The 286,442-nt window shown below is 47.3% G+C and overlaps 1 long non-coding RNA gene across 3 annotated transcripts, besides 24 other annotated features; it reads right to left on the bottom strand.

Annotated features, from left to right (window-relative positions):
- Positions 19,100-19,599: an enhancer, noted in NCBI's record as "H3K4me1 hESC enhancer chr1:30297771-30298270 (GRCh37/hg19 assembly coordinates)". NCBI's record gives its function as "activates a minimal SCP1, AML or CMV promoter by ChIP-STARR-seq in primed H9 embryonic stem cells {active_cell/tissue: H9 hESC(primed)}" and the evidence as "EXISTENCE:reporter gene assay evidence [ECO:0000049][PMID:30033119]".
- Positions 20,195-20,399: a silencer, noted in NCBI's record as "fragment chr1:30296971-30297175 (GRCh37/hg19 assembly coordinates)". NCBI's record gives its function as "represses an EF-1alpha promoter that drives an FKBP-Casp9 reporter gene in an ReSE screen in HepG2 liver carcinoma cells {active_cell/tissue: HepG2}" and the evidence as "EXISTENCE:reporter gene assay evidence [ECO:0000049][PMID:32094911]".
- Positions 33,027-33,997: an enhancer, noted in NCBI's record as "H3K4me1 hESC enhancer chr1:30283373-30284343 (GRCh37/hg19 assembly coordinates)". NCBI's record gives its function as "activates a minimal SCP1, AML or CMV promoter by ChIP-STARR-seq in naive H9 embryonic stem cells {active_cell/tissue: H9 hESC(naive)}" and the evidence as "EXISTENCE:reporter gene assay evidence [ECO:0000049][PMID:30033119]".
- Positions 44,068-44,569: an enhancer, noted in NCBI's record as "H3K4me1 hESC enhancer chr1:30272801-30273302 (GRCh37/hg19 assembly coordinates)". NCBI's record gives its function as "activates a minimal SCP1, AML or CMV promoter by ChIP-STARR-seq in primed H9 embryonic stem cells {active_cell/tissue: H9 hESC(primed)}" and the evidence as "EXISTENCE:reporter gene assay evidence [ECO:0000049][PMID:30033119]".
- Positions 59,434-59,935: an enhancer, noted in NCBI's record as "H3K4me1 hESC enhancer chr1:30257435-30257936 (GRCh37/hg19 assembly coordinates)". NCBI's record gives its function as "activates a minimal SCP1, AML or CMV promoter by ChIP-STARR-seq in primed H9 embryonic stem cells {active_cell/tissue: H9 hESC(primed)}" and the evidence as "EXISTENCE:reporter gene assay evidence [ECO:0000049][PMID:30033119]".
- Positions 92,154-92,354: a silencer, noted in NCBI's record as "peak147 fragment used in MPRA reporter construct". NCBI's record gives its function as "represses an SCP1 promoter by STARR-seq MPRAs in K562 erythroleukemia cells {active_cell/tissue: K562}" and the evidence as "EXISTENCE:reporter gene assay evidence [ECO:0000049][PMID:32103011]".
- Positions 107,644-107,844: a silencer, noted in NCBI's record as "peak146 fragment used in MPRA reporter construct". NCBI's record gives its function as "represses an SCP1 promoter by STARR-seq MPRAs in K562 erythroleukemia cells {active_cell/tissue: K562}" and the evidence as "EXISTENCE:reporter gene assay evidence [ECO:0000049][PMID:32103011]".
- Positions 134,131-135,330: an enhancer, noted in NCBI's record as "MED14-independent group 3 enhancer chr1:30182040-30183239 (GRCh37/hg19 assembly coordinates)". NCBI's record gives its function as "activates an origin of replication core promoter dependent on BRD2, BRD4, P300/CBP and CDK7 cofactors, and independent of MED14, by STARR-seq in HCT116 cells {active_cell/tissue: HCT116}" and the evidence as "EXISTENCE:reporter gene assay evidence [ECO:0000049][PMID:35650434]".
- Positions 134,131-135,635: a biological region, named in NCBI's record as "MED14-independent group 3 enhancer GRCh37_chr1:30182040-30183239".
- Positions 134,447-135,040: an enhancer, noted in NCBI's record as "H3K4me1 hESC enhancer chr1:30182330-30182923 (GRCh37/hg19 assembly coordinates)". NCBI's record gives its function as "activates a minimal SCP1, AML or CMV promoter by ChIP-STARR-seq in primed H9 embryonic stem cells {active_cell/tissue: H9 hESC(primed)}" and the evidence as "EXISTENCE:reporter gene assay evidence [ECO:0000049][PMID:30033119]".
- Positions 134,462-134,561: an enhancer, noted in NCBI's record as "active region_613". NCBI's record gives its function as "activates an Ori minimal core promoter by ATAC-STARR-seq in GM12878 lymphoblastoid cells {active_cell/tissue: GM12878}" and the evidence as "EXISTENCE:reporter gene assay evidence [ECO:0000049][PMID:35858748]".
- Positions 135,041-135,635: an enhancer, noted in NCBI's record as "H3K4me1 hESC enhancer chr1:30181735-30182329 (GRCh37/hg19 assembly coordinates)". NCBI's record gives its function as "activates a minimal SCP1, AML or CMV promoter by ChIP-STARR-seq in primed H9 embryonic stem cells {active_cell/tissue: H9 hESC(primed)}" and the evidence as "EXISTENCE:reporter gene assay evidence [ECO:0000049][PMID:30033119]".
- Positions 137,011-137,511: an enhancer, noted in NCBI's record as "H3K4me1 hESC enhancer chr1:30179859-30180359 (GRCh37/hg19 assembly coordinates)". NCBI's record gives its function as "activates a minimal SCP1, AML or CMV promoter by ChIP-STARR-seq in primed H9 embryonic stem cells {active_cell/tissue: H9 hESC(primed)}" and the evidence as "EXISTENCE:reporter gene assay evidence [ECO:0000049][PMID:30033119]".
- Positions 137,011-137,525: a biological region, named in NCBI's record as "H3K4me1 hESC enhancer GRCh37_chr1:30179859-30180359".
- Positions 137,196-137,525: a silencer, noted in NCBI's record as "silent region_557". NCBI's record gives its function as "represses an Ori minimal core promoter by ATAC-STARR-seq in GM12878 lymphoblastoid cells {active_cell/tissue: GM12878}" and the evidence as "EXISTENCE:reporter gene assay evidence [ECO:0000049][PMID:35858748]".
- Positions 137,512-138,012: an enhancer, noted in NCBI's record as "H3K4me1 hESC enhancer chr1:30179358-30179858 (GRCh37/hg19 assembly coordinates)". NCBI's record gives its function as "activates a minimal SCP1, AML or CMV promoter by ChIP-STARR-seq in primed H9 embryonic stem cells {active_cell/tissue: H9 hESC(primed)}" and the evidence as "EXISTENCE:reporter gene assay evidence [ECO:0000049][PMID:30033119]".
- Positions 154,674-155,173: an enhancer, noted in NCBI's record as "H3K4me1 hESC enhancer chr1:30162197-30162696 (GRCh37/hg19 assembly coordinates)". NCBI's record gives its function as "activates a minimal SCP1, AML or CMV promoter by ChIP-STARR-seq in naive H9 embryonic stem cells {active_cell/tissue: H9 hESC(naive)}" and the evidence as "EXISTENCE:reporter gene assay evidence [ECO:0000049][PMID:30033119]".
- LOC107984934 (uncharacterized) lies at positions 155,226-239,943 on the bottom strand. 3 transcript variants are annotated; one of them, XR_001737957.1, is made up of 5 exons: positions 239,724-239,943; positions 165,338-165,404; positions 164,502-164,653; positions 158,024-158,214; positions 155,226-156,134 (listed from the first exon to the last, which is right to left on the bottom strand). It is a non-coding gene; the product is annotated as an uncharacterized LOC107984934 (long non-coding RNA). The 3 variants fall into 3 exon arrangements; XR_001737956.1 differs by lacking the exon at positions 155,226-156,134 and having other exon boundaries at positions 157,502-158,214; XR_001737958.2 differs by lacking the exon at positions 164,502-164,653 and having other exon boundaries at positions 155,226-158,214.
- Positions 193,471-193,550: an enhancer, noted in NCBI's record as "active region_612". NCBI's record gives its function as "activates an Ori minimal core promoter by ATAC-STARR-seq in GM12878 lymphoblastoid cells {active_cell/tissue: GM12878}" and the evidence as "EXISTENCE:reporter gene assay evidence [ECO:0000049][PMID:35858748]".
- Positions 208,606-208,809: a silencer, noted in NCBI's record as "fragment chr1:30108561-30108764 (GRCh37/hg19 assembly coordinates)". NCBI's record gives its function as "represses an EF-1alpha promoter that drives an FKBP-Casp9 reporter gene in an ReSE screen in HepG2 liver carcinoma cells {active_cell/tissue: HepG2}" and the evidence as "EXISTENCE:reporter gene assay evidence [ECO:0000049][PMID:32094911]".
- Positions 251,064-251,894: an enhancer, noted in NCBI's record as "H3K4me1 hESC enhancer chr1:30065476-30066306 (GRCh37/hg19 assembly coordinates)". NCBI's record gives its function as "activates a minimal SCP1, AML or CMV promoter by ChIP-STARR-seq in naive H9 embryonic stem cells {active_cell/tissue: H9 hESC(naive)}" and the evidence as "EXISTENCE:reporter gene assay evidence [ECO:0000049][PMID:30033119]".
- Positions 251,895-252,726: an enhancer, noted in NCBI's record as "H3K4me1 hESC enhancer chr1:30064644-30065475 (GRCh37/hg19 assembly coordinates)". NCBI's record gives its function as "activates a minimal SCP1, AML or CMV promoter by ChIP-STARR-seq in naive H9 embryonic stem cells {active_cell/tissue: H9 hESC(naive)}" and the evidence as "EXISTENCE:reporter gene assay evidence [ECO:0000049][PMID:30033119]".
- Positions 258,761-259,261: an enhancer, noted in NCBI's record as "H3K4me1 hESC enhancer chr1:30058109-30058609 (GRCh37/hg19 assembly coordinates)". NCBI's record gives its function as "activates a minimal SCP1, AML or CMV promoter by ChIP-STARR-seq in primed H9 embryonic stem cells {active_cell/tissue: H9 hESC(primed)}" and the evidence as "EXISTENCE:reporter gene assay evidence [ECO:0000049][PMID:30033119]".
- Positions 263,530-263,726: a silencer, noted in NCBI's record as "fragment chr1:30053644-30053840 (GRCh37/hg19 assembly coordinates)". NCBI's record gives its function as "represses an EF-1alpha promoter that drives an FKBP-Casp9 reporter gene in an ReSE screen in HepG2 liver carcinoma cells {active_cell/tissue: HepG2}" and the evidence as "EXISTENCE:reporter gene assay evidence [ECO:0000049][PMID:32094911]".
- Positions 273,488-274,687: an enhancer, noted in NCBI's record as "BRD4-independent group 4 enhancer chr1:30042683-30043882 (GRCh37/hg19 assembly coordinates)". NCBI's record gives its function as "activates an origin of replication core promoter dependent on BRD2, P300/CBP, MED14 and CDK7 cofactors, and independent of BRD4, by STARR-seq in HCT116 cells {active_cell/tissue: HCT116}" and the evidence as "EXISTENCE:reporter gene assay evidence [ECO:0000049][PMID:35650434]".

The following is a 286,442-nucleotide window of genomic DNA, read 5'->3' as shown; positions in this document are numbered from 1 at the left end:
AAAAAGACACTCACACTGTGATGAGCATAAAATCCACTTCTTATAGAAGACCCTGGGATCAGTGGGGTGAAGGGCAGCCGCTCACCCATATCAGTGGTTTCTGCACCGAGGACTGGATGAGCAGTGTCTCACTGTGTTCCCACAACAGACGCAAAGGGACATCATCCTCCCACTGTACAGATGAGGAAACTGAGGTCCAGAGCAGTGATGTCATTTCAATGACAGACTTTTACTGAGTACCTACTGCGTAGGACCTAGCAGTGAATAAGACAAAGTCCCTGCTCTCCTGGAGCTGGTGTTGTGCTGGGGGGATGTGGATCATAAGAGATGAATATGTAAAACGTGTCTGACAATGATAAGTGCTAGGGAGTCAAATAAGGCTGGAAGTCTGGGCCTCGTTTGTCCCGATGGAAAGCTTGCTTGTGTCCTGACACTGTGAGGCTTCTCAGAGCTGCCTTCATCTGGGGAGGCTCCCAGCATGAAGAACATTGTGTGGGAATAATGGATGCGTGGAGCATCATTCATTCATTCATTCGTTCATTCGTTACCCAGGCCTAACCCTGGGTATAAATCAGTGAAACCAGACAAGCTCCCTCCCACAGCTCACACTCCAGCCAGGACCTGAAGCCTACAAGTCAGCGCAGATCAGCAAGATGAAGCCAGCTCTTGGCTTCCCTAAGCCTCGGGCTCCTTGCCTGTGCAACAGAGGTGAGAGCAGCGAACCCCAGCATGGGTCATGATAATAGCAGGAGCCATCACTCATTGACTGGGCTGCCTGTTCTAGGAACGCTGCCGAGGGCCGGCACATCTCATCTCTGCCCAGCCTCGTGACTGCCCTGTACACCACAAGGAACAGATGAGGAAACTGAGGCCCAGAGAGGTGACCTCAGCTGGTCAAGGTCACAGGGTCAGCAGGTGGCTTCAGAGTCAGAATACTCCAGCTGTGTCCAGGCTCAGCCATTCCCCAGCTGCGTGATCTTGGCAAGCCTCTCACCTCAGGGCCTCAGTTTCCTCATCAGCAAAGTGAAGATGACAGTGGTCCCTTCCCCCACGGGGCTGTGGGAGGCTTAGGTGAGATGGCACGTGGGGCGAACTTAGGGCTGTGCCTGGTGCAGAGTCACATAGTAATAGTGCTAGCAACCTGCCCTCATGTGGTGCCCACTGAGTTTGATTCTCATGATAGCTCTTAAATGGAAAGTGCTAATTATAACCCTTTAACAAAATGTGCTATTCTCTCCAGTTTACTGATGAGGAAACAGACCCAGAGGGTTAAAGTCATTCACTAAAGTAACAATAGCAGGATTTTTTCTACTTATTTGTGATTTCTATTGATCCTGAGTTTGTTTTTTGTTTTTGTTTCTTTTTTCTTTCTTTTACTTTTTCTTTTTTTCTTTTTTTTTTCTTTTTTGCTTTTTGCTTTGCTTTCTTTTTCACTCATTTTCTCCTGTTTGTTATATTTATCAAATATTGTCTATTACCTTTTTGGTTTTGAAAGTCTACATTTTGTTCTGCTTCGTTTAATAGTTATCTTAAAAATGAGAAGGCATATTTGAATTAAAACAGTCTAATGCTAATAAATCTCTCTCACCTCTCCCTAACAACACCAGGACCTTAACTCTGATCTCCTCCTTCCAAATTTTGTTTGTATGTTTGTTTATTTTTAGAAACAGGGTCTCTCTATGTTGTTCAGGCTGGCTTTGAACTCCTGGGCTCAAGCAATCCTCCTTCCTCAGCCTCCCAAGTAGCTGGGACTACGGGTGTGTGCCAACACACCCAGCTTTCACTCCCATTTTAATGTTGGTTTTATATAGTGCTATGATTCCATCTTCTTTTTGTACCTCTCCAACTTAGTTCTTACTCTTATTGTTGCTGGTTTTGCTTGCTTCATCTAGCCACTGAATAATTGCCATTTTCCCTAAGCACATTAACCTTTCTGCACACTGTTGCTGTTTTCCTCTTAGTCCTTCCTTTTAGGTTCAATGTCCTTCTTCTTGAAGTGATCTTTTATTAGTTCCCTTAACAAGATCTCCTGAGCAGTAAACTCTCAGTTTGTATCTGAAAATATACTTTTTCTCTCTCATCAACTTTTAGTTGATGGTATAGCTGGAACTAGAATTCTACTTCACTAGTTATTCTTCTTGGTATTGAAAACATTCCATTGTTTTCTAGTCTCTATTGTTGCCACTGTGTAGTCTGCTGTCATCCCATTGTGTGTCTTTCCTTAGTTGTGATCCATCCTTTTTCTGATTGCCTTTTTTTCCCCTATTTAACTAAAGCTTTTTTAGAAAATGCATAGCCAAATCTCCATCATGCTCCAATCCAGTCGCTAGTCCTTCAACAAGGATAACCACTTCTAACACCATAGATTAGATTTGCTTGCTTTAGAAGTTTTTATAAATATAGTATATTTTATCATTTACATTTGTATTTTATAAATAAATGTAGTATATTCCCATTTGTATCTGAGTTATTTTTCTTCTCAACATTATGTTTGTAGTTGCAGTTTATCAATTCCCACTGATATAGGTGTAGATATAGGTATTGGTAGATCCAGGTCTAGATATACATATAGTTTGGTTTAGCCTTCTTAGGATTCATAGGACTTATTGAATCCAAAATTCCTCTTCTGCAAATTCTGAAAAATCCCTGTTCCTTATTGATTTGAGTGTTTTCTTTTTCATTCCTTCTTTTCTTGTATTCCAGAACCCCTATTTCATGTAGGGTGGATCATCTTATACTAACCTAATTTCTCTTAATTTTGCTTTCATATTTTTCTCCAATGTTCTTTTCTGACCTGTACTCTGGAAAGTTTCCTTTTGTCTACATTCATGTTCATAGTTTTCTCTTTAGCTTTGTCAACTGAAGAATCACTAGGTTTATAAATTGGAAAGGAGAACTTCATTTCTTATAAAAGGTTGGAGCCTACAGGCTGGCCATCCCACAGACTGAGAAGCAGAGCCTCTGGCAGAAGCCAAAAGCTAAAACTTTGAGGGAGGGAAGGATAAACAGGAATGTTTGCTGAATGGGTTGGCCAGGTATACATATTTAATAAGCTATAGGAAGAGTCATGAATATTTATGAAAGGAGAAACGTGTGCACACACAACTGAACTTTATGCCTCTTTGTGGTTCACGTGTTCAAAAAATGGCAGTGCTAGCATAATCCAAGGGCAGAGTTTTTGGCCCTCTGGTGTCAAACGATGAAGCAGAAGACACAAAACCCTCACTGCACATCCTCTGTAGCCTGGCCAGAACCACTGCATGGTCAGTGGCCTCTTATCAGGAAGGAATCCTGGTCAGTTGCTGTGTCAAAAGCACAAAACGGAGGAGAAGCATAAGGTGATTGGCTGAAATCAGCAGTGGCATGAGTCTTTTGAAAGGGCTGACTGCTCCTTAACCCTTAGGGAAGACAGACTAATGGCAATTAGCAAGGAAAGGGTATAACAAGGTGTGTCCAGCCTCCTGTCCTGTTATGGCCAGGAACTCAGTTTTCAAGGTTTCTCTGGGGTTCCCTTGGTGAAGAGGAGGTCTTTTTAGTCTGTTGGGGTGCTTAGGATTTTATTTTTGTTTCTCAGCTTTGCCTAATATGCTACTTTAATCATGTACTCATTCACTGAGTTTTCATTCCAAAGATCATACATTTGGTCCTCAATATTCCTGCTCTTTTAAAATAATATCTGGTTTTATTTTTAGGATTTTGATTATTTCTTTTATGTCTTTATTTTAAATGTACTTATCTTAGAGTTTTCTTTGGTATATGGGAGGGGGTGTAAATTCTGGAGACTCCTAGGAAGACCTAGAGGATGAAAATGGGGGCAAAAATATTCCAACAGATATAGTTGGTTACAGGTTAGCACAGGTTGGACAAGTGGAGTTTTTTTGTATCAGCAGCCAGGAGAATATGGGCATGTCTGTCCTCAGAGGACTCTGATCTTCAGGACCCGGGAAGCAACTCCTCACACGACATTCAGTATCACATTCCCTCATAAATGGATGCTGGAGATCTGGATAGAGTCCCAAAGAGGATACAGAGATGATCAAAGGGGCAGAGCCAACTGGTTCACAGGTTGGAGGAAAAAAGTATTAGCATTAATAGTAATAACCAATAAACATTGTAGATAACACTTATGAAGGGCTTGCTATGTGTCAGTCACTATTATAAGTGTTTGATATATATATATATACACATTTATTTCATCCTCAAACAGCCTCACAAGGAGAATACTACTACTATCTTCATTTTACAGATGAGGAAATTGAAGCCAGAACAGAGGAGTTCATTAGAGAAAAGGAGTTGGGGAATGGAGTGGAGGTCGTGTGATGTGGGAATCAGATGGTCAGAATTCACACCTCTCTCCAGTTGGGCCCTCATCAGCTGTGTGTGTGGCCTTCAACCAGCAACTCCAAATCTGTAAGCCTCGATTTCCTCCTCTGTGAAGTTGAAGGATAGGTACACTCCCTGAAGATCCTTGAGCATGATACAGGCTGCAGAGATGGAGTATTTGTTCTTTCCCTGAAGCTGGGGTCAGCACTAAGCCCCCACCAGCCAGCTCCAGGAACCTTCTCAGGGAGAGAAGCCCAGAGGAGGCCCTTAGTGAGAAAGGGGTGGCCGAGTCGGCTTCTGGAAATTGCCCTGGATTTTATGGGTCATGGAAAGCCCAGGGGTCTGAAATCCTAGTGTCCTGGGGTCATGCCCGATTTCTGGCAGGGAGCAGCAGATACTCAGTGCCAACCAGAACCTCTGTCAGCAGAGGAGCTGAGCTCCTGCAGAGGAGACCCAACTCCCCAATGCAAGGATCTCTTTGATTACTTTTTAATGAAAAACACGTTTTCTTCCAAGCTGAAATTATATTGTCAGCAGTTAATTATCACTTGTTAAACAAGCGTGCGCCCGAATTGTGGGTTTAATTTCCATAAAGGTTTGCAAAAACCTCCTTTCCGTTATTTATGAGGGCTCTCCGAGAAAAAGACATTCAGTATTAGAAATGGAGCTTTTTTAATGCAGATTTTATTTTTTAATGAACAGGGGTTTTTTTTTTGTTTTTTTGGGGGGGGGCATGGAATTAGAGTTCCTTGTAAATAACAGGAAAACATTCAGTCTAGTTTAAGCAAACAAAAATGAGATATGGGAGGGTACTAGCTCTAGAGGGTGTCCTAAGGAACTTAAGGGACCTGGGTCTGACGCAGCGTGAAACAGGGACCCAGGCAACCCTGCCTGTCCACCCGCTTATGGGTTTCATCTTGGATTCTCTGCACTTCTGTTTCATGCTTCCTTCTGCAGCCAGATTTTCTCAGCTTCTCCGCTCACCTTGCAGACATGGCCCTCTCTCCTCTCTTGAAATCACACTTCCTTGTGGTAAAAGCCAGCCAAGGTGATGGACCAGTCCTGGGTTTATGTCTTGGTTTGGGCACTGACTCACTGGTATCCTGGGCAAGTCCTTAGCCTCACTTATCTGTTTCTGTCACCAGGACCAACTCCTGCCTTGTGTATTAAAGGTCATCTTGGGAGTAGATGCTTAGCATAGCTCAAATCACATGGTGGACTCTGCAAGGAAGTGTAGCTGTGGCTGTTGTTGCTGCAGTTTGGTTACTATGATGACGTCAGCAGTAGTAACAATAATAATATTGCCCCCTGATCAGATGGGGAGCTCCTTACTGGAGAGACAGGTGAATAGGAGAGACAAGTCATTGTCTATTAGACCCTCAGTGGATGACCAAGAGACCCAGAGCAAGTGCTGTGTAATTTTAATCCAGAGCCATGAGCCTTGACTTCTTTATAAGAAAGAAATCATTGTGGGGATAAGCTGAGATAATGGTGACTGGCATATAATAATCGTTCAAGAAATACTAGTTTGCTTTCCTGAATGCTGCCACAACTATGATAGGGTTTGGTAACTGTCCAGTGAATAGGGAAATGATGGAAAATACATACGTGATATTTTGGGTAAATGGAAATGTTATTTCATATAAAGTACTCAGCTCAGCAGCTGGAACATACACTGTTGTCAATAAGCATTACTATTATGACTACTAACTTTCTAAGGTTCAGTGTGAAGGATGGGTTTGGGGAGGAGACGGGAGACTGGGGAATATGGGGCTGGAGAGGAGCAAGGACAGCTGGGGGGCAGTGGGGTGGGCCCCATGTCTGGCCACTCCTCCCTCTGTCTCCAGCTGTAACTGACATTAATGGAACTCTAGTTTCTAATCCTTTTTGCAATTTGAAAAGTGGTTTATTTGGTCCCTGCAGATGGAGGTACACTATTAGCTCTGCTTTGCTTTTCCCCTATCTTAACGTGGAGGATGTTTATAACAATTGTGTACAAAAAATGTTGTCTCCTAGTTAAGCAATAATAATAATAATAATAATAATAATAATAATAATAATGGTACCAAAAAAAGGGCATCATGTGAGGGTGAGAGGGAATCAGGTAGAGGAAAGGAGAGGAAAGGAGGCCTAAGTGCATGCTGGTGACTACAAGGAGAAGATGAGAACGAGTCATGTAGCCAAATTATTTTTAGCTAAGAGTAGTTCCATTCACTTCATAATGGACAATCCTTGCTGTCCCCTGTGATATGAGGGATTTTTCCTATTATTATTTTCCCACCTGCCATAAGGCCCTAGGCCCCCAAAAACCCTGTCCATGAAAATGGGGCCAATGCCAACAAAAGCTCGAGGACTGTTTAGCGTGAAATCAGGCATGTTCAGAGGAACCTCCCACTTGGGGCCCTGAGCAGAGATGCAGGTCTTGGACATGTAAGGCCCAGGACCAAATTTGTTCCAAATACCCTGGGGCTGGGGGGAGATGCGGTCAGAATGACTCCCTCTTTTAGCCAGCAGAACTTCTGTGAGGGATGCTCCTGCTGGCTCCAGTTGTGATGTGCAAATGAAACAGCAGTTCCTCATCAAATTAGCAAGATTCCCGGCACTGGCAAATGGTGTGGGGAGGAGGCATGGCTCCCCAGCCTCACCTTGCCCTCCCTGGAACACTCTGGAGCAGCCACACACCTCTATGAGGGCAAGACCAGGTGAGAATTCCAAGCCCACCCCCACTTACCTGGGTGCAGCTGGGCATCACAGTGAGCCGAGCCAGGCCAGGCCAGGCCAGGTCTGTGCGCTCAGGTGAAACACAGGGGTATCCCTAGAACCTGCTTCCTTGGGCTGCCTTGAGAAATAATGAGACAGCCCCTTGTTTAGGACAACATCTTCCCCGTAGGACATCGCCAGGGCTGAAGTCATTGTTTTCTCAGCAAATACTCACTGGGCGCCTACTGGGCATTCGCTGTCCCAGGCAGCGCAGGGGAAAGCCCAGAACCAATTAAGGCTTCTGTGTGGGGAGCTCAGATCTAGAAGGAGACATATGCAGAGCATCAGATGGGACTGCAGGGTGCATAAGAGCGCTAGAGGAAAAGGAAGCAGGGGAGGGAGCAGGGAGTGCTGGAGGTCACACTTGTAAATTGGGGTCAGGGAGGGCTCTCAGAGCAGGTGACATTGAGGCAAGGACGAAGGGGGTGGAGGTGGGAGGGAACAGGACAGACATGGGAGAAGTTCCAGCTGATGCAAGGGCAGGGCCAGAGCCTGTAGCTAGGAGCTGCAAGGGTCCCAGGTTCAGGAAGGAGCTGGAGGGGCTGGAGGGGAGTAGAAGAGGAGATGAAGTAGGCCAACGGGGGAGGGGGCTGGAGACTCTGGGGGCCTGGGGACACTGTCATCTTGGATGTGCCCAGTGAGGCAGGAGCCTGGGACTTTAGAAGCAGACCAGAGACAGCTCAGCCCTGAGTGTCACAGGGTCACACTGGCTGCTGCATGGAGAGTAAGTGGAGCCATGGGCCTGCCAGGAGGCTACTGCACCAGTCCAAACATGATGACCGTGGGATCAGGGTGGGAGCCTGGAGAGGGTGAGGAGATTTGGAATCTGGGTTTATGTTAAGGTTGAACCAAAGGGACTTAAGGGTTATCCACTCTATAAATATGAGGCATTACTAGTTTTTAAAACATCATACCATTTTACTGAGTATCTCCTTATAGGAAAAAAATTAAAGAATAGAATCCATAGCAACATTATTCAGGAGAGTTAAAAAAAAAAAAGGAAATTATCCAGGTTTTTTAAAATGTGAGTCTACTTCAATAAATTACAGAACATCAACCAAATGGACGATTTCCAAGAGTATATAATGAGATGGAAACTGGTCAGACTGGAGTGTCAGGTAAGAAATCCCCAAATCTGCATCTGCTCCATGAAGAGGACACAGCTAGGGTCACAGATGTCCACCTCTGCTCCTGGGCCCTCAGGAGAATGACGGCTCCCCATGGCCTTCCCATTAGGTGCTCTGAGATTGGCACTGGTGAATGAAATGTGCATAGAGGTAGTGAGTGTCCCTTCTAGGTGGGAGCATTTGAGATCCAGTGCCCGTGCTCATGTCCTTTCTGCCCTGCTGCAGTGACCGTGGAAGCACACACAGAGACGTTGACATCCTCAGACGGTGGAGCCTCCATCAGCAACAGTCCCCGGGTGCCGGTGCTGAGCCAAACAGCAGCAGCCCTCCCTGCTGGCCACAGTGGACATGCAATAAGGGTGAAAAATCATCTTTGTGGTTTTAGGGTGAGGTGGCGTTGCCAAATCTCATCCTAGCTTGTCCTGACAGTCTGTCTTGTAAGCTCCAAAATTTCATCTGCTGCCATAACAATTTTGAGCCTCACAGGACCCCAAAGGCCTAATTGTGAGTTCCTGGGCTCCCACCAGGTATGCCCCCACCCAACAGGAAAGTCCCCCCACCCAGCTACTTCCTCTATCAGCCAGGCCAGCTGCGCTCCACCTGGTCCCCACCTAATGGGCTTCAGCTCTCTGCCAAATGTGGAGTTATTCAAACCAATTACATCCTTCTGCAGGCACCTCACCCTCTTGTTATGACAAAGCCTTTCTCCCATGGCCCCTGCTGGTCCTCTCTGCTTTTGAGTGCAGGTTTCATGTGGCCATACATGAAATGCAGCATCCTCCTCCCTCGAGCTGTGTGTTGACTAATAAACTCATCAATTGCATCTGTCCAGTGTCAGGTGTTGTGTATTTAGCTGTTTCATACTGTTTAAGTCGGAGGATTCCTCCCCGGCCAATAGGATAAACAGGAAGTGCGCAGAACACAGTCCCAGCGATGGGAAATCATCAATACTTTAACAGCATCAATACTTTAACAGCTAGTGTCTTTGGGAAGTGGGATGCCAGTGATTTATACACGATTTTTTCTATATCCTGTGCTTTCCAAGTGTTTTACAGTAAGTGTGAATTATTATTTTAAAAGAAAACTCAATGTTATTAACAAGAATACCTGGGCCCTGGCCAAGGCCATCCTCGTCCCAGGGTGCATTTTTCTATCCCTCATCAGACTCCTGGTCCACTTAGCATCGGTCCCACCCAATTAGCCCTTTATTATAGATCGTTTTGTTCTCTAGTTGTCCGCTCTGCATAATTTAGCACGGCCATATACTGTCTTGTTCTCAAACATTTAATTTAGTGTCCCTTGGCCTCAGTTTCTTCATCTCTAAGTGCAGTGGTGGCAGAAAAGGAGATTATTAGAGGCCCCTTTTGTGTGACATTCTCGTGGAAACTAAAGTAAAGCTAACACTGGTTTAGCACTTACTGTGTGCCAGACACTCTGCTAAGCACTTTTCATGCATTCGTTCATTTAATTATTTCAAATAATTAAATTAATTATTGCCCACTCCCTCCCCCATTTTAAAGATAAAGATACTTAAGTTCAGAGAGGTTTAGAAACTTGTCCAAGGTCACACAGCTCAGAAGTGGTGGAGCTGGACTTCAAACCTGGGCAATCTGCTCCTGGGTCTGTGCTCTTCCTGCTCTATGCCCAGACCCTGCATCAGGTGCTTGATGCACAAAAATAAGGCAAGGTGTTTGCCTGCAGGCAGAATAATAGTAACAATGCCAGTTCACGTGCCTTAAGGGCTCATTGTGTGCCAGACCTTTAACTCACATTAGGTCGTGGGGTCCCTGCAATATCCTATGCAGAGAGGCTGCCACAGTTACTTACCGTGGTACAGAGGAGGAGTCAAGACCCTTCATTCTGCCCAGACTCTCACCTCCAAGAGGGTCCCGGAAGTGTCATTTGAACCCAGAAATCTGCCTCCAGTTGCTTCATTTCATCCAGTGCTTACAACACTTGATGTCATCAGTATTACTGTGCCCATTTCACAGAGGGGGAAAATGATGAGGCTCAGAGAGGTTAGGCAACTTTCCTGAGGTCTCACAGCCAATAAGAAGGAGAGTCCTGGCTGGAAATCACAGTCACCCAAAGCCTGTGGCCTAAGCAATGGACCACACTGCCTCTCAGCATCGGTGGCAGGGCTCAGAGGCCTTGAACGAGAACCAGGCCTCCCCCATCAGGGTGTAGAATCAAAATGCAACAACACCCTCCAAGAGAGACCCCCAGGAATTTGCACTCAGATGCTGTCCTGAGAGCAAAGAGGAGAGAAAACACGAGTGCTCAGAGTAGGAATGGGAGACTGGAGCCTGGAACCCAAACAGCCCAGGTGGCCTCTCTGCAATGCCCAGGTGGCACAGAGCAGCACTGCTCCAGAGGGTCGGTGCCTTCTGCCGGCATGAGCCCGGAACCTGTCACTTTGTAACTTTATAACTAAGCCAGTCCTGTGTGCTGGGTAGAACCCATCAGACATGTCTGGGGTGACAGGCGGCCTCCACAGCTTGAGAGGCTGTGACTCACTGTGGATCCTAAACCCAGCTGGAGTTTATGGTTCAACATAATTGTTCTAATTGCCATTGTCATGGCTGATAACATTATGTGACAGCCATAAACTCACATTTAGAGAGGGCCCCGGAGATGGGAGCAGCTGAAGATGATGTGGACGTGATCTCAAAGGGAAATGGGAGGGCTCAAGCTGGAGGGCCTATCTTGCATTCTGGGGACAGGTATCTTTTTTGTCTTATTTTTTTTAAGACAGAGTCTCACTCTGTTACCCTGGCTGGAGTATAGTTTCATGATCATAGCTCACTGCAGCCTCAACCTCCTGGACTCAAGCAATCCTCCCACCTCAGCCTCCTGAGAATATGGGACCACAGGTGCATACCACCATGCCCAGCAAAGCTTAAGATAATTGCCAAAATCATGGCGTAAGGGTTACAGAGCAGTAGAACAGTCTCACGTAAGAATGAGACACCACCTGATTCTTAGATTCTAAATGTCACAGGACCCTGGAACAGCACAACAGCATCTTGGGCACAGAGACGGGGGTGGTATGAGATGGGGCCATGGGGAGAGGCCTGGATTTCAATCTTAGTTCCGCTGCTCATTAGCTCTGGGACCACTTTGTACCCCATCTCAAGAGTGGGAGAACTGTGTCTTCCTTCATGGGTGCAGGGGAGTACTTGATGGCCTGATGGGGACCGTGCATGGCAGGGTGCCATGTGCCTCATTATAAGTGATGGCTGCATATGCAAGGACAGACTGAAATACAATGTCAGGGCTAAAAGGACTCCTCCGAAACTTCCAGGCCTCTGTCTGGCCCTTGGAATCACCATTAAAGCAACCCTGATGGCAGGCCCCGTGCCAGCAAGACTGGGCAGTTTGGTCTCTGCTACATCCTCAGCACCTAGAACAAGTCTTGGCTCAGAATCAATGCACAATTAAAACTGCTGAATGGATGAACAAATGAATGAAGAGTAAGTGAAGCTTAAGTGGAAGCAGCACCAGTGACTGTGGCCTTGGATGAAAAGATGGGAGTTGAAACCTTCACCCTGGGATCACTGCACCTCCGTTTTCCCGGTGGTGACGTCCAGGAGCAGTTGTTGCTCTCCAGGGTCTTCAGGGTCTCTCCCAAGTCCCTCCCCACGAGGTCCGATGATAAGCCTGTCTCTCTGGGGAGCTGGGAGGGCCAAGAAAGCTAAGAAGGGTGGCAATGGGTCAGGTCTGAGTGGGGCTGGCAGCAGCGACAGCGGAGGCCTCCCCAGCAGGGCTGGGCTGCAGGTTTCAAATCCCACGTGGCACCCAAGCTCACATTATGGTGCTGGCAAGGAGCCTTGAGCAGTTATTAAACTGGTGTGCCTGTAGGTGTATAATTGTCAGAAATGGTTTTTGCATATTTTGATAAATTTATAACTGTGGAGTGTAATTATCCCTCATTAGCATATGCTTATGTTGTGCATAATTGTGTCTTGTTTCACAAAGAATGTGAGTTGCCAATTCACGACCAAGACACGGTGTCACCAGTGTGCCCATTGTGCATCCCCACCACTGAAGACACGGAATGGCATCTCAACAACCCTGAAACCATCTCCCACCAGACATCTTTTTGTGCACAAGCATATCTCAATTGCTTGAGCCACTATTGTTGGTTTCTGCTACTTGGTACCCAATGCATCCATCATGATGCAAGCACCTACTATGTGCCCAACTCATGTCCTCATAATCCTCAACAGGCCAGGTCACTGCTATCTGTGCACACTCTCCTATATCAGAGCCTGGACTTCTGCAGGGGAAGGTTGTGTCTTGTCAGTCTCTGTTACCCCGGAGCTTCACATGGGTCACAAGCCACATCGAACCTCAATTACCAGGAGCTGCATAACATGAATACATGAATGAGCCAAGGAGTCAATTAATGATTAAATGAACGTAATTGATGCAGAAGTGCTTTGTAAAATGTAACAGAAGTTTACAGGTTCATGGAGATGAATCATAGAAGAAGGTTCAGGATGGGAACCAGGGATCAGAAAAAAATCAGCGCTCACTGCCCCCCTGCTTCAGCATGGATGGAGGCACTGCCATCCTCCCAGATGTCCCTCCTGCTCCCGCAGATGTCAGGTCTGCAAAATCTCACCTATCCCCTTGAGCCCTTTCTCTTGTTCTTGCTGGCATTAACAGTGAGCATCTCTCTCCCTTCCCCAAACAGACACTGAAAGAAAAGGCTTTGTGCGCTGTCATTTTCTCCCTAAAAAATAGTCGTGAGAAACCAAATGGTCATCATTACACCAGCTGCAATTCTTTGCTGCATTATTTTCTAAGAGATGGAGGACAGGGCACCAAGAGAGGGGGCAGCAGGGAGAAGAGAGAACAGGCTTTAAAATTTCAGTGCCGGGTTTTGCAAGCAGACTGGATTAAAGAATCAAATCAAATGAATTTTGCCATCAGAGTGAGAGATCTGTCTTCCCCAAAATGCTTTACTTTGACAGTCGACTTCAAGAGATTTGACAGAATTCGTTTTCCCAGCAAATAGGATCAAGGTAGGAAATAAGACCCATTCCATCATGAGAATTCTGTTAACCACTTGACATAATTGTGGGTTATCCAGGGAGGGTAGCCAGTTTTTGGCAAAACGGATGAGTCTGTTTGTTATTGTTCTTTTTCCCACCGATGTCTCACATTTGTGGCACCTGGAAAAGGCGGTGTGAGGGAGGAGTCAGCCACGGCACGCAGGGGCTTGGGAGCCAGTTTGAGACCCGCACAGCCCTCATCCTCTCTGCTTCCCTGGGAGTCATGAGGAGCAGGGGGAGGGTTTGTAGAAACAGCATTTTTCCTCCTTTTAAAATATCTGTAAAGAGTTTACCAAACTGGACAAACATAAGATTTGGCATTTGTTACTTACTTCTATTTCCTCCTCTGTAAAAATAACAGACTTGATGACATTTGCCACCCTGGGGAGCTGCAGGTCCAGAAGCCCACAGATATGAGGGAAACCAGACAGTAGGACCTCATGAGGCAGCTGTTTCCTCCCCACCAGGCCCACCCTGCAGACCCCGGGGAGAGGGTCTAGGGCCACGTGCGATCCCTGACTTGCAAAAATGCCTCTAAGATGCTCCCTAGTGTCAGCTTTCCTCTGACCACAAACGTGCCAACAGTCCAAGTGGGACTATAACGCCTCCCAGCCTCCCCACCATGGCATCTCCAGGCCCATTAAATGGGCGATTTATAGGCCTGACACATAGATCTGTGTTCGCTGTGCCAAGATCAATGCCTCCCCAGTCTGAGATTATGCCCTTGAGCAGCTCCTTCCCCTTAGAGAGATCTGAGTGCTCTGCCCTTGTCAATTACCGGTGCCACACATGACAGCCCTGCCCCAGCTTGTCACCTCACACTGGGGACATGGGGGCAGGATGGTGCACTGTGCCAGGCTGGCTGTGGGCTCCCCAGAGCTCCTCGCCCACATTCTCCCTCCTCAGGTTCATGGTTGAGAGCCCGACTGTGCAGCTGGATCTCCTGGGTTCGAACAGCAGTGACGTGTGACCATGGACAATGCACTCAACCCCTCTGTGCCCAGTCCCCTCATCTGCAAGTGGAGATGTGTTGGCTACTGCTATTGTCACCAATGCCTTCTTCCCCCTTCCTCCACCCCGGCTACACTCACCCTCATCATCACCCCATCTCTGCCTACACCTCGCTCCTGGATGCCTGCCCCTCCATCTCGATGTGCAAGCTCATGGAGGCTTCGGGGTGAGACCCCAGGGATGGCTGCATTTCTCAGGGGCCCCAGAAACCTGAACAGCCTTCGAGGCCCACAAGGCTGTGTCCTCAGAGAGAGCAACTTCATCACCATGGCCTTCAGGGATAGATGGTCCTGCAGTTCCTGTACTGAGGAGCTCCGTCCTCACTGTCGTCTGTGACTGAGGATGCTTGAGTCCCTAAGTACCCAGGACGCACCAGGCAGACTTGAGGAAGGAAAGACAGGCTCTAGCTGCCCATCTGCTATGTCCCTGGCCCCATCACCAGCACTGTCACCCTACATCTGCTCACCAGCCCTGTTGATAGCCCCCCTCCACTGCACAGACGGGGAACACAAGGCTCAGAGAAGACTGAGGTCTGTGTGCGGAAAGGCTCCCATTAAAGCCTGGGTCTGCTGCTCTCCCTCAAAGCACATGCTTGCCCTGCTCCAGGTTCCACCAGGCCCTGAGTTTGTCCCCCAGTTGCCCTCCAGCCATGCCTGGTGTCCCTGCTGGAGAGAGGCAGGTCCCAGGTCCTAAGGTGGAACCAGGGACTCAGAGTCTTGGTCTTTAGCCCGAAACACTGTTGGTGTCTGCCTGTGACTGTAGCTCCTGCTATATCCCCATGTCAAGTCCTTTGAAGGGAAAGAAACAATAGAGAAACACCTGTTGCCAGGTTTCGGGTGGCTCTGAAATCTCCCTCCTGCCATTCTCATTGGTACAGTCACTGAGAATCTCATGGGGAGAGGAGGAGGCCGTAGGGTCCCCCACTTCTGTGTCTGTGGAGCCAAGACACCACACAGTGCCCGCCCAGCAGGAGGCCCTGGGTTCACACACCTGCTCTCAGGAGATGAGGCTGAGCAACCAGGGCCCACACAGTGCCCCCAGCAGCCTTGGGAGGCCTGTGGTCTGCCCTGCTGTGCTCCTGTGCCTGGCAGCCCAAAGGCCCAGGGACCTTCTGACTGGAGCTGCACTTTCTGACAGCGAGGGTCCACCAAGGGGCCTTGAGGCAAATGGCCACTTGTCAACAAAGCCGGTCTCCACCTTAGAGGGGGAAAGTGATTCAGCCGTGTCGCATGATCATGGTAAAGGAGCAAGCGGGCTGGGCTCTGAAAGAATCAGCATTTGCTTTGCACCTACTGTGTACAGGCTCTGAGTCAGGTATTCAGCCCTCCCAAAACACAAACTTTGCCCCTGCAACCTCGACCTGGGTGCACTGATCCCAGGGGAGGTCCCCAGTTATTTGGTGACCATCTGGGCCCGCATGGAGCTGTGAGCTCTGGGCCGGGACTGTCATCTGTTTGTTCATGGCCGTGGCCCCTAGAACGGTGCCCAGCACATCACGGAAGCTCAGTGAACGCTGGTGGGAAGGGTAAGGAGGGAGGAGTGCCGTTCAGAGAAGGGTGACTAAAGAACGAACACAGTGACACGTGATGAAAGGAGGCAGAGCCGGGGGCCCCGAGCCACAGCCTGGGGGACTTGGGGACTTGGGGACACGTCTCCACCTACAAGCCCCTGAGGCCGCATCAGGGACACAGATGACACTCACTCTGTGAAGCCCCGGGTGGAGCCTGAGTAACAGGCCGCTTTGTCTCACTTGTGGCTCTCCCTCAAGTCTGCCGTTTACAGAAGGACCTGACGCTCTGACCACAGCCCTCCCCTGCCCCTCAACCATCCATGGCTCCCAGCACCAGCCTGACAAAGTCCAAACTCAGGTCCGCTGTGGTCTTGCCCCACCTGCCTTCCCTGCCCCACCTCCCTCCACTTGTCCCCACAGTCCCCAGGCTTCAGGCCCAGCCAAACCACCCCTGGAACCTCCACCCCCACTCTTTATGCTTCCCTGCCTTTGCCCTGCTGTCCTCAACTGGAACACCCCCCACCCCTGCCCCCTGGAACTCAAGCCCCCTTCCAGGCTCAGCTTGAGCGTCACCTCCTCCAGGAGGCCTCCTCTGATTCCCCTAGATGCTGACTTTGCTTGTCCCTTCTCTGTTCCCACAAATACCCCTATGTCCCTCTCCCAGAGCTGGTTCCGGTCTCACTACTAGACCATGAGCTACCCCAGGCAATAGGAGGTTTGATTCTTCTCTCCCTGATGCCTGGTGCATTGCCTGGCACATAGAAGGCCTCACAATGGGGTGGGTGAGCGAATGGTTGAATGACTGTTACCTGCCTCCATTCACTCAGGACCCACTGTGTACCAGGCACTGTGCTGAGCATGTTACAGGCATCATTTCATTTAATTCTCCATGTAATCCCTTGTGCTGTGACTATATATGCCCATACTATAGATAGGGAAACTGAGGCCCAGGGAAGTGGGGTCATGGGTCCAAGGCCACATAGTGGGTAAGCTGAGGCAGCAGCACCCTTCCTGCTCACCTCCTCCAATGCCTCGTTTCCCTCCTGACCTGAACCTGAGACCACGGCCGTGTCTGGGGAGTCTCTGCTGATTCACCACTCACTGGGGACCCCGATAGCTGTTTTGGCTGCAAGTCAGGATCACAAATCTGCAGCCTCAGCTCTAGAGCAACAGAAGGACCTACCAGGAGCATGTGCCCAGGAGGGTCTGTGCACCCAGGGAAACCCTCCCAGTCCCACTCACGGATCCCCACCCTTCCCATCTTCAGTGGGAACCCCTCCCAGGCCCAAGAAGACACTCACAGTTCCCTCCCCTCAGCCCTGGGAACGCGATTTATCCATCACAGGGACGAGGTCTGTAGTGTCAGGATCGTGTGTGGATCTCTTTTGAGCTGGGGCCAGGGAGCCATTCAAATCCCAGCGATTCCGGGGAGGCGAGGAAAACCTCAGACAAAAAGAGGAAGGAGCAAAGAGGAAATAGGGATACATCAGGGAAAGTAATCCACTGCTCAGACATGAAAGAAATATGTTCAATTATATTTTACTGCATTTCGTTTTAATGTTCATGTCATATTTGGGTGCCTGCAAGCTACAAATTACCCGAAAAGAAAACACAATGAAAGATGAATTAAAAACAGACAAAAAATTCTCCCCAAATTGGAATCCCTAAGAGAGAGAAACAAAAGCCAGGCTTGAGACAAAAGAGGCTGCTTGGCACCGAGGCCCTCCCAGCACTGATGCCGGGTGCCCATGCCCACGCAGCTCAGAGCACACTTTCTTTGGCTGGGTTCTCACAATCAGCCAGAGTCAAGGAAAGACTCAGGCCAGAGTCAAGAGGTCCATGCCATGGTCCTGAACCTGCCCCAACGTGCTGTGTGGCTTAGGGCAGGTCACTGCCCTTCTCTGAGCCTCATTCCTTAGGGCAGAAATGAGATGCCTAGACCAGATGCCCTTGAAGAATATGGAGAGTGCAGAACAAAAAGAAATCACATTGGACACAGCTCAGGGAAAGGGAAACTCAGGCATCCTGTGGAGGTTGTGATCTCCCCAGCTGAGACAGCCCTTCGGGGAATCACATGTGGAAGGGAGGGATGAATAGCTGTGGGGCTTTCCACCTCCCTGCCAGCACCTTCTGTCTCCCACTGGAGTCCAGCCCCTATATGGGGTCTGTGCCCCTCACACATCAAAACCACTGACAGGATAGACCCTGGAAATGTGCTCTGTCTCTGCAGCGTGAGAGGGGCTGAAGAGGGGGAGGACAGGTGCCTAGTTCCCCAAGGGCAGCATCTCCCATTTTCAAGAAAGGGGGCCCCAAGTGGTCACTAAGAATCACCCAGGAGAGAGGCTCATGCAGGGAGGAAGGTGCTTCCTGGAGACCCTGGGTTCCTGGCCAATGATTCTACCCAGCCTCAAGGCCAGAAAACCACGTGGGCAGGGGTGGGGGCATTCGAGAGATGGAAAAGCTCAGATCCTGCTGCATGTGCGTGTGTGTGTGTGAGAGAGTGTGTACGTGTGTTGTGAATGTGAGTGTGCATGTGTGTGTACGTGTGAGGGCATGTTGTGTGAATGTGAGTGCACATTTGTGTGTTAGTATGTATGTGTGAATGTGGGGGGTGGGCGTGTGAGTGTGCATATGAGCATGTGCGTGTGTGGGGGGGAATTGTATGTGCATGTGTTTGCAGGGTGGGTGTGAGAGCGAGTGTATTGTGCGTGTGTCTGGTTTGAGTGTATGTGTGACTGTGCTTGTGTCTATACATTTTAGTGTGTGTGTATGTGTGTGAGAATACGTGTGTGCATGTGTGTGCATGTGTGTCTGTGTGTGAATGTGTGTGCATGTGTATGTGAATGTATATGTGTGTGAATTGTGTGCCTGTGTGTGCGAATGTATGTGCAGGTGTGAGAATACGCGAGTGTGTGTGCACATGTGTGAGTGCCTGTGTGTGTATGTGTGTGCATGTATGTGTGTGTCCATGGGTGTGCCTGTGTGTGTATGTGTGTGTGCATTGGTGTTTGAGTGCCTGTGTGTCTCTGTGTGCGTGTGTGTGTGTGATGTGAGTGTGTGTGCATGGGGGGTTGTGAGTACATGTATGTGTAGTGTGTCTGTGCGTGTGTGTGTATGTGTGTGTGCATGGGTGTGAATGTGAGTGTGAGTGCATGTGTGTGTCTGTGTGTGCATGTATGTGAATGCGTGTGTGTGCATGGGTGTGAGTCCACGTGTGTGCGCACACATGTGTGTGAATGTGTGAGTGTGTGCATGGCTGTGTGTGTGTCCATGAGTGTGTGTCTGTGTGTATGTGTGTGAGTGTGTGTGCATGGGTGTGTGTGAGTGCATGTGTGTGCGTGTGTGAATGTGTGCGTGCAAGTGCGCGTGTGTGCATGTGTGTGAATATGTATGTGTGCGCATGGGTGTGAGTACGTGTGTGTGTGCGTGTGTGTGAATGTGTATGTGTGTCTGTGAATGTGTATGAGTGTGCGTGGGTGTGTGTGTGTGCATGAGTGTGTGTGAGTGCCTGTGTGTATGTGTTTGTGTGTGTGACTATGTGTGAGAGAGAGAATGATGGAGACGAACCCCAGTGCCTCAGTGACAATGAACAGGAGGCAGCAGCTCAGACACATTTTGTAGCCCCAGCGCCAGCAATGGACTTTCCTGCGCTGCCAAGAGCCGGAGGGAGGCTCCAGGCAGGATTTTCAGACACCTCCTTGAGCCAGGCAGGGAAGGGCCAGAGCCCGGCTAAGGATCCACAGTGGAAACACACCAGCAACAGACAAAGCACAAAACCCTCTTGCAGAGTTTACATTGAAAGCCCTCCACAAAGGGCAAACATAGCCAACCCTGACTGAGCACTCACTGTATGCTGCGCGGAGGCTCAGCACGTTGTGTGGCCGTTTCTGAGTTAGCCGTTATGGCTGTCTCAGGGGAGGGAGGTGTAAGCAGGAGACTCTGCCCTCCCCTGCCCTGCCTCTGGCCTGGGGTGGCCTACCTCGCCCAGCCTCTCCAGGCGCTGACTAAAGCCACTGACACTTATCCTGAGAGGAACAGCAGGGGTTGGACAAGGCTGCCCTTAGGAGCCCCCAGGCCCTGACAGGTGTAGGCACCCAGGGGCCCTCTGCTGATCTTCCCTGTCCACCATCCCCCAAGGAAGTGTCATCCTCTCAGTTTTACAAGTGAGGGAGCTGAGGCTGGATCACAGGATGGTCAGTCGCTGAGGCTCGATTTCATCTTCACTGCAGGAGCCCTCAGCCGCACCCAGCCTGGGGCTTCGTCTCCTGCTCCATTCATAGTAGCTATTTGGCCCTGGACAAGTAAATTCCACCTCAGTTTCCCTATCTGCAAAACAGAGATAGTAATGACACCTACACCACAGAGCGTGCAGGGGGATTAAATGATTTAACACAGCAAAGGTGCAGCACAGGGCCTGGATCACAGGCAGTGCAGAGAAGAAGCTACTGAGTCAAGATCTCAGCCTCGCTCTCCCACTCGAGGCCAGGGCTCCTTTAGTTTCCTGGAGCTGCCCCTCCAGCAGGTGCAGGATGACACCTCCTGCTGGGCACACTCAGTGCCTCAGTAGACACCCCTCTGCCGTGTCGGACTGATGGCCTGGAGAACTCAGGAGGGGGCAGGTCTAGTAAGGACCCCAGGCCCCTCCCACCATACTGCAGGACGGGTCTCCTAAGATTCACCATAAAAAATAAGACATATTCTTTTGAAGTGAAGAAAATAAAGCACTACACTTCAGAGAACTACAATTTCATCTGAAGGAAAAAGGTGTCATTTTAAAAATTAAATCGTGTTTGTTTTCTTTGTATTCCCCCAATTCCAGAAGCAGTCAAGAGTGCCAAGACATGAATTTCAACAGAGCAAGGCATAAGTTAGGCAGATGGCCATCTGCATTGAGCCCAGGAGTGGCAGGCATGGGAGAGGAAGGAGGGTGAGCTTGCTCCAGGGTGACCTGCGTCTGCTCTGGGGCCTCAGCTCTGTGCCTGTGTGTTGACCAACCCAAGGATTCCAGGACCTGGAGTTTGCACACCTGGACTTTGGGAGCACCCAGCCATCCTGATCTCCAGTCCCAGCTCTGCTACTGACTAGCTAGGGTAGCTTGGGCATGAGATCAACCCCTCTGAGCCTCACTTATTCGTCTTTCAAAGGCACAGCATAATAGCGCCCACCTCACAATGTCCTTGGAAGGATTAAATGAGACAATGCCTGCAAAGCTCTGAGCCAGGGCCTGACATAGAGTGGACACCTCGAATATATTAGCTATTAATTCTGCATTTCCTTAAGATTTTTTTGCATTTTCGTATTTCTAAAAAATGGAATACAGGGAGGATGAAAAGACAAGCCATATATTGAGAAAGAATATTTGCAACAGACATATCTCATAAATAGCTGTTATTCAACATATACAGAGAAGGCTGTGTGCGGTGGCTCATGCCTGTCATCCCAACACTTTGGGAGGCCAAGGCAGTCTGATCACTTGAGCCCAGGAGTTGGAGATCAGCTTGAGCAACATGACAAAAATCCGTCTCTACAAAAAATACAAAAATTAGCTTGGCATGTGGTGCATGACTGTAGTTCCAGCTACTTGAGAAGCTGAGGTGGGAGGATTGTTTGAGCTCAGGAGGTCAAGGCTGCAGTGAGCCATGAGCCTGCCACTGTACCCCAGCCTGGGTGAAAGAGCAAGACCATCTCAAAAAAAAATCTTACTTGTGAATCCCTCAAATGTTATTGTTACTTCCTCGAACTGTTGATAGATTAATACATAACTGACCGACATTGAAAAGGACACCGATTTGTTTCTGAATCAGGAAATTTCACTGATTGTCTTGTACATAAAACTTCTTAGCCTGTATGTGGCATCTGTAGCCAATGATGATAAATTTTGTATTCTACCCTCCAATGGAAATGGACAACTCTGATATAGAGTCCCCTCCCTTCTCCTAAACTTTTTAATAAAAGCATTCCAACTTGTAACAGACCTGGGAACACACCTGGCTTTGTTGGTGGGTCTTCCTGGGTTGATCCTCAAATGCGATTTCTAATAAGCATTTAAGAAAATGAAATAAAAGAAGTTATTTCTGCCTCCACATCTTAATTTTGGTCTACATCTTAAAGCAACTGTAAGAAAACAAATAGCCCATTTAAAAAAATTGGCCAAAGACCTTAACAGACACCTTGCCAAAGAAGATAAAGATGGCAAATGATCATATGAAAAGATACGCTATATCATATGTCATCAAGGAAATACAAATTAAGACAATGAACTACCACCATACATTTATTAGAATGGCCAAAATCCAGGACATGGACAACACCAAATGCTGGTGAGGATATGAAGCAAAGGGAATTCTCATTAATTTCTGGTGGGAATGCAAAATGGTACAGCCACTTTGGAGGGCAGTTTGGCAATTTCCCTCAAAACTAAACATATGTTTACCACCTAGTAATCATGCTCCCTGGTATTTACTCAAAGGAGTGGAAGACTCAGGTCCACACAAAAACCTGCACATGAATGTTTGTAACAGCTTTACTCATGATTGCTGAAACTTGGAAGCAACCCAGATGTCCTTCAGTAGGTGAATGGCTAAATAAACTGTGGTACATCTGATACAGGGCTAAAAAGAAATTATTTAGGCAGTTAGTGAAGGTAAAGGAGTCCTTGGTAAGGTTTTTCTTTTAATGAAGAGTAGCTCCCAAATCATTTCTTATCTAACAAAAAGCAGCCTGAAAAATCAAGCTGCAAGTATAGATGAGCAAGCTGGAAGCCTGCATATGTGAATGCCAGCAGTTGTTCCAATAGTAAAGGGAAACCTGGAAGTCAGATATATTTAACATGAAGGTTCCCTCTTCCCTTTTCTTTGTTGCCATGTGTGCAAAGAAAAGCAGGCAACATGGCACCAGCCAGGTAAAAAATCCATTTGCATAATAAAAGATTAGGGTAGGATGGCCAGCCTCCTCACAAGCTATGTAAATGGCACACCTGGTCCAACCAATCCACTAGGCCTTATGTAAATCAGACACCACCTCCTCAAGCTCATCTATAAAACCAAACATATCTCACCCTAAACCCAGAAACCCATTCAGGACCCCTTCCTCTGCACAAGGAAGCTCTCTTCTTTCTTTCGCCTATTAAACTTTCAGCTCTTAAACTCACTCCTTGTGTGTCCACATCTTCGATTTCCTTAGCATGGGACAACAAACCTCAGGTACTTCCTGAGACAGATGACACCGTTTCATATCCAGACAATGGAATATTATTCAGTGCTAAAGATAGGAACTATCAAGCCATGAAAAAAAAAACATGAAGGAAACTTAAATGCATGTTATTAAGTGGAGGAAGCCAATCTGTAAAGGTTACATACTGTATGAGTTCAACTATATGTCATTCTAGAAAAGGCAAACTATGGAGATAGTAAACAGATCAGAGGTTTCCAGGAGTTGGGGTGGAAGGAGCGGTGAATAGGTGAAGCATGGAGGATGTTTAGGGCAGTGAAACTATTCTGTATGATACTGTCATGGTGGATGCATGTCATTATACATTTGTCTAAACTCACAGAATGTACAACACTAGGAGTGAACCCTAAGGTAAACCATAGACTTTGGCTTATAATGATGTGTCAATGTAAGTTCATCAGTTGTAACAAATCTATCTCTCTGGTGTGGGATTTTGATAACCTGGGAAGCTGTGCGTGTCAGGGTGGGGAGTATATGGGATGTCTCTGTCCCTGCTACTTAATTTTGCTGTGAATCTAAAACTGCTGTAAAAAATAAAGTCTATTTTTTAGAAAGAGTGGAATGTGTCTTACAATTGAAAAAATACATTTCTTGTCTCTTGTTCACTGAAAACCTATTACTAAACTAATGATAGATCTTTAAATCTCTTGTTCACCAAAAAAACTGTTCCTAAACTGATGACAGACCTTTAAAAATCCACAGTATCTGAGACGTGAGGAGGTGCAGTATTATTCATGAAAAACTCCATTCCTGTGAATGGCCCACAAGAAGACACATACTTGTAGGAACAAGTCTCAAAGCCAATAACTAATGGAGAGTTGAAGATGTTCACTTTGTTCAGTGAACAGCCAGGAAACCCAGGTGCCAGACTTCCATTCCTGCTAGGGTGGAGTAACAGGTTCTAGATTTATCCTCCAGACTTTGTTACAAAATAAATGAAGCAACAGTTTTCAATTCACTGAACTTCAGGCAATGATGAGTGATCCCTGAGAGAGGAATGTGATAAGGTCAGCCCATGGCTGCTCTGGCTTACAGCCTTGAGAGTTTCACAGCATGAGAAGGGAGAACGAGGTGGAGCCAGTAGACACCTGAATTAAGGAGATGAAGCTGAAATTTTGGCAGAATAAGGCAGCTAGATTTCATAGCACAGAACCCTGGAGAGGAGAAAACTGCACAGAGGAAAAGCTCTGAGAATCTGCAGAGGACCTTCGGTGAGTATTTCACTGAGCACCAATCCGCATACATGTGTGAAGGAAAGAGCTGAGACTGAGAAAGAATCATTCAAGAGGATTGGAGGGAACCATTCCCAGTGTTTGCACTGGGCTGGGGACACAACTGGTCCTATTATCTAGACTGGAAAATATTCTAATTCGCTGAGCATTAAGTAGAGTTCTCAGAAGAATCTTGCCTTGGGAGTAGGGAAAATTAGCTCTGGGCTGAACGCTGCTCTGGTCCCACCTAACAATTCTTTAAAGAAAGACCTGAAGGGCTTAAACTGTTTCCAGGCAACTTAATTAGGTCCTAGAACAAAGCTCAGGAATGCTTATAAGGATACAAAAACATTCACCACCCGAGGAGGGTAAAATTGAAAATATCTGACATCCCATTAAAGATTGCCAGGCATACAAAGCAGGAAAATATGACCCATAATGAGGAGAAAAATCAATCAATTATAACCAACCCTAAACTGACAGAGATGTTAGAATTTGCAGACAAAGACATTAAAACTACTCTTAACATTGTGTTCTCTATGTTCAAAAAGTTATGTAGGGACATAAAAAATATCTTTTAAAGAGCCAAACAAGTCCAGGTGCAGTGGCTCACACCTGTAATCCCAGCACTTCGGGAGGCCGAGGCAGGTGGATCACCTGAGGGTAGGAGCTCAAGACCAGCCTGGCCAACATGGTGAAACCCCATCTCTACAAAAATACAAAAATTAGCCAAGCATGATGGTGGGTGCCTGCAGTCCTAGCTACTGGGGAGGCTGAAGTAGGAGAATCGCTAGAACCCAGGAGGCAGAAGTTTCAGTGAGCTGAGATCGTGCCACTGCACTCCAGCCTGGGAGACAGAGCAAGACTCCATCTCAGAAAAACAAAAAAGGGCCAAATAAAAATTCAAGAGATGAAAACTACAGTGTTTGAGATGAAAAGTATACTATGTTGAAGAAAAGATTAGTAAGCTTGAAGGTATAGCAATAGAAACTATCCAAAATAAAATACGGAGAGAAAAAAAGAATTTTACAAAACTGAAAAGAGCATCTGTGAGCTGTGAAACAACTTCAAGCAGGTTGATATACTGGTCATTCAAGTCCCCAGAGGGGAAAGAGAAAGGGGGTGGAGCAGAAAAAAATACTTGAAGAAATAATAGCAGAAAATTTTCTAAATTTGGTGAAATCTGTAAACCCAGAGACTGAAGAATCTCAACAAATTCCCAGCACAAAAAAGGATAAAAAGCACATCATAATGAAATTTCTTAAAGCCTGTGATAAAAAGAATATATCAAAAGCCAACAGAGAAAAAAAATCAAGTACAAAGGAACAAAGATAACAACAGCAACCTATTTCTTTTCAGAAACAATAAAAGCAAGAGGAAAGTGAAACAACATTTTTAGAGTATTGAAAGAGAAATATCTGTGAACTTATAATTCTATAACCAGTAAAAATATCTTTCAAAATGAAGGTAAAATAAAAACTTTTTTCAGACATATAAAAATCCTCAATACAGAAATGTTAAAGATAGTCCTTCAGGCAGAAGGAAAATGATATCAGATGAAAATATGTATCTACACACAAAAAAATAAAAAGCACCAGAAATGTAAGATCTTTTCTTGTTTTTTGAAACATAATTCACACACACACACACACACAAATGATGAACATATAACTTTATATCCAGTGAAAATTTCTTTGAAAACATAACGCTATTGACAATAGCCCCAAGAAAAATGCAATAAATACGTATAAATCTAATAAAGCGTGGATAGTATTTATATGCTAGAAACTACAAAATGCTGTTGAAAGAAATTTTTTAAAGTCTTTAATAAATAAAAAGACATACCATGTTCATAGATTGGAAGATATCCCCAAGTGACATAATGCAATACCAATCAAAAGTTAAGGAAAAATTGTTTACATATATAAGGAAGTTGGTTCTAAAATTTGTATGAAAAGACAAAGGAACTAGTATAGATAAACAATTTTGGAAAGAAAAAACAATGTTGGGGGAATCACATCTTGATTTTAAGACTTCTTATAAAGCTACAGTAATTAAGACAATGTAATACTGGCAAAAAGAAAGGCATATTACATCAATGGAACAGGGTAGACAATCCAGAAATAAACTCATACAAATACAACCACTTCATCTTTGGCAAAGATACAAAAGCAATTCAATGGAGAAAGGATAATTTTTTTTAAATGGTATTATAAAAATTGGTCATCCATAAACAATCAAACAAAATAACCTTGACTTAAACTTCACATTTTATACAAGACTAACTCAAAAATAGATTACAGATAAAGACAGAAAGCATAAAACTATACAATTTTTAGAATACAATGTCAGATTCTTAGTGAACTCTTCACCACCAAAAGCATAGTCCATAAAATTAAAAACTGATAAATTGGATGTCATCAAAAGTTAAAATTTTTGTTCTGCCAAAGACTATCAAGACAATGAAGATAAGCTAGAGTGGAAGAAAATATTTGCAAACAACATATACAACAAAGAATTTGTACGCGAACTGTATAAGGAACTCTCAAAACTCAGCAATAAGAAAACAAATAATTAAAATGTGGGGAAAGATATCTGAAGAATGATAGACATACAGATCAATGGAACAGGCCAGAGAACTCAGAAATAAACCTACAAAAATATGACCAACTGATTTTTGACAAGGGTACAAAAGTAATTCAATGAAGAAAAAATAGCCCTTTCAACAAATGTTGTTGAAACAATTGAACATTCATAGGCCAAAAAAAAAAAAAAAGAACTTCATGCTAAGTCTCATATGTTATACAAAATTAACTGAAAATGATTCATGGGCTTAAGTGTAAAATACAAAGCTATAAAAGTTTTAGAACATAACATAGGGAAAAAATCTTCACAATCTAGGGCTAGGCAGAGTTCTCAGACTTGAGACCAAGAGTACAATTTGTAAAGGGAAAATTTGATGAATTGGATTTCATCAAAATTAAAAACTCTTGTTCTTCAAAAGACTTCATCGAAATGATGAAAAGACAAACTACAGAGGAGGATAAAATATTTGCAAAACACATATCCAACAAAGGACTAATGTCTAGAATATATAAAGAACTCCCAAAACTCTACAGTTAAATAAACAATTCAATTAGAAAACGGGCAAAAGATATGAAGAGATGTTTTATGAAAGCATAGACAGATGGCAAATAAGCACATGGAAAGATGCTCAACAGGACTGGATATGAGAGAAATACAAATTAAAACCACAATGAGATTCCACAATATGCCCATTAGCATGGCTAAAATAAAATACCAAATGCTAGCAAGGAAACAGATCATCTAGAACTTTTATACATGTTTGGTGAGAATGCAAAATAGTTCAGTCACTCTGGAAAATGATTTGACAAGCTAAACATCCTTGCCATATGACCCAGAAATCCCATATCTAGGATAGACAAATGCAAAATTATAATGAGACCTTTCAATACCCTTCTCTCAATTACCGATTAAAGTATGTAGCTAGAAAGTTAGTAAGAATATAGAAGACTTGAACAACACTATTAACTAACCTGACCTAAACTGACATTACAAGCAACAACAGCAGAGTGTACATTCTTTTCAAGTGGACATAGAACATTTTATAATATCGATCAGACCTTGGGCTGTAAAACAAGCCTCAATAAATGTAAAAGGATTCAAGATATACAAAATATGTTCTCTGGTCTCCATGTAAATACATTCAATAACAGAAAGATACCTGAGAAAGTCCCCAAAATATTTGGAAATTAAAATAACTTGACTTGAAGAAGGAATCAATAGAGAAATTTAAAAGTATTTTGAAACGAATGAAAATAAAAACACAACATACGAAAATTTGGGGAATGTTACTTAGGGGAAACTTATAGCATTAAACATCTGTATTTGAAAAGAAAAAGATTTCAAATTCCATTTTGAGAAACTAAGGGGGAAAAGACTAATTAAACCCAAACTCAGCAGAATAAAGGAAGAGTAAAGGACAGAGCAGAAACCTACAAAATAGATATCAGAACATTGACACAGGAAATCAATAAAACCAAAAACTGATTTTTCAAGAAAGTCAATAAAATTGATTGACCTCTAGACAGACAGTTTAGAAATGAGAGAGAGCAACAGAGCAGGGAAGGAGATGAAAATTACTAACATCAAATTGAGAAACATGACATAGCAAAGATTCTGAATATACAAAAATGATAATGAGGGGATAATCATGAACAACTTTATGCCAATAAATTGGACAACTTAGATGAAATCAGAAAACCCCCTGAAAGACACAAGCCACCAAAGTCCAATCAAGAAGTAGACATGGTAGATATTTTTTAAATTGAATTTTTAAGTAAAAACTTCTCCACACACAAAAAACTCCAGTCCCAAATGGCTTCACTGGAGAACTTAACTGATTGTTTAAGGAAGAAATAATGCCAAGCATATGCAAACTTTTCCAGAAATTAAAAGAGGAGGAGACACTTCCTTACTCATTCTATAGGACCAACATCAACCAGATAACAAAACCACGCAAAGACATTTACAAAAAGAATACCCACAGACCAATATCCTTTGTGAACATAAACAGAAAATTTCATAACAAAAATATATCAAGCCAAATCCAACAATAATAAAAAGGTAATACATCATGATCAAGTGAGGTTTATTCTAGGTTAGTTTAACATGTCAAAATCAAACTACATAATCCACATTCAGAAACTGAGAAAGGAAAACCATATGATCATCACAATAGATGTCAAACTTTTTAAATAAAATTCAACATTAATTATAAAAATGATCAGCAAACTAGGAACTTCCCCAACTAGACAAAGAGCACTGATGAAATACCTAGAGCTAACATCATTTTTAACAGCAAAATAGTATAAGATCAGGAACAAGAGAAAAATGCCTGCTCTCACCACATCTATACAAACGCATACTGGTCTAGGTAAGAAATACAGCAAGAAAAAGAAACAAAAGCAATCAGATTGAAAAGGAAAAAATAAAAACTGTTTTTATTCATAGATGTCATAATTGCCTCTGTAGAAAATCTAATGGACACTACAGAAGAAGCTACTAGAATGAATAAGTGAGTTTAGCAAGGTTGCAAAGTAAAAGATCAATATATGAAAAATAATTGTATTTTTATGTACTAGCAATGAAAACCAGAAATTAAAATTTAAAAGACTATGTATAATACTATAAAAATATAAAATCAGACTAAATCTGTCAAAAGATGTGCTAAAACTGAACTCTGAAAATTACGAAACAGTGCTGAGAAATTGAGGAGGACCTGACCAATGCAGAGAGGCACCGTATTCTTGGTTGGGAGACTCCATATTGTAAATATGTCAATTTTTCCCCAAATTGATCAATAGATTCAATGCAATCACAGGCAAAATCCCCATAGTCTTTTTTTTTTCAATAGAAATTGACAAATTTATTCTAAAATTCCTATGGATATGCAAAGGACCTAGATGGCCAAAAAGAAGAAGAAAAAATTAGAGGTCTAACACTATCTGATTTCAAGACTTCTTATAAAACTTCAAAAATTAAGGTAGTGTGGTGTTGATGGAAAGATAGTCAAATTAAGCAAAGGAACAGAATAGAGTCTAGAAATAGACCCACACATAGAGACAACTGATTTTTGATAAAGGTGCAAAGACAATTCACTGGGAAAAAATAGTCTTTTCAACAATTATGCTGAAGCAACCGGATGTCTATGTGCAAAAATATGAATCTTGGCCAGGCACTTTGGCTAACACATGTAATCCTAGCACTTTTGGAGGCTGAGATGGGAAGATTTCTTGAGCCAAGGAGTTCAATACCAGCCTGAGCAACATGGCAAAACCCTGTCTGTACCAAAAAAAAAAAAAACCACACACACACACACAAAAATTGGCCCAGCCTGGTGGCATGCACCTGTAGTCCCAGCTACTTGGTAGGCAGAGGTGGGAGGATCACTGGAGCCCAGAAGGTCAAGGTTGCAGTGAGCCATGATCACACCACTGCACTTCGACCTGGGTGACAGAATGACACCCTGTCAAAAAAATAATGAAAAGAATCTTGATTCATACCTCCCACCATTTACAAAAATTAACTCCAAATTTATTATAGGACTAAATACAAAACCTAAAACCATGAAACTTCTAGAAAAAAACCATGAGAAAATATATGTGACCTTGGGTTAAGCAAAGGTTTGCTAAATGCAACACCAAGAGCACAACCATACAAGAAAAAATTAAAGAATTGGACTCAATCAAAATTTAAAACTTCTGCTCTTCAAAAAAACAAAAGGAGAGAGAGAGAGAGAAAAGCCACAGACTGGGAGAAAATACTCACAAACCATATATTTAATAAAGGCCTTGTATTCATAATATGTACAAATTTTGAAAACTCAATAATGAGAAGAATAGCAATTCAATAAAAAGTGACCAAAGATTTGAACAGAAACTTTACTAAAAAATACAACAAAGAAGACAAGTAAGTAGACGAAAAGACATTCATTGTCATTAGACATTAAGACATTCATTGTCATTAGACATTAGGTCAAATTACCATGACTGAGTGTTGGTGAGGATATGGAGGAACTAAAACTTATACACTAGTGCTATATACTGCTTTGGGAGATGGCACATATGTTAGTGTCTTAAAAACTTAAAAAACATGTATCTGCCATATGATCCAGTCATTGCACTCTGGTATTTGTCCCAAATAAAGGAAAGCACTTTCTATACAAAGGCTTGTACACAAATGTTCATAGCAGTTTTATTCATAAAAGCCCCAAAACTGGCAACAACTCAAACGCCCATTAACAAGTGAATGGATAAACAAACTGTTGCACATCCATACACTGGAATTAAAAACATAGTGAACGAATGATATACACAACAACATAAATAAATTTCAATATAATTATGCTGTGTGAAAGAAGTCAGTCCGAACAAAAGAGTGGACACTGCATGATTCCATTGATATAAAATTCTAGAAAATGAAATCTAATCCATAGAGACAACAAGCAGATCAGCAGAGGGCAGTTGATAGGGGTGGATTGGGGGGATTACCAAGGGGCACAGGGAAAGTTTGGGGTGATGGATTTGTCCACTATCTTAATCGTGGGGATAGTTTCATGGGTGTATATGTATGTCAAACATCAAATTGAACATTTTAAATAGGACAGTTCATCATGTATCAGTTATACTTCAATCAAGCGGTTAAAATATATTAAAACAATTTAAAGGGGAAAAAGTAACTCCAGCTGTCAGCTGCCTTTAACAGGTCGGTTCTGCTGGACCCTGCGCCCCTGCACCACCCTGGCTTGGGCTCCTGGGCCTGGCATGTTGGCCACCACTTCCTATGTCTTGTGGACAAATGTACCCCACCTCCTCCAGGTCTCATTCCAGGAAAGTCACTTCAAATTCCACAGATGTGATTACGGAGCAGGGCAGGGGAAATGAGCAAAGCCCTCAGAGCACAAGACAGGCCAAGTCAGGGCGCAAGAGCCTCGGAAACAGCAAGAGGTGGGTGACAAGTGTCATCTTACTGCTCACTCATGCCCTATGATTTAATATAGTTTTGACATTTCTCCAGCTGAGTGGCAGCAAGAGCTGCAGCTGCATGAAATCGGGGGATAAAAGTCGGAGCAAAAGGCCTGAAACCTTGGATCCCTGTCATTTTGCCACCAGCTCTGCCAGAGTCCAGCTGGCACGGTACTGGAGAGTGAGAACAGGAACAGAGAGAGAGAGATTGAAAATCCCAAGAAACTGCTCCTTCCTTGAGAGTCCACTGCTGTTTCTTTGGCAGACGGGGCATCAGGAAGAAGCCATCCAGCTGCACAGAGGAGACCCCAGGCTGCTGGCAGTGGAGCCTGGGGGCTGCAGTCCCAAGCACTGAGCACCTACTATGTGCCAGGCCAGGGCAGGCCCCAGGGATGCTGCAGTAAACAAGACAGATGAGGCCCCTGCGCCCATGGACAATCATCCTGATGATAATAATAATGATAATAAAGTAACAGTCCCCTGTGCCTGGCACCGGGCTAGGTGCTCCACTCTAGTGGTTCCCATGCAGGGGCCATGCTGCCCCCGAGAGGAAATTTTTGACGCATCTGAAGACATTTTCAGTTGCCATATCCGGGGGTGGGAGGTGCTACCGGCATCTAGTGGGTACAGGACGGGGATGCTGTTGATCACCCTGTGATGCACAGAACAGTCTCCACAATGTGGAATTATCTGGCCCAAATACCTCAGTAGTGCCCAGGCTGAGGACCCCTACTCCAGACTCATTTCTCACTTAACTCTCACAACACAACTGAGGCCCAAGTCACCTACCATGACACACCTGTGGAAAGGCAGGTTAGGACTTCAGCCAGGTCTGCCTGTGCCCCGAGTCTATACTCTGACCCACAGCATGGCGCAGCACCCCTAGCACACAACACAGAATACGCTGGAAGCCCAGTGTTCTGAGTTCAAGTCCCAGTTGATCCCTGTAAAGAAATGAGTGAGTCATTAAACCTGTCTAAACCTGAGCTCTTTACTTTGAAAATTGGGTTCATAACCCCTGGGCTGGATGAGCATAGAGTGAAGGAAAAGCTTCCCCACTGGTGGAAATGTTGGGGAAAACACACATGATTTCACGTTCATTCATTCATTTACCAAATCTTCACTGAGCATCTGATGCTGCACTGGAGATAAGCCGAGAACAAGATACAAGAAGTCCCTGCTCCCGGGGCACTTATGTTCTGGAGGATTCTGGGACATTTGGATAATCAGGCCACTATCTCCAGGAAGGCGGGGCCGTCCCCAATGGGGAAATGTTGTCACTGTCAGCCCTCTCACCTAATAGGGTTCCTGGAAGTAGATAAGAAACAAAAGCTATTTCTGTCCCTCCCAGTGACTTCTATACCCAGCACTGGGCCCTCACCCTCTTTCTCTTCCTGCAAAATGCAAACTTTATAACGTTTCATTTTTAAAAGCTCTGAGTCTCCAATGCAGTTTGAACTCCACGCTCAGCGATACTCTACTAGGTTGGTGGTGTTATTGCTGTGGCTTTCTTGTATTTTTCTTTTCAACCACCTGCCATGACATCATGTCCACACGACCTGAATTCAAGGGAGTAGCTCTTTCCTTCCCTTCTCCCCTTCATCCATCTGCACGTGGCTGCCCAGTTAATCCTCCTGGAGCCCACACATAAGATCCTGAATCCCACCCAAGCCTGTGCTGGGCCCTGAACTGTAGCCCAGGTCCAAGCCCCAAGCCGCTGCATCCCAAAGCCAGCCCCACCCACAGCTTCTGACCACCCTCCTTCGCCTCACACATTCCTCCTTGAAGACCTGGGCTTTGTCACATCAGGCAAGCCCCTGCCCCAATCTGGGCCTCAGTTTCCCCATCTATGGGATAAGTTCTAAATAGAGGAACCATCCAAACACCCACACCTTTCACTACCAACTGTGAAGACGCGACCTCCCTGACTCGTGATGGGGCTGCACTGGGCAGGACAGTGTGCCCTCCATCTGTGTCCCTGGCACAGGGCTTGGTCGCAATAGGGCAGCATGGCGCGTGGTTCTGAGCATGAAGCTGAAGTCAGACAGGCTGGGCTCAAGTCTGGACTTTGCTACCCAGGTAGTCGGGCACTTTGCTTCTAAGGCTCTCCAGTACCTCATCCCTAACATGGAGACAGCTCCTCCGAGGGCTGTTGTGAGGATCCCGGCCAGTGCCTTCTTGGGGTGCCACCCCCCACCCCTACCATCACCCCTACCCCCACCTCTTCTGGACCCGGAGATGACCCCCGCCCCGCACTTGCACGTGTTGTGTGGCCACGCCCTTGCCACAGCTGGCTGGACTGGGGCAGACACCTGACCCAAGGCAGACCAATCAGCTCAGGGTTGGCCCGAGAGCCGGACCTGGGCCCAGGGCGCCTGTAGGACCCTAGTGAGGGAAGGAAGAAGGTGGAGGGAGGGCAGGAGAGAGACAGCATGGAGCTGGGACCAGAGAGGGAGGGAGGGAAGGAGGGAGAGCGGTCCCCTCCAGTAGGCCCAGGCTCCACCAGACGTCTCCAGGGAATCAGGTCCCAGGTATGATTTAAGCCAGCCCCAGTGGGTTTCAGTCCCTCCCAGCAGAGCACCCCATTCTCTGTCCTCAATCCCCGAAGGCAGACAGGTGTCATCCTCTCCCCGCTCCTCCCCAGCCCTCTGGACCTCCTGCTGTCTTCTCTGCCGTCTTTACTGGACCCAATCTTCCCAGAGGCCAGGCTCCTGATAGGTCCTCAGTCATGTTTTCTGGAGGAATAATGGAATGAGTGACTGAGCGAGTGAGTGAGTGAGTGACAAAACCTCGGAGGCGCCCCCAACAATAGAAAGAGCCAGGGCCGAGGGGCAGGCAGAGCTGGGCTTGGGTCCTCCTCTGCTGCTCTCGACCTCCCTGAGCCCCCACCTCCTCACCTGCAGCCGAGCCCGGTGGCCACCCAGTCATTTGCCTGCTGCGTGAGCACTGTGGCTTAAGCTTTCTGTAAAATCGCTTTCATTTTAGTAGGAGATTGCAGATCTAGGCTCAGCTTCCTTCTTCCTCCTGAATATCTCGAAATGTGCCTGCTTTTAGAAGCCATGGGTGCTGGGGACAGCCAGGAGACAGGGATCCTTCCCAGCCCCCGCCCCCTGCCATTGCCCCGGTTGGGGAGGGAGAGGAAAAGAGCCTTGGTTAACCATACATGTGAGCCCAACTACTCGGGGAGAGGAGCTGAAGTTGTTTATCCGTTATTTTAAAAAATCCTTTCTGTCTACATCTGTCTTTTTCCAGTACTCAAATTTCAACCCCTACATCATGTACCACCCCCACCCCCCCTACTCTTTCCTGGGCAGGTCCGTAGACTGGCCTGCGGAGGTGCCTGGACGGTGCCCTTGTTCTCTGTCCTCTGACTCCCAAGGGCCTGAGCGCTGAGCCTCAAGAGAAGACAGCTGGGTGCAGGAGAATGGCTCAGCTAGTTCCCAGTTCAAGGTCTTTGGCAGATTACTCCATCTCCATGGACCTGAGTGTCTTCATCTGCAAAATGGGAATGATGACTTCGGAGGGCTGTGGTGATGACTTGGGAGGAAGCACTGAACCCAGCACCTGGCACAGAAGTCGCTCAACCCTGTGAGCCCACGGCTCCTCCCTGCAAAGACAGAGCAACATGAAAAATCTTTTGGAATATTTCAGTTGTAAGTAATAGAAAAGCCAACCCAAATCAACTTAAGCAAAAAGGAATTTTTTTGTGTCCAAGGTAACTGTAAAGTGTGTGGAGATTTCAGGCGCAGCCACGACACCTGCCCATATCAACAAGAGACAGAAAGACAAAGCTGAGCCTCCCAGCGCTCATCACTGTGGGAAATGGAGGCCCAAAGGCAGCCTTTCTCCTGAGATTGGGGGTAGTCACAGGGTGCTGGGCTAAAACAGTCAGGTGCATTTCCCTGGGCAGATGTGTATCTCTGGGTGGGGACACAGAGGTGCTCACAGCCAGTGCTGGGATGGCCCCTCCCAGGGCTCTGGGAAGGTAATGCTGACCCAAGGGGAATGATGCTAAGCAAGGATTCCGGGCACCCAGGGAGGCTGTTTTAAAGCAAAGAGCATTCACCTTGCTTGCAGGCAAGCACAGCCCGTGGAGAGAAAGGTGATCTTGCAGCTCAGAGTGGCAAAGCCAGAAAAACCCTTAGAGAAAGGGCTCCAGAGGCCATCAGGGCCTGGGCTGGGCCCTGGCTGCCTGACCCGCAACCTTGCCCTCAAACCATGTGCTGCCCTGTACTCAGGGACTAATGCTGTGGATAGACAGACTGGTCCTAGCCCCAGACCTCCTCCTTCTTTGCTCTGAGAGCTTGAGCTTAGCCATCTCTGTTACCTAGCTCTGGCTTGGTCCCTAACCAGGCCTCTTCCTGGGATCAGGCTTGACAGGTCCTGAGGCCCCACCCTGTTCCTGAGCCCCCGACTCCACCTGCCCCATTACCCTGTCCACCAAGATTCTCCCTTGCCCAGCATCTGCAGTACTTTGTCACAACCATGACAGTATCGGTAATAATAATAATAAATAATAATTATGGCTAACATTTAGTGAGTACCGACTATGTGCCAGCCCTATGCTAAATGTTTCTCATGGATTATCTCATTTAATCTTTTGAACAGCCCTCAGATGTAGAGATTCTGGGTTAATTTGCTGAAAATCCATTTAGCAAATATCAATTCATCAAATGACCGATTTAGCAAAAATCAATTTGTCCAATGATCCATTAGATACCCAGTGACAGGCAGATACATCAGCCCTGGTCTGGGCCTGGAAACCAGGCCGCCATTTCACCAGAGAGGCAGAAACAGAAGCAGGCAGCGGCTATGAAGGACCTGTGTCTGCGAAGACCAGGACTTCAGTGGCTGCTGTTGAAAGTGAAGCCCACCCATTTAATGAGTTGCTTTTCTGTGGATGGGCTTCCTGAGGTGTAGGAACTGAGGCTCAGAGAAGCTGGGTAACTTGTTCAAGATGACCCAGCCGATGAGTAGGTGCAGAGATCAAGAGCCACTCTTACAGCCCAGGAACTGCAGGCTCTGCTTCCACTCAGATATCCATGCTGAGGGTTCTCCTGCAAGTTGCTTCCCCTCTCCAGGCCTCATCTTCCCCATGTGTGAAGAATGGAGTTGGACCGGATTATTTTTGACACCCTCCTGGGCTGACATGCTGTATTAGTCCATTTTCACGCTGCTGATAAAGATATACCCAAGACTCGGTAATTTATAAAGAAAAAGAGGTTTAATGGACTCACAGTTCCACGTGGCTGGGGAGGCCTCAGGATCATGGCAGAGGGTGAAAGGCACATCTTACATGGCAGCAGTCAAGAGAGAACTTTTGCAGGGAACTCCTCTTTATAAAACCATCAGATCTTGTGAGACTTACTATCATAAGAATAGCATGGGAAAGACCCACCTCCATGATTCAATTACCTCCCACCAGGTCCCTCCCACAACACATGGGAATTATGGGAGCTACAGTTCAAGGTGAGATTTGGATGGGGACACAGCCAAACCGTATCACATGCTATGAAACCAAAGACAGTTAGGAACCTGCCCCAAGTCACACAGCAGGTCAGCAGGAGAGCGGCTCCTGCCCTCAGTCTCCTGCCCCCTGCTTAGGGCCTAGGCCTTCTCCTGCTGCCTCAGTCACACCCACACCCTGCCAGGACACCTCCTGAGCATTAATCTAATGGAAAGGCTATTTTTGTCACTTTGCAAGGCCAAAAACATTGCCTATGTCAGGAGATCCCCACCCTGCCCTCTCACCCACCCCTCCTCAAATCTCCAGGTCCAGTCCAAGGCCACACTGCCCCAGAAGGGCCCCTGAGTATCTCAAGCCAGGCTCATTCATCTTTTTTTCCATTAAATATCTTCTGTCTGAGCTTAGTCCTCAGAGCTCATGAGGGGATTAACCAGGATAATGCAGCTTCAGTACCGCCTACAGGCAGAGTGACAGCACCAGCTAACACTCCACTGGGCACTTACTGCACACAGCCCTGTGCTTAGCACTTCACATGGTGTGTTGACTTACTGGAGCCTCACAGCAAACCCATTTCACATTGTACAGAGATGCAAACCGAGATGAACTCAGTGTGGCCCTTGTAACAAGGCAGGACCCATCACATGGTGGGTGCTCCATAAATGTTCCTCCCCAGCCCTTCTCCACACCACCTTTATTCTGTAGACCAGTGGTTTTTAAAGTGGGGTTCCAGGAGAGAAGTGGGAAGCCAAGGCTGGAGGATTGCTTGAAGCCAGAAGCTCAAGACCAGCCTGGGCAACATAGCAAGACTCCATCTCAAAAAAATTTTTTTTAATTAGCCGGAAATGGCAACGCATGTCTGTGATCCCAGCTACTCAGGAGGCTGATGTGGAAGGATTTCTTGAGCCCAGAAGGTCAAGGCTACAGTGAGCTATGATTATGCCACTGTACTCCAGCCTGGGCGACAGAGTGAGATTCTGTCTCTAAAACAATAAAACTTTAAAAAAAAAGAAATGCAAATTGTCAGTCTCACCCAAGATGCTATGGCCTTTGAGGGCCTGGACTCTAAAAGCAGACTGACTGGCTCTGACACTTCACACTGCCATGCCTTCCAGCAAGTCACTTAATCTCTCTGCCCCTCAGTTTCTCCGTCTGTCAAAAAGAAATGATAATGAGAAAACTGAGGCTCAGACAGGTTCTATAACTTACACAGGGTGGCACGTTCAGCATTTGGTGGAGTCAGAAAATGAACCCAGGGGGGCCTGGCCCCGAGGCCTGCACCCTTCACCATTCCCTATTACCGCCTCCCCATATGGGCTCTCTCAACCTTGTAGCAGCCCCTGTTCTTATGTGTGTCTGTCCAGCCTGTCCACACAGTGGAATGTGTTGGCAGGAGGCAGCACATACCTGTGCAGGTATATGGAACCAATAGCATGCTCAGGGACACAGTTATTCCTACCCCTACACAGTTGGGCTTTGGAGGAGCAATTGAGCGTGTGCTCCTGTCACTCCCTAGATTCTAGGTGTCTGAGCAGAAACCCTGTTTGTTTAGCTCTTTGACCACACTGCTGCTAGGGACTGGTACTTGCTAGGTGCTCAGGACCCAGAAGAAAGCGTATCGCTGAACTGAGAGCAGGCATTCTCCCAGCTTCTGCATAGAACCATGTCCCACTCAGGAAGCTTGACGACGGGCAGCTCAAAGGTCATGAGGACCCAGGCTCTTAGGCACTTTCGTCCCGACTGAGGCCCTTGAAGTCCTTCTTGTGGCTTCCCAAGTGCAGGTCAGTGGCAGCAGGAGGGAGAACAGAGCTGCCTCCCCACTCTGATCGTAGGTGACCCGTTGGCTGTTGAGCCCACCTGAGACACCCAGTGGCTCTCAGGGAGCTTGCAAGAGACCAGATTCCCTCTAAGGCAGGAGGGCCTCAGAGCTGGCGAAATCCAGGTCTCCCTGTTACCTCCTGCATTTCTACCCTAGGGCCTGAGAAGCCTGCAGACATTCAGAGGCCATGGCCACCAAGCCAGGAGTGCCCTTCCTCCAGTGTCCCCGCCATGCCAGCCCCCTGCTGTCCCCATGCCAGTGCCTGCCCCATCAGGCTGCCAGACACAGAGTCAGTCTACAGCTCAGAAAACCTGTCCCACTGTGATTATCAAGGACTTGCTTCTGCGACATTGGCAGTCGCATCCTACCCGCAGTGGCCTGCCTACAGTGGGCACAGCAGCAGCTGGGTGAGTGCTGTTTGTACTCGGAAACCACCACTTTCCTCCTTTCCAGATTTGTACCCAGGACACGGAATGCTCAGCAGCACATTTTATTTTATTTGAACAAATCAACTTTCCACCATAACATGGAGAGTGGAATGTGTCCAGATATCAGTAATCTAGAAACAAAAATCCAATTCTGCAGGTTTTATTGGTCTTGCCCATGGTCACCTGCTTCCCCCCACCTCCCAGGGACCACCAGAGGCCTGCCTATGTGTTCTCAAAGCCCTGTGATTCCTCCCCCAGCTGAAGAACTGTTTTCTTTCTTTTCTTGTTTTCTCCCCAACCTCCCACCTCTCTCTCTCATCCTCCCTTGCTGATTATAATCTCTGAGAACAGGAAAACACAATTTCAGAATGGTGCTGTCTGTTATTAATTAGGATTTAGTTCCTTTATCACACAGCTCTGAGACGGAGGTTTCAAAAGAGACAAGGAAGGTGCTGGTAGTAATTAACACTTCCCTGCTCACTGGAAAACAGAAATTATTCCCAGATATGCGGGTGCGGAGTTCTTTTGAAGAAGCTTCGGCATGGGAGACGCAGGGAGGCCAGCCAGGGATTAGCAGATATGCCAGCAGGAATAGCAAGAATTCAGAGGAAAGGAGGGGACACCAACCTGAGAGGTGAGAGGGTGAGCCTTGAGGCGGGATTGAGAGGAACCTGGACAGGGGCAGGAGCCAGCCTGGACCCCTCTACCAGGACAACAGGATGCTCTGGGCCTCCAGAGAGGGAGGGGAGGTGACACACAGTTCAGATGTATTGGATTTGCAAGACTTTTCCTGGGTTTTTCCCAACTCACTTGTCCTTAACTAACTGCCATTAGTTAAGATGACCCTGTCCAACCCAAACAGGAGTGAAGGGCAGTCCTATGCAGCATTTGAGAAAACAGCAAGAAACAAGACCAGAGGGGTAGAAGAGCTGGACACAGGGGGGCACCAGACGCTGCGCCCATAGCTTTGTATTATCTTGGAGGCATATGGGGTGCCTTTGTCTGTGTGTCTCTGTGTCTGTGCATCTGTGTGTGTATGTGTGTATGTCTGTGTGTGTATGTGTGTATGTTTGTATGTATGTGTCTGTGTCTATGTGTGTGTGTCTGTGTGTATCTGTGTGTATGTGTCTGTGCATGTGTGTGTGCCGTGTTCCTTGCAGTTGAGGCCATGATTGGATTTTCCCTGTCTCTGGGGACCCAAGGGGAATCATTCTTTCTCCCAGAGCCCCTCTGAGCCTCCTTCCCAGTGGGCATTCCTGCCTGTCTGCCCCTGTCCCTGACTGGCCCCTCCTCCAGGAGCAGACTGGACACCTCCTGCTCATGTGGGTGAACTGAAATGGGTTGAGGTGAGCCGAGCAGCTCCATCCGTTCCTTCGTCCTGGTGCCTGACCCTTCCCTAGAGGGAGACAGACCCCTTTGGCCAAGGATCAAGCTGTCCTTAGCTGGGTTAAGCCTCTGTATGTGTGTCCAGATCACTTTACATGTTCAGTTCCTGGAGGAGCCAGGACAGAGCTGTGGGTGGGTCACGTGGGAGTAAATTCAGGCTCAGCCCTAGCAGCCTGATCTGCCCAAGAATGGGATAGATGGCCCTGTCAGGTAGTGACCACACCATCCCTACCAGAGTTCAAATCATTACTCAGGACGGTGAAGAGAGGGCTTCCTGCATTTCCAGGGGAGTTGGACCAAGGTCACGTCCTGTGCTGAGATGCTGATTCCACCATGTCTATTTCAACTCCACGTGTCCTGGATCATTCTGTATTTCTCAGGGCCAAGCCTGCTGTGAATGTGGTTGCAAGTCTTTCCTAGCGATTTCTTAATCCCAAGATTCTTTGGGTCTGTGATTCTATGAATGCATCTGTGATCCTGTCATTCTGGGATTTTGTAAAAGGGATAAGACTCTCCGAATCTGTGATTCAAACACTCCATTAAGGTATCTTTGAGTCTATGAAAGAAGCTCTAATTCCAAGATTCTGTGCGTCACAGATGCCATGGAAGGGACCGTGAGATCTGCAAATCCTCCACCCAAGACCCTCCCCTCTCACATTTCAGCATCTGCAAAAGGAGGGCGTCGGGCTTATCATCACCAAGCTCCTCTTAGCATTAGAATATGGCGTCCTGGTTGCTGATTCTGTGCTCCGCCATCCCCTGTCATCACCTGGCTCACCCTAGTCTCTCCCTTCAAGGATCCAGGGTCTTAGGGGGGACCAACGGTTCCAGAAGCCCCCACTCCTTCTCCACTTCCTCCTGAGCCTGGTTAACCTGCCAGCAGAGTTAGATCCTTCCCAGGAAGGCATTGGTACTTGACATCATCTGTAAACTGCTTTTAGGATTCCACTACCTATAATTTCCAGGGGACACCACTGCCTCCCAGACTGGAGAAACAGGAACGGGAAACCTCCTGGCTTCTCTCTTCTCCGGACCTGCCATCCCCCCAGGCCCAGGGCTGGCCAGTGTGGATGCATCCCTGCTGCAGCCTGCTGGGGGCTCCTCCACAGTGTTGTCTGTTATAATAACAGAAATTAATCCGTCCCTAGGGTCCCCTGCACCCGCTCCCCACAGCTGAGTGGGCTAAATGGTCCCAGGTGACAAAGCCCGTGGGGCTAGCCCCTCAGCAGGTGTACTCCCGGCTGAACAGATTTTTACCCAGGGGTATTAATTACAAGGGAGATGACAAGTGCAGCGTGGAGCCATTGGGATTTCCGGTTCGTCTTGCTCAGATAAAAAGCAACAGAAGAACCAGAAGCCAGGAGCCCGCTGTCGTTTCATGTCTGTTTATTTTTCTGATGGACTCGCCCTGCCCCGCCGTGGAGGTCTTCTTCCATATTTCCCCATTTAATTGGCTGTATTCTCAGTGGGCTCTAAGCAGCAACTGTCCTGCCAGGGTCAGTTCAGGTTTCTCTGGAAAGGAATTTGATTCCCGGGGAAGGAAAGAAATGGGAGAATAATCAGGGAGGGGTTGGAATTCTGGGAAGGGCCAGATCTGCACTGGGTCCCTCAGGATATCCCAGGGCAGCCCCCTCTCTGCCCACCCTAACTTCAGCAGCTCCAGAGCAGGAAGGTTGGGGTCCTAGGGTCACCTGCCACAGAGAGGAAACCAGAGCCCAGAGCCCCGTAGACTTGGCCATGGGAAGGACACAAGCCACTCCCATCTTCACTCCTCAGCGGCCTCCCCTGAAACAGTCCCTGAGCTGGCCAGGCCTGAGCCCCCGTGAGCTGGCAGGGAGGGCTCTGACCATCACCCTGGGGGAAGGTCGGGGAGAGGCTTCCACGGCTGTGCAGACCCAGGCTCTCGGCTCAGATACTTCCAGCCTTTTTCAGTCTGAGGCTCAGGCGCCTGGCAGGCCCTGGCACTACTGGACCCAAAGGCCTGCTGCTCCTCCCCTCTGCCTGTTTAATATGTGTCTTGACTGCTGGATGAGGGCTGTTTGAGGGCCGGGACCTTGTCTGCCTTCTTCACTGCTGAAATGCTAGAGGTCTGGCATTGGTCCTGGTATACTGTGTATTTGTAAGGAAGAAAGAGGGAAGGAGGGAAGGGAGGAGGAAATTATCTCGTTTATTAGCCACTTGCATCACTGTCCTCATGGACCTGACATTCCAGTGGGGCAGACAGACAATAAACTATAAACATAATGTATAAATAAATTAAACACAATGCTGGAGGCAGGACAGTGGGACGTGTGGTGGGCTCAGAATTAAATACGACGGTCAGGGAAGCCTCACTGAGGAAACAAAGTTTGAGCAAAGACTTGTCTTTGCTCTTATTTCATCATCACAACATCTCCATTTACAGATGAGGAAACAAAGGCTCAGAGAGGTTGACCATGAACCCAAGGTCACACAGCACGAAGTGGAGGCAGGACTTCCTGCCCACCCCACCCTGGAGAGAAGGGTTCCCCCAACTCTGCCACATTCCAAACCCCCACAGGCATTACACCCAGTGGGTCTTTGCACCAGCACTGTGACCAGGAAGTTATAATCCCCACTTGACCAGTGAGGAAGGGGAGCCATGTGAGAGTTTCAGATCCAGGACTGGAACCAGAGTTTGAAGGAATGAAAAGCCTCATTCTTCCTGACCTGCCACTTGAAAGGAAGCTACCATGAGCCCAAGGTGGGATCTTGGCAGGCTGGTGGGAGCCCAGGAACCTTCTCAGAGTGCTAGGCTCACTGCCAGATCCAGGCATCGAGTGACACCTTCAGAAAACAGGTGAGACTGAGCCAGCAATAGCATGACTCACTGTAGGAGGATTGAGGAAGGGACACCTGAGGCCTGAGCCACAAACAGACCTTCCAGGCCACAGCTGGGCCCAGAGACAGCCGAATCACAGCCACCAGGGACTCACTTGGCCAGATGAGAAAAGGCAGCTGGGGGTCCCAGGTGCTCACCCCTGGACTATAGGCACACCTTCCTCCACCGCCCAGCGGCCGCCTGTAACACGCTCAGTGCCACTCACCCACCCAGCCCAGCAAGCCTGCCAGGAGAGTGGAGGCAAGTCCTGGGCTGTTGCTTCCCAGCCTGGAGGAGAGGAACGGGGGTGACTGGCAGGTGAACTCCTCCACAGCCCCGGGTACAGAGGTCTGGGTGTGGAAGGAGAAGGGAGTCTCTCAGGGTCAAACCAAGGGCACCCACCAATCCTGCAGCCCCAGGTCCTGGCCAGCCAGACCTCTCTCCAAGTCACCTCCCCTGTTGTCTCTGGCCAGACTTGAAAGGAGGGAAGCCCCTCACCCACCCTGGGCCAAGGCGGGACAGGCCTTCAGCTCAAGGCCCAGAGAGCAGCCCATGGCCTCAGTATTGGGAGACGTGTTGTGGGGCCAGGGGCTCAGGGGACAGATAAGAATGTGCAGCCTCATCAAGCTCTGGCCTGTTTTCCACTTCCCTGCCCTGAGCTGAGGTGGCTGCCTTAGTAACCGCACAGATGTGGTGACACAGGCAGCTCCCAGCACGGCTGAGGGGACATCTCAGACCCCAGAGCCTGCAGGGTCCCAGGATGTATTAGTCAGGGTTCTTTAGAGGGACAGAAGTCCTCTCTAGAGGGGAGTTCTCTGGAGAGACAGAATATATATATATATATGTATAAAGGGGAGTTTATTAAGTATTAACGTGACCACAGGGTCCCACGATAAGCTGTCTGCAAGCTTGAGGAGCAAGGAGAGCCAGTCTGAGTCTCAAAACCAAAGAACTTGGAGTCCAATGTTCAAGGTCAGAAAGCATCCAGCACAGGAGAAAGATGTAGGCTGGGAGGCTAGGCCAGTCTTGCCTTTTCATGTTTTTCTGCCTGTTTTATATTCGCTGGCAGCTGATTAGATGGTGCCCACCAGATTAAGAGTGGGTTGCCTTCCCCAGCCCACTGCCCCATATGTTAATCTCCTTTGGCAACACCCTCACAGACACACCCAGGATCAATATTTTCCATCCTTCAATCCAATCAAGTTAACACTCTGTATTAACCATGATAAGTCCACCCTTGTCAACCTGAATCCGTACACATCTCCTGAGATCATACATAATCTTCAAATAAAGATAATAATAAGGTCAAAATTACGCCTAAAATAATACAACTTATCCTTTGTACAACCAGAAACCCACCAATTCCCCAACTCAAATACTATTCATAAAGTTAACAATACTTTAATGCTGATATGAAGTCAATAAATTTTATGTCACGTGATAAAGGAAAAGGAAATAAAATGAATATATTTTCTTAGTACGAGTGTATACATGCACAGACATGTTTTTAACCAAAGAAGGAGGAAATACCCATGACGGTTACAGTCTTCATTTCTGCAGCTGATCACGTGGTCATAGCTGGTATCGATGACTACCTTCTTCTACTACTATGCTGTTTGGAATGCCATGACGGTGGATAAGGTAGTCTGTGAGTACATGGATGGTAGTCTTGGCAGAAGCATTGTGTGCAGGAGAGGCAAACCCATATCTGGAGTAAGTGTCTATTCCAATGAGGACAAACCTCTGTCCTTTCCGTGATGCAAGAGGTCCAATATAATCAACCTGCCACCAGGTAGCTGGCTGATCACTGCCAGGAGTGGTGCCATATCAAGGGCTCAGCGTTGGTCTCTGCTGCTGGCAAATTGAGCACTCACCAGTGGCCATAGCCAGGCCAGCCTTGGCGAGTGGAAGTCCATGTTGCTGAGCTCATTAGTAACTTCTATCCCTGCCACCGTGGTCACTTCGTTCATGGGCCCATTGGGTGATGACAGGGATGGCTTGGGAAAGAGGCTGAGTGGTGTCCCCAGAAGGGGTCATCCTATCCACTTGATTATTAAAATCCTCCTCTGCTGAGGTTACCCATTGGTGAGCAGTCACATGGGATACAAATATCTTCACAGTTTTTGACCACTCAGAGAGGCCCATCCACATATCTCTTCCCCAAATGTCTTTGTCACCAATTTTCTAACCATGCTTCTTCCAAGTCCCTGACCATCCAGCCAAACAATTGGCTACAGCCCATGAATCAGTATATAATCACACATCTGGCCATTTTTCCTTCCTTGCAAAGTTCACAGCCAGGTGCACTTACCAAAGTTCTGCCCACTGGGAAGATGTCCCTTCACCATTGTACTTCGGGGATGTCCTAGAAAGGGGCTGTAGTGATGCAGCTGTCCACTTTCAGGTGGTGCCTGAGTATCCTGCAGAACCATCTGTGAACCAGGCCCTAGTCTTCTCTTCCTCTGTCAACTGATCATAGGGAACTCCCCATGAGGCCATTGGTGCAGGCTGGGGAAGAGGAGGCAGGGTGGCAGAAGTCGAGATCATGGGCATTTGAGCCACTTCCTCATGTAACGTACTTGTGCCTTCAGGATCTGCTCGAGCCCGATCACTTATATACCACTTCCATTTGATGATGGAATACAGCTCTGTATGACCCACGTTATTGCTTGATGGTTAAGAAAGCACCCAGTTCATGATAGGCAGTTCAGGTCACATGGTGACTTGATGACCCATAGTCAAACATTCAGTTTCTACCAAAGCCCAGTAATAGGCCAAGAGCTGTCTCTCAAGAGGAGAGTAGTTATCTGCAGAAGATGGCAGGGCCTTGCTCCACAATCCCAGAAGCCTCTGTGTGATTCACCTACAGGGGCCTGCCAAAGGCACCAAACAGCAACCCTATCTGCCACTGACACCTCAAGCACCATTGGATCTGCTGGGTCATATGGCCCAAATGGCAGAGCAGCTTGCACTGCAGCCTGGAACTGTTGCAGAGCCTTCTCCTGTTCTGGACCCCACTCAAAACTGGCAGCCTTTTGGGTCACTAGATAAATGGGCTGGAGTAACACACCCAAATGATGAATGCGTTGCTGCCATAATCCAAATAGGCCCACTAGGCATTGTGCCTCTTTCTTGGTTGTAGGAGGGGCCAAATGCAGCAACCTATCCTTCATCTTAGAAGGAATGTTTCAACAGGCCCCACACCACTGGACCTCTAGAAATTGTATTGAGGTAGAAGGTCCCTGAATTTTAGTTGAATTTATTTCCCATCCTCTGGCACGCAAATGTCTCACCAGTAAGTACCGTGTGTTTGCTACTTCTTGCTCACTGGTATAATCAGCATAATGTCATCAATGTAATGGACCAGTGTGATATCTTCTGGAAGAAAAAAGCAATCAAGGTCTCTCCAAATAAGATTATGACACAAAGCTGGAGAGTTGATATACCCCTGAGGTAGGACAGTAAAGGTATATTGCTGGCCTTACCAGCTGAAGGCAAATTGCTTCTGGTGGGCCTTATGGACAGGAATGGAGAAAAAGGCATTTACCAAGTCAATGGTTGCATAACAGGGACCAGGAGTTGTGTTAATTTGCTCAAGCAATGAATCCACATCTAGTACAGCAGCTGCAATTGGAGTCACCACTTGGTTAAGCTTATAATAATCCACTGTTTTTCTCCAAGATCCATCTGTCTTCTGCACAGGCCAAATGGGAGAGTTGAATGGGGATGTGGTGGGAATTACCACCCCCGCGTCTTTCAAGTCTTTGATGGTGGCACTCATATCCACATTCCCTCCAGGGATGCGATATTGTTTTTGATTTACTATTTTTCTAGGTAGAGGCAGTTCGAATGGCTTCCATTTGGCCTTTCCCACCATAATAGCCCTCACCCTACCAGTCAGGGAGCCAATGTGGGGGTTCTGCCAGCTGCTAAGTATGTCTATGCCAATTATGCATTCTGACACTGGGGAAATGACTGCAAGATGAGTCAGGGGACCCACTGGACCCACTCTAAGTCGGACCTGAGCTAAAACTCCATTAACTAGCTGACCTCCATAAGCCCCTACTCTAACTGGAGGACTGCAATGATGTTTTGGGTCCCCTGGAATCAATGTCAGCTCAGAGCCAGTGTCCAGTAGTCCCTGAAATGTCTGATCATTTCCCTTTGCCCAATGCACAGTTACCCTGGTAAAAGGCTGGAGGTCACCTTGGGGAACAATGGGGGAAAGACTCACTGCATAAATTGTTGGTAATGTAGTGGGGTCCTTCCTCAAGGGGACCTGGCCTTCCCTCATTCAAGAGGTTTTGGGTCCATAAACTGGCTCAAGTCTGGAAATTGATCGAGGGAACATGATTCTCTGTTTTTATAATTAAAATTAGTCTTTTGTCCGTTCGACCTAGAAGTTTTCTCCTTATAAAAATTAAGTAGGAATGCAGTAGGCTTCGTATCAATTTCACTTCTAGGAACATCACGACTAATTAGCCAGTGCCAGAGTTCTACATGAGTCAGACTATTCTGATTGCTGCTTTGTCTCTGCTGTCCATTATGGTAGCTATGTCCACCTTGCCTTTGACATAGCTACCATACCTGAGTGCCACCACTTGGCCCCTGCTACCTGGGGATCCAATTATTCCCATTGTATTTAAATTTTGTAGTTGAGTGACTGTGGTTCCCACTGTTAGATCTGACATACAGAGAACAGCAATTACAGGGCTCTTTAAAGATGCAAGTGCTGCCCTCACAAATCTGTTTCACAAGGCATTGGTCAAGAATATATCTTCTCAACCCTCCCAGCTGGGATGAGTAGGTCTAAAGTGACTAATCCACTCCACCATCCCACTCTCCCTAAGCCTTTGGATACCTTCCTCTACATCAAACCAAGGGAGATCAGGCATTTCCAACTTGCTCACAGTGGGCCATCTTTTAATCCATATTTCAGCTAACCAAACAAATAAACTATTGGAACCTTTTTAACTCCCTGAGCTGCAACATTAAAAGCAGAGTCCCCACTTAGTGGGCCCAAATCAATAAATTCAGCCTGATCCAACTCTATGTTCCTTTCACCATTATCCCATACCCTTAATATTCATTCCCATGCCTGTTCTCCAGATTTCTCTTTATATGGAGGACTCAAGCAGTTCTTTTTTAATGTGATGCACCTCCTCATGGGTCACACTCTCAAACTCACCTCCAGGGGCCCACAGAGACTTTAGTCTAGTTATAGGTCTAGAAGCAAACGGGGGCATTGGAGGTCGATCCTGAGGAGAATCAACATTATTTTGCCTGGCAACTGCCTCAGGGGAGGCCATCACTGTTGCCTCAGGCAGCACAGCATTTATCTCCTCAGACAAAGGTGGAAAGGCTGATGGCAGCATGGGTCGGGGAGGGGATGTTGCCACTACTGGGGATGGGGAAGCTGTTCCTTCTGGCAAAAAAAGGTTCATCAGAGTGTGCAAACTCAGTGTCCCCAGCTTCTTCAGAGTCCTCCCACATCCCCATTCCAAGCTGCAGAGTCCCATTCTCTTCCAATCAGTGCCTTCTCTTTAGCAGTAGACACCTCCTGAGGCTGTGCATGCACCTTTCATGCAGGTCAGCCACTCTCATGATAAGAGTTTGTGTCTGTTTCTCCACAATTTCAGCTCTTTCTCTGCAGGAGATGAGACTCTCACTCAGGGCAATCTTAGCAGATTTGAGGCTCAGTGTCTGCCTCTGAAGCCTGGAGAACGGAATCCCTGAGTTCATCATTTTCTTTCCTCACTTCATCTACTGAACTTAGGGGCAACCAACCAGCTTCATTATGTTCCTTGGTTCTCCAAATATGGTCAAAAGTATTATGTATAGAGTCACTAAACTCCTTGCCTCTCACGAGCAGTGAATCAGGAGTGTCAGATGGATTTATTTTGTGTAACTCTCTAAACAGTTCCTCCCAAGGACTATCAGTGTTCTCCATACTATTAGAAGTAGAGTCCTTAGCATTTTTGAGTCTAATCATCTTAAGTAGCCAACTCCAGAAACCCCAAAGCCAATGAAAAACTCCATCCTTAATATTCTGTTCCTCTAGAACCACTCCTGGTACCAAAATCTGTATTAGTCAGGGTTCTCTAGAGGGACAGAACTAATCGGAGATATATATATACACATATGTATATATATATTTTATATATATACACATATGTATATATATATTTTATATATATACATATATATATTTTATATATATACATATATATATATATATAAAAATTAACTTACATGATCACAAGGTCCCACAATAGGCCGTCTGCAAGCTTGAGGAGCAAGGAGAACCTGTCTAAGTCTCAAAACTGAAGAACTTGGAGTCTGATGTTCGAGGGCAGGAAGCATCTAGCACGGGAGAAAGACGTAGGCTGGGAACCTAGGCCAGTCTCACCTTTTCACGTTTTTCTTCCTGCTGTATATTCGCTGGCAGCTGATTAGATGGTGCCCACCAGATTAAGGGTGGGTCTGCCTTCTGCAGCCCACTGACTCAAATGTTAATCTCCTTTGGCAACACCCTCACAGACACACCCAGGATCAATACTTTGCATCTTCGATCCAATCAAGTTGACACTCAGTATTAACCACCACACAGGGGGACTTGGGGAGAGAAACTAGAGCCTTGGGGGCCTGAGGGAGGGGTGTCCTGGGAGAGAAGGAGGACAGGAGGGAGAGAGGGAGGGAGGTTGGGTTTTGAGCCTCCACTTCCCCCCAGGCCCCATGCCGGTCACTCCACACACTGTCCCATGTGATGCCCACCACACTTACGAAGGTGCAGTTCTACCATCTTGAACACCGGCAGGTACCTGGCCCCATGCTCTGTGCTTCATATGCATGGTCTCATTTCGCAGTCTCAGCATCCATTGGAGAAGGAAGCTTTCTCCGCATTTCCTGGGTGAGCAAACTGAGCCCAGGGAGGTGCAGTCACGTGGCCTCAGCCATGCAGCAGACACACGGTGACTGAGATGGACTCACACTCACTCTTTGGATTAGGGAGCTTCCATTCTCTCCAGGGTGCCTGAGGGGTCTTCCTGGGGATCAGTCCATCAGATTTCAATAAAGACACAGAAACCACACAGTGATCTGAATAGGAGACATTTTCTATACATAATTATTAAACTATGATAGAAGAGTGCCTAAAATGATGTCAGGAAGAATCGGAACAGCACCCTAGGGCTGAAGAAGACAACCTTGGAAGGACCTGCCCCCGAGGCTGGGGTCCTGACTTCGCTGGATGTCTGTGGCTGCAGCCCCTTGAATGGCAGAGAAGGTATTGGGTCCCAGAGGTGCTGGTTCATAGATGCAGGTCAGGCTGGCAGGCAGGAAACACCTCTCTGGGCACAGGAGAGAGAGTGGTGTGCACGTGCAGGTGGAGGTGTGGGCTGGACCACAGCAAGATGGGCACTGGGCTCAGGATGGGCTATGAGGTGGTCGAGGGACCATGCATTCTGGGTGCACAGCTGAGGAAAAGCCCCAGAGGATGTCCCCCCGCGTTCATACCCTAAGAGAAGATGCAACAGGAACAAGAAATTGCACAACAGAGCTCTGTGGACCATGAAAAGGCCCCTTCCTCCACAGTGTCCCTCCGGCGCCCTCTACTGACAAAGCTTGATATCGTGCTTGCTGCAAAGAAGGGCTTAGAGTCCAGTCCATCAAGGAGCAGGCACTCACGGGGAAGTTGGAAGCTGAGAGGCAAGAAGAAACCAGGGCTCTGCAAACTACGGCCACCATTCAGACCTGGCCTGATGTTTGTTTTTCATGGCCTATAAGCTAAGACTGATTCTTTACATCTTTAAATAATTTAAAAAACGAGAAAAATAATCTTTCAAGACATGTTAACGTTATATGACATTTAAACTTCAGTGTTCATTGATACATCTTTAATTGTATCACTTACAATTGTGGAAATTTGTTTTCTCTCTGGTTACATGAATACGGTAGTCCTCCCTTATCTGCAGTTTCATTTTCCAAGGCTCCAGGTGCCTACAGTGCAGTACAAGAAGACAATTTGACAGGGAGGGAGACCACATTCACATAACGTTTACTACAGTGTATTATTATAATTGTCCTATCTTATTGTTGTTAATCTCTTATTGTATCTAAGTTTAAAATTAAACTTGAACATAGGTAGGTATGTATAGGAAAAAACATAGTGTATATAGGGCTCTGTACTATCCACTGTTTGACGCATTCACTGGGGGTCTTGGAATGTAGCCCCCATGGATAAGGGGGAACTATTATACCATACCTATATTATATCCTTGATTTGTCTCTTGGCCCACTTGCCCTAAAATATTTATCACTTTGTACTTTACAGAAAAAGTTTGACAACCGCAATAAATTAAGAACTGGCGGCCAGGCGCAGTGGCTCACGCCTGTAATCCCAGCACTTTGGGAGGCCGAGGCGGGTGGATCACTTAAGGTCAAGAGTTCAAGACCGGCCTGAGCAACATGGTGAAACACTGCTCCTACTAAAAATGCAAAAATTAGCTGGGCGTGGTGGCACGTGCCTGTAATCCCAGCTACTCAGGAGGCTGAGGCAGGAGAATCGCTTGAACCCAGAAGGCGGAGGTTGTAGTGAGCCAGGATCACGCCACTGCACTCCAGCCTGGGCGACAGAGCAAAACTCCATCTCAAAAAAAGAAAAAAAAAAAAAAAAAGAACTGGCTAGGACTCTCTTGATCACCATTACTAGTGCCCCATCACCACCCCTCATAATAGTCAGGTCTTGGCTGCCACCCCCTGACCAGGCAAAGCCTCTAGACAGTTAAAGCTAGGAGACCAAAGAGGAGCCCACTTAGGGACACTCACACAGATCCCTTAGAGTAAGAGATCCAGGAGGCTGTAATCACGCCTGTAATCCCAGCACTTTGGAAGGCCAAGGCAGGCGGATTGCCTGAGCTCAGGAGTTCAAGACCAGCCTGGGCAACATGGTGAAACCCCGTCTCTACTAAAATACAAAAAATTAGCCAGGTGTTGTGGCATGGGTCTGTAATCCCAGCTACTCGGGAGGCTGAGGCACGAGAATCGCTTAAACCCAGGAGATGGAGGTTGCAGTGAGCCGAGATCTTGCCACTGCATTCCAGCCTGGAGGTGGCTGGGTTGGAGAAGGTGTATAATCTCTGAAAAGACAGTCTTCTTTCATAGGATTTGCCCTGTGAGCAAGGTCACTGCTCGCCTCAGAAGCTTTTGGGAGGAGGAGGTTAAAGGGATCCAAAGCTTCTGGCGCTCCTCAAATGGCAGGGATGAAATCAGCTCTCTCTGACCAGGTCTGAGCAGATTGCTAGTGTGAGAGACTGGAGGCCCTCATTTCTGGAGACTCAGACGCCCCGATGCCAGATTGCCCCATACCAGCCCCACACCTGCCATTCCAGCACCCATCCCATTCAAGACACGCCACCTCAAAGCCTAAGACCTTTACACTCATCTTTTCCAGTCTCTGGGGCTCATTTCACAGATGGGGAAACTAAGGCCCAGAAAGGTTCACCAAATACCAGCAAATAAAAAGTGGAAATAGCAGGTAAGTTGGAGTCACAGGACTGGCTTGCAATTCCAACCTAATCTGGAGTGCCTTAAGAAAGTCCTGGACATCTCTGAGTCTCCATTTGGCATCTGTAAAATGTTCAGCCCCCTCCCTGCTCCCTATGCCTAGCCCAATGCCCTGCACCCATCTGTCTGCCTTAGCTACTCTCTGTCTGTAAAACAGGTCTGTAAAATGGATCACTGTGAAGTTTAAAACTTAGACAAGTTTAAGATTAGAAAACCCCTGTAAAGACTCTAGCACATAGTAGGTGCCCTAGAAACAGTAGCTCTATAGAGAACCAAGCCTGTCCTTATCCAAATCCCCAGGGCAGATACATGACAAGATACCTGATGCCAGCTGAGCTCTGGTGGCCAAGACTCCCACCCACAGGGCAGCTCTGAAGAGGAGGTGGTGAGGTCTCAGTTTGCAGGAAGCCCAGGAGCAGCTCCTGTCTCCTCCCTTATTAATTGTACCCATATCTGGAACAGATGGGGAAAGGGTGTCTTTTTTCTCTCTGTTTTTCAAAGAGCTTTGGTTCAGGAGATAACTGTAATTAAAAGAGAAGAAATGCGAAACAATCCTCTTAGACAGACCTCGCCATCTTCCTTCCCTTGTAAATTTATTAATGAACTGTAATTGCAAAGATAAAACCTTTATTGAAACCTGGTACACAGTTCACCATGGGGCAGAAAGATTCCCATTGCAGTCCTAGACCTAAGAGGGAAAGAAGAATATATTAATCGGCTTAGTTCTGTATATCTATACAAAAATGAGAAAAATATATATTGGTGGTATTTGTCAACAGACAGTGTCTGCCCTGGGGAGACACTGGTTTTTCTTCCTTCTGAAGCTTGCTTATAATCTTCTGTTAATCAACCTGGAGATGAAAGGGATTTGGATGTTGAGTTTCCTAAGGACCTGGAGCAGATGTGGGGAGAATTGAGTTCTTGGTGGGAGTCTGGGTTTGAGAGGGATTCCAAGATGATGCTGGCTGCACACCTTGGAGCCTGGTGGGGTAGGACCAATTTCCCCATGCAGGGAAGAAGATCCAAGGGGAAGCTTGCATGGGGCAGGTGTGCAGGCGAGAGCCAGCTTGGCCTTCTGCATAGGTTAGGCTCCCTAGAAGCAGAGCCTGAGATGGGGACTTACGGGGACATGTGAGATTGCAGAGGGCGCACGCTCAGAAGAAGGGGAGTGAGGGAAGTAGCGGAGGGTGGGCAAGAAGCCAGGCCAGGGCATGGACTTGGTCTAGTCTAGCCCTGATCTGGGCCCATGGGGAGCTCTGGAGTGTCCTCTGTGGCACCACATGACTGTCCTGCCTCCTCGAATGAGCCAGACCTTTTGTACCCATGTGTCAGCCAGTGACTGGCTGCAGGTCATCCCAGGGAAAGGTGAGACCTCGCAGGCATTTTTCAGGTGAGTCAGCAGTCAGCTTCCTCAGCTGAGGATGATTCCCCAGAAAAGGGCCCAGCTGGCAGCCCACGCTCTCCACAGCTGAAGGACGTGGGCAGGGCTATAGGGTGGGACCCAATAGCATATATCTCAGGCCCCCTGATTCTGACCCCACCATCGGTAACGCGTGATGGTTCTGCCCCACCCCCAGTGCCACTTCCCTTGGGGACCACTGCTCAGCCCTCTCCCTTCTCCTTGTCCTTGAGGAATCACTCCCCACCCAGGCTCAGGGGAGTACAGAGCCCCAGGCCTGTGGCCAATCAGTCTTGCATTCCCCTGGCATAGGGATTCGTTGAGGTCAGAGATTCGGGTGGCAGCTGAGGGAGGTGCAGGTGCAGATTCTTGGACAGGCGATTTAATGAAGAGTTGTCTCTGGAAAAACTGGAAAGACATGGGAATGTTGAGTCATTTGGGGCTAATACAAATAACACTGCCATTCTTGTGATAGAATTTCTGTGGGTGTCTGTTTCGTTTCTCTAGGGAAAATAGCTGGACCCACCAAGTCACAGATCAGGTATTTGTTTTACTTTTACTTTATCAGAGGCTGCCAAGTTGTTTTCCAAAGTGGCTGGACCTGCCTATATTCCCACCAGCAGGGGAGGGAGTTCCAGCATCTCCACATCCTTCTCAACACTTGGTAAGGCAGGTCACATTAACTTTAGCCATTTTGATGAGAGTATTGCATCTTGTTATGGTTTTATTTTGCACTGATGACTAATAATATTGTCCATTTTGTCACGTTTATTAGCCATGATAAATCTATTGTGAAGTGTCCATGGGTATATGTTGACCATTTTTATTGCACTCTTCACAGGGAGGTCTTGTATATTTTTTTAGTCGAATCTCTTTGTATATATTTTTGGGTTTTGTTATGATAATAAATAGTATTTTTATTTCACTTGCCAATTTTTTTTTGTTGCTAGGACATAAAAATACAGTTGACTTATAAATGGTGAACTTACACACCCCTCGGTTGGCATGAAACCCTGAGTGAACAAGCATGCAAGCATTTATTGAGCTCCCTGAATCAATTTAGTTCTGATGGCACAGGGGATAGGAAAGGATGGAGGCAGAAGGAGGCTTTCCTCATCTGCAAAATGGGAGGAATGCCAATAGTTGACACCACAAAGCAATTAGTGTGTGCACTGTATTAAATGTGTGTGTATATATAGACATATATTTACTATTTTATCCTCAAACAACTCTATGATGGAGGTACTGTCATTACCTCCATTTTGCATGAGGAAACTGAGGCACAGACAGCTTATGTAACTTCATAAAGGTCACCCAGCTGGTAAATGCAGAACTGGATCCAAATCCAGCTGGCTTGCGCTTCAAGTCTGTGTTTCCAGCCCCAACTCCACCCTGTCTCCAGTATGTCCTTGAAGATGACCTTGAAGGTTAATTGATATATGTCCGTAAAGAACTGAGCACAGTCCTGGTACATAGTGCTCAATAAATGCTGGGTAAGGTGTCAGGCACCAGCCTGCACTCTGAGGAAACAGTGGCGGCTGAGCCAGACACACAGCCAACCTTCAATAGGCTTCCAGTCCCATGGGGAGGACAGAGGAGTGAACTGTTGCTTATAGTGCAGAGAGTACAGCTAGGACTGGAGAAGTTCAGGGCAGCCACGGGAGGCCAGGGAGGGGAAGTGGAGGTGTTGGAGGAGGAAACAGCATGTACAAATGCCCAGTGGCCCAGAGAAGAGAGACAGGAGCCATTGCCGCAGGAGCAAGGCAGGGGCATGGGGTGATCAAAGGGGCTTTTGTAGGAGCATTTTGGGAAATACCAAGACTAGACTGAGCGGGGTGAGCTTGGCATCACCAGGAGGGCCAATATGAAGTGGGATGAACCAGCTCCCCAGCCCCTTACCTTTCATAAGCATGGGGGACTTTCCCAGTGAGAGCTACAGGGCATGCGGGAGAGCCCCTCCTTTCTCTTACTGAGCCCTCCACACTGGGGGCTATTCTGTGGGTAGACCCTGGGGCTACTAGACACCCCTACCTCCCCCAGACACCTCCCCCATTCCACCCCTCCCTCTCTACCACTGATGCAGCAGGTTAAATGATAAAGCAGCTTCATTATGGAAGCTTCCAGCTCATTAACCAGACAGGGGGAGATGAGCGAGGGAGGACTCTCGAGAGAGCCCAACCCAAGAGTCCCCACTAAGGTTCCAGCCCCAGGGAGGGAGGAGGAGCATGCAGGGAGCAGTCCCGAAACCCACGGTCTGTGCCTCCAGGAGACCGGTGGGAGCACATGGGATTCACCAAGAAAGGTAAGCCCCCGAGAGCTTCTCCCTCTGAGTCCCTTCGGTCCTTCAGCATTAGGACGGAGACACATTGGGCTCTAAGGAGGTGGATCCTGAAGACCCAGAGCTGTGGGAGCAGAAGATGGTGGCCTGGCAGGCCTAGGGTCAAGGAGGGCTTCCTGCCAGTCCCCTCCCCAGGGCCCCTCCTCACTGAGGGCTCCTCCTCTCAGGCTGGGCAGAAGGGCCCAGCGATGCCCCTGTGAAGGTGGACACAGAAGGACCCTGGCAGAGCCTGGAGCAGGCCTGGGGAAGGGGAGCCATCGTGGCTGGGCCACAGGATGATGGTGGCTGGATGCTGGCTCTGGGCTCTGTGGCGAGAGAGACAAGTAGAGACATCATAAAACCTTCTTGGGGCCTGTCCTTGGCCTCAGGCCAATGTGCTCAGTCCCTCAAACTTGAGATGCTAACCAAGGGTGCCAGGTGCTGTCCAGGGAAGTGTGCTCAGCAGAGAGGTTGTTGTGTTGGAAGGGAATGAGGGGGACCTGGAGATCTGCTGGCTTGTCTGCACTGACCCAGGAGGCTGACCCTGAGCAATGAGAGTGTTGCAAACTCCCAGGCAAAGTCCAGACTGGAGTGTGCCCGGGATGCATTTCCTACCGCATTTTGCAGAGGGCAGCATGAACCCCAGCATACCTTAGAATCCAGAACTGAGAATCAGGGGAATCTGGAGTTTCATAAACCCAAGATTTCAGATTCTGAGAATCTCAGAATTTAGAAATGTAGAGGCTCAGAGCCCGGAAAGTAGAGCCACCAGGTAGTTTATGACTTCCAGTCTAACAGAATTGTCTTCAAAATACAGGAAAAAAAATTAAAAAGACGAACCTCCCCTGGGAGCCCAGTACATGGATCAGAAGAAGGCTGGGCAGCAACTCTGGCTGGAGGCAGGTGGCGGCTTCTAAGACCTCTCTGCTGACCACCTTCCCCCAGGCATTTTGACCCCTCATTCCCTATCAGGCAGCCCAGGACACTGTGGTCTAAGCACTTCAATTTAGGGATGGGGATGCTGAGTTGCAGAGAAAATGCGGACCTACCCAAGGTCACCCAGGGAGCCAGAGGCAGAGCCAGCTCTGCCCCTCCCCACTTACTCAGCAGAGCCACTGCCAGGCTGGGCACACTGGGTCAGATGGCACTGGATCCCAGGGCTGCCAGGAGCAGATAAGCAGGATGTCGGGGGGATGACAGAGCACCTGCCAGGATGCCCTTTTTGAACCTGGCCCAAGGCCAGGCTGAAGCAGGAGAGAGAACCTACCAGTAAGACAGTGTAGGGCGGCCTACCCAGGGCGCTAAGCTCTGACTGTCTCCTGGCTTAGTCTTTGAACAACTTCCCAATAAAAACACTTTAAACTGTCATTTAATGAGTGTTTACTATGTGCCAGGAGCTTCAGGTACATCATCCATGAGTACATTATTTATTGGGCACCTACTGTGTGCCAGGCACTGTTACGGCACTCGGGATAAATCAGAAAACATTTCCTTCTTGGATCCTGACCCACAAAGCAGCTCTGACTCCCTTTTCACAGATGAGGAAACCGTGATGAAAGCACCTTGCCCACGCCATTTGGTGGATCAGTGGCAGGGTCTGACTTGAACTCAGGCGCAGCCACAAATGTGAAGGCCTCATCAAGTCTGAAGCACAGGAGATGCCCCAAAATAGCAAGTCCCTGACTCCTCCCCAGCAGGGGCCTGAGAGGTGACTCTCGGCGGGGGCGGGGCTGGGGGTGGTGAGGGCCATAGTGGAGGGGACAGAGTTTTGCGGTGGTGGTGGTGGTGCTATGTGGCAGTTTGGGTGCCTTAGAAATCTACCTACCCCCAGAGAAACAAGATTGACAATGTGAGGGTATGAGGAGGAGGCTGCCCAGCAAAGGTGGCACTGGTGCTCAGTTCTGGACACAGAGTCCTCACAACTACCCTGAGAAATAGAAGCTCTTATCACTCCCATTTTACTGATGAGAAAACTGAGGCTCAGAGAGGCCAAGGGACTCGTGGGAGGTCACAGAATGTGCCAGAGCTGGAACACAACCCAGGCCTCTGCTGACTCCACAGCCTGCTGATGCTACTCTGTCTTCTGTCTCTGTCTTCTACTCTGCAAGCCTTCCAGAACATTCCTCCCACACCTGTGCTGGTTTTTCCTCCCTCGCAGAGCAGACCCAGAGGGCACCGGGCCAGCCCCAAGGATGGCAGGTCTCTCACCTCCTCCTCCCTGGATGGCTCCTTACCTTGCTGTTTCCCGACATGAGCTTTTCCAGCAACTCAACACCCAACTCGTGCTGAGCCCCCAGCTCGGCTCCTGCAGGGGCTGAGGACAGGCAGCTCGGCCGGCTGTCCTCTCTCCATGGCCATGTCTGTTTTCCTTGTGGCTTGCTGGCCTGCCCCTCCCTCTCTCTCTGTCCCCTTCCCCATCTCTCTCTCTCCTTGTTATTATCTCTTTCTCTCTTCTCCTCCCCTCCTCCTTCTCTGTCTCCCCCAACACCTCCCCACTCAAGGTGGTCAAGGTCACAGCCGCAGAGGCTGATCCTTGCCTGCTCCCAAAGGGGGCTTTGGCTCCACCCTGGGCCAAAGCAAGGGTGATGCCCAGAGCCTGGCAGGGGCTGGGGGTAGGAAGCCTGGGCCTGCTGAACTCTCTCCCATCCAGTCTGGGAAGGCTATGCCATCCTCAGTGCTGGACAGCAGTGGTCCCAGTGAGGACACAGCCGTCTTCTTAGCACAGGAAGGACATCCTAGTCCTGGCAGGAAGGGCATCCAGAGGTCATCCTGTCTTTCCCCTACCCCAGGACATGCTGGCTGGAGTTTGCTTGTCTGGGAAGATCATTTCATTGGCCTCCCCGCCCCGACAGATGGTCAGTGTTCTGGCTCCTCATAACCTGGAAGTCCGTTCTCAAGTCTACCTCACATTCTGCATGCTGTAGGGCCAAGCAGGGGACCAGCTCTCTCCTCTGGAGCCTTCCCTGTGACTGGGCCCGTCGGGCCCTTCTCCAGCCTTCACAGGAGTCCCAAGTCATTTCCCCTGTGCCTGTTTCTTGGCCCCTTGATCATGGAGCTGTCGCCTGCCTCCCCACCTCCTCTCCCTCCCACTTTCTCCAAGTTCCTCCATGGTCACAAACTGCTGTCCTCATGCATGAAACTGGGCCTGGAGGCCTGGGCCGTGCAGGGCCCTTGCCCAGAGGCTGCTCCAGAAGCTCTGCCTCCCCAGTGGAGGGACCGGGGCCTCTCACCTTCTCCCCCTGCTGCTTCCAGAAGCCGGATGGGCTGATGGGGGGAGCAGGGCTGGATGGGCTGATGCGGGCGTGGCAGGAAGATAGACCCTGGGCAGGTTTCTGTTCCATATCCTTTATGGCGGGTGATGGCCCCAGGCCTGGTGGTTTCTGGGGAGAATGGGCACACGACTGAGAAGCCCAGGTTGGAACTCAGCCCCTGCCGACAAGAAACTCCTTCTCGGTTGGGCTGTTGGCAGACCCATGTGGTGAGGGAGGAGGGAGGATGGCTTCACACAGCCCATCCCCGCTGCTAAAAATAAATAAATAATAAATAAATAAATAATTGATCTGATTCTAGGTCTAGCCACCTTCCTAGTTTGGGGTGCAATGGGGGCAGCTGTCTGCTGTGACATCAAAGTGAGCCCAGAGTGACTTTTCATCTCACTTTCCTGAGCCCGTGGGGCCAGTGAGACTTAGGACCGGAATCCCAGCCCGAAGTCACTGCTGCTCCATGCCTTGCTCTCAGCAAACGTCCTCAGAACAGGGACCCTGTCAGCCCCTTTCCAGGGCGGCAGCAGCTCTCTGGGTCTGATGAGTGAAGGATGGTGGCAGAGCTTCTCAGCATCCAGAGATGCTTCCAGGACAGCTGCCGGCTCCCGGCTTCAAGGCCCCTTGACTGTGGGGCCTCCCCACCCACCTCTGGGTGCTGTCCAGCCCCACGCAGTGCCTGTGTCTCCCCCAACCCCCCTCTCCAGGAAGCCGGCAAACATGACCAAGACCACTGCAACTACCACCAGAGGACACACATGAAGAGCACTGTGGACCAGAGCTTCACAGACCAGAGCACCATGCAGGAGGATGAGCGCTGGGCCTGTCCTTCATGGACACCTATGGCTACAGCTCCTGGGGTGAGTGCCCAGCTCTCCTACCCCATCCTCATGGCCCCTGAGCTCTCTTCTTCCAGCCCCTTGAGCCAACAGGACGAGGCCTTTTGTCGGGTCCTCCATGCATGAGATGAGTTCTGTAACACCACAACCAAAGCTGAAGCACCTATTGGGCTTCTGCTGAATACCAGCACTGGCACAGGAAATACAGAGCAGGCACAGGTAGCAACTTTGCACTGTGTACTGGAGGAGCTTGCAAGGAATTCTGCTAGCATAAGAGGAATGCAAGATCCAGCGTGACACTTGTCATGGAGGAGGTGCTGCTGCAGGAACAGAGGGATCAGAGTGGCCTCACCACCTATTAAGCTCCTGCTGTGCACGAGGTGGGGATACAGTGGCTGAGAGGGACCTATAGAGAGTCACACAGATCACCTATGTGGATGTCTGTTTCCTCATCTGTAAAACAGGTACCAATCACAAGGCTGCCGTGAAGACTAAAAGAGACCATGCAGGTCAACCACTTGGTGCAGTGCCTGACTCCAGAAAAAGTGTGTGCAATCTTAGCTGGCATAATTTGTGTCTGCTAGACCCTATGCTGAGCTTTAATATAGCACTTCACTAGACCTCTTCTTTTTATGACATACTATTTGGTTTTTATAAAAATTCTATTTAACAAATGTGTCAATTATGAAGCATAACAATAAAATTAACTGCCATGAATCAGATCTTGGAAAGTGGAATATTTTCGAGGGCACTGAAGGTCCTGGTGACCCTCCCCAGCTGTCTCCTCCAGTGACCCCCAGAGGTGGCCACTGTCCTGCACTGTTTGTTCATCTTGTCCATCTCTTCTTTGCAGTTCCTCCATATATGTCTATATCACCATGCAAGACACTGTTTAGTTTTGCATGCATATGAGCTTTATACAAATGTCCTAGCTAAGCGTGGATGGATCTCTGTGACTTGGCTTTTTCACTCAGAATGGTTTCTAGATATGTCCGTGTGGATACGTGTATCTGCAGTTCATTCGCTTTGCTGATGTTCAGTTTTCCATTGCGGGAATATACCACAATTCATGTGTCCACCCTCCTATCTGTGGATATTTGAGTTGGTCCTAGTTTTTTGCTTTCTCTGGGCAGTTCCATTTGTTTATTTGTTATCACAAATGAGGCTGCTGTGAACATTCTTGTACAAGTTTCCTGATGCACCTGCATAGGAGCTTCTCTGGGGTGCATTCTAGAAGGGAAATTGCTGGCTTGTGGTGGGTGTGTTTGTTCAACTTTGCGAGACTGTGCCAAATTTTTTCATAATGTGGCTGTCTGTTTCCACTCGCAGCAGCGGCTATGAGTTTTCATTCCTCCATACCCAGATCCAAATTTGTCAGGCTTCTACATTTTTGCCAGAATGGTGGGTGTAAAATGGTAATTCTCTGTGTTCATAATTTTCATTTCCCTGATTACTAATGAAATGAAACATATCTTCAAATGATTTTTGGCCTTCAGGTTTCTTCTTCTGTGAAATACCTGTTGATATCTCTTACCTAATTTTCTATCATTCATTTGTTGCTATCCTAGTGATTTTCAGGAGTCCTATATCCATTTAGGGTAAGTCATTTATTGATTACATGTTGTAAATATCTTCTTCCCATTTAAGACTTGTCTTTTCACTTTTCATTTTGTAGTCTTTGGAAGAACAGAATGCCTTGAATGTGATTTAGTCAAATTATTCCCCCTTTTCCTTTTGTGGTTTGCGCTGTTAGTGCATTAGTAAGGAAATCCTTCCCTACCAGAGGTCATAAAAATAGTCTATATTTTCTTCTAACATATTTAAAGCTTCGCATTTTGCATTCAAATTTCTATCCATCTGGAATTGATTTTTGTGTTATTCCGAGTTGGGGATTTGATCTTTTTCCCACGTGGATAACCAGTTGTTGCGGCATGGTCCACATTTTCCCCGCTGGTCTGCAACGACAGCCGCATGATATACACTTTCCATATGCAAGGGTTTCTGGACACCCACTCTCTTCCACTGGCCTTTTAATTAAATCAAGGTCTACTTCTAATCACTGTGGCTTATAAATCTTGATATCTGAAATGGCAAACCCCCTGACATGTTCTTCAGGTGTGCCTTGGCTATCTTTTCCCTTATCCTTTTTCTTATGAATTTTATAGTCAGCTTGTCAAGTTCTATTAAATATGCTATTGGGATTTTGATTGGAATTTTATTGAATCTGTGGAACTATTTAAGGAGAACTGTCATCTTTACAATATTAAGTCTTCTCATCTATGAATTTAATATATCTCTGCACATGTAGGTCTTGAGTACCTTTCAATAAATTTCCCCAGAAACATCTTGAGCATTTTTTGTCAGATATATTCTCCTGTCCCTTATCTTTTGTAGTTTTGTAGTTTGTATATTTTGTAGTTTGCTATTGTAAATATTATCTTTCCAACCATGATTTCTAACTGTTGCTGGTAAACACTCGGTTTGAGTCTCATTAATTCTAGTACTTTTTTTTGCAAATACTTTTGGACTTCCTATGAATGCAGTCAAAACACGTTAGAATCATGACATTTTGTGTTGGTCTGGTTTTTTCACATTCATTAGCCTTTCATTTGATTTTCTTATTTTTATGCACTGGCTCTGGTTGGGAGGTTGGGACCTCCAACACAATATTGAGCGGAAGTGGTGAGAGAAAGCATCTTGTGTTTTCCTGATTTTAAAGGGAATTAGTCTGCATTTCAACATATGCTGTAGGCTTTTGGTAAAAGTGTTTTACCAGGTTAAAAAAATTTCCTTCTATCTCTAGTTTGTTAACTATTATTTTTTAATGAATATTACATTTCCCAAAGGCATTTATTGAGATTAATCTGTTAACATAGCAGCAATCACTTATAGATTTTTCTAATATTAATTGATCCCAGGATAAACCCAACTTGGTCATGATGCATGGTTTTTATTCAGTAATTTAGTAATTCAGTGATTTAATCATGCTTGTGATTTTATTTTTAGTTTGCTTGTTTGTTTGTTTGTTTATTTTGAGATGGAGTCTTGCTCTGTTGCCCAGGCTGGAGTTCAGTGGCACAAACTCAGCTCAACACAACCTCTGCCTCCCAGGTACACTCAGAGATTCTCCTGCCTCAGCCTCCTGAGTAGCTGGGACTACAGGTGCACACCATATGCCCGGCTAATTTTTGTATTTTTAGTAGAGACAAGGTTTCACTATATTGGCCAGGCTGGTCTTGAACTCCTGACCTTGTGATCCGCTCACCTCGGCCTCCCAAAGTACTGAGATTACAGGCATGAGCCACCACACCTGGCCATGTTTGTGACTTTTACAACTATGATCATGAGAAGTATTTGAATTATAACCTTTCTTTCTTGTAGTACCTTTCTCTGGGTTTTAGTATTAAGATTATAGTAGCCTTATAAATTCTTTGAGAACTGTCTTCTTTTTTCTAATTTCTGAAAGTTTGGAATGAGAAGTTCCCTGAAAGCCTGGTAGAAGTCACCTACAAAACAATCCGTTCCTAACTTTTTTCTTTATGGAATAATTTTAAACTTCTAATTTATTTTAATTAGCCTAGGACTATGCAGACTTTCTGTTTCTTTTTAGTAACTTTTTGTAAGTTATATTTTTCTAGGCAGATGTCCATTTAATCTAAGTTTTAAATGTATTGGCATACACTAATTCATTATACTGTCCTGTTATCTCTCCCATTAAATGAATATCCCCCATTAAATTTTTCAACAACCCTTCACAGTGGTTATTATCAACCCCTGGATTTACAAATGAGCAAACAAAGTCTTGGGGAAGGAATATCACTTTCTGGACACGCCCAGCCCTTCTATCCAGAAAGCGACAGAGTCAGGATTTAGAATGAGGTATTTATAAATTGCAAATCCATGCCATATTTACTGCACTTTGTGAGACCTTGGAGAATGGTAGGATTTGGACAGCCCTTGATGAGAAGGACAGGCATTCACAGCTGACGGATAACGAGTGCGAGAGCATGCATGTGGACAAGTGAGGAGGACGTGGAGAGGTCTAATTAGTTGGGCTGGATTCTCAGTGGGGTGAGGAGGAAGGGGAGGGTGAGATAGCCAGGGGCAAGTCTTGATGTGCAGTCCTGGTGATGTATTACAGAAGCAAGAGACACAGACCTTGTCCCCAGGAGTCTCATATCTAGTTGGAGAGACTTGACTGACTTAAAGGAGTCAGGACCAGGCTAATTGTCATACGGGTGATGTGGAAAATTTATGCTGAGAAGGTTCTGAGAAGGGATGTCTTGGGTCAGGAAAGCCAGGAAAGATTTCCCTAGTGAAATAGGATTTGAACTGAGATTGGCAGGATTTGACTGATCATGAAGGGGTAACAACACTGTGGGCAGGATAAAGGACATGGGCAGAGGTGTGGCGATGGTAAAATAAAGGGCCTTAGGAGACAATGGGGCCTTGGCACTTTAGATCTTCTTTTTCCATTTGCCATTCTGGCCCAGGCTCCACCTCCATCCTTTCTCCTACACAAAGCAGAAGCAAGCTGGCTTCCTGCATATGTGATTGTGCATTTGCACAGGGCTCTGTGCTTAGAAGACACCTGCACTTGGTTTACTGTTCTGTTATCACAGTTTTGAAATTCTTAACAATTTTATCTTTGAACTTGTGTTTTAAAAGTGAAGTCCAAAGGGACAGAGGATGCCCGTGAGCTAAGGAGATACATGCTATGTGTGTGCCCGCTGTTCCCTGCCATCCATGGGACATGGAAGTTCAGAGATATTCAAGGTGAGTATGAGGTATCATTGTACCTCGTGGAAATATGGCTACTAATTTTTTAGAAAAAGAAAAAGAAAGAAAATAACAAGTGGTAGTGAGGATATGGAGAAATTGGAACACTTGTTTACTATTGGTAGGAATGTAAAATGTTGAACAGTATGGAAAATCCTCAAAAAGTTAAACATAGAATTGCTATATGATCCAACACTTCTACTTCTGGGTATATACCCAAAAGAATTGAAAGCAGCAACCCAAACAGATATTTGTATACCCATTATTCATAGCAGCATTATTCAGAATAGCCAAAAGATGAAACCAGCCCAAGTGTCTATCAACAGATGAGCAGATAAATAAAAAGCGGTATATACATATAACGGAATACTATTTGGTCTTAAAAAGGAGGGAGACTCTGACACATGCTACAACATGGATGAGCCTTAAGGACATTATGTTAAGTGAAAAAAGCCTGTCACAAAGAACAAATACTGTATGAGCCCACTTGTATGATGTACCTAGAGTAGTCAAATTCATAAAGACAGAAAATAGAATGGTGGTTGCCAGGGATTAGGGGGATGGCAGACTCGGGAGTTATTGCTGAATGGGTATGAAGTTTCAGTTTGGGAAAATGGAAAAAGTTCTGAAGAGTAGTGGTGGTGATGGTTGCATAACAATAGGAATCTATATAAGTCACTGAACTGTATATTTAAAAATGGTTGAAATGGTAAATGTTATGTATATTTTATCATAATTTTTTAAAGTAAAAATAAGGTAAGTATGTTACATCTTATGATTGAGTATCTGGGGTCATGGCCAGCACCGAGAGGCCATGCTTTCCACTGGAACCAGAACTTATTTCAAACACAGGAAGAAGGCCATGGTCTTCTCAGAAGCATGAAGCATGTGTGACCAAGAAACCCCAGCACATCCTTTCTCACCTGTTACTTCCTTGCATTAGCCAACCGCTTATGCTGAAAATGATGACATAGCACCAAAGGGAAAAACAGGGCAACTATAGTTCCTTTCTGTCCTTCCTTACTCATCAATCAGTCAGATGTAGAGTGTGGGTAGAAAATGCATACATCAATAACTGAAATAAGCACAGCTGAGTTTGTTTTATGGAGGTCTTCCACCATTCTGGTAGGAATTAAATATATGTCTATGACAGGCTACAAAATACAATTTGCATGATTTTGAAGATCCTACACAGGAGTTAAATATTCTTATACTTGAATTTAAAGTTGACATAATATAAAGGTGAACAGTAAAATTTATGCTAATAATTTAATATTTTTTACTTAGTATGACATTAAATATCATATTAAAATACTATGATGAGGTCAGCATTACTCTAATAACAAATCCGGGTAAAGAACATTACAAGAAACAAAAACCTAAAACCAGTATCTCTCATGAACATAGCCACAAAAATCCTTAAACAATATTAGCAAATAAAATCCAGCAATGTATACAATAAACTATACACCATGACCACGTGGGCATTATTCCAGGTATATACATTCAAAAATCAATCAATGTAACCTGCCATATCAATAGGCTAAAGAAGAAAATTTAGGTCAGTCACAGTGGCTCATGCCTGTAATCCCAACACTTTGGGAAGTCAAGGTAAGAGGACTGCTTGAGGCAAAGAGTTTGAGATCAACGTAGGCAACATAGCAAGATCCTATCTCTATAAAAAGTACAAGAAAATTTAGCTGAGCATGGTGGCACGCACCTGTAGTCCCAGTTACTCAGGAGGCTGAGGCAGGAGGATAACGTGAACCAAGAAGTTCAAGGCTGCAGTGAGCTATGATCACACCACTGTACTCCAGCCTGGGTGATAGACTGAGACCCTGTCTCTAAAAAATAAAAAAAGGAAGAAAAACTGTATGATCAGATCATTGATGTGGAAAACCCATTTGGCAAAATCCAGCACCCGTTTATGATAAAAACTCTCTGAAAACTGAGAATAGATGGAAACATTTTCAACTTTATAAAGAACAACTACCAAAGAAAAAGAAAAAAGAAAGAAAACCCACAGATAATATCATACTACATAGTGACAGACTAGACACTTTCCTCAGAAGACTGGAAACAAAGCAAGAATGTCTCCTTTCACTACTTCTATTCAATATCATACTGGAACTGATAGTGCAATAAGACAAAGAAAAGAATAGAAAGCATACAGTTTGGAAAGGAATAAATGAAACTGTCTTTATTTACAAATGACATAATTGTCTGTAGAATATCTCACAGAATCTTAAATAAAAAACGTTCTGGAATGAGCAAACGAGTGTAGTAGAGTTTCCGGATACAAGGTCAAAATAAAAGTCAATTACTTTCCTATATAGCAACAACGAACAATTGATTTTTTTGTTTTGAGACAGAGCCTCGCTCTGTCACCCAGGCTGGAGTGCAGTGGTGCAATCTCAGCTCACTGCAACCTCTGCCTCCCAGGTTCAAACCATTCTCCTGCCTCAGCCTTCCAAGTAGCTGGGATTACAGGCACCAGCCACCACACCCAGCTAATTTGTTTGTATTTATAGTAGAGATGGGGTTTCACCATGTTGGCCAGGCTGGTTTTGAACTCCTAGCCTCAAGTGATCCACCCTCCTCGACCTCCCAAAGTGGTAGGATTACAGGCATGAGCCACTGTGCCTGGCCTGAAATTTAAAGTTAGAAAAATAATACCATCACAATAGCACAAAAAATTGAAATATATAGGTATAAATCTAATAAAATATGTACAATATCTGTATGCAGAAAACTACTAAACACTAATGAGAGAAATCATAAGAAGAAGCTCAGCAGTTGAAAAATAAAATAATATAAAAATTATATTAAGGAATATTAACAATAGATTAGACATTACAGAATAAAGATGAGTGTAACTGATGAAGAAAAATAGAAACTATCCAAACATAAGCACCAAGGGAAAATATGACTGTAAGGAAAAAGAACTAACAGAGTTTCAGTGACCCATGGGACACTATCAAGAGATCTAACACACATGCAGTTGGAGTCCCAGAAGAAGAGTAGGGGAAATATTTGAAGAAATAATGGCTGGTTTTTTAAAATTATATAAAAACTATTAACACAAAGACACAAAAGAACAGCTGAGCCCACAGTGCCCAAACTTCTGACCTATAGAAATGCAAAATAATAAATGAGTGTTGTTTTAAGCCACTATATTTGTGATAACTTGTATGGCAGTAATTAAAAAACAAATTTAAAAATACAGAATAGAACAGGGAAATGAAATTTAAGCACTGACCAGTCCCATTGAGGATAGAGGGAAATATAAATGATTTCACACTTAGCAGAGCTTTGGTGAAGATGCAGCCACCATAAAAACTGGAATGAAGAAAACAGCTAATTTTTTTAATGAGTTCTTATAGACTGAGTGTGAGCTAGGATATGTGTGGAATCTCTAAGGGCCTCAAACAGGAGAATAAGGTAGAGGAAGACCATTACTGGAGGAATTTGATACCTGGGTGCACTTAGAGTGTAGCACAAACAAAACTCAACCAAACTCAACTCTTCACTAGACGTGACTCAAATCATCATAATAATGTCTTGAGGGAAGAATAGGTGTGTTCATCTCTGGGCATAAATGCTGCTTACCTCAGTCTCTACTGTCATGTTCACAATGTCCAGAATTTATTCAAAAACTACGAGATAAAAAAACATCAAGGAAAAACAACCCACTGACAAGAGGAAAGCAGTCACAGAACCAGATTCAGAGATGACCCAGGGGTTGAAATTTTTAGACAGAGGTTTCAAAATAATTATATTAAAATAATTATGCTAAATAATCTAGTTAGAGATGTGGAAAAAGTGCTTGAATGGACCAGAAAATTCAGAAATGAAGGAAACTTTAAAAAAAGAATCCAAATGGAAATGCAAGAAATAATTTTACAGAACACGATCAGAGATGAAGGATTGCTTTGATGGGTTTATTAGCATACTATACAGCAGAAGAAAGAATCAGTAAAAGGGAAAACAGGTTAATTAGTAGAAATTATGTAGACTGAAAAACAAAGAAAAATGGTGAAAAAAAAAGAGCATCCAAGACCTGTGGTCTAACATACATATAACTGGGGTTCCAGAAGATTAACAGAAAGAGATAGTGAGATAATAGATGATAGAGATAGATAGATAGATAGATAGATAGATAGATAGACAGATAGATAGATAGAATTGCTGAGAATTTTCCAAATTTAATAAGAAGCATGCCATAAATCCAAGTTCAGAGAAACCCATACAGGAAACACACACACACACACCACCTAGATATATCACGGTTAAGCTTCTGGAAACCAGAGATTAAAAATATTGAAAGCAGCCAGAGAAAAAGAAACATTGCATACAGAATTATAGATAAGAATTATAGATAACTTCTCATCAGAAGCTCTGTAGTCTCAAAGAAAATGGAGGGTTATCTTTAAATATATATATAAATATATAAATATATATAAATATATAATATATAAATATATATAACATATAAATATATAATATATAAATATATATAACATAAATATATAATATATAAATATATATAACATATAAATATATATAATATATAAATATATGTAACATATAAATATATATAATATATAAATATATATATAACTATATATAAATATATAAAAACATATATATAAATATATATATTCTTTCAACCAATAATTCTACACCCAGAAAAATTCTCTTTCAAAAGCAAACGTGAAATAAATTTTTCAGATCAATAAAAGTTGACTTGCACTACAGAAAATGTTAAAGGAACTTTTTCATGCAGATGGACCATAATACCTAGTAGAAATTCAGTGCTACCACAGAAAAGGACACCAGAAATGGTGAGAATTAGGGTAAACATGAAATATTTTTCTCACCATCATCTCTTTTAAAGATAATTGCCTATCAAAAGAGAATACAGTAACAATGTATTGGAGATTTATAACACATGTGCAAGTGCAGCTTATGGCAACAGTAGCACAAGGGACAGGAGGAAGGAAAGGAAAATATTCTGTTATAACAGTATTCCTCTACAGGTGAAGAAATATAATATCATATGAAGTGGGACTGTAATAAGTTAAAGATGGAAACTGTATATGCTAGAGCAATCATTATAAAAATAAAAAAAGAGATTACTAGTAAGCCAATAATGGAGATAAAATGGAATCGTAAAAAATCACTTAATTGATACAAAAGAAGGCTGGAAAGGAGAGACAACAAAGAAGAGATGTGACAAAAAGACAATAAAAAGCAAGCTAGTTTATTTAAATTTAACCATGTAAATAACTCTATCAAATGTAAGTGCTCTAATTCTAGAAAAGGCAAAATTGGAGGAATTAAAAGCAGACTGGGGGATGCCAAGGGCTGAGGGTCAGGGGAGAGGACTCACTACATGCTGATTCTGGTGGTGGTTTCATGAATATATGCAGCTGTCAACATTCATAGAACCGTACAACACAAAGGTGGCTTTTTGTATAAATTATGCCTTAATAAACTTCTTTCAAAAATTATAAATAACCTCAACACTTCAGTTAAAAGAGAGGAGACACACGCTTGGGAGAGTGGTTACTGAAGGGTCAGCTACAATCCCTGCTGCCCAGGAAAGGTCAGTCCCCCAAGAGGAAAGACACCCATGACATTGCTAGCAGTAATTTGACTGGGGATCTGAAATCTCAGATTTCAGATGACAGGTTCTTGGCGGAAGAGCGAGCACTTTGGATGCCAGACCTGGGTTGTAAAGAAAATCCACACAGGCTGGAGCCCGAGCCAGACTCACAGGATGGTATTTCAATGTAAATGTGAATTTAGCATGTAGTGCAAGGCTCTGAGCTGAGATGAGAAAAACAAATCAAGGCACAGGTAGGGAAGGGAGCCAGGCCTTGAGAAGGGAGCTCAGTGTGGACCCTGGAGGGATGTCCCTCATGGCACCTGTCTCTTTGCTGCCCTCCCCACCCCCAGGCCAAACCCTTCCCAGCCAAAGCTCTTCCCAGGACATAGAGGGTCCTAAAACCTGGCTAGCTTAATAACAGCAGCAACAACAATAATAATGGTAATACCCACCAGTTATTGAGTGATTTCCCGGTGCTAAATACTCACATGAGATTTGTCCTCCCAACAACCATTCGAGGTTGCTATTATTAGCACCATTTTACAGGACAGAAAACTGAGGCTCAGAAAACACACATCTAGTAAGTGGCAGAGGTAAGATTTGAACTTTGGTCTATCTGACTCCAAAGCCAACACACTTCTCTGCATATTTTGCTGCCTTTTAGGGCATTTTAATACAGGTATGGAGTCTAGAAAAAGGGAAGAGAGAGTCTTATGTGACTGGGAGGCTCAGACCTACTTGCAATTCTGAGGAACAAACCCAGATGGTCATGGATAAGCTGAACCTTGTCTAAAGTGCCTCCAGACTGAGAAGGGCATGGGAACCAGCTCACATGGATTAATTTAATAAAGTTTTCTTAGATTGATCTTATGTTCTAATGACTGGAGAGAGAATAATGAATATCAACAAAGTCCCTGTTCTCATGGAGTTTACATCTGTGAGATATAGACAGTAATACTGCACATGCATACGTACACACACACACACACACACAGATTGGTTAGTACTTTTTGTTAAATACTTAGAAGTGAAGTTGCTGGGCTATAAGGTGGTTGTCTATAGAAACTGCCAAACTATTTTCCAAAATAGTTGTATCACTTTGCCCTCCCACCAGCAGTGTATGAGAATTTCAGCTGCTCCACATCCTCACCAACATTTGGTATTGTCAGGCTTCTTAATTTCAGCTATGAATGCCATCTCATGATATTTTCAATTTACATATCCCTGATGTAACACATATATTCATATATATGTTTTATGTATATGAATATATATTCATATATATGTTTTATGTATATGAATATATATTCATATATATGTTTTATATGTGAATATATATTCATATATATGTTTTATATGTGAATATATATTCATATATATGTTTTATATATATGAATATATATTCATATATATGTTTTATATATGAATATATATTCATATGTTTTATATATATGAATATATATTCATATATATGTTTTATATATGAATATATATTCATATATATGTTTTATATATATGAATATATACTCATATATATGTTTTATATATATGAATATATATTCATATATGTTTTATATATATGAATATATATTCATATATATGTTTGATATATGAATATATATTCATATATATGTTTGATATATGAATATATATTCATATATATGTTTGATATATGAATATATATTCATATATATGTTTGATATATGAATATATATTCATATATATGTAAGTATATATTCACATATATGTTTTATATATAAGTATATATTCACATATATGTTACATATAAGTATATATTCACATATATGTTATATATAAGTATATATTCACATATATGTTATATATATAAATATATTCACATATATGTTATATATATATTCACATATATGTTATATATATATTCACATATATGTTATATATAAATATATTCACATATGTTATATATAAATATATTCACATATGTTACATATAAATATATATTCACATACATGTTACATATAAATATATATTCACATACATGTTACATATAAATATATATTCACATACATGTTACATATAAATATATATTCACATACATGTTACATATAAATATATATTCACATACATGTTACATATAAATATATATTCACATATATGTTATATATATTCACATATATGTTATATATAAATATATATTCACATATATGTTTTATATATAAATATATATTCACATATGTTTTATATATATACACATATATGTTTTATATATGAATATTCACATATGTTTTATATATGAATATATATTCACATGTTTTATATATGAATATGTTTTATATGTGTATATTCACATGTATGTTTTATATATGAATATATATTCACATGTTTTATATATAAATATATATTCATATGTATGTTTTATATATAAATATATATTCACATGTATGTTTTATATATAAATATATATTCACATGTATGTTTTATATATAAATATATATTCATGTTTCATATATGTTTATATATTAAATATATAAATATGTTATATATTCATATATAAAACATAAATGTGTTACATATATTTAAAAATATATAAATAAAATTTAATATAATAAAATAAATAAATATAGTATGTTATATATGTTTTATATATTATATATATATATAATCTTTGACCCTGGCTCAGTGTATTTGTTAGGAAATAAATCAGCTATTAATTGGAATCTGAAAGACAGCGGCTTCAAGAAAGATTTGTTTTTCCCTCATGTAAGAAAATTCTGGATTTAAGAATTTCAGGACTTCTATGGTAGCTTCATGCACAATTTTGTCAATATCCCAGGCACCCATTTCATTTTTGTTCTATTGACCAAAACACATGAGTTCATTCTTGTGTCATGAACACAACACAGCTCTAGCCAGAGCTCTGCTGAAGCTCTAGCAATCACAGCCCCATTATAGGCATAAAGAAAAAAGGAAGGGGGAGAGCAAAGAGGCTCCTGCCAGCTGCAAAAGCTGTCATCTAAGAGCTTCCCTAGGAGATGCACCCATGACTTCCACTCACATTTCACCGTGAAATATATGCAACCATATAAAAAAAGAATGAAACCATGTCTTTTTGGAACAGCAGGGATGCAGCTAGAGGCCATTGTCCTAAGCGAACTGATGCAGAAGCAGAAAACCAAGTATCACAGGCTCTCACTTATAAATGGGAGCCAAATCTTGGGTTCACATGGACATAAATACGGGAACAACAGACCCTGGAGACTCCAAAAGGAGGGATTTTTGAGGGGGAGGCAAGGGCTGAAAACTTCCTATTGGGTACTATGTTCGCTATCTGGTGATGGGGTCAATAGAAGCCCAAAGCTCAGCACCATGCGATATACCCTTGTTAACAAACCTGCACATGTACCCCCAAATCTAAAATAAAAATGAAAATTAAAAAAATAATAATTACTGCCCAACAAATATTTGTCATTGAGTATGGTCTCTTGCCAAAGCCAGGTTCAAATTGTCCCACCTCTTGGATTCTGTGTTCTCACAAATACTATAGCGGTTATAGGCATAGAGTCTGAAGTCAGACTTCCTAGGTTTGAATCCTTGCTCTGCCTCTTACTAGCAAGGTGACCTTAAGTAAGTTATTTAACCTCTCTGTGCCTCAGTTTCCCCATATATAAAATGTAGATGGTAATAGTAACTACCTCAACAAAAGAGTGGGGTGAGTAATATACCTTAGGAAGACAGATGGACATGCCAACCAAACTGGCATTCTGCAACTAAGGGAGAAGGGGCAATGGGATCATAGGAGATGACTGGCAGCCTGTGCCCCAACCAGAACAGGAATACTTGAATGTGGACCAGGAGACCCTGAGAGCAAAGCTCGATCCTAGAGGTTAATCCAAGAAGCCCCCTCACGGGGTGAGGAGGTATAGAAAGTTTTTCTCACCTACATCCATTTAAACGCTTAAACTAATATATTATTAGATGTTCATTGCAGAAAAAATGGAAAGCATAAAAATCAGAAAAGAAAATTAAAATTCCCCACCAATGATAACAGCCATTGGTATTTTTACATGCATCCTTCTGAGTTTTATTAGTCCCATGTATATATAAAGAAAAGTTGGAATGTACTTTACAGCCAGCTTTATATGCTGCTTTTTTCTCTAGCTCTTATAAATGCTTATTTATAAGCATTTTCTCAACATAAATTACTTTTGAAGGTTTCATTTGATGGCCACGATATGCCATCACAATTATTTTTCAGTCATAATTTATGTAGCTGATCTTCATTGTTACACACATGGATGTTCCCCACCATGTGGCTGCCATAAATGATTCTCCGATGACCAACTCTACACATAGATCCTTGTCTTCATCTCTGATTATTTCCTTATGATAGATTTCTGGTCTCATCAGGTCAAAGGATATGGGCATTTTTAAGGCTTTGATATGTGTTATGAAATTGCCCTCCTGCAAAGGTGGCCTGGGTTCCACTCCCCATGAAGGCTCAACAGGTTTCTGAGGCCTCCCTCACACCTCCTTCAGCATCTTCTCTCTCACTTTCCTGCCTCAGCCTCTTCTCCCTGGGTTCCCTTGTGAAACACAATAGTAAAGGATTATATTATCAAATATTTAATTATGTATGTATCTGAAAATATTTTAAAAGTCAACATAATTACTCTATTTCCATTAGTTTGATTTGCAGCAAATTATGCATTTAGTGTGAAGTTGGAGGTGCCTTGCTGGTTGGAGTGCAGATAGCGTTTGGCTGTCTACAATGGGCGGGCGCTGGTGACAACAGCTCAGGCTGGTAAAGCCGTATCAGGTCCTTGCAGAGGCAGGGCTTCCTCCCAGCTGGGGAGCCTCAGTACCTTGGAGCTCTGAAATCACACCAACACCACAAATGACCCTGGGGACTGGGTGTCTTAGTTATCTATTCTTGCATAACAAACAACCCCAAAACTTGTGGTTGCTGAAAACAATAAATATTTACTGTCTCACAGCTTCTGTGGGAGCTCTCCATCCGTGGCCAGCAGCTCAGGCTCAGGATCTCCCAAGAAGCTGCAATCAAGGTGGCCCCATGGCCGCAGTCAACTCAGGCTTGACTCAGGGAGAAAGTATCTGCCTCCAACCTTACTCACACGATCTCTCCAAAGGGCTGCTTCAGGACGTGACAGCTGGCTTCTCCCTGAGCAGACAATTCCAGAGAAGCACTCAGGTCGGCACGCAAGGTTTTCCCATCCTTTTGGCATAGAAGTTAGAGCCCAGCTCGAGGGAAGTGAGTATGAAGGGTCAGGTGTCATTGAGAGCCATCTTCAGGGCTGCCTCACACACTGGAAGAGGGAGGGAGGTGGGCACTGACCATCCCGTTGGAAGTTTGGGATGTCTGAAGAGGGAGAAAGCGCTGTTTCCAGGGCATCCCAGGTCAAAGCCAGAGGAGCCGCTCCAAGTCATACCCTATGCTGGACGCCATCCTCCCAAAGCCGAGAGTTGCAAATCAACAGTGTGAGGCAGGGCTTTGACACAATCAGGCTTGCCTTTTGAGAAACTCACTCCAGCCACCTTGCAGGGAGCGACATATGGGGCACGAGGGTGAGGAAGGATGGCTGACGCAGGCGCTTGTGTGCCCGGGTATCCTAACCACCTCTGCGTTCACCTGCGCCCTGAACACTCCCTTCCGCGGCTCCAGGGTCCTGGGGCGAGACCAGCCTAGGGCAGGGCAGCGCGGGGAGCCAGGGGTCCGACACCCAGGAGAGGCCCTCACCGCGAGGGACAGGCATTGGCGGATAAATGCCCGGCTCCCCTCGAGGGGCAGAATCAGTACCCCAGACACGGTCCCAGAGATGGACCCAGGATCTGAGCCGCAGCCTCCTCACTGTGATTCAGCCTCTCCCCGCCCTGCTATCCCCTCCCCACTGTGCCTCCTGGGGGTCACCTCCCAAATCAGCCGCCTGCGCCTTGGAGGGACCCCACCCAGACAGAAGGGATCACTCCAGGGCAGAGCCCTGGATTAGAGGAGAGTAGAGGAGAGTAGAGGGGAGGGCTTAAGAGACGCTGGGAGGGGGCTGGCGGACTGCGATGGACAGAGGTGGGGAGAGAGAGCAGAGCCACCCAGGTGGATGAGCAAGTGAAAGTGCTCTCTTCTTCATCTATGTATATGTACCAAAAATTTTGTATGCACCCATCTAACACCCCGTCAAGACACAGCGCATTTCCATTACACCAATAACGTCCTTTGTGCCCAATTACAATCGCCCCCCAATGCCCCCCAAAAACACACTCCCCACTCTACCCTCTGGCAACCATTGATCTCTCCACGTTATGGATTAGCTGTGTATGTTGTAGAATTTCGTATAAATGGACTCATACAGTAGGTTTCTAGCTTCTTTCACTCAACATAATGTTTTTTTGAGATTGATGTATGTTGCTATCTTTATTAGTTGTTTGTGCTTTTTTATTGCTCTGTAATTGCCCATTTTATTCATAGGCCACAATTTGTTTATTCATTCAACCCTTGATGGACAACGGAGTTATTTCCAGGTTTGGACCATTACATATAAAGATGCTATGAAAATAATTGTATAAGTCCATTTGTGGATGAAGATTTTCATTACTTTTTGGTAAATGCTTAGAAGTGAAGTTGCTGGGATACAGGGAGGTTGTATATCTAACTTTATAAGAAAGTGCAAAATTGTTTTTCAAAATCGTTTTACCATTTTACACTCCCAGAAGCATTGTGTAAGAATTCCTGTTGTTCCCAATCCTCTTAGTATTGTCAATACATAGTATTGTCAGACTTTTTCATTTTAGCCATGACTGCTGTCTCATGGTGTTTTCCATTTACATATCCTGATGTATGATGATAACATTAGCATCGTCACATGTGTTTATTGGTATCCATATTTATTTTTTGTGTGAAGTAACGGCTCAAAAAGTTTATCCATGTTTTATTGAGTTGCTTGTATTTTTATTATTTGTAGTTCTTTATACATATGTTATATATATAGTACATAAAAATCCATCACCAGGTCTATGCATTCTATTTCCTCCCACTTTGTGACCTGGATTTTCATTTCCTCAATGACATCTTTTGAAGACCAAAAGGTTTTAATCTTGATAAAGTACATTTCATTATTTTTTCTATGTTAATGCCTTTTTTATGCCTAAGAAATCTTTCCTACCCAAAGTCTAGAAGATATTTTTCATTTTTTAATCTATTAGGCTTATAGTGTTAACTTTTACATTAAGTCTATGATCCACTTCAAAATAATATTTTGAATATTATATTTGGTGTTAGGTAGGGGATTGGGTGTGCTATTTTTCTATATGGATAATCAGTTGATTCAGCATCATTTGTTGAAAACACTATCCTTTTTAATGTTGAAAATATTGAATTATGTCAGGGTATGTTTCAGTCATCTCTATTCTATTCCATTGAAATGAATTGAATTTGTAATTTCTAACCTTTCAAGTCTTTCCTATTGTGAATAGTCCTGCAATAAACATATGTGTGTATATGTCTTTATAGTAGGATGATTTATAATCCTTTTGGTATATACCCAGTAATGGGATTGCTGGGTCAAATGGTATTTCTAGTTCTAGATCCTTGAGGAATCGCCACACTGTCTTCCACAATGGTTGAACTAATTTACACTCCCACCAACAGTGTAAAAGCATTTCTATTTCTCCACATCCTCTCCAGCATCTGTTGTTTCCTGACTTTTTAAATGATCGACATTCTAACTGGCATGAGATAGTATCTCATTGTGGTTTTGATCTGCATTTCTTTAATGACCATTGATGATGAGCTTTTTTTCATATGTTTGTTGGCCACATAAACGTCTTCTTTTGAAAAGTGTCTATTCATATTCTTTGCCCACTTTTTGACGGGGTTGTTTTTTTCTTGTAAATTTGTTTAAGTTTCTTGTAGATTCTGGATATTAGCCCTTTGTCAGATGGATAGATTGCAAAAATTTTCTCCCATTCTGTAGGTTGCCTGTTCACTCTGATGATAGTTTCTTTTGCTGTGCAGAAGCTCTTTAATTTAATTAGATCCCATTTGTCAATTGTGGCTTTTGTTGCAATTGCTTTTGGTGTTTTAGTCATGAAGTCTTTGCCCATGCCTATGTCCTCAATAGTATTGCCTAGGTTTTCTTCTAGGGTTTTTATGGTTTTAGTTCTTACATTTAAATCTTTAATCCATCTTGAGTTAATTTTTGTATAAGTTGTAAGGAAGGGGTCCAGTTTCAGTTTTCTGCATATTGCTAGCCAGTTTCCCCAACACCATTTATTAAATAGGGAATGTTTTCCCCATTGCTTGTTTTTGTCAGATAAAAATGTCATTTCTGAATATGGAGAGTTTTGCTTCAATATTGTGAAACTCTAAGCTTTTCATTTCTTTCTTGTCTTATTAAACTGGCTAGGACCTCCAGTAAAATATTGATTAGAAGTGATTAAGATGAACGTCCTTGAATTTTTCCTAACAGGGTGGGGCATTCAATCTTTAACTACCAAGCATAATGTTAGCTATACGTTTTCCATAGATGTTCTTTATAAGGAATTTCCCTTCTATTCTTACTTTGCTGAGAGTTTTTATCATGAGTGTGTATTGAATTTTGTTAGATGCATTTTCAGCATCTATTAAGATGATCATATTTTTTTTCCTTTATTCCGTTAATGTAGAAAATTGATTGACAGGATCTCACTCTGTCACTCAGACTGGAGTGCAGTGGCACACTCTCAGCTCACTGCAACCTCCACCTTCCAGGCTCAAGCAATCCTCCCACCTTAGCCTCCTGAGTAGCTGGGACTACAGATGTGCATCACCACGCCCAGCTAGTTTTTGCTGTTGTTTTGTATTTTTTGTTCAGATGAGGTTTCACCATGTTTCCCAGCCTGGTCTCGAACCCCTGGGCTCAAGTGATCTGCCTGCCTTGGCCTCCCAGAGTGCTGGGACTACAGACATGAGTCACCACCCCTGGCCTTACCTTGTATTCTTCAGATAGACTCCACTTGTTCATGATATATTCTCCTTTTTATATATTTCTGAATTCAATTTGCTAATACTTGTTAACAACTTTTGCATTGATACTCTTGAGATTTTTTTAATGTCCTTGTCAGATTTTTGTATCAAGGTTATGATGACCTCATAACAACTTAAGAAGTGTTTCCTCTTCTTCCATTATCTGAAATAATTTGTATAAGGTTAGTATTATTTCTTCCTTAAATGTCAGATGGAATTCAACAGTGAAGCCATTCAAGCCTGAAGCTTTCATTGTAGAAAGTTTTGAAATTACAAATTCAATTCATTTCATAAATATAGGGCTATTCAGTGCTTCTATTTCTTCTGCTGCCAGTTTTGTTAAGTTGTGTTTTTCAAAAAATTTGCACACTTCATTGAAGTTGGTGAATTTATTTGCACAAGGTTACTTATAATAATCTCTTATTACCATATTAATGACTACATTATTGTAATGATGTCCCCTTTATCATTTCTGTTATTAGAAATTTTTTGTTTTCCCTCTTTTTTGCTGTTGTTATGGTTGTTATTTTCCTAAGGGCTTATCAATTTTATTAATCTTTTAAGAGAACCAGTTTCTGCCTTTGTTGGTATTGTCTATTGTCTGTTTTCTATTATATTGATTTCTTTCCTTTTCCTAGTTTCTTAAGATACTTAGATCATTGATTTTAAACTGTGTTCATTTCCTAATATAAGGATTTAACCTCAATAATTCACTTTAAGGTATCTCTTAGCTGCATCCACAAATTTTGATATTCTGTTTTTATTATCACTGAGTTCTGAATGTTTTCTAATGTCTCTTATGATTTATTGATCCATGGGTTATTTAGACATGTATTGTTTAATTTTCAAATATGTATTAGGTTTTAGATGCACTATTGTCATTCATTTCTAATTTAATTTCATTGCAAATGAAGAAAATACTCTGTATAACTCCAATTCTTTTACACTTATTGGTATGTTTTTTATAGCCCAGCACATGGTCTATGTTGGTGAACATTCCATGTGCATTTATCAAGAAAATGTAATTGGCAATTGTTGAGCATAGTATCCTATTAATTTCAATTAGTTCAAGGGCAGAGGACTGCCTCACAGGATGGGGCGAAGCCTCCCACAGTTTAGTCTTCCTGAGCCTGTCAGTGTCCATCACATTGGAGACACCTCTGCCAAAGCCACAGGACTGAGGTGAGATCTCTTTACAAGCCTGAGGACATTGCAGGCACATGTGGGCACCTGGACACTGAGACGTACAGACACCCAGAGCAAGAGAGGCACTTAGGTGCATACCTATAAAGAGAAACTAGTTAACATGCAGACTAATAGTTGAATGAAAAGACCAACATGGCCAGGCATGGTGGTGCACACCTATAATCCCAGCACTCTGAGAGGCCAAGGCGGGAGGATCACTTGAGGCCAGAGTTTGAAACCAGCCTGTGCTGCATAGTGAGACCCAGTCTCTACTAAAAATTAAAAGAAACAATTAGCTGGGCATGATGGTGTACACCTGTAGTTGTAGCTACTTGGAAGGCTGAGGCAGAAGGATTAGGATCACTTAAGCCTAGGAGTTTGAGGCCACAGTGAGCTATGAGCGCACCACAGCACTCCAGCCTGGAAAACAGTGAGATCCTGCTTCTAAAAGAAAAAGACCCACAAACCAACCCTCTACAGACAGACACTCAAACACATACCGAAGATCAGAGCCACAAAGTGACAGATATAATACACAGACAACTCAGACACAGACACTTAAAGACACCCAGCCACACAGGCCCAAGCACAGCAACACCTGGGCCCAGGTAGACCCCAGACCCAAGCTGATTGACACAGACATACATGTACACATACATAAACACATACAAACTGGTGACAAAAAATTCAACACAAACACACAGAAATCAGAAATACACGGAGAGCAGAAATACGTAATCACACAAATGTACAAATACAGAACGCTGTACACAGAAATGGACAATGAAACAGACACAGCTCTGCAGCCACAGAGAACCCATCTATGAGAACACTCTGAATCATGCTTACAATCAAAAGATAGGGAGGCATCGGCTTCTATTATCAATCACAGGAATAAATCATAAGCAATCAGATGAGGCTGCACAAACACACACAAACCCAACATGCACATTCATAAACAGGCATACCTAGACCCAGGATCCTGTGGCTCACATACAAGCACATGTGTATCCACAAAAATGGACCCAGCTGCAGACTCACACAGGTGTATGTATGAACACAGCACCACTGTGGACATGTAAACACCTGCAGGTCATCCACGCATAGACGTACAGACTACAGTGTGATTTTCCACCCAGATACAGAGGCAGTCTTAGGCCATGACATCCCCTGGGGAGCAGAAACATCCACAGTGGGGTGGAGGTGGCACTAACCTGGTGGATCTAGAACAGGAAAAGGACCATCCTGTGGATCTAGAACAGGAAAGGGACCATCATTGAATGGGGGATGATGTAAGGCAGAAGCTGGTCATCTCTGTTCTGGGGCTCCCCTGGGCTATCCCCAGAGAACCCTGTGTGATCTGAACTCCTGGGGCTGGGGGCAGGAAGCTTATGCCACTCAGAGGGAAGTGGCCACCTTCACCACCCCGCAGTGTTTCTCCCTCCCCCCAGGCTTGTGCCCTCCTGCCAGACCCCTCAGCCCTGCCCCCACCATCCAGCACACCCAGGGGGCCCAAGGAACCCTGCCCACTCTGAGCAAGCTGGCTACACGGTCAAGCTGAGAGCCTGTGTGGAGTGTGTGTGTCACTCTGGCCTCAGAGAAGCCCTCCCTGATGCCCCCATCCCATACTATGAAGGTGGATCCTTGATCCATTACTCTAGTTTAGTTTCCTTATAGCCCCATCAGCACTTGAGAGGACCTTGCGCCTTCGATTCATTTACTTACTTATTGTTCCTCTCCCCCAACTTTGACCTCAGGGGCCTTGTTTATCACATCCATTGCTGTGTCCCCAGCATCTCAAACTGTGATTGATGCAGATTAGGGGCTCAAAATTATGATTGATTGAGTGAGTGAATATGTAGGTCACAGCTACAGGTGCAGAGTTATACTCAGCCATCCTCCACTTACTCAGAAGTCAGGTATCGGGCAGCTTCTGCTCTCTGGAAACAAACAACAAACTCAAAAGGCTCAGGAGCTATCAAAATGCAAGCCATGTTCCAAAACATTCATTTTATAATGATTATTATTTTAATCAGAAGGGCTCCCTTCTTGTCCTCACTCAGAAAGTATGGAGGCTCCTCCTGCAGGCAGGGTTCTTACATGCCTGGTGATCTGTTAGCCCAGCAGGGCAGGTTAGAGGTAGGGCATGAGGAGGGGTGGGGCCTGCTAGCAGAAAGTACATGGAAACCTGCAGGAAGAGACATCTGGGGCCCAGGAGACTCCAGAAGAGGGTGGGTTGCAGGCTGAACCCCAAATGTGGTGACATTGCTGGAGACACCCTGGGGGCAAGAGCACATAGAGCTGAGAGTGAGTGAGACTCTCTGGGGGCCTGGAGCAAAGCTTAAATTATGTTCTGCCATGCCTATTCCAGAAATGGGAATGTGAAGTACACTTTATCATCCATTTTTAAATAGGTTGGCTCAATGCAGAAAAACAAGCAGAAGAAATAGTAATCACCTGTCATCTTACCTGCAGAGATGCCACAGTGGGGAGCACATAGGACGGCAGGTGTCATTTCTGCTCCTCCATTTCGGTGCTATTAAAGGAGCTTCACAGTCATGGCTTTTATTGGCTGCACAATATTCCATTACAAGGATTTGCGACAATTACCCATCGCTTTCCCTATCGGACATTAGGGTTGTTTCCAAGTATTGGCTGTTATCTTCAACGCTGCAGTGAACATCCTTGTATGTAAAGCTCAGTACGTAGCCTTCACTGTGTTTTCTGATGGTAGAACTGCTATGTTAAAAAAAAAAGGTAAACAGTTTTAAAGCTTATGATACATACTGTGGAATTTACAAACTCATAGTCATATCAGGGCATTTTCACATTTTAGATGCTAAATTAAAGGTTAACGCTCATTGTTTAGAAAACTCACTCAGTTTGAAACCTTGTTCCTGGATTGTAATCTACTGGGAACAGAATCCTGGGTGGTCTGACTTCTACATGTGAGTATGTGTACGTGTGTGTGTGTGTGTGTGTGTGTGTGTGTGTGCGCGCGCGCATGCGTGCATGTATGTCAAACACTCTTTCCAGGTGCATGGTGTATTGGTGTATTTTTCATCCATCATATCACTGGTACTATCCAATCCTCTATTACTTCCATTTTACAGGTAAAAAAAAACTGAGGCACAGAGGTGTATATCATGCAGTAGAAAGTAACCTGGGCTTTGGGGGAAGACACACCTGGGTTCTAATCCCAGCTCCTCTGGTGGGTGAGCTCTGCCCATGTCTTCCCCTGTATCTTTGAGCCTGGCTTGTATATAAAATGGGGACAGAGCACCTGTCTGTCATGGAGATCAAGTGAGAGGGTGGATGGGAAGCTTCTGCACAAGCTGGGCCCATAGTAGGTACTCAAGCAAAGGGAGCTGTGGTCATTTTGAGGAAAGTCACTTTCTCAAAGTCCCAAGAGGCAAGACACAGATCCCTGTCTCTTAACTCCAAGCTCAGTGTCTGTTCTAAGCACCCAGGCTTTTGCACCTCAGGCCTGAGGAGGAGAGACCTTGGATAACCCTCCGTATGGGGTTGTCCACATTGGGACCCAGAGGCTTACTCTGCTGAGCACCAAAAGAAGACAGCTCCCCCTGCCTAAGCTAACCTTTAATGCAATACGGCCCAATGAGGCAATGGTCATCCTGTGACCCACTAGGTCTGGAAGACCTTTTCACATTGAACTGAACCTCAGCCTGTCTCAGTGTCCTCCCAGCCTGGTATCTGGACATCCTGCACTCCCTCAGATCCTGAACCACGGGGACCAGGCAAAATTTGCTGACGGCAAGGATGAGAGGGCTCTTCCTCCACTCAGGTCTCTGGGAAAGTTAATCCAGCTGCCAGGGAAGCCAGGCCATTCTGGGTAATGGATGCCTCTTTTTAATGCTCTCTGGGAGATGGGTCCCGCCTTAATCTGCTGCAGTGCCATTAAGAGAGAAAACATTAACTCCATGGGGCTCCTGATGGCCTTCAGAAACTGCAAGTTAAACACTAACCAGGAAGGGCTGCTCAAGACTTAACCCTCCCCTTCCTAGCACAGGCCAAGGTGTCAGACAGACAGCTCTGCAGATCACTGGCCTGGGCTCCCAGGGACCCTGGGTCCTGTTTCCAGGCTCTTCTCAGCCTGGGGAACAAGTGAATGTGAGGAAAGAGGGACCACAGAGGGAGAGAAGAATCCTTGAGGCTCTCGGTCCAGGTGTTTGGAGGTGCCCCCACCACCTACCCCAGAGCTGGTTAGAAAGCAGAGCACTTAGAGGCTGGGTTGGGGCTGGTGACTTTAGGCCACTCTCTTAACCTCTCTGTTTGCTGGATTCCTACAGGGTGGGGGCTGGATGGGCTCCATCCCTCCAGGTAAAGCCTGGTGGTCTTCTCCAAGAGGGGTGGCATGTCCTAAAACCCCAGGTCCCTGCACCAAAGCCTGCTCCCTGCTCAGACCACACGTGACCTGGTGGGGAGGCCACCTGTAGGGCAAAGGAGAGCAGCTGACCTGGATGAGCTGGCAGAGGGGCAGGAGTCCCTGGTACAGAGCGTCCCTGGGTCCCCCACACTGTGCTGGGGCTCCACACACACAAAATGCCGGTTGCAGCCTCACAACCACCCTGTGAGAAGGGGGTGCTGTTCCCCCCACTTCACAACTGACAGCAAGGAGGCTCCAAGTGCAGAGGGACCTGTTCAGGTCGAACCCAGATCTGTCCCATTCCAAACCCAAATGCCTTCCCACAAGAGAGGGTGTGGCCTCATTTTGGCCCCTCTCCCTTTTGCACATGCTCTCTCCCGTCCTCACCTGCCTTCCCCTCCTCTATTCAAAGCCTGCCCAGCTCAAGGCTGGCCTCATCCAGGAAGTCCTCCCTGATGTCTGACAGCCAAACCCCAAGGGTGCCACCCAGCGAGGCCTCTGGTTGTTCAATTACCCAACACAATTTTGGATTTTGCTGCTGTGAGTACAGATGCAAACATGAGCTCATTTCATTCTGTCCCCAGGCTCATCGATATTTGCTGGGCACTGACTTAGAGCCAGGTGCTGGCTGCAGGGCCTCAGAGGGGATGGGAACAAACATGCACTGAGCTCCTGCAGATGCCACTCCTGTGCCCAGGGAAGCCCACATGTCCTCCCAGGCAGGCTCCTTGCCCCACTGAGCAGATGAGGAAACTGAGGTCCAGAGAAGGGGAAGAAGCTGCTCAGATTCACTTGGCTGGGATTCAACACCAGACCACTCCCCAAATCCATACCCACCCCTCCCTACATTCCCTTCCCCAGAACATTTTAAGTTCCCACTGCTGGGGCAGGACTGGCCCTTTGCCCTGGAGCCTCTGGTCACGCAGGTGAGCTCTGCAGCTACAACCACGCAGGGAGGGGAGGGACAGGGTACAGCCTGTAGGGGCCTAAGGTCACCCCTCCATGACACGCCCATCACCTCTGCTCACACTCACCCAGCCTTCAGGCTGTGCCTCCACCTAGGGGCTCAAGGCCCCTCACCAGTTCCCTGACCACCTCCTCCCCCAAGCTATCCCCAGGGCCCAGCCCCGGCTGAAGAAGCAGCCAGACATAAATTAATGCAGCTTCAGCTCTGGCTCCAGACAATGTTTCTCTCACCTTTCTGGGCTAGTCCCTCACCAGCTCCATCCTCAGAGGAATATAGAAGGACCAGAGGCTGGAGGCTAGTCCTGGCCTTGGGGGGCACAGGCCTGGCCCTAGGACCAGTGCTGGTTGATAAGCCCCATCCCTTGGAGCCCGTGGTGACGTGGCTCAGCATGAAAGGTGATATACATGTGTGTGCAGGTGCGTGTGCACGTGCATGTGGAGCCAGCAAAGCCACCTCTGCCCCCCTGGGCCCTGGACCCAGGCTCCGAGGCTAAGCTGGGGCAGCTGCGGTGAGTTCCCCGTTTGCTGAGGGAGAGGAAGCCTCAGATATGAACCCCCCTGAGCTGCCACATCCCAGACTTTATTTCCTCTGAGTCAGCCTCCATTTGAAAGGAGGAGAAAGGGAGCCTGACAGAGCGAAAATCAAATTCTAAGTTGCAACAACCAGAAGCAGTCTCCCAAGTGAATTATAACTCTTATTGTTACAGGTAGGGAAACTGAGACCCAGAGAAAGTGCCAGAGTTTCACACAGCCAGTGGTGGCAGAGATAGGACCAGCACTCAGGATTCCTGCCTGCTGCTGCATCCCTGTGAAATGGGTGTGTTTGCATATGTGTGCATGGTTGTGTGCATGTGTGTGCCTGTATATGCGTGCGTATGCATGCATGGGCATATGTATGTGTTACTTTGTGGCTATCCTGAGTTGTGTATGTCACTGTGCAGATTGTAGTTTGACCCTCTAAGCCGGTCCCCTTCATCAGGTAACTCTTAGATCATCAGCTGGTGGCGGCTGTAGGGAGGAAGAAAGGGGAGGTGTGCAGAAAGCCTACTCTTCGGTATTTGGTCTTTAGATTATGGGATGAAAATCAAATTTAAACCCTTTGCAGGGAGGTAATTTTTCCTAATCACTCACCCTGCTGCACGGATCCCCACAACTTGATTATGTCTAACTAGATTAATTGGTTGGAGAGTGATTTCTTTTCTCTAAGAAGACCCGCCACAGAGAAGGGGGGTCATCTGAGCCCCAGTGACTCCCCAGCCCCAAGCAAGTCCCTGGGGCCAGGTGCCTTGTCTCCAGGCCTCCCTCCGGCCTCCCCTCCCTCTGTTTCTCTTTCATCACTGGCTCCTTCTGTCACCAAGTCCCTGTCACCATCTGTCTCTGTCTCCCACTGTCCCTGACCCTCTCCTGGTTTGGGCTTCTGCGGTCCTGACTGCGGGGGAGGCCACCGCCCTGCGCCCCTGCATTAAAGAGGCTGATGTTCTCCATGAGGGGAGGGGAAAAGCACAGGGTGAAGTGCTCAAGTTCACCTTCTGAAGCAGCTTGGGCTGAGGTGAGGGGGTCACGTGGGCAGCCCCCATAGCCCCATCCTGCGTGCCACCAATATCCTGGTTTCCAAAGCCTTTAAACTACATAGAGTTTTACAGTTTGCGTGGGCTGGATGCAGCCTGAGTGCCCACAGAGGGGGCTGCAGGGCCAGGCTGGGCCAGACCAGCTGCGGGGCTCAGGGAGGGCCTGGCTGGAAGAAGGGGGTCTGGGCAGCCCCTCCCTCAGCCTGAGGGAGGCTGAAGGGTCTGCAGTCCCAGTCGCTCCCCCATGGCCAAGCTGGCACTTCCCTCCAACAGGCACAGAATCCCGGGGCCCAGACACCTGCTCCTTCCTGGAGCTCAGCACCACCTTCCTTTCAGAACACTGGGCCTGGGCCTGTCCTCAGCTGCTGCTGCCCTGCAGCCCCTGCTGGGGGTCTTCCAGCCCTGCCTCCCTGGGGTCTCCCTCCATACCCTCTGTCTACACTGTTCTCACACAGTCCAGGGCACCATCTTCTCTCCCCAGACACTGCACAGCTGCTCCAGTCTCCTGGACCCAGACCCTCCCCCTGCAGTTCACAGGCTGCAGCCAACATGAACAGGCCATGCCCCCTCTCAAAGTCCTTCCACGGCTCCGCTGCTCTGAGGACTAAAATCCCAACAACAGCGTGGACGGCAGGGCCCTCATGAAACGGCCACACAAACCTCTGCAGCCTCGTCTTTCCCACTCTCGTCTCACACTCGCCACACAGAGTCAGCTGTGTGCAGGCCTCTGCGTGTGCTGGGCCATCTTCCCGAAACACCCTCTCCCAGGCCTGCCTGATGCCAGCTTTCTGCACAGCCCTGCTTGAGGGCCAACAGCAGCTGGTGTGTACTGAGAGCCACTGTGTACCAGGCACTGTGCTGTGGGCTTTACGTGGTTATCCCATTTAACACCCACAGCAACCCTGCAGGGATAGCTATTATCCATTCCCATTTTACAGAAGAAAAACTGAGGTTCACACATGAAGCATCTGGCCAAGGGCTCTCATCTGGGAAGTAAATGATGGAGCTGGGATTTGAGTCAGGTCATTTGCACGAGGTCGCTTCTGCCCATCCCAGGCACCTCTTCCCGGGTTCAGGGCCCCTCCTCCACACTCCTGTTTCCCCCTCACAAGCATTTCCCTGACTGTTCTAAAACTGCCAATTTCTCATCTCTCCATGGGGCCTGGGCTGTGAGCTCTCCAGGGCCACCTGGGTCTCACCTGTCTTTGAGGCCCAGAGCCCAGCATGGGACCTGGTACATGGTGGATGCTTGGCCAGGGTCTGCTGACTGGTGAGCTCCAGGGGCAGCCCCACTGGCTGCTAATCAGTCTCCCATAACCCCACCCTGCCTGCCACTAATATCCTGGCTTGCAAAGCCTTTAAACTAAATAGAGTTTTACAGTTCATTTGAGTTAATCACAGCTGCCCTTTCTGGAAACCTCTTCCACAAATTGCCTGAAGAGAAATTGGCAGCCTGCTGGCAGTTCCCCCACCCAGACCTCACCCTACCATAGTGCCCTAGATGCACAGGAGAGGGCAGGAGGGGGACAGGAGGACAGGGCTGAAGAGTGTGTGCACTCCAGGCCCAGGATTCATTAGGGAGGAGGCTCTGGCCCTTCTGTCTCTGAGTCAGCACAGATGTGGTCTCAAGCAGAAAGAGTTATTTTGTCCCTGAGCCCTCAGCGGTGGGCCTGGCACTCAGTGGGAACTCTGGGATGAACATGAAGAAGCCCCCACTCATGTCTCATGTCTCCAGCCTCATTTCCTGCCTGCCCCAGACTCCACTCCCCCCACGCCCCACTCCCTCAGGCCCCAGCTCTCTCCTCTTGCTGGCCCTTCTCCCTGGAGCTCTTTGCTTGCCTTTCACTTGTCTAATTCCAGTACACTCTTTGCTCCTCTGCTCAGGTATCACCCTCTTCCAGGAAGCTTTCCCTGACCCCCAGGAGAGGTCAGGAGCCCCTGCTCAGGGTCCCCACAGCCCCGGGCTTGCTCCTGTTAGTTATTCAGCCCCTGGGTAGTGATAGCAGGTCCACCTATTGTCCCTAACCCCCAACCCTGCTAGACCAGGAGCTCCTTAAGGGCAGAGAGAGCCTCTGGGACAGGCCCAGAGCCACCATGGGGCCTCCCAGAGGAGGTACCTGTCAGTGCCATTGGGGTGTGGGACCCTGGCTACACCATCCCCAGGGTCATGGCAGAGGAGTCAGGATCCAGGAAGGTGGAGGAGCCCAGATCTGGCATGATGAGCCAGAGCTGCCTTCCAGATGATCTCACTCAGGGATCTTCTACATCCATGCCCTAAATCACTGGGTTCCTTACATCATAGAAATGGTAACAGGGGTGGGGGTAGGAAACAATTCCAGGAAACCTAAGCTTTGGCCATAGAGTTCAGAGTCTCTGGGAGGGACTGGCGCCTGGCCCCCTGCCCCAGACTCATCCTGGGCATCTGTGGTCTACATCTATGGAAGTGGATCAGCATCAGAGCCCTGGCAGAACCTGCCCAACCCAGCCTCAGCAGACTGCTTCCCATCACAGCTGAGACAACTTGGTCTCACTTGCAGGCTCACTGCCCAAACCCAGACCTGTAGCAGAAGAGTGTGGGGGCTCCATCCCCAGACCCTGAGGCTCCTCACATATTCTGCACCCTAAGCTTCATTTTCTCTGCCAGACATCCTGTATACACCATCACCAATCTTCCCCATTCCAACCCTCTCTACACTCATCACTCACCCACCTGCTGCATATCCGGAACCAGGGATGCAGTGGTAAACAAGGCAAACAAAGTTCCTGCCTCCTTATTACTGAATTTCATGCAGAGAAACAGACAAATAATAACCAATGAAAAAATGCCAAGAAAATGTATAGCATGATGGATGCAGGGGAGGAAATCGAGCAGGGAAGTGTGGTGTAAAAGGGCTTCCTCTCTCTTTGGTCAGCTGCCATCATCTCTCACCTGGACCTTCCAACAGCCTCCTCAATGATCTCCTGACCTCCAGCCTTGACCCCTGATATCCACATCTGATCACGTCAGTTCCTCACTTCACACTTGTCAGTGGCTCCAGGATGTGGCCTTCAGGAGAAAAATTAAAACCCCACAACAAGGCTTACAAGGCCCTGCCCTTGCCCCCACCCACCCCCAGACCCATTTAGTAGTGCCACTTGCCTTTTAACTCCATACTCCACCCTTACAGGCCCGATGAAGCAGCTTGGGAATGGTCCCAGAAGTTAGAGATGCATCCTGTGGCCAGAGAATAGCAGACACACAGGTAATGTCAGAGGCAAAAGGTGACATTAGAGTAGATCCTGTGGGACCTTATGTGCTGTGCTGGGAGTCTTGGGTTTCATCTAATGTGTCCCTTGTCTGCCTTATCTCCCCCAAACTGACTGTAGCTCCATGGGGACAGGGACTGTTTCTCCTTTCTTCCTTTAAGCTCAGGGATGAGTAAAGATTTGATTAAGAGAAAAAGCCAATAAGGACATGGCCTGGTAACAGGACTGTCGGCCCAGGGCTCAGCTAGGGCACCTTATGGGAAAAGGAATGATCCGATGGCAACTTAAAACATAGAGGGGTTATCAAAAGTAGCCAAAACAAAGGGGCCGGGTTCAAAGAGGACAAACACTGAAGTCAGCCAGAGTTACAGACAGGTGGGTTTCAGCACCGCGGAGAGCTCTGAGGGGATGCCTTCGTCTTCGGACTTCTGGGGTCACTCATTTGCTTTTGTCTCCTGGGCGGAATTAGCTGGTTGCTATGGGAAATTTGCTCTTGCAAACTGTATTTTGTGATCAGAAATGAAGGCATAGACTCTGGAGTTAGACTGCTTGTGTTCAGATCCTGGATCTACCACTTACAAATTGTCTGAACTTGGCTGCATTTCTTAACCTCTTTCTATGCCTTGGTTGCTGTGTCCAGCAAGTGAAGATAACAGGGGTACCTTACCTTATAGGACTGTGATGAGAACTAAATGAAATTATGAGAATAAACCACTCAGTATGGAGACTGGTACATAGTCAGTGCTTTGAAAAGTAGTTATTATTATCCCAAGAGCTTTTGTACTTAATAGGGGAGAGGTGTTGCTTCAGAAGTTGCATTCCTGTCTTCAGTCACCTGACAACCTTGCTGGGGGGTGCATTTTATGGGATATTTGATGGGATATAAAATTTCAAGCCAGATCCTAATACCAACTGCTTTTTTTTTTTTTTTTTTTTGAGACAGGGTCTCTGTAACCCAGGCTGGAATGTAGTAACCCAATCATAGCTCACTGAAGGCTCAACCTCCCAGGCTCAAGTAACCCTCCTACCCCAGCCTCCCGAGTAGCTGGGACCACAGACATTCGTCACCATGCCCAGCTATGTTTTTTAATCCTTTGTAGAGACGAGGTCTCACTATGTTGCCCAAGCTGGTCTCAAATGTGTGGGCTTAAACAATCACCCCTCCTCTACCTCCCAAAGTGCTGGGATTACAGGTGTGAGCCACCACGCCTGGCCCAACTGCTTCAAATGAGCTGTGTTACTTTGGGTGAGTCATATAACCTCTCTAAACTTCATTCCTCATGTGAAAATGAGTCTCCTTATTTTATCCATATGGTAAGAATTTTTTTCCTTTTCCCTTTCATCTTCTCTTCTTTCCCCTTCTTTCCTCCCTACTTCCGTCCTTCTTTCCATGAAAATATATTCAAGCATTACTTAGCCAATTAGAAATTAGATAATATACGGGGATATTAGACTATGTGGCATTTAAGGGCCTTTCCAGTCCTGTCTCTGGGTCTTTAGCTCGACCCTTCCAAGAAAGCACTGAGTGTTGAGCCATAATGAGAAGCAAGGCCTTTGGGAAGGCCATGGGGGACACCTATGAGAGGAGCTGGATGTTTTTGCTTTGGACATGTCCAGCCTTTTAATCCCTACATTGGATCTCTCCTCTTTTCCGGTTTATGCTCAGGATCCATGGGCCCTCTGCATCTGAAACAAAGTCCTCACTTTTTGCTCGCTCACTGTGCTCCGGCCACACTCGCGTTCTTCTGTAGACTGTGGTTCTGCCCTCCACAGGGCCTCATTACACTCCATGACCTTTGGCAGGAATGTGCATTATCACAGAGGACTCTTCCCATTACAAGGGGCAGAAAATCAACTCAGTATAAGCAAAATGAAGAAACTGGTGATGCAGGGGTGGAGATTTACTGGCTATTTTTTTTTAACCTGAAAAGTCCAATCAGGCATGGCTGGGTCCAAGAAGTCAAATGATACCTCCTCTTCCCATCTCTTAGCTGGGTTTTCTTTTGCATTGACTTCATTCTCAGGAAGGTTCTACCATCTGAGTTGAAAATGGTCAGAGGTAGCTCCAAATGTACATCGTGCTGGCCTATCATACTTCTTTGCTGATAGTTTAAACAAAAGTCCTTGGTATTTTCCTCTTACTGGGGGGCCTGGCTTGGATCATCTGCCAACCTCCTGCCCGATCAGGAGTGACCAGGAGTGGAATTCACTCATTAGCCATGCCTGGCTTGCATGCCCACTCTGGAGTAAGAGCTTGGGGTCAGCCCCACCTACATGCACTGAAAGTGATATAGGAAGCTGTTTCCCAAAGGAAAATTAGAGTGTGTTAAATGAGCAAGAGGAAAGGATGCTGGGCAGATTTAAGACAAAAATAGATGCTCATTGCTTCTCTTCCTTGTTCTCTGGACTGATTCTTGCCCATCCCTCTAGGTTCCAGCTTTTTGCCACTTACATGGAGAAGAACTTCCTGATTTATTGATCTAAGCCAGGACCTTTCAATCTCTTTATTTCCCTTTTAGCTCTTAATATAATAATAGCTAACATTTATTGAGCACTTTATTTATTGAGACACTGTTCTGAGTGTTTTACATGTATTAATAAATTTAGTTCTCATAACAACCCTATTAGGTAGCTGTTTTATGATCTCAATATTCTAGTCAAGGAACTGAGGGCTGTTGAAGTTAGGCAACTCACTCAAGGTCTCACAGCCTTGCAGGGATGGGATCCCAGCCCAGGCCATCACTCTTCAGAGCTCACCTCTAACAAGGCTGTCTACCTTCTTCTATACATCATCATGCAAGGCTCACATGGCCTGACTTGCACTTCCATGTATTATCAACATAATTATTTGCTTCGTGTCTGTCTCCTCCACCAGACTGAATCTCACAGAGGCAGGACCCTGTCTGTCTCATCCACTGTGGGTCCCCAGCACTCAATGCCCTGCACAGCACATGGTAGGACTTGGTGTCCTCACTTTTCCAGTGAGAATAATGAGACTGCCCAACCCTGCCTTCCATGCAAGGGGGCTTTGGAAAGTCAAATACAAAATAATGAAGGGAGCCATCTCTCCTCTTCCCTTCTTCCTTGCTCACTCTCCCTTTCCTTCCCCCTCTCTCCCCTCCTTCCTGCCCTCCCTCATCCTCTCTGCCCCCTCCTGATGCCCTCCCTCCCTCACCCTGCTTTCTCTGCCTCTGTGCTATACTCTCTCCTCTACTTCCCAGACCCCCACTCTGAGCAAATTAAACGATACTGTGGAACCTGTTTCATTTGCATTTGCTCAGGGGCCTTGGTGCCTTCAGCTGCATGTTCATTAAATGGCTCCGTGTAGAGGGAAGTAATGAACCAATTTTATTACAACTGTCATCTCTGCCCATCCTAGGGGGCACTTACATATTCATCAGGAAGAAAGAGAACCACAAACCTCAGCTAATAGCACTTGAAGTTCTGGGCTGAGCAGAAGGCTGCCTGAGGCCTATGCTGTGTTTGTGGTGGGGGCAGGGAAGGCAAGGCTGGGCACAGTCAGTGCCTGTCACCGCAGCATCCCCATAACTGTGAATGTCAGAAATCTCATTGGCTTTGACCAGGGTCCAAAATTCCTGATTATTGCAAAGGATCCCAAATTTATCTCTGTACCAGGCATTGCCTATAGAAGAGGTAACTCGCTTGCCGTGGGAGAACCACTATTTTATTATATGTATGTGCTACCTGTGATTATAGTGACAGAGAAATTCATTGAAAAGCAGCATGGGAAAGCATGCTGATGAATGTTTATTCATTGTGCCTTTCCTCACAGAGTCATATCCGTGCAAGGTTGGTGATAATGATACGATCAGCCATGTGCAGCCAACACTGGACTTGGCGATTTACCTGTATTATCTCATTTATCCCTTACAACAGCCAGATGAGTTACATACTGTTAGTATCCCCATTTTATGGATAAGAAAACTGAGGCTCAGAAATGCCATGCCCAAGGCCACGTAGCCAGGACTTTGTGGATTCAGAGTTTGAACCCAGGTCTGCGCAAATCAGCACCTTAACCACTGGGCTCACCACCTGCTGTTTAAAAGGACAGACCCTATCACATAAGGCTTCCACATTTTATTTCATTAATGCTAATTTCCCAAAGGAAAATTAGGGTGTTAAAGGAGCAAGTGAAAACGAGGCTGAGCAGATTTAAAATAAAAATGGATGCTCCTTGCTTCTCTTCCTTGTTTCCTGGGCTGATTCCTGCCTGGTCCTAAAAGTCACATACCACAGTGACAAGTGATGGTTTCTGCAGAAGGCCTGCCATCCACTCCAGGGATAATTTGGATTAGACCTTAAAAGCATCTGAGTTGAGGCAATGCGTATGTTTGTGGGGGGCATGTGGTGGTGGGGGAGGGGTCATGCACATACATGGGGGTGCAGGAACCTGTCTTGGGACCTGATAGTCTAAGGGAAAATGCAGCTGGGCTGCAATTGCTTTGAGCACTGACTCTGCTTGAAATCTGCCAAGTGACAGTCAAGAATTTTAACACACGGTAAATATTATTGAGCACCTGCTGCGTACTAGGCACAGCTCTGGTTTGGTGAGACATAGCAGTGACTAAAACAGACCAATGTCCCTGCGCTCAAGGAGGTGACAATCAGAATGGAACGAACTCATGGCACCCCGTTACTCCCTGGGCTCAATTTATTCATCTGTAGAGAGGGCAAGCTGGGTCTCTGCAGCAGGGTCACAAGCTCAAATATCATTAGGGGCCAAGCAGGTAACACAAGTGATAGATGGAGGCAGGTGGGGATCATGGAGAGCCGGGGGCCCTGCACAGAGGCTACTGCACTTGGCTGTAGCCACTGTTGCCTGGTGAAACACAGGCCCAGGATGTCAGTTTCTCAGATGTTACTTTATGAAAAATCTTTAGATTTTACATTTTTATCAACTAATTCAAAAGCAAACAAACAAGAAAATAAAACCTATTGTGTAGGCAAAGTCCCCACCTGTCCATGGGTGGGTCAGGCCTCCAGAGCTCCTTTTTCCAAAACTGTTCCTTCAATGACAGAGAAGGAGGGTATTGCAGAGTGCCTAGTATACGGTAGGGGATGACAATCACGAGATCCCCTCAATGCAGGGGTGCACTGGGCTGTCAGAGTCCAAGCTCCATGAATAGATGGGGCAGCTCAGGGAGAGGTAGGAGGGCAGAACCAGTCCTGCCAAGCCTCTGCCCGATGCCCACACTGCTGTGGAGATGGGCAGCCCTGGGCAGGGAGAGGCAAGGATCCAAAGATGGCCCTGGGCCCTCCTGAGTCATGCGGTCCAGAGAGCATGTATATATGTGCACATGTGCATATGTGCATGTGTGTGTGAAGGCAGGATAGGGGTCAGAGCAGGAAGAGGTCAGAGCAGACCCTGGAGGAAACCACAAGGTCCTTCACAGACCACAGTGATGCAGAGTTAGCCTGTAGGGTCTGGAGGGGCCATTAAGAGAAAAGGCTGGACAATGACCGTGAAACCACACCAGCACACAACCGTGAAAAGCTGGCTTTATTAAGACTTTCTGTGTGCCTCCTCTGTTCTAGAACTTTACAATATTATCTCACTGAATCTTCTCAACAACCTTGGAAGGACTTACTACTATTAACTCATTTTACAAATGAGGAAACTGAAGCAAAAAAAGGTTAGGTCACTTCCTCAAGTCACAGTGCTGGTATAGGCCAGGTAGGGATTGAAGCCAGCAGCCAGGCTCCCAAGTCCACACCTTACCCAACTCTACCCCCAGGAGATGGTTCCAAGTGATCACAGCTCTCGTCTGAAGAGGACCTAATATGTATCTGCCAGGCACCATGCAGGGACTCTGTTTAACCTGAACAACAACCAAGTGAGGGAAGAACCACCCCTCCCACTCACAGGTGAGAGGACTGAGGCTCAGCCACAGAGGGGCTGCCGAGATCTGCCCAGGGCCAGCCCTGGGTCTTGGTTTCTGGTGGGTTCTGGCAGATCTGACGCCAGCTCCCTCCTTGGGGAGGGACATTGCCTGCTGTGATGCGGTAGTGCAGGGGATTGTCAGTTTCTGATTAGACTCAGAACCTCCCTTCAGGAGGCCATGGAGCACGCTGGGGTCCTTTGGTCCAGTCTTGACCTTTCCCACTTACTCCCACCAGGTTCTGAGTTCATCCCTACTCCAGAAAGGTCAGACACTGGGTCACCTAACAAGGCCAGAGCCCCTGCCAGTCCCTCCTCACTTTGTTAGAAATCAGGCGCATCACAGACTTCTGCTGACCCTTAGATCACAGCAGAACTTTGGGCCCCAGAGGCCCCTGACTCTGCCAATGGCCCTTTCCAACAGCAAGATTTGTTAACTCATCAGCAGGGAAGCAGCTGCGCTCCAACAACCCCTGGGCTTATGCAGCACCTTCTGCGCATCCTGGGTCCCCTGTGGCCGGGCCAGTCTCTGCTCCTGCCAGCACAGCCTGGGCCCAGGCCTTTCCTTCCAGCTGCAGAAGGGGCAGAACCTCAAGAAGAACAAGGTCCAGAACCCCTGGAAGCAGAAGGGCCTGTGCAGGGAAGGGCCCTTGGAGGAATTCTAGGAAGGAGACTTGGAGCAGGTGATCTGGTCAGGAGAGACTCAAACAAGCAAGAAGGGAGAAGACAGATTTGCTGAGCACCTATCAAGCAGGGAGCTTCCATGTGACTTCTCATCTAAGCCTTATTACCTATGGAACAGATGTCACTGTCCTCATGTTGCAGAAGAGGAAATCAAGTCCCAGAGAGGTCAAGTGACTTTCCCAAGGCCACACAGCTGGCTGTGACAGGGCAGGGACTCAAACTCAGACCCTGGATGAGCCCTAAGTCCATCTTCCTATGTTCTTCTTCCCAACTACACTGTCGAGATTTGCTCTTCACTGTATGTGGGTTCTGGGGCTGCTTCGACCTCTGTCACTCCACCCCCACCCTCGTCTGCCCTGCAGCTCCCTGGGGAAGAGAAGCCTCAGTAAATCCCAGACTTCAAGGAGGATCTGAGATGATCCTTCCAGAGAAGCAAACATTTCCCTGCAGAGTAAATCACCAATGCCTCTTAGTAATTGCAGGTGCCGCCGGCCACCCTCCTTCCCCTGGAAGTTTGTAACTCAAACCTTAGACCTGAATTCACATAACTCTGTCAGGGGATAAATAAGGCAGTAAGCTGGGAGACATGCAGGGAGGAGAGCAGCTGCCCAAGCCGGGCCCTGGGGGGCTTCGGGGATGGAGGTGAGGGGCACAGTGTGGCTGCTGAGGGACCATTGCTCTCACCCATCCAGGGGTTTGGGCCAGAGGCCTCATGGGGTCCCTGCCAACCCAGATATCCTATGTCTCCTTGGCCCAATGTCTGGGGACAGTGGGGGCAAAGGGTCTGGGCTCAGAGGCTGGAGTAGGGATTGGAAGTCTCCAGCAGCTCTGAGCTAAGCCCTGGCTGGGGCCCTTGGTGGAGCAGAGAGGGCTGGTGGTAGCTGAGGACAGGATGGGATTGGGGATCCCAGCAGGGGCCCTGGGCCAGGGCAGCCAGGAAGAAGCCAGAGAGGCAGGACTCGGCACCCTGGGCTGGGAGTCAGGGCCTGGTCAGTTCTGGGTCTGCTGTGGACTTGCTGTGTGACCTTGAACAAGTCACTTGGCCTCTCTGAGCCTCAGTTGCCTCATCTGCAAAGTGGAGATGATTCCTGCCCTTAATGCAGGGCTGTTGGGAGGACCTACAGAGGTCAGGGAGGGAAAAGCTAGGTGGGAAGAGCAGCCAGGAGCACAGGGGCGGGGCCTGGCTGCTGACCTGGGTAGGGCCTGGCCCTGCTCCACCCTTCTCTGCCCCCAACCTCCTGGTGACTGGCCAGGCCCTGGCGTCCCCGACTCTTGAGAATCCAGGTGATTGGAGGTGGTGAGGCCTTTGTGCAAACAAGGCTGCTCCCCACCTCCTCCCACATTTTCCCCCAGATCACTGGGGCTTCCCACATGCAGGCATGCTGGATTGAGTTTCCCACGTGTTGGCTGAGCTTTGTAAAACATTTGATTTCTCATCTACGTGCACGGCAGCTCTGCTGTCTCTCCCCAGGATCCATGTCACTCCCCAGCTCTGTCACCAACCCTCCCCTGCCTTGTCTCTGGCCCTGCTGACCAGCTGTGTGACTTTGGGTGTGTTGCTTCACCTCTCTGAGCCTCAGATTCCTCCTATTTTGAATGGGGTAAGAATGCCTGCCTCATGGATTTGTCCTGTTTATTTACACATTCCTGTAGTTCTTAAACACATATTTAATATTTTGGATGAGCCTCTTCTGTGCCAGGCCCTGAGGACACAGAGATAGGCAGTGGAGATGAGGTCCTGAGGACACAGAGGTGGGCAGTGGAGATGAGGCCCTGCTCACACAGAGCTCCCTTGGGAGGGACATCAGGTGCTACATAGAAGACCTGGCTGGGAAGGTGTCGGTGAAGTTGCTGAGAGCCATGGCAATGCGGAGTGGACGAGAGACTCACCCAGGGGCACATGGAAGGCCAACAGCACAGCCCAGGCCAGCCTGGCCCCAGAGCCTGCTCATGACTCTGCCCTGCAGTGGCACCTCCCATGCAACCCCACTAACTTCCATACCCCACAGCCCAGCAAAGCCGGCCCTTCCTCTGGGAACATCCTGCTCCTATGCCAGGCAGCGGGTCGCAGAAGGAGGTCCAGCCCTGCTGGCTCCTTTTGTCTCCAGGAACCCAGCTCTTAGCCCGGACAGAGAAGGGCCATTTGTCAGGTGTGTTCCCTGGAACAGCAGCCCCTTGGCTCTCTGGCTTGAGCTCCCTGTCTCTCCCCAGTCTCTCCCATCCCCAGAACTTACTGCAGAGTTACCCGAGACTGCATTGGAGGTGGGAGACTTGGAACTGGATCCCTGGATCCCATCTGGGAACCCTCTGCCTGCTCATTGTCTCGTAGCCAGCAGTGAGCATCTCCCCCTCACCATTCTGATAACAACATTTTTAATTATTATAATTATCACCTGAGAAATTGGGTTCCTGCCACAAACAATTAAAATGAAATTTAGCTCAGCTTTGCCCAGCTCGCCTTTCAGGCTTGAATCTGATGGTGAATTTCATAGCACACCTGGAATAGGAGTCAGAGGTGGTCCCTGAGGGGCCTTCATTCAGGAAGGAGTCTGGGGGTAAGTGTGGATGTGAAGACATGCACATGTTGTGCAATTGTGTATGTTCATGTGCTTATACATGAGCAAGTGCATATACCTGTGTGCATGATCATGTGTGTATTTGAGCAAATGTGACTGCAGGTGTGCATATGTATGTGTGCGTGCCTGTGCATGTAAAGGCATGAGTGTGCATGAGGGGGCACATGGGAGCCTATGTTTGTGGGTCCACCAGTGAGGGGGATGAGGTGAGGCAAGGCGTTCGAATGCAGGCAGCACCTGTCAGGGGCAGGGCATAAGAGACGGAGTCAGAAACATGCCAGGGCAAGGAGGTTGCACTTCCTTATTTTGTTGGCAATAGGGAGCCATGAATGATTTTTGAGCAAGAGTGAGATTATTATAAGGGATTGGCCCATGTAATTATGGAAACTGGCGAGTCCAAGTCTGTTGTATGGCCCAGCAGGCAGACATCCAGGAGAGCCAATGGGGCAGTGAAGTCTGAAGGCCGTATGCTGGAGAATTCCTTCTTGCTCAAGTGGACCAATCTTTTTCTCTATTTGCCTTTCAACGGATTGGAGGAGGCTCACCCCACATGATGGAGGTCAGTCTGCTGACTCAAGGTTCACCAATTTAAAAATTGATCTCATCCACAAACACTCCCCAAGTTGGCACAAAATTAACCATCACAAGCTTGACCATACAATAATGAGGTTACACAAGGGAGCAAACCTTGAGTGCTTAACCGTGTGCCCAGCTCTCTACTCAGCATTTCAAATGCTTCTCCTCATTTAACACTCGTAACCTCTCTATGTAGTAAGTTATACAAATGTCCCCTTTTTTCCAGGAAAGCAAAGCTCAGAGAGTTAAGTGACCTAGTATCACACAGCTTGTAAATGGAAAACCCCAGACTTGAACTTGGCACTTCCCGTCCCACAGCCCATGTTCCCAATCCCCACACAGGACTGACATGCCTGGAACCATGGCCATGGGGTGGGGGAGGAGGAGGGGCAGATGCAGAGATCTGAGAGTCCAAGCTGCCAGGGGTGGGAGAAGGCAAGACTGAGAATCAGCCCGGGACTCAAGTAGGGAGAGGTTAAGATGGAGCCAGGTGTGGGGAGAAGACAGTGAAGCCCATTCACATCAGAGATAGAAAAGACAGAGGGTATTTCTCGCCCTCCTCTCTCTCCCAGGTTCATCTAATCTGAGAAACAAATGTGGCTTTCTGTCCATTTCTGATGACTCCTAAGTTTACATCTCCAACCCTAAGCACTGATCTTCGTATCAATATCCATCTAGATGAGTGATGTTGTGGTACAAACATCCTCGAATCTCGGTGGCTTGAAACCACAAGGACTCATTTTCACTCAGGCTACCTGTCCTTGTCGGTTACCTGGGGCTCCAATTCACGCCATTCTCGCTTCACACATGCTGGTTGTTAAGGCAGAAAGAAAGAGCGAGTGAGGAGAATCACGCACAGCTCTTAAGGGCTCGTTGACTTAGAAAGCGGACTTGGGGTCCTGATACCCCTAGTAAACTTCATCCCCATCCCTTCTCCACACCCAGTAAGCAGAGAACATGCAGATCACTGGGCATCCAGGTCCTCCAGGGCTGGGGCTAGGGTCAGGCTTTGGAGGGGTGGGGTGGGGAGGAGGAGGGACAGGGCTTTGATTTTCCTGTTATTGTGGGAAACAGGTTGAAAATGAGACTAATTGCAGCTCACTCAGCTGCTGAGCAACTTTAATTCTCTTCATCTGTGATTTCTTTCCTGGTTGCACCTGGATGGCTACTTCTCCTCGTCCCACTCTTATTGAGCTGGGAAAATGGAGAGAGAAAAAATCCCATTCTGATTGGATTCCAGCATCAGCAAAACCACTGGAATGAAAGTCACTCGTGGGAGCTAGTGCTCCTGGAGGTTGTGTGAACTAGCACAGTTCAAAAGCATTATAATTTACATTTATGGAGATTTACACGACCCTGTCCATTCACACCACCACCTCATTTAACCCTCAGCTCCACAGTCACACTTCGAGGACTTGTGCCCTCCTCCACTGCCTCCTGGCTATGTGACCCTAGGCAAGCCCTTCTCTTTTCCTGAGCCCCAGTTTCCTCATCTGCAATATGGGGAAAATAATAGCAAGTCCCTCCAAGTCATGGTGCAGAATCAGGGAGATAATCCTTATAAAGTGCCTGGCATGGGGCCCAGCACAGAAGACAGAAGATGCCTGATCAAAGCAGCGGGCATCACCCCGAGCTGGGGGGTGCGGAGGGGGCTTTCAGATGTGAATACTGGACCCACAGGAGAGGCTGTCATTCCCATAGCCATCATTCGTTTTGTTTGTCCCTTCCAGAATCCCACATGAAGGCCAGAGCTGTCCTACTCCTGTTCTTTGCTGCTTTTTTTTCCTCTACCAGGCTTCGACAGTGGGAGTTTAGCCTCAACTAAGTCTCGGGAAAAGGATTTTCTGTGTCCGTGAAAACTGACAATTCACCCCAAGAATCAAAAAAGACAGTTTTCCTTTCCACTTAGTGACAGGAGCACAGACCTTTTGGGGTCTGCTTTGTACTATTATACACAATTCAAACCACATCACCTGCCCCACTCTACCCTCACCAGCCAGGGGCTCATCAGTGACAATGTAGGAAAATGCAATCGGTACTTTCAAGACATACTATGTAAAAAGTAATTTCCACCGTACAGTTTTTACCTTTCCTTCTTTTCTTTAAATGACAGTATTTCTTGTTTGCTCTCCTCTCTCAGGACAGATCCACAAAGGAGGATGAATCTACAAAATTCACAAGTTTCTGAGAAGTTGTGGCTCTTAAAGATGTACTAACCTTAACCTGCAACATGAAATACCACTGAGTGTGAGCATGTAAAACCCAGCAACTTCGCGGTACAGGTAATCTGTCTGTAAGTACCTGCTCCTGACTGGTGCTCACGGCTTCAACTTTAAGCTGTTATGCTCAGGGTAGTGAAATCGGTCTGGCTGGACTGTCAGGAAGCCAGGAAAGGGCCCACTGCACCCTCTCACTTGTTTAGGTAACTCGGGAGGAGGTTGGGGAAGGCCTCAGTTTTGGATGTTGCTCCTTTGAGCCCAGGATTCTGACCGATTCCATCTGTGGGAATCCATGGCCCAGATCTGGTCCTGGGCTGTGGTCACATGACCAGCACATGCACCTCCATCCCCTGACTGCCAGTCCCCGACCCTGGGCCCCTTCAGGGTCAGTAGAACCACAGGCTGGGGGTGGAGGAGGGAGCTCAGTCAGCCAAGAGAGGTCTTCATCACTCCTGTCCTCAACCCCAGGAGCTTTAATGCCCAACACAGGGTGTGGCACAGACAGGGCTGGGGAAGGGATGACCCAGCCCCAGGGCCAGGGGCAGGGAGATTCCCCAGTGACCACCTCAGCCTCGTCCCTTCTTTCTTCTCAGCCCTGCAGCTCATGGGGCCTCCTCTCAATCTTCCAGAATGCACAAGCCTCTTGGCTCTGCTTGCCTCTGTTCATGCCCTCCTCAGGCAGACTTTCTCCTCCCCATGGGGAAGATGCACTGCCCCAGGCTCCAAGGTCCTTGCAGCTTGTCATCCCAGAGGAGAGACCTTCTCCCTCCAAGTGTCCACCTGTCAAATCTCTGGGAAGACTAGGAATGCACCCTCAGCTCCACCACATGGAACTGGCTCCTCACCACAAAGGTAATTCTGGAAGAGGTAAGAGGGCTTCCAGACAAACACCCCAGAGGTCCTCTACGTGACCTGTGCACCTTTTGGTTTGTAGGATCCTGGGAAAGCAAGGGTTTCCCTGACATGACTGTATCCATCCCCCTAAGCCCACAGAAGGTGAGAGTGGCATCCCTGTGCTGGTTGTTTAGGTCAAAGGGCTCAAGGGTAAGACTCGTGGAAAAAGACTTTTCCAAGTCAGCTATTCCAGCTCTCCACTTGGGAGTAGGAAAAGAAAGAAATTTGGGACAGACTGGAGACTGGACTGCCCACCACAGTCCCAATGGCCCCTGGAAGAGCCAAATGCCCAGGTGCTCTCAAAGGCTGTGGTCTCTGCTAGACTCCTGGGCTGCAGCCAGGATGAATAAACCATAGGAAGGTGGGTGCCTTAAATAACCCAGGACTGGGGAGGAAGGTATTTATCAAGCAAGCAAATCAGAGGAGGAACCAATCAGCAGGGACTGCCAGTCAGATGGACCAATCAGATGAGCTTATTTGTTCAGCCAATCACATGTTGAGCAGCTGCCGTGAGCTCCTATTAGGAGACAGGTGGGCTTGAGTGGTGCCTGTGTGTTCCCAATGACCTTGGGTCTCCAGGTGGCTTTCACCTCCCCCATCAGGGAGCAGGTCCCACCCAACAAGCCAAGGACAAATGGACTCCTATGGGTGGGAGTCTCTCACTCATTCATTCACTCATTCCTTTTCATTTGTCCAGGGGCACTGGGAGTTGAGCAGTTTCTGGGCCCCGTTCAGGGTGGTGTTAGGAGTTGCAGGACAGGGAGTCAAAGGTGGGGATGATAGAACAGGGCCTGGGAGAAACCACCTTGGCCCCCATTCTCCAGGACTCTTGCCTGTCAGGGACATGGAGGGCAGAGGCAAACCAACTCAGAGTAGGACGCAGGCATAAGTGGGCAAGGTGAAGGCAGATCCCTGGTCTCCCAGAACATGGAAGGAGGGGAAAAGGGATCCACCAGCATGAAGTCTGTCCTCAGTGCTTGGCCCAGGGGCTCAAGACCCAAGCATTCAGGGGCTGTGGAGTATTGGGGACCCTGAAGCAGAGGCCCAGAGAACCAGGGAGACCCACTAGGGAGTGGGACTGGCCCACAAAACCTTATGCCTAGGGTGGCACCACTATTTTTATCCTTTACCTGCTCAAGGGCCTAAGGCAGCCAGGGTACTCTACCTGAACTGGGGACTCAGAGCCTCCAGGTCCAGTGTCTCAGTGACACCCATCATGTGCAGCTCATGGACAAAGGACTGGGACTGGCTCTGCCAAGGCAATCCTGGAAGACCATCCTGAGGAAGTGGCATTGGAGTGTGATCAGAGGTTAGACAGAAAGTCTTCAAAGCGGGGAGAGACATTTGGTTAGAGGTAATGCCAAAAGCACAGGGTGGTGTTGGGGAAAGGAAAGGTCCCCCAGGGACTTTGCAGGCCTGATGCATTGCATCATTGTTTTTGTTGAGTGAGGGCAAAAGGCATTGAATGCCCTGCCTAGGACTGTGGTCTTTAGTACTTATGTTTATATTAATTTTATTAGGCTTTTTTTTATTTCAAGGAATGGCAGCCAACTCTAGCTAACCTCAACAAAGGTGCAGATTTCGGAGGAGCATTTGGAATCCAAGGGCTGAGATGCATGCTGGGGATGGGTTGGTGAGAGGCCAATACAGGAAGTGCCCTCTTCCTCTTGCTCAGTTTCCCTCTATGAGAAGTTTTTGTTGTTGTCGTTGTTGTTTGTGGTTTTTGTTTGCTTGCTTTTGCTTTGCTTGCTTTTGCTTTGCTTTCTTCCTGCAGACATGTGTTCCCTGCCACAGTCCCCCCCAAACCACCCACCCCAGGAACATGGCTGCCATTAACTCCCAAGCTTACAAAAGCTCAGTATCCTCCACCAGGGCAAGAGGAGACTCACCCTTTTCAATTCTAACTTCAAATGCCCAGAAGGTTCTATTTGCTTGGGTCAGAACCTCATATTTGAACCAATCAACTATGTACAGAGAGTGAGTCCTAATTCAGTCATGGTATATTCTGAAATGACCAAGTGGGTGGACTGGAAAGAGGAGAAAGGGAAGTTTCCAGAAGTAAGCTGGGGACCAGGTCTTGTAGATGCTGCATTTAACCTTCCACACCATTTTAAGGAGGTTCAGAGAAGTTAGGTAACTTGCCTGAGGTCAGATAGCCAAGAAGCAGTCAAGTCAGGACTAAACTCCAGACCTGCTAACCGCAAGCCCCAAACTCTCTATCGACTATTTCCCTTGACTGATTTGGTGATGCTGGACTTGGGTTAAGGTTTCATTTCTAAAAGAATCTTCCCAACTCAGCAGTCCTAAAATTTCAAGTAGAAATATAGACATGTCAGAGTGGGCTCTTCTTTCTGGCTGCTGGGGTCCCGCTGCTCACTCGGTGACCTGGGCACATGGAATTAGGAAGAACACAGTCCTCAGGCCTCAAGGAGCAAGTTGTGTGTCTTCCACAGCCAAATCCAACAGCTTTCCAGGGAAGGGAGGCAGTGGAGAGGCTTGTATATTGTCTCTGCATATATGAGCTGGGAGATCTCAGGCAAGTACCCAAACTTCTCTGAATCTGTTCTTACATTTGTGAAATGGGATTAATTATGCATAACATATGAATACCATCTACCATATCACCTGGCACATAATTCATTATGTATGGTTTCCTTCCCTCATTACTAGACCCCTTGGGGCGTTAATTCTGACCTCGGCCCTTCTCTGGGAAAATATTATTAAAGCTCCTACACTGCTTTACTAAAGAAATGAGCTGGATCCATGGTAAAGCAAAACTAACTGAAGATTGATAAAGGCTCTTATGGCAACAAGCATTTAACAGGTTGCTGAGGGAACCCTCATTGATGCTCTTGGTAAGGGAGCAGTAGCCGGAGCTCATCAGAGATAGAAAACTCACTTGGATCACATAGCCCAGAGACCCCAAACAGCAACATCATTTAGGGTTGGAGTAGGTGAGGGCAGTGGAGGGGGAGGGCTCAGGGGAAGAACAGAGATGGGCTGGACTTTAAGGCCGGTACTCATTTGTTGAAATAGAAGGATTCCATTCAGCACCATGGACAGAGCCTGCCTTCTTGGAGAAGGCTCTCCAGGAAACAGCATGAGTGGATCAGAAAGGGGAACCTGGTGACTTTCAACTGATGGCACTAAGGCAAAGTCCAGTTCACAGAAAATTCACCTGGCCAAACCTACTGTATCTAGGCAGCTCTTTTCAAGGCCACCGAATCCTTACAAACAGGTAGAGAAAGTCATTAGGCAGTTGTGGGGAAACAGGGAGGGGTAAAACCCAGGGTTCAAGTCTCCCTCTCTTAGCATTGGCTCAACTATGAACTTGGGCAAGTCACCCTCCTCGAATATCAGTTTCCTCACCTTTAAAATAAGGGTGCTGCACCAGATGGTTCCTAAAGGCTTTTCCAGCCAATACACTCCATGATCTAAGGCTACTGCAACATCCCATGGAAATATGTTTGATCATTTCCAGCCTCCTGGCCTTGCAGACATGGTCTCTGGTTATAACTCCTGTCCAGACCATCAGCACTGAAGAAAAGGTCCCCACACCTCATGCATCTATACCCCTTGGTCCTGGGTAGCTCTGTCTCCCAATCTTGCTGGGCCTGGGAAGGTCCAGACTGCAGACATGGTGTTGGCCCACTCTGATGAGTGTTCAGAGCCTTGGCTTCAGGCAGAGCTGGGTTGGAGTCCAGGCTTCTCTACTTTCCCATTGTGGGACTTGAGGGATGTTGTTTAACCTACTGCTCCTCATTTGATATTGAATCTTCCCAACTCAGCAGTCGTAAAATTCCAGGAAGGAATATAAACAACCCCTGTGAGTGCCCCAGGGTGGCTGCCACAGTCAGTGCCCCATCACTGTGAATCTCCTCTCCAGATACTTAATGGTCACACCCATTGTTTATACATGTGACAGTAATTTGCTCATGGTTCTTCATTTACATTTCTTCCTGATTGATCTATTGACATGAACTTTTACCTTTTACCTTTGGCTCCTTACTATAATAATCATTATAATTATCAGTAGTATATGAACTCACAACTAATGTAGTACATGAACTCCACACTAATGTAATTACTGTCAGGCAGATGCAAATAATTCCTGCTCTCATTAATGTAATAAAAAAGTCATTAGCTTCACTCCTTCACATGTCAGGCCTGGGTCTGACTGCCTCTCCGGCCTCTCTCCTCTTGGGCAAACTTGTATATTTCTCTGCAGAAAAAAAAAAAAAAAACTCCCATTGTCTTTCTGTCCTTATGGTCAGCAAGGAAGATATTCTGCAGTGCCCCCAACCCCAAAGGACACATCGCTTTGTAGATATGCAACAACTCTACATACTTTGCTGCTGCTACTGCTGGCTACTGAGTATTGAGAACTTAAACTGGACTAGTGGAGAGCTAAGTGCCAGCATTACACTCAGAGAAATGTGCCATTCTGGCAGGGCACAATGGCTCACACTTGTAATCCCAGCACTTTGGGAGGCCAAGGCGGGAGTACTGTTTAGGCCAGGAGTTGGAGACCAACCTGGGCAACATAGCAAAACCCCATCTCTACAAAAAAATAAAAATTCGCCACATGTGGTGATGAGCACCTGAAGTCCTAACTACTCGGGAGGCTAAGGCAGGAGGATCCCCTGAGTCCAGGAGGTCAAGGCTGCAGTGAGCTATGGTCATGCCACTGCACTCCAGTCTAAGCAACAGAGCAAGATCCTATCTCTTAAAAAGAAAAAAAGTGATGCCATTCTCATTTCCATTTTATGAATATGAAAACAGAATTAGAACTGGGTAACTATCTCTGAATTAGTCACTGAATTAGTGAGTAATGAAGCCAGCCTTTGATTTCAGGTTTCTCCATTTCTAGAGCCCATGCTTTTGACATTTTGTACTAAAGATAGAAACCTGTCCTCTCCCCGCCTCTCCCCTGACCCCCACTCTTTCTCATTTTCCTTCTGTACCTTGCTCTTTGCTCACAACCCATACTTCTAAGGTTTTTGTGCTGGAAGCCTGAGGCCTGAGCTTCCAACTCACGTGTGGAACAGCAAAAGGGACCTGGCCTCAGAGACCCACCCCCAGCTTACCCGAAGGACCCTCCCCCACTGTGAAAACTGCTTGACTTTGTGGACAGGGATGATGGGAGTGACACATTGGTTTTTTCCTCACTCCACCTAGCAGCTCCTCACTCCACCTAGCAGCTTATATAGGCAACTAGCTTCAGTACCACCTCACTGTAGATGAGTGATGATAATACTGTTCCATTGTTTACTTCCATCCAGCTGTGCTAAGGAGCTTCTGGACTTCACAAAATACTCATAGCATCCTAGATAGCCCAGCATTGTACCCACTTAAAATACGGGGAAACTGAGGTCCAGAGTGCCATAGATTTCTGAAACAAAGAATCCCTTTAAAGGTCACCAACTTTTTCATTGTACAGATAGAGAAACTGAAGCCCAGCGAAGGAAATAGATTTGCCCAATGTCACACAGCAAGTGAAGGGCGGAGCCAAAACCAGATTCCAAATTCTCTAATTCCCAGGCCAGTGTCTTTAACATAGTGTCAGGCAAAATCCTCTAAACCAGTCCAGAATGTTTCTTGGATTTCAGTGTAGTCCCCACCCTGCCTGCCCTGCAGAGAAATCAGGGGTGGAGTCATCTACATTAAGACTCCGACTCCCACCACCAACTTACAGTGTAACCTTGGGTCATTCTGCCACTTCTGAAAGCCTTTTTTCTTGTGGTAAAATGATTGTTTGTGGGACAAGGATGCTGCATTTGAATGTCCCAGGCATCCTGGGCATGCTCAGTGTCCCATCCCTCCCCAGGGAATAAAAGCCTACATGGGCTACACAACTCAGCCAACCTCAGCTTTCAAGCAGCCACTTCAACTCCCCAACAACGACTTTCATTGCTCCTCCAGAGACCTTGATCCATGGATCCATTTGAGCCAAATAAACTGATTTATGGAAATGATTATTCCCTGGTGCTATTCTCATTAGCTGCAAATAGATGGTGCTTCTGGATAAGCCCACAAGTCCAGCTAAAAACAAACCCATCCCTCTAACATGACATCTCTGGAGAGGTGGGCATTCGATTATCCAGATTATCATAGCTTTTCACTGCGCCCCTCTAGCTTTTATTTAACTGGAGTTGGAATCTCCCACCAAGAGGCTCAGCACTCTGAGGAATTCTCCTGGAAGGAAGATGCCATGTGCTGCACAGAGCACACTGTTTCATGGAGAAAGGGTGGAGGCTTGGTGTGCAGAGCAAAGGGCCTCCAAGACTGGCCTGGGTATGCAAGTGTAGACCTTCTGGTGTTGGTGAAGTTTGGCTTTGAGAGGATCAGATGCCTTCATATAACTTGCCTCACAGAATCTGGGCAGATAGCGTAGATACCCTGTGGACTCGTTTCTTATTCATGTGTTCAATCATTCACTTTCTTACTCTCTCAACAAACACTTTATAGCCATCTCTTTTCCAGGGCATTCTACTTGGTGATGAGAATACAAAGATCATAATAACCAGACTTCACCAAGATGCTTGCAGTCTTGCACAGGACATAAAAATTCTGGCACAAGAAGTTCCCTAGTGGGCATCAGAGAGGAGGAGGAGGAGGAGGCAGCACTTCACTCCTTTGAAGGTTGGGTAGAGCAGGCATCTACCCTAGATGGGTGGCCCCAAGACAGACTCAGAAAAGCACTTGGGTCCTGGTTGTTTATTCAGGAGGTGATTCCAGGGAGCACAGTGAAGAGGTGCAAAGAATGATTCAGGAAAGGAGCAAAGCCAACAAAGGGAAGGTTGATCGATGCTGACTGACCACTGACAGCAGCTGGGCTCATCCCACTGGGGACCTCTGAGGAATCGTGTGGAGCACACATCAGAAATGCCTCTTAGAGGTTGGGGAGGCTGGGGTCTTTTTACCCATTGACACTCATCTCCATCATTAGGGGATTGCTCCTGGCCTATGTTGGGTCCTCCATGCAGGAACACTGTGCCTGCTCCCAGGTGAGCTTCCATGGTGCCAGAGAAAGCCCACGGGCAGAGAAGAGATGATACATGCAAGCAGGGGTGCTGCCAGGGTGCCAGGAACTGACACCACTTCAGGACAACCCAGGATGGGTCACGGGCATGCGGTAGCAACAGCATCTGCTGCACTGTCCCAAAAGAGGCAACATTTGAGCTGGGTCTGGAGGAATGAGTCAGCATATGTCAGATGAAGTGCATGGGGAATGGGTTATCCAGGAAGCTGAAACAGGAAGTCACAAAATGAAAAGAGAGAACCAAGGCAATTCCTTCAAATAGTGGCTGCTGATAAGGCAAGAAAGCAGTGGCTCAAGGGGCTGAGGGGTATGAAGAGAATTTATTTTAAGGTCAAGGGTGGGAAAAGTCTGAGTAGCTTGTAAACAGGAAAGTGCGAAGTGGTGGAGCTAAAGAAACTGAAAAAATGGAGAGAGAGAGAGAGAGAGTGTGTGTGTGAGAGAGAGAGAGAGAGAGAAGGCATGGTCAACTTGGTCTACAGAGGCAGAATGAGACGGAGCCCATTGGGAAGTACTGACCTGAGTACCTGAGCCAAAGGTGCCTGAGCTGGGAGACGACACAGATCACAAAAGGTGGGGTGAGTGCCCTATGGCCTCTATTTCCCAGTACTGAAGGGGTGAAGGCAACCTGCAGGGAGTGGCAGGACTGGGGTTGGATGCAGGAGTTGAGAAGGACAGAGGCCTGGAATAGTTCTAGGGGAGAAAGGGAAAGTCACAGGAGGGCTCGGTGACACTGGTGACAGCCACGGGTGGCACCTGTGCCCTGGTGATGGTACCTGTCCTCCTTGGCATGCAGCGTTTTCAGTAGTTGCTGGAGACCTAGCACAGACATGGAGGAAGCAGCCAGTTGCATTATCCCTGGCTGGCTTTGGCAGGGCAGGAGTGGAACCGGGAGGACACTACCCCACTGTGGGCTCACTAGTCCTGGGACAGGACTTCCCTTCCTGTAAAAAGACGAGGCCTGGTTCCTGGCACATATTAAGTGCTCAATACATGTTGGGGTGCAGTGCTGGCTCTTCCTCACGCTGTTGTGTGGTGAAGAGCCATCGCAGCACCTCCAGTATCTGTTTACATCTGTTTCTCATTCTCCACATCAGTCTGGGATCTCCTAAGAGCTGGAACCAGGTCCATTCATGTCGTCCTCAGGACCCCCACAAACTGGGCATGGAGTCAGACGAACAAATGATTATTGAATGAACACATGAAGGAGGAGTTGGGGTGCGTATCAGGTGACCCAGAGACGGTCTCTGAGGGCAAGGGATAAGCAGAAAGTTTCCCCAAGCTCCTGTCCCATCCCTCACACCTATAGGCAGGCATAGGCCACTATGTGGTCAGCTAACAGAATCTGTCCCTACACCCTTTGAACACTGTGGAGCCTTGGAGTGGGAGAGAAAGGCAGAGCCATCCTTCTGGCCTCCTCCTGACTTCTGCCTTTGAGCTGGGCTGATTTGCTTGGCTCATTTGTCAGAATAGACCTGGTCCCAGGACCACACTGAGAAGAGGGCAGCAGGTTCCCAGGAGCACGTGTTTCTCCTTTGCTCACCAAAGGCCGTCCTGCATCTGGACTCAGTCATTCCTGCTGCCCCCACGGCATCTCCCTGCCCACACACTCTGCAGGAGCCCCTGTGTTCTGCAGGCCCCACACCTGGAAGTGCCCTCCTGTCTCTGCCAGGGAAGGGATCTTGTTTTTCAAAATGCCCTTGGACACTGTAGTCCTACAAAAGCAGCTCATTTCCACACTCACCATGTCCTGACATGAGAGTCTGTGCACATTCTTTCTCTCTCTCTCTCTGTCTCTCCCTCCCTCCAGGCCAATATGTCAGGACAATCTGTCCCCTCACAGAGGGACCGTCAAGCAATATTTCAACATGTATAACCAGATTGCCTGTCCCTCTGGTCTATGTGCTAAGCAAGGGCAGTCATAAAAGCTGCATGTGACCGGCACTGGCCTGATCCACCACTTATTCGTCCAAAAGCTCTGCCTTCCACTCTGTCAGCACCAGCCCCCTTCACAATGGGTGTGTCATCTTTGCAGGAGGACTGGGCTGGGGGGCGGGATGGTGCATAGGCAGTGGATGAATGCACAGAGCTGCAGGAGCTCAGCTACGTGCCTTGGCCTTGCCACTCATAGCTTGGGACCTGGGTGTGCTACTGACCTAGCAGACTATCCCATTTCCCCATCAGCCAAAGGGGGACCATGACAGTACCTATCTCCTCTGGGGGATTCAGAGAAAGGGCACAGGGATCATCAGCACCATGGTCAAGAAATGATGGCTTTGGCGATGGGAAGATGATGCTTTCTCATCTCGTCCTCACAGCAGCCTGAAAGGCAGGTGTCCTCAGCTCCAGTATGGGACATGGGAGACCTGACTGTCAGTGAGATTAACTGTGGAACCCAGGGCACATTATTTAGTGACAAGAGGTGCTGAGACTTTAGCCTGGGGTGTGCAGCCCAAAGCCCAGCAGGTAGACAGCCTGGTGCATCCCTGGGGGGCACCTGGCTCCTCGGGTCAGCTGCTGGGAGCCGGGCAAGTGAGACACTGTGCCAACACGTGCCATTCAAACATAGCCAGAAAATCATAGCTTTTCTATGATGCCCTAAAGAAATGTCTTACTCATGCAGTCACAAGGAAGACACAGCTAGAAATCAGGCCCCACATTTAATTCCATGGGTTGCAAAATTATACTACAAGTTGAACTCACAACCTTGTCTTTGTATCCCGCTTCTGGAGCCTGGCGTCTCATCTTCTCACTAAACCGTGAACTGCTCCAGGCCCTGTTCTGAGCCCTCACTGTCTTATTTCTCTTCGTGGGGTGCTTCTCAGCATGGTGCCCACAGAGCCCCATGGCCTTGCAAATGTGGCCTCCTCAGAATTGTGAGAGCAGAGGTCCCAGGACCGCAGCGGGGTTGTGGTAGAGCAAGAAGCATGGGGAAGTCACAGCCATAGCATCCATCAGCAGATGGTCATCCCTGCGCAGCTGGACCAGGTCCCCCACACGTGAGCACCAGCAGGGCAGGGGCATCCACCCACACCTCTCTCACCCCACAGCCCACCCATGCCCCGTCCTAAGCCCTCCTCGTTCTGAACTCTGGAGACAAAAGTTCCCAGAGGAGAGGGGAGTTCCCCCAGGTCACCTTCCAGGCAGCGCCAGAGCTGGGACAGGACCCCAGGGCCCCAGACTCCCAGCTCACCCCACAGTGACACTCTGGCCCCACATGCCCAGCATCCCTGACGCCACCTCGGTCACAGCCCAGGGCATCATCTCTAAGTGTGAGCCGCCTCCGTGCTGGGGCAGCTGTGTTCTCTTAAATAACTATCAAGGGGAGGATGGAATTAGGACACCCAAGAGAAGCCCACGCCTTGTGAGATGAGGCACTCCACCCTCCTACCTTCCCTGTCAGCTCTCAGACTAATTCAAAGTAATTAAATATTCCATAGTTTTCTTTTATACTCTTCAATAAATGTTGTCCATGAAAATCAACAGGCATTTTCTGTATTTAATGCATATTAACTAGTCTTATAAATCTAAATTATCCCTATAAATCTAAATTAAATGCCCAGCTTTAAATGTATTCAAGACAATTAATAAAGCGTTGGCAATAACCATTACTAACCTGTTTACTTCGAGCCAACCTTCGTTTTCACAGGATGTGTTTCTGTGCCGTGTGTGGTGGGCAGGAGGGAGCACAGGGTCTCTCGGCGGTTTGCTGGTGGCTGTGGGCACGGCCCATCTTCATGGCGCCCTCCAGAGCTGCCTGGGCCTCTGTGCCAAGCCTCCTCCAGCCTTTGGGTCTCTTCCCCGCCAGGGATGGAGAAGGAGGTGGCCAGAGCGGCCTGCAGGTGGAGGCCTGGGCAAGAATCAAGAGGTCTGGCTTGGCCACTGATGTGCTGTGTGACCTTGGACAAGTCACTTGCCCTCTCTGGACCTCAGCTTCCTCTTCTTCGTAATAAGGCAAGGACAATGTCATCACAGGGGCCTTTCACCAGCTGTGGGGAGGGAGTTTGGGTGTGAGGAGGTTGGTACATGACATATGAGCAGTGTGACCTTGGGCAAGTGACTTAACCTCTTTGTGCCTCAGTTTCCTCATTGGTACACTGTGGACAGTAACAGCACCTACCTCACAGGGCTCTGTGATTTGCCTAGTTCAGGGCCTGATAGTTGAGGCCCTGTGGATTCAGCTGTGGTTATTCTCCCAGGGTGGCCAATCCTCGGCCATTGTAAAGGTCATCAGATCCGATGGAGGGTTAAAAGAGGTCCACATTTGGACCTCTTTTCAGGTGAAAGAAACAAACCTCTAAGCTTTCAAGCCACCATTTGCCAGATTATCTAGTGCTTGCAATTAAACACAGTTGTAACTGATACAGACAGACCTGAGTTCAAGTCCTTACTCTGACAGACTAGCGGGGAGGGGTGAGACATCAGGGACAACATGGGATGGGAACATCTGCAGCCAAAGCTGGAGGGAAGCTGTCAGGGGATGGAGGGGCAGAGCTGCTCTGGGCTGCGTCCCCCAGAGGACAGAAGGCCCTGCCCCTGCCCAGCCCCCAGGGCTGTTCCTCTGATGTCAGACCTGTTAGGACATGAGCTGGGTCACTTGAGAGAGAACTGCACTGGGGAAGCTCGGCCTCTAAGTGACGCCCCCATTCCTACATGTCACTGAGCGCCCACCCGCGTGCCAAGCCCCAAGGTCTGCACCATGTCACCCCCCACCTCCCCACCCTCCACCACCCACAGCCAAATGATCACCAGCTTGGTGCCAGGCCCTTCTCTCATCCTGGCTGCCCACACCTTGGTCCCCAGAACTGTCACACAGGCCATGGTGAACACCAAGACCTCCTCACAGCCCAGGCTCCACCTCCCCCGGGCCGACCCCTCACCCATCTCTCCCTACAGCTCTCCCTCCCCTCACCCCCTCCCCCACAGCCCCCCTTACATTTCACCTCTGCCCCATCCCACTCTCCACTCCACCCCTCCCTCAGCCCACCCTTCCCTCCACCCCTCCCCAAGCCCACCCTCCACTCCACCCCTCCCCCAGCCCACCCTTCCCTCCTCTCCTCCCTCAGCTCAGCCTCCACTCCACCCATCTCCCAGCCCACCTGATACTCCACCCCTCCCTCAGCCCACCCTTCCCTCCACTCCTCCCCCAGCCCACCCGACACTCCACCCCTCCCCCAGCCCACCCTTCCCTCCACTCCTCCCCCAGCCCACCTGACACTCCACCCCTCTCCCAGCCCACCCTTCCCTCCACTCCTCCCCCAGCCCACCTGACACTCCACCCCTCTCCCAGCCCACCCTTCCCTCCACTCCTCCCCCAGCCCACCCTTCCCTCCACTCCTCCCCCAGCCCACCCGACACTCCACCCCTCCCTCAGCCCACCCTTCCCTCCACCCCTCCCCCAGCCCACCCTTCCCTCCACTCCTCCCCCAGCCCACCCTTCCCTCCACTCCTCCCCCAGCCCACCCGACACTCCACCCCTCCCCCAGCCCACCCTTCCCTCCACCCCTCCCCCAGCCCACCCTTCCCTCCACTCCTCCCCCAGCCCACCCTTCCCTCCACCCCTCCCCAGCCCACCCTTCCCTCCACCCCTCCCCAGCCCACCCTTTCCTCCACCCTCCACTGCCAGGCCTCTCTCCATGTAGCAGCATAGCGATCTTTCTAAAATGTGCACCCCAGAGTCTTCCAAGGCCTCCTTGGGACTCCCCACTGCACTCAGGGTCAAGGTCAAACCCCTCCTCTTGGCTTCTGAGGTCCCATGGGGTCTTCTCAATCCTTGGCCAGCTCCCACTCCCCCAACCTACAGGAGCCTCAGGGACCTGCTTGCCATTCTGCTAGTGTCTCACTCACTTGCTCTCTCGGACATTTGCAGGAACTCTTCCTTCTGCCCTGAAAGCCCCTTCCTCCTCACTGACCCCACCCCCGCCCCCGAGCCTCCATGTCTCCACAGGGATCTCCCTGACTGTCCCATGCCAAGAGGGGCTTCCTTCCTCTGTGCTCCACAGCCGTCTGTTCCCTTCTCATCATAGGACTGACCACCTAAATGGACCACCCATTTCCCCATTGCCTCCCACATCTGACTGGGAGCCACCTGAGGGCAGAGGCGCATCTCACTCACTCCTGTAGCCCCTGGACCTGGCTTCAGGCCTGGCCCAGTCAGGGGCTTCAGGGCACATTGACAGAGGCACAAAGAACATCAAGCTGGCAGAGTGTGGAGGGGCAGCGGGTCCCAGTGGTCACACTGTGTGGCCAGCACCAATTGTCTCCTATCTGTTGAGGCTGCGGTTGGCATTGGCAGGGATTCCCTGCTACTGGAGAGGGTAGTTCCAACTCAGCTTTGGGGGTGACTTGGTCGTTCTCATCCAGCCATGGTAATCTCATCTCCTTGGCCAGGGATTGGTCCAGGAGTTACTATGTTCCACCTGGTGAAATAGAATCGAATCTCTTTCAGGTGAGGCTTCTAGAGAAGATTCCTTTTCTGAATAAAAGGCATAGATTCAATTGGTACAACTCTCTTGCCCTTCGCCCAAACCCTTTCTCCTGCCTGCTATCCAGACACGATGTCTGGAGCTGTAGCAGCTCTTTCATGACCATGAAGCGACAAACCCCAGCACAAGAAGCCACATCTACTGAAGATGGCAGAGCAGAAGGAGGCTGATCCCTACCTGGCATCACAAACAGCTTAGCCAGGGCCACTATCTCCCACATCTGGACCTCTTTTCAGGTGAAAGAAACAAACCTCTAATTTTTCAAGCCACTGTTTGCCAGATTATCTGTTGCTTGCAATTAAACACAGTTGTAACTGGTACAGACAGGCCTGAGTTCAAGTCCTTACTCCGACAGACTAGCAGGCAGTCCTTACTCTGACAGACACAGGATGTCAGACAGTTAGCCTGTGCAACCTCTCTACATTGCTCTAAATGCAATTGCTTTGTCTGTTAAAATAGAGTTGGTGGTGCCTACCACAAAGTTGTTAAACCTTTGTGGAAGCCCCAGAGGGAGGTCCTGGGAGGTCATGCCAGCAGAGGGGGCACAGTGCTGGGGTGTAGAGACCTGGGCCACTTCTGAGTCTTCTTACTAAATATCGATCCCAGACAAGTCCTTCGCCTCCTTGAGCTTCGTTTCCTCTTCTTTCCTCTATGAGGGGAGGGACTGAGCCTGTCTTATTCAGTACAGAGCCTAGTACATTAAAATAACTAACATTTATCAAGAGCTTATGTGTAGACATCTATCTAAGCAACTTGCATCAATTATCTCCCTCAATTCTTATTATATTCCTATGAGGTAAGTACTAATATTAATATCCACCACTTGGCAAATGTGAAAACCTGGGCACAGAGATGTCAAGTCACTGGCCCTGGCTCACACAGCAGGCAAGTGGCAGAGATGAGATGTGAACCCAGGTAGTCACATCTCACGCTCTTCACCACTGAAGAGTGGTGTGAGTCAGAGCTCATGCTCTTCACCACTGTGCTAGGTTGTCCTGGCACATAGTAGGTGCTCAGCATATGGCTGCTGAATAGATGAATGAATATGTTGAGAGCAGTATCCCAGGACACATGGGCTTCTAATCCAGCTCCTTCCACCCCTGCCTCGGCTTGAGGGGGTTCTGAGGAGATCGTGGATCCAGTGGGCAGTGGGCAGAGTTCCCAGGTCTAACCCACCCCACCCCCCACCCAGCACACTCAACAGGTAGTTTCTGCACCAGGATCCAGACCTCTCACCTGCAGACATTTTCTTGGCCCCTTCTGCTCATTCATTCATTTGCTCTCATGTTAACTTTTATTACTTATTGATTTTCTCCAGGCTAGTTCTCTGTGTCCATTTTTATCTGCTTAAACTAGAAGAAACTATTCAGTGGGAAAAATAGAGTTTAGAATTCCATGACCACAAATAGGGATCCATATTAATGGGGCCATCCCCTTTGAGGGGAGCAGGAGAAGGCATCTGCCTGTCACTCAGCTGTCACTGCTGGGCTGGGAGAGCCTGAGGAGTGGGCTTTCATCCAACCTCCCATGGAAGGGGCTTCGGGGGAGCCGGGCTCTGGAGGCCACTCGGTGAGGGCCCTGGGTCTGGGTCTAGGATGGAAATGTCCTCTGTGTGACCAGAGGAACTTGGATGGTCCTGGGAGCACAGGCAGGGCCTCATCTAAGATGAAGGCCAAGAAGAGGCTGAGGGGGAGGCTGAGCAGGGGTCAGACAGAATGAGAGTTACAGGAAAGGAAATGGGTGGAGCTCAGGCCAGGCCTCAATGAAGGCAGAGACTCTTAGCCAAGTGCTCATGTGAGCTGGGAGCTCCCTGGGTGTCCTCTCACTCACCCTCCACACACCCTGAACAAAGTGTCCAAGGGCCCAGCCAGGCAGGGTGATGTAGCTGGGAGGGGAGCCCTGGGCTGAGTCTCCAGCCCCAAGAATCCTTCTTTCTCCTCCTGAGGTGGGGCCATCATCATGGCCAACATCTGCGGAACCCCAGAGGGAGGCCATGAGAGGCCGTGTCATGGTGGAGGGAGCTCTGCATTGGGGTATGGAGGCTTGGAGCCACCTCTGGGCCCTCCAACTATTAAACAGGGACCCAGGCACTTCCTTCACCTCCTTGTACCATTCCTCTCCTGGGAGGAGAGAATGGTAGGACCTGCCTCTTGGAGTTGTTGGGGGAGGGTTGGTAATGAGGTCTTGTCACACAGCCCTTCACTGCACAGTGCCTGGGCCACGAGCTTGATTGGGAGTCGGGGGGAGTGGAGCTGTGATGACAATGATGATGATGGAGGTGGTGATGATAAACATGATGATGGCCATGGTAATGCCAGTGATGGTGGTGGTGATGGTGGTGGTGGTGATGGTTGTGGTGGTGATGGTGGTGGTTCTGATGATGGTGGTAGTGGCGATGATTGTGGTGATGGTGGTGGTAGTGACAGTGATGGTGGTGATGGTTGTCGTGGTGATGGTGATGTTGGTGATGCTGGTAGTGGTGATGGTGGTGGTGGTGGTAGTGATGGTGGTGATGTTGGTAGTGGTGGTGGTGGTAGTGGTGATGGTGGTGATGTTGGTAGTGGTGATGGTGGTGGTGGTGGTGGTGGTGGTGATGGTGGTGATGGTGGTGGTGATGGTGGTGGTGGTGGTAGTGATGGTGGTGGTGATGGTGGTGGTGGTGGTGATGGTGATGGTGGTAGTGGTGATGGTGATGGTGGTGATGGTGGTGGTGGTGGTGGTGGTGGTAGTGGTGATGGTGGTGGTGGTGGTGATGGTGGTGATGGTGGTGGTGATGGTGGTGGTGGTGATGGTGGTGTTGGTGGTGATGGTGGTGATGGTGGTGGTGGTGATGTTGGTGGTGATGGTGGTGGTGGTGATGGTGATGTTGGTGGTGGTGGTGGTGATGTTGGTGGTGGTGGTGGTGATGGTGGTGGTGGTGATGTTGGTAGTGGTCATGGTGGTGGTGGTGATGGTGGTGGTGGTGATGATGGTGGTGGTGATGGTGGTGGTTGTGGTACTGGTGATGGTGATAGTGGTGGTGATGGTGATGGTGGTGTGTGACGGTGATGGTGGTGGTGGTGATGGTGGTGGTGCTGGGGATGGTGATAATGGTGGTGGTGGGTAGTAATGGAGGGTGAGTATCAAGGCAGAAAACCACAAGTGACACCTGATGCCCACCCCTAATTATCCATCCCCATAATGCAATAGTCTCCTCCTTCAGTGCCCTGCTCCCAGCTGCAACTCCCCTGCTCCTGTGCTATGTTGGAGCCATGTTTGACCCTCCCTGGACTGTCATTTCCACAGCTGCAGGTCCTGGATCTGTCTCAGTCCCAGGTCTATCCCCAGCAGAAGGCTCAGTGCAGGACAGTTCTCTGAGTGTTCTTGGACAAACCCATCCTCCCTTTCTCACTTGTAGTTCTCAGGAATAACTGTAGGATGTGCTGAGAATACAACATCCTGAGACACAGAGGGACTGGCCAGAACAGCCAGCTCTGTTCCAGCTCCTTCAAAAACAGGATGTCCTTCACTGCTGGGGCTCAGCAAGTCCTGTCACTCCAAGGTATGAAACCCAGAATAGGAGGCTTTCCAGGATCCCTCAGCAGCAGTGCTAGTAAGGCCTGCACAGATGAGATTCCACCCACCCTGGGCAGCTTTCTTGAGTCTGGGGGAAGCAGCTCACAATGAATCCTAAGCTTCTGTTGTCCCTTGCTGCCTATCTGTAAGGAATACACCTCCTTTGTGTAAGTTGTGTCTGGGCTTGTTCTGTCTCACCAGACTCAAACAAGTTGGTAACCAACACATAGCAAACCTGCTTCACACCCAGTACCTGGCACACGACAGATGCATACTAAAGCATTTGTCCAATGACTTGGCAGGAGGCAGAGAAGCAGGAACCAGCCCTTCTGTGGTCCCCGATCCCAGATCCTCAGGCTACTCTCCCCTTGCTGTTCCTCCACGTGTTGTCCCTTTCCTGGGTCTCAGAGGATACCAAGAGGCTTGGAAACACCCAGGACTCAGGAGCCTCCTTTTCAGGGGTTTGGCCTTCCAGACCCCTGCCTGCCCTGGGTTGGTGGCAGCTCATGTACCCAAGCAGTCAGAGGCCATTTGCTTCATGGTGATGTTGACCTTTACTAGTGAAGAGGCACAATTTCCCCTGCTTTCTGCACTACATGGCAATGGGGTATGAGTTCAAGGGGCTTGAGAGACCTCAAGGCCCAGAAGGATCCCTCCAGGGATGCCCAGCATGGGTACTCTCAGAGAGCAGCAGACCCTACCATCTCCAATCTTCTGGGTGATGGGCTTGCCCAAGGGTGGCCAGAAGGAGACAGAGCTGAGAGTTCCCCTCCACCCTCCATCTAAGGCTAAGGCTCAGTACACTCTTCTCCTGACCTCTCCAGGATAGGTTTGCCTCTGAGTTCCCCCATCCATGCTCTCTGCACTTGATTTCCAATAGAGGCTCAAAGTTTGCACTTTGCAAGGGTCAATACACTCCCTGGGGGAGGCCACAGTCTCTGCAAGGGCTGCCCATTCATTCTCCCCCAGCCTCCAGTCATGGGGCAGCAATAAAGCCAATAGGTCCAGTTGCAGGCAGGGAATAGGAGGGAATCTTGCTCTGCCGAATGCCAGACGACTTAAGTATTGGTTTCACCTGTTGTAACTGATGGTTGTAAGTTAAGATGAGAGCAATGGTCACATATGGCTGGCTCCCTTCTGCAGGAGGGATTGAGGTCAATCAGCAGTGGAGATTTGAGGGGCGCAGGCTCAGGCAGGCAAAGAAGTGTCTCTCAATTTATTGGTGAGAAAACTCAGATCCAGAGAGGTAACGACGCTTGCCTGAAGTCACAGAGCACAGTGACAACAGAGCAGGGGCTGGAACTCAGCCCTTTCCAGGACAGGATACTGCCCCAATATCAACACTCCAGGTGGGAGTAAAGAGAGAGGTAGGCCACTCTTTGGGGGCTGGGCAGTAGGAGAGGGCAGAAAATGTCCAGCCACGTGTACTTCAAGAGGACAGGGCCTCACTCCCTTGTTTCCTGCTGCATCTGCAGGGCCTGGCACACAATAGGTGCTCAATATATGTTTGTCCCCTGAAAAATCCTCAGCCCCCAACACACATACACTGGGCTCCTAGAACTGCATGGGCTGATACAGGCCCAGCATTCACTGCTGCACTTCCCCATCTCCTCCCTGCAGCCAGGCAGTCACATCCCCCAAGCTCCTGACTTCACTCTACCCCTTCACTCCTGACACCAGAAGTCTTGGCTGACTTGGAAATTGCCATGCCTTGAATATATATGTTCCTCCAAAATTCATACATTGAAACCTAATCATCAAGGAGACAGTGTTAGAAGATGGGGCATTTGGGAGGTGATCAGGTCATGAGGGCTCCACCGTCATGAATGGAATTGATGCCCTTGGTAAAAGAGGCTTCTGAGATCTCTTCCCCCACTTTCATCCCTTCCACCAAGTGAAGACACAGCGTTTGTCCCTTCCGTAGAACACAGCCACAAGGAATCATCTTGGAAGTAGACAGCAGCCCTCGCCAGGCAACAAATCTGCCTGTGCCTTACCCTTGGACTTCCCAGCCTACAGAACCGTGAAAAACCAGTTTCTGTTCTTTATACATGACCCAGTCTATGGTCTTGTTAGAGCAGCACAAATGGACTAACACAGAAATCCATCTGAGTTTAAATAAACACACATCTATAATAAAAACACTGCTTGTTTTCCTCCACTTTTCTGTCATCAATCCAAGCTCCATCCCCACTTTCTCATCCGTCAAATCTCCAGCCCTCTGCATCTTCCCTCTGCCCTCCCTGCAGGACAGAAGGGCCCCACCTCTTTTGGGAAACAAAGGGATGATCGAAGAGCCAATAATTGGAGAAGGTTGCCTGCCTCCAAGGGGACAGAGCAGCTCAGCAGAGACTTGCCTGGCTGAGTTGCAGGACAAGGACTGAACTTGGAAATTCAGGGCACATGCATGTTATCAAGGGTCACTGAGACCTGCTTGGTGACATTAGTGACCCATCCAGGGGGCAGAGCCCAGAGGCAGCAGGTGCAGGGAGGACACAGGCTCTGAAACCAGATGGGAGCGGCCTGGACTCTGGCTCTGCTGCTTGCTGCTTGCTTCTGGGCCCCAGCTTCCCATCTGTAAGTCAGGGACAGGGCCCACCTTACAGGGATGCTGAGCATATCCATGATAAACCAGCAAAGTCCCTAGCTCAGAACAGGTGCTCACATGGTCATTGTAGGCAGTCCAGATGCAGGCAAAGCTTCTGGAATGTGATGGCTTTGGGAATTATCAATAGAGAGGTGATAACTGAAATCTCAGGTGAAGGAGGTCCCCAGGGAGTGTATGTGGGAAGAGGAGAGATGAAGGGAAAGCAGCACGAGGGTGGAATCCTGGAATCCCTTCCTTGATTCTGCTCATGGACTCCTGGACTCCTCTGAAGTCAGAAAGAGGGATTGGACTCTGGCCACAGCAGGAGAGGGAAAAGTTAAACACAGAGAAGAACTTTCTCACCATGACAGAGCAGAATATAGCAGTTGACGGTGTGAGTGTGAAGCCCAGATCTCTTCTTACCATGTGACCCTGGGCAAGTGACTTAACCTCTTCATGCCTCAGTTTCCTATTATGTAAAATGGGGACAACAGGTGTATCTGTCTCACCATTGTCAAGTGGGTTAAATGAGCTAATCCATGTAAAGTGCTGTGCTCAGCACAAGGCACTGAGTGGAGTCTTAGTGATGAGGAGGGTGGTGATGGTGATGGAGGCAATGACTGCGACAATTAATGTCTCATGATTGCTCCACGGAGGGTGGGACCAACTCCCACACACTCAAAATTGGTTTAGATGTTGAATCTGATGATGTCACGCACTCACCAAGAGGAAGGAAAAGATGTATTATTCACATAATGAGGCTTCTAGGAAGAGCAAGGCACATACCCAAGCTACCCATTTGGCTTGAGCAAAAAGAGAGGTGAATGGCTCTGGTTTTTATTGTGGTTTGGGGTGAGGCCAGGACGAGAGTTCCTGAATATGAGACATTGTTTGTCTGGTTTGAACTTCCCTGCCAAGGGAGGGAGTATGGGCCTTCTTCTCAGTTTGACCACATGTGAAAGAAAAAGGAAAAGAAGAGGAATGTGAGGTGAGAGTCATCTGCAGTGCAACATCAAAAATGGAGTTGGACTCTTTATTACAATGGTGATAATGGTAATAATGGTGATGGTGGTGGTGGGAGTGGTGGTGGTGATAATTATAGTGGTAATGATAATAATGATTGTGAAGGTGATGGTGATGATGATGGTGATGATAATCATGATGGTGATGGTGGTGATGATGGTGATGATGATGATGGTGACAGTGATGGTGATGGTGGTGGTGATAATAATGGTAGTGGTGATGGTGATGATGATGAAGGTGGGTCCTGTGGCTTGCCTCTCTCTTGCTCCTTCCTCTGTTTTGGTCAGAGATGTCTTCACAATCCATCCTCCCATCCTCCTTGGGATTTGATAAACAAATCTTTGTCTTCATCCCCATATCATTAATGTCTATTTAGTGAATATTCTTAGCTGAGGGTTGTGGGGTATGCAAATCATGAAATGTGAAGGGAGGGACACAGGTTTGTTCTTCAAATCACAGAGACAAAAATGTGGGGGGTGGGAGAGGGTTGCAGCTCAAGAGAGGTTGAGGAGAGGGCAAATGTCAGTCTCCTTAATCCTGAAGGGAGAAATATCATGGATGGCCTGGGTAAACCTAGGCTGTCACAGGTTATTGACAGAGGTGGAAGTGTGGAGAGAAAGCCCTTGGTCCTTTGAAGCTGATGTCAAGGAAGTGGTCAGCTTCCCCAGAAGCCTCTGCCCTGAGGAAGAGTGCAAACATGAATTGTAGAGTTTATGGAGGCCAGAGCCTGAGCTCTCACACAAAGGTGAGAGTTATTTCCTCATTTCAGATGAGAACCTGGACTCAGAGGCAGAATGTGGACTGCCCAAATCCATTCCACATCTGTGTAAAGTCACAGCCAGTACCATTCTCTGAAGCACATTGATGCCACACAAAGAGGGATGGTGATATGACTTGGTTGTGTCCCTATCCAAATCTCAACTTAAATTGTATCTCCCAGAATTCCCACATGTCGTGGGAGGGACCCAGGGGGAGGTAACTGAATCATGGGGGCCGGTCTTTCTCGTGCTATTCTCGTGATAGTGAATAAGTCTCACGAGATCACATGGGTTTATCAGGGGTTTCCGCTTTTGCTTCATCCTCATTTTTCTCTTGCTGCTGCCACATAAGAAGTGCCTTTCACCTCCTGCCATGATTCTGAGGCCTCCCCAGCCACATGGAACTATAAGTCCAATTATACCTCTTTTTTTCCCCAGTCTTTGATATGTCTTTATCAGCAGCATGAAAATGGACTAATACAGATGGTTTTGTTTTTTTAATCTCGTAGAATCCAGTCCCCTCCCTGCAGGGAGACCATTAATGGAGGGGCTGGTAGAAAATTGAGTGTGGGCAGAACTAACTGAAACGTGATCATTGCTACTTTGTTGTTGGGAACTGGGCCCCCAAATCTGGCCATAAACTCACCCCAAACCTGCCATAAACAAAATCTCTGCAGCACTGTGACATGTTTGTGATAGCCATGATGCCTACACTGAAGGTTGTGAGTTTACCAGAATGAGGGCAAGGAACACCTGGCCCATCCAGGGCGGAAAACCACTTAAAGGTGCTCCTAAGCCACAAACAATAGCATGAGCAATCTGTGCCTTAAGGACATGTTCCTGCTGCAGATAACTAGCCAGAGCCCATCCCTTTATTTTGGCCCATCCCTTTATTTCCCATAAGGAATACTTTTAGTAAATCTATAATCTACAGAAACAATGCTTATCACTGGCTTGCTGTCAGTACATATGTGGGTAAATCTCTGCTCAAGGCTCTCAGCTCTGAAGGCTGTGAGACCCCTGATTTCCCACTCCACATGTTATATTTCTCTGTGTGTGTCTTTAATTCCTCTAGTGCCCCTGGGTTAGGGTCTCCACGACCAAGCTGGTCTCGGCAAGTGGCACCCATACGTGAGCAATCCCCATGGTGAGTAAGAAGGGGAGCTCAGAAACATCAGGGTAACAATGGAACAAGTGTGGGCTCTGGTTCATTCCACCTTGGAAACTTTTCACACTGATGTTGAGGAGGAAGGAGAGTATAATGAAGTAACAGAGCAGGTTTGTTTGTCAGCTAAAGCTAAAGCAGCAAAGGAGAAAGACATTCTTCCCTACCCTTCTGCACCCCCTCCTTATTTTGAAGAAAAAGAGCAGCCTGACCTTCCATATGTTTCTTTTCTGGAGGACGCTGGGTGAAAAGTAGTTGCCCCAGTAACTGTTCAAGCAGCGCCTCGAGCAACCACTCTCAGTTCTAATCAGGCAGGAATCCAGCAAGCTAGAAGAGAGGGTGATTTAGAGGCTTGGCAGTTCCCTGTTAGAATACACCCCCCAGATCAACAGGGAAATATTATAGCTACATTTGAGCCTTTTCCTGTCAAATTACTCAAAGAATTTAAGCAAGCTATTAATCAATATGGACCAGGTTCTCCTTTTGTAACGGGACTGTTAAAGAATGTTGCTGTCTCCAGTCGGATGATTCCTACTGCCTGGGATCCTCTTACTCGAGCTTGTCTGACTCCTGCTCAGTTCTTACAATTTAAAACTTGGTGGGCAGATGAAGCTTCCATTCAGGCTGCTCGCAATGCCCAGGCCCGACCTCAAATTAATATAACTGCAGACCAACTTTGGGGGTCAGTGGCTGGGCTGGTTTAGATGCACCAGTGGTCATGCAGGATGATGACACAGAGCAGCTTAGAGGAGTGTGCATTAGAGCGTGGGAAAAAATCACTTTGGGAGAAGAGCAATACCCTTCCTTTAGTGCTGTAAAGCAGGGACCAAAAGAACCGTACACAGATTTTATAGCTTGGTTACAGGAGTCTCTAAAAAAGGTGATTGCAGATTCGGATGCTCAGGATATAGTGTTGTGGTTACTCACCACAGGGATTGCTTAAAAGTACTCAGGTGTCCTCCAGCTTAGTTCCACATTCTCCAACCGTCGCTCTGGCAACCCTCTGACCTGGGTTCAAGCCCACATTGGACACCATTTGCTGAGACCAGCTCAGTAATGGAGACCTGAAACCAGGGGTGCTAGAGGAATTAAAGACACACACACAGAAATATAGCATGTGGAGTGGGAAATCAGGGGTCTCACAGCCTTCAGAGCTGAGAGCCTCGAACAGAGATTTACCCACATATGTATTGACAGCAAGCCAGTGATAAGCATTGTTTCTATAGATTACAGATTTACTAAAAGTATTCCTTATGGGAAATAAAGGGATGGGCCAAAATAAGGGGATGGGCTCTGGCTAGTTATCTGCAGCAGGAACATGTCCTTAAGGCACAGATAACTCATGCTATTCTTTGTGGCTTAGGAACACCTTTAAGTGGTTTTCCACCCTGGGTGGGCCAGGTGTTCCTTGTCCTCATTCCAGTAAACCCACAACCTTCAGTGTGGGCATCATGGCCATCACAAACATGTCACAGTGTTGCAGAGATTTTGTTTATGGCCAGTTTCGGAGCCAGTTTATGGCCAGATTTGGGGCCTGTTCCCAATACTTTGTTCCTCTGAGCAGCCTCAAAACATAGCAACATGCATCAACATTAAGAACATCTGTGCATCAAGGGACCCAATCAACAGAGTGAAAAAGCAACCTATAAAATAGGTGAAAATATTATAAATTATATATCTGATAAGGGGTTAACATCCAAAACATGGAAAGAACTCTTACAACACAACAAGAAAACAAACAATCAGATTTTTTTTTTTTTTTTGAGATGGAGTCTCGCTGTGTCCCCCAGGCTGGAGTGCAGTGGCGCGATCACAGCTCACTGCAAGCTCCGCCTCCCAGGTTCATGCCATTCTCCTGCCTCAGCCTCCCGAGTAGCTGGGACCACAGGCGTCTGCCACCATGCCCGGCTAATTTTCTGTATTTTTAGTAGAGACAGGGTTTCACCGTGTTAGCCAGGATGGTCTCAATCTCCTGACCTTGTGATCCACCTGCCTCAGCCTCTCAAAGTGCTGGGATTACAGGCGTGAGCCACTGCACCCGGCCACAACCAGATTTTTAAATGGACAAAGGACTTGAATAGACATTTCTTCAAAGGAGATATACAAATAGCCAATAAGCATGCGAAAAGACACTCAACATCACTAATTAAGGAAATGCAAATCAAAATCACAGGGAGACACCACCCACATCCATTAGGATGCCTACTATCAAAAACAAAACAAAACAGAATACAACAAGTGATGGTGAGGATGTGGAGAAATTGGAACCTTGTGCACTGTTGGTGGGAATGTAAAATAATGCAGCCCCTGTGGAAACAGTATGGCAGTTATTCAAAAATTAAAAATAGAATTAGTATATGATTCAGCTATTTTACTTCCTTATATAAATCCAAAAGAAGTGGAGATTGGGTTTTAAACAGATACATGTATATCCATATAGTTTTAGTTGGGGATCTCCAGAGAGACAGAACTGATGATAGGAGACATAAAGAGAGATATGAGAAGACATATTAGAGGAACTGGCTTACTCCATTATGGAGGCTGAGCAGCCCACCATAGGCCATGTGCAAGCTGGAGAACCAGGGAAGCCAGTAGTGTGGCTCAGCTCAATCTGAAGGCCTCAGAACCAGGGAAGCCAATGGACTCTCAGTCCAAGGCCAAAGGCCTGAAAGCCTCTCAGGGAGTTGCTGGTGTGGAGTTCAAAGATCGGAGAACTTGCAGCTCTGATGTCCAAGGATAGGAGAAGGGTAGAAGAAGCAAGACTTTGCCCTTCCCCTGCCTGTTTGCTGCATCAAGACCCTCAGCTGAATGAATGGTGCCTGTCCACATTGAGGGCGGGCCTTCCCCACTCAGTCCACTGACTCATACACCAATCACCTCACAGACACACCTGGAGCAGCCCAATCATTTCAATCAAATGCCAAACCACCTGGGTTTCCCTTAGAGCACAAGACAGATGGGCTCAGCACCCCCGAATTCCACCCAAAGCAGAAGTCCTTTCCCAGGGTTCTGGTGCAAAGCAACCCTCCAGGGGTGGGCATTTGGGAATAATTAATGCTTATATGTAAAATGGGTAACCGTCTGGGTATCCCTTAACCCAGTCAAGCTGACATCCCAAATCAACCATCACACATATTCACAGCAGCATTACTCACAATAGCCAGAAGGTGGAAGCAACTCAAGTGTCTGCCCATAGATGGATGAATGGATAAACAAAATTTGGCATGTACACACAATGGAATATTATTCAACCTAAAATAGGAAAGAAATTCTGACACAAACTACAAGATGAATGAAACTTGAGGACATTATAAGCAAAATAAGACAGCCACAAAAAGACAGATAGTATATGATTCCACTTCCATGAGGTACCTAGATGGAGTCAAATTCATAGAAACAGAGAGAAGAATGGTGGTTGCCAAGGTCTTGGGGGAGCAGAGAATGGGGAGTTAGTGTTTAATGGGTACAGAGTTTCAGTTTGGGAAGATGAAAAATTCTGGAGATGGTGGTGGTGATGGCTGTATAACAACATGAGTGTTCTTAATACTACTGAACTGTACATTTAAAAAAGGTTAAGATGGTATATTTCATTACATGTATTTTACTATAATTAATAATTTTTACTAATATATATGACAAAAGATGTATGTCCTAAAGCTTCTAGAACCACAAGACTATGATGGAGACACAACATTGAACAATCCAGAACTCTCAGACTAGCCAGGTCTCCTAGATTTTAACTCTCATCCTTTACTTGGAGAGGGAAACTAAAGCTCAGAGAGGCTGTGTGAGCTCCCTGAGGTTGCACAGCAGGTTAGGAGGAAAGTCAGACTCACACCTTGCCCCTTGCTCGTTCTCTCGATTCTGCACCTAGTTCCCCAGACACTGTCTCAAGTGGCTTCCAGAAAACATTTACCAGGACCCACATTTACATCAACACTCATGACTCCTGCACCAAGACCCAGAGGGCTCCAGGGCAGTCATTCTGGCTTGGTATTTGAGGACCCCTTCCCATGGTGCTCTGCATACTCCCAGGACCCTTCACTACCCCTGGACCCTGAAAACCTGGGCACCTCCTCTCCCCTTCATTTCCTATCAAGACCTCGTTTTATATCCCAGGCCTTCCTCCCCATCTGCCATATGCGACGCTTCCTTCGGCACATCCTCTGCATCCCACAGCTGCCTGCCACACTCTGGCGGAGAGGCAAGGCTGTGGGCTCACACGGGGGTTGAGGGCCCCCGTGATCACCCTCAGCCAGTGACAGCACACTGCAAGTGGACACCCAGGAGCAGCCTCAGCCACCAGGCCCTAGGAGGAGGGTGACACCTTTCAAGGAATCATGACTCTTTAGTGGCCACTGCCTTCCCATTCACCCACCCCTCCTTCTTAGCACAGATTACAGCCTCCACCTTGATGACTGTGATCTGATGAGGCTCTTCCTCTCTCCCCAAAATGTTGGAAAGGATGATGATCTGTGGGTCAGAGTCCTTGGTTCTACTGTTTACAGGCTATGAGACCCCAGGCAATCAAGTCCCCTCTCCAAGCCTCGGTTTCCTCATCTGTAAAATGGTGACACAAGTAATGAATCCTAGTGTGTATAACATTGGAATAGAATTATCAAGCAAAGTCCCAGACTCTTAGAAAGGGCTCAATAAGTGTTCACAATAAAGGTTTCTTCTCTCCTTCTTTCATTTCAGTGAACTAGGAAGAGCGTAAGTTTTGACATCAGGAAGTGCTGGGCATGAATCTTTGATCCACGACTTAGCGGCTATATGAACTTGGACAAGTTGCTTAACTTCTCTGAACTTGTTTCCTCTTTTGTTAAAACAAACAAAAACGGGTTCTCCTCTCATTGAGTTGTTTCATTGAATATTAAATGAGTTACAGCAAGCCAAGAGCCAGCAAGCCAGCACAGTGCCCAGTACATAGTAGGTGCTCAACACATGCCACCTAATCCCTCCCACCAGGTCCCCCTCCCTGCATCCTCTGCACAGACAAGCTGGGTCAATACCACATAAAACACCACATTGACCCCACTTGGCCTTTCTCTTCTGTTCCTGCCCCGCTGGCCACGCTGAATAGATTTCACGGCAGAAATGACTGTTTTTGCAGAAACTGATTGTGATGAAGCCTGAACACAATGATTCAGAGACCACAGGAAGTCGCTGCCAACACAGGCACTTACAGGAACAATGTCTATGGGGGAGCCTCCTGGAATCTTGGGGCAGGGAAGAACCTTCTCTGTCTTTAGGTCCCATGCCATGAAGTCCTGAGTGGGCTTCTGAAGCAGTGACCCTCTCAAGGGTCATCTCATGCTTAGCTCCCTGCAAGAACAGGGGAGGTAAAGAATATGGCTGGGGTCTCAGACAGACCCAGACTCCAGACCCAGCCCCTCCACCTACTTCCTGAGAGGACTTGGGTAAATCTTTTACCTTCTGGGGCACAACGTCCTTGCATTTCATAGCACTATGAATGACAGCCACGTCTGGGTTGTGGTGAGAACCAGATGGCTCAGCTCATAGAACATGCTCAGGGCCTGGCACCCATAGGTGTTAATAAACGGTAACAATTACTATTGAGATTTAAGTCCAGCATTCCTCCATTACTAGCTGTGTGGCCATGGGTCATCCCTCATATGTTCTGAGACTCTGCTTTACAATCTCAAAAAAGGGATGAACAGGCCGGGCGCGGTGGCTCACACCTGTAATCCCAGCACTTTGGGAGGCCGAGGCGGGTGGATCATGAGGTCAGGAGATCGAGACCATCCTGGCTAACAAGGTGAAACCCCGTCTCTACTAAAAATACAAAAAATTAGCCGGGCGCGGTGGCGGGCGCCTGTAGTCCCAGCTACTCGGGAGGCTGAGGCAGGAGAATGGCGTGAACCCGGGAAGCGGAGCTTGCAGTGAGCCGAGATTGCGCCACTGCACTCCAGCCTGGCGGACAGAGCGAGACTCCGTCTCAAAAAAAAAAAAAAAAAAAAAAAAAGGGATGAACATTCTTACCCCACAAGGCAATGGGACCTAAACCGCCTTGTACAGGGCTTGGCACATAGTAAGTGCTCACCATATGAGCAGTCCCTCTTCCTCCTTTCTCCCCTCTTCCTCCTGAGGCAGCCTATTATACCTGCTGGACATCTTTGAATTACAGAGAGTTCTAGAATTTATCCTTATTGGTCCTTAGCCTATGAAGTAGAAAAGAAACCAGCCAACTAGAATTGAGTCACAGATACCTAGGTGAGATGGTGTTTCCAGAGGGAAGAAGTGATCTCTGGGGTCAAATGCCGCTGAGAAGCCAAAGGCCACAAGGACAGAGACATGTCCACAAGGAGGAGGCATAGGAAGGGTATTTGTAACCTTGACAAGACAGAAATCAGACTGTAGTAGGCAAGAAATGATGGCAGTGGGGAGGAAGAAGATGGAGCCAGCTTCTGCAGGTAACTGGTTCAAGTGGAAGGGGGCACAGAAATCCACTTAGTTGGCTTCATAGAGTCAATGTAGTATGGGCAAGAAGAGAGAGGCTGGAGTTCCAAGTGCTAGCAGAAGGCAAGGCCTCTGCAGGGGCAGAAAAGTGTGTTCCAGGGTGTCTGGGGAGGGTGGTGGAGAAGGTAGGCCTGACTCGATGCGCTGACTGCACCTGTAGAGGCTTCCCCACCCCCAGACTTTCCCTCCCCATTCCATCGTGTTCCTTCTTTTCTTCCAAAAACCAGCTCAAAAGTTTCCTCCTTGAGCATGTTCTTCCTGAGCCACCTCCCTTCAGCCTTGCCTGGCAGCCCGGTGAGGACAGGAGCATGAGGTTTGGAAATAGTTCTAGACTAAATCTCCTTTCTCCCTTCACTAGTAATGAGCCCTTACTCAAGTCCCTTGACAAGTTCCAGTTTTCTTGTCTGTAGAATGGGGCAGCCCCCAGGCTCCTTTTCAAGATCAAATGAAAAATCAAGTGGAAAAAGAGCTCTGCAAACAGCAAACTAGTGCCTGAGCACTGGCTAATGGCTCCACCTGTCTCCCTTTGCGGTGTCCCTTCTGCAAGCTGGAGTGTGATTTGTGTTTTCCTTCCTATGTTTCATGATCGCCTTCCATGCAGAAACTGGCACCTAAGAACTGCTCAGACAGCAGGAGGGCCATGGAATGAGCTCACCACGTGAAAGCAGCTAGCTTACCCTACCGGATGGGGCACACATCTTAGGCTGTGCTGAGATTCAAAGAGTCACTATAGCCACACAGTTGGGGCATGCTGGGGCAAGCAAAGACTTGAACCTAAGCTTTTGGTACCCATGCTCTTTGTGATATTGGGAAATCCAGGCACAGCTTTTGAAAGGTGAAATTTCAGCATCCGGGCAGCCAGGGGAGGCAGCTGTTTCGTGGCTCTGCCTCGGCCCCCTCCAACAGGCCCATCCCAGTTGCTGAAAGATCCAGCATAGTTTTAGTTAAGATTCTGAGCCCAGGAGGGAAGCAGGAAATGATTCATTTTCTCCCTCAGCCAACGTACACAAAGGTACATTATTAATATTTACTCGGGGGCTTCTCCAAGGACCACAACAGCAAATCATAGGAGAGGAGGAAATGGAAGATGAGCTTCACTAGGTCTGCCAGCTGCCTACATGTGGGGTGAAGGGGCCCTGCCGACCATGCTACCTGGCACAGCCCCCACCAGTGCTGGGCCTAGACGGGGCCTTGAGGTTCATTCTCTCCAACCCAGAGAGGGAAGGGGACTCACCCACAGTGACTCAGCAAGGTCACCACAGAGGAGGGAACAGAATCTGGGAATGTGGAGGGATGGACCAAGCTGTGAGCCTCAGGGCCCTCGTCTGCAAAATGAGGAAATAAACACTGCCCAGGCAGTTTTGAAGGAAGATGTAAAAGAACGACCCACAGCATCTGGCCAAGAACAGGGGCTCCACAAATAACATCAACGTGAGTGCTAATGAGGACATCGGTGACAGGGCCTGCCCCCATTTCCCAGCCTGCTTTGCAATAGCCCCGGGCACCCCTTCCTGGGAAAGCATCCCTCTCCCCAGGCTGGGCTGGGCTAATGAAAACCAGGCTGAGAGAGTATCAGTTACTCTGCACAGGAAATGGTCCCTCTTCGTCTTTCTAAGATCTCCTTTCACAGGGGCCAGGCAGTAGCCGTCTGCACCCTGCTGTTCTCCAGAAGACCAAGCCCTACTCAGGCTCAGCAGCCACCCTTGCCCCTTTCTGTGGCCCACTCTGTGTCATCGTCTGAGGAATGGGGCCCAGATGTGGTTTTTTTCCACCTGGCAGACACCTGCTGACAGCTTCTGTCGCTTGGCGGCTGTAATTGCAGTGCTCTCTCCCCTTTATGCCCTGCTAGGCACAGACTCCATCTGCCTCTGCCAGGGAGTTTATTAAATAGTTTATTAAATCTCTCTGCTTTTGCTTGCAAACTGTCTCTTTTAGAGATGAAAAAATACCGAGACCCAAAGAGCTAAAGTGAATTTCCTGAAGGCCCCACAGCTAGAAAAAGACTGAGCTGGGAGTTTGTGGGTGACTCTGATTCTGGCTGGTGCCCCCACCCCTGCTCCAAGTCCCTTCTGAGTTCCCACTGCATCTGCAAAACCAGATCCTTACACAAAAGCCCCTCTCCCCTGCAGCTGAGCAGATACTGTCACTTGTGACTCAAGCAGCCCTGATTCCCATGAGGAAGAGCAACTTCCTGATGCTCAGAGATGCCCAGAGCCAGATGGGCTCTGACCTCAGAAGGCAGATCACTGAGGTCCTTGGGAGGGCAGGAAACCTGCAGTGCTGGGGCCCAGGCCCTGAACCCTGGTGGCTGGGGTGTTCTGGGGCCTCTCTCCTAATTAACCTCCTCTCCGCTGTGTTTTCTCCCTCCTGCTCCACGTCCCTTTCTTCCTCATCTCCCAAACCCAGCCCCTCCTGGGATCATCCATTCATCCCTCAGGCATCATGTATAGTCCACTTGTGGCTGTTCATCCACTGGGCTGGCCACACTGGGAACGCAGAGAGGGACAAGACCGTGTCCCTGTCCTCAGGAAGCCTCCAGTCTGGCTGGAGAAACAGACACAGAATCAATCACAGCCCAGCCTGGCCACTGCTGATGGGGGAAGATGCGCGAGGGGCTGGCGAGCTAGGGGCAGGCAAGGCCCTGGACATGGAGACAGGGAGGACTTCTGGGAGGAGGTGGTGTCTGCGCTGAGACCTGAAGGAGAAGTGGGGGAGCCAGGGGAAGGCGCTCGCTAGGGGGGAGAAGGTTACTGTGGGTGGCAGCAGCCAGGCACAGGCACGGCACTGGCAGAGAAAGGGGGAGCCTGGCACCCTTGGAAATGGTAGGCAGCTCTGCGTAGCCAGAGCAGGGTGGGGAGGAGGAAGAGGAGGGTGGGGAGGTGCAGAAAGATGGGGCTGGGGTCCACCTGGGTCAGACCACAGAGGGCGTAGGGAGGGCTACAGGAGGAAGTGACCTCTGTAAGCATCGGGGAGAGGGTGTTCCAAGAGGATCTGGGCTCCTCAGATCCCCCAAATGGTGGGGAGGGGAGAAGGCTTCTATCTTCCTCCCTCCCTCTGGCCTTCTGTGTCTCTCTCTCCCACCCCCATCTTTCCCCCTCTCTGTGTCCCTCCTTCTCTCCCCCGTCCCCCCTCCCTCCTCCCCTCCCCTCTCTTCCCCTCCCCTCCCTCTCCTCTCCTGCCTCCCCTCCCCTCCCCTCCCCTCCCCTCTCCTCCCCTCCCCTCTCTTCCCCTCCCCTCCCCTCTCTTCCCCTCCCCTCCCCTCCCCTCCCCTCCCCTCTCTTCCCCTCCCCTCCCCTCTCTTCCCCTCCCCTCCCCTCTCCTCCCCTCCCCTCTCTTCCCCTCCCCTCTCCTCCCCTCCCCTCCCCTCTCCTCCTCTCCTCTCCTCTCCTTCCCTTATACTCCCCTTTCCCCCATTTCTCTCCCTCCCTCCTTCCCTCCCCACTCCCCTCCTCTCTGCAGACCCCTCCCCACCTCCTCCCGGCCCCGCCCAGCCGCGCTAGTGCGGCCCTGCGCCGCCACCTTCAGGCCGTGGCCGGGAGCGGTGCGGCACCCCCAACAACACCCACAAGGAGGAGGTGCGGGCCCGGGTCCCGCCCTAGAGGTGGTGGAGGTCCCGCCCCGACCGTCCTGGGGCCGCCCCTCCCCGCAGCCTGGGCTCTGCCTGCTCTGCGCCCACGCTGGCATCAGCCCCAGCTGGCTCCGTCTCCACTAACGACCCTAATTACCAGCCAAGCTCGGCTCCCCAGGGCCCAGGCGCCAGAACTGATGACTTTAATAACAGAATCCCTTCCCTTTCACGGCCTGCTCCGGGGACCACCGGCCTGAGGATGCAGCGATCTCTGCTGTCCTGGGAGGGCGGGCCACATGGGGGTTCTACACCGTCTTACACATGGGGAAGGGGCTCGGCCTGGCCAATATGGTGAAACCCCGTCTCTACTACAAGTACAAAAATTAGCCGGGCATGGTGGCACATGCCTGTAATCCCAGCTACTCAGGAGGCTGAGGCAGGAGAATCACTTGAACCCGGGAGGCGGAGATTGCAGTGAGCTGAGATAGCGCCACTGCACTCCAGCCTGGGCGGCAGAACAAGGCTCTACCTCCAGAAAAAGAAAAAGAGAAAGAAAAAGAAAAGAAAAGAAAGATAGTAGTTACAAAGATGAACGATCCTTTATCACAAACCCTTGTAGTACAGCACATCTCCCCATGATGTTTTATCTTCTATACAAATAAGCATTGTACCTAGGTTGGGCACGTTCCTCCTCTTACCTTCGGGAACACCCTGCTGTGCCTATGGAGCAGCTACTGTTTATTCTTTTACTTGCCTAATAAACTTGCTTTTCTTTACTCTGTGGACTCTCCCAATTTTTTCTTGTGTGAGGTCCAAGAATCCTCTCTTAGGGTCTGGATCAGGACCCCTATCCCTTAACAAAATGACAGTGGGGTGACAGTTTTCACGCTGGGTGATTGGAGCTATGACACTGGCCTGTGACAATTCCTGTGGGAGCCCAGAGAAGGTGCTGGCACACCGGGCGGGGGGGGGGGGGCTTCCAGAAGGGTGAGGGAGGGGGCTCTGAACTGGCTTCACAGAGTGGGTGGCATCTGAGCAGGTTCATCCAGATGGAGTAAGAGTTTGCAGGGGAAAGATGATGGGAAGGGCATTCCAGGCAGGGGAGAGGTACCCAGAGGTGTGGAATCTGGAAAGAGCAGAGGCTTTCAGAGATAGGGAGTTTTGTGTGGCTGAAGACGGAGGGGAAACCGGTGGGTTAGGCTGGGGGAGCATCAGAGGTCAGATGAGGAAAGGTATCGGGGACCTTCTTCACCAGGCATGAGGGAGACGAGGTAGAAAGTAATCGTAACATTAACAGCCACAGCTAACCCTCACTGAGGGCTTCCCATCTGCCAGGAACATCCTGAACACTCTAGACACTTCGTTCACTGATCTTAAGGGGAAGGCACATTATCACTGCCTCTATTTTATGGAGACAAACAGGCAGCAAGAGGTTAAGTCTCTTGACCTAAGTCATTGGTGAGGGAGGAGGCCAGGGTGCCATCTTGGTCTTGGGCTGATGGTGCCATTCGGACACCCACTCACTCAGAGAAGAAATACCTACTGCAAGCCTGCTCAGACTTTCTCCCTGCCCTCAGGTAGCTGACACTTCAGTGTAGATGGATGATTCCTGGGAAGCCATGTAAACACACAGCTAAAGAAGATCATTTCAGGCAGTAAGAAATACCATGAGAAAAACCCAACAGGGAGAGGAGTCAAGGGACTAGGGTGTGGGTCCAAAGGAAGAACTCCTCCCATAGGCTCAACTTCTAGGACATACCTGGCAGCCCTTCCCCTCTAAGGACCTCCCTTCCCCTCCTGGACACTGTGGGGGCTGCAAGGAGAGTTTCTGATGGCCCACCTCTGGGAAAATGCTTCTCAAGACCCCTCTTCTTTCTCGCTAGTCTCCTTCTGCTTCAAGCACTGGCTTCCAACCATCTCCCTTGGGGATACCTCAGGTTAACGGCCAAGAAAAGCAACGTTTTTGGCTTCCCCTGCCAAAGGCCAGGGGTGGGAAGGGACATCTCTGACCCTTGGAAACATAGCCTTGACTTCTCTCTTCATGGGAGAGTAAGGAAGAGTTTCCCTACCTTATGCTGTTTGGTTTCCCACAGGTAGTCCCATGCTACCTATAAAATATTAGACACAGAGAATCTTAGAGCAATCAAGCCTTAGATCCTCAGACTTAGCATCAAATTATAGACTCTGAGACTCTTAGAATCATGGAATGTTAGAAATCGAACACGTTAAATGGCATGATAAAATTATGGAAGTTTTAGAATTAAAAAACAAGATCTTGAAAGTCTCAGAACCCTAGGATTTTAGAATTTGGAGTTGAAAGGAACTCCTGGCTCCATCATTAACAGCTGATGTCTTTGAGCATTGATTTATTCTCTGTGCCTCAGTTTCCTTTCTGTTAAAAGGGAATAATAACAATTTGTGACTGACAGCGTTGCTATGAAGAGTCAATGAGTTATTATATGTGGAGAGCTGAGCCCAGTGCCAGGCACTCAGTGAGCTGTGAGCTGTACTAATGCTCTTACAACTAATCTAATTCACCTTCCTTTGTAATACGGTTTAACTGGTTACCCACCCCTCCACCCACCTAGCTTCTGTGTAGGAGGCCATGCAACTTAGACTAGATTCCCTCCTAATATGAGATGTTTATTTCCATTGGAAGCAACCTTTATCATTCCAAAACCTGCTGTCCTGTCACTTCCTGCCTCTCTTGTCCCAGTACTGTCCTCTATAGGCAGAGACTCCCTCTCCTCAATGGCTACACAGCCATTGGGAGCTCAGCCTGCTCAGCCTCTCCTCCTAGATGGCCAGGTGGAGGTGGTGCAATTTGTCTGGAAGCCTCCCCCATCCCCATTCTCTTTTCTTCTTTTCTCAGTATCCTCTGGCCCTCCCCCAATTCCTAGGTTTCCTAGGAGCTCCAATATCCTGCTTTCCACAGACAAAAGCATCCATTAATCCCCCTGAGGTCAGAGGGGCTGTGCACTTTGCAAAGGAAGCCTGCAGAAAAAGGCATCATTCAACCTAAAGCCTCAGTGTAGGTGGATGATCCCTGGGAAGCCATGTAAACACACAGCTGAAGAAGATCATTTCAGGCAGTAAGAAATACCAGGAGAAAAACCCAACAGGGAGAGGGGTCAGAGCTCAGGGGTCACCTGGGGCATGACAGATCATGGGATCTGTCGATGGTGGGAGCTCAGGGGCCAACCCGGGGCATGACAGATCAATGGATTTGAGCAGAGGGAGTTTAGAGTGCCCCTACCCCAGAACGACAGCACCTGAAAGCTGCCCACTTTGCTTGGGTGCTCTCCTTCCTTCCGGGTGCTTGGCATCTCTGAGGGAAGGAACCATCGCCCAGACCGTTGCCCGGGTGAGGCTGCACACACAGATCTGCACTAATGGTCGGATGCAACCTGCAGCAATGACTGAATATCCAGCACCAATAATTCCCCAGCTTTGCCACTAGGGGCTCCAGGAAGGAGCAGCAGCAAGGAAGCTGGACATCTGCAAGGCTCCCATCACTTCCCAAAGGGCACTTTATGGTTGGGCAGAAGAATGGGCATCTTTCTCCCAAATGGCCTTGCAACTGCTAGGGCATACTTGGGCTCTTTCAGTTAAAACACTGGTCTGCGGAGAGAGATATCAATAAGTAGAAATTAGCTTATTTCTGGAAATTGAGTGAGAAGGGAGTCTGGGCTGGTTTTGTGTTTTAAACTATTTCTCTTTTCATCCTACCTCTCTGCCTCTGATGCCAACGCCCTGAGGGCAGAAGTGGAGTTGACAGGACCAGAAGTCTCGAGCCAGGCCCCGGCAGTCAGCAGAGAGACCCAACCAGGCCTGGGGCCTCTGCAATGGCCGAGGACATCAAGCCTAGCCTCAGTGAGGACACCAACAGAGCTGGGCTCTAATGGTGGGAAAGAAGGTGCAGGATGGAGAGAGGCTCAAGAGGGGGAAGAACAACCTATGTTCCAGCCCCTCTTTCCCTGCCCCACACCTCTTTATGCTGCAGGTGCAATCGCTTGTCCCTGCTCCTCAGGCGTGCTGGGCCCCTCCAGACCATGCTCCTTTGCACATGCTGTTCCTCTGCCACGAATGTCCTTCCCAGCCACATACCTCCTCCTCCATGCAGTCTTCTCAAGCTGCTCTCCTCCAACCCCAACTCCACCCCACGCACCCACCTCAAGCTTTATTCTTCTAAGGCCTCTTCCAGCTCCAGGTCTTCATACTCTTAGAAGCTCCTTTCTCCATCAGATCAAACATATCAAGATTGCACATTAAATCAGTGTATGTATATAACTACATAAGAGCCAAGGAGAGCACAAAGTGACAGTTGATGATGTTACATTTTGCAGAGATTTAATTAAACATGTCAATTTGAAGGTTGTATCTTTCTGTTTGTATTTGAATCTCATAACTTTTTTCAGGCCTTAAACATGTTGATAGGGCCGAATGAGCTTTAGTGCCTCTGTAGATGGGGATTCAGATGAGCTCAGCATCCTGGGGTCTTAGAGGTGGCAGAGAGCCCTGAAGTCATCTTTCTACTCTAGATTTTTCAGGGCAAGATGGAGAGTCAGGGACAGAGAGAGGCGAATGTGTCTGAGGTCACAGAGAAGATCATGGTAGGTCCAAGAGAAGGAATTGGGAACACCTGATCCAAGTCCAAGGCCACATCTCCCACAGTTTACTGTGTGGACTGGGGCCAAGGACTTTTGGCCTGGCCTACCCTCTAAAGTGGACCCGAGAATCAAACCAAATCCAAATATTGCAGTAGCTGCTGTGTTCTGGGTGGTCCCCATGCATGAGCCCTGATGCTAAGCAGTGTGTGTGTCTTTCCCCATTTCTCCCTCTCAACTTTCAGTGAGGCAGGTGCCATTATTGTCTGTCTCTCCTTGCAGAGAAGACCACTCGGTGAGGCTCAGAGAAGAGAAAAGACCAGCCAAAAAAAAAACCCTGCCGGGCACATGGCAGAGCTAGGAGTCCATCCCAGACAGTGTAGGGCTAGAGCCTCCAAGCCACCCCTGTTCTATGAGCCCCAGGCAGAGAGAAAAGGAGGGAAGGTGGTGGGAGGGGAGAGGAGAGAGGCTCCTTCCCTTGGATGTCTGGGGGAGATCCAGGCCATGGTCTGGCACATGCCGCAGCACATCCTGTGGGTTCATGTGTTCAGATGGCCTGACCCTCTACAGGGAGCATCATGGCATGGGCTTGAACATGCCAGATACGCCTTAGCCCTGAGCAAGCCCTCTGTCCCCAGGGTCCCAGGGAAGGCAAACTGCTCCACAGACCTAGCTGAGTGCAGCAAAAACAGGACAGCAGAAGGGATAACACCATCAGATGGACCTGGGCTGAATCCCAGCGCCACCATGTCCTGACGGCTGAAACGTGGGCAAAGCTCTGCCTTCCCTGAGCCCCAGCTTCTGAATCTGCAAAACGGACACAGTGTCTAACCACCACCTTGTAGTATTGTTGGGGACTTGAAGTAAAATGAGATAGAGGAGGAAACTGGTGCTCAGAGATGTTAAGACAGGTGCCCGGGGCTCACACAACTGGTAAGCTGTGAAGCCGGAATGCAGGCTTTACTGTCCTCTGTTCTAGTCTTCGCTCCCCAACTTACAAGCCATAGGACCAGTGAATTTACCTTCTTTTTTTGAGATGGAATCTCGCTCTGTCGCCCAGGCTGGAGTGCGGTGGCGCGATCTCGGCTCACTGCAACTTCTGCCTCCCAGGTTCAAGCAATTCTCCTGCCTCAGCCTCCTGAGTAGCTGGGATTACAGGCATGCACCACCATGCCCAGCTAATTTTGTATTTTTTAGTAGAGATGAGGTTTCACTACATTGGCCAGGCTGGTCTCGAACTCCTCACCTCGTGATCCGCCCACCTCAGCCTCCCAAAGTGCTGGGATTACAGGTGTGAGCCACTGCGCCCAACTTGATTTTACCTTCTAAGCCTCAGTTTTCTCATCTGTGAAATGTAGATAATGATACTGTCTTGCAGGTTTTCCTTTGGTATTTGCAATCTTGTGTTTAAATTGTCTGGTACCCAGTAACATCCATGACCTGGTAGTTAAAATGATGGTGATGATGGTGATGATAATAAACAGGTTGGATTGAGCAGAATTAATAGGGAGAAGAGAGTTGATTAAGGGAATTCCTGTCCCCACCAGGAGAAGGAATAGGCTGATTATCTACTGATGCTCCCACTGCCCATCCCTCTTCTTCCTCCTACCCCTCACCACCAGCTCCAGGAAGCTTATGAGGGACACTTGTGGGGAGGGCAGCTACTTCCCCTGTGAACTTTGGCTGCTATTCTTCCTCACAAAGAAGATTCATCAGTCATTACAGGCATGAGAAGTATGACTGGTTCTGCTCTCCATGGAAGTGGGGGCTGGAGAGATGAGAACAGGGAGGGTGAGGTAGGTATGGGCAGTTGGATGGCAGGTGGGGCTTGGCTTGTTAGTGGGTGACCCTGCAGCAGTCCTGCTGTGAGCACAGGCTCTTTCCCAATCTAATTAGCATTGCTGAGAATTCAACTACACAGCCCTGAAGTGAGTTTGCTTCCCCAAGAGCATTCCAGAACGAATACTGATTAAATATGAAACAGTTCCTCCCTTCAGGGCTAAGTCTAGAAGGCACAAATCAGAAATGGGAGCTGTAATTATTAGCTCTGATTTTAAGTAATAGAATAGAATAGAATACAATAGAATAGAATAGAATAGAATAGAATAGAATAGAATAGAATAGAATAGAATAGGAGGATAGAATCCAATCTTCCCATCCCACAAGTAAAAACAACCAACAATATTCCGAGTTATTTCTGCTCTATTTAAAGGAGCATGAGCTTTTTTATTCTTTGCTCCTTCCCATTGTTATCTTTCTGCTTTTTCATCCGGGTGATTTGCTGTGTACCTACTATGTGCCCGGCATATATGGATGCAAGGGTAAGAAATAAACAAGTCAGACTAGGTGCCCGCTCTTCTGGGGCTCACAGTCAAGAGGGGGATGTGACCTTTTAAAAAAAAAGTCCCAACAGATTAGTGCAACTCACCTGAGGATGGGCCAAGTATGCCATGCACAGGAGGATGCTGAGAGGGACTAACTCAACTACGGGATGGTTGAGTGTCTTAGGAGCTGATATTTAAATTGAGGACTGAATGGCTTTTGCACTTGTTCCCTCTGCCTGGAATGCTCCTCCTCAGACATCCACAGGGCTCCCCACTTAACCTCCTTTAAGTCTGCAAAAACATTTGTGTTAACCGCAACTCCCCACATTCCTGGGCCCCTTCCCTGCTTTATTTTTCTCCATTGCACTTGTCCTTGTGTTACCAATACATTTAATCTAGATGTTTATTGCCCATCTCTGCCTATTAGAAGATAAGTTTTCTGAGGCCAGAAATTGTTGTTTCTCTCTGTTCTATACCCAGTACCTGGCACAGAGCAGGGACTCATTCAATATATGTTGAATGACTGAATGACATCATTAGTCATGCTTTGCTTTGTTCTGTTTCTTAAGAGACAAGGTCTCACTTTGTAGCCCAGGCAGGAGTCATGCTATGGAGCACAGACCTTATCCTTAGAGCAAAGAGGGGCGATCCCAGGATCTTAAGGAGGTATGTGGCCAAGCTGGTTTAGAAAGATCTTGCTGCATGAATTGCAGGAGACGAGAGGCTAGGAGGTCCCACAGGAGTGTGCTGAAGGAGGTGTGGACCAGTGTTGTGATGGGGGAGATGCCTGGAAGGGAATGGAAGGAGGAATAAAAAAAAAAGATGATACCCTGGGGGGTCTTAGCACCCAAAGGGCGCCGTGGGTTTTGAGAATGTGGTTCAGGGGATCCAGAGTTAAAGCCCAAGTTCTCGACATTGGTGAGCAGCCAGGAAGGGAGGTGGCAGAGTGGCCGCCAGGGCACAGAGGGGTTCAGATGTAGTCAGACTGCAACGGAGCAGCCTGTGGCCATCCAGACCCCACCACAGAGCCCGGAGATAACCAACAGGATGAGGACTGAGCCAGAAACGGGGAGGCAGGAGATGAATGATGTATTAGGCCTCACAGGAGGCACACATATCTTCCTCCCTGTGCGAAAGCTTCCCTGATTTTCATCAAAAACAAGCAGGGGAGAGGAGGATGCGTGGATTTGTAATGAGCCCTGACACATCACCTGGTTACAGATCTCACAGCCCGGCTGATCCTCCCAGACCCAGCTACAACGACCCGGGCCCCGCCATGGCCTATAACAGAGCACATGCCCTTGGTGGGAAAGCCAGCCCCTCCGGCTGTCCCTTCCCAGGGGCAGGGGCAGGAGCAGGGCCAGTGTGGGGGTGGGGCTCAGCCCCAGCCAGAGGGCTCTGGTTGCCATGGAAATGGGTGGTCCTGAGCAGAGCCCCCTCAGCCAGGCTCCAGCATCCAGAGCAAGGGCGCAGTTAGCCTCGGCCCCCGGGTTCCGTGACCACTGTTCCCACTGTGCAGGTGGAAGCAACCAGCCCCTTCAGAACCCCCAAGACAGAGGATTCAGGTACCTTCTGGAGCAGCCTTCGTCCACCATCAAGGTCCTGCTCGCAGAGACGAGCAGAGCCCAGGCTCAGCTGGGCGCCTTTAGGTCTAGAGACCTCAGCTACTGGGGCTGAAAATGGAGGCCTCTGAGATGAGCCCAGAAGGAACCAGGACTGAACTTATGATGACCTAGAGGCTTCTGTGGCTCCATCTGTTCCTTTTCTGGGGGAGAGCTGAGGCTCTGAGGGGTGGGTAGTGCCCCCACAGTCCCCTGGGTCAGCTTCTCCCTGGTCTCCAAGGCTCCCAACCCTGGCCAAGCCTTTAGGGCCTTCTGCCATGTCCTGCCTCCCTCCCACGCAGGCCGACTCCAGCTTGGCCACGTCCATCTAGACCAGGGTCTTCTGGCTTCCTGAGTGACAGCCCAGGCTCAGCTGCTATGAGACATAAACCACCCCCAGCCCCGCCCTGCTCCTCCACTCCCTCCCTGCTCCTCCACTCCCTCCCTGCGGCTGGGTCTGGGAACACCAAGCCTGTGAGCCTCCTTGTGGGGAAGTGGGGAAGGGCAGTATTTTGGGCAGAGTTTAGGTTTTTCACAGAGGACATTTTTGGTGCCCAGAGGGAAGATACAGGGAGAGTCACAGCACAAAGTCCTTCGAGTCAGCATGGGGTGTGGACGCCATCCCAAGACCTGTGAGAGCCACGGAAGGGGGTCAGACCCAGAAGCAATGTGACCATCCTATATTTGGGATGATCACTCTATCTAGTGGCTGGGGTGGCTGATCCAATGGTTCCCAGCATTTGTGCAGCCCAAAGCAACAGAACTCATGGAGACCCACAGGCCAGCAAACTAAACATGGAATTATCAACCAAGCTAACAAAATGCCAAATAAACAAATTCTATCCTCCTACCTCAACGAATTATCCAGCTCCTCATTGGAATGTGGGAGCGGAGAAAGCTGGCCTTGACTCCTGATCCCTGATCCAGCCTAGGCCCAGCCCCCACCTCACCTCCCCTCCTGCAGCCCAGCTCCACACCACAGTCTCACACGGTGTGCGACACCCCACCCTGCAAGTCTACGCTCTGTCCATCCCTCCTCACACACAGCTGCACGTCGAAGTCTTCATGTGGGCACACTGGCACAGAGAAGAGGCCACGTGGGTCCTGGGGCCGGAGTATCAGGAGCTGGGGCAGGCCCTTCTAAACCCGGGACCCCCTTACTCAGGCCTCGGGGTGTGCAGGGTAGATGGATTTTAGGACAGGTGGGGCAGAGGGACCAGTAGGAGGGCATGAGGATGTCTGGGTCAGAAACCACCAGGGTCTGAGACAGGGCAGGGGAGGAGGGATTCCAGAGGGGTAAGACAGGACTGGACGGTGCCCGAGGTGTGAGGAGAGGGCGAGTCGGGGATGCCCGCTTGTTTCTGATTAGGGTGAGCAGGGGCTGCAGGGCACGAGGCTGAGGAGCAGTTTGATGGGAAGGTGAAGGTTCGGCTTTGAATGTTTTCAGTGGAAGGAGGCCGTGGGCTGCCAGGCGGACAGCAGCTTCAGGAGCCCCAGACGGAAAGGTCCAGGAGGCAGCGTGGCCTGTCCGGCTCCGCACTGCATGGGCAGCACTTAGGACATGTGGGTACTTCAGAGTCCCTGATAAAGACCATGGCTCAGGAAGAGCTTCCACAGGAGACGGTGGTGATCTGGACATGGACAGCGGGTAGACCCATGGATGTGGATGAACTCACACAGAAGGACAAGAGAGGAGGGCCCTGGGGAGAACCAGGGGTGCCCATGCCAGCTTCACCACGGCTGGGTCTGCAAAGCTGACTTGCCTCCTAGCTGCAGGTGCGGGACAAGGAGAGGTGGAAGGGAGAGAGCTGGGCCGGCCGCCATCCCCTTCCATGCCCTGACCCTGCCCACTTGTTACACTTGTTATGTGGCCCAGTTAGTGTCCTCCTCTGTCCAATCAGATCCACACCTCTCCTTCTTTGGGGAGCATGAAGGGGTCTTAGAAGGACACAGAGGTGGGTCTGGCATGAGGCAAAGGGAGGACATTTCCTCCCCGACAATAATGGTCAGACTGCTGACTGCTGGAACGGTCATTTCAACAGTCTGCTGGGAATCCAGAGGCAAAGGACGTTCATTTCCACTGGCAGGTGAAGCAAACCTCATGGAAGGTCTGCCTTTGACTTTCGCCTTGAAACTGGTGTAAGAGTTCCATAGACAAAGAAGGGGATCAGTAGGGAGGGTGGGAGGCACAGAAGACAACAAGCTGAGGGTGTGTGCAGGGCACAAGTCAGAAATGCTGAAAGGTCCTGGTGTGCTTGGAACAAAGGGTGCAGCAGATAAGGCTGGAATCAGAAAAAGAGAACCCAAGAGAAGTAGCAAGGGCCTGTGGGGGACAGAGACGTAAGGTTTGAAGTGGAAAGAGGGACAGAGATAAATGTCACTCATGGCTGGGACAAGCTTCACTGATGGAGGGATGGGTTTAGAATGTGAATCATGAAATCACACAGCATTAGAATTCCGAGGAGCCTTAGATGAGAATAACAAAATCATCATTTCTTAAAGCCTTAGAATCTTAGGGAATCTTATAATCTTAGGATAATTGAATCATTGGATCTCAGAGTCTTCAGTTTTTAAAACGACAGCAATTTTGCATGTTAGATTGCTCAAGGGTGTCACACCCAGCCCCTCCTCCTCCTGGGTATGATAATATGTACCCTGTGCTCAGCGCTTTGCACACATTATGTCCTTTTGTCTCCATGACAACCCTGGGAAGTAGCAATTATTATTTTGCCTGATTTTCCAGATGAAGACACCACGACTCAGTGAGGGTAAGTGGGTTGCAGAAGGTCAGACACCTTGTAGGCAGAGTGGCCAGGACTTGGCCCAGAACTCTGGGCCTCCGAAGCCCATGCTCTCAGCCTCTCTGCTGTTTGCCTTCTGCAAGCCCTCTCTGCTGAGTGCTCACCCATCCTCTGTGCACACCTCCAGTGACGGGGAGCTCATTACCCTCCCCAGGGGCACCTATCCATCCCAACTTGGAGCACAGTTCTTCTTCTCAGGACATCCACCCGTCGGCCCCAAATCTGCCCTAGGAAACTTCACCCAGGACTCCTGTAGGGAGAGGGAGCAGCTACCTGAAGTGGGGCAGCAACTACACAGAAGAGGAGTGTTGGATGAGGAAAGCCCCAGATGTAGCCCATCCCTGAAATATGAGGGAGTTTATCCCAAGGGAGGGAAGCCAACTGGAGACATTGGGAGCAGGCCCACTGGAAGACAAATAAGAACAAAGCCCAGAACATCAGGCGATGGGGGTGAGGGATGCATTTATAATTCAGAAATACAATGCTCCAGCAGTCAGAGTTATGGGGCCTAATGAGATTGGAATAGTAAGTGCTGTACCTTTAATTTCTTGGCTTTTCTCCCTGGAAACTTATTCTGCAAAATGTGCCTTGTGCCATCCATCCTCCCAGATGGCTTTTTAAGTGAAGCTGTTTGTTAAGTGAGAGAAGAAAAGGGATGGGAGGGGGAGGAGCAGATGGAGCCACTGCAGCCCCCTGCAATCCTGGGGAGGAGAGGAAGTGGGAACAGCAAGTGGGAGGGTGGGCAGGGGGAGTCCCTGTGGTCCTGCAGAGCACGGTCTTCCAGGATGGGACTCTCAGGTACAGCTGAGTCCACGTAATCAGGGTCCCAGTGACAGTTGCTGACAGTGACTGGGCCCTAGTGTGAGCACTGGGTGAGCAATTTGGAGTCACTGGTCCCATACATCCTCCCACATCCCTAGGCAGCAGGTACCGTGACAGTCCTCAGTCCCCAGAGGAGAAGCTCAGAGAGTTGTAGGCATTTTCCCAAGGTCACACAGCTGGTGAGAGGCTGACTGGGGACTGGAGCCCAAGGCTGCCAGACTCCAGAGTCCTAGCTCTTAACCAGGATGTCACTCAGTGTCTCAGACTGTCAGCTGGAAGGGCCTTAAAGATCAGCCCCACCGAGGCCCCCAAGTCATCAATTTCTCCATCTGTACGGTGAGCTGGTTAGTGTAGCTCAGTGGTTCCCATGCCTGATTATGCATCAGAATCTCTGGGGACTTTTCAGCAATAAAAATAATACAGTTAGAGTCTTTTGTCATAGTCTGCATCACATCTTGAGATTCCCCTGACCTCCTAAATGATTTTAGGAGTCTGACAGCCCTGGGCTCCAATCCCCAGTCAGCCTCTCACCAGGCTGTGTGACCCTGGGCAAGTGCCTGCACCTCTCTGAGCTTCTCCTCTGGGGACTGAGGACGGTCACTGTACCTGCTGCCTGGGGATGTAGGAGGATGTATGGGACCAGTGATTCCAAAGTGCTCACCTGGTGCTCACACTGGGGCCCAGTCACTGTTAGTAACTGTCACTGGGACGCTGGTTATGTGAACTCAGCTGTGCCTGGGCCCTACCTCTGGCTGATGGAGTCAGAATCTCTGGGAATGGAGCCCAGGTATCCACATTTTTTTAAAATGTGCCACCCCAAACAATACGATCTGTTGGAGAGAATATGGAGCAACAGGAACTCTCATTCGTTGCTGGTGTGAATACAAAGTGGCACAGCCACTTGGAAGACAATTGGAAGTTTCTTACGAAGCTAAACATAGCCTTACCATACGATCCAGCAATCACACTCCCAGGTATTTACACAACTGATTTGAAAACTTACGAACACATAAGAACCTGCATGTGAATGCTTATAGAAGCTTTATTCATAATTGCTGAGAGCTGAAAGCAAGCAAGGTATCCTTCAATAGGTGAAAGGAGAAATAAACTGTGGTACATCCATACAATGAAGTATTATTCAGTAACAAAAAGAGATGAGCAGTCAAGTCATGCAAAAAGGTGGGTGAATCTAAATGCCTGTTCCTTCGGGAAAGAAGCCCATTTGAAAAGGTTATATTTCTATGACATTCTGGGGAAAAAGGGAAAAATTACAAAGCTAATCAACAGATCAGTCATTGCCAGGGGTTTGAGAAGTGGGAAAGGTTGAAGTGAAGTACAGTAATTTTGTAGAGTAGTGGAACTATTATGTATAATACTATAATGGTGGATAAATGGTACTATGTATTTGTCAAAATCCATAGAATTTTACAGCAGAGTGAACCTTGACATGAACCATAACACACTCAATGCAAATTTTTAAAAAATCATTTAGAAGGTCAGAAGAATCCCAGGATGTGATGCAGACACAATAGAATCTAATTGTATCACAAATGCACGAAACAACATCACTGAGGAAGGAGAGATAACAGGTGCTGACCTGTGTAACTCTGAAAATGAGTGGAGCCTATATCACTAAGAACTGCACATAAGCACTGTGCTTTAGTTAATAAGTCATTTCCCAGGGGGAAACAATTCTGAAATCACGATACATGTAGACTAAGAGTGAACAATTAAGTGCAAGGATGGCAGATGGTGGGAGCCAAGATTCTCATAGCAAAGTGGGAGGTTACAGGCAAACAAGAGGCGGCAGCTAGAATGATCCATGTGGTAATGGATCAGAGTTGGAGACTTCAGTATGAACTCGTGTAACTGAATATGCATCAGATGTTTATATATATATGCATATTTATATTTATTTATAAATACTGTATATGTATGAAAATAAATACTGTATATGTATGCATGCGTTAGTGTACAGAAGTATATTTCCTTGCTCTGTTAGCTGAGAGGGCTTAGAAGCAATGACACCCCCATAGCAATGAGCACAGTTAATGCCCAAATCTTGGTTTCTAATATCTTTCTCCAATAAGAAAAATGGCTGATGCTAGGACTGGGCAGGAAATAAACAAGATGGGCCTGGCACACCTTTTAGTGCCAGAAAATAAGGATGTATTCAAAAAGAAAAAAACAATTCACAATGATGGGGGTATATCAAAGGAATACAGGAACCAGTTGAAAGTGTTCTCAAGAGCCAAAGCTGGAAGAATTCGAGCAAAAAAAGAAAACTGGTATTGAATTATAACCACAGTATCAAATAAATATACATGAATTCATACTAAAATGATTAGATAATAGATGATAGATAGATAGATAGATAGATAGATAGATAGATAGATAGATAGATAGAGGTGGAGGGCAGATAGATTCCCTTGCAGAAGAATTCCAAATAAAGCATGTAGAATCTGTGATGCCACCTCTCTCATACCCGATATTGGTAACTTGTGTTTTCTTTTCTATTCCCTGATCAGTGTGGCTACAGGTTTATCAATTTTATTGATCTTCCCAAAGAGCCAGCTTTGGTTTCATTGATTTCCTCTATTGCTCTTCTCCACTGATTTCTACTCTGTTACTTTTTTCTTTTCTGCTACCTACATCAGATTTAATTTGTTCTTCTGTTTCTAGTTTCTTAAGGTGGAAGCTGAGGTCATTGATTTCAGACCTTTCTTCTTTTCTAATGCAAGCATTTAATACCATAAATTTCCCCTAAGAACTGCTTTGCAGCATCCTACAAATTTTGATATGCTGTGTTTTCTTTTTCAGTTAAAAATATATATATATACTTTCTACTTCCTCTTTTGATTTCTTATTTTAGCACATGGGTTATTTAGAAGTATACTATTTGGTTTCAAAATATTTGGAGATCTTTCAGAGATCTTTCTGTTACTAATTTCTAATTTAATTCTGTTGTGGTCAGAGAGCATACTTTGTATGACTTGACTCCTTACATTTATTGAGATTTGTTTTATAACCCAGAGCATGGTCTATCTTGGCCTATTTAGATATGCACCTGAAAAGAATGTATACTTTGCTATTGCAGGGTGGAGCGTCCTGTAAATGTCAATTAGGTCAAGTTGGTTGATAGTGTGGATCAAGTCCTCTCTATCCTTTATGACTTTCTATCTACTTGTTTACCAATTACTGAGAGAGGGGTGTTGAAATCTCTGACTACAACTGTGGATTTGTCTGTTTCTCCTTGCAGTCCTATCAGTTTTTGTGTCGTATATTTTGAAGTGCTGTTATTAGGTGCGTAAACGTTTAGGATTGTTATCTTCTCTTGATGAATTGACATGATGGCCTTCTTTATCTCTGGTAATATTGTTTGCTCTGAAACCTACTTCATCTGATATGACTATAGCCACTCCAGCTGTCTTTGCCAGACATTGTGAATTTTACCTTGTTGAGTGCTGGGGTTTTTTTTTTCTCTATATTCCCGAGCTTTGTTCTTGTCATAGTACATTTTGCGCTGCTGTAACAGAATACCTGAGACTGGGCAATTTATAACAAACAGAGATTTATTTCTTACAGTTCTGGAGGCTGGAAATTCCAAAGTCAACGAGCCACATCTTCAGGGGGCCTCCTTACTGCATCATCCCATGGCAGAAAGCGAGAAGGTGAGAAAGGATGAGAGGGAGAGCAAGAGATCGAACTCGCAGCCCCAAGCCCTTTATAACTGGCATTAATCCATTCATGAAGCAGAAAGCCTCATGCCCAACTGAACTCTTAAAAGCCCCACCTCTCAGCACGGCCACACTGGGAATGATGTTTCCTACATGTGAGCTTTGGGGGACACATTTAAACCCCAGCAGTTCTGTAATGCAGTTAAGTTGCCTGAAAACAGTGGGATCCTTTTGGGTCTTGCTTTTAAGGTTTTTTTAAGGTGAGACCAGGGCACCTCTCAGTCTAGAATTCCTTTTTCCCCAGGTGGAGGCAAGACCCTCCTGCGTACTCTCCAGCATTCTCGCTCTCTCTCTATGCGGCTCTCTCCGCTCTGGCACTGCGTGTGCAAGATCCAGCCACCCTGATCTTCTGCAATCTCAGCTCCATCTCCTCAGCTCCAGGACCTCCCTGGGTTCCGCTGGGTCCTTCTTCCCCACCTCACGACCTGGAAGTGCTCTCAGGGCCGTAAGCCAGGGAAGTTGCAAGCCTCCTTTCACTTGCTTCTCATCTCTCCTTCATTGCCTCATGCCCAGTGTCTTGGAAACCACTGTTTTCACCGATTTTGTCTGTTTTTCATCACCTCGGGAGGAAGCGTGAATCCAATCCCTGTCACTCCATCCTGACTGGAAGAGGAAATCTCTGCAGCTGGGGTTGAAAACCACGGAGCTACACCAACGACTTCACTGTTCAAATGGGGAAACTGAGGCTTGCACAAGATCACACAGCAGACCTTCATCACCCCATCTGTGGGATTCTCATCAGAGCCCCACGGTGATTTCTTGAGTTGACAATCACCAGAGAGCATGGAGGAAACAGAAATTGCCCTCAGCACACTTCTGTGCCAACCCAGAGTGAGGGCTAGGATGGAGCCTGTCTCCCTCGGTAGCTCGCAGTCCTGTGCATCTTCCTCCCCTCTTCCTCTGGCCTCAGCAAAGCCCAGCCCGAGGGGGTCACCTGGCACCTCGACTGCAGATGGCGTCTCCAGCCTCCCAGCCGTGTCTGGGGACTGTGCCCAGGAAATAATTGTCAATTGTAAAGGAGAAGGGAGAATTAAGAGCTGGAGTGAGGAATGGTGCTGCAGACAGGGATGCTGCAGGAAAACGCCAAGCCAGCTTCCCCCGGAGGAAGCCCAATTCCAGCCCATCATTAGGTTCTCCCAGCTTTCACATTTAAAAATCTAGATCTAAACCAGATACAGAAAACTGATTTCCTTCCTCACTTTCCTTCTCCTCCCCTTGCCTTTTCCGTCCAGGTGCCTGGTGGATGTGTCTGGGTCTTTAGCAGCCCTCAGATGAGGGGAAAGCAAGAACTTCTCAAACTACCGCTAGAAAATGACGATGCGGGAGAGGCATCCATCCCACCCACTGGGGCAAAGTGTGGCCATAAGCTGTCAAGGGGGAGGGAGATGGGAGAACACCAAAGCCTGGCTCTTGCTGGCTGGGCCCAGGGCCCTCAGAGCTCCCCATCCATCCCTCAAGCCCGCTCCTCCCTGGGGTTTCCTATCCCAGAAACGTCCTGCCATCCCCACCAGGGTCCCAGACTGGGAAGCCAAGAGATACCTCCTCTCCTTTATCTCTCCCCCACAGTAAAAGTTAGTCCTGCCCTGTTCCTTCACCAAATGTACCAAGTGCCCACTGAATGCCCACCCTTCTCCAGGGACACAGCGATGACGGAAGCAGACCCATCCCTGTCCCCGTGGAGCTCAGCTCCAGCAGGAGAGACAGGACAGGGAAGCTCCAGGTGATGAGGCGCAGCTGTGCCAAGGGTGCCACCTGGTGTCGTGGGAGCTGTAACGCCGGAGGGGGGAGGGGAGGCCCCAGCAGGAGGGCTGGGAGGGCAAAGGCCCCGGGTGGGCACAGCTGGGGATGGGTGGGGTCTTTGCATTGTTAGGCCCCAGCTTCCCAGCTCTGAGCAACAGAGTCTCTGGCATTACAGCTGCCCCCTGCCCTAGCTTCACAGTAGGTCCAGGGCCTCTCCAGTGGACTCACACCTGACTGGACTCTGTGACCCCATTTCTACCTCTAAAATAGTTAATTCGTTGCTCCAGGATGGCCCCACTCACCAGTGGGGATGGCCCTCCCCACAATGGGGACCGGCCCCGCCCATACAAGGCTGTTCTCTGATGGCCTCCTTCCCTTGGCCCACCCTCTCCTACGGCCCAACATCCTCCTGAGAGCCCAGCCTGCCCCCTACTTTGGCCATTGAAGGGCTCTTGAGGACCCCCGGAGACCAGCTCGTTGGTGACATTGTGTGCAAGAGCAGCACGGCTGGTCCTCCAGTGAGAGGCTGCAGGCATCTCTCCAGACCTCTTTGAGAACAAAGATCTCAACTTCTACGTCTCAACCAGGAACCAAGGTGGAAGGGTTTCCTACCCCTTCCCCAGCAGAAAACGGCTTTTGCTCCAGCCCCTCCCCCAGAGACAACAGATCTTTGTCTGAGCCTCCAGGGTAGAAGGTTTTTCCTGCCCCAGGGAAGTGGTTTGAGGCTTTTGCTTCCGATAAGAGAAGGGTCTGGGAAGTGGGAGGGTTTTCATGTCCCTGTGCCCTTGAGAGGTGGCTGACTCAGATCCCTGTCCTGTCCCGTCTTTGTCCTGAGCTTTACCGGAAGCAGCTGATGAAGGAACGTGAACTCCTTTTAAGTGTGGGGGCTCCTGGGATGGCTCAGCTGTAAAGCCTTTGCACACTCAGCCTTTAAGAATTCATTGCAGTGTTAGCTGTCTGTTATGGCAGCCCACTCTCCCTCCAGGGTTCTGCCAGAGGTGCAGGAGTGGGTGGTTCTGTCTTTCTCAGAAGATCTTGTCATCCTTTAGGTTTCAGTTCAGTTGGCTGCCTTGCGACTCCAGCTCTCTGAAGGGCTCAAGAAAAGTTATGACTCTGTAGATTATCTGGCCTTTTTTCTCATTTTGTCTCATGTGTCTTTTCATATCCTAAGTAGAAACAGAAATTCATGCGAGAACCAAAAAAGTAAACAGAATGTTAGGAAGCTTAAGCAAATGTTGGAGGCAGCATAATGATGTGGCAGCTTCTTCCTGTAGAAAGGTCACTTTTTCATTTCAGAATTCAATAAATATTTGTTGAGCACGTATTATATGCCAGTCACTGTTCCAGACATTGGATGCATTGGAGGCAGAGAGACCAAGTGGGAGGCTGTTGGAGTAGATTGATAAACAAAGGCCCAGAGAGGGAGATAGAATATACCCAGGTCACACAGTGAGAGAGCACAGAGTTGGGATGGGAACCCAGCTTCTTTGACTCCATGCCCAGGGCTGCCCTGCCTTTCATCATGAGGTTTGCTGGAAGCCTCTGAAGATAATCTAATTATCACCCTGCTGGGAAACAAGAGCCATGGGCCAGAGCTCTGTGCCTCCAAAAGACGATGAAATTCAATTTGGGGCCTGAGAAATTCATGAAGACTAAATAAAAAGGGAACAATTGAGCTGGTAAATGTGTGGTGAGACAGGCATTCTCATGCAGTGCTGGAAACCTTTTTGGAAGACAACTAAGTAGGAACGCTCTTGAGCCTCAGCAATGTCAGTGCTCTGATGCACTGATTCCACCTCCAGGAATTTGTCCTAGAGATGCTTATTGCAGCCTGATAATAACAGTGAAAAGCTGGAAACTGTAATGCCCTGTCTATCCAACCAGAAAGAATGAAAAAGTCAATTATGAAGCATCTCAATGAGGGACCATTATGAAGCTATTAACATCCCGTTTTTGAGGAACTTTTTAATGATGTGAGAAAATGCTCACAACAGAATGGTAAGCAAAAAAAAAAAAAAAAAAAAAGAGAGAGACAGGTGAATACAGTAAGATCTCAATGACAAAATATATCGTATATAAACATCTACAATACATGCCTATAGAAAAGCTAGATAATCCTACTGACAACAGCAATAAGGAGACAGAAAAGCTGTTGGTTGAGCCCTGGCTTTGTGTCAACTATTGTGCAAAGGGCTTGCCACGCATTCGTTAGTTCTTTTAATGCTAAATGGACATACATGGAAGAAAAGGAGGCACAGAGAAGTTCATTGACAAGTCCAATGTCACAAAGCTGAGTCCAAGCTAAGATTTGAACTCAGGTCTGGAAGACTCCTCTCTCTACTGTGAACCTTTAAGGCTGAGGAGAGGGGCAGGCAGGGTCTTGGACTGACCCACTGCCCCCAGCCCCTGGAGAATTCATTCACTATCTCTTGGGAGCCTACTGAGACTCTCTCAATTGTCCTGACTAACTGAGGTCCAGATCCCCCTGACCCCCATCTCCCACCCCCAAGCTGGTCCATGCCTTTCCTCTCCATTGGGCTACATCTCCCTCCACCCCAACACACACATAATCCTCTGCATTAATCACATATTTCCCCGGTGGACCATGCTGACAGCTGGGAGGTGCATGGAGATGGACAGCCCCGTGACTGTCTCACAACCTGGGAGGTGCGTGGAGATGGATGGCCCCGTGACTGTCTCACAACCTGGGAGGTGCGTGGAGATGGACGGCCCCGTGACTGTCTCAGAACCTGGAAGATGCGTGGAGATGGACAACTCTGTGACTGTCTCACGGCCTGGGAGGTGCATGGAGCTGGACGGCCCTGTGACTGTCTGATGGCCCAAGCCCTGCTCATTAGTGCAGCTTACACATCCATCACCTTCAGCGAAAGACAAACACCAGCGCAGGAGGATCCGGGAACTATCACTCAAGGGGTCCTTAAATAGAGGGGGTAAAGAGAAACTAGCTTCTTCCCTGATTTTTTGATAAATTTTTCTTTAATGCATCAGTCTCTAGTGTCCCTGCCCAGCCTGGGCTGCCTGAGCCACTCCTCACCTAGCCTGGGGCAATCAGGAAATACACCGCCTGTCTGCTCACTCGCACGTGGAGAGCAATCTCATGAGGCCCCCTGGATTTTATCCTCCCCTCCCTGAATGTGCAGATATCTCATCCACCTCTTGTTTTGATGGATCTAGATGTTCTGATCCGAAATGTGGTGCAGCAGCTGAGCAGAGGAGTGAAGCTTCCTGGAAGGAGGAGGAGAGAAGGGATTAATTCCGCCACACTTACCATTCTCACCCCAGCTCATCCTGCCCTGCCCAGCCAGCCCTCTGCACCGCCTGCACCTCCCTTCTGTGGGGTCCCGAAATGGCAGCTATACTGTGGGCATGCCGGTGTGTTGGTCACCGGCATCAAGCTGCCCAGACCTCTTTCCCAGAAGGATCTCAGATCCAGCCAGGCCCCCGTTATTATAGATCTCAGCCTACACCATAGGCATAGGTGCAAGCAGAGAGGACTTTAATTAATTTTGTGTGTGTGTGTGTGTGTGTGTGTGTGCGTGTGTGTTCTCCTTTACAAAGCATTTTCCTATCCATTCTCCACATCTCTGCAAGGCCAGGAGATTTATTAGCCCCACTTTATAGATGAGGAAAGTGAGGCACAGACAGGTAAGATGTTTACCACTTGAAGTTACCCAGCTAGTTAAGTCATGGCCATTGGACTCCAACTCGCGTTTGACTGATACAAAGTCACTGGGTTCCCTGGGTCACAAGGGCTTCTTGAGATGCAGACACTGAGATGGAGTTGGGGACATGAGTGGAGATGCTTATTAGGGATGGACAGAAAGGGGAAAGGAAGGAAGGAGGGGCCAGAGGGGAGGAAGTCAGCCTGGTCCACAGCCAGAAGGTAAGTAGCTTGAGTCAGCTGTCAGAATTGCCCAGCGCAGGGCAAAACTGGCTGGGCATTTCCACCCTGTCTTGCTCAGCCCCTGAGTGTGTGCTCCCAGGAAGGGAGCCCCTGCAGCAGAGCTAACAGAAGGAGGCCCTCTGTGGACTGCACTCTCGGAGCTGGGAGCAAGCCTTTCCTTGATGGTGCCTCTGGGTGTGCGTCTCCTTGTCTACTACTCACACAGGCTAAAAGTTCAAGTGCAAGAGAGTGAGTAGGTCCCTACTCTTTCGAGCACAAGAGCGGGATAGGAAGGATAAACTGTCAGGGCATCCAAGTGGGCCCCTCCTCATCTGTCACAGCACTCCCCTGGTGCTGCTCACATTCATTTCTCCATGCAGGGAACTCTTAGGGATCACCAGGTTCTGCACACATTCCTCCCTGCCCCCACTGCACTGCAGCAGCCCCCCACCTCCTGCTGATCAGACTCCATTACCCTCACCAAGACTGCGACCTCGTCTTCTTGCTTTTCTAGTCCCTGGGTACAAGGAGCCCAAATACCCAGGCAGCCACCATGGCAAACAAGCTAGAGACTCTTACTGTGTTCCCTGGAACATGCAGGTCCCCCTTGGGGACCAGGATGTCCAGCCTTGCAGAGCCCAGAGTCGCAGGGATGGGAGTCACTAAGTCTGGCAGTGGTTCACTAGGAGAATAGTAAGTGGGGCCACTTTGGCTCCTACCTGTTTTTCTTAAGTCCATGTACTCTTCTTATTGGGGAGCAACCCTTATATAGGGCTTTGATTAGATGCATATACTGCATCCTGAAGGATGGAACCTTGTGCTCACAGGGTATTTCCTCCAAGCTGGCGCTCTGGCTGGGCCCTCAGCAGGCCCCTCCCACACTCTGTAAGGTGGGCAGCGGCTGGGTGGTATGGTATGTGATATAAACATGGGCCCTTCGTTGTGAGTCTGTGCCTGCACCTACTCTACAGTAAAGTGGGTCCCCTGGTCTGACACACTATTATGTGGGATCCTGTGCCAGTGGATCGAACAATCCATCAACCCCGGGGTAGGAGTGCCGGCTGAGACCCTGCAGGCAGGAAAGACAAACCCCTCCCAGGAATGGATGGTTGTTCCTCTGAGATTAGACTGCTGTGCCTTCCACGTGGAAGAGCCCAGTGTAATGGAGTTGACTTGTCAGTTGGCCTCCGTGAGGCCTGGTGCCATCGCAGGGACTTAGCCATGGTTCCGCTGCTGGCATGTTGGTTTCCAGAAGCAGCAGCGGGAGATCAGCCTGGAAAAGCAGGAGCCATGCTGCTGTGCCCGTGCACAGCCTCCACCCCCATCATGCCAACACTGAGGTGGCTGAGGGCAGCTGTGCCTGTGCACAGCCTCCACCCCCATCATGCCAACACTGGGGTGGCTGAGGGCAGAGAAGGATGCCAACCAGTTGGATCACCTACTTGGTTGTTTCGTGTTGCCCCCGCCTGCCTTGGGGAATGCTCTCAGGTGACCATGAACCTGTGACACAAAGATTTGAGCACTTACTGTACTAGGTGCTGAGCTGTGAGCTTTACATCTGTTAGTTCATTTATTATAACATAGGAGCTCTCACCATCCCCATTTTATAGATGGGGAAACTGAGGCACAGAAAGGATCAAGTATCTTGTCCAAGGCTACTCGGCTAGGGACTGGAAGAGCCAGGGTTCACATGCAGGCATCTGGCTCCACAGAGCTTCTCTGAACACCCAGAATGGGTCCTGGTCCTGTTCTCTCCTCCAGGAAGTGCCTCTGACCCACTCCTCCTCAGAAGACAAAAATGCACAAAGGGTAGGAAGAGGGCTCATCACTGATTCTGCATGCCCTCCACCTTAAAGAGCCACCATGAAGACCCAGGCACCCAGAGGTAAGACTGGCACTAATCCAGCCTTCTGGGGCAGATCCATTGCAGCTGGGAGTGCGTGCAGCGTAGCCTTGTGGAATACGTTCACTGAGCATCTACTATGTGCCAGCCCCTGTGCCTGGGATTTCTTGGTGGACAAAAGCAGACCCTCCCCTACCTGTGAGGGTTCACAGTGGGAGTGCAGATCAAGTTTTAAGTGACACTCATGGTAGGTCTTATCAAACAAAGCAGATGGAGCTATCAGGGCCTATAATGGGGGCGCTGATCTGGCTGGGGAGTCAGAAAAGACTTCCCGGAGGAGGAGACACTGGAGCAGACCAGAAACCTGGAAATGCACTCCTCGGAATATTGTGAATGGGACTGGAATGCCAGTTGGGTGTCTGGGCTGAATGATGGTTAAGATCTCCAAATCCTAAAAGCCTATGATTCTGACTTATTATTTCCTGGTTCTAAGATTTTATTGACTGAAGACCTTAAGACTTGGAGATGTAAGATTCTGGTAGCCGAGAACCATGGGGTTCTCAGGTGCTGAGATTCTCACGCACAAGCCTTTGCTGCTGGAGAAGCACCACACAGAAGCTGCCAAGGGCCAGGAGCTGGCTTTCCCTCTTCCTGGGCCCCCAGCCAGGCCCATAACAGGATGTCTATGCAGCTCTTTGTCACTTAGAGAATGTAAATTTATTCTGCATTTCCAGCGCCAGGCACTCACCTTATCTGCATGTAACAGTCACCAGAATAAATATTAGAAGACAGGTCTGTGGAGATCTTCTGTGTGTACATGAGTTAAATCCTCCAGCCAGTTAATCCAGGCAGGGATTTCAACAGAAATGCTATTCTTATATTAATTACAAGGAGGAGCTGGTAACTGGGGCTCTGTTCCATTTGAGGAGGGGCTGCTGTCTCCTGCTGGAGGGATGGAGAAGGGGCCTTTGTGTGCCGAGGCTGAGGGACTGAGTGGGTGGGGAGAGGGAGAGCATCTGTCAGCAGTGTGGTTGCAGGTGGGGCTGTTTTCCACCCAGTATCCGGGGCCCTCAGCGTGAACTCTCGCCTGGGCTCACTCAGCGCTGGGGCTATAGAAGCTTCCCCAGTGGGGTCAGAGGGAGCAGGGCAGCCTTGCCACGGGTCACACACTGCACTGGGCACTGGCTGGGCTCCAAAGTCACATAGATAGACCAGATCTTGGCTCCCCCACTCAGCAGCTCAGCCATATGACCTTGAAGAAGCCACGTCACCTCCCTGGGGCTCAGCTTCTTCAACATGATCCACAGTCCTATCCACCCACCTGCCTGGTGGTTCCAAGGATGGGAGGAAAACACCAGGCATCAGGCACCTCATGAGCATTCATCCCAGCAACAGCCCTCATGACACTTGTGGGCAGCCAGGCACTGCTGGAAACGCTGCACAGGGGTTAGTCCTCGCCCCAGCCCAGTGAGGGGGTGCTGTCATTATCCCCACCCACAGATGAGGAAACTGAGGCACGAGGAAGTTAAGTGACTAACCCAATATCACAGAGGCAAAAAATGAGGAGGCAGGATTTACAATCAGTTGACTCCAAGGTAAGTGAACTTCTATATTACATTTAAATTTTTCCAACAACCCTTGGCGGGGGTGATTAGATGTTGACACTTTCAGTACTGGCTCCCTCCATCTGGCCCTCATTCTGTTTTTTGTTTTTTTTTTTTTTTTTTTTTTTGAGACGGAGTCTCACTCTGTCACCCAGGCTGGAGTACAGTGGCACAATCTCGGCTCACTGCAACCTCCAACTGCTGGGTTCAAGCGATTCTCCTGCCTCAGCCTCCTGAGTAGCTCAGATTACAGGCATGCGCCACCACGCCCGGCTAATTTTTTTTTTTTTTATTTTTAGTAGAGACGGGGTTTCACCATGTTGGCCAGGCTGATTTCAAACTCTTGACCTCAAGCGATCCACCTGCCTCAGCCTCCCAGCCTGCCGGGATTACAGGCGTGAGCCACCTCACCCGACCCCTCATTCTCTTTTCTCTGGTGCTCTGGTTATTTCCGGGCAACAGTGACATTCAGTCCCTGCCTCCAGGCCTTTGTTCATGCCGTGCTTTCTCTCTGGAACACCCTTGCCCCTGCCTGTCCATCCAGGAAACTCCTACTCACACTTCAAGACCCAGGCCAGGCATCATGTTCTCCATGGGCAGCCCCCACCCCACCTGTCCCTGCACCTGGCACATCCTCCATCGTAGCACTTAGCAGGGGGGTCGGGCAGGGGAGAGGGGACAGGATTCTGTCCTCAGGACCTGCCTCCCCTCTCTGTTCACCCACCCCTTCCTTCCACCAACATTCACTGAGTTTGGCTTCTGTCCAAAGACTCACATTCAGGGAGGAATGACCAGCCTCATGAAATTGGCATTACTGTCCCCTTTTTAGAAAATCTCCCACTCAGGTTTTGTAATTCCTGAGACCACAGGCCCCACTAGAAGGGAGCAGTCTGGGAACTCTGATCCCAGCAACCCAGGAACTCTGACCCCACTCCAGGCTGCCAAGGTCACCTTGGGGAGTTAATGGGGGAGCTCAGAGGCTGTAAGAGTGCCCCCTCCCCTCATCCACATCAGCTCCTCCTTCCTGCAGCTGTGCGTGCAGGAAACGCTCCTCCTCTGTGTCGCACACCGTAACACCATTGCCATTCAATCAGAGTCGCGTTAATTAAATATGAATTGATTGTAAGAGCAGTGCTTGAGATGTAGAAGTGATACACTTAGGCACCAGGTAATTAACTCAAAACAACAGGCAATAAGCATGGAGCCAGGTTAATACAACAACCTGGCAGACATCATTTAGATTCTTTTTACCCCTTGACTTTGAGGCTCAGTAGTAGCTGCCAAGTTCTTATCGATCAGCAATTCGTTAAAAAATTTATGACAAGTTAAAACTAATTGGCCACAGTGAGGGGTGAGTTTGACCCAGGCCAAGGCTCTGTGGCCTGGCTGAGGCGAGACTGGAATGGAGAAAGCAGTGTGGGCCGGGCACAGTGGCTCACGCCTGTAATCCCAGCACTTTGGGAGGCCGAGGCGGGCAGACCACCCGAGGTCGGGAATTCGAGACCAGCCTGACCAACATGACGAAACCCCATCTGTAGTAAAAGTACAAAAAAATTAGCCAGGTGTGGGTGGTGACACATGTCTTAATCCCAGCTACTCATGACACTGAGACAGGAGAATTGCTTGAACCCAGGAGACGGAGGTTGCAGTGAGCCGAGATCACTCCATTGCACTCCAACCTGGACAACAAGAGCGAAACTCCACACACACACACACACACAAAAAAAAATCCGTGTGAAGGAAGCACCAGCCACGTCAGCCACGTGGACACCTCTGGGTCTGCTCCTGGGGACAGACCATCCTGTTTAGTGGGCCTGAGATGCTCTCCTCCCCATTCAGCCCCTCCCAGGACCACCTCCCATCCAGGGAGCACTCAGGTAGCCCCAACAACTCAGAGCAAGCACACAGCCTGTGTGTGAAGTGGGACAGGACAACTGAGACAGCAAACCACCCCTGCGGCGGGCCAGGGGGCCTATGCTCCCTGCAGGGTCTCAGCCTGGGACGCACAACTGCTGGGATTTTCTTAGCCTTTAAACTGTCAGGAAGAATGCAAAATTGAGATGTGCAGGAATAAGGGAGCCAGGCTCCTCTGGGCTGCACTGGTTTGAACTTGCAGAGGTGCCCAAGGGCCCCTGGCCAGCAGCTCAGGCTGTTGGGCTCTCCCACCCCTCCACCCACTCACCCTGCAGGGTCTGAAACAGGGTGAAGGGGACAGGCCTCCCAAGTCCAGAGACAGGAGATGGAGGGCAGGCCCGTCCAAAAGCAGCTCTCCCTGCTCCAGTCCTGAAGTGGAACATCGACCTGGTTCTTTAGGTTCGAGACCTCTTGGCTTTTCTGGGGTAAATGAAAAATCAAGTAATGAAATTGTCAGCTGCATAGCAAGTAGAAAAGACAAAACCAAAAAGAAGAGAAGGAGGGAAAGAGGGTGGCAAAATATAATGCACAGTGACAGTGAATTACTGCACACTCTCCCCTGGGAAGGTGGGAGTCTCAGAAGAGGAGCGAGGCTGGGGTGGGTTGGGGGTGGTCCTAGGCCAAGCCTCCACTTTCCCATCTGCACAATGGGCAAATGACATCCCCTTCAGTGGCTGTGAGATTAGAGGTGATAGGAACAAATTGACCCGACCAGCTCCTGGCTGGAAAAGATGCCTGAGTGTGACGGGTATTATTCTCGCCAGAGGCCAAGAATGCAGCCTTGCTCTGGGGGGTCCCCAGCCAGGGGGAGAGCTGGTTGGTCACAGGGTCTAAGAGGGAGGGGATGTCTCATGAGCACTTCCAAGCACCTCTTCATTCCGTCCCCCTTATACCTAGAAGTTTCCCTTCCCCCAGCCCTACACTCATCCTACAGATGGGGAAACTGAGGCTCTGAGGGTGGTGCAGCCCAGAGGCTGAAACATGGAATCTGGGGTCCAGTGGACCTGGGTTGGCACCACTTACGCCTATGGGACCTGGACGGATGACTCAACCTGTCAGTACCTATTTGCTCATCTGCAAAATGAGGCTGTTCTTGAGACTTACCTTGTAAGGCTGTTGTGTTGGATGAAACTCTGTACTGTCAATGTTTATGGATGACTTGGCACTGTGCCTGCCACATAGGAAAGTCAGTTACAATAATGATCATACAATATAATTATAATAGATAATATAATGATAAAATAATATAATAATGATAATGATAGCAATAATAATTATGACTAAAGTGATTCGGCCTCACTTTGGATCCCTGGCCTGTTTCGGGGGGTAAACCTGACACCCGAGGTGACTGCCTCAGCCACTTTTATTCGTGTGTCTCCTGCCCTGCCATGGCTTTCAGGAATCTCAGATCTTGGTGCCATGTCCTCAAGGCCATTCCATTTCCTTTCCTCAGAAGAATGATCAGTTTTGCCCAATATTTACGTGTACCCAAGTTTGTCGTTGATGGAAAATCATTTTCCGCATCTCCCACACAAATTCCTTGCCAAGGGTATCTCACGCTTGAGTATCAGGAACTGAACCATTTCACTTAGAGACATGCAGGCTTAAGGAAATGTTTAAAAATGTCTTTTAAAAATGTTGCTTAAAGGTATGGCTTTTTGTTTCTTTTATTTAAAAAACTGTGAATAAATCATTGATTTGTCTCACTAGGGAGTTGACATTTTGCACATTTAAAAAGGTTAGTTTAGAAAATCTGACAATGTGACCAGGCGTGGTGGTTCATGCCCGTAATCCCAGCACTTTGGGAGGCCAAGGTGGGCAGATCACGAGGTCAGGAGTTCGAGACCAGCCTGGCCAACATGACAAAACCCCATCTCTACTAAAAATTCAAAAATTAGCCAGGCGTGGTGGCAGGCGCCTGCAATCCCAGCTACTCAGGAGGCTGAGGCAGGAGAATCGCTCGAACCCAGGAGGTGGAGGTTGCAGTGAGCCGAGATTGTGCCATTGCACTCCAGCCTGGGTGACAAGAGCAAGACTCCATCTCAAAAAAAAAAAAGAAAGAAAGAAAGAAAGAAAGAAAGAAAGAAAGAAAGAAAGAAAGAAAGAAAGAAAGAAAGAAAGAAAGAAAATCTGACAATGCTGATTTCTAACGTTTCTTTATTTAGTGCTTACTATGCCCACTGCTGCTTTTACGTGGGGCACCCCGTGGAGAGTGGAGTGGAAAAGGCTCCTGCTCCCAAAAGATGACATCTTCATATGGGGGGGACTGGTCATAGGGATAGAAATAGAGATAGAGCTTCCTATGCAAGGGAGGATCATGGAATAAGAGGGACTGGAAGCACTGAAAGGGGACCTAAGTGGCTGCAGAGGGTGACCAATAGGGATGTGGCAGGGCTATGCCTCCTGTGGCCTGGAAGGTCCCAGTCAGGGACCCAGTCTAGTGGGCAGCCACTGAGGGGAAACACCCAAAGACCAGATGACCCTGGTCTCAGAGGTGGGGACAATTCTTGTGGGGAACAAGAGGATGGTCCAGACCTTCTCGGCAGTGATATTAACTTGCCATCAAACCCAGACCCCAAAGCCAAGAACAATGGCTCCATCCTCTCCCACTCAGACAGGGGCCACCCATGAGACTCACTCTCCTTAGGGTGCTTCAGGCCACCAGAACCTACTCCCAGGATTGACAATGTCATCCATGCGTGAAACAGGGAAACGCAAATTGACAAGGCAAATTGATGAGCCCAGGATGTGGGGGCCCGTGGTATTTCTGCTGGTGTTGGTATGTTCTCCAGGGATTCCAATGCGTGTCTGAATTAGAAGGGTGGCGCTCCAACATCGCAGTGCCTCTGCAGGATGATATATTACCCAGATGGCAGAGGAATGGAGCAGACACGTGTGCAGGCTCACACCTCCTAACGCCGGGTGCAGATGCTCAGGAAAGCCCAGCCAATTCTGCAAAAGTTCACTGCTGGATCACAGCCAGTTTTCAATGCATTTCCCAAACTGGGATCAAGGAACCCTCGTTCGGAAGGTGTTAACCATTGGCAACATTATACAGACCGATGATATTGGCTGCCATGACCTCAGGTTGAAGTCTATCCATGGGCCCCAGTCAGCACCGGGGAAACCCTCATTCGCAGGCCCCTCCAGAATCTGAGAAGTCCCCGAGGGAGGCCTTTGCTCCACGGGCTTAATCTCTTTTCTTTTCTTTTTTTTTTTGAAACGGAGTTTTGCTCTTGTTGCCAAGGCTGGAGTGCAGTGGCACAATCTCGGCTCACTGCAACCTCCGCCTCCCGGGTTCAAGCGATACTCCTGCCTCAGCCTCTCCAGTAGCTGGGACTACAGGTTCCCACCACCATGCCTGGCTGATTTTTTGTATTTTGAGTAGAGATGGGGTTTCACCATGTTGGCTAGGCTGGTCTCAAACTCCTGACCTCAGGTGATCCACTCGCCTCGGCCTCCCAAATTGCTGGGATTACAGGCATGAGCCACCATGCCTGGCCATGGGCTTAATTTCATCATGTTCCTCCCCAGTCCTCACTGTGTAAGGCAGGGCAGACAGAGCATCGGATATGAGTCAGGAGATGGAGTCCAGGTCCCTGTTGTTACCAACTCACTGTGTGACCTTAGGCAGGTCACGTCCCCACTCAGGGCCCTCATTTTCTTAACTGTACCATCAAGGGGTTGAACCAAATGATCTGCCTAGTTCCTCCCTGCTCTGATGGTCCAAGACTCTACCATTCTATACAGGACAGTTTGGCCCAGATATGTGGAAACAAAGGATCCAGGGTCTATCAATGAGGATCTCTATGTGGGAGGTGAGATGGGATAAAACAACACCACCCAGACTATGAACCATAATCAGAAACGAAAAAGACACAACCTCATGCTGGTCACCACTGACCTGACAGAGGATATTTTAGTTCCCAGAGTGACTCAACCCAGATGATATGCCCAGATGATAAAAATGTAGCCCTTCCTCTAATCCATGGAGTTTAGGATTAACTGACCTGATGAAAAGGAATGAAGTCCCATTGATGGGACATCCTCGGGAAGGTGAAGGGGGAGACAGCCTGGACAGTAGTGCTAGGAATGGGGGGAGGATACAAATAACAGTAGAGATACTAGCAGCTAACATGTATCATGAACCTACTGTGTGCCAGCCTCCTTCTCAGTGCTCTCTGTAAAGCAGCGGCTGAGGGCCCAACACACAGGGGTGTCTATGACGCTTAGATTGATTAATCCAGCAGCCATCCGTGAGGTGTATTTTTGATACTGCTGAAAAGGCGCCTCCTCTCATATCTGCCATGTGCAGCCTGGCTCCCACCACACTTCTAAGAATGAGATGAGAAGACAAACGAATGAGGATCCCCAGGTCCCCAGTCACAGCAGCGCTTACAAATCCCTGCCCAGGGTGAGCGCCAAGGTCAGGCATTGTCTTTACATCCTGAGCACAGCCGTAACAGATTACATCCTGCCCGCATATTTCTGTCCTTCTCAGGCACCACTGGGGCCCCAGCAGTGACAACTGTTCTGCTCCATCAAAGCTCAGCTGTTTTCACAGGGACTTTAAATAACTCCCTCTGCTGCCAAGAAATCTGTGCACTGTGAATAGACATTCGAGGGAGGTTCAGGGCCTGGCTGTTGTTGGACAATGACCATGAAGCTCCCACTCTGTCCTTTGCCCTCTGGGAAGCCAGTTTCCAATGACTCAGCGGATCCACCATGGAGTGTGATGTGGTTTGGATTTAGCTCCCATCCAAATCTCATGTGGAATTGGAGGAGGGGCCTGGTGGGAGGTGACTGCATCATGGGGCAGATATCCCCCTTGCTGTTCTTGTGATAGTGAATGAGTTCTCACAAGATCTGACGGTTTAAAAGTATGGCACTTCCCCCTTCACTCTCTCTCTTCTGCTCCACCATGGTAAGACGTGCCTGCTTCCCCTTCACCTTCCGCCATGATTGTTAAGTTCCCTGAAGCCTCCCCAGCCATGTTTCTGTACAGCCTGTGGAACTGTAAGTCAATTAAACCTCTTTTCTTCATAAATACCCAGTCCCACAGAGTCCCAGGCCATGTGCAGGACCCTGGGCTCAGAGACAAAAAGATCACTCACGTTCCTATGCTTGAGAGGTCATAGTCAGATGGCAGAGGCAGGCCTGCCAGCAACACACACCACCCACCCGCAAAACACCAGACGAGAAGTCACAGCAATGGCTGCCATTCCATGAGCACCTGCTGTCAACAGCTGTACTCAGTCAGTGCCTACTGTATGCCAGCCCGAGGCCAGGAGAGTCACAGGTGTTGTCACTACCTTCACAACAACCCTTCCTGCTACAAGGTCAGTTTAATCATTCCCATTTTATAGATGAGGATACAGAGGCTCAGAGAAGTTGGGTCTCACAGCCAGGGAGCAGCTGAGCCATCGCTTGCTCTGTGGGCCCAGCAGCATCAGGACAGCTCTGCCCACCCTCACCCCTCAGATGGAGGCCGGGTCAGCTGGGGTGGACTGAAGGCAGGTATGGTCACCTGAGCCAGGTAGTCAGAGTGCAGAGGTGGTGCCAGATTGCAGGTGCATCATCTCCTTCTGATTGTGGAAGTTCCTCAGTGTGCCCACATAAGTCCAGTTGAGTTTGGCCATCCCAGCCCAGCTGCCAAGCAAGAGCCAGGGATCAAACCCACTTTGTGCATTGCCCTCCTTCTCCGTCCACCCCATCTCTCCCCATTCTTTATCCAGGTAGTGAGGCAGGCACTGAACGTATATCTGGCTCCAAGGGTGAGCATGTATCTGAGGGCTGACTGATCAGCAATATCCTCTGTCTGGCTGTAGTGATTGGCTCAGAACTGGGCACATGACCCAAGATGGTCCAATCAGAATTAGAACTGACATGTTTCTCTGGAAAATTTAGATGTATCTAAGTCAGTACACACCAGAGCTGCTAGTGGTTATCGTGAAATGAGCCTGCCTGAGAATAAAACCTACATAAAAGTCTGAAAAATGGAGGTGTGTGCATGTGCAAGCACATGTGTGCACGTGTGTACATGTGTGTTCATGTATGTATGTGCACATGCAGCCTGCTCACACTGAATATGAGCCCTGGGAAGGGAGAGAGCATCTTCTCTTTTGCTCCACTCTCTCCTTGGTACTGGAACATTGCCTGACACAAAGCCATTGCAATTTCTTAAGCCCCAGGTCAAGATAGGCCTGAAACCAGCAGCCCCCAAGACTTCTCTGAGCCAATACACTCTTTTCCTATCTAAGCCAGTTTGAGTTAAGGTCTATCTACTCAATGAGTCCTACTCCTGCATGATAGCTCCCCAGCCCCACACACCTGGAGAAGCACATGCCTGGTGCACAGGAGGTGCTAAGTGAACAAAGAAGTGAATGACTCGGCCATTCTCCTTCCTCAGCACCTCAGCTCTCTCCACTTTCCTGAGAGATAGCTCCACCTCCTGAGCTGCCTGGCATCTCTCCAGGGGAGCAGAGATCCCAGGATTCCCCACATCCTGCTAGGGAGATGGATGTCTGGACATGTGTCACCAGGTGGGCCCCAGGATGCCCAGGAGGGCCAGGCACTCTGCAGAGAACCGTGAGAGCAGGTCTCTCAGGAGGGGAGCTGGACACAGAGTGGCTGGAATGTCATCCCTCACATTCCCACTGGCCACTGGGCTTTAACAAAACCATACCTTAATTTCTACCACCACAGAATGTATGTATGCATTCATAAACTCAAATATAACATTTTACATGGAGGAAATGGAGACCCAGAGAAGTCAAGTATCTTACCCAAGGTCACACAGCTCAAGATGGCAGAGATGGCTCAAACCCAAGCCTCTGTCACTAAGGTCCATGCTCCTGCCCACCCCAGACTGCCCTGCAGAGCTTTGGGGAGGAGTTAGGAATGGAAGAGGGCAGCATGGGCTGGAGGCATCAGGGAGGGCTTGCTGGGGGAGGGGGAGCCTAAGCTGAGCCCTGAAGGACACTGGAGGAGAAGTGCAAGCAGTTTGCTGTTGCCAGATCTTTAGGCCTCTGGGTCTGGAATTCTCCATGAGATATTTCTGGCCTTCTTGGGGCAGGCTTCCCAGGACCCTCTCTCCAGAGCAAGTGGAGCTGCGTCCAGGCCCGGGTGGGAGGCAGCTCCCAGGTAGTGGGTGGCAGGCCAGGTGGACCAGGAATGTCCTGTTTACTTGGTTTGGGGCCCAGGTGTGCCTGGATGGGAGCGAGGATGGCTGAGCCCTTGCCCATCTGCTGTGAGGGGAACGATGGTCTCACAAGCGCCTCTGATGAGGCCGTTAGACCACATTTCATCAGCCAGTCAGCCCCACCAGCCACACCGATAATCCCTGCAAAGTGTCTCATCAGTCACCCAAGAACTGCACAATCAACAAGCCCTGAAATTTCTCTTGCAAATTCCCCATGTGAGCAGCATCCTGTGAAGGTAAGTAAGAATCCCCCCATTATGTCCACAATTGGGGAAATGAGTCCATTTCTCTTTCCTGTTCTGCCTCTGAAGCCTGGGTTGACAGCCCATTTTCCCATAATGAACTTGCAGAAGCAAAACAACACTTGGGTGTGAAAATACACATCAGCTCAGCTGCTAAGGAGTATTCTTGGTGTGCAGGTGGGGCCCCTGAAGCTGGGACTATTTGGGGAGACAGATGCCTGCGTGGGTGGAAGGCTCATCGATTCTCTACACAGATCAGCTTTCCAGAGGTAGGCCGAGGAAGCTGAGTCAGTGATTCTTTTAAATCTCAAATTCCCTTTTCCTCCTGCTTGCCTTTCTTTGCCAAGTATTTTCTGATACCAATTAGGTGAGGACTCTGAGGTGGGCACCTGCTGTTGGAGAAATATTCTTGCCCTCTGGGGTCTATCTTGGGGAGACAAGTCCACTAACAGAGGGAGACTGCAGTGTGACCAAAACCATTGCCTTATTGGTGCCGATTCCTGTGCTGACCCCCTACCCATCTCCATCTCCAGGGTCCCATGAGGGAAAACAGACACTTGAGGGCAGGTGTCATCACGTCTTCATCTCCTGTCATCTTCCCTGAGTACAAGAAGCTCTAGGATGCTTCCCTGGGCCTAGGACATTGAGGACTCATAGCAGAAGCTCACAACTAGTAGATAGAAGGAAAAAGGGAAGGGGGGTGGTGTGGGGACTAAATGGCCTTGCTTCAGATGCATAATTAGAACTGGAGGCAGAGGAGAAAATTGGCGATTAATAGGTTGTGGGAGTGAGGACATCAGAAAAGATCCAGTAGTAAAAATGGTCACAGGGTGACCTATGACATTTGACTTAATCAGGAGTAAATTACTCTGCACCCCGAGTAGAACTGAGAGCTTTCTGGTGCACAACATTTCTTACATGTCCCCTTCATGCTGAGCTGGACACATTCCAGATAGCAGAAGGCAGGGAGAATCCCAGCATCTCAGCCCGGGGACCAGCAGAGGCTCCATATGAGCTGCTGTGAGCATCCTCCGCTCCTCACCAGCCGTGGGAACAAGGAACACGGAAGGAGCCGCTCAACCTCTCCCGCCTGGAAACCCACTGTCTCCCTCCCCCATCAGGGCCACCTCTGAGGATTTGGGTTGGCCCCACCGACTTCCAGGAAGCCTCCTGGATGGCCCCACCCACTTCCAGGAAGCCTCCTGGATGGCCCCACCCACTCAACGCTCAATGTGAAGGTTGACTGCCCAGCATGGCGTCAGTCTGGCTAGGTCCTGAGTTCTGGTTCCTCAGGGCTCAGGGGGTGGTGCCCGGCCCATGGGCATCACCTGGAGACTTGCCAGAAATGCAGAATGCCAGGCCCCACCCCAGACCAGAATCTGAATCTGCACCTTAATGAGTTTCCCAGGTCATCCATGCACAAAAGGCTTTTCCTGGGGGTGCTGACACTCGAGGACTCATCTCCAGGACAGGAAGAGAGACATTGGCCTTGAGGCATTCCTTGAACTCCTCAGGACTCAGCTTCCTTGTCTATAAAATTGGAATATTCTGTTCACTCAACAAATATGTAGCAGGTGTCTGGAGTATGACAGGCACTGCCATTCTAGGTGCCAGAGACAGAGTGGTGGGGACAGATGGGGCCCCTGCTCCCGTGGTGTTCCGTCTAGTGCACAATCCTCCTGTGTCTCAGCCTTGGGGGGATCCGGGACATGAAGCCCAGGACACAGAGCGTGTACATCATCGAGCTCAGTAAACCCCTGTGGGATGAAGGCAACAGCAGAGAACCAGGCCCTGGGCTCTGAGGTTGGAGGCACTGACTCACCTCCTCTCCCTCACTCCCACCCCAGCCCTGAGTGGTGGTGCGGCTTCCCACCTTATAGATGAGGAAGCTGAGGCCCAGAGAAGTTATATGCATTGCCCGAGTCACACAGCTAGCTGGGGAGAGCACAGGTCAGATCCGGCGGGCCCTGGGTTCTCCCTATTCCCCTAGACTATGTTTCTGGCCCCAAAGGCTTCCTGCAGCCCTTAGGGTCATATTCCTGGGGGTTAGAGGGGCCTTCTAGGCCATCCCAAAGGATCTTGGTGTTCAGTCAAGTCAGGCCGCCAAGCTCTTCCTCTGAACCTGACCCTGACCCTGACCCTTCCTGGCTGTGTGACTTGGCCCCTTCCCTTCACCTCTCTGGGACCACAGTTCCCTCCCCTATAAATCTAAGACAATAACAGCCCCGTTCCCCCAATTGTTGTAAGGATAAAGTAATTTTCATAAAGCTGGCAGTGTGTGGCCAGGCTTGGTCAGGGCTGCCCCTCTGTCCTCTCTGCAGGAACCGCCTCCACCCTGCAGCTCCCTCTTTCCCTCCCACACTTTCAAGCCTCCCTTCCCAGGTCCCTTTCCCCTCCCACCATGACCTCCCCAGATCTGGCATTTGTTTCTCATCATCCTTCCCTTCCTTTCCTGGCCCTTTTCACAGCATGGAATTATTTTGTTGTTCATTTGCTCATTTTACTTGGCTGTTCCCCCAACTGCAGCCAAGAGCCCTGTGATGGCAGGGACCTGGTAGATCTCAGTCACAGCTGTGTCCCCATCCTCAGCACAGAGTCTAGCACACAGAGGAGCCCCATTGATAACTGCTGGATGGAGGGACGAGGAATGGGGCTGGGCTGTATCAGTCAGGATGGTGAGGTATGTAACAAACAGCCCCCACATCCCAGTGACGTCACCCAGGAAGAGTTTATTTCTCTCCTAGGCAAAGCCCAAGTGGCTGCTGCTGGCCTGGGGCATTTCCTCCAGGGGGTGCCTCCTCCAAGTGGTAATGCAGGGATCCAGGATCTTTGACCTGGAATGATGTCATCTACATGCATGACCTCCAGGGGCACCAGGGAAGGGGAAGTGAGTGAGGAGCAGGTGCACAGATTATTAACCACCTCGACCAGAGGGGTCCATATCATTTCCACCCACATTCCACTGGCCAGAGCTATATGGTGGCCCCACCTAGATGCAGGGGGGCTGGGCCACATCATCCTTAGTTGGGCAGCCCCTGCCCAGCACTGGCCCCACACTGTGAAGGGTAGCGTGAACTCCTGGACGGCACAGCTGTCTGACCCTCCACAATGGTGATGGACGATGTCTTGTCACTCTGAGCCTCCTCCTGAGACCCATGATTCTGAGGCCTCTCTCTAGGCCTCTGGCTGACCTGATGCCTGGTCAGGAGGAGAGTGGGGAGGGGCACTGACCCAGGGCTGTTCCCACACTAGGCTGGAGGAAGAGAGGAGATCCAGGCTGTTTGAGCTGATCGTGTTTGGAACCTCCTGGGTCTGCCGGGCTGCTAATTCAGTGCCATCTGCCTGCGTTCTCAGGACCAAAGCCCTGGGATAAGCATGTTTTCTTCTGTGGTTCTTAGAGAAAGTTTAGGGGGACAGGGGCTGGAGAGAGAGAGAAGCAGAGCCTCTGAATCTTCTCGTTCTCTAAGAAGGAGGTGCTGCCCCACTGCGGTATGAGTCACTGGACTGTGAGTTGCATCCTGCTCTGAGCCTCATCAGAACCACCTGAGTGAAAGTAGCCCCATTTTATAGCTAAGGAATCTGAGGCTCAGAGAAATTAAAGAAACTTGCTTACGGTCAAAACCTCCTCTGTTAGAGCTGAGTGAAGTTGGGGGTCTGCTGTTTAATTTCCGTTGTGCCTCTTCAAGAGTCGGTCACTCCTGCTGGAGGGATCTTGTCCCTTTTCCCTTCCTTTGAAGGTTCTTACCTACTTCAGAATTCTCAGAATCAGAAAAGCTCAAAGTTGTAAAGGAGGCGCAGAGATGAAACTAGGGTGGGTGGAGGAGTGAAGGCAGGACACAGGCTTTGGAGAGGCAGAACTGGGAGTCAATCCCAGTTCCACCAAGCGCTGGCTCCATGACCCTGTGGAACCTGACGCTGTCTGTGAACCAGCACCTCTCCTTCTCCACCACCATGGAGTAACACACGGCTGTTTGCTGTCTCTCATTCAGAGGCACAATTCAGGATTTTAATTATCTCCCCAAGAACACAGAGCCTCTACTCTCACCCCCACTACAGAGAGTTCTGCCAGGATGTCTCTTTACTTTCCAGGGCTCCGTGCAAATGTCACTATGATTTGGTTCAAATATAGCAACCAAAATAAGATTGGAAATTTGCATCCCGGATCTCAATTGCCTGGTTTCTGGAGTATAATTGACTTGGGATAAGATCCTGGCTCTGTCACCTACTGGCATGTAGTATGACATTACACTAGTCACTTTACTATACATAAGTGTCCTTTTTCCAAAAAAGGGAATACTAATAGAATCACTCTCATGTCTTATTTAAAAGTAAAATATCACCAAAAAAGTATAACAGTTCTTATCTTAGCGCTATGCCTGAGACAAAATATTAAAAATAGCTAAGATTTATTTTTAGCATTCTTATTGCGGTACAATTGACATACAATAAACTGAATATATTTAAGTGTACAATTTGATACGTGTTGACATCTTTATGCTTCTGTGAAACTATTACCACAATCAAAATAATGGCTATTCATCACCCCCAAAAGTTTTCTTGTGCCCCTTTGTAATTCTGACCTGCAAAGGTAATGCTCACCCAACCCTGTCCCTAGAAAACCACTGAGCTATTTTTCATCGCTAAAGATTGGTTTACATTTTCTGGAATTTTATATAAATGGAAACCTACCATATGTTGTCGTCATTTTTTCTGGCTTCTTTCACTCAGCATAATTATTTTGAGATTTATCCATATTGTTGTATGTTCCAATAGTAAATTCTTTTTTATATATGAGTAGTATTCCCTTCTATGTATACACCACAATTTGTTTATCCCTTGATGACTCTGTTAATCAACATTTATGTTGTCTCCAGTTCTTAACTATTACAAACAGAACTGCTCTGAATATTTGTGTACAATTTCCCCCTAACTTCTGCTTTAGCAGCATTTCACAAATTTTCATGTTACATTTTAATTGTCATTCAGTTCAAGAAACTTCCTAATTTCCCTTTGGATGTCTTTGTACCATGGATGATTTAGAACTATGTTGTTTACTTTCCAAATATCTGGGTATTTTCTAGATATCTTTCTATTATTGCTTTCTAACTTAATTCTACCATAATTGGAGAGCATACTTTGTGTGACTTTAATCCTTTGAAAATTTGAGATTTGTTTTATATAGCCCATGATATCATCTATCTTGGTAAATGTTCTGTGTGCCCTTGAAAAGAATGTGTATTCTGCTGGTGCTGGGTAGAATGTTCTATTAATGCCAATTAGATTAAGTTTGTTGATAGTGTTGTTCAAGTCTTCTATATCCTTACTAATTTTCTCTATTTGTTCTCTCAATTACTGAGAGAGAGGTACTGTGAATTCAATTGTAAGTTGTTTATTTCTCCTTGAAGTTTTGTCAGTTTTCCTTCACGAATTTTGAACCTCTGTTATCAGGTTTGCAAACATTTAGGATTGATGTGTCCTCTAGGTAATTTGACACCTTTATCATCAAGAAATGACACTCTTTATCCCTGATATTATTTGCATTGAAGTTCACTTCATCTGTTATTAATAAAGACGCTTCAGCTTTCTTTTGATTAGTATTCCATGGTATATATTTTTCCTTCCCTTGCTTTTAACCTGTTTCTATCTTTATATTTAAAGTGAGTTTCTTATAGACAGCCTATAGCTGGGTCTTGCTATTTTATCCAATATATGACAACCTCTGCCTTTTAATTGGACACATTTAAGGTGATTACTGCTACGGCTGGGTTTAAATTTACCATATTTCTATTTGTTTTCTATTTCTTCCGTTAGTTCTTTTTTCCTTTTTCCTTTTCTTCTGGTTTCTTTTGGATTAATTAGGTGAGTTTTATAATTATATTTTATCTTCTTTGTTGGCTTCTTACTTATAATTCTTTGCTTTTTTATTTTGGTCTTTGCCTGAAGGTTTATAGTAACACTTTTAACTTATTACAGCCTTCTTTCAAGTGGCATTGTACCACTTCATGTTTACTATAGGAACCTCACAACAGCACCTCCATTCTTTGTACTAAAGTTGTCATACATCTGTTTCTACATAATGAATAGTAGTCAATTCTCTCTTAAAGAAATTTAAATAATGAGAAAAATATATATATTTCCCACATACTTATCATTTTCAGAGCTTTTTATCCCTAAATGTCTAGATCCGTACTTCCAGCTGGTAACATTTTCCTTCTGCCTGCCTTTAACATTTCCTGTTCCACATTTCATCTAGTGATGAATTCTTTCAGCTTCTGTATATCTAAAAACATTTTTATTTTGCCTTCACTGATGAAAATTATTTTCACTGACTATAGACAGTTTATTAAAGATATTGCTCACTGTCACTTGACTGGCATTATTTTTGATGAGATATCTGCTGCCCTCTTTATTGTTGGTCCTCTGTAAGTAATGTGTCCTTTTCTTCTGGTTGCTTTTATAATTTTCTCTTTATCACTGTCTTTGAGAAATTTTACTATGCTGTCCCTCAGTATACTTTTCTTCATGTCTCTTGTGCTTGAAGTTTGTTGAGCTTCTTGGATCTATGGATTTATAGTAGTAATCACATTTGGAAGAAATTTGGCCTTTTATTTCTTCAAATATTTTTCTGATCCCCACTCATTTTCAAATACTCCAATTACATGCACCTTGAAGTTTTCCTATAGTTCACTGACGCTGTGTTCATTTTTTATATTATTATTTTTCTCTGTGTGTTTCATTTTGGATAATCTGTATTTCTACTTCCTCAAGTTAGCAATCTTTTTTCCGCAGTGTCTAATCTGCTATTTCAGCTATCTAGTGTAGAAGTGTAGTTTTCATCTCACACATTGTAATTTTCATCTCTAGAAGTTCAGTTTTGGTCTTTTGTATATCTTCCTTGGCCCTCCTTATTATTTTCAGTCTTTCTCCTATATTTCTGAACATGTGAAATAATGTTATAACTGTTCTTATTGTCCATGTCTGCTAAATATGTAATTTGTGTCAGTTCTAAGTTGGTTTTTATTGCTTCTTATACTTACTATAGGTCTTATTTTCCTGCTTTCTGGCTTGGAAATTTCTGATTGAATGCAAGACATTGTGAATTTTGCCTTTTGGGGCACTTGATAGCTTTGTATTCTCATAAATACTATTAAATTTTGCTTTGGGGGTATAGTTAAGTAACATAGATATATGCCTTTCAAGTATTGCTCTTAAGCTTGTTAAAAATAAGCAAAGCTCCATTTAGTCTAGGGCCAACATTCCCCCACAGCTAACGCAGATCCTCCTGAATAATCTATCTGATGCCTCATGACTGATTTGTTTTCCCATTCTGACTGGTGGGAGTAAGAACTGTTTGAGTTGCAGGATTGTTCCCTCAAATCCTTTTGGCTGTGTTTCAGCCTTAAGGTTGAAGTTTTCTCACACACATGTGGTAATAGGTACTCAGCTGAAGACTTGATCAGGCTCTCTGCAAATCTCCAGTGTTGTCATCCTGTCTAGTTCTCTCATCTGCCGTACTCTGCCCTGAAAACTACAGCTGCCTCATTTTCCCCATATTCTAGCCCAGTCTCCTCAACTCATGAAGACAGATAGAAGCCTGGCTTCCCCATTCCTGCCACCAGCTTGTAATCTCTGTTCAGGCAATAAGCTGGGGAAAGCATAGAGCTATTTCCCATCTCTTAGGGATCACTGTCTTTTTTCACTTACTACCTGATCTTTTGGAAACTGTTGTTTCATATCTTTTGTCTGCTTTTTAGCTGTTTCAGGCACGCAGGTAAGTGTGGCCTCTGTTATTCCATCTTGGCTGAAAGCAGAATTCTTGCTATCATTTGAGTACTAAGACATGCCAGGCCCTATTCACAGCACTTTACCTCAGCCCCTTTTAAACCAATAACCCCTGCTCACCCCTTTGCTTAGAATCTTCATCCTTTGCATCTCTATGCTCTGAGTTGGGAAATCAGGGAACGGAGACAATGAATCTCAATGCCCCTGTCTCAGAGCAGATTAGGAGGCCCTTGTTAATGGAGTTGGCTTAATGCTTTACTAACTTCTCATAAAGCCACACAGCCTGTAGTAGGAACACTGGTGTCAACTCTAATTTCTCTGATACTCCATTTAAATAAAGTCATTACCCAAAGGCCCCCAGGTATTTAAAGAACAACCTAACAATATGGCTACTGCCTCATGTGCATGTGGAATGATGTTCTCCCTGGATTGCTGTGCATGTTGCACATTCTTATTTTAAAACCAAATGAGTCTCAGCTCATGGAGACAGAGAAGACTGCCCCCAACGGAATATCTGGACTTTCCAGAAGGTATTGCATGTTGTTAGGCCTGAGTGGGCCAAAAGGTCAGGAGCAGAGATTCCGTGTGACCCATGGGATGGCCTAACAACAACACACATCAAAAGATTAAGGGTCACATCCAGTACCTCATCTGGTCCTGAAGATCTGAGTCAGCTGACATAGGCCAGAGTCCTAGAGTCTTTATGTGTGACCATCAGCAACCACAATGTGGGGTCAACAATCAGCAGCCAATGTTTCCTGAGCACTTACCATGCTCCAGGTAAGCCACCCCCATTTATCAGATGAGAAAACCAAGGTATAGAGAGGCAGAATGACTCATCAGCCCCACAGCTGGTATGTAGAAGAACTAAGATTTAAACCCAGGCCAACGGGTTCAATGCACTAGAGTCACTGTAATAAAGTTCAGACTCCCAGTCTAACACAGAAGTCAACCCCTCTCCCCAGTTTGGCTCTTTCACATGTGTATTATTTAGTTTTTGCTGCATAAAAAAAATTCCAAAACTTGGAGCTTAGAAACACACATATGCTAAGAAGATAGCAGAGTAGGAAATACCAGGAATCTGTCTCCCCATCTAGACAAGAATTGCACTGGCAGCCTCTATGTCATGTATCCATTTTGGAACCCTAGAGTATATTAAAGGCTTGCAACTTCCAGAGAAAGGCTTAGACGGTAAATGGCAGTCAGCAGCAGGTATCCATTCCCCACCCCTCTCAGCCATGTGTAATCAGTTGTGCATGTGTTCCTGGAGTAGGTTGTACACAGCTTGCAGGAGCCAGAATGGGCAAAACAGGACCCTGCCCTCCAAATATCAGGGATATCTGATCACTAATTTCTGCTTCTGATTACAGAAGTACAGACAAAGAGGCAAGTGGCTATTGTTGCTGCACCTTCCCCCACTTTTACTTGTCTCTCCCTCTGAATAAAGTGAGTTCCAGGCAATTTTAAAAGCCAATGCCCCTTTTTCCTCCTTAGTTTTTCTCTTTTTACCCTTTTGGGAGGTAGACAGTAAAAGCTAGGACATTCAAAAACAACTGCATGTATGGGGGAAATTAGAAAGTGACCATGAATGCCCAGGGAAAGGCTCAGAAAAGATCTTAAGAGACCATAAGTTTACACCTCAAGCTTATCCTCAACACAGAGACAGTCTACAAAAATCAATAAAATAAAAATAACAAAAAAGCACTAAACCCCAGAGAAGGAAAATCTGATGCCAGAGTTGCCACACTGCTAGGTACAAATGTACAGTTTTCAACAAAAAAAAAAATCTTAAGACATACAAAGAAATAGGAAAATATGGATCATTCAAAGGAAAAAATTAATCAACAGAAACTGTCTCTGAGAAAGATCTGATGGCATATATACTAGACAAAGACATTAAAACGATTGTCTTAAAGATGCTTAGAAAACTAATGGAAGATGTGGAGAAACTCAAGAACTACTGTCTTAGTTCATTTTCCATTGCTGTAATAAAATACCACAGACTAGGTAATTTATGTTTATGTATATGTATATGTATATGTATATGTATATGTATATGTATATTTTTTTTAATTGAGACAGAGTCTTACTCTGTGGCCCAGGGTGGAGTGCAGTGGTACGATCTTGGCTCACTGCAACCTCCACTGCCCAGGTTCAAGCAATTCTTGTGCCTCAGCCTCCTGAGTAGTTGGGACTACAGATGTGCACCACCATGTCTGGCTAATTTTTGTATTTTTAGTAGAGATGGGTTTCACCATGTTGGCCAGGATGGTCTCGAACTCCTGACCTCAAGTGATCCTCCCACCTCGGTCTCCCAAAGTGCTGAGATTACAGGTGTGAGCCATCATGCCCAGCCTAATTTATATATTTTAAAAATAAGTTTATTTAGGTCATGGTTCTGGAGGCTGGGAAGTCCAAAAGCATGACTCTGGCATCTGGTAGATCCTTTTTGCTGCATGCATTATAACATAATGGAGAGCATCACATGATGAGAGGGCAAGAGGGTGCTAGCTCAGATCCCTCCTCCTCTTTTTATAAAACCACCAGTCCCATCATGGGTTCCTCACCCTGATAGCATCATCTAACCCTAATTACCTCCCAAAGACCCCACCTCTAAATCTCATCAACATATGAATTTGGTGGTTAAGTTTCCAACACATGAAATTTGGAGAACATGTTAAAACCATAGGAACTATGCATGAAAAAATGAAAATACTAATAGATAGAAAACCTTAAATAAACCAGAAACAAATTCTGGAGTTGGAAAGCACAATAACTGAAATTAAAAATGCACCAGAAAGATTCAAAGACAGATTTGAGCAGGCAGAAGGAACCATGAACTTGAAGACAGAATGATGGAAATTATGGATTCTGAAGAATAGAAAGGAAAAACAGTGAGGAAAACTGAATAGAACCTAAGGGAGACTTGTGGGACACTATCAAGCAGACAAATATATGCATTGTGGGAGTCTCAGAAGGGAAAAAGAGAAAGGGGCACAGAAAATATTGGAAAAAAATAATGTCAGAAAACTTCCTAAATTTAATGAAAGACATGAATGTAAACATCCAAGAGGCTCAGTGACCTCCAAGTAAGATGAACTCAAAGAGCCACACCAGGATGCATTATAATCAAATTTTTGAAAGACAAAAGCATCAGGGGAAAAGGAATTTATTACATACAATTGATCTTCAATAAGATTATCCACAGATTTTTCATCAGAAACTTTGGAGGCCAGAAGAAAATAAGCTGATATATTCAAAGTGCTAAAAGAGAAAGCTGTCAATCAAGAATCCTATAACTGGAAAAGCTGTCCTTTAAAAGGTGTTCTAATGAATAGAACAACCAGACAGAAGAAAGTAAGAAATAGAGGACTTAGCACAATGAACCAACTAGATCTAACAAGCATATACAGAACATTATTCCCAATAACAACAGCATACACATGCTTCTCAGCTGCCCATGGGAAGTTTTCCAGGACCAAATACACATTAGACAAAAAATTAAGTCTCAATATATTTCAAAATATAGATTACAAGGTATCTTCTCCAACCACAATGGAATAAAGTTAGAAATCAGTAATAGAAGTAAAACTGGAAAATTCACAAATTCATGGGAATCAAACAACACACTCTTAAACAACGAATGGATCAAAGAAGAAATCTAAGGGAAACTTGAAAATACTTAAAGATGAGTGAAAATGAAAACACAACATACCATACCAAAACATATGGGATGCAGTGAAAGCAGTGCTAAGAGGAAAACTTATAGCTATAAATGATTACATTTTAAAAAGCAAGAAAGATCTGAAATCAGCAACCTAATGTTACAATTTAACAAACTAGAAAAAGAAGAACAAACTAAAGCCAAAGCTAGAAGAAGGAAGAAAACAATGAAAATTGGAGCAGAGATAAATGAAATAGATAATACGAAAACAAGAGAAAACCAATAAAACCAAAAGTTTGTTCTCTGAAAAGATTAACAAAATTGACAAACTTTTACTTAGATGAACTAAGAAAAAAAGAAAGAAGACTCAAATTACTAAAATAAAAAATGAAAGTGGGGACCTTGCTACCAATTTTACAGAAATAAAAAGAATTATATGAGAATACTATGAAAGACTGTATGCCAACAAATTGAATAAGCGAGATGAAATAGACAAATTCCTAGAAACACAAAATCTATGAACACCAGATCACAAAGAAATAGAAAATCTGAATAGACCTATAACTATTATAATAACATAATTGAATCAGTAATCAGAAATCTCTCAACAAAGACAATCTCTGCATCTGAAAACTTCATGGGTGAATTCTGCCAAGTCTTTAAAGAACTAATCCCAATTATTCTCAAACTTTTCCAAAAATAGTGAAGAGCAAGGAACACTTTCTAACTCATTCTATTAAGCCAACATTACCCTGATACCAAAGTCATCTACAAGAAAACTACAAATATCCTTTATGAACAATGATGTAAAAATTCTCAACAAAATACTAACAAACCAAATTTGGCAGCATATAAAAATGTTATACACGAAGACCTAGCAAAATTTCTTCCTGGAATGCAAGGATAATTCAACACAAGAAAATTGATTAATGTAATATATCTCATTAAAAGAATGATGAAACAAAACCACATGATCATCTCAATGGAAAATAAAACACATGATCATCTCATGATAAAAAAAAAAATACTCACCAAACCAAGAATGAAAAGGAACTACCTCAACATAATAAAAGCCATTATTTAAAAACACACACACACAGAGTAAACATCATGCTAAATGGTGGAAGACTGAAAGCTTTTCCTCTAAGATCAGGAAAAAAAAAATTTCTATTCAACATAGTACTGGAAGTTCTAGCCAGAGAAATTGGGCAAAAAAATAATAAATTTAAAAAGAAGTAAAATAAACCCAAATTGGAAAGAAAGAGGTAAAATTATCTCTGTTCACAGATGATATGATCTAATATGTAGAAAACTCTAAAGATTTCACAAAGAAACTCTTAGAGCTAATAAATGAGTTCAGCAAAGTAGCAGGATACAAAGCCAACACCAAAAAAATCAGTTGTATTTCTATATACTAACAATAAACAATCTTAAAATGGAATTTTGAAAACAATTCCATTTACAATAGCATCAAAAAAATACTTAGGAATTAACCAATGAGGTAAAAGACTTGTACAATGAAAACTGCAAAACATTGCTGAAAGAAGTTTAAGATATAAGGAGAAAAATATTCCATGTTCATGGATAAGAAGACTTAACATTGTTAAGATGTCAATACTACCCAAAACAATCTACATATTCAATGCAACTCATATCAGAATTCCAATGATGTGTTTTTCAGAAATAGAAAAACTCATCCTAAAATTCATACGGAATCTTAAGGGACCCCAATAGCCAAAACAATCTTGAAAAAGAACAAATTTGGAAGACTACAAATGTACTACAAAACTACAGTAATCAAAACAGTATGGTAATGGTATAAAGACAGAAATATAGACCATGGAGTAGAATGGAGAGCCCAGAAGTAAACCCTCACATACATGGTCAAACGATTTTTGATAAGGGCACTAAGACCACTCAGTGGCAAAAGAACAGTCTTCAACACATGGTGCTAGAAAAACTGGATATCCACATGAAAAAGAATGAAGTTGGACCCACACTTAACACCATATACATAAATTAACTCAAAACAGATTAAAGACCTAAATATAAGACTCAAAACAATATAACTCTTAGAAGAAAACATATGGCAAAATCTTCATGACATCAGATTTGACAATGATTTCTTGAATATGACAGCAAAGGCACAAGCAATATACAAAGAAATAGACAGATTAAACTTCATAAAAATTTAGAATTTTCTGCATTAAAAGATACTGTCAACAGAGTAAAAAGCAACCCGTAAAATGGGGGAAAATATTGCAAATTATTTTATAAGGGATTAATATCCAGAATATACAGAGAACTCCTAAAATGCAACAACAACAAAAACTGGATTCAAAAATGGGCAAATTGCTTAAATAGAGACTTCTCAAAAAAATTCAAATAGCCAATAAGCAAATAAAAAGATGCTCAACATCATTAATCATTAGGGAAATGCAGATCAAAATCACAATGAGATACCACCTCAGACCCATTAGGATGGCAACTATTAAAAAATAAATAAATAAATAAATAAATAAATAACAAGTGTGGCAAGGATGTAGAGAAATCAGAACTCTTGTGCACTCTTGGTAGGAATGTAAAATGGTGCAGCCACTATGGAAGACAGTATGGTAGTTCCCCACAAAGTTAAAAACACAATTACCAAGTGACCCTGCAATTCCACTTCTGGGTACATATGCAAAAGAATTGAAAGCAGAGTTCGGAAGGGATACTTATTTACTCATGTTTATAGAAGCATTATTCATAATTGCTGAAAGTGGAAGCAACCCAAGTGACCATTGAAGAATGAATGGATAAGCAAAATGTGATATATACATACAACATAATATGATCCAGCCTTAAAAATAAAGGGAATTCTGGCACATGCTACACGGATAAAACTTGAGGGCACTATGTTAAGTGAAATAAGTCAATCATAAAGGGACAAATACTGTATGATTCTACTTATATGAGATACTTAGAATAGGCAAAATCATAGAAACAGAAAGTAGAGAGGTAGTTGCCAGGGGCTGAGCAGACGATGGAGGAGGGGATAGGGAGTTAGTGTTTAATGGGTATAGAGTTTCATATTCGCAAGATGAAAATTGTTAGGGAGATGCATGTGATGGTTGCACGTTATGAATGTACTTAATACCACTGACCTCTATATTGTACTTAAAAATGGTTAAGATGGTCAATTTATGTTATGTGTATTTTATTTATAAATTAAAAATCATCCCCTCTCAAATGGGGAGTTTCTGGGAAAACACACACACACAAACACGTGTATTTCTAATGATTCTGTGGGTTATGTCTAGCTGACCCACAAGTCCAGGCTGGCTCAGCTGGGGCTGGATGGCCTCAGACAGCTTCAGTCACCTGTTTTGGCCTCAAATGGGGCATCTCTCCACATGGTCTCAAATCCTTGAGTAGCCAATGATGGCAGTCACAGGCTGGCCCCACGCACAAGCATCTTTCAAGTCCCTGATTGTATTATGTTATTGTCATCTTGCCCAAAGCAAATTGTCAAGCCAAGCCCAGATTCAAGGTGTGGAGAAATAGATTCAGCCTCCTGATCAGAGGAACCAAAACATCACATCCCAGAAGGCATGCATTCGGGGTGGGGGGAGCTTGCAGGCACACCGGATCTAACACACCACATCTTTTTTTTTTTTTTTTTTTTACTTTAAGTTTTAGGGTACATGTGCACATTGTGCAGGTTAGTTACCTATGTATACATGAGCCATGCTGGTGTGCTGCACCCACTAACTCGTCATCTAGCATTAGGTATGTCTCCCAATGCTATCCCTCCCCCCTCCCCCCACCCCACAACAGTCCCCAGAGTGTGATATTCCCCTTCCTGTGTCCATGTGATCTCATTGTTCAATTCCCACCTATGAGTGAGAATATGTGGTGTTTGGTTTTTTGTTCTTGTGATAGTCTACTGAGAATGATGGTTTCCAATTTCATCCATGTCCCTACAAAGGACATGAACTCATCATTTTTTATGGCTGCATAGTATTCCATGGTGTATATGTGCCACATTTTCTTAATCCAGTCTATCATTGTTGGACATTTGGGTTGGTTCCAAGTCTTTGCTATTGTGAATAATGCCGCAATAAACATACGTGTGCATGTGTCTTTATAGCAGCATGATTCATAGTCCTTTGGGTATATACTCAGTAATGGGATGGCTGGGTCAAATGGTATTTCCAGTTCTAGATCCCTGAGGAATTGCCACACTGACTTCCACAATGGTTGAACTAGTTTACAGTCCCACCAACAGTTTAAAAGTGTTCCTATTTCTCCACATCCTCTCCAGCACCTGTTGTTTCCTGACTTTTTAATGATCGCCATTCTAACTGGTGTGAGATGGTATCTTATTGTGGTTTTGATTTGCATTTCTCTGATGGCCAGTGATGACGAGCATTTTTTCATGTGTTTTTTGGCTGCATAAATGTCTTCTTTTTCGCTACCCTCCCTCCACCTGTCTGCTGCTGAAGTTTCAAAAATGCTCTGGTCTTCCACAAATGTTGCTCCCTATGCCTGAGATGCTGTTTCCTCAGCTCCTAGGAAATTCATGTGTCTTTCAAAACTCTTTCAAAATATCTCCTCTGGGAAGCCTTCTCTGACTACCCACTCCAGACACCCAGCAGGCTGGGTTAAGGCCTCCTCTGCTCTCCCCTGCATCTCCTTCTCATCCCTCTCACACATTTGGCACTCTGTGCTGTGTGCCCCTCCGACGCCCACTAGGGGGCTGGAAGCCCAGGTCTGGAGCAGCATCTTAGAACTAAAATGCCTAGCACAGGGCCTAAAATAAAAGATTAACTCAACTTGGTAAATGCTTTGGGGGATGGGAGGAAAAAAGGGAGGGAGGGATGGAGTTAGAGAGAGAAGTGAATGAATGAGCCTTGGGTGAAAGGGTCAGGGTAACCTGGGATCAGATGCCATGCCTAGGTCAGGTAACAGCTGCCCAAAGACCCACTACCCCTAGCACGGAACCCAGGGAATATTTTCCCACAGGGGAGGAAAATATTTACTAGCTAACAAAGTTAATGACTACCTGCAGGGGTGTTGCCAAGGAGATGGGCAGGTACCCAAGATGGATGATAGGCTTGACCTGGCCCAGGTGAGGTCAGGGGAGGTGATATTTGATCTGAGACTGAGAGATGCAGGAGAGAGGAGAGGAAAGCTGTCGGGGGGCAGGAGGAGCAGCATGCATGTTGCCTCCTGAGGTGGGGGAGGCAGGGCTTGTCTGAGGAGCTGAAGGAAGACTTTGGAGCTGCCACTCAGGGAAGGAGGCAGGAGGGCGCTGTGCGAGGCTGGGAGAGTGGTCAGAGCCTGGAGGAGTTCTTACGTCCTGCTCAGGAATGCCGCACAGCTTAAAGACAGCTGTGGGAAATGGGGAGAGGCTGAGACTCAGCCCTAGATGGCCTGGGGTCTCAAGAGGAGGAGCAAGGTAGCAGCTCAGATGCCAAAATCAGGGACAACAATAAGGAAAATAGCAAATGCCCCTCTACCACCTACCATTACAGGCAAGGTTCAGTGCCAAATGTTTATTCATTCAATCTGCACAACAACCCAGAGGGGAGTGTTATCTTATTATTCCCATTTAACAGATGAAGAAACTGAGTCATTCAGAGAGGCTGAGTGACTTGACCAAAGGCACACAGCTAAGAAAGTGGTAGAGCTGGGCTTCAAACCCAGATTATGTCCCAACACCAGGGTCTGTGCTCTTACCCATTACCCTCTCACTTGGTTATTAGACAGTCATTTAACAAGCATTCCTTAATCACTTTGTGGATGCAGATACTGCCCTCAGTGATGAGGATATGACAGGGAACAAAAGAGACTTGGTCTTAATCTCTTGGTGCTGATGCACCAGCTGGTCAAGAAGTAAACCACAAACGTCAGATAGAGATGTGTGCTATGTGCAAATGAAGGGACACAATGCAACAGAAGTGATGGTGGAGGATGCGGGGACAGAGCTGGATGAGTGTCTGGAGAGCCCCTAGGAGGAGGTGACATTTGTGCTGAGCTCTCAATGCCATGAGAGGATGAGGAAGAAGAACCTCCCAGGGAGAGGAAAGAGCAGGTGCAAAGGCCCTGACGCAGAAATGCATTCTGCGTAATTGAGAAACTGAGTGTATGAGTCAGATCTCACATTGCTATAAAAAAGTACTTGAGGCCAGGTGCGGTGGCTCATGCCTATAATCCCAACACTTTTGGAGGCCAAGGTGGGTGGATCACTTGAGGTCAGGAGTTCAAGACCAGCCTGGCCAACATGGCGAAACCCCATCTCTACTAATACAAAAAATTAGCCAGGTGTGGTGGTGCATGCCTGTACTCCCAGCTACTCAGGAGGCTGAGGTGGGAGAATCACTTGAACCCAGGAGGCGGAGGTTGCAGTGAGCCGAGATTGTGCCACTGCATTCCAGCCTGGGAGACAGAGTGAGACTCTCTCAAAAAAAATAATAAAATAAAATAAAATAAAAAGTACTTGAGGCTGGGTAATTTATAAAGAAAAGAGGTTTAATTTGCTCACGATTCCACAGGCTGTACAGGAAGCATGGAGGCTTCTGCTTCTGGGGAGGCCTCAGGAAACTTACAATCATGGCGGAAGGCAAAGGGGAAGTGGGCATATCTTACATGGCCAGAGCAGGAGGAAGAGAGGGCAAGGTGGGAGGTGCTACACACTTTCAAACAACCAGATCTCCTGAGAACTCACTCACTATATAGTACCAAGGGGGGTGGTACTAAACCATTCATGAGAACTACCCTCATGATCCAATCACCTCCCACCAGGCCCCACCTACAACACTGAGGATTACAATTTGATGTGAGATTTGGGTGGGAGGTGGGATCACACACCCAAACCATATTACTGAGCAGAGGTCAGTGTAGTGGAAACAGTCAGTGAGAGCAGAGGGCAGGAGACAAGGTCAGAGGGACAGGCAGGGGCAGATCGGGTGGACCTTGGGGCTACATGTGCTGCCATCCTCTGAGTGCCCTCCAGACCCAACCTCAGCCTCCTGCCAGGAGACTGATCTGAATGGATGGCATCAATAGGGCTCCTGTGCCCTCTTGTGCCCCAGCTTCTGTGTGTTCTAGAAGCACCAGAGGAGACCAAGTAACAGGAGTAGAAAGATATTGGGTGCTTATTCCCTGGCTCCCTCCCTCTTAACTATAGCTGCAATGGCTCTCTTTCTCTCTTGAAGCCCCAGCTCCATCTGGTGACCCCTCTTCTGAGGCTGCAGCTCTCTCTGAGGTCTGGTAACAGCTTCTTTCTGGACCGGGATGGAAACAGCCCCCCACTGTTGCCGGCCCCCAGTGGCCTCACCATCCCCTGCTGCCTTCCTGTATCCCTGCCACACCTTGGTGAATTGCCCTCCATTACCCTCCCTTCAATCACCCTCTCCCATTGGTCCTTGGTGGTCTGCTCCCTGCTAAGACCCTGACTGATAGTGGATACTCCTTGATGAGCATTCAGATTTCATTTGAAGTGCAATAGGGAAGCCTCTAGAGAGTTTAAGCTGGGGAGGGACTTACTCTGCTTCAACTTTTATGAAGAACCTCCTGGCTGCTATAGAAATGGATGGGAAGAGGGGACAAGAATAGACAGGGGACATATTGGGGACGATTGCAGGGTCTAGGCAGATATAGTGAAGTTTGGTCCAAGGTGGAGGCAGTAGATAGAGGACCCAGGCCAGATGGGTCCTTCAGATAGTAGCTTCAGCTCCTGAACTTTTGGCCCCTGAGGATCTTGTCCAGGGTCCTGAATTCCCCCAGTGCAGGGGAACTGATGGGTACAGAACCAAGATCCCCCTCAAGGCTGAGGCAGAGTTAGGGGAGCTCAGTGTGGAGGGAGGGCTCCTCGGGGCAGTGGGCCCTCTAGGATTCAAGAAGGATGGGTGGAGCCGGGCATGAGTGGAGCCAGCAGCTGCTCTGGGCCTGGGGCAGAGCTGCCTTGAGCAGGGATGTCATGAAGCCCATTGGTCCCAGAGCTCTGTGAGCCACTCAGGCACTGGCCCAGAGCCATAATCTTCACCCTTGCTGTCCATATAATTGCTTCAATCTCCCTTTGATTTGCAGGAAGTTGTGGCATGGGGGCAGGAGAGAGACGCCACTGGTCCTCAGTCATCTCCCAGTGAGCAGAACCCAACCAAGGTCCCATGGCCTGCCCTGCAGCCCCCTTCACACTCCAGCCCTGGAGTGGTGGGGTTGGGGCATCTCTGGCTGGTGCACAAGCCAGGAAGTTTGGGTGTCTTTTCCAGGTGGAAAAGGTGGAGGAGGGATTCACCAGGGGATGCTGGGCCAGTCGCTTAGCCTCTCTGAGCCTCACTTTTCTCATCTGGGAAATGGGCTAACACATACCTCACAGGGCTGTTGTGAGCCCTGAGTGAGATGCTGATATAGTTTGGATATTTGTCCCCACCCAAATCTCATGTTGAAATGTAATCCACTACTGTTGGAGGTGGGGCCTGGTGGGAGGTTATTGGATCATGGGGGCAGGTGCCTTATGAATGGCTTGGGCCACCTCCTTTGTGATAAGTGAGCTCTCTCTCTGAGTTCACAGGAGATTCCAGTCATTTAAAAGTGTGTGGCCTCTCCCCCAGACTCTCTATCTCTTGTTCCTGCTTTTGCCATGTGACCTGCCTGCTCCCTCTTTGCATTCCACCATGATTGCAAGCTTCCAGAGGCTTCCCTAGAAGCAGATACTGGCACTGTGCTTCCTGTTCAGCCTGTAGAGCCGTGAGCCAGTTAAACCTCTTTTCTTGTAAATTACCCAGCCTCAGGTATTTCTTTATAGCAATGCAAGGACAGCCTAATACAGATGCCAAGGCCAAGGGCTGTGCCTGGCCCTCTGCAGCTGCACCACATGAGTGAGTCCATCCCTCCTGCAGAGAGGTCGGCACTGACAATTCTCCCAGAATCCAACACTCGCGTCATTCAGCCTTCAGCATTCCCATAGGCCTCTATTCCCCGCTCAGGACCATCAAAGCATCAGGTGGGCAGCCACCACAGCCTTTTCCAGCTTGTACAGTAGGGGCCCTTATTTCTCTGCTGAGCAACAGCCTCATAGCCCCGATCACTAATCACTGCACCCCCAGCCTCATGAGCCTGTTGGATACATTCAGGAGACCCTGAAGCCTCCCCTGCCCTAGAGCTGTGGCAGGAGAAAAGACACACCATTGGCCAAGGATCTGCTGCCTCCCTGGCCCTGCGCTCACAGGAGCCTCCCGTGCCCTATTCCCTCCAAGACTGTGCGTGGGCAGGAGGGGGTCAGGAACCACGAGGACGTACACTGGACATGCCAGCCACCCCTGGGAGCAGGACGCTTACCTGGAGTCCCAAGAATAGAGCCTGCTGGGTGCACACGTGAGTGCTGAGTGACAGCAGTGATCAGATCTTTGGCCTGTCAGCACCTGGGAATAATTACAATCCTAAAAAAAGCCCTCATTATTTCTACCAGGGCCGTGGTGCCCTTTGGAAAAGTGGATGTTTCCTGCCAGATCATCCCCTGAAGCTGCATTTGTCACAAGCTATTGTGTAAATCCATGTTTGGCCCATTTTTTAAAAATGTGATTTATCCACTTGGCTGCCTTAACGTTCCTTCTCCAAACTCTCAAAATGTGGCTGATCTCAGGAGCCCGGAGAGGAACCATAAAGCATCACAGGGGAGTGGTCTGGCTGGGTCCAGCCTGGGGCTCTGAACTCCTCGTGCTGCCCCAGAGAGCCAGCATGGCCAGTACGGGCAGCCAAGGTGAGGGAGGGTGTTCTGCTCCAGAGCAGCAACCATTCAGGAACAGTGGAGGGACAGAACCTGGGATCTGGAGGAGGCTCAACTTCAGGCTTATTCACCCCAAAAAGGCTCACTGTGGTTCCACCCTGTGCAGCCCTGTGTGGGGCCTGGGCTGCAGCAGTGAACAGACAAGGTCCCTGCACCCCAAGAGCTGACACCATGGAATGGGGAGGCAGAAAGAGACAGATAAGCAATGCATCAGCAAGACTATTCCAGGTAGGGACAGGTACAGTGAAGAAATCAAAACTGGGTCATGCTATTGAGGTGGGGAAAGGACAGTGCCCATCAGATGTTGGGTCAGTGAAGGTCTTTGTGAGAAGGGAACATTTGAGCTGAGACCTCAATGGGAGATGAAAGACAGAGCAGTTAGTTTTGCCTGGTGGGATCAGGAAGGTTCCAAGGAGGAGACGCGATCTCATGGTGGATGCTTAGAATTGGACCAGGTGGGAGAGGGGAAGTGTCTTCAGGGTATTCCAGATGGGGCAACACAGGAGCCAAGGCCCACAGCAGTGCAGGTTCATAACATGTTGGGGGAATGTCTACTGTGGCCAGAGTGGAGCTGGAAGCGTCCTGGGGCCAGCATGTGACAGATCTCTAGTCCTGTGCTATAGATAGGACCCTCTCCTGAGACATGGGGAACCCTCTAAAGGGGTTAGACCTTGTGACTTCTAAGGCCCCTTCCAGCTTTCAGTTTCCATAAGGCAAGCTTGCAAAGGCTGTTGGCTTTAGTTGAGTGAAAACTGAATGCAAATAAACTTTTTAAAGTTAATAAGCTTGTTAAAAATAGATCTGGGGTGTCATGAAGTCCTGGAGTTCACAGAGACCAGAGGTGGTAGGGGAGACCGAACCTTAGTGGCCCAGGGTCCCTCACGTGGGGCTGTGCACAGATGGACACAGGCCAGGGCAGGATTTCATTCTCCTCCAAACAGTCATTCCCCTCCACCCTGCCCACCCACCGCAAGTGCCAGCAGCACCCAGAGGTCCCCTGCTCTTGCCTTGAATCCTGGCCCAACCCCCTGGGGTACAGTCCTAGAAGGCCATCCACCCACCCCCCAAAAAAAACCCAGCACAAACCAGGTCAACCTTCTTCCCCTCCTATTTTAGATCAAGCAGCCAGTCTGCCCTTTGGGAGCAACAGGCTCATTTCTCTTCCTGGCTCACTAAACAGTAGGACCCTGCGACTCCCACAGCAGGCTACTGGAGAAAGTTTTCTAGAACTTCAGACCCTTTGATGGAGAAGTCAGACTAATGAATAATTGAGACGTCTGGGCTTCCTGAGAACACTATGGATAGAGGTGTCCCAGTTCTTCCAGGAAAGCAGAGCTTCGGAGCGCTGCACGGAGGCGAAGAAAAGCCTTTACTTAAAGATGAGTCAGGAAGGCAGAGGGCTGGGGTGGAAAGGGCTGGAGGCAGCCAGGAGAGGCAGGTGCGTGGGCACTGGCTTCTGGTGAGCACTGCATGCAATTAGGCAATTCATGATCAGAGCACGGCTCTGCACTCAGACCTGGGTATGAAGCCCGTTTACATAATACAAGGTCAAAAGCCCAGCTCATACTCTCTTCCAAATGGCCAGATGGGTGGAGAGGCCACGCCCAAGATAGTACCAGCCTGACAGCCACCCAGCCAGTGGACCCGTAGGAAGGAGAGACCTTTCCCCACCCAGCATCCATTCATGACCCACACACACCCCTGACCCCACGACGCCCCAGAGGGGCTCTGCTTGCTCTGGCTTGAGCCACGTGCCTGCCTCTGCACCAATCGCAGCAGCCACTTGGATGGGAACTTGTGATTGGTCACTTCCAGGTCACATGCTCACTCCTACGCGGGAAGGGAGGTAGTGGATTGGCAACGCAACCAAAATAACATGGAGTATCAAGGAGCAAACAGGAAAGAAATGAAGGGCTCTTTGCAGAATGGAGAGAGGAGGGAATGTTACTGAGCACTTGGCAGGCATTCAAATGCCTTGGTGATCTGGCCCCAGGCTACCTATCCAGTCCCTTCCAGCTACACCCCTACTGCACTCAGCCTGACTCATCTGAATATTTGCAGGGTCCTCAGTGCTGCGCACTCACTCCACCGCAGGTCTTGCCCAGGGGTTCCCTCTGGCTTGGATGACTTCTACCACCTGCACAGCAAAGCCAGTCTTGGGTGTCACCTTCTCTGGTAAACCTTCCATCCTGCCCACTGGCATACTGTGCTTGGTCTCCGTCGGTTCACAGCCCCCCTGCCCAGCTACCCCGACTCCCTGCCCTTGAGAACAGAGATTTAATCTTATTCTCTTCTGTTTCACTAGTGTCTTGCACATTTTCTGGCACCCTGTCAGCTCAATGAATGTCTTTAGAATGAATCCATTAATGAATTAATTCCAGTTATTGGCAGAACTGATCTTTTGTGTATCTGGCAACAGCAGCTGCGCTCCATGTGCTGTGGTTTAACAAGCCTTGAGGAGATGTCCTTGTCCCAGATTGTATTCCTGATAGGCATCCTAAGAGTAGTTTCTTTCCCTCTCTGACCTTGCTTTCCTCGTCTGTGAAATGGGCTCCCTGACCTTTAACGCTGGTTCCAGTCCTGTAAGTCATGGAAAAGACTAGCCTTGGGAAACCAGGGCCAACCTGGGGGACCCTGGATAGGCCGTCCTAGAAGAGCCCTAGGAGACTGGCATCCTGGGAGGCAGAGGGGCCTAGGATGAGAGAAGTTTCCAAGCATATAAAAGTGAAATCCTGCTGAATTCACAATTTTGCTAATATTAGAATACTGTCAGATACTTCCAAAACCAAAAAAAAAAAAAAAAAAAAAAATGAGTTCTGAGTCTTGAATTAATCTTTACATTTTCACAGGGAAACTTAGATCTGTCTTTTGAAGTACAATAAAATCTCACTAATGAAAACTGATCATAATTCTGGGCACCTTTGTGTTTGCTATGGGAAGAATTGTTTTGCTAAACCAATTAATAATATAAACAAGACTAGAAGTGAAAGTATTTACCCTACTAAAATGAGCAAAGTTTTTGCAAGCCTCTTCTTCACAAATTCATGGGTCCAGGAGGAACTTCAAGATCCTCAAAATTGTTCTCCTCTCTCTAATCCTACCCATGTTTCCTGTACCCAAGTGAGGTCTCAGCACTGTGATCATAGGTAATAATAAGTAACAGTTAAAAAGGAGCTACCATGTGCTGAAAACTTGGCTGAGAACTTTTAATCCTCACAATTCTACCTCTGACTTCATCTCCTACTGCTCTCCCCACCTTACTACGCTCCAGCCACACCAGCCTTTTCTGAGTTCCGAGCTCACACTCACCTCCAGAGCTTTGCATGTGCTGTTCCTCTGCCTGGGGCTCTCTTCCCCCGCAGCAGCCTTATGGCTGGCTCCTCATTGTTCAAGGCTGAATTCAAACATCACCTCCTCTGAGAAGCCCTCCCTGATCATCCTATCAGACATTTCCCTCCTCCTGTCCATCAGGCCTCAATCCTGTACATCATCTGCAGCTATTGCCTTAGTAGCTCTCATCATGGTCGGAAATCAACCTATTTATTGATGTATTTACTTATATCCCACCTCCCCCTCCAGAATGTGAGCTCCTTCAGGGCAGAGTCCTTGTCTACCTTTTTCACAATTGCATTCCCACTGCCCAAAACAATGAATTTCTGTCTCCCCAAACCCCAACCTTGCCCATGGTGCTTTCTAATAAATGCATATTAAACTAACAAATGGATATATAGAAAGTACAGTAGACAAAAAATAACTCAGAATAAATCATGAGCCAGGCATGAGGTTTATCTTCACTTCATCCAACAAGTTTTCCTGAGTCATTTGAATGATTGCAAAAGGTCTGTCTGTTCTATTTAAAAGAGTGCCTTGCTTTCTGGACATCTGTATTCACAAATTCATCACCTAAAAGGGTTGTCAGCCATTGCATAAGATCCTAAGCACATTTCACAGATGAAAATACTGAGACTCAGAAAGAGAGTTAGATCAGTAAGATCTTGTGTGGTGTCAGAGACGACAAGAAGCCAGCTCACTTGGTCTCATATCTGTGTCTAAAGCACTCTGGAGGTGCTTTTAGAATCTTTCATCTGTCACAAGAATTGGCACAACTTTTCTGGGGGCACTGTAGGAATAATAATAATAAAATAATAGTAGGAGTAGCCAAAATGTCCTGAGTGGGATAAACAGTGTGGTAAACCCTTCAAACAACAACCCAAGGGGATGAGTACTATTGTTATCCCCATTTTCCAGAGGATGACACCAGGACCCAGATTCCCTGCCTCCGGTCCCTCACCCAGAGCAGGGACATGCAGGGGACCCTGGAGCACCTTCTGCAGAAGGGCTGGGTGTCAGACCTGGCTTCTCACCTCACCTGGCGCCATTTAGAGACATTAAAAAGCACTCAAAGCTAGGCTGGGTGCAATGGCTCACACCTGTAATCCCAGCACTTTCGGAGGCGAGGCGGAGGCAGGCAGATCGCCTGAGGTCAGAAATTCGAGAATTCGAGACCAGCCCGGCCAACATGGTGAAACCCTGTCTCTACTAAAAATACAAAAATTAGCCAGGCATGGTGGCAGCCGCCTATAATCCCAGCTACTCGGGAGGCTGAGGCAGGAGAATCGCTTGAACCTGGAAGGCAGCGGTTGCAGTGAGCCAAGATGGCACCACTGCACTACGGCCTGGGCAACAGAGCAAGACTCCGTCTCAAAAAAAGAAAAAAAAAAAAAAGCACCCAAAGCTGAAATCACTGAGATTTCTTCATCCTGCAATTTCTATTGAAAATTATTGTCTCTCACTTTTCTTCCCACCTACCCAAAATATCAAGTCAGTCTTTCCTAGAAGCACTTAATGGAGATAAAGGGGATTCGGGGATAATTTTGCCCCATTGAATAGTCACCTGGAGCGAATGAGAGTGGCCATATCCTCATGGGGCCCATCACCTCCTCTCCCCTCCCTGTCCTGTTCCTGCCCACTCCCCTTTTCACTCCTCAGAGGCAGCCATGGGAGCTCAGTCACTGGGGAAATTCACATGTTCTCCAGGGCCCCTGCCAAGGTCTGCTTTCCAGAAATCCAGTTCCCACATGAACCTGGCCTGACGTTACCAGTGAAAGCCTCTGAGCTTCTGGAAAGGAGCAGGGAGGAATCCCCTGGAGAGAAGGCAGAAGCCCCTCAGGCCTTGCTCTGAGATGCCACCAGCACCTGCTTGGTGGTGACACCTTGGAAATCCTCCAGGCCACAAGGCCGGGCCACAAGCTTTTCAGTGCCACTTGAGACAATGCTAGGCTCTCGGCAGGTTAGCAGGGGAAGGTTAAAGCAGGGACAGGAGTCTCTGATGCAGAGAAGCCATGACCCTTAACTATTCAAAAGCACAGCCCATCCCTAGAAGGGCCGGTCAGGGCTGCAGAGGGACGCCAACCTCCTCCTGGGGTCTTCATTGCTCTGGCTTTGGGATTCTCTGGAAACTTGCCCTAGCCCGCAGGCAGGGCCCACTGTAGTTACCCTTCATAATAAGAGCTTTCATTAAAATGAGCATCTACTATGTGCCAGGCACCATGCAAGGAATTAACACTCTATATATTAGGGTAATCACTGTGAAATTGCCAATTTCGTAGGCTGAAAATATAGGTTGAAATAGCAACAACTTTCTATCATTCAACCTAATACATTCTCCTATTTCATCTCCACAATAACACTGTGAGGCGCCGATCACGATCCTCATTTTATAGGTGAGAAAACAGAGGCTCAGGGAAGCAGCCAGAAGTGGGCAGTCAGAATCCACATGCACGTGGGCCCCATGCTAAGCCCAGCTCTCTCTGCAGGGCCTTACTGTCCCTCCTGTTATTCTCATTCCTCCTCTGCTTTGCCCTGTTCCCGGGGTCTGCGGCACTCGCCCTCACTACGGTGCCTTTGCTTCTGCTGGGCCTCCCTCTTGAACTGCTTTTCCCTTCCTGTCTTTCACAGGATCACAAGAGGAGCCGCAGAGTTGAGTTGAAAAAGATACCATGTCTGCCCTTAAAGGGCTCACTGCCCTGTGTAGACACAGGATAATTTGTGATTTCAACTCCATGTGTTCAGGAAGAAAAAGAGAGATCTGACTAGTAGCTTAAAAATGCCCGTGATTTTGCCTACACTCCTCTCCATGAATCCCTGCTCCACAATGACTCTAAGCCAGGAGCTCTGAATCTGTGGTTTCCTGGCTTCTGTTTACCTGCACCTGCTGAATCTATAGATGGACACCTCATGAGAGGTGATTCTGCAGAACTGGCCAAGCAGAAAGGCTGAGCTTGGGGATCAGGGTCTGTGGAGGCATCTGGGCAGGGGAACAGCGGTGTGGAAGGAAGCAAAAAAGAGCTCCGTGGAGCTGGAGAGTGAAGGATGGGGGGGTGATAAGGTTAGGCTTTGTGTCCCCACCCAAATCTCATCTTGAATTGTAAATCCCCAGGTGTTGAAGGAGAGATCTGCTTCTCTGTGGGAGGTGATTGGATCATAGGGACATTCTCCCTCCTGCTGTTCTCATGGCAGTGAGTGAGTTCCTATGAGATCTGATGGTTTTATAAGTGTCTGGCATTTCCCCTGCTTGCACTTCTCTTTCCTGCCACCATGTGCAGAAGGTCTTTGCTTCCCCTTCTCCTTCCGCCATGATTGTAAGTTTCCTGAGGCCTCCCCAGCCATGCAGAACTGTGCGTCAATTAAATATCCTTCCTTTATAAATTACCCATTCACGGCTGTGTCTTTACAGCAGTGTGAGAATGGACTAATACAGGAAGGAGTGGGGGAAGGTCAGGGCAGGTGATGACGCTGCAGAGTTTGGCCAAGGCCAGACTTGAAATGGCAAGCTGAGTTTGAAATCTATTCCAGAGGCTAATCATTTTCACCTAGGTTCTTCCTCTGTGGTGGCTCAAAAGTTGAGTTGCCAGATTAAGCAAATAAAAATATAAGATGGATAGATTCTCAGTTATACTTGACTTTCAGCTAAACAATGAATATTTGTTTAGTGTAAGTATGCCCCATACAATATTTGGGACATACTTATACTAAAAAATTATTGTTTATCTAGAACTCAAACATAACCAGGTGTCCTATATTTTATCCAGTACCTCTACTTGGGGACCAGAGCAGGCTAAGAGGAGGCCAGGAATGGGCAGGCTCAGCCCCCTCTCCACTGCAATCTGAAAAGTTTTGCTGCTCTAATTTTAGATTTTGGGGAATCTATGTCAGATCCATTTGAAAATAAGTTTCTGACTTCAATAATAACACTAAAATGTACATAAAACCATTGTGTAAATTATGTGTAAGATCCCTTCAGGGACCTAGACAAGGGGTTAGCAAATGTTTTCCATAAAGGGCCAGATTTAAATATTTAATTGTAATTAATTATAAATATTTAATTTTATTATACAGTTGTAAATATTTGATTATAATTAATATTTAATTGAAATATTTAATTATAAAATGTAAATATTTTAGGCTTTGTGTATTATACCATCTCTGTTGAAACAACTCAACTTTGCAGTTACAGTGTGAAAGCAGCTTTAGACACTTAGTAGGTAAATGAATGTGTCTGTTCCAATAAAACTTTATTTACAAAATCAGACTGTGGAGCCACATATGGCCCATGGGCTATAGTTTGCTGACCCCTCATCTAGACTGTTGGGCACACTCAGTGCTGGCTGAGAGAAATCATATTCTTTCCACGATGTTCTGTGCACAGGGACAATTCCTCTTAAGAAGCTGAAAATCTAACTGGGGACATCTGTATCTCTCTTCCTGCCACTGATTTGTGGGGTGATCATGGAAAAGGTTGCCCTTCCTTTCCTGGGTCTTAGAGGTCCCACTTCCATGATGAAATAGTTGGAGCCCCAGGATCTTCTCCCAAGTCACATCTGATGACCTGGTCCTACCATAACATCTGTCCCCAAGTGGTAGTTGCTATTCTCTCTCCCTCCTTTTCTAAAGTCCCCACTATCTGGTTGCAAGATGAAGACAGCATTTACTTATTCTACCCACTTTCGCCCCATGGACAATTTTTTTTTTTTTTTACATTTCCAGGGACTCCAGATGCCCTGAAAACCCTTCACCCCTGCTGCCTCCTTAGTCACTTACACTGGGCAGAATGCCCACGGCCAGGGGCACTGAATCTCCCCCATGCAAGTAAACATGTTGGCAGTGCCAACTCACTGCCAGAGACCAGGACCCCCTAACAGGGAGCTTGCCCACAACTGGGAATGTCTTTAACACCTATTGACAGCTCTTCCCCCATCGCTCTGTGCCAAAGTTGAAACAGTAAAAGGCATCGATTTCCCAGGACTGAACTGGGGGGCCAAGGTCAAGGCAAGGAAGAGGTGGGTTGCAGGGCACCATGCAAGATGGGTTTTACATGAAATTATGGTTCTGGCTCTCCCAGTGGCATCTCTTCTGTGCCACCACGACAGACAGCTCTGTGAGAAATGGCAGATTTGTATTTCATTAGGACACTTTAGTCAAAAGATCAATGATGCTTCTCAGAACCTCTCTGCCCATCCACTGGGGTGGGTGAGCCTGGTGAGAAGCCTGCAAAGACCCAGCTAAAATTAGGCAGCTGCCGACAGACACCCGATTCACAGTCACAGAGCATCGATTACAAAAGTGATGCTGGGCTGACGGGCTTTAATCGGCCTCCGTGTTCTGTCTTTGTGGAGAGGGACCTTTGTAATGAAGTGGCTCCCTCTCTGGGGAAATGAAGCTATCTGGGGATAGGCTCAGGATTTGGCAGAGTGCAGGAATGGAGGGATGGTGGCAGGGGGAGGGTGGTCATGGTGTTGGGGTCTGCGTGTGCTTCCTTCACCCAGAGCTTGGCTGTCAGGCTCTGAAGCCCAAAATGAAAAGTAAAGGGCCATCTACCGACTAGCTGAGTGACGCGGGCATCAGCCTCTCTGGCCTCAGTATTCCTCACCTGTAAAATGGACACAACAATGGAATCTTATCAGGGGGTTGTTCTGAGGATTTGGTGACTTGATTGATGCAATCCTATTGGCAGAGGGCCTAGCACAAAGGGAACGTTCTCTATCTGGAGGCTGGTGTTGATGTCTCTTACTGAGCGCCCCTGAACATCAGACACTCCACCAAATATTTTTGTTGCCTCATCTTACATAAACGTCGCATCAACTTTACGAGGAGTGGTTTCCTTTAAACAAACAAGGAGGATTTAAACAAATATTAAAATCTGCTGGGAAATGGCAGCTTTGGGTTTCAAGCTCACGTCTGTCTGACACCCAAATCCATTTCTATCTCAGCCCATCCTTTCCCTCTCCTGCTACTCCTCCTCCTCCTCATCATCCTCTTTCTCCTCCCCTTCCCTTCTTCCTCTCCTCTTCCTCCCACATCCACCCAGCCAGGCCATCTGCTCACAGTTCCTTCATCTCCTAGGGCCTCCTCTCCTCTGCCTGGGCACCTGCTGGCCTTTCCCTCCCTCCAGCCCTCATATTCTGTCCACCATCAGGGCACGGCCCCCCCTGAAACCACCCCCCCCGAGTTCTCTGGATGGCAGTGCTGTGTTGACTGACTGCCTCACTGCATCTCACCCAGGCTCACTGCTATGAGGGACACTATGGTTCAGGGAGGAGAGGACTGGGCTTTAAGCCAGACAGACCTGGATTCAAATCCCAGCTCAGCGACTTCCAAGCTCTGTCATCACCATCAATTCATTTAACTGCTGACTCCCACTCCCTTGGGATAATTATACCCACCAAGGCCACCGGGATTGAATGGGAAGAAAATCAGCCCTGGTCCCTCTGCTGAAACTGGAAGTTCCCTAGGTGCAGGCAGAGTGGGAGGGGGTACGAGGAGGGAGGTGGGGGCAGAGTCACCACCACTCACACCTCCATGGTGCCTGAGGTTGTCATACATTTCGCCAAATATTTTCACATCTGCCCCCTTCAGGAACCACGCTGGGACTCTCCTCCCGTCCCCCTGGAGAGACAGAAAGTGAGACCTTCTGGCTAGTTCTGGGCAATGAGTTGTGCAGGTGGAAATACTGTGTCACTTCCCTGTTGAGCACCTAATAGTTGGTACCAAACCCACCAGAGCTCTCCTCTCCCCTGGTATGAGAGCTGCACTGTCCCCAGGGTCTGTGGGTGGACATGTTGAGCACAGCTACTCCACCCTGCCCTTGGTAGATTTGTAGGATTCGCAAGAAATAAATATCTGGGTGTTTTAGGCTACTGTGCTTTGAGAGTGTTTGTTCCTAAAGCATAGCCTCACCTATCCTGACTGGTCCAGTGCTCAGCATGCGGAAGGCCTCCAGCTAGGTGCCCTCCATGATTGGCTGTTGAAATAAGGGCATGAGCTGCCCCTCTGATGCTGCTCCAATAGGTCAGGGATGGGGGCAGCAGTGAGGAAGGAAGGAAGGAAGAGAAAGAAAGAAGAGAAAGAAGGAAAAAGAAAGAGAGAGAGAAAGACAAACAGAACGAAAGAAAGAAATGTACAGAGAATAACAACAAGTGATACAGAAGAGATGTCGTGTAGCTATAAAGAACACAGACACGGGAGCATACACCAGACCAAGCTTCAAGACCTGACTTGGCCACTTTCTTTTCATGTAACTGCTGGCAAACCCCTCTGTGCCTCAATTTTCTCACCTGTATCATGGGGCTAATATAAGAAACATCAGAAATATCAGGGATGCCATGAAGATGAAACAAGGCCCATACTAGGTGCTCAACAGGGCCCTGGCTCCTAGCTGGATCACAGCAGATAATCATTTTGTGAAGCTGCAGAGATTAAAGCTGACCTGTTTTACTGATGTCCTGGAGGGTGCCATTAAGGGCCTCCTGAGGATAGGGAAGGACCCAGCACCCAGCACCCTGTCCTATGACACCATCTGCAGCTGTGTCTCTAGCTGTCCCTGGGGAGACACACAAATATGTTTCATGGAGAAAGAGCTAGAACAAAAGAAAAGGGGCGGATGTGAGTGAGGTGCCAGCCAACCGTAGAGAAGGACTTTGTGGAACCCCCCAGTGCTCTGGCTCTCCAGCCTAATCTTCCTGTCTTGGCATTCCAGGTCCCACAAGATCAGGCCCCACCTCTCCAGCCCTTTGCCCCCTGACTGCAGACACCGACCTGCAGCTGCCCCTCACCTGCACTCATCTTCCTGCTTCTGTCCCAACTGTCCACCCAACAGAGTGGCCTTTCCTTTCTTGTCCCCACAGGCCAGCTCTTTACGGTTCTCCAGGAACCAGCTCAGAGAGCCCCTCCTGCCCAGGTCCACCACCTCAGTCCCTGGAAGGGCTCCACAAGTGTTCATTGTTATTATTTTTAATCAGTTAGTCTGAGGCTCGAATGGAGGCTTTGCCACTTCCTGGTCATGCATTCTTGGGTATGTGACTCAGCCCCACTGGAACCCCATGAAGCCCATCTCACCAGGCTGCTGCAGGGAGCGGGTGACGTCCTGCATGTGAAGTACTATGCCCAGGGCTCAGTCCAGGTGCGGAGCCAGCAACAAGACACCAAGGTCCGCCCTGCAGGACAGCCCACCAGCTTCCCAGGGCCCGAGGAGCGGGCATGAGGATGGTTGGTTATTCCAGAAAGGATGTGAGGGGAAGGAAAAAGAAATCACGATCCTCCCGCTCAACTTTGTAAGCAGCATTGATCTGAGGCAGGAGTCACTAGTGTTGCAGGTGTGTTGATCGACGGGGCCAGGACGGGCCTTTCAGGGCGATGTGTGCTGCATACACAATGGGTTCGAAACCTGCCCTCTCCGCACATGGATTACAGGGATTAAAGGTGTCTGTAAAGCTCTGAAGGATGTGGTCAGCCTCCAGCTGTGTGAGGTGAGGCAGGGTACCCAGTAATGTCAACAGTCCTAAAGGGAAGGCAGTGCTCAGCATGGCATACCCTGTGTCCCCATCTCCAGGGAGGGATTCAGGCCATGCTCCCCTGCTGAGGCCGGCATTGCAGCCAGAGGAGGGGCAGCAGTGAACACAATGAACAAAAATCCCTGCCTGCCTGGAGCTTACATTCTCTATATTATATTCTCAGCTCCAGAATGTATATTCTCTGAGGTCAGAGGCCAGGTCTGTTTCCCTAGGATACAGCCTTGTGCCTGGCACATAGTAGGTGCTTACTTGTTTAATAAATAAAGTCCTTTAGCTCCCATTCACCTGGCTCACACTCCTGGAACATTCAGACTATGGATGCCAGAAATGACGTAGAAGGTGCTAAGGCCTGGAAAGGGGAAGGGACGTGCCCTAAGCTCCATGGCCAGGTACCTGCCCTGCCAGCACCGGAACAGGAGTGCTGACTCACTCAGGGCAAAGCCTCTTCTGGCTCCTGCTCACACCCCCTCAGCATGTGCAAGGCTGCAGAACAGTGATTTTATTAGAGTGTAAAGACAATTTATTTTCCCCTAAAAATAACTGAAAAATAAATGACTGCAGGAGATACTCAAATGTTTATAAAAGTATTAAAACCACGTTATCAGCATATAAAGTGCGGAAGCATAAATGAGAAGGCTCCAGCCTGCCAGGCGATGACGGGCCCATTCTGCATGTGTCCATGACCGAGCAGGCTTAATAGGCACTCACTAAACTGGGTGAGAAATCCCGTGCAGGAGGGGAGACAGACCCCATAAAATGAGTTTCGGATCCCTTCTCTATTCCAACTTATCAGCGGTCAGAGTAGAAGACAAAATCTACATTGTCTTGTATCAAACCAACATCTTTCGCAGAAAATTCCCAAACCACTTTTTCTCTAAGAAGGAAAAATGGCCACTTCTCATGTCAAATGTGACAGGTTCTAAGATAGAAAAGAACATGTTACAGAACAAGAAGGAGAAAAAATATATACTTTATTGAGATTCTACCGTGTCTGACATGGAGATCAGCAGTTTCAACTCATTTTTTAAAATCCACCCACAAACCATGTGGAGCAGGTATTATTATTACCAAAGCCCACCTCGGGGCCTGCTCCATAAATATCTGCTGATATCAAACCCCCACTATTTAAGTGGGCCCATGCAATTCACTCTAGGGCAGAAAACAGCCACTCCACCTAATGGCATCCATTAGTCAAGCGTGACAGTGTCTGTTTCAGCAGTTACCTGCTTGCTTGGTCCCACACCTCAGCATCTACTGTTTCCCAAGGAAGGACTACCAGCCTTGGGCATCTCTTGCAGGAGGGCAGGCGTGTTCTTGAGTGACAGGCAGTTGACAGAGACAGCACACTGAGCCTCACAGCTGGCTCCAGCCCATCTGCCCTGCTTTGTAGGAAGTGGTGTCAAAATTTTATGGAAAGGGCACAGGCTTTGAGACTGCAGAGCTGGGTTCAAATCATACCTCTAATCCTTATGCATTGTTTATCCTTCACTAGTCCCTCTGAGCCTCAGTTTTCTTGTCTGTAAAGTGGGGATAATGCTACCTGCCTTGCAGAGCAGGTGTGAGGATAAAATGAGATGATGGATGCTAAACAATTTGCTTGGTCCTTGGCACTTAATAGATGCTCAATAAATGTTGCTTTTTTTCCTCCCCTGATAGGAGGAATAATAATCCCCCAAAGATATCCACATGCTAATCTCCAGAACCTATGACTGTGTTATTGATATGGTTTGGATATTTGTCCCCTCCAAATCTCATGTTGAAATTTGGTCCCCAGTGTTGGAGGTGAGGCCTGGTGGGAGGTGTTTGGGTCATGGGGACAGATCCCTTTTGACTGGCTTGATGAAAGAGGCTGGGCCGGGCGCAGTGACTCACGCCTGTAATCCCAGCACTTTGGGAGTCCGAGGCGGGTGGATCACGAGGTCAGGAGTTTGAGACCAGCCTGACCAACATGGTGAAACCCCACTCTACTAAAAACACAAAAATTAGCCAGGCATGGTGGTGCGCACCTGTAATCCCAGCTACTCAGGAGGCTGAGGCAGGATTATCACCTGAACCCGGGAGGCAGAGGTTGCAGTGAGCCAAGATCACGCCACCACACTCCAGCCTGGGTGACAGAGCAAGACTCCATCTCACAAAAAAAAAAAAAGAGAGAGAGAGCCTGGCAACTCCTCTTCTCTCTCCTGCTTCCTTCCTTTCACCATGTGATGCTGGCTCCCTTTCCCCTTCCACCATGATTGGAAGCCCTCACCAGAAGCAGGGGCTGAAACCATGCTTGTACACCCTCAGAACCATGAGCTAAATAAACCTCTTTTCTCGATACATTTCTCAGCCTCAGGTATTCTTTCAAAGCAATGCAAAATGGACTAAGACAGTTATATTATAAGGCAAAAGGGACTTTGCAGATGTGATTAAGGTCATGAACTTTGAGACAGGAGACTATATCAACCTAATTTGAGTGAATGAGGTGGGCCCATTCTAATCATATAAACTCTTAAAAGCAGAAGAAGAAAGCAGAGAGATAAGATGGGAGAAGACAGAGGAGAGACTCAGAGAGTGAGAGGGAGTCAACCTGCCATCACTGGATTTGACAGCAGAAGACAGGGGACATGAGCCAAGGAATGTGGGTGGCCTCTGGAATCTGGGAACACATTCAGCTGGCAGTCAGCAAGGAAATAGGACCTCAGGATCCTAAGGAACTGAATTTTTTTAACATCCCAAATGAACAAGGAGATAGACCCTCCCTCAGAGCCTCCAGGAGGGAATGCAGCCCTGCCATTTCCTTATTCTAGCCCTGTGATACCTGCACCAGACTTATGGCCCCCAGGACTATTGAGATAATGAATGTGTGCCATTTTTGAGCAGTTAAGTTTGTGGTGGTTTGTTAAAGCAACAATAGACACTCAGTACATCCTTCCTTCTGCCCAAGCTCTCAGGGATACAGGGATATGTGCACCCTTTCCCAAACCTGCCCCTGTCCTTCATGACTCTGTCCATGGAGGTGCCACAATGCTTCCACCTGGAGAACTCTTACTCACCCGTCAAAAACCCTCTTGCCAGTCACCCACTCTCCACAAGACTCCCATATGGATCCATGAGTGCTGGGCCAGGAACAGGCACAAATGTCCAATGCCCAGCAGTACACACAGTCTCTGTTCAGTGTTCTTAGAGTCAAACTTCTCCTGCCTTCCTACTTTACTGGCCTCTGTCCTTGAACCTCTGCCATTTCATCCAGCACTCAGCTCTGCTTGGTCTGCTCACATACTTGGTTGGCCCTCGAGGTCTAGGCCTGCTTTGACCAGGTCAGTGCATTTAATTCAGGGCCTGGGCAGCAGCAGATCCGTTGACCAGCAAACCTTGGCCACATTCTCCAACTCAACTTCAGCAGAAATAAAGGAGATATTTTGTGTTCCATGTGCCTGACTTGTGGGCCTTTCTTTCACTTGGTTCCTAATTCAGGTGAGGGAGTGCAGGTGTTATTAGATACACGGAAGGAGCTCCGTGTGCCCCCACTTCTCACCATCCCTGTGCAGCTGCCCAGCTCCCATGTGTCCCTTATGCCACAGAAGGCCACTGAAATGACCTCTTTGCTGCCAGAGTCTCCCTCCCAGTTCACCTGCCCCCAGGTGCCTTCTCAAAAGGCAACTGCCCTGAGCACATCCTCCTGCCGAAAAGAAACAGGACAATGAATCCCTGTGACCCACAGGTGACATGTAAACCCCACACCCAGCACTCAAGGATCCTCCTGCTCTGAGTCTTGCAGCTCCCAACTTCCTGTGCTGCTTCCCTTTTGCAGACACCAATGTTGCAGCAGTCCGGAATGCCGCCCTGACTGCAGGGCACCTGCACCTCTGTACCTCAGCCTCTGCACAGCGCTTCGGCCCTCCGTGTCCTCCCCGTTCTCTGCCTGGTGAATCTTGTACATCCTCTAGGACTCAGCCCAGAGGTGACCCTGCAGACCTGACTTTGACCTCTGCCCTGCACCTCCATCAGGGTAGGGTGTCCACTCTCCTCAACAACAACCTTTCACTGTGGTGGTCCATGAAGCCTGAGGGCAGGTGGGGCCTTTCTCCTCTGGACCCCCTCAGGGCTTCTCAGCCCCATCGCAGAGCAAGACCCAGCCCCCAACCACGCGTCATGTGTGGAGTCTTAAAGGCATCACAAACCAGACATGCACAAGCCCAAACTCATGAGCTCCCCCTGCAAACCAGCCCCCTTCTGGGACCCCTCCTTGCTGAGGGAATTGGAGTCCAGGAGCTGTTTACACCTGCAAGTTGGCCCAGCCAGGGGTCCTCAGACCCTGATGCTCAGTGGAACCAGCATTCTCACAACTAGACACCCCTAAAGACCCAGCAATGGGCAGAAGAGCCACACTGGCTGCACTGTCCTCGGACCCTCCAAAGCCAACCTATTCACTCTTTAATAAGGAGCCCAGGGAATGTCTACACAGGCCTCAGGCTGGGACCCAAATCACAGTGGTTATGAATTTCTAATCCCTTTCAAAGGCTCCAGTGTCCTCGGCAAACACAGCGCCATAGATCAGAGCCTCTTGCATCCCCCATGGGCTCCTTTCTAAATCAATAGATGAGAAGTCAGGGGAGCCAACCAGGGTGGGCCAGAGCGCAGGGCGGGCCTGCAGGAGGTGGATGGAGGGTGGGTGGTCTCATGGATGAGGCTCCTTGCTGTGGCACTCAGTCAGTAAGTGCCCTTTGCTGGGCAGATTTTACCACGGTGAGCCACATGTGGCTCAGATACTGGGAAGAAGTGTCTTTGCCAGCTGTTAAGAGGCCCACTGGATGGCCACCAATCACCAGGGCTGGCCAAGCCCCAGGGACGGATCCCAACAGGCCTGGGTTTGAGTCTGGCTCTGCCATCCACAGATGGAGTGGCCTCGGGCAAGTCTCATCACCTCTCAGAGCCTCAGTTTCCACACCTGGATAGGTGTGGGTGGAGTGGGAGGGGGAGGAGTAGGAGCTGGGCCCCACAGGGGCTTGAAAGCAGCTCTGGAGGTCTGGGTCTTTGCTTTAGGAGCAGGAGGAGCCCCTGAGGGGGTTTAAACAGTGGGAGGACTGGAGGGGTTTACATCTCAAACAGATCACCCAGGACTTTTATCTCAGCCCTGCTGTGGCTTGTGGGGACAAAACGGTAAAATGCTGCTGAAAAGTTTAGACCAGTGACGGCTCCAATCAGCTTCCAGGAAATGGCAGTAAATGTGTCAGGGTGGAGGTGGGTGCAGTGAGAGGTGGACCCGTGGACCCTGCAGCCCTGCCAGTCTGAGCATGTTACTCACATTTCACTGTGTCCTCACAGCGCCAAGTGAGACAGGTGTTATTACAACTCATTTTACAGGAGATGAAACTGAGGCTCAATCCTGGAATGGGAGGGACCTTCGAGGTGTGCCTCAAGGCCCACCTACACCCCTTTTACAAAAGAGAAAACTGGGGCCCAGAGAAGGGCAGTGGATTGCCCGTAGCAAACCGTCCAGTTCAGTTCCATTCTAGAACATTTAATAAAGACCAAGCTATTATCAGGGACTGAGAACACAGAAATGAACCAGGCACAGCCCCCACCCTGAAAAAGAATTCCTGTCTCTTAGCAGGGAGAGAGAAGCAGAAGTCCTAATATAAATCAGGAATTACAATTTAACATGAAATGAACCAGGCACAGAAATGATGCGGAGAAGAGATGAACTCCATGTAGGTCTGGCAGGGGTAAGGAGAGATAAATCAGGGAAGGATGCCGGGAGGAGGTGGCAGGGCTAGGACTGGAGAACTGAGCTCCTCCCTCCCCATCTGCTTCCCTCCAGCCTCAGGGAAGGAGGGGAGTCACGCAGGGCCGGGGCACATAGGGTCTGCAGGCTACATCAGGATTTTGGCATTCATCCAAGAGCAATGAGGAGACACAAAAGGGTTTTAAGCCAAGATATAACATGGTTGGACTTTAATTTTCAATGCATCACTTGGAACTGGAGGAATATAGTCATCTCTGCTATTTTTTCCCTCTAAAAACACTTTTTAAATTGTCAAAAACAAAAACGAAATGCCCTGTAATCTCACCTTGAGACATTTATTTCTAGATTTTTTACTTACCTAAATAAACATGTCAGTTTTACATAACAGGCATGCGCACATACACATATGTATTTTAAAACCCCTCTAGTTGATTTTTGTCCTTAACTGTTGCTGAGCGCCTACTATATGCCAGGCACAGTCCCTGGGACCCAGCAGTGAACAAGGCTAATGAAGGCCCACTGTGCTCAGCAGCTCCCAAGTCCTCAGCAGGAGTCCTGGTGCCCACAAGCAGCCACAAGCAGCCAGACACAGCGTGGGCTTCCCAGGGAGACACGCCTGGGGTGGAATCCAGCTCTGCTCGGCCACACACATGCTGGGTGAACTTGGGCAGGGGGCTTTACTTCTCTGTACCCTATGTTCCCAGCTATTAAATGAGGACTATAATCCCCACCAAACAGAAACAGAATGAAATGAGCCAGGAAAAGCAAAGCCCTGAAAAGTTTAATGACCAGAGGTCTCCCTCTGCTCCCCTGGCCCCTCCATGATGCTGTCAGAGCTCCAGCTGTGGGCGTCTTTCCAGCACCATCAGGATGTAGTTGAAACGTGGAATGGACGATGCTGGGCAGTCGGTTCACCCAGTTCCCTTTGAGTCCCCATCCCTCTGCCCAGGGTGTGATAGGAGCCTCTCGTTGATTTCAGCTGGGCTGTCCATGCTCTGACTCCCAGTGTTCAATGTCTCCTGAGGCCTCTGAGGCAAGAAGACACAGGACGGGAGGCTGGAGAGCCAGGGAGATGAGGGGCTGGGGTCTAGGAGACTGAGGGGCTAGGGGGCTGGGGCACTGGAGGACTGAAAGGATAAGGAGATGGGGAGCTGAAGGCTTCACAGGAGGAGGACTGAGGAGATGGGCAGCCGGAGGGCTGAGGGGCTGAGGGGCTGGGGGCTGGGAGGCTGGGGGACTGGGGGGCTGGAGGGCTGAGGGGAAGAGGGGCTGGGGAACTGGGGGACTTAGGGGCTTGGGGGCTGGGGGACTGAGGGACTAGGAGTTTGGGGGACTGAGTGGCTGGGAGGCTGGGGGACTGAGGGACTGAGGGGCCAGGAGGCTGGGGGGACTGAGGGACTGAGGGGCCGGGAGGCTGGGGGACTGAGGGACTGGGAGCTAGGGGACTGAGGAGATGAGGGGCTGGGGGACTAGCTCCTGCCCCACTTAGGACTGGGGTCTCAGGAAGGGGGCAAGTCTTGGCCTTAGCAGTGAGGAAGTTGGGGGCCTGGCTGGGAGTAGAGAGGATTGTCTGCTTTCAGCTGCACAGAGAACTAGGAATTCCCATCTTCACAGGGGAATCCAGAGAAGAGAACAGTGGTGGCAAGGGGCCTTGGAGCCAGGCAAGGACAGGGAAGGTCCTCCACCAGCCACTGCTCCTGTGAAGCCTGGCAGGGCATTAGGGTGAGCGGGCCCAGCCCTTCTTGCTGTTCCTGGTGGAGCAATGGGATGGGAAGTGAAGGGGAGGGAGACTGTTTTGTCACCATTTGAGCTGAGAAGGTCGTAGAACCTCGGAGCTGAGCAGGTCTTAGCTTTTGCTCCTTGGGTCCAGGTCGCTGCCTGGAATCCCCCCGGGGTCCAAGGATCGTTGGATGGGCACAAGGAACACAGCAGGGCACACACAACACTATGCTTATCCTCAGAGCCAGGAGTGCTCAGGAGTGGGGGCCGTGTGTACCCAGAGAGTCTAAGGCTTCCTGTGGAAGCAGACACTGCGGGCTCCAGCCCACTGTCCAGGCCACACCCAGTGTGGCCAAACCTCCTGATTTTTCAAGAGAAAAGGAAATTAGATTTTTGCATGTAAAATCTCACTTTTTAAACTTTGCCAACTCATTTAATTTTTTTCAAAAGGCATTTTAAGGGGGAAACAAAGCACATCAGCCATGTGGATGCATCCTGCCGGCCGCCCCTCTGCAAGCCCCGACCAAGTCAATTCACAGTGTACATGGCAAGTATGAGGTTTCTTTGTCTGGGGCCTTATGTGAAGTCCAGGACAGGACAGAGGGAGTCTCTCTCGCTCTCTCTTTCTCTCTTTGTCTCTCTTTCTCTGTCTCCATCTCCCTCTCTCTCTGTCTCTCTATCTCTTTGCGTCTCTCTGCCTCTCCCATACTTGGCATCTCCTCTCTGCCTCTCACTCCAGTCCTCCACCTCCACCCCCTCCTTTCTCTCCCTCCTTCCTTTCAGTGACTGTGTTTATTTTCAGAACCTCGAAAGTCTTCCCACGCCTCTGACATTTACTCTTTGGAATTAGAATATTTTCTATTTCTTTTTCCCAAAGCGAGGCTGTTGGGTAAGATTTCCCTGGGGTTCCTACCTGCCCTTCTGGAGGTGAAGTGCTGGGGCCAAAGCTGGCATAAGTCAGCCCAGCACTGACTGCGTCAGCCAGCAATTATTAGGCACCCACTGTGCACCAGGCCTTTCTCATGAATTATCACGTTCAGTCCATGTAAGAACTCTGGGGGGGGTTGGTGGTACCATCTGCACATATCAGATGCATGAACTGGAGGCTAAGTAATGAGTCTGTGCTCCTTCAGCAAGTGAGGGACGGAACAGGGATAAAACTCATACTTCTGTCACTCCAAAGTCCATTTCTTTCCTCTGTGCTCTGCTTGCAGGGTTCATGGGTTTACTGGTGCATTGAAGGGCATGCAGCATTTGGGCAAACCAAGAATTTGGGAGAGGGACATTCCAGACAGAAGGAACTACAAGAACCAAGGCCCAGAGTCAGGAATAGAACCTGTTTGAGGGGCCAGTCAGTGAGGCTGGTGCAGAAGCTTCAAGCCCTGGAACAGGAGAGGATGGGCACAGCTGCGGAGGCAGATTCTGCTTGTGTAGGCCAGGGTGTTCTGGTTGCAAGTGACAGAAACCTTAACTCATCCTCACTAAACTTAAAAGGAAATGCATTGACTCATCTAAGTGGGAAGTCCAAGGGGAGAAGGGGCTGCTCTCAGAGGGAAAATGTCCTCCTCAGTCAAGAAGAAGGAAGAGAAGAAGGGGGGGGGGGAGGAGGAGGAGGAGGAGGCAGAGGAGGAGGAAGAGAAGAAGGAGGAGGAGGAGGAGAAATAACTAACAGATCCCATGAATAAGCACATACCAAGAGTTTTCTTTGTTGCAGGCATTACTCTAAGCATTTTATATACATAACTCATTTATTCCCATAATTCTATGAAGTCCATGTTACTGTCTCCAGTCTATAGATGAGGAAACTGAGGCTCAGAGAGGCTAAGTAACTCCTTCAGAGCCACAGCCAAGCCAAGGTTTTGACCAAGGTAACCTGGCTTCACAGTCTGAGCCTTCACCACTGCACTGCACAGCCCCAAAGCAGGACTGTCAGTGAGCCTCATCAAGGTCCACCTCAACCACGAAGCTGAGTGGCTTCCTTCAGTAGGAGAAGAGCCCTCAAATGTTCCTAAGCAGGGGGCTCACATGATCAGGTCTGTGTCTGAGAAAGAGCACATGGCAACAGCATGACGGCAGGTCCTGGGGGGCAGGAGGTCTGGGCGGGAGCCCACAGGGACCTGACATGGGCAGGGCAGTGAGGAGCAAAAGGAGGGACCCATGTGAGATGCTTGTTCATCTCCCCTTGGCAACTTGCCTTTGTGCTAGTTGTACAGCCGCAAGCACAGGAGTTTGCTGTGACACCCAGCCTAGCTCTAAGGGTGCACCTGCATTGGCATCCTTTGCCAGTGATCCTTGCCTCCAGAGGGAAGCAGCCAGGGAGGGCCCCGCCTATGCTCCCCAGTGCCTGGCCATAGGAGCAGGCCTGGCTGCAGCGAGGGCCCCCAGCAGGCTTTGCCCAGCATGGATGGAAAGCACATGAGCGGCCTGTGCCCTGCCGCCCTGTCCTCCCTCAAAAGAAGAAGATAGGCAGAGGCCAGGGCTTCACTGGGGATCCAGTGGGTGTCAGGAACACAGCCTGTCTCCCTGGGTTCTATTCTGGACATTGGGCAGAAGGCTGGTTGGCTCCAGGTAAGATGGATGGAGCTGCTCTTCACAGGGTGACTGACTTTGCTGGAAACAGGAAGGTAAGCTGCTGCCCCATTTGGAACCTGAGGGGAAGCAGAGAACAGAATCTGGCTCTGGAGTGGGGAGAAGCAATTCCTTTCCACTGGCAGCATAGGGAGTGGCAGTGCAGACCCACTGTCATTCTTCCTCATTGTCACCCACCAGGGAACTCCAGGAGGCTCTGATCACCAAACACGGGTAAGGGCCATGGACTAATGGCATCCCTTTCCTCCGCTCCCAAGTGACAAACCCGGCTGTGCTGCTGAACTTGACCATCTCTTCTCATCATGCCTTGCCTCAGCCCAAAACCCATCACCGATGGAATAAAAATAAACCCACCCAGCACTCAAGATCTCTGATGATATGGCCCCATTTGATCATCCTGGGAGCTCCTGCCAGTTGTCTGGGCTGCAGCCAAATCAAACAACCTGCAGTTCATTTGTTCATTCATTTTTCCATTCATCCACAAACATTAATTGAGTGTCTATTATGTGCCAGCCTCCGTTGTTAGGGATACAGTACAGCGGTGAACAAGACAGGCACAATTGCCCCCACCCCAGGGGAGGAGACAGATGTTCCACAAGTAAAAACTGCACCTCATTCTAAAGCCCCTGCCCCTGTGCATTTACTCTTGCTGTTCCCTTCAACTAATCCATCTATTGACCTATGTATCACCTATGTCCATGTAATTCTGGACACACAACTATAATTGAGGAAACTCAGGCCCAGACCAGACAGAGACACTCTCCAAGTCCTGTTCCTCTTCCTTCTGTGTCTGCATCCCAGAGATGGCCCCAGCACCCCAGGCCGAAAACTTGTGTGTTGCACTTCCTTTCTTCTCTCCTCTCACTCTCCCCTGAAATCAGTCAAGACCTGTTAACTCTAAATCCTGACTCCCCTCCCCTTCTGCTCTAGTTCTGCACTGTGCGCTCTGTCCTGGTCCTCTGGGCCAGCCTCCATCCTGACCACACTGTTCTCAATTTCTCCATCCCCAATCGTGCCCGCACCAGCAGCTTGAGGGGGCTCTAATGCACAAATATGACCGGATGATTCTTCTGTTCAAAAGCATTTAATGGCCACCCAGAGTGATTCCAAAACTCCCCCACATGGCACCCAGGCCACCCAAGACCCATCTTCCATTTACTTCTCTGACTTCTGACCTTGCCTCTCCCTATCACAGACCATCTCAAGGTTCCCATTGCACCAGGTTCCCTCCTGTGGCCTCTGCTCATGCTGTTTCCTGTGCCTAGTGCACTTTCTACTTTTTCAAGGCCTTGCACAGGCATCAGCCCCTCTGCGAAGCCTTTCCTGATCCACAGTATGGGTTAGATCCTCCCATCATGTACTCACTCACTGCACTGTCCCTGCCCTATCAAGCCTCCCACTTTCCCCACCCTCTCCCACCCCCATGCTCTCCTCCAACACTGCTGGCCAGTGGGTGGCATTGCTCCATGCAGTGATTCAGGGATCCAGGCTCCTTTCATCTACAGTTCATGGCTCTGCCCTCCTCTAAGGCCTCAGATCCGTCTGCTTCCCCTGGCAAAGGGAAAAGAGAGAGTGGAGAAAGCACACTTGCTTCTTAATGACCTTGGCTCAAAAGAGACACACACATTGCTTACCCCAACCCACCAGTGAGAACTGGTCATGTGGCGCCACCCAGATGCAAGGGGAGCTGGGAAGTATAGTTCCAGCCTGTGCAGCCCCTTCCCATCTGCATCTCTGCACAGTCCCTTAAATCTGTTACTACCTTTTGGTCATCATCACTGCTTTAGTTTGCCCAGGCTGCTGCAATAGGGTACAACAAACTGGGTGGCTTAAAACAACAAAAGTATTCTGTCTCAGAATCAGGAGGCCAGTGGCCCAAATCAAGGTGTGGGCAGGGCTGTGCTCCGTCTGAAGATGCTGGGGAAGGATCTGTTCAGGCCTCTCTACAAGCTCATGGTAACCTCAGACATTCCTTGGCCATCTTCTCCCCATGTCTCCTCACATCATCTTCCCTCTGTATCATCTCTGTGTCCAAATTTCTTCTTTTTATAAGAACCTCAGTCATGTTGGATTATGGCCCACACTAATGACTAATGATCTCGTTTTAATTGGATTACCTCTGTAAAGGCCTTATTTTCTTTCTTTTTTTTTTTGAGATGGAGTCTCGCTCTGTCACCAGGCTGGAGTGCAGTGGCATGATCTCAGCTCACTGCAAACTCTGCCTCCCGGGTTCAAGTGATTCTCCTGCCTCAGCCTCCCAAGTAGCTGGGACTACAGGCACGCGCCACCATGCCCAGCTAATTTTTGTATTTTTTAGTACAGACGGAGTTTCACCACGTTGACCAGGCTGGTCTCGATCTCCTGACCTGGTGATCCACCCGCCTTGGCCTCCCAAAGTACTGGGACTACAGGAGTGAGCCACCACGCCCAGCAGACCCTATTTTCAAATAAGGTCACATTCCGAGATACTGAGGGTTAGGGCTTGAACATATTTTTTGGTAGTGGCAGGGACACAATTCAACTTATAATCATCATCATCTCCACTTCATTAGCTACACTGCTGCCATTTCTACCATCATCATCAACTACATCTTCTGGGGTTCTGGTGGAGGGTGGAAAGGGAGGTGGTTAAGAGTTCAGGCTTTGGGTCAGACAGAAGTGGATTAAAGTCCATCTTTCCATGGGCTAGGACTTCTTTCTTAGTCTTCCCAGAGGAGGCGATGCCCATGCAAAGTCTTGAAAAAGTAGGAAGTGGCCAGTGGGAGACAGAACACGCATCACGGTAGAAAGTGCAGGAGCAGGGCCCTGGGAGAGAAGGCCCCACCCGCACGGGGGAAGGGAGAGCAAGGGAGAGAAAGGTGCTGAGGAAGGACAGCAGCTCAGAAAAGAGTGTTTCCAGCTGGTCTTCAGCAGTACAGGTTTTGAAATGTGATTCTTGAAAAGCAACTCAATTGAAATGGAAATGTGTTATGATGGGTAAAACAGGGAGAAAATGGAAACCCCATATCCTTTCAAGACATATTTTATGTCACTCCTGAAAGGAGATCTCCTAATAAAAGTGGCCCAAAGCTCTAAGACGATGAAGATGAGCACGCCAAGCTCCAGCTGCAGTGATGCCAGCATAACTATAGCCGACCTCTGTCAATCTTAGCTGCTCTGGGACGCAGCCAGAGAAGAGGAGGTGCCTCACACTGAAAATGAGGGGGCTGGGAGGAGCCAGGAGCCCCACTTGCCATCAACTTGCTGAGTGACCCTGGGGAAGTCACTTATAGGCTCCACACCTCTTTTTCCTCTCCAACCTCCGGCAGACACAGCCCAACCTCCCTTCCCAGCCTCCCTCCTTGGAGTAGTCCATGCGGCTGAGCAGGGAAAGAAGAGAACACAAGAATTTATCAGCACTGCAGGGGCCCGGGCTGTGGTCCAATGTCCACCTTCCACAGGTATCAGTTACCGTTTCCTGCATCTCTGCTGAGTGCCCAGCCCCGTGGGAGGCCTCAGGACCCAGTGCTCACCTCCAACATCGCCGAGCAGGAGGCAGCTTCCTCTATGCAGCGATTCAGAGTCTGAAAACCCTTCCTGTTACTCTCTCTGTCTTTGGGGCTGTGGGACAGGCACTGTGCTGAGTGCTTTGCACACAGTGATTCAGTCAACCTCATGGCAACCCTATGAGGTCTGCACTGTTATGTCCCCATTTCACAGACAAGGAAACTGAATCTCGGGCTGGTTAAGTATTTGCCCAGTGTTACCTAGTTAGTGAGCTGGGATTTTGACATAGGTCCTCTGGCTCCAGAGTCAGTACCTCCAGCCCCTAACATTCATGCTAACATGCCTCTCATAATGAAAATAATAGCAACGGCCAACATGTACTCAGCACTTAATGTATGCCAAGTGCTGCACTAAGCACCTTACAGCCTTAACTTCCCGAGTCTCACATCTGCTCTAGGAATCAGGTATTATCATTAATCCCATTTACATTCAGAGGAGTTAGGTAACCTGCCTAATGTCACATAGCTGGCACTTTTCAGAAGAAAGATTTGAACCCAGAGCCTTCCCGTCATATCACAGCCCCACTATTCTCTGCTCCTCTCCAACCACGGATATCAAGAACCCATCACAGATAAAGAGAGGTAACATTTACGGAGCATTTACTAAGTGCCAGGCACACACCTTAACCCAGGGCCTGACATGTAGTCAGCACTCAAAACACATCTGTCAATGGGCTCACTTCACATCTGGGAACTCATTAAGGCCCAATAAAAGTACCCAAGTGGATCTAGTTTCCATTTTGTAAGAAGGGAGACTGAGGCTTAGAGAGGTTAAGTGACTTGGAAGAGGTGGGGTTAGGGTTTGACAAAGCTGGTTGGTTTGCAAGACACTCTCCAGGGTGGACCAGCCTCTCCCCAGTCTCACCCCATGGAGCTGGGTAAACATAGAGAGAAAGGGTCTCATGTCTCACAGCCTAGCTGACCTGTGATGGCCTAGTGGTTTTGCCAAGGTCTGAGGCTGGGAGCCACCGGCTGCCCTCTGGGTGAGGAGTCCAGTTGTATCCATTTTAATGTTCATGTAGCCAAACAAGAGCTTATGAATCAGCCCCATGTGTGCTCAGAAGCTGCAACAGCTGTGTTTGCTCCAATCATGCTTCATCCCCCAAAACTCCCTGACCCAGGCTGGTAGCCCCCACTCCAGTGGGGTCCAAGTCTCTGCCACGACATCTCCCTCCAGGCCTCACCTGGCCACAGCTCCTACACCCTTGGGGAGAAGCGACGATCCCTACCCTGTTCCTGGCAGCTCACTCGATGGTAAAGTCCCCTCTCCTGAGCTGGACTGTGCCTCCAGGAAGTTCCTCTTGAAGGCCTGGGCTCTGTGTCTGGGAACAACACAGAACAAGTAGAATCCCCCACCCAACAGCTTTCAGACAATGCCAACCATGTCAACAGCACCAACACCACTAAGCTGACATTTATTGAGCGGTCCCTGCCTGCAAGGCACGATACAGAAATATTCAGTCTCATTGTCTCTTTCAGCCTCTTAACATCCTGGGAGGTACAGGCTGTTGTTATCCAGTTGTACAAATAAGGAAACCAAGGCACATAGAAGCTAAAGGGTCTGCCCAAGACCATGCCAAATTGAATGCCCAATAAACACCAGCTGGTGTTGCCCTCTCCTCCCTTCCCCGCCCTTGGATCCTACTGAGGTAGTGCTAGGGAACCTTTCTTCATTCTTCTACAATCCTAGAATGACCCTTGGGCTACAGAACCAACCAAACCTGAAACCTCATTCACCCCTGGATTCTCGCCATGTGTACTGATGAATGTCATTACTATATAAGCCACTTTGAGGTGTGGCTTCATTTACTTGAAATCTGAGCATCATTATAGATACAAAGGCCATGATAATTTACAGGACTGATGTGATTGCGAAAAGATTATCAATGAAGTACGCACAAAGCCAGGAGAAAATAGAGACACCAACGTGATTCCGAATGCACACTATTGCCACCTCCTACCCATTTCTCATTTCACAGCTCTGAAAACATGTTTTGCACAGGACACCCCCTCTCTAACCCTCTGGCACGGTTCTGATGAGACCCACCCTCTGCACATGAGTAAACTAAGGCTGAGAGATGGAAAGTCACTGGACTGAGATAACTCAGCGAGCAAAGGGAAGGTCCCAGAAGTGGACCCAAGTTGTCTGATGCTGAATAGTGAGCCTTTCCCTACACTGTGATGCTCAGTTGTGCCTGGCATCAATGTGTTGCCTCTCAACTCCAAATCTAACCTCCTTTGCTCTTTTTTGGTTAGCAAAGCTAGACCCTGTAAACATTTTTCCTTTGCCAGTTGGCTTGATGGTAATCTTTGTCAATGGAGGGTTCTGGAAGGAAACAGCAGGAACATAGCAGTGGGGAGCATGCTTTCATGCCTGCTTCAGGAGTGCTGACTTCCAGGCAGCACCCAGGAGGAGACCCAGAAAGCACACCGAAGGGCCTGCACAGCCAAGCTCCAGCCACTGTGCTTCTCGCCACCACCAGACTGGTTCTGGAGACCCCTCTAAACCATACCCTGCAGCAAGCTTCCCCACCACCTGGACCAGCTCTAGCTGAGCCCTGAAGCAACTCTCTTGGACATTGGCAGAAGACGCGTCACGCCTTCTGAAGAAATCTGAATTTCAGCATTGGCGGGGAGTGGTGGAGAGGACTCTTCTAAGTTCCTCCTTCTTTCCCAGCTCACTCACCCGTAGCCCTAGGGGTAGCAGATGCTTTCTGTATTTGCTGTTTCTAGATCCTTCATATTCTATATCCTCTTAGTAGTTTACTAGTTAATAATTCTTAAAGATATTAAATTTTTTCTGTTCTAATTTGTGACATGGCTTCTATCTCCTGATTGGATCCTTACTGATACTGAACTGATGCCAAGAGTGCTCCCAGGAGACAGACCTTCAAAGGCAGCATCTTGATATTGGTTTGGTCATACCCCTGGACTTGAGCACAGTGCTAGCTCCTTGCTAATGGGAAGTGGACTACTAGTAACTCTCAGCAGGCAGTGGGTCACAATTAACTGAATCATCTCACCACTGGTTGATTGTGATGAGGTGCCAATTGAAGCAAGCACCTTGGAGCATGAGGGCCCCTTCAACAGGGGCACTGTGGCAATAATGACGATTTCAAGAACTGGGGTGTGTGATGGATGCTCCTGGATGCACTAAATCATGTACAGAAATAAGTGAAAAGCTCAGTTCCTTAAACTCTTAGCTCATATCATTACCTGAGAACCAGAGGGATCCCATGACAACCCTAAAAGAATTTATTTTTATAGCCACAGGACAGATATTGCTGAAAATCAAATACAATTTAATTGTGTGGGTTACAGAATGACAATGTCAATTGAATTCACTTATCAGATGAATCCCTCCTCCTCCTCCAAAGAAGTGCAAATGAGAGATGGGAACTGAAGCAAAAGCTTCTGGACAATGCTCCCAAGAGGGTGGAGGTTCCTATTTCCAGGGTCAGTGGGGAAAGGGGGAAAGGGAGAGAATGGTGTCTCCATTACACACACCACTAATAGAACACCAGTATGGCTACTGACTGCAGGAGCAGGTGAGGTCGGCTGAATGCCTTCCTGGGCCAACCCAGCTGAAGTGCACCCTTCCCCTCCCTTCCCCTCGAGAGGGCACACTGGAACCCAGGGAAGAGGTAAGGGAGGCAGAGTGTCTGCCAGGCTCCCAGGAGAACCCACCCCAGGGCTTCCTGGAATGGGGGTGAATGGTTTCCCACAAGAGAAAGTGCTTCAGCTCTTTGTGCCCTGAAAGGATTGATCTTTCTTTTTTTATGCCAAGGTTCAAAGTGCCCAATTTAATACACAGAAGATTTTACACTCAGTTGTTAGACAAGAGTGAGGTCAGTAAGGGCTAATGGGGACCATTTCCAACCACAAATGTGGTCACAGCTGCTGCCAAGGGAAGGGCTTTAGCAGCCACGGCCTGTCTGGTACTCAGGCCTTGACAGTGAAGGTTTGCGTCGGATTCATTGTGGCAGCCAATGCTTTTCTCTGAATTATCTTTCCGCATAAGCTGCTGTGGATCTGGCTGTGACCTGTCCAAATTCAGATGTTTGGGATCCCAGGAAACAAATTGGTTGAGGAAACCAAGCCACTACCACCCCCGCACCCCGGTGACAGAAGCACCTTCAATACGGACAGCAAAGAATCGCAATGGCCTTGGCAATTTCCTGGAAGTGGAGTAGGATCTGGGAGATTGCCTGACTGCGGGGCCTAAATCTCCCTGCTCCAATGCCTTCAAAGGCTCCCTGCAGCCCTGGTTAGAGAAACAGAACGTCTCCTGGGCCCAAGCTTGCCCCAGTCTCATGTCACCCCACTGCTCCTCACTTTATCTGCTCCAAACACACTTGCCTCCTGGCGTTGCTGACCTGCCAACCCAGAGCCATTGCACATGCTATTAATTTTGCCTAGAATGCTTTTTTCCTTCCTCTTACCTGAGAAACTCCTCTTCCTCACTTCCTCAAGAGAGTTTTCCCTGACCACTTACTACAGCTCTAACTGTGCATGCATTTATGATTTATTTCTGATGTTGCCTGCTCCCACTGTAGTCTAAGCTCCAGGAGGGCAGGAACCGTATCTGATTCTGCTCTCTGTTATATCTCCAGCAGCTAGCACAGCGACCATTGCAGAGTGAATATTTAATAAATATTGAATGAATGAATGAATGAATGAATGAATGAACAAGGAGACCAACAGTAGTCACCATAGATGGATAAGGCTCTGCCAATGTAAACATTAACTGATTATCTAAATATTCCATGGTCTCGCCAGCTTGAGGGATCCCAGAGCTAAGACATGATTCAAGAGAGCACTGTGAGAGATCCAGATCGAGGCAAGAAAAGAACCACATGTCAGTGCCAAGGTTGAGAAAGATGGAGAGGAAAAGGGGTTTTGGGGGTGGGAGGAATGGTGAAAAGGGCAAAATGGGCCCTTCTCCTTCCCATTCCCACTGCCAGTCCCACCTCAGTTCCCAGAAACACTCCCTTTATCTATATTCCTGAGTGGGGTGGGTCTGCCACTGCCCATCTCAGTAGTCTCCTGTCTTCCTTTAGAAACTGAACCTCAAATTGCAGCCTTGTAAATCGCTGCTCAGAAAAGACAACATTTCCCAAGTCTGAAAAATCTACACCTCAGCCCATTCCCCCTGCCTTGAGTTGGGCAAAGCCAGACCACAGAGTGGGGGAAGGGGAAGGGAAGGGACACTTATGGGGCCACTGATGGGAAGGACAGTTTTGGCTATCCGGCTCCTGCCCATCACACCCTCCGAGAGAAGCCTCTGGGCAGGGCTCAAGGACCCAGTTCTTACTGCAGGGCCCGCTCTGGCCCCTGTCACCAGACCTAGAGGAGTCATCAAATAAATCCAACATTTAGATAAGGGGGTCGGGGTGGGCTACTGCAGCTGACATTTTCCTGAAATCCAACAGCAATAACAGAGAAAAATGGGCCAGCTCACTCCAGATAACCACCGCCAGAGAAGTAATTACCCTACTTCTGGTCCTGAGCGAGGATACTGGCGCCAGAGGCACCTGCACAGGTAATTCATCAGCCCTAGATTTGTGGACAGAGTCCGCCCTCTAGTTCACTTGAGACAATGCTATTTAGATTTTGCAAAGATTATTGCTCTTCTCTGCCATCCCTGAGTGGGGAAGCAGGCTCCTCTGTGAATCCACTGTGAATACTGGCCTGCTGGTGCCAACTCAGAAGACAAATCCTCACACGTGAGCCAGTTGTTTCCAGCTTCCTGAGACCTCCCCAGGGCTTGGTTCCTCCCTCTCCTTGTCATGGAGCTGCTGGTGTGACACCAGGCAAACAAAGAGCCCAGCTTTGTGCTCATAAGGGATGAGGCTGTGTCATATAGAAAGTGCCAAAAGCCTCTGTTTTCTCATCTGTAAAGTGGGAATAAAGGTGTGAGATGATGGGGGCTCTCACTTTCTCTGCTGTTTGAAGTTGTTTTAATGAGCATATATTTCTTGTTTTTTTTTTTTTTTTTTTTTTTTTCTGAGTTGGAGTCTCACTCTGTCACCCAGGCTGGAGTGCTGTGGTGCGATCTTGGCTTGCTGCAACCTCTGCCTCCTGGGTAATGAGCATATATTTCTTTGGTATGGAAAAAACTAAGCACAATGAAAAGATAAATAAAATGAAGTGGCTGGGCACGGTGGCTCACACCTGTAATCCCAGCACTTTGGGAGGCCGAGGTGGGCGGATCACCATGTCAGGAGATCGAGATCACCCTGGCTAACACGGTGAAACCCCTTCTCTACTAAAAATACAAAAAATTAGCCGGGCATGGTGGCGCGCGCCTGTAGTCCCAGCTACTCGGGAGGCTGAGGCAGGAGAATGGCGTGAACCCGGGAGGCGGAGCTTGCAGTGAGTCGAGATCGCGCCACTGCGCTCCAGCCTGGGCGACAGAGCGAAACTCCGTCTCAAAAAAAAAAAAAAAAAAAAAAAAAAGAATACTTACGACTCAATAATATAATAAGATGACAAAAAAATTAAAAATGGGTGAAAGACTGGAGTAGACAGTTCACCAAAGAGAGTATATGAATGGCTAAGTAACTCATAAAAACATGCTCAACTAATGAATTAGTAAATGCAAACTAAAGCCACAATGAGATGCCAATACATACCCACGTGATGTCTATAATTTTCAAAGACAACATCAATGTTAAGAATGTGGTGAAAGAGGAACTCTTGTATGTGTTTTTTTTTTTCATAACAGTGACTTTACTCTTTACAAGTGGATGATACCAGACTTCGAAAATTGGCAAATTTTTCAAAATAATTTTTCTTTGTGTTTGGAAAATGTGGTCTCATCTTAACATCACTTTTTTATATTTTTTTAAAGTTTTATTTTAGGTTCAGTGGTACAGGGGCAAGTTTGTTATAAGGTAAACTTATGTCACAGATTATTTGATCACCCAGGTACTAAGTCCAGTACCCAATAGTTATTTTTTCTGTTACTCTTCCTCCTCCCACCTTCCACCCTCAGGTAGGCCACAGTGTCTGTTGTTTCCCTCTTTGTGTCTATGTGGCACTCTCATATATTACTGTTGGAAATGTAGGAATGTAAAAATGATACAATCACTTTGAGAAAACAGTGTGGCAGTTTCTTAAAAAGCTAAACATAAACTTACCATTAGACCCAGCAATTTCATGACCAGGAATATACCCAAGAGAAATGAAAATATATGACCATAAAAAGATTCATACTCAAACATTCATAGCAGCATTATTCATAATAGCCAAAATGTGGGATCAACACAAATGTCCATCAACTGGTAAGAGAATACACAAATGTGACTTTCATCCAATGAAATATCTCAGCAATAAAAAGGAATGAACTACTGATACATACTACTGAGGATGCACCTTTAACATGTTATGCTAACAGTCCAGATGCAAAAGACTACATGTAGGAGGACTCTCTTTATATGAAATGCCAAACATTTAAAAAGCAAATTTATAGAAATAGACATGAGACCAGCGAATGCCTGGGATGCTGGGGAGTTGTGGAGGGTGGGGATGAACTATAAACGAACATAGGGGAACTTGTTGAGTCATAGAAATGGTCACCACTGGACTGTGATAGTGGTTGCACAACTCTGTAAGTTTATTAAAAGTCATTGAATTGGCTGGGCGCGGTGGCTCATGCCTGTAATCCCAGCACTTTGGGAGGCCGAGGTGGGTGGATCACCATGTCAGGAGATCGAGATCACCCTGGCTAACACGGTGAAACCCCTTCTCTACTAAAAATACAAAAAATTAGCCGGGCGTGGTGGCGGGCGCCTGTAGTCCCAGCTACTCAGGAGGCTGAGGCAGGAGAATGGCTTGAACCCAGGAGGCGGAGCTTGCAGTGAGCCAAGATCGTGCCACTGCACTCCAGCCTGGGCAACAGAGTGAGACTCCATCTCAAAAAAAAAAAAAAAAGTCATTGGATTGCATTCTTTTACAATTTTTTGTTTCATAATAATTATACACATTTATGGGGTTTGTGCAATCTTTTGATAATGCATACAATGTGTAATGATCAAATCAGGGTATTTAGGATGTCTATCACCTCAAACTTTTATCATTTCTTTGTGTCAGGAATATTTCAAATCTTCTCTTCCAGCTATTTAAAAATATACAATATATTGTTGTGAACTATAGTCACCTTCCTGTGCTATCAAACACTAGAACTTCTTCCTTCTATCTAACTGGGTTTTTGTACCATTAACCAACCTTTCTTCATCACCACCCCCTCCCCCGCCAAACTGTACTTTATAAATGGTTGAATATTATTGTTAATTATATCTTAATAAAAATATTTATTTAAAAATACTACATAAGTATGCCCCACAGAGATGGCTAAATGAGGAAAATGGTAAGGAATAAACACAAGTTCTCTGTCTTCTGTTTCTCTCCCAGCTTTTGCTTCCTTCTAAGAAGAGACAGGAGATGGAAAGCAGCCTCAGTGATTTGCATCAGTCTTAGCATGAAGGCAAAACTCCCCTGCTCATAGGATAATGGCAGAACTCCAGCATGGCCAGGCCCTGCTCCTCCTTACCCTTACCTTCCACCACATTCCCACCCCTTATTTCCACCCTCAAACACACTGACCTTCTTTCAGAACAGCATATTGGCATAGTCCCATTTCACTTTCTGCCCAGCTAACTTCTACTTAATCCTCAGACCTCAGCTCAGTTGTCTCTCACTGGGTAAGTCTTCCTTGATTTCCTGGGCTAAGTCAAACTCCTCTACTCATTGATATCATAGACCTCACACCTTTCTCCTTTATATAACTTATCACAACAGCAACTTTTCCTTTATTTGAGACATCATTTGATTAATGTTAGCCCAGTCCCTATGAAAATAGGAACCATGTCTACTTTGCTCACCAGTGTATCCCAGGGCCCAGCACAGTGACTGGCACAAAGCAGATGCTCAGTTACTTGTTAAATGACTTGCTGAAAGTTAAAATTCAAAACTTCTTAAGATTAAGTGATTGTAGCACCCAAACTTTTCTCATTTTTAGATGTAATAAGCCATCAAATTATGCAATTATGTCACTGAAATATGTCATGTGTCAGAGAGCCAAATACTACAAAACACTGTTAAAACCTGATCTTGTAGTTTGTAGTTTCATTACTTAAGGAGTTTTTTTCCTCCTCCTAGCAAAGAAAAAAAGGAAAGAATATACAAATTACCAATATCAGAAATTAAAGAATGGTCACCACTATTGATCCCATGGACATCAATAGGATAATAAGGGACTAAGAAGGAAATAACTCTGCATACACAAATTGAATAACTTAGATGAAATGAACAATTTCCTTGAACGATACAAACTACCAAGACTCATAGAAGGCCAGATAACCTAAATAGACCTATATCTATTAAAGAAATTGAATCAATAATTGAAGACCTTCCAAAAAAGAAAACGCCAGGCCCAGATATATTTACCAATAAATTCTACCAAATATTTAAGGAAGAAATATTACCAATTCTCCAGAAATCTTTCAGAAAATAGAGGCAGAGAGAACATTTAACTCAGTCTGTGAGGCCAACATTATCCTAATACCTAAACTAGATAAAGACATTATAACAAAAGTCAGATCAATATCTCCTATGAACATCATAGACAAAAAAATCATCAACAAAATATTCGCAAATCAAACTAATTGTATATGAGAAGAATTACACATGACAACCAAGTGGACTTTATTCCAAGTATGCAAGGATAGTTCCACATTTGCAAATCAGCCAATGTAGTCTACCATATCAGGAGGCTAAAGAAGTCATATGATTATATCAATTGATGCAGAAAAAGCATTCAACAAAATCCAATACTCATTCATCATCATCAGAAAAAAAAACAATTCTCAGCAAACTAGGAGTAGAGGAAAACTTCCTCCACTCAATATAGAACATCTAAATCCACAGCTAACATCATATTTAATGGTGAGACTAAGATCGAGAATAAGGTAAGGACATCCTCTCTCGCCACTCTATTCAACATTGTACTGGAAGTCCTAACTAGCACAATAAGACAAGAAAAAGAAATAAAAGGTATATCTGTCTTTATTCACTGATGGCATAATTGTTTATGGAAAAATCCTAAAATTCTGCAAAAAAAAATCTCCTAGAATTAATAAGTAAGTATATCAAGGTCACAGGATACAAGGTCAATATACAAAAATCAGTTGCTTTCCTGCATACCATCAATACACATTAGAATTTTAAGTATTTTTTAAAATACCATTTATAATAGCAATGAAAAATGAACTATTTAGCTATAAATCTAACAAAATATGTACAGGATCTATATATTTAAAAATTCTAAAACATTGATAAAAGAAAGTTTTAATGACCTAAATAGAAGAGATATTCCATGCTCATGGATTGAAAGACTCAATATTCAATTTTTTCCAACTTGATACATAGACTCTATGCAATAACAATCAAAATGCTACTAAAATATTTTATAAATATTGACAAACTGATTTTAAATTTATATAGAAAGGCAAATACGTATTTGCCTTTCTATATTGTATTGACTAGAATAGCCAATACAATACTGAAAAAGAACAACGTTGGAGGACTCACACAATCCATTATCAAGACTAACTATAAAGCTACAGTAAACAAAACAGTGAAAATTAGACACACAGATCAAGAGACCAGAATAGAGAGCCCAGAAATAGACCCACACAAATATAATCAACTGGTTTTTTTACAAAGGAGAAAAGCAATTAAAAATGGTGCTTAAACAATTGGACTTCCATATGCAAAAACAAAAGAAAACAAAAAAAAGAACCTAGGCACAGACCTTACATCTTTCACATAAATTCATTCAAAATTGGTGACAAATCTAAATATAAAATGCAAAACAATAAAATTCCTAGAAGAAAATGTAGGAAGAAATCTAGATGACCTTGGATTTTGCAATAAGTTTATAGTTACAACACCAAAAGCATGATACATGGGGGAAAACTGACAAGTTGAGTTTATTAAAATTAAAAGCTTCTTCTGTAAGAAAGACACATTTTAAAAATGAAAATATAAGGCAGAGACTGACAGAACACATTTGAAAAACACATATCTGGTAAAAGATTTGTATCCAAAATATATGAAGAACTCTTAAAATTCAATAATAAAAAAACAACCTAATTTAAAAAGGAGCAAAAGATCTGAACAGACTCTTCACAAAAAAAGGTAGCAACTAAGCACCTGAAAAAATGCTCAACATAATTTGTCATTAGGGAATTGCTAATTTAAACAACAACGAGTTAACATTACACACCTATTAGAAGAGTTAAAAGCCAAAAAGAACTGAGGATGCCCGTTGCTGGCAGGGATGTGGAGCAACAGGAACTCTCATTCATTACCAGTGGGAATGCAGAATGGTACAGCCCCTTCAGAAGACAGGTTGGCAGTTTTTCACAAAGCTAAACATAGTCTTACTATAAGGCTCAGAAGCCATTCTCCTAGGTATTTACTCAACTGATTTGAAAATTTATGTCTCCACAAAACATCCATACAAATGTTTGTAGCAATTTTATTCATAATTGCCCCAAACTGCAAGCAACCAAGATGTCCCTCAACAGGTAAATAAACTATGATACATCCATAAAATGGGATATTATTTAGCAATAAAAATAAATGAGCCGCCAACCCTTGCAAAAACATGGATGCATTTTAAATACATAGTCAAGGGAAAGGGGCCTATCTGAAAAGCCTACACCTCTATGATCCCATTTACATGACATTCTGGAAAAGACAAAGCTACAGAGATGATAGATCAGTTTCCTCAACACACGCACTTGCACATCTCAAAGACACCTCAAACTTAACTTGTCAAATATGGAATTTGGTTTTCCCTTCTATACCTGGTCCTCTGTTGTCACTGTGTCTGTGGATGGCACCTCCACCCACTCACCCAGTTACCCAAGTTGGACACTCAGGAGTCACCCTGATACTTCCCTCTCCCTCACCTCCAACATCCAGCCTCTCACCAAGTCTTGATGATACTGTCTCCTAAATATATCTTAAATCTGCCTGCTTTACTGCTTTTCTGTGTCCACTTTCCTACATCCAGCTCATCATCTCGTCTGCATGACTGTGTCATAACCGGTATCCCTGCAGTCTCTCTGGTCACTCTCACTCCAGTGCATTCCCCACTCTTCAGCCACTGTGATTTTGGAAAAGCAGTTCTCATCATGTCATCCCTCCATGTACAGATATTTCAATAGCATCTAGTTTCCCTTGAGTTAAAAACAGAGTTCTTTGGCCTTTCAAATCTCATATGGCTCAGCCTCTGCCCATCTCTCTGGGTCATCTCTCAGCATAATCCCTGTCTCCACCCTGGGCTCTGGCCTCACTGGGCCTTTGTACCAAAGTGATAAAGTTCCCTCCTCCATGACCAATGGTTCCTGACTCTTCACTCTCACCCATCTCAGCTGCACTCAAAGCTCATCTACCAAAACCCATCATTTTGCAGGAAAACAAACAAATAAAAGGAAAGCTATCACTGCAACATGGCCACAGGGATTCACAATCCCCAAACAATAGAGGTATAAGCAGGTTCTAAAATAAAAAGGACAACTTGAGGGTGAAATAGGGCAGGGTGTGTGCCTAGTGGGGTTCCTGAAAACTCTAAAAAGGTGCTGCTTACTCCTCATCTGCCTTCTCTGGGTGTACCTGGGACTTGTTTTCATTAATGGATTTTTCATGGTAGCTTCAAAAACCATCCTGTCAATATGTTACCCAATGTTTTTCAAAAAGCTGCTCTTTGGTGGAATATGTCCAGTAATAATAGAAGTTGGTAGCCTAGCTATTCCCTCTCCCATCTCTCAGCTACCCTTCTGTCTATAGTCGAGCCCCTTCTGGCTACCCCTCCAGCCTGGGAGCCGAGGAGCAACTCTTCATTCTGAACTGCTGGTTCGATTTGCTTATGCTTAGCCTTGCCAAATTGCCTGTGGCATCAGCTCCCCAGGTAAGTTCTTCTTAAAAGCTTCCTCACTGAGAGAGCTGACAGGGTCAGTTTCCTTTTGAACACATATCTTTTTTTTTTTTTTTTTTTTTTTTTTGAGATGGCGTTTCGTACTTGTTGCCTAGGCTGGAGTGCAATGGCGCCATCTTAGCTCACTGCAACCTCTGCCTCCCAGGTTCAAGCGATTCTCCTGCCTCAGCCTCCCGAGTAGCTGGGATTACAGGTGCCCACCACCACACCTGGCTAATTTTTTGTATTTTTTTAGTAGAGACAGAGCTTCACCACGTTGGCCTGGCTGGTCTCAAACTCCTGACCTCGTGATCCACCCATCTTGGCCTCTCAAAGTGCTGGGACTACAGGCATGAGCCAGCGCCCAGCCTGAACGCATATCTTAATCATCTTTGCTCCCCCACAGTGCCACAGTGCCAAGCACAGTGTCTGATTTTAGTAGTAACGTGAAGATACTGGTTGAATTGGACAAAACTTGAAACAGAAAATGAGCACATTTTTTGCAGTTGCACTGGAGTGCTAAAGTCAAAATAAAATATAAGGACGAATCTCTAAATTAAGCATTTCATTTGGGAATCACAGAATTGCCATTTGCGGTATACACACATACTGGAGTGGTACATCCAAAGAAGAAAGAGAAGGTGGAAGGTTTTATTAGAAAGAGAAATGTGCCAGGCACAGCAGCTCACACCTGCCTTGGGAGGCCAAGGCAGGCGGACCACTTGAGCCCAGGAGTTTGAGACCAGCCCGGGCAACATGATGAAACCCTGTCTGTACAAAAATATAAAAATTAGCTGGGTGTGGTGGGGCTCCCATGTAGTCCCAGCTACTCAGGAGGCTGAGGCAGGAGGATTGCTTGAGCCCGGGAGGCAGGGGTTGCAGTGACCCATGATCACACCACTGCACTCCAGCTTGGCTGACAGAGCCAGACCCTGTCTCAAAAAAATAAAAGAGGCCAGGCGTGGTGGCTCACGCCTCTAATCCCAGCACTTTGGGAGGCCAAGGCGGGCAGATCATGAGGTCAGGAGTTTGAGACCAGCCTGGCCAACATGGTGAAACCTCGTCCCTATTAAAAATACAAAATTTAGCTGGGTGTGGTCGCGGGCGCCTGTAATCCCAACTGCTCGGGAGGCTGAGGCAGGAGAATCTCTTGAAACTGGAAGGGCGGAGGTTGCAGTGAGCCAAGATCATGCCACTGCATTCCAGCCCGGGCAACAAGAGCAAAACTCCATCTCTAAATAAATAAATAAAAGAAATGTTATGTATTGTTTTGAAAGAAAGCTCATTGGCACTAGAGAAACTTTTGGGAGCTGTCAAGCTCTGATTGGTGACTGATGGTGGTAGGTAAAACAAATCTTAGAGTCACAGAAGGTCATTTCAGCAGTTACTATATAAAACTGGTCTAAGGGTTACAGTAGTTTGTTTCAGCAGCTGGGCTTGCAGAAAATTCAATTTTTTGGGAATTGGAGCTATGTGCCCCAAGTGTTTTATTCCCCCGGCCTCCTGACTCTGATGTAGCTGGATATGACAAAAATTTGTATAATCAGCTTTCATATTTCCCTCTTTTATCAAGATATTTATTTGGAAGCATCACTGAAGCATCTTGAAGTCAAGCTTCATTGTCCCACTGTACTGGAATGGTCCTATCCCAGTTTCTGTCCCACAACGGGGAGAAGGTACAGGAATCTATGTCAGGGACCTAGGCTATATTTGAGGAACAAAAAGTCCAGAAGGAAAAATTTTCTCAGGGCAGGCTTGTCTGGGGTCCAGTATTGAGTTTCCTTATATTAGTCCCATGGGTATTAGCAATCATTTTAAAGCATTGGGCTAACATTATCCTATTGGGAGAACTGGCTTTACAAAGATTAAACAGGCAACAAGAACAAAGCTTAAGGATTGTGATATGAAAAAAATAATTAGCGACAATGTAATACATTTAGTTTGTATAAGGGTTTTGAACCAAGAGCCCAAGGCTAAGGGAAACTAACTAAGCAAATCAAAAGACTATGAGGGAACTGAATGAGACCTGTTGTAGTTGAGTTTCATTTTATGACTGCGTTGAATTAAAGCAGGGATTGCCAACTCTATAAGAGCAACTACTAGCACAATTTTAATAATAAGTTGTGTTAGACATACTGTCAAAATTACCCACTAGATAGATTAAAGGATTTGCAGCAGGGTGTTGGGGGTGTCAGGTTCTGTCTAGAGAAAAAGGTAGGCATTAAGAGGAGTTGAGAGTCTCATTATAGGCCAGGCACGGTGGCTCATGCCTGTAATCCCAGCACTTTGGGAGGCCGAGGCAGGCAGATCACGAAGTCAGGAGTTCAAGATCAGCCTGGCCAACATGGTGAAACCCTGTCTCTACTAAAAACACAAAAATTAGCTGGGTGTGGTGGCACATGCCTATAATCCCAGCTACTCAGGAGGCTGAGACAGGAGAATCACTTGAACCCAGGAGGCAGGGGTTGCAGTGAGCTGAGACCACACCACTGCACTCCAGCCTAGTGACAAAGCAAGACTGCGTCTCAAAAAAAAAGAGACAGTCTCATTATAATATGAAGTCGTGTCCCACCACCTTGGGAAAAGCTGTCTACAGTATGAAAATATCAACTTCCTATGTTGGTTTACAGTTTGAATGTCTCTCGTTATGGCACTGGGTGGTTTAGTGAATTTCTTTATGTGGTCCATACATCAAGCACAAGACTTGTTCCTTAAAATTTAGTTTAGGCCAGGTTCAGTGGCTCAAGCCTCTATTCCCAGCACGTTGGGAGGCAGAGGCAGGTGGATCACCTGAGGTCAGGAGCTCAAGACCAGCCTGGCCAACATGGCGAAACCCTGTCTCTACTAAAAACAAAATACAAAAATTAGCCCAGCATGGTGGCACGTGCCTGTAATCCCAGCTACTTTGGAGGCTGAGGTAGGAGAATCGCTTGAACTCGGGAGGCAGAAGTTGCAGTGAGCCGAGATCTCACCACTGCATTCCAGCCTGGGTGACAGAGCAAGACTCTGTCTCAAAAAAAAAAAAAAAATTTTTTTAGTTGTAGCTTACAAGGCTTCAGGAACAAAGTAGTTCCTGTTTTTAATCATTTTATGGAAGAAAGTTGGGTTGGAGGAATCTAGAAAAACTCAGAATTTAGTCAAGTCCACAGTTACATAATGAAGACTTGAAAACAGTACACAGAGCTACAAGCTAATAACTGATATATATTATAGCTTTTCTTGAGAAATACAATTTTTTCTCTATATGTTGATTACAAAGGAATCTCAGATTTTAAAAATCACTTGAGTCTAGCAAGCTAAACCAAGGCAGACTCTATATTTCACCTATAGTCTTAAGGTTCCTGGGCATGCCAGGAAGTGACGATTCTTATTTACTCACTGTAAGGCTGACAACTCTTGAAGTCAGGCATTACACGCATATTTTAAAATATGACATTTCAGTCAAAGCCTTGGCAATATAACTAATGTCTTCAATTGTATCCTACTATAAAGAGAGAGCAGATTTTTACTGGACTTGTGTAAATAACCATACTGCCATAAGAATACTCATGAATAGATTCTAAATTCTGAAGGAATCCAGTAGAGATAAAAAGCAAATGTTTCCAACTTGTTTACAAAAGTATACTTTACCAAATTGCTGTAAACTATAGTTAGCTTAAGAGAGAAAATTTTTTAAGTCTAGAAAACAGAATAATTCAGTAAAGAACCAATAATGTTTTAAATAAAAGTCATAAAAACATTATATTTATCAATCTCACGTAGCTAATTTTTGTTCTGCTTGATCTTGATTAGTAGTTGTATGCACCCATCAGTTTTTTATTAGAGCTTTGAAAAACATTTCATTTAGTCCATTGATCTTAAAGGTATTATAAACTTGTATTTTAAGAGTATTTGTTACAGTCTTCCATAAATCTTATTGTAAATGCCTTTAGAGAGGAATTTAAAATGATAAACTACAGATGACAAAAACTTAGAATTGTCATGGTTAAAAATCTGATAGAAGTTCATTGTAATTAGAAATTGACAAGAAAATTTAGTTATTTTGTGGCATACAACACAATATCTAGATTTATGACTGATGACATATTAGATTTCTAAGAATTGTATATAATTTTGGAAAATTTATATCAATAACATACCCATAAACGTAACTGAAAGAAAATCTAGCATCACTCATCATTTGACAAAGTTTTCCTTATAATTTATCAAATAAGCCTAGTCATTTAACATATCTATGAGATGAGAGATGCATTCTTTGAAGCTCTCCAGGGGCCCAACTGGAAAATTCCAAAGTTAATTCTAGGTCAAAGAGATTTAATTTAGAATTTGATTCTGGGAAAGTTTGTCAAAGATGCCCAAAGGCTCAAACATTTGATCAAAACAAGATCACAGGTCACTGAAATAATAGTCATTCATTTAATCAGAGTCATACCCAAAAGGCTTAAAAATCAATACAGAAAGTTACAAGAATTTTTAAAACCTTAATTCTTTCAGACCTCAGCTTTCCTAAGTGATCAAAAATCTAATAAAGATAACACTGAAAGTTATCTTGATAAAATGTAAATGTTTTGTTTTCCAGGCCAGTTACTGAAACAGTAAAGAAAAATCTTTTGCAGTGTGATTGTTTCTCCTTATGGGAAGCCCATTTAGACAACCTGGAAGTTTAACCTGGTGAAAAGGTACTTGAATTTCATGGGACACAGGAAGAATATGTGTGTAAGGTTAAGAGTGCACACTATATTATAGAGGAATGTAAACAAGAAAACTAGTACCTTAAGCAGAGGAATATATGGCTCTTAGTAACAGCATGGAAACTTTCACAGTGTTATGAAACAATTCAGACACATCAAGAAAAGCCAAGAGTACAAAATTAAATTACACTGAAGAAAAACATTGTTTTTCTGGGCCTTTAAGAGAAACACTTCAGCATCAGGCCATAACACCAGTGTTAGAACCAGAGAAAAAATGATCGGAGCTGATGAAAAAGTTGAAGGGGAAAGTTATTATCCCGGGCCTTCTCAAGAGAAGAAAGTACAGAAGGCAAAAATGTATGACCTGAAAATTACATGCAGTGAGATACAGCAAAAGTTGAACTTCTGAAATAAAAAACTAAAAAGCTTCAAGAGGAAAACTCTCCTTCAAGAAATGAAATTTGCATTCTGAATGAAAAAGATACCATTTTTAATGTGAAACTAGGAAAATTAAATGAAGACTGTAAAACAGAAAAAAGCTACAATTAATTAAAAATCAAAACCTCAAGCCAAGTGTGGTGGCTCCTGCCTGTAATCCTAGCACTTTGGGAGGCCGAGGTGGGTGGGTCACCTGAGATCAAGAGTTTGAAACCAGTCTGACCAACATAGTGAAACCTCATCTCTACTAAAAATACAAAATTAGCTGGGCATGGTGGTGGGCAACTGTAATTCCAGCTTGGGAGGCTGAGGCAGGAGAATCGCTTGAACCTGGGAAGTGGAGGTTGCAGTGAGCCGAGAGCACGCCATTGCACTCCAGCCTGGGCAACAAGAGTGAAACTCCGTCTCAAAAGAAAAAAAAAATCAAAACCTCTTTACATTTTGCTAAAAGCAGGTCAATCTTTTAAGAACATCTTGTTGTGTAAACATAGGGGACCATATTTTTAGTTTTATATCAATTTATTTTAAATATCAAAACTCAATCTTTAGGAAGATTTATAAATAACTCCCTTTTAATTATAGCCATTGTGATAACACACATAATTCATCTTATAAATTTATCCTTTAGAAGCTTTATCATGACTTACTCAGACCTTTGATGACATGCTTAGACTTTCTTCTTTGTCTTACACTTTTTCTAAAAAACCAGTCATTTTATTTTAGGACAAAAATGTATCAAAAAATGTTTTTATACAAAGTTATTTTAATTTTTAACCTAAAAATATATCTTTAAATCTATAACTTTCTTTATATCTCTCTCTCCTACTTATGATTTACTTTATATCTTAATTTTATTTGTTAAATACATATTTAAATAACCCCCAAATTAGACAAAATATTTTTCTTTTTAATAAAAAACACATTTTATGTTTTTCTTATAATTTTATATGTATTAATACACCCAACTATATTTAGTCTTTTTATGAAATTTAAGAAACCAAGAACAGATCTATGTTCAGCAATTTGTTTCCATTTTTAATCTTATTTTTAGAAATGACCCACTTAATAAGTACCTATTATTTAACATAACTTTAAGATTTCAAAGTACATAAAAAGTCTGTTTATAAACATTTATCTCATTTACATTGACTTAATTTATTTTTAATAATTTACTCAGACTACTTATTAGAACTGAGATATTAGACAAAGCTACTCATTATTTCAAGCTATTTTTCTATTAACCATTTTCACAGCCTACGAATATCTGATATTCACCTAAGTAAGAACCTTAAAGTTAAATATATGGGTACTTTAAGGGGGTGGAGCAAGATGATGGAAGAGAAGTCTCCACCAATCATCTCCCTCTCAGAAGGACACTAAAAGGCATTTGAGTTAATTACTATATATTTTATATGAGCACTCATTTATTTAAGCCAATCTGAATAGAATTCTTTAAAAGATTTCTGGCCAACTATGCCAGATTTTACCATGTAGACACACATATAATACATGTACATATACACAAGCACACCTAAACATATATTAATACATACATGCAAAAATTTTACAGCTTTCATTTTAGAATTTTAGTCATGAGACAGAAAAACACACAAAACTCACCAGTTTATAAAAGACAGTTGAATCTAAATTATATTTCTGACAAAATGAATTAAGGCTAAACTAAGATCTTTTTCCTAATAAGCAATCTTATAAAGGCTTTGAACCAAATTTTAATTAAAGCAATTTGAGTCATTTACCAATATACTGGATTGGACAAAGAATAGTTAACTGTGAAAATGTGACTGAATTATGCAAGGAAGCCCAAAAGATGAGAGTTATTATAACAAGATCTGTAGAGTGTTCTCTTGGTCTCAATTCCTCATCCTTGATAATAAGAGTGTTGCCCTTCCTTTTACTACAGAGAGATTTCCTTTACATGGGAATTTCATCTTTTGCTTTTAAGAAACAGCACAGAGGTCAAAGTGATTTTCTTTTGTGTCTACTGGTTTTAATGTGTCTTTATTTAAATAAACAGTATGTCAGAATAGTTGAGGAGTTTTTGAAAAAAGAGAGTTTAGCTTAGAGAAAGATAAAGAGGAAGAGATGTAGAATGGAGAGGGAAAGACTTTGGAAAGAGAAAAGTCTCAGCTAGAATTGAAACAGTATTTTTCAGTAAGGCAATCTTTGAGTCCTAAATGTGTTTTGTAGTCTGGACATACCAATTGAGATATGCATCCTGTCTAGACTGTATGATTTTATAGCTACAACCTTTTAGCTCAGTTTTCAGAAAAACAGACTGTTTGAATGATCCCTATAATGTTTGAACATGTCACCCACCATCAAGAGTCCCAGAAGTAGGAAACACTCTTGGCATGCCTTTGAACTTTGAGAGCCCATTTGTAAATAAATGTATCTAAGTGATTCAGTTTAATGGTGAATACACAAATGACAAACTAAATCTAAGCATCCAGATGAATTGGAAAATAAGGTAAGTAATTACCAAGAAGGATGATAAGCTATCTTCAATGGGAGAAAAAAATCCCTTTAACCAGGCCTCACAACCAGGAGGAGGAAGACCGTTCCTAACCAATTCCAAAATAAAACCAAATTCAGCCAAAAGAAAATGGAAGTCTGATCTGAGAAAGACTAATCAAGGGGTAAACAGGTGACCCATGGAAGAAAAGGGGCTCAAGGGGCCCGAGTATGGATACCTCATGCCATAGTTCCAGGGGCCATTGATGTCTCCAAGGTAAGTCTGCTTTGAAACCCACTCCTGACATCCAATATGTCAAAGTCAAAATAAAATATAGACAAATCTCTATATTAAACTTTGGGGTTTTTTGTTTGCTCTTTTGTTTGTTTGTTTCTTTGCTATAGAGTCTTGCTGTCACCCAGGCTGGAGTGCAGTGGCACTATCTTGGCTCTCCACAACCTCTGCCTCCTGGGCTCAAGCAATTCTCCCACCTCAGCCTCCTGAGTAGCTGGGATTACAGGCATGCACCACCATGCCTGGCTGTTTTTTGTATTTTTAGTCTACTAAAACAGGGCTTCACCATGTTGGCCAGGCTGGTCTCAAACTCGTGACCTCAAGCGATCCGCCTGCCTCGGCCTCCCAAAGTGCTGGTATTACAAGCACGAGCCACCGCACCCGGCCTAAATGTTTTATTTGAAAATCACAGAATTGCAATTTGGGGCATACACACAGACCAGGGTGGTCTTCAGTATGTCTAAAAAACAGAGAAGTTTGGGAGTTTTATTAGAAAGAGAAATGTTACTTACTGTTTTGAAAGAAAGCTCATTGACACTAGAAAAGCTTTTGGTAGCTTACAAGCTCTGATTGATGAGTGACGGCTGTAAGTAAAAGTAGTCTTAGAGTCCCAGCAGGTCAATTCAGCAGTTACTGCATAAAACCAATCTTAGGGTTACAGCAATCTGCTTCACTAGCTAGGCTTGAGGGAAATTCAATTCTTGGAGCTAGTGCTATGTGCCCTGAGTGCTTCTTTCCCTGGCCTCTTGACTCTGATTTAGTTGGGTATGACTAGAATGGCCCAATTCATATAATCAACTTTCACAGAGCATAAAAGAAATGTGTTTATAAATCAAAATCATTTTTGTAGGCCCCTAGAGAGTGCAGCATTTCAAGGAAGGCTTTGGCAAATCTTTTTGTAAAGTGTGGAATTGCTTCATTTTGTAAATAGTTCTTACTTATAAGGTTGTTTCACACTCAGACGTGTGTGTGTGTGTGTGTGTGTCAGAGAGAAAATTATAAGGGTGATTAATATGTTACTTTTGTGAGAAGAAAGGGAGTGAGCAATGGAGGAAGGAAGGAAGAGAGAGGAAGGAAGCAATAAAGCAGACAGAAGAAAGCAAAAAAGGAAGGGGGAAAGAAGGGTGGAAGGGAGGGAGCAGGAGCAGTTGGATGTAAAAGGCTTGAAATTAGGGAGAGATAAGGCTGAGATGTAAATTTGGGAGCCATGAGTATATGAACAAAATGTAAAGACCCAGGATCTGGTGACATCCCCAAGAGAGTAAGTGAAGATAAGAAGACCAAGGGTGGACCCCTGGGATAGCACAAGGTTTACAAGGCTAGGAGCCAAGGATGAATTAGCAAAGAAAATGGAGGAGGAGCAACAAGGAGGTAGAAGAAAAACCAAGAGACTGTGGAGTTCCAGGTGCTGAGGGGAGAGAGAGTTTCAGAGGGGAGGAATGAGCAACTATGCCAAATACCAATAGGCCAAGTGCCATTGAAAGTTGACCATTAACCCAATGCTGAGGTTGTTAGTGACCTTGCCAAGAGCATTTGTAGCAGAGTGTGAGGGGTGAAATCTGGGTAGAGTGGAGTAAAAAGACATTGGGAGGAGAGAAATTGGAGATAGCAAGTATGATGACAATTTCGTTTTACTGCAAGAGAAAGCAAAAGTAACAGGAGAGATTCGGTATTGACTTGTTTTTATTTGGAGGATTAGAGAATCAGCGGTATGTTCATACACTAATGGAAATGATCCAGGGGAGAAGGGAACATTGATGATGAGGTGAGAGGGGAAGGGATTTCGGAAACAAATGGTCTGGGATAAGAAGATGGAGAATTCATGTGGTCAGAGCATCTCAACCCATTAGGAATTTTCCTGAGAATCAACCAGTACAGGTGCACATCTTTCTAGATATTTATCTAGGTATAAACCAATATTATTGTAATCTTTATCATACTGTTCACATTCTCCAGCAACCTGCTTTACTTAAATACCTACCAGGGACATTCTCCCAAGTCAGGTCATAGAGGCCAAACTCAATCATTTTAATGGCTGCTTAGTATAAAGTAGTATGGATGTTCCATAGTTTAGATAATCATAATTTGCCATCTACCGATGGATATTTAGATGTGTCCAATCTTGCAATTGCAAGTAACATTGTAGTGGCGGTCCTTATATAACTTTATATTCATGAATATTTCAGAAAAATCAACTACTAAAAGTTAAATTGATGAAATAAAGGATCCCAGCATTTTGAATTTTGATAGATGCTGCCCAAATGTCCTCCACTAAGGTTTCCCTAATGAACAACCCACCAGAAGGATGTGAGAGAGGGATGTGATGCTAGGGGTAGGGGGAGGTTGGTTTGGGTTTGGACTTTTGATAGCAGACTTGTTGTTAAAAGTAGTTCAAGCTGAACATGGTGTCATAAACATAACTGATGAACCATTGACCCCTCCTCTCCAGGATCAAAAGTCCTAGCTGACCCAGACTGCTCTGGGGAACTAGAGAGGCAGAGAAGTGGGACAGAGAGAAGAGAGAGGCAGACAAAGGGAGCAGGGGCACCGATGTGGGGAAGCTGTTGGGTGCTCTGGGGCTAGCCTGGCTCAGCCAGCACCTGCCTTTGGGGCCCCCGGCAGGCACTCAGCCTTTCACTGCCTGTTCACCACAGCCAATGAGCTCGCATGTAGATCCAATGAGGTAACGAATGTGAAAAGAAGACAGCAAGTGTTGATGCGGAGACAGCAGGTTGCCTGTCCACTGGCATTTATTTTCCTCTGGTTTCTTACTAACAAAACCCCTGTTTTATCAGGGACAATTTCCCTTACTTAAAAACATTCAATTTCCCTCTGCAGTAGTCATATGACACAGCTCCAGCCAATGAGATGGGAAAACACTGCATTCCCGGTCCCATTCTTGGAAAGTCATGTGACACAGCTCCGGCCAATGAGAGAGGGGCAGAGGTTGCTGCAGGGCATTCTGGGAAAGCCTGCAGGACTCCACTAGAACAGCCATTGCCCATCCTGACAGGGGACTTGGGTCCCAGAGAAGGAGCAGCCACCATGCTGTGACCTCAGGGCATCCACACACATGGAGGACATGAAGGGGAAATAGAGGAGGAGACTGGCCCTGATGGCATCTTGGAGCTGCTGGGCCTTCACTAGTGGCCACTACCAGATGTCCCTTGAAGTGAGAAAAATAAATCCCTAATTTGTTTAGGCCTCTGTTGGCCAGGTTTCCATCATTCTGGGCACAGCATTCCTGAGTATACAAGTAGCAGTGGGAGATGGAGGTTTTGGGGGGTGTAGACAGTGCACCAGATTGGACTCCTGGAAACCTGGCCCACTCCCTCTTCACCACTGGCCAGCTCTGTGTTGGAGCCCAGGTGGCTGGGCCTCTCTTAGCCCAATTCCCTCATCCATAACGAAGGCAACAGTCCCAGTGATGCCAGCCTATCAGCAATCAAAAGAGGATAAAGTGACACAAATTCTTTGAAAGCTTCGGTCCTGGAATGCAGGGGGTTGGTCCTGATCTCTGATGTGACTCCCTCAGTTGTCTCATGTGTAAACAGGAGAGTGTATACACCTTGCAAAGGGCAACACTGTTCAAGGGGGAGAGGTTGTCATTGTGTAAGTAGGCATCAGAGTAGTTGATGGTCTCCACCAAGGGCCATGAGAGTTCCAGCTCAGGACTGGCACAGCCTGCAAGGCCAGTGGTGTGGTGGGAGAGCAGTAGAGTGGGAGCCAGGAGGCCTTCCACCTGGAGTACTCTGCCTGTCTTGGAATGAACTTTCCTTCTGGGCCACAGTCTTCCCCCTTGTAAAATACAAGGTTTTGACTAGATGACTGTGAAGAGCTTCATCATTTCTCATACTCTTGGAATTAACTTTCCTAACTTCACAGACCCACAGGGAGGTGAAGTAGGAGTGGCAGAGGTTGGGATCATCTGTGCAATCAGGAGTGTGAGGTGTGAAGAGTCACAAGATCCTCAGAGAGAGGTCTCTGGCTGGGTCCAGCGGGATGCATCTCCTAAGATAGGAGCTGCTCATTGCAGGGGAGGAGGTAGGAGGGGCCAGAGAGATGGTGAGGGACCCCCTTTCCCCCAAGCCTAGGTCAAAGTGGACTCTGGCCCACGGGCTGCCCTGCTTGATTTGAGCAACAGAGAGGCTCTTCTTGCCGAGAGTTCACTGTAATTCTACAGCAGCTCTGAGCAGGTGGATGCTTACTGAGATGAGCTTTCTCTAGGAAGACCTGGGTATTTCACCTGTGTGGCCTTGAGATGGTCATTTAACCTCTCTGCATTTTTCTTCTGTTATTTATAAGCATGAAGGTATCAGATCAGGTGCTTTTGAAGGTCCTTCCAGCACTAAAATATAGGATTCTAGATTTAGGACAATAGTAGTTGCAATCTTATTGGATGATTGGGAAGATGAAATGAAATCAGTCATGCTTCATGGATGTTAGGATTTTCTTCCCCTCTCCTTCTTGGTTTTGTTTAAAACATTTGCTTTTCATGACCTTCATCCTAAGCCCAGAAGAGGATATTTGTGAGCTTTTGCCACCCAGTACCCTTGGACCCTTTTACTGGGAAAGCTGTGCCCAGAATTTCCCCCCTCCTACTCTCAGCCCATCCCTGAACCTAAGCAGGGTTAATCCTACCTCCCAATTCCAGGATGATCCCTGATTGGATCAAGCCAACCACCATATTCCCCCTCTCTGGCCATCCAGACTGGTTCGGGGTTGAGTGTGTAACCAAGGGGAATCAGCTAGGACCTTTGATCAACTATTGGGAAGAAAAGGTCTTTCTTCTCTGCTGGACTCCAGTCTGGATGGAAATCATCTGGCCACCAAGAAGGGGGATCTGAACATGGCCTCACATGAGGAAGAGATTTTTTAAAATATGGAGGAGGCACTGATGGGATTCATCATTTGAGCCCCTGCAACAAGGCCCCGCCATGCATCCCTGAGCTTTTCAGTGGCATAAAACCATTAACTCCCTTCTGAGTTCAAGCTGGGATGAGCTGAGTTTCCTATTACATAAAATAAAAGAGCCTAGCTGTCTCCCCTCTAGCACCTATGTCTCCAAGCTGAGACCAGCACAAAACTTTGCTGCCTCAGCCTCTTCTCTCTAGGTGTGAGGTTCATCTCTCCCTGCCCATTCTCCCCCATTTTCTCCTTTCCCACAGAGAAGGCTGCCAAAACTACCCAGTAATGGCACCTCCAAGGATGAGGACACATTAGCCCTAGTCTCTAATGAACCGAGCAGCCCTGTCACCACCAGACCCGGCATCACACAGTGACCTGGAGGGCTGCCGAGTCAGCACTGTGGGTTCCTGGTGCTTACTTGCCTCCTGGAAGAAGGCAGCTTGTGCTGGGAAGCCACTAGGTGGATTTTAAGAGAATTGGGTGGGGTGGGGGGTTGGTACAGCAGGCATCATACAGAACCCTGTAGAGTCAAGGCCTAATCAGGGGAGGGGTTTTAGAAGTGATTTTGTTCTGTAGATGTGCAGATTAAGTCCAGAGAGGGCAAGTGACTTGCCCCAGGTCACACAGTTGTTTAGAGAGAGAGTTGGGCTCAGAACCCAGATCTCCCAATTGAGTCCAGTTGTTCCTTTAACTTTGCTGTCTTATCCTCCAAAGACAGATCTATGTCCTCCCCAAGAACCCCCATGGGTTCTCCTTCCCTTCTTTATGATGCTCAATAGAGTCAGTCCTAAGCAGCCCCTCCCATAGCATCCTTCCTGTCTCCCAAAGTCCACACCACACTGAACATCTCCAGTTACCAGCAAGTCTGCTCAGTTCTTCCATCAGCGAGTCCTACAATAGCGAATGCAGATACCGAAGGGAATTGCAGCAGCTGCTGCACTCTCATTCCCAGGACCTGACCTGGGCTCTGAGCTCAGGCTCTGTCCCTTTTCTGCCATCTTAGGGATGCTCCCTTCATCCCTAGTCAGGATCCACCCTCCTCACCTGCCCTCAGCCCCCATGGTGGGTAGAGCTCAGCCTGCCTGAAGCCACACAGTGGTCTGTCTGCTTTGTTGCTGGAACATCTGGCCTGACCCTCTGATCATCACTCACTTGCCCCTGCCTCTATAAATGCTGAGTGTTCCTTCCCATCAGCGGTGGCGGGGGTTGCCCCACAACTATCTTGTCGTTTGGGCAGGAAGGCCCCTTGCCCACATCTCTGAGTGTCACCTCTGGGCCATCTCAATGTCGACCCACTCTCCTGCTGCCCAGGGGTGCCCGGGGCCTCCTCAGATGGTCAGTAGTGGGACAGGTGAGGGCTGGAAGCCAGGGTACCACACCTCACCCCAGTCAACAGTCATCTGTGCACCCAACTCAAGTCACCGACACTGACAGATTTGAACACCTGCTGCCAGGAACCATACTGAGAGCTGCCCATAGGCCCACCCCCGTGGCCCTCACAACCACCCTGTCAGGAGGATTCATCTGCTCTGCCTCCCAGGTGGGGAAACTGAGGCATTGAGAGGTGAAGCCACTGCCCCAAGGTCACCCACATGCCCCTAAGGAACCTGAAGGGTCAGAGGAGAAGGGAACACACATACCTCCCTCCTTCCCACTGCCCCTGTCTGCAGAGACATGGTTTCCAGTAACCTCCAGGGACAGCCTCCTGGAATCTCCCCTTCAAATCCTTCCTGACCAATGTTTACCTGAAATCATCCCACTGATCCCACCAAGCAAATGTCTGAGATTGTCTCCTGGAAAAGGAGGGCATGATTATCTGGCCGGCAGACACTGGGTGAAACCCCAGCCCTGCTCCCAAGAGGGACTTGTTCAAGCGACAGTCACTGGGGCATTGTGTCTGCAGAGAAGTCTGCTCCACTTTGAACTTTGTGGCAATTACAAAATGGCTTGTTATCCAAAATGATTTGTGGAGGTGGAAAGATTTCAGATGAAGAACTCAGTGGTGGGACTGCTGGACCCAGGCAGAAATGCAAGGCCATCAGTTAGCCATTCGGGTAAAACACAATGACCGTCATGAAATTTTAATTAAACTCTTACTTGTGTGAATAATGAAGCGTAGATTCTTCAGTGCTGACTTCCTCAGGCCTTCTCTGAAAGGAAAGCTCTGCTTCAGGTGCATGGCTCTGTGAGAATCTGCAAATGTCCCCTCTACTGAGGAGCCAAAGATGGATCTTCACCGCTGTAAGCCCAGAAAGCTGCTCCTATGAACTCTCCTCCAGGGAGGTCAGTTTCTCCCCATTTCCTGCCTGGATTGGCCCCGCAGGAAGTGGCAGGTGAAAGGAGTGGATGGGAAGAAGAGAAAAAAAGGCAAGGGGGCTGGGCAGTGGGTGTTGGAGGTTGGAGTCCAGCTGACCCTCGGATGTAAGTCATGATGCCGCAGCTTGTTTGCTGTAGGATCTTGAACGTCTTTGAGCTTCACTTTCCTTATCTAAAGAATACAAACTACAATTCTCATCTTTTTAGAAATATTGATTGTTTTCTCCTGTTTATTTTCTCCATTGCCTCCCTGCTCAGCCTACAACCCTGCTAAGTTGCTCCTCACCCACCTACCAACCCTTAGCTTATACAGTATTGAGGACACCTGACCCACACTGGCCACATTATCCAATTTTCTCTCCAGAGAATCTCCATTCGGAACATAGAGACAGTCACGAAGCTGTGGGGGCCAGCTGGAAGAGCACGTGGCTGTGGGTTAGAGGCAATCATCTTGGTGAGGCCATGCTGGATCGGAAGTGAGCAGAGAAGCCAGTCTACAGTGAGGGGGAAGAAGACCAAAAGGAAATAGACCTGGATTATCCACAGATCCAGTATGGGAGACAGAGGAAGACCCAGAGAGAAATGGGAAGGGTCACTGTTGGGTGACTCCTAGACCCCAGGACACCTGGCTGAACTTTCTATATTTGGGATCTGAGGGGGCCCCTGCATCCTTCTGCAAAGCCCTTTTTCTGCTTTGCAGATTTTTGTGGGTCTGTGAACCAGTTAAGTTTCTTCTCTGTTGCACATGTCAGAAAACTCAGCCCAAACTGGTTTAAGCCAAAGGAACTCCATTGATTCATGTAATGGAAACTTTCTGAAAAAGTTGACTCCAGAAATGGCTTGAAGGGGCCTCTTGGTGATGTTGCCAAGACCTAGCTTTTCTCCATTTCTCCTTCACACATTGTCTTCATTCTTAGGCTGCATCTAAGGTGATGGCAACAGCTGTGGACCATGAACTTCCAAGTGGTGAAGAGCAAGAGCGTCTTCTGCAGGAGGCCTGAAAAATGTCCATTGGATCTCGGTGGTTCCCTGGATCATTGCCCTCCCTGAGCTGATGGCTGTGCTAGAAAGATATATTGCACAGGTTAGTTTAAGCGTTAGTCCCACAGCCCACTGCTGAGCTACAGGTGCAGCCTCACAGACAGAGTAGGGAAAGGAGTGACCCACAAGCAAAAGTCAGTGCAGCTGCTGTAGTGAGAGGAATGCAAGCAAGCAACCTCACCTCTGGATTGCCAAAGATGAGAGCTCAAGGGGGACGGTGAGAGTGAGATGAAGTCCCTAATGAAATGCGTCTGTACAGTACCCATGCTGATTTCTCTTCCTTGCTCCTAAGTTGGTAGCTTTTCTGTAAAGCTCCTTGAGGCTGGGAGTCCAGCCCCTTCTCTTCACCATCCATTACCTGGGCCTTTTTGTGGCCCACACCTTGCGTGTGACCTTACCCTGGTCTGGACTGCCCTTCCCATACCTTGTCTGCTCAGGGTTTGAAATGGAGAACAGGCTGCCAAGGCTTAGAATAGGGGAGAAGCGGGCAGTGGGGGTGGGGAGGGGTGATTTTAAAGGCACAATAGGAGGGTATATTGATGATGGAACTATTCTGAATCTTGACTATCGTGGAAGATAACCAAACCAACACAGGTGTTAAATTGTATAGCGCTAAATACACACACACACACGCACACAAAATACAAGTAAAAACTGGAAATCTGAGTAAGATGGGTGGGTTGTACCAAGGTCAGTATCCTGGTTGTAATTTGTCCTATAGTTTTACAAGATGTTACCATGGGTGGAAACTGGGTCAAGGGTACACAAAATCTCTCTGTTTTCCTCCTTTTCTTTTTATAAATTAAACTTTTAAATTCTCCCACAGGGATGAGGAGGACTTCCTGAGCTGGGTGCTTCCTTGCTGGTGTCATGGGTGGAGCTTTCATTAAATCCAGTGGGGAGGAAGAAGCCTACTTGGGCCACCTTCTGTTGGGAGCAGTAGAGAAACTCTGGGCCTGGGTCTCCTGGGTGGGTGAAGGGGTCTGAGATGCCCGCTACTATACTGTTCCTCCAGTCCTGGGGTCCTTAACCAGTCACATTCCTCTTTTCTGAGTGCTCCTCTGGGAGTCTCTTGTGTTACCTCCAGAGCTGATCATTATACTTAGTGGGGAAGAGCAGGGAATGACCTCTGTGTCTCTCGTACAACTTCATAGAACTCTACAATTATCTCAGAATAAAAGTATTAATTTAAATAATGAAATAAATATATGCCAGGGGAGAAAAACCATAAATAACACTAAACACCACCAATCTCACTGGGTCACTGTGGAAAGTGCATTAACATACGCAAAGACCTTAGCCTGCCTAACACTCAGGAGGTACACGATGGATATGCATTGCTTCTCCAATAATTTAGGAGTGTTGTGTTCCTAAAGATCTTTGCAATTCAGGATATATCTTTTCATGAAACTCTGCTGTAGACTGGGGTTAGTCAGTCAAAAAGCTCTAATGGCTTGTACTGCTAATAACCATGAATAACAATCTTTCTTTCAGAAAATGTAGTCCAGACTCCAGGCGCAAGCATCCTCCCTTCCCTGGGCCACGGTCGAGAAAGGGGAGTAAACTATTTTAGTAGGCACAGCAAAGAGAGCAAAGCAGAGTGGGACTGGGCTCTGTGGACTGGCAGCTGGGGTCAGGCCGGGGTCTATGGAGAGAAGGAGCACAGATGCACCCTGGGTTCGCACCCGTGGGAAAGCCTGGGAGGCCACCCCCTGTTGGCCAGGGGTGTGTGTGTGTGTGTGTGTGTGTGTGTGTGTGTGTGCACGTGCATGCGTGTGTGTAGTGAGAGTGCTGCACCACATCAGTAATCGTCATGACCACTCACTAAGGAAGGAACTGGTAGTAACCCATTTCTCAGCTGAGGGAGCCAAGACCTTGAGAAGTTGAGGAACTTTCCTGAGCTCACAGCTTGGGTCTAAATCCCAGGCCGGTGACTGCCTCCAGTCCCTGCCCCAACCACTGCACTCACTGCCACGTGCTCCTGGTGTCCATTTGTGCCACTTGGAGGGCTCATCCCCACAATCACCCTGGGAGGAAGGGGCTGATGGAAGCACCATCCCCACCTACAGATGAGGAAAGGGCCCAGAGAGGGGAGGCAACTTGTCCACAGTCACACAGCAGGGAAGTGGTGGAGCCAGGACTGGAAGCCCTGTGGGCCTGACTTCTCCTCCAGGGCGCCCTCCCCTGCCCCCCACTACCCTCCCTTCAACACCTCTCAATGGAAAGCACAGACTGGGGCCCCCTTCTCCCTGTAGTGAAGGAAGCTTTTGGACTCACAGAGGCCTCTGTTCCTCAGCATCTCCTGCACTGGTAGCCAAGCCCCTCATCCTTGGTCGACATCGTACCCCCATCCTGGTCCCCCTCAGAGGCCCCCAGGGCTGTTACTTCCTTAATGTGCCTGCTTTAATTATTATCTTCAAGAAGAGACTCAATCCAGGAGATAAACACAAAAGACCCGCTGCTGATAAATGAAGGTGTCCTGCCTCCCTGGATGCAAATGGAGAGCCCGCTGCAACCCCTGCAGTAACACGCCTTAGCCTCCGTCAGGGCTGAACAGCCTCCCTAACATGGTGCATCTCCCTGTCCTGCAGGTGCTGGGATCAGCATAGTGGCAGGCAGAGGAGTGTGACACCAGCGTTGCACAGAGAAAAGAGGTAAATCCAGTGCCCTGGAGAGTGCCACACAGAAAGCTAACAGCCAAGAATGGAGTGGATCAGGGACAGAGGGATCAGCAGACAGCCAATAGCAGCTCCAGAGTGCAGGAGAGAGGCGGCACCATGGCCTCCTTTAGCTAGGAGACCCAGCCACACCCAGCCTGGCCTGGGTACTGCCAGTCCCAGAGGACACCATGGGACACAATGGGGTGCTCAGGCATCTCTCAGGACCCCTGCCCCTAACCAGGCACTGCTCCCCACATACATCTCTCTGCCTTGACTGAGGGACTCAGCCTTCCTGGGCCTGGGTCTCAGCTTCCCCTTGGGTTCCACTGTGGAGCAACCTTCCAGGCCCAGTGCCATGGCCTGCCCTGGATGAAAACTGTTCTCTGACCCTGGCCCTGCAAGATGCACCCCTAAGACCAGCCCCAGATCCGCACCCAACTAGACCTGCCCCCTTCTCCTCCCTCTTCCCCCTTCCCACACACCCTGGAAAGAAGAGTTCAGCAGTGAGGAGAGATCACTTCACATAAAGGCTCTCTCTGTAGCATCACCTGGGGCAGACAGTGGGGTGTAACAGCCACCCTTGTGGCAGTGGAGCCCGGGAAGCACTGTGCTTACTCACAGGTCTGCACTCTTCTCTGCCACTCACCGTCTGTGTCATTCAGGCAAGTTACTTAACCTCTCTGAGTCCCAGCTTTCTCATCTGGAAAGTGGAAAAAAATACCTCCTTTCCCTTTCTCAGTTTCCCCTCCATAAACTGCAAAAAAAAAACTAAAATTATATATATATATAATTTTATATATGTATGTATATACACACACACACACACAGAGACAGAGAGAGAGAGACACACACCAGTATGACCATTGGCTTGCTCCTGTCTGTGCACTCAGCTAGAATACGAGCTCCATGGGGCAGGGCCAAGCCTGTCTTGCACCCCACTGTATCCCAGCACCCCCCACATAGTGAGCCCTCAAGAAATGCTTGTGAAATAAATGCTGTGAAATAAAAGATGACCTCTCTCAGCCCCTGCTGCTCAATATGTGGGCTGCGCACCAGCAGCAGCAGCTCTCAGAGCCCATCCAACCCCCCTGCATCAGAGCTGGCCTTGCACGAGAGCCCAGGGCAGGTGTGTCCAGGTCCCAGGAGCCCTGGAGGCTCAGCCTCCCTTCCCCAGGTCCTCCTTCTCCATGCTGACTTGTTGGGCTGCCTCCCTGGGCCTCTGCCTTGCCCAGCACAGTTCCACCTCTTTTCCCTGAGGAAGGTTGGGACGATTCAGTGAGATCGTGGCTCCAACGCACCAGCTTCAGGAAGATGAGCCATAAACAGGGCTCCATCTCCATCTCTGTCTCTCTCTGATCCAGACCTAGGCCACTGCAGGAAGTCTATGAGCAGCTCACTTCCTGCCACTGGCAGGCTCTGGAATTCACTGTGCAGCCCAGGCTGGGAATGCAGCCGCCAGCGGGGAGCCCTGAGCCCAGGCTACACCTGAAACCAAACACCCTTCTCTGGACCCACTCCTCACCCCTCAACATACAGCTGCTGCCCACCTGGTTTTACTGCCTGGCACTGCAGCCCTTTCCAGAGCCCCTGTGGGTCACCCTGAGACCCCAGCCCCTTCCATGGGGGAGGTCTCTCTCCTCCTCACTACAAAGCTGGCCCATGTGACTCTATGTCACAGCTGCCACCTGCACTCACTGCTGGGCCCTCACCTTCCACCCCAGCACCGCCTTGATGCTCAGATGCCAGCAGGTCTCGGGTCTCCCCACTGTGCTCCTGCCTGTCAAGCCGCCCACTGGGGTGTATGTCGAGGTCATCCAGCTCTGATGCTCCAGAATATGTGACATTAGTTTTCTATAGCTGTCTCCTCTGTCCTCAGCTGCGTTCCTAACCTTCATGCCACACCAGCCTTGCCTCTGCCCCTACCCCTCCACTGGGTTCCAACTCTCATCTGCCCACTTGATTCTCCACATGGACAGGGTTCAGTAAGCCCACACTGACCACAGAGCAGAGCTGATGGCGGGGTCATGGCACAGAAGCCCCACCTGAGCCCAATCTCCACCTGCAGGGTTGAGTTGGGCTGAGGGGGGCCATGGCTATGACGGACCCACATGACCTGGAAGCAGCGTGGGGACCCGCTTGTCTCGGGCGGGGCTGTGTTGTGTTGGTCATGGGAGGGTCAAGTTTGCTGGTTCTAAGACCCGAGTGCCCCATGCACAACTTTGTTCTTAGAGACAGTAGCAGATCCCGTGGGTACCTTGCCCCTGTACCCTGGGCACCAGCCCTTCCTGAATCTGCAGTCCCGGCTCAGAGCCAGGCACAGGCTGGCTCTCGGTAAACATTTGACAACTGGGCACTTAGATGAACTGAGCCCCCTCCTCAGGCCCCTTGTGTGGGGAATGGGTGAGCAGGGGCCTCGTCTCCCTTCTCTAATCGCTGGTGAAGATTGGGGCCTCTGCACCCCCTTTTGCCCAGGGTCTCTGGAGCTCATTTCTCCACATATGGCCCAGGATGGGGAAGCAGAGGAGGGGGAGTAATTAAAGGAGAGTGTGGGACCCCTCTCCACCTCCCTTCACCACGCAAAGCCATCACACCCCCACCCCCAGCAGTGGGAGAATGACCCAGAGAACAGCAGAGCTGGGGTAAGGATAGGAGCAGCAAATGCCACATCACACAGCAGAGAAAATGATCCAGAACGTAACAGCCCCCTGGAGAACGCAAGTGCAGGCACTTGTTGCAAGGCAGGAGTGCAGAGGCACACAACACATGGCCACTTGCCCTCCCGGTCTTCTGTGAGACAGCCCTCCATTTCCCTTGCAGCACCTGTTTCAAGTGCATTGTTTTTCTTTGTTTGATAAAGTGTAACTCATTTAAGGCTCTGTGATGGTTATTTCACATCTCCAAAGCATACTTTTCACGGAAAGATCAATTCCAAGAAAACACTAAAAAGTCTGTGGAAGTTAGATCCATTAACAAGTGCTAAGTGGCCAATCACTCACAGAGGGGGCCTTTGAGTAAGCCCAAGAAATGATCAAACTGACTGGGCACTCTGCCGGGAGCCCTGGAGCGACATTTACAACATACAGGTTATGAGCTTTTTCTTTTTCTCTGCCTAAAATTAAAGTTCATTTTCTGAGACCAGGGAAGATCATCAAGAGGGCAGCTAGCCAGCCCTGTGCAATGGATGGAGGAGGAGCTCCCAGATCACTCCTGGAAAGGGGTCTCTGTTCCTCAGAAAGACTGAATCTGTGCATCCAGGAGCCCATGGAAGGGTGAGTCAGTCATCCTCATACGCGTGTGGGCAGCGCGAGCAGGAAACCCAGAATGCCACCTCAATGCCACAGCTCACTGCACAAAGAAGGCCAGGGGGGAGATTGTGACTCAACAGAGATCATCTCCGGAGGAAGGGACTGGGGGAGAGCAAGGAGAGGGAAGGACACACCACTAATCATCCGAGATAAATGATGGAGTTGACTTCGTTTAGGCCTCCTAATAATCCAGTGGGTTAAATGGTACTATGACCCCACTTTACAGATGAGGAAACTGAGACTCAGAGAGGGGAAGTCCTTTGCACTGAACCACCCAAGTTGCAATTCAAATCCAGATCTGTCTGATGCCAAAGCCTTAGCACTTCACTACTATGCCTGTCTCACCTCCTGGTTGTATACCCCTAAGGATGGGAAGCTCACTACCTCTCAAGACATCTCAGGACAGCTTTGACTTGGAAAGTCCTTCCTTCAGGCCACATTGAGGGCATCTACTTCATATTCCACATGGCAGCACATGTATTTGAAGATAATTCTCATCCTTCCAGGGATTTTCTGTCCCCAGGTTCTACAATCCCACTCCTTTGGCATTCCTCATTAAACAGCCCCTCCAACCAAGCTTCTCTCTCTCTTTTGAGCTCTCTGATGCAACTTCCCAGGGAAGGTCTGCCCAGGGCAGGGCCCAACTGAGCCCTCTCTCTGTCCCAAGGATCCAGCAGGGCCCTGGCTCAAGTTTCCCTCTTTTGTTTTTTGTTTTGTTTTGTTTTGCTTTTGTTTTTGTTTTTTTGTTGACCCTTCCTGAATGAGGAGCCATCTGCCCAGACATGGGGTTGGTCATGGACAATTGGGTAAATTCTCCTTTATTCCCCAACCTGTTCACCTGATTCCTGTCAGAAATGTTCCGCCTGAACTGTAGCAGGAGATCTGAATAAGAATTTTTTAACCACTTTATTAAGATACAACTGACATGAAATAAACCCCATGTATTTAAAATGTACAATTGGCTATGTTTTGATGTAAATATACATCCTTGAAACCATCACCACATCGAGATAAAGACAAACACACACATATATTTACTGCAGCACTATTCACAATAGCAAAGACTTGGAGCCAACCCAAATGTCCATCAATGATAGACTGGATTAAGAAAATGTGGCACATATACACCATGGAATACTATGCAGCCATAAAAAAGGGTGTGTTCATGTCCTTTGCAGGGACATGGATGAAGCTGGAAACCATCATTCTCAGCAAACAATCACAAGATCAGAAAACCAAACACTGCGTGTTCTCACTCATAAGTGGCAGTTGAACAATGAGAACACATGGACACAGAGAGGGGAACATCACACACCAGGGCCTGTCAGGGGTGGCGGATAGGGGAGGGATAGCATTAGGAGAAATACCTAATGTAGGTGACGGATTGATGGGTGCAGCAAACCACCAGGGCACATGTATACCTATATAACAAAATTGCACGTTCTGCACATGTAACCCAGAACTTAAAGCATAATAAAAAAAAAATTGTCAAACTGTCTTCTAAAGTTGTTGGACCATTTTACCCTCCCACCAGCAGTTCATGAGAGTACCAGTTCCTCCACATCCTGGACAGAACTTGGTATGATCTTTTTAATTTTAGCCATTCTGATACCTCAGATGTGTAGTGGTATCTCATTGTGGTTCTTAATGTATGTTTTCCTAATGACTAAAGATGTCCAGCATCTTCATGTTGGACATCTTTACGTTCACATGTCTTCTTGATATGTGAATCCTTTGCCTGTTTTTTATTGGTGGCTTGTTTTGGGAGTTATTTACATGCCCTAGATGTAAATATTTTATCAGATATATGCTTTGAGAATATTCTCCCAATCTATGGCTTGTATTTTAATTGTCTTAGCAGTGTCTTTCAAAAAACATTTTTAATTTTTATAAAACCAAATTTATCAATGTCTTATGAGTCATGCTTTTGGTGTTATATTTGAGAAATCCTTGACTAATCCAAGGTAACAAAGATTTTTTCCTCTGTTTTCTTCTTAAGTTTTATAATTTTAGGATTTATTTTTAAGTCTATGATCCACTTTAAATTTTTATATTGTGTAAGGTATGAATGAACGCTCTCCTTTTTTGCATATGAACATCCAATTGTGCCAGCATCATTTGTTGGAAAAGCTCTCCGCAAATGGCCTTTGCACTTTTGTCAGAAATCAGTTGTTCTTATATGAATGGGTCTATTTCTGAACACTCTATTCTGTTCCATATAAATCTTTTTGTTCACATTTATGCCAACACCGCCTTGTTTTGATGATGCCAACTATATTTTTTTCTCTTTTTCAAAGTTTTCTATTTTGCTATGCTAGGTCTTTTGCATTTCCATATGAATTTTTTATGAGTTTGTAAATTTCAGCTGGTAAATCAAAAGCCTCTTGTACTTTTGGTTGGGATTGACTTGAACCTAGTTATCAATTTGGGGAGAATTGACCATTTTATCAATATTAAATCATGTGGCCCATGGATAATATTTATTTCTCCATTCATTTGGATCTTCTTTATCTCAGTAATGTTTTTCATTCAGAGTGTATGGGTCTTGCACATCTTTTCAGATTTATCTCTAAGTATTTTACATTTTGTGATGCTGTTTTAAATGGTAACTTTCATTTCAATCACTGATTGTTCTGCTATTGGTATTTGGAAATACAACTGATTGTTCTATATAGGTCCTACATCCTGAAACTTTGCTAAACTCACTTAGCTCTATCATGTTGTCTTTAACTAAAAGGTTTTATTTATTCCTTTCCAACATGGATGCATTTAATTTCTTTTTCATTCCGTATTTCACTGGTTGGAACTTTAAGTAAAATGTTTAGTAGAAGTGGAAGAGCGGATGTGCTTGCCTTGTTCCTGATTTTAGGGGAAGAATATTCAGTCTTTCTCCATTGAGTACAATGTTTGCTGTTGGTTTTTCATAGGTGCTTCTTCTCAGTTGGCAGAATTTCCCTTCTATTTCTACCTTCCTGACAGTTTTTTATCAAGAATATAAATAGTGAATAATGAGATGTTAAAAAGTGAAAGATTGATTGGAAAACAGCCACTGTGCTTCTCAATTTGTATCTCTATCCAGTCCTTTGAAAGGTGACTTTGCTGTTCTTGCTATCAAGCGGTGAGGTCTATTTCCCCAACTCTTGAATCTGGGGTGGCCCTGTGATTTGCTTTTTCTCATAAAATATGACAAAAGTGATGTGCCAGTTTTCAGCTGTTTTAAAATGTACCCAGGATTTGTTTTAATCAGGTATTTACAAGACACACAGATATGGAAATGACTGTCATGAAGGAAAATGTTTATTCTCACAGATTCCTGGAAACAAGAGGCATAGCATTCCATGCAGGGAAGCAGCAGGGTAAGTCAGGAGATAGGGGGAGAAGAGGAAATCGAATGCCCAGAGCATTCACTGGGGCTCTCGTGGGCAGGAATGGGCAACGCAGGGTAGGTTGCTGAGTAAGCTTACAATTGGGTGGTTGGATAACTTAAGTGAGCTTTGTCCCATAAGGGTGGTCCCTAGATGTCCACTACCTGGACCTGGGGTGATTTGGGGCAGGGCAGGAAGAATATTGGCTTGGTGTGGGAGAGTTAGATAAAGGAGGTGGCTGGGGATGTGGGCTCTGGATCGGTTGGTTTGAATATCAAAGATGTGCTCTCAGGAGAGTCCTTTGCTATCTCTGGAGAATAACTAGCCCTGGTAGGGCAATGTCTCCAGGATCAAGGCCCCAAATGCCAGAGCATCAATAATACAGAAATGAGAATATACAGTCAAGATATCCACCTATGCCTCAAAACACCTTGTGTGCTTTCATCCTCTCTTTTGAACATGAAGATGTGTCTGGGCTGGCCTGCACTCAGATAAGACCACATGAAACAGAAATGAGTCAACTCCCCTGAGACCATGCCAAGCCAGTCATCTCCCAGCCAATCCACAGGCTGATTGCAGATGCAGAAGTATATCCATCCAAGATCAACCAAACCCACCCTAGGTCAGCAGAAGCAGCCAGCTTGCATACACACTCCTAAGTTCAATAAATGCTTGTTATTTTAAGCAATAAGTTTGTGGTGGTTTGTTATGCAGCAGGAGCTGGCTGATACACCATAACTCTCTCACCACAAAGCTGTTTGGTTCAACTACCTTGTGTATTTCGTCAAGTGTCTTGACTCTTCTCACTCCTCTCTTTATCACCATCTTTGTTCCTAAAATTCCACGGTGTTTCTCCCATGCCTAGAGAAATTTTAACGGAGTTGCTAGAACCCATTTCCTGCTTTCAGTGCCCCCTTTCTTCAACCACTCAACAAATGTTTAAAGTGTGCCATTACATGTGTCAGGCATGGAGGAAAAGACAGTAAGTAAAATAGACATAGGACTGCCACCAAAGAACTTCCAGGAGATGGGAGAATTGAATAAGTAACTGCAGCAGAATTCCATGTAGCATTTTACCCAGAATTTGTGTCATTCTCCATGCAAAGTGCTCCAACCTGCAATGAAATTGCAGCCTCCATGCTCAGCCAGAATGCTTAGCGCCCACCTTATGAAAGAGCAGGTGCTCACAGTGAGGGGAAGCCACACTCAGAAATGAGCAGCTGGGCTAGAAACACCAGCTCCGAATTGCAGTAGTCACCGCAGGGCTGTGCCCAGCCCTTCCAGCTTCTACTGACAGAGGGTGGCAGGGCCTGCCTGTCTGCACGCAAGGCTGGAAAGAGGGTCTTCATGCCTCCCACCCACGAGACACATTCTGCCTGAAAGCCACATCAGGGAGAGGGGCCAGCAGCAATTTTCCAGATGCTTGTCATTTTCAGGGAAAACAAATGCCTTCCAGCAAGGCCTGAGTTCTGGCTCTTTACACAGAGTCCTCAGTGTCTGTTCCCAGGAGGAGGCTGGTTTGTCCCCAATACCTCCTCAACACCATATCCAGATTTTCTCTGTGCCATTCCCAGTGGCTCTGGCCCCATCCTATGACTCTCTCCAGTGCCCCAGGGTCATTTTCCCCACTGGGATATGAAATCCATGCTGTGATCATCTCTATGCCCTATGGTACCTGAAACAGGTTGAGTCCTCAATGAATGTGAGTGGACTGTGGGATCTGGGACTGCCCTAGCTGCTGGGCTAGACCTCAGGAAGGGGGTCCACTCCTTCATGTTCCACCTGGCCCCGTTCAGCCTCTCCCCAGAGACCATCCTGGGGCTGGCTCTGCCAGGATGCAGTGCAGAGTAGGAGGGACCAGCGCGTCCTGAGCGCCTGCTGCACGTGGAGAACTGTGCCTTCATCGGCTCATTTGATCCTCACAGCAAGCCTGTGGGGTGGTGAGACTCAGCCCATTTTGTTGATGAAAAAATGGAAACTAGAGCAGTGACTGCCCAGGGCTCATGACCAGGGCTTCCTGAGCCATATGTAAGTTAGGGTCCTCCTTGCTCCTCAGCCCTGTGGGGTCTACACCCTGGCTCCTGCGTGGTGGCGGAGACAGCCCTTCCCCACGCAGCCCCCATAAAGATGCTCCAGAGTCCTGGAGGAGGGGTTGGAAGACAGAGCACCAGGAAGCAGGCAGCGGGGCCTTGCTGGGGAACATGCACCAGGGTTCGGCCAGCCTGGGCCTGTCTCTCTCCCACCCACAAGCTGGGTGACCTTGGACAAGTCACTTAACTCCTCTGAGCCTCAGTTTCCTCATCCACAACCCCAGGCCATAAACCCCTGTCTGCCTGGGTTTCTGCGAGGGTAGCTGAGCTCAATGCTTCTGGAAGTGCTCAGCGCAGAGCTCGGCCTGCTGGAGAGGGGCTGGAACTGAGCCTCCTGCACTAGGTGGAGAAGGCCTGGAACCAGAACCCGGGGTTCTGATGCCCAACTCGGCCTTCCTGCCCTCCCTCCTGTTTCAGAGGCTGCACTCAGCTTCCTCCCAACCCCCTTGGACCCAACAGTGAGGCACACAGGGCTCCTCCTTTGGCCACACGCCCTTTGCAGACATTCAAAGATGCCAGAATTAATCAGGGCACGGCTCACAGGGCTGACCATGACCACAGCTCCAGCAACAGCCCCTTTTCCGTCTCCCTCCCTCCTCTGATGATCCCACACCCTGCAGTAGCTGAGCCAATCTGTGGGAGTCCCCCGACGCTGGGTGGGGCCCCTCTGAGGACTGCGGCGCATTCCCTATAATGACGTTCATTAGTCTGTCTGACATCAGTACCGTTCTCAGGTTAATATGTTTAACTTAATGAGGCATTTCTTTCCTGTTAGAAAACTCCTGAAGAAGCGTGTTTGCTCCTGATGAGCTCAGCTGATGAGCAGATTAATACCAGGCTTGAGAAGCTGACCGAGAAAACGAATCTAACCAGCTTATGTTTCTTCCTCAGGTATGGGCTGAGCTTGAATTAATTTGAGTTAATTGTCATTTCTTACAGGAAGGAACAGGAAGAAGATCCCTACCTGGCTCTGGGACACATCCTCCAAGTGCCTGTTTCTCTCCCCGACACCTCCAGCCCCAGCTGCAGCTCCAAGCATATGAAAAGACCAAGGGCCAGCAGATGATGAGGGGAGAAAAGAGAGCCTGAAACCAAGCAACAGGAAAGTGAGAGTATGGACAGGAAGCTCTCGCATGATAACAGTGACAGCAATTACAGTGATAGGGCAGGGGGCCCGTCTTGGTCATTTGTGGGGTTCACCATTGTCATCCCAGCACCCAGCACCCAGTGGGGACTCATAGATATTCACTAACATAAATGAAAAAGATACTCAACAATGATGACTGTTACTGTTAATCAAGGAGTCACATAATCTCAAGAGAAAGAAGATGCTCAATGTCCCAGACACATCTGATCGATGAACTAGAGTTCAGTGACTCCTGGCCCAAGGGCCACAGATGACCCAAAGGCTAATTTTCTTTGGTGCCTTGCCAGTGGATTTTCCCAGGTCTCTCTCTCCATGGGCATTTAGAGCCACTGCCATCCATGAGTGATGCCAGCCAGCACCCACTACCCTCCCTCCCAGGAACAGGCTTCCAGGTCATGCTGATTCAATGCCTTCCCCTGTCCAAACCAGAAGCAGAAGGAGGTTCAGCACCCATTGTGTACCCACCCTGCTTGCTCAATGACCAAAATTCCCTCCAGACAAGTCCAGCCCTGTTTCCACTGCGTTCAGAGTTGTTGGAAGAAGTCGGGGAGCTTGCTGTGGAATGACGGGGTTGTTTACAGGCAGACACAGTTGATTGCAAACCTCACTTCTGCTTTGGTGACTGAACAGCAATGATGCTGCATTAACTGAGCTGCGCTGTGTGCTGGCCGCTGTGCACACATCATTCCACTGACTCTTCACAACAGCTCTGGGAGTAATCCCCATTGTAAGCTCCCTTTTAAAGATGAGGAAATTGAGGCTAAAATGAGCCTATGCAAGGCTCCTGTTTGCACCAAAGCCAGTGATCCTGACAGGAGCTGGTCACCTGTCAAAGGCCCTCTGTGCCACCTCTAGTTTCAGCCTCATCCTACCTCACCTACCCCTAGATCTCTGCTGCTCCAGTTGGTGGTATCCCAGGCACAGCACCTCTTTGAACCATGAGCCAATCTTCCTAAACATCAACATCACTCAACGATTTGGTAGGAGGGTTTTTTTTTTAATCCAAGCAAATATTATGGAACGGAATAAGAATTAACATGACTTTTTTCTAAGATAAATGATCGGTCCTTAAAATGTTCTGTGCTGTGCTAGCTTGTTTCTGCCCATGCCCTCAGATGCCCAGAGAGCATTCACTACCTCCTTCCCTAGGCGGGCTTTGTAGGAAATGTTGCAGGAGCATTGCCCTTAAACCTAACCAGAATCGCTGGGCATGGTGCCACACGCCTGTAATCCCAGCACTTTGGGAGGCCGAGGCAGGTGGATCACGAGGTCAGGAGATCGAGACCATCCTGGCTAACACAGTGAAACCCCGTCTCTACTAAAAATACTAGAAATAACAGCTGTTATTATTACCAGTTAGTTGAAGATATTGATAAATACAAAAAATTAGCCAGGCATGGTGTCAGGTGCCTGTAGTCCCAGCTACTCTGGAGGCTGAGGCAGGAGAATGGTGTGAACCCGGGAGGCGGAGCTTGCAGTGAGCCGAGATCACGCCACTGCACTCCAGCCTGGGCAATAGAGCAAGACACCAACTCAAAAAAAAAAAAAAACCTAACCAGATTCTTAAATATCACCCAAGCCTAACTCTAACCTCTAGAGGTCAACTTGATCATAAGAGGTGTGAGCCATGAGAACATCTAGGGAGGACATCCTAGACAGCAGAGTGACAGGTGCTAGGGAGGTGAGGCCAGAAAGGTCACAGGGTCTTGGGGACCAGTGAAGGACTCTGGCTTTAACCTGGAGAAGATGGGAGCCATGGAGGGTGTGAGCAAGGAAGGAAGTGGTTGCATGGGCATTCTAAAAGGCTCCCTCCTGCTGCTCAGTAGAGAGGAGACCACAGCGGGTGAGAGTGGAATCAGGCAGATGGTTGGGCAGCCCCTGCAACCATCCAGGCAGTGGATAGATCAAATCAGAGCAGGAGCTAAGACAAACATGTATTTTCCAGGGTTGTGGTGAGGGTCGTAGATAATGAATAATAGTTAGACAAACAAAAAAGCATCTAGCACTGTGCCTGGCACACAATAGGCCCTGTAGAAATAACAGCTGTTATTATTATCAGTTAGTTGAAGGTATTGATAACTCTGAAGCCAAATCCTGAAGCTACCTGGCCTCATTTCTCTGAGTTCAGTAGCTCCATCCAGACTCTCAGAGGGAATTGCAAAGAAAAACAAAAACAAACCTCAGGCTGCAAAGAGAAATTGCCAGTGGTGCAGCGCAGGGGGAGAGTCTTCACAAGGTCTTCACAGCAGTGGAGAAAGGCTTAGTTAAGTGATAAAACACTCACATTTCACAGGTTCCACATGTACCTGAGTGACAGCTATCTGGAGTTTTGTTTGTTTGTTTGTTTGTTTTTGAGACGGAGTTTCTCTCTTGTTGCCCAGGCTGGAGTGCAATGTCGCTATCTCGACTCACCACAACCTCCGCCTCCCGGATTCAAGCGATTGTTTTACCTCAGCCTCCCAAATAGCTGGGATTACAGGCATGCACCACCACACCAGGCTAATTTTTTGTATTTTTAGTAGAGACGGGGTTTCTCCATGTTGGTCAGGCTGGTCTCGAATTCCAGACTTCAGGTGATCCACCCACCTCGGCCTCCCAAAGTCCTGGGATTACAGGCATGAGCCACCGTGCCTGGCCTATCTGGATTATTTTTAAGAGGAAGGTAGCCTTTAAAGATGATTTGCTCTTGGTTTAAAAATTAAATAAATGTTGGGAGACATGCGCGCGCACGCGTGCGCGCGCGCGCACACACACACACACACACACACACACACTTGAATTTTCCCAAATCAAACCCTTTCTTCTGTAATCAACTTTTTCAATGGGATTTTTAAACTAGATGTAATAGCAAACAATATTCACACAGGCAGCAGATCAAGCGCACCTTATTTGGAATGAAACTGACAGCCACTTAGATCAGAAAACGTAGCTACTGTTGGGATCTAAAGAGAAGATACAGCTCCAGGACAAATTAGCCTCCAGCTTTTCAAAGACTGACTTCACACTTGTTGGGCTTTGCTCTTGTTGCAAGTATCAGCCAGGAAATTCCTAGACAAGGTTGGACATCTTCCTGGAGTGTAGAGAGTAGGCGCCACATCAAAGTGAGGATATTCATCCTTCTGGGGCTGGAGCTCCTGTGTGGAGCTAGGAGCTGAACTGCAGCTGGCTGCGTGATCTTGAGGCCATTACTTTCTCTCTTTGTGCCTCAGTTTCCCCAATGTGTAAAATGAGGGGCTAGCTGGTCTCTGATGATTCTTCTAATATAAAATTATAATAAGTGAAATTAAAACTAGGATGAAAGAAGGCAAATGAGCACAGCGTGGGAAGGAGGAGGGAAGGATAACAAGAGTGAGAGGAAACATCATCTGAGGTGAGAACGCCGTGACTGCCCCAGATGAATGAGGCCGCAGAGTTGCTTAGACACCATCACCTCCATCGTCTCAGTCCTCATAGTCCCAGGAGGTGAATTATCTCCATTTCACAAATGTGACAGCTGAGACTCTGAGAGGGGGCAGGACCTGCCCAAGGTCACACTGTGAGTCAGAGAAAGAAAACAGCACGAGAGGGGGTTTCTGCTGGCGACAGCCTCCAGGGAGGGTCCGGAGGTGAAGCCAGATCTACCAGCGCTAACTCCAGGGCCCTTTCCCCCAGTCTCTGCATTTCCCACAGCCTGCTGGGCATCTCCTGGACACACTGCCAGTGCCACCAAGATTGGTGCTAGCATCTTCCATCACACAGCTGGGCGTGGAGCAACTGGAATTTGAGCCCAGGACCAATCAACTCTAAAGTTCTTGCACCTTCTGTCCCATGACATTATCCCTCCAGTAAATCACATGCCAAGGTCTAGCATTCTCTCTACATGAAGTTTTCTGTCCCTCTCTTCCTTTTAGACTCAACTGCCCACCTTTGAAGCATAGGAAGATAAGCCCAGGCTCTATCTCCACACTGGTCTATGAACGCCGCAAGGGCAGGACCCATACTTGGTTTAACAAAGACCCCCAGTGCTCAGTAGAGCACCTGATCCGTGGACCCCCAGAAGGCTGGTCAGGATGCAAGGGGGTCCCTTCCAGCAAGGAAGGCCCCAGTGTGGGGAAGGCAGCCAGGCAACACCAGGCCCAGATGATGCCACCCAGAGTGGCTTGAGAATGTGTCTCCAGGACCAGGCCTGGAAGGAGCCAACAGCAGGACCCAGGCGCAGAGAGTCCTGCACCAAAGACCCAGGGAAGGACAAAGACTGGGAGGGCAAACTGAGCAGCAGGGCCAGGAGACCTGAGGCAGCCCAAGGATGAGGTAAGGTCATGGGAGGGCAGGTTGCTCAGGGACAAGTCGGTGGGCAAAGCCTCATACACTGCTGGTGGGAGTCTAAATTGGAGGCACCACTTTGCACAACTGTTCGGCAGTCTCTCTTGATGCTGAACCTGTGTGTAATTGATGACTCAGAAATTCCACTCGTATCTGCCCAGCAGAAATTCACCCATATGTTCACCAAAAAGCACTTGCAAGAACTTCATAGCAGCCCTGTTCCTAACAGCCCTAAACTGGAAAGTACTCAGATCTCATCTAGAGTTAGATGGGTAAACAAATAGCTGCATATTCATACAACATACAAACATCACACATCAATAAGAATCAACAGTGTCCAACTTAACACGCTGACCTGGATAAAACATACACATGATGTTGAGCAAAGTGGAAATGAGACACATAGGAGCACCGGACAGTGTGAGTGCATTTGCATGAAGTTCTGGAACAGGCACAGATGATACGCAGGGTTAGAAGGCAGGGCGCTTCTCACCTGTCCTGACCTAGAGGAAGAGTGACAAGCAGGGGTGTGAGGGGACTCCTGGAGTCCTGGTAACATTCTCTTTCTCGATCTGCACTGGTCCCATAGGTGTATTTAGTTTCAGAGAGTTCTTTAGCCATACGCTTACCATTTGTGTACTCTCTTCTGTGTAAGTCTCACATTTCATTAGGCTACACTAAGAGGTTTGCTTTAAAAAAAAAAAAAGATAAGCCCCAGGGCCCTTTTTAGTGAAATGCCCAGAATATGCCAGTGGGCCTGGCTGCACTCACACCTGACAGACACACCCAACACACTGTATATGATCAAATCATTCATTGTTGAATGATGAACGAATGAACAAATTGACAACTGCATGAAGCATTGAATAAATGAATGGACCGAGGAACCATGAATCCATGAATGAATGCAGTGACAAAATGAAAGAACAATCAATGGAAGCAGAAACAAATAAACCAAGGTGTGCATCAAGGAATACATTCACGCATGATGGCTGTATGAGTAAAATGAATGAAAGAAAAAATGAACAAATGAAAAATACCAAAGAGCCAAATGAATGGGTATAAAAAAACAATAAGCGAAAGAGTAATTGTGCAAATGCCTAAGGCCTACGTGGACAAATGTTTCAATGTGTTCTTGCTGGACATGAGGCAGTGTCATTCGTGGAGCAGAAAACTCCCACTTTGGAGGAAAGCGTCTCCACTCAGACATCTGGGACCCAGGTCTTAGCCAATCAGCATGTTTTCCTCCCACCGAAGGTTCCTAAAGTGACTTCAATTCAGATGTAATAAGAGTATGCTTGAGCAAATATCACACTGAGTATGCCAGGCCCCTCCAATCCTTTCCCCACCCCAGCAGTCACACTGAGCTTTCTTTTTTTTTTTGAGTATGCTGAGTATGCTCCCCAGGATTAACTCTGTGTTCTGTGGAAAGAGCTAAACGGAATTGACTGCGTTGTTTTCCCAATTATGTTACAGATAATTACCTATTATGTAGCAAAACCCCAGGATGATTTTAGTAATCACTATTTAAACAACACATTTTTACTGTCTCCTTACAAATTAACCTCCAGGAAGTGTAATTAATGTCAGTATGAGAAAGTTGGCAGCGTGGCCCAGGAATGAGGATGGGTTGAGGCTGTGGCTGCGATCGTCCTGTGAGACCCCGAGGCCGAGTGTTGCTGACTGAGGCCAATGATCGGGTTGAGAACTCGGAAAACCTGGGTCCAGAAGATCAGACAAGTATTTCCCCATCTGAGCCTTGGTCACTTTCCCTGTTAAACGAGGATGATTCCCTAAATCCCCAAACTCACTAGGACATTAGGAGATCTGACTGCAGGCCTGGAACAGAGTCAGCGTTAGTCACACAGACACCCCCACCATGTCCCCACCGCAAGGGCACATCCTTCATTGTGGGGTGGCAACGGGGTCTTTTCTTGACGTGTGCCCCCTCCCCAAACTGAGGGTAGGGACCGAGTCTCGCTTCTCGGTGCATCACAGCACCGGCATGGGGCCTGGCACGTAATAGGTGCTCAGTAGGCATTGGTTGGAAGAACAAATTAACCCTATCACATACTGTGTGTTTTGTAAACTGCCTTTATAAACACAATATGGTTTGAAAGACACATGGCCACTCACCAAATGCTCCTCCGTCTGCTCGTGGTTGTCCAGATCCTGCCTCACTCCCGGCCCATCCGTCCACCCAGTTTACTCCCTCGGTATCTGCCTCACTCGGCCCCTCTCCCACTTCTGTCTGATGCCTCTAGCAGCTGTGAGCCTAGAGAGGTGAGAAAAGCCGTTTGGACTGTGATAAAGTACCTATCGCCAGGCTCTGAATGAGGGGCCAGGAGCTTTGCTCTGAGGAAATAAGATGTGCCTGAGTGTCCACACTGACCCCAACAGGGGGCCAGCTTTGACAAGAGTTCAGCTTGCGGAGTGATCTCAGAGCCCAACTCTTCCACTCCAGGGACAACAGGGACCCAGTCCCACAGAGGCTGCCCGCAGAACGCAGGTCCCTTGATCACAGACTGGATGCATCCCTGCTGTCCATCCCGCAGGGGGAACGCCATGCATCCAGCCTGCCTTTATGACCTGGGGGTTTCTGCTGCTTCCAGAAGAGAGGGAGAGCTGGAGAAGCGCAGCCCCAGAGGGAGGCGGGACTCCCCTTCTCAAGTTTGCCACATTCTTCAAATTGTCCCTGATCATCACAAATTGCTCTTAGAAGAAGAATTTCCAGAAAGGAAAGAGAAATAGAAGTGGCTCCTATGAAATGAGATCAAACTCCTTGTACGCAATTAAACACGGGCATTTAAAGCCCTTTTCACACTGTTAGATTCTTCTTTTAAGTGGTTGGCAGTTTCGGCTATTGGTTTCTCAGATGTCTGTCTGAGAGTCTAACCTGCATAGGCTAGGAAACACATGCCCACCCTATTCTCAATGTCACAGGGTCCCTTTCCAGGACAAAGTCCAGAGAGGGATACAGAGATGATTAAGGGGGAAAAGCCAATTAGCCCCGTAGAGGGAAGGAATAAAGGTGGTATAATGATATTATTTATTATCTGAACTAATTAATAAGTGTCACAGCAAATATTAATTGAGACATTTCTATGTACGAGGCACTGCTCTGTGCGTTAATTTATTTAGTCTTCATAACAAACCTGTGAGGCAAGTATCATTTTTATCCCCATTTTACAGATGAGAAAACTGAGACACAGAGGAGTTGAATGGATTAAAGGAAGGGGAAGTGGCAGCGTGTGTGCCCAGACTTGAGAGTCAGGCAAGTCAGAGTTCACCTCTCTCTCCATTTGGTCCCTCACCAGCTGTGTGGCCTTGAACGGGTGAGTGCATGTCTCTAAGCCTCCATTTTCTCCTCTGTAAAATGAGGAATAGGATATGACACCTGCAGGACCTGTGGTATGGTAGGGGCTGGAGAGATGAGACACCCATCTCCTTCCCTGAGTTGGAGTCAATGCTGGTGCCCTGCCAGTTGGCTGCGGGCACATTCAGGCCCGAGCATGCCCAGAGGAGGAAGCTGGTCCCTTAGCAAGAGGTAGACTAGCTGATCCACCTGCTAAGGACTGCACTTGGTCTGTGAGACACACAGAAGGCACAGAGACCTATAATCCCAGCGTTCTTTCCAGAGCCTACGTCCAGTCCCAGCAGGGAGCGGTGGACACTCAGCACCTATTCTGAAAATCTTTTTAGCGGGAGAGCTGAGTGCCACAGTCAAGCATAGAGTCTTGGATAAACACCTATGGAGCAGAGTGGCCGGATCATGGTAGATGCATGTTAACTTTAAAAAAAAAAAAATGCCAGACTGTTTTCTGCAGTCTAACATTTTATATTCCCACCAGCAATGTATGAGGAGTTAGTTCTTCCACATTCTCACCAATACTTGTTATTTTCAGTCTTTTTAATTTTAGCCAGTCTGGTGGGTGTAGAATGGCATCTCATTGTAGCTTTAATTTGCATTTATTTGATGACTAATGATGTTGAGCATGTTCTCTTGATTTATTGGCCATTCATATATCTTCTTCTTTGATTACTTTTTAATGAAAAACACACTTGCATTCAAACTGAATTATATTGTCAACAGTTAATTATCACTTGTCAAACAAGTGTGTACCCAGATTGTGGGTTTAATTTTCATGTAGGTTTGCAAATGCCTCATTCCTCTTATTTGACAAGGCCTCTCTGAGCAAAATACATTCATTGTTGGAAATGATGCTTTTTTTTTAAGGAGTTTTAAAAATAAATAGGTTTGCCTGGTGTCTGAGTCAGGGCTCTTTGCAAGTAACAGAAAAACCATTCATTCTAGCTTAGGCAAAGAAAAATTGTGTGTGGAGGGGTATTGTACTAGGCTGGAGGAGGGCAGGGAAGAGGGGAAGTTTCTAATGGAACTTACAGAAGACCAGCCTACCGGAGCCTGGAACCAGGGCCTGGAATGCCAGCTGGGACCCCAGACAGCCACTCACCTGCCCACCCCACCCTGCAGCTCATCTCCACTTCTCTCCATGCACCTGTTTTATTCTCTCTACAGCGTGTTTTTCCTGCCTCTCCGCTCTCATCGGAATGACGCTTCCTCCTCCCTTGAAATCACACATCCTTAGGTCAAGGGCAGCAGAAAATTACCTAATAGGTGGGTCATATCCTTGTTTGGCTGCTGACTCTCTGGTGCCCTGGCAAATCCTTAGCCTGACAAATCTGTACCCGTCACCAGGGCCAAGTCCTGCCTGGCACAGTTGTGCACTTGCTGCATATTGTCACATGCGTAGAGCACTTTACTCTTGGCCAAGGAGCCAGAGAGGGCAGTATCTGTGCCTGTTAGCTCAGGGCAGTCAGGGGAAGAGCAGGAGTGGGGACTCAGGGCAGGGGACTCCTCAGGGCTGAGAGAGCAGAATGCATTCCTGACTCCTGAGAGGGTGGGAATGGCAGCACTGTCCAGGTACTCAGATCCACCCCATGGGTGGGAGGGAGGGTGCTGACACTCACAGCCCCCCACTCCCCTCTGCCTGACAGGCTCACCTCTCCTGCAGATCAGGCTTCAAAATCTACCTCTGTCTCTGACCTTGGCCAAGTGGACATGTGTCTGCCTGTAATGTGAATTCATGCACATGCATTCCAGTGTGCATGTGTGTGCACGCAATGTTTGTCATTGTGTCTGCATGTGCATGGGGGATGTTTATGTGGATCTATGTGTGTGTTTTGTGTGTCTGTGTAAATCTGTGTGTGGCTGCATGTGTCTGTGTACGCACTGCATATATCTACACACCTATGTGCACATTCAGAGGGTTCTAGGTGGAGGCCCAGGGGTTCTTCAAAGCTCAGTACCCAGCAGAACCCTGACTCCAGGCCCTGGGCCCCCAGTGCAGGACTCTCTCCACTGTCCATGCTGCCTCCACTACTATGACTAAGGAAGACTCTCCACCCACAGCCTCAACCCCACCCAGACCACCTTTCTCTCCATCTCCAGCTGCAGTAGACATAAATGCTGCTCTAATTTCTCCTCACTTTCAGTAATTTACAAAACGGTTTCATTGGTTCCACAGTCAGCACTGCTGCGTTTCTCTTGGAGGATCTTTATGAAGATGATGTGGCAAACAGTGTTGTCTTGTTGTTAAGCAAAAAAGTGGTAAAAAAGACTAAAGCATTGTGGGGGTACGGGGGTGGATGGAGATAAGAAAAGTGTCCATGGAGCATGAGAGCGATTACAGGGAGATGCTGTGAACAAGTCATTTAAGCAAATTCTTCACTAGGACTTGGTTCCATCCACTTACTAATAGACCAGCCTCATCATCTCCTGTGATAGCATTTTTTTTCCCTTTTCTCCATCCAGCCCTGAGGCCTTCAGCCCCACAACCCCTGCCCAGGAAAATGGGACTGACACCAGTAGAAAACTCAGAGATCATTTAGTGTGAAGCCAGACAGGATCAGAGCTCTCCATTCAGCTGTGGGATGTGGAACTTCCATCCAGAGATGTAGGTCTTGGCCATGCAGGAGGTGGGGCCAAACTTGCCCCAAATGCCCTGGGTGGGAGACCAAGGTCAGTGACTCTGCCCACACTGACTCTTCACTGCTCACTTCCCTGCTCAGCCTCTCTTGCCCCCTAGGCACTGGCTGTTCCCACACAATCTCTCTCAGGACAGGAGACAGAGGCTTTTCTTGCTTTTATTTTCAGCCTAGCATTTTTGCACAGATAACTTTCACAACTTTCATCCTGATTTGATGGTCATCTGGGAATTTGGTGCCACCCCTTCCTCCACCCTTGAGAGGTGCCCAACTCCCTCCACATATCTCTGAGATGCCATAAGGTGCACAAAGCCACATGAGGAAGGAGAGCCTGGGCAAGACAGGGGGGTTCCACTGGCCCCGCCTCTGCTTGGCCATGTGACACCACCCACTGCCTCCCACCTGGATAAGGATGGTTCTAGCAACTGGTAACCCCGACAAGGTCTGCACTTTACCAGGCCCCTCGCAGATCCTGTTTCCTGAAGAGTGAATCGGACAGAGAGCATCATGGCCCTCATCCTACAGGGGTGGACTCAGGCTTGAGAGCCAACTGGCCCAGCTGAGTTACTGCCAGTGCATGGACAGTGAAGGTCCTGAGCCCATAGCCCAGGCGCTCCCCTCCTTGGCCAGCAGAGCTGCTGTGAGAGACCTTCCTGCTGACCCAGTGACAGTGCTGGTAAGGAGAGCAAGTGATCTGATCATTCACAACCTCCCATTTACCAGGAAGACTATTCACTCCCTAAGTCTTAGCCACGTGTAATTTCTATAAATTCATACTATTTTACCAACATCTCTTATAGGAGGCTATTCTAACAAAATAGAAATTTAGAAGGCTGAAGAATGAAAATATTTATTGCAGTGTTATGACAGTAAAAAATATAACCATCCAAATTATATACATAGGAGATTGTTAAATAAATTATAGATTACTAATCACATGGACAATTTCCAAGAATATACAATGCAATGGGAAACTGATCGGCCTGGAGTGTCAGGTAGGAAAGCCTCAGATCTGTATCTGCACATGGAAGGACACAGCTGGGTCCACCAGTATCCACTTCTTTATCTGGACCCGGAGGAGAACGGTATCTCCCGCGGCCTTCACGTCAGGGTGGCCATAAGACTTGCACTGGACAATGAAGTATGAATAGAGGCAGTGAGTGTCCCTTCCAGGTGAGAGCATTTGAGTCAGCGCTCAGCTCCCCCTGTCCTCCTTCCCTGTCACGGTGACTTTAGAAGTACATGTGGAGACGTTGACATCCTCAGACAGTGGAGCCTCCATCGGTGACAGTCCCTGCTGTCTGTGATGACCACGCCCTCCCTGCAGACCACTGAGGACATGTAGCAAGAGCAAGAAACAATCTTTGTTATTTTGGGGGGTTGCTTGTTTTTTTAATCATATCCTAGTCTATCCTGACAGCCATGCCAATGGGAAAGCAATTATGAAAATATATACTTGTATATGAAGAGACAAATAAATGAAGAAAGATATTAATCAGGAAAAACTACTATCTTTGAAAGACAAGACACAAGATGAGTTATATACTCTCTTATATAAATGCCTTCACTTGCCAAATGCTTCACAGTAAGGATGCATGGCTGTGTTAGGAGGAAACATCAATGTCATTAACAAGAACACCTGGGCCCTGGCCGAGGCCATCCTCGTTCCAGGCTGCATTTTTCTCTCCTTCATCTCAGTCTCCTGGTCCACTTAGCATCTGTCCCGCCCAATTAGCCCTTTATTACAGATCATTTTGTTCTCTAATTGTCTGCCCTGCATAATTTAGCACAGCCATATACTGTCTTATTGCCAAACGTTTAATTTAATGTCTTTTGGCCTCAGTTTCTTCATCTCAAAGCAGAGTAGTGGCTGAAAAGGAGATCTTTAGAAGCCCCTCAGTGCCAACATTCCTTTGGGGCCAGGAAGAATCAAAGCTAGCACTGGCTTGGCACTTACTGTGTGCCAGGCACTGTGCTAAGTACTTTTCATGCATTAGTTCACTTAGTTATTTCAACAACTCCATGAAGGAGGTCCTATTGTTATCCACTCCTCTCGCCTATTTTACAGATGAAGATGCTGAAGTTCAGAAAGGTTTAGAAACTTGTCCATGGCCACACAGCTCAGAAGTGGTGGAGCTAGACCTTGAACCCAGGCAGTCTGCTCCCAGGTCCCTTCTCTTCCTGCTCCGGTGAGTGTCAAGTCTTTACTATGCCCAGACCCTGTGCCAGAGGCTTGATGCAGGAAGATAAGATGGGGTGCTTGCCTGCAAACAGAGTAATAATAACAACAATAATGATGATGATGAAAGTTACAATGCCAGTTAACATGCATTGAGGGCTCTCTTAGGTCCTGGAGTCCCCACAGCATCCTATGAAGCAGAGACTCCCAGTCTCCATGTTACAGATAAGGATGCGAGGAACAGCGAGGAACAGAACAAAACTCTGTTTTGTTCAGAGTCCCACCCCCAAGTATGCCTCGAAAGTGTCGTTTGAGCCCAGGAATCTGCCTCCATCTGATGTACCTTCATGAAGTCCTCACAATAACCCTATGTGCTCAGTATTAGCTTGCCAATTTACAGAGGGAAAAACCAATGGGGCTCACAAAGGTTAAGCCACTTGCCCAAGACACACATTGAGTGAGTGCTGGAGGCTGAACCTGAACCTGAGTCTGTGGGCTCCGGGGCCCATTTTCTTCCCACTGCTCCAGTGGCGAGAAGCCTAGAGGGGCCACCTGAATGCTCTCGGGGCAGAGAAATCACCAGCTGTGACACATCAGGATAGCAACAATAACAGAATCCTCGCTGAGCTTGTTACCGGTGTTGCTACACTTAATCCACCCCACAAGGTAGATGCTATTATTATCTTCAACTCACACTGAGGAGACTGAGCTCAGAGAGGTTAAGTAACCTTCCTGAAGTCTCAGCAGGGAAGTGGAAGAGACCAGGGTTAGCCAAAGCCTGTGATCTAACCATTAGGTCACACTATGCCTGGGACTCAGGGATCATTAACGAAGACTGGGCCTCCTCCACTGGGGTTTGGAATCAGAATCTAAAATCTTGAGGAGAGGCCTGCAAAGATAAAAGGTCTGATGCTGTCCTGAGAGCAGAGAAGAGAGAGAACATGAAAGCTCTGGGTAGGAAATGGAGGGAAAGCCAGGAACCCAAACAGCCTGGGTGGGCTCCCTGCAGGGCCCAGGTGGCACAGGCCAGCACTGCTTGAGAGAGGCTGCATCCTCTGCCTGTGGGAGTGAAACCACCTTTGCAAAATTAAGACTGAGACAGTGAACGAGTTCTCACTTAATCGACTCCATCTTGCTTCTAACCTCCAAGCTGTCCTTGTTCATTCCCAGGCGTAGGCAGAACTAACTTTGGGAGAAACTTAGTTTATAGTTTATAGTTTAAAACAAAGACAATAACAGCCCTTTCCCATGGAGACCCCCTTCTTGCCTGGGGACTAGATTGCCTGTGTAGGACTAACCTTAGCCACAAGATTAGAAATTATGGTTTAGGAGTCATGCAGCTGGAAGCTACAAGATTCTGACCTTCCCTAAACTGCTCCTAAGATCAGTGCTTGAGATATTTTGCAGACCCTGCACTTGATGGATCAGCTGGCACCACCCAGATCAATAAACTGGCTCATCTGAACTTGTGGCCCCCGCCCAGGAACTGACTCAGTGCAGAAGGACAGCTTCCCCTCCCTGTGATTTCACCCCTGACCAATCAGCACTCCTGGCTCACTGGCTTCCTTCCACCCACCAAGTTATCCTTAAAAACTCCAAATGCTCAGGGGAGACTGATTTGAGTAATAACAAAACTCTGGTCTCCTGCACAGCTGGCTCTGGTTGAATTACTCTTTCTCTATTGCAATTCCCCTGCCTTGATGAATCGGCTCTGTCTATGCAGTGGGCAAGGTAAACTCCTTGGGTGTTTACAGGAGCCTGGGATGAGTCACTGCATAACTGTGGCAAGTGCTGTCCACCAAGTGGACACCTGTCAGGCACAGCCAGGGTGACCGACGGCCTACTCATTGGGCAAGGCTCTGACTCACCATCAGTACTAAATCCAGCAAAAGTTGATGACCCAGCATAGTCATTCTAATTGCCATGGTCATGACTAAGAATATTGTGTGACGGCAACAAATTCAGAAAGTCTGAAGTGGGCCCCAGAGTGGACCATGGATGGTTTACTGGACATGATTTAAAGGATAGCATTGGGGAAGTACCTGGAAGCCTCGGGGAGACTGAGGTTGGGGGAACTCAATGTCTACACCAGCAGTGGGTGAGAGTGTGCACTTCACAGGGTCACAGAAGGCTGCATTCACCAAGGGGGACTCAGAGGATGTTGAAACAAATTTGAATAACAAAATGTTATAATATTCAAAGATTCAAAATACAGGATATAAAGATACTAAAATAGCCAAAATCAAAGTGAGTTTCACAAAACAAGAATACAATTGGATGTTAGAATGGGACGATGTTGGACACTTAGAACATTTGCATCACAGACTCTTGAAAATAGGCTATGAACATCTTGCGCTCAGAGAAACCCAGGCAGTGTGAGGCCAGGGGGACTGAGGGGCTTGAGAAGAGACCAGGATCCAGGCCTGCCTGTCCTTCTGCCCTTCCATCCACCTAACTATCCATCTTACTTGGCCTGGAAAGACGACTCCAAGATCATCCAGACCAGGAGTCTGGTACAGAGGCTCTGGGAGCTGAAGAAGGAAGCATCAGAGCAAGAAGTGAACCAGGCCAATCTGGGTCCACTTACACTGCCTCCATGTCTCTCTGTTACTGCAATAGCCCCGTCGGCACCCTGACCACTGTGCAACATCATCGTGTATCTAACCCTGTCTCCCTGATGAAGCTGAGAAAACAGGGACCCTCCCTCCTTGCTTCTCTTTCCTTCCCTGGCCCTCAGCATGGGGCCCACATGTGACCAAGAGGCATAGATGTAAGTGGTTGGAAGGACATCCTCTCTGGGCAGATCAGTTCCCCTGCCAAGCCTTTGCACATATTGTCCCCAGGTGCCAGTGAGGCCCCACTCTCACTGCCTTCAGTCCTGCTCAACATCACCTGCTCAGCCAAGTTTTCTGTGATCCCCTTCAGGAGCTAATCCCCATCCATCATTTTCTCCTCCAGCCTATGTTGGGTTTCCTCACATGTTCATCACCATCCCCTGTAACTGCAGAATCAGCTCAAAGTGATTAACAATTGCTTAAGTTGTTACAGGTGTCACAGAGCTAAAATTGCCTGGGCATGCATAATGGGAAAAAGCTTTACCCTAATTGTTACCACCACCAGCCTGGCATCACCTGGGACTAGTTAAAAATGCCATCAAACTTGACCCACCCACCAGACCAGGGAGACAGGTTTGAGTGTCACTGCCTATCTCCTTGACAGTTGACATGCAATATTTTTTTCTTTTCTCAAAAGCTAGTGCCATAGTATTGGCTTCTGTGTGTGTCATGTAGTGAGCCAATTGTTCAATAACAATATTGGCGACCCAGATGGGACAAAACCTACCCAAAGCACTGTACCCTCTCGATGGGGTGCAGGCCCTCTTCACCAACCCTCAGTAGCTGTGTAGGCATTTGTCTAGAGGCTTGGCTGTGAGGTCCTTTCTTCTCTGTCATGGCACTCCAGGGTCCTTGGTGCTACTTTCACTTTTGAGAAAAGAAACAGCTTTTGGATCAGACATCTTTTGGGTAAGCAGCCTTGTTAATATGAGCTTATGTTTTACGTTGATTTGTTCTCATCATAAAGATTGTGGGCCACAGTCCCATCCTTTTGGTCCAGGATTGTGGATTAGAGTCCCACCCTTGTCAGGTTGTGGGTTAGAGTCCCACCCCAGGAAGATCTTGGTCAGGTTAGAGTCCTGGCTTTGGGTTAGAGATCCAAAGAATAAAGGCAATTCTAAAGCTCTATCCACTAAGGCACTCAGTTTGGTTTGGTTGTATTTTTGGCATAAGACTGTGCAGCTTTGGAGGTGGCTGAAATGGTTGTTGCTGCAGGGAGCTGCTTCCATATATTTAAATTGTTAGGGCCTAAAAGCTGAAAGTGCTTTGTTGGCCCTGTTCCCTGTTGGGATCTGCCCTGAGCAGCTCTGCCCTGAGCGGCTCTGCCCTGAGCTCATTAGTTCTATTGAAGAAATAGACTAAATAAAAAGCTACCTATATAAATGAAGTTGGTCTCCTTGTAAAATCCTATAGTGAGTTCCTATGATTCTGTTACTTTGGCATCTATTTTTTGGTCTTTGGTCTTCCTCTAGCACACCCAAACTCCTCCTTTAAGGTGTTTAAACTCTCTCTCTTTCTCCACTTTATGATGTGGATTGCAACTCTGTTTCCTCTGGGGCTCAGTGAGGGCTGTGCCATGTAGGACAAGTGGAGTTTGACTTGTTCCACTTTCAAAGGCATAATTTGAATCCAGCTGCCCTTTTAGAATGTTAAGTTTTGCCAGTTTTATGGCTAGAGTTTTAAAATCAAGGCTGTAGGGTCTTTGTGTCTGTCTATACATGTCTCTATATTGTCTATGGGACCAAATTGGCTTATATATAAAGGAGTATTCATAAATAAGTACAAATGCTTCTCAGATTCATATGATTTTAGATAAATAAAAATTTAAGATTCTTGACAAAATAGAAATGTCTTAAATTCAGACATTTTTGCCTGAGTCTTCTGGTCAGACAGGTTTATGTTGTCTCTGATAAATGTTTAAGTTCATAAAACTGTTGCTCATGTAGTACTTTTGATACTTCATGCCTTTATTAGGTCTTCTGATTATTTGGCAACTTGAGTCTGCTCTCTATCGAAGAGTCATTTTGAAATCTTTGACAAAATCTGTGATCCTATTTTGAGCAAGAGTTTTAAACCTTTGACATTTGTAAATTCTAAATTCAATCTTTATAACCTCAAACTAACTCTTTGTATATTAGGGCCCCTGGAAGTCCAGGAGAGACATAGTAGGCTTATTTCGTATGTTGGAATTGCGCAGGAAACATTTGGGTTATATTTGTATGACTTTGTTCTTCTTCATCTGCAATCTCCCGCAATGCCTCTACTGTATGCCAGGTGCTATTAAAGGCGATCAGAAAGAGCATAAGACTCCCTCCCCAAAGTTGGAGGCTCAGCTTTATGCCTCCCTTTACCCACCAATCAGGTAGGAGGGGTCTCCCTTCCACATACCCATCAGGTTACCCAATTTGGCATAGGGAATGCTCTCCCTCAGTTCCCCCTTAGCAGGGCAATTCCCACTAAGACCAGTCCCTGTGGGCCTCAATGAACAAGGGGATTGTTATATATGAGCATTCCCCTTTTTCAACTTCAGATTTATACAATTGGAAAAATAATATGCCTGCCTAATGGGATGATCCCCAAAAGATGAAAAGTTTATTTACATTCACCTTTGCTACTTATAACTCCACTTAGGCTGGCATTCAGGTGTTTACAAACATCCTCCTTACTCTGGAGGAACATAGGATGATACTGGAAAAGGACTGTCAGGATGCCAAGAGGCTTCATTAATTATAACCTAAGAATCCAATCAGAGCCCCAGCAATGCAGGCCAAACCTGGGGCCAAGCCAGGCTGTAACCCCAGTGACCCCAGAGACCAGACAAAGTTAAACCATTATAAAGAATGTTTAATAACTGGAACACAGAAGAAGGTCCAAAAACTGAAGGGCCTAAATAAGGTCCAGGAGGTACAAGAGGGGCCAAAGGAAAATTCCTCTGCCTTTCTTGAGTGGGTTTTTGAAGCCTACAGACAGTATGCTGACATTGAACCAGAACACCTGGAAAACATGAGACTGGTTAATATTACTTTTATCAGTCAGTGTGCTCCTGACAAAGAGTAGAGGGGGAATTAGGGATTCCACTGTCCATTGCTTCACAGGAGTATCCAAGAGAGAGAATACAGTCATGGGTTCTTTCTTTCTGTTTCTGGGTGGGCCAGTAAAACCCCTTCCTCACCTCTCTTTTCCACTTATTGCTAGAGACAGAAACTAAAAACATGGCTTCAAGCTGCTAAAAGTGTAAAATAAAACAAGACAGAACAAAACAAAATCAGGTGGGTTGGACAAGCCTGTCTCTAAAGTATCTAATAGCCATGACCAAGTCCAGGAAAAGCAGAAACAGTATGACACAAAACAAGCTGCACTGTTTGCTGTAGCTTTCACCTGTGATCAATCAAGACCCAGTAAGATGCTTGCTGGGGTAAACACAACCACAGTTAAGACCTTCCCCACCAGACCCCACCACTTAGCCAGAAGAGCCATCCATCATTAGGGTCACAACAGTGTACATATTGTAAACAAGAATATTGCAAGTGGGAATGCCCTAACCTCCCCTGATGGGAGAGGAAGGAACTTCCCACAAATTAATCTACTAGATACCACAGCTTGCTGATAGCAACCAAAGATGATGGGACCCAGGGGCTCCTATAGACTCTGTTAGCTCTATCAACACTTCGCACAAGGAACCTCTGGTAACAGTCACTGTGGGAAAGACTCATACCCTTTTTAATTGACACTGGGGCTACATATTCTGTACTAAACATCAGACAGGGACCCTTCTCCCCAAAGACTATGGCAATTACTGTTATATGTGGCAAAACCTCCCACAAGTCCTTCCTTCAACTGATCAAATGCACCCTTCAGTTCTGACTCCCAAAAACTGTTGCCTTTGAATGGGATGATCCAGAAATTAATGTAAAACAACAATATTGGACAGTACTTCTACAAGATTTCAAAAATGCCCCCACCATCTTTGGGGAAGCTTTAGCTAAGGACTTGAGAGAATATTTCTCCAATATATAGATGATATCCTGATTTCCAGTAAAACTAAAGAAACCTCAGATCAAAACACAATTCTGACCCTAAATTTTCTGGCAGACCACGAATACAAAGTTCCTAAGAAAAAGGCACAAATTACACAGTCAACATTAAAGTATCTGGTGTTTGAGCTATCTAAAGGGCAAAGAACCTTGTTACCAGATTGAAGGGAGGCCCTAGCTAGAGTGGCTTTACCCACTACCAGAAAACAATTATGAGGGTTCTTGGGAATTACTAGGTTCTGTTGTATCTGGATTCCCCACTTTTGACTTATAAGAAGTCCAAAGCCCTTATATCAAGCCCCCAAAGAAAATGATAATGAGCCATTTAATTGGACTACAGAATGTCATAGGACATTCTGAAACATAAAGGAAAGGCTCCTAACAACCCTGTCCTTTCATCTCCCAAATATAAGAAAGCCATTTGATCTTTTGGTACATGAACAGCAATGTATAAGTCTTTGAGTACTGACACAAAATTTAGATAACACCAAGAGTGCTGGTGTAAACTTTTCTAAACAACATACTAACCCAAGGGTAGCCAGTTTGTCTTCGAGCAGTAGCTGTAACCTGTGGTCTCTTACAAGAAGCTGAAAAATCTACTTTGGGCCAGCCTACCACAGAGCACACCCTGCACTATGTACTGCCCCTCTTTGAACAAAAAGCAGGATATTACCTTACATCTGCAAGAGTAAGGAAATACCAGGCTAGTCTACTAGACAACCCAAATATAAATTTTAAGGTAGTGTTCACACTAAACCTAGCCACCATACTTCCAAGTACTGTAGAAGAAACTGTTCGTGATTGTATACAAATAATTGAAGCTTATTCTAGCAGACCTCATTTGACTAATCAGCCTTTGGAAGACCTAAACCTGGAGATGTTTATAGATGGGAGCAACTTCTTGAACTGAAGACTCTAAAAAGCTGAATATGTAATTGTGACTCTCCAGGAAGTCTTAGAAACTGAGGCTCTCCCACCAGCTACCTCTGCACATAACTTGCAACCTTGGGACAAAGTAAAAGGTAACTATTTATACTGACTCCAAATATGCTTTTGTGGTAGTGCATGCACATGAAGTCACCTGGAAGGGAGAGGCTTTCTGAATTCAGGGGGAAGAAAGGAAATCATGAAACCAACTTAACCTGGGATAAAGTCTTGCCTATTGCCCTGCTTAGTGTAAGATTAGCCCCCAGAAGCAAGCCCCAATTGAGCCCTTCCTCAAAAGTGAATTTTTTTATAATTCCAAAAATAGTCATATTATAAAAGAATTAGGTACTACAAAATACGTACAGTCTCTGCATGCAACTTTATCTGTTATACATAAGTATGCTTCTAGCTGTTTAACATTTCCTGCAGATGTTTCTTTACACTGTCTAAGCCCAGGAGACTGAGTACCAATTACAGCCCAAATGAAATGGACTCAATGAAGTTCTTCTGGTGACCCATCCATCCGTAAAGTAGTTAAGCCCTGTGTTCACCATTCACAAGTAAAGATAGTACCTGTTAGTAGTCAAGACTCTCCTCACCCCCTTCATAATCTCCACACAGGCTACACTTATCACAAACAACAGGAAACAGGAAGCAGGATGGCTGAGTCATCCAAACACCATATGGCTATGACCTACAGATGGCATGGCCTACAGATGATTTCTCCAGGCAGGAATACGCTTGCGAACTCCTAACAAAGTAACTCCTAAAGTTACTTTTCAGAAAAAAAAAAAATAGGACTTAAAGAGCTCCTGGATCTCTCGATAATGAGAAGTCATTCTTGTTTCTAAAACCAGACTCCACCTGATCAGATGGGGAGGCCAGAAGCAGATGGTAACTGAAGGAGACAGCTTACCCAAGATACCAGACCAGGCCTGTATTAATGCCATCAGGAATAAGATCTATTTTTGAGAGTCTGCTTATGTTAGGAATTATAGTTCTATGTGTGCTGAGATTTCTTTTCATTCTTGTCAAGGTACAGATGGTGCAGAGCTGTCTCATATTTCGATACCCCCTGTTCATTCCTCAAACCCACACCTGTGCCCCTTGAAAGCGGGAAGTAGCTAGAATGGTCATCACCCCATTTCTCTCAAGAGTGAGGAACGTACAACAAAAAGGGAGGGGGGACTTGGAACAGCAGGACCAGCTGAAACCCATTAACCATTGTCTTGTTATAGGTGATAAAGAGCCAAAAATTGTCTGGGCATGTATAATGGGAAAAAAACTTTAATCTGATTGTTAACACCACCAGCCTGGCAGATTGGCTGCATTGGCATCATCTGGGGCTAGTTAGAAATGCCATAAAAGCTTGGCCCACCCCCAGATCAGGGAGACAAACTTGAGCATTGCCTCCTGTCTCCTTGCCAGTTGACTCACAACAAAGCTTTTTTCTTTTCTAAAAAGCCAGTGCCATAGTATTGGCTTCTGTGCTCATCAAGCAGCAAGCCCATTGCTTGGTAACACCTCCATCCATCACTCTCTCCCCCTGCTCATGCTGGGTTTCCTCACATGCTCATCATCCTCCCCCGATCCATCACTAACTCCTCCTGCCCATATTTGGTTTCCTTGGGTGTTCATCATCATCCAGCATCTATCAGTTTTTCTGTCTTTCCTCCCAGTATGCCAGCCCCATGAGGGCGAGAACTTGCTTTTGTTCATGGATGCATCCCCAGTGCCTAGAACAAAGCCTGGCACACAGTAGGCACTCAGCAATTATTGGGTGACTGATTGAGTGAGTGAATGGACCTCAGTTTCTCCATCTGTAAAATAGAGATTTTGCTCCCCATGGTCTTCAGGGTCTCTCCCAAGTCCCTCCCACAAGGTCAGATATGTAGCCCATCCCTCTGAGAAGCCAGGAGTGTCAGAAAGGCTGGGAAGGACAGTGATGGGTCAGTCAGGTCGTCATCGGTCCCACAACACCAACAGTCAAGTCCTCCTTAGCAGGTCTGGGCTGCAGGTCGTGTGTCCCACTTAGTGCCCAAGCTCACATTATGGTGCTGGTGAGGAGTCTCAAGTAGTTATTAAACTGTGTGTCTGCAGGTATACAATTTTGGAAGTGGGTTTTGCATATTTTGATAAATGTATAAATATGAAATTTATTATCCATCACTGTCATACGCTTATGTTCTATGTTAAATGTATATAATGTATACTTCCCTAAAGCATGAGAGTTGCCAATTCTTGACCAAGACACAGTGACACTATTGACCACACAGAGTATGTTTATTCCTTAACTTGGAGGAGGGCAGCCAGGATGGTGGGCAAATCTCTCCATGCCACAGGAAGGCCTGGGGCCCTGGAGCTCCAAAAGGGACAGAGAACAGGGTTGGGAGAGTGATCAGCCCAGTCACTGGCCTGGGCCCAGGTGACATCAGCAGGGCAGGAAGGGGGTCACCTGGGCACTTACCTGTGCCAGCTCCACCCAGGGCCCTGCACTGGGTCAGAGCACAGTGGCTGGAATCTGAGCACCCTGGAGCCCCACCTGCCCTCATTCCACCTGGATTCACCTCCCTGAGCCTCAGTTTCCTCTGATGTAAAATGGGGATGAAAACAGCTCCCTCCTTAGGGTGGCTGTGAGGATTAAGTGAGCAAGTGCAAGTACAGGGTGCCCAGCATGCATAGGAAGTACACGAACCTATGAACTGATATTCCTGCTGTTGTCACCCCAAGGGCTGCTACAGAGAGGGCAACTTGGGCCCACTTTACAGATGGGCCTCATCCCTGCATCCTGCAATAGCTGACAGGTGTTAACACCCCCATGAGCCGGGCACCTGCATACATGACCCATGTCACCTGCATGACCTTGCACGACCTCCCTATGCAGCAGGTGCCATCATGGTCCCTGCTCCACAAGGGAAAATGTCAAGTACCTCCCAGATCACACAGCCCACAGGGGTGGAGGCTTAGAACAGGGCTTTCTGTCCCCAGGGCCAGGCTTGACCCCCACTCCAGACTCCACACTATCAGGAACACTCGTCAGTAAACCCTGACAAGAAGGTGGGGGACAAGTGGGGTTGCCCCTAGTGACCCCACCCCTCCCTCCTTCGCTCACAGAACCCTGGGTTTGTTCTGCAGCTACAGGCTCAGGCCTGGGGGTCCTCCAGCCCTGGGGTGAAGCTGAGCCAAGCACCCCATCCCCCTTCTCCAGAGATTGTTTTAGGGGTGAGCACACGACCCAGACCTCACCATTGAGGTATGAGGGGAAATCTGTTGGTGGAGGGAGTGCTCCTGGGAAATATTTTTTCTGCCTCACCCTGCAACCTTCTCAACTTGAATGCTGTAGTGTGAGACATGATGTTTGGAGCTATAGCAGCCATCTTGCAACCATGAGGCAACAAGCTAAGGACAAAAAGTCAATATAGCCAAGGATGGTAAAGATGGAAGAGAGAAAGTGCCTGGGTCTTTGACATCCCTGAGCATCTGACAAAGCTGGAACCACCTCCCTCCAAACATCTGGGTACAGCAAAGCATTTCATTTTCCAATTGTTTGAGCCACTGTTGAGTTTTTTTTTTTTTTTACTTGCTGCTCAAAATATCTAAACTGCAGGCAGCACAGCAATCTGTATAAAACACACAGCTATTGTATTTTTCTACCAGTGAGTCCCCCTCACCAATCCTTGAACCTTTAGAGAGCAGAAGTTGTATCTTGCTAATCTCTGTACCTGCTCTGCCTCAGGAGCTAAGACAGGGCTTGGCGCGTAGTCAACCCAATTCCATTTGTTGGGTAGCATGAATAAATGATGAGCAAATACACTATTGAATAAAGTGATGGATGAGCATAAGGAAAGTGAAAGTGCTTTGTAAACTGTAAAGTGCTGAGCCCAAATGCAGGCCTCACATCCTCAGCAAGGATGACGGTGCTGTCATCCTCCTAGACATCCCTCCTGCTCACACAAACCTCAGGCCTGTAAAATCCCAGCTACCCTTTCGTGCCCCTTCTTCAATTCTTGCTGGCATTGACAATGAGCACCTCCTTCCCTTCCTCAAACAGACATTAAAAGGCAAGGCTTTGTGTGCTATCATTTCCTCCCTAAAAGGTTGTCATGAGAAGCCGAATGGTCATCATTATGCCAGCTGAAATTCTTTGCCATGTTATTTAAGAGATGGAGGACAGGGCACCAGGAGAGGGGGCAGTCAGGAGAAGTGGGAAAAAAACCTTTCAGGGTGAAAAGGCTTTAAAATCTCAGCTCTGGGTCTCACAGGAAGACTGGATTAAAGGATCATTTCAAATGAATTTTGCCATCAGAGTGAAAGATCTGTTCCCCCAAAATGCTTCACTTTGACAGTTGGCTTCATGGGGTTTGGCAGAATTCATTTTGTAAGCAGACAAGATCAAGGAATAAAACAAAACACATCCAGCCATGAGAACTCTGTTAACCACTTGACATAATTGTGTTTCATCCAAAGTTAGGTTTTTGGCAAAACTGAAAAGTCATTCTCGTTCCACTGGCATCCCACATTTGTGGTGTCTGGGAAAAGTCCTGGTGTCGGGGAGTCAACAGGCAGACAGGGGCTGGGGTGAACATGGCCGCTGCCTAGGCCCTCCCTCCGTTGCCCCCATCCTTGGAGTTGGTGAGGGAAGCTGAACGGAGACGGCTCTAGGCTGATATCTCTTCCTGGGCAGAGCTCCCCAGGGCCAGCAGCCCATTCCTCCCACCCCACACCTATCTCTGCACCAGAGGATGGATTTCGGGGCAGACATTGATTCTTCACTCTAGTCCTGGCTGCCTGGACCAACATCCCCTATGACATACACACTTTCAGCATCACTGTGGCAGGGGGTGTGTCAAGTGAGGCCACAGGTCTTGCACCAGCCTCTCCACCATGGCATCTCCAGGCCCTTTCAATGGGTGATTTACAAGCCAGATATATAGATTTGTATTTGCTGCACCAAGATCAATTTAATGCTCCCCAACTAACATTTTTGTACTTGAACAGCTAGCTCCTTGCCCTCCAAAAGATCTAACTGTTCTCTCTTGTCAATCCCCCAGCAGCTGCAATGTCCAACCTGCCTATCTACCTCCTACCCCCCACCCACCTCCACCCACCATGCCCACATCCTATCTCCCTTCCCACCTCCTATCCCCTGCCCACCTCCTATCCCCTGCCTACCTCCAACTGCCTATCCACCTCCTACCGCACTGCCCACCTCCTAACTCCTGCCCACCTCCTACCTGCGTGTCCACCAACTATCAGCCTGGCTACCTGCTGACCAACATGCAGAGTGACTGTGTATTCGTTTACTCATTCATGCAGTGATTAATTTTTATGGAACATACTGAGATGAATAAAATAAAACTCTCATGTCCTCTGAAAGTTTATAACCTGTTTCTTACACTAATGCATCCAGTCTGAAGGCCAGAGTGAAGGAATTGGGTTAGACCACATGAAGACCTTCTGGACAGGAATGAGTTGGGCCTTGGGGAAGGGACATCACAGTGCAAATATTTGGGGCACAGATTCTGCAGGCAACAGGCCCGAGACTGAATCTTAGGTTCACAGTTCACAGGCAAGTAACAACCTCACTGAGCTTCAGCTTCCCCGTCTGAAAAGCGGCAGTCACAGCATCTGCCCTAGAGGTGCTCATCAGGGTTCAATGAGATACAAAATGGGAAGAGTCGAGCTCAGCGCTTGGCTCAAGGCAAGCACTCGATTCTGAGCAGACTGTACTTTTTTGGAGACAGGAGTACTTTTGGGAAACAGCCAGGCAGGTCTGGGTTCAAATCCCAACTCTGCTACTTATTGCCTCATTCAACCTCTCTGAGCCCCAGGTTTCGTCTGTGAAATGGGAGAAAATGCAGCCTAACTCGGGATGGGCTTGGGGAGGAAATGAAGAGGGAGGGGAGGGAATCAGACCCTACGTGCCAAGCCCGGCACACCTGCCACACAAAGTAACTGCTGGGTTCTCCCTCCCCCTCCTCCACTCTGGTGTTGGGAAAGAATGGAGGGTGGGGTTGGGAAATCTGCAGAGAACAACCTCCTCCCAGTATTTGCTGCCTTAGTTCCCTGCCAAGGGTTGCCCAGACTCTGGAGGCCCCTGTAGTGATGGGGAGCTCACCACCTCCTGGACTGGGCAGCAAGAATCACAGGGCTGACCAAAGAGGATGAGACCAGGAGCCCTGAACAACTGCAGCCTCGGCCACGGTGCAACTTCCAGGCCCCAGCCCCTGCAAGGCGCACCCTGAAAGGGGCTCCAGCATCACAGGAGCAGTTTCCTCAAGGACCACTAGCTGCTATGGGAGAGAGAGTCTGTGTGTTAGAAAGCATTAAATAGCA

Source organism: Homo sapiens, chromosome 1 (assembly GCF_000001405.40).
Source record: "Homo sapiens chromosome 1, GRCh38.p14 Primary Assembly".
Classification (NCBI taxonomy): domain Eukaryota; kingdom Metazoa; phylum Chordata; class Mammalia; order Primates; family Hominidae; genus Homo; species Homo sapiens.
This window is presented reverse-complemented; position numbering and strand designations above follow the sequence as displayed.